This window comes from Stegostoma tigrinum, chromosome 25, assembly GCF_030684315.1.
Source record: "Stegostoma tigrinum isolate sSteTig4 chromosome 25, sSteTig4.hap1, whole genome shotgun sequence".
Taxonomy (NCBI): domain Eukaryota; kingdom Metazoa; phylum Chordata; class Chondrichthyes; order Orectolobiformes; family Stegostomatidae; genus Stegostoma; species Stegostoma tigrinum.
The window spans coordinates 11,090,575-11,338,074 of record NC_081378.1 but is presented as its reverse complement, the minus strand read 5'-3'; the positions used below and the strand labels follow the sequence as shown (position 1 = coordinate 11,338,074).

Below are 247,500 nucleotides of genomic sequence, written 5' to 3'. Positions count from 1 at the left end.
GGGCTGGATGGCTGCTCCTGCTCGTAGTTCTTATGTTTTTATTAGACCCTACCTCATCCATAAAGGACGGGAAATACCAGCACAAATGGGGTGTCCAGAGGGGCGCACATCAGAGGTCAAAATCTATTTTTATCCACAGGTTCTTTGTGAGATGTTCTCAAGGGCAACTTTTGGAATTTCAGGGGCTATTGTTTTCATTTGCACTGACTCCCTTATCGGATATTGCAACTACCTGTTCTTTCTGTGTTTTATTGGGAATTCCTCGATAGCCAGGAGAGCACAAATATCAAAGATTGTAGAAAGTCATATCAATTATATTTTTAACTTGAATCTATAAATGTAATGTTTTTGGAATATAGAACTTCTTAAAATAATTGTAATAAATGTTTCCAAAATGAGATCAAGCGTGCATTGCAGTCAGCTGCAAACCCCTACTACTCCTCATTCTGACACAGCCAGTTAATTTTGTGTAGAACTACCACCAATAATCAGAAATTCCCTCATTTTAGGGTCAGCAATGTAATTCCTGAGCATACTCAACTTGTTGATACACTTCTAATGAGAGATGGTTTGTTCAGGCAGTTGCCCTTGATGGCTCGTTCATGAGTGTATTTGGTAAGCTTTTAGTTTGAGTTCCTGTGCAGTGCCAGCATGCTATGACTTTACAATGTGACCATCAAAAGCCCTGACTCGTGCTGTAAAGCCAGTTCTTGGAGTTAATTTGAATTCTTCACCTAACTAGTTAAATTTGAGCTCAGCATTCTTGAAAATGCAAGGAACACGGAAGGCTTGGATCTTTACATGTGGATGGATTTAGGATAGAGTGTCAACAGTGCCATTTGGCCCATGGTGTGTGCACTGATCTTCCAAAGAGCATCCCACCCAGAACCACCCCCTACCCTATCACATCCCTGCACATCTTTGGACCGTGGAAGGCAACTAGAGCACCCAGAGGACACCCACACAGAGAGAACGTGCAAACTCTACACACCCGAGGCTGGGATCACGCCTGTGTCCCTGGAGTTGTCAGGCAGCAGTGCTAGACACTGAGCCACCATATCTGATGGAATCCACTAGGTTAATTTTGAAATAAAGGACTGAGACTTTGCTTCTTGCGCTGGGCACAATTAGTTGAAATTTTATGTACACGTTTAGGCTTAAACATTTTATGCCCACACTATTCCTGAAGAGGTCTGCTGAAATGAACATGAGGGCAAGAATCTGTCAATTGCCTCCCCAGGACTGACCTTTGTCCTAACCCCATCCATTGAACAATGTGCAAACACCACACAGTCACCCGAGGATGGAATCAAACCCAGGACGGCAGGGCTAACAACTGTACCACCCATGTATTGTTTGCAGATTCTTTATCTAAAACTGTGTGGGCATCCCCTGGTAGTCAGTTCCTCTTCTCCCACCCTTCCCAACCCCAATCTGACAGTTGGACTCTGTTTCTCTTGAGCACCAATGCCCCTTCCCCCACAACTCTGACCCTCGAGCTCTGCTCCCTTGCCCCCCTCCTCTCTCCCTCCAGCCTCCTGAAACGTTGCTGTATGGCAGTCCTGGGACCAGCCATAGCAACTGTCCATCCAATCACAGACTCACTCTCTACAGCCTTTGCCACTAATCCAATCGAATGACCTGTTTCCTGAGGGGAACAGCATAGCAAGAGCAGGAGAGAGGAAACCTATGATTGATGAGCCCGGAGCTGTGTGTGTGAGTGAGTGAGTGAGTGAGTGAGAGAGAGAGAGGCAATCTCTCTGATTGGATGAGCAGCTCCTCATCCATACTCTCTCCTAGCTCTTCTCTCTGATTGGCTGCCCCAGTGAAGGCAGTGCCAGGTAATTTTGGGACTTTTTTGGGGTGAATTTGCCCCTCTCCCCTACCAATGTATCTAATGCTCTGTCACATGTACAATTAACCACCTTCTCCATCTAAATCATCCCATTTTCCAAGATAATAAGAACTGCAGATGCTGGAGAATCCGAGATAACAAAGCGTGGAGCTGGATGAACACAGCAGGACAAGCAGCATCTTAGGAGCAGGAAGGCTGACGTTTCGGGCCTAGGCCCTTCATCAGACCTGTTAGGGTCAAGGCCCGAAACGTCAGCTTTCCTGCTCCTAAGATGCTGCATACCCAGCTGTGTTCATCCAGCTCCACACTTTGTTATCCCATTTTCCATTTTCCTACAATACACCACTCACACTCCACCCTCCGACTGCTTTGCAGTATGCCTTTCCCTCCCTATTTTTCACCAACGGGGTACAGGGAAAGATAGTCAATATGGCCTTGGCTTTCTGAAAATCTTCCTAAACCTCTCCAGCTGACCCATCACTCCTTTTTTTTCAGACAGATGTGAAACCAAGGCTCCATCTGTCTGCTCTGGTGGCTGTAAAAGATCCCACAGCAATATTTCAGAGGACAGCAGGATTAGTTCTCCTCTTTGTCCAGCCCAACATTTATCACTCAACCAACATCACAAATCAGGCTCACTGGGTGTTGTCACAATGCTGTTTGTGAAAGCTTGCTGTGTGTAAATTGGCTGCTACATTCCCTACATTGATCACACTTCAAAAGTGCCCTATTGGTTGTAAAATGCTTTGAGATTTCTGGTGGTCTTGAACAGCGGTGTGTATGCGCAAATCGTTCTTTCTTTGGAAGGGTCACCAGACCCGAAACATTAACTCTTTTTTTCTCCTCCACAGATGCTGCCAGACCTGCTGAGCTTTTCCAGCAACTTTGTTTTTGTTCCTGATTTACAGCATCCGCAGTTCTTGTGGTTCTTTCTTTTTTTCTGCCTTAAAAGCTTCTACCTTTACCAGTGTACCTTCGAACATCTCTCCTATTGTTACTCACAACTTGCTCTTCTATCTTGGAATTTGATTCTATTACGGTGCTTTCCATAGGACATGCAAAATGAATGTCCTTTTCGACCAACTTTGAAATCCCTCGAGGAAAGCAGGTGTAGAGTGTTCAAAGGACAAAGGCCTTTTCTGAATGATTTCACTTTCTTTGTGTTCTCCGTGAGAGGCAGGATTTGTGAGGCAGGTATACTCATCCAGTAACATGGAGGTTTAATGTCAAAGATTAACAACTAATAAAGGAATGTTAAATTAACTCATTACGGTCAAGACAAAGACAGATGGGGGGAGGGATGGGGAATATGACTTCTAAAAAGCTTTTAATCAATCAGTTGGAAAATATGGACAGCTGCCCATACAGATAAAGGAAAGTCACCATCGTCCTAACAGATCATAGGGCTGCCCTCTCTGAGAGAGACAACTGGTTGTGGTTTAACCTGAGGGTCACCACACATCAGGTGTGGCTGAGAGGTGGGAATTATACATTAATTTCAGCCAGTATGGGAATTGAATCCATGCTATTAGCACCACACTGCATTGCAAACCAACCAGCCAGCCAACTGAGCTAAGTGGCTTTGGGGCATTATGCTGTGCAATGATTCTATAAGTGTAAGTTATTGTCAGCGTTAATAGGAACACATAACACTCCTTACACTGTGTACAGGATAATTATTGCTGAGATAAGCCCATTGCCTACAAAGGACAGTGTGGCTAAATACAGCAATGTCTCATCAATAGGGTACACCAGGTTGACATTGGAACATAAAACTTGTGCAAGCTGGTTGGAACAGCCCGGGAGTATCCCAATTAATCCATCATTTGTATTCAAAACAAATCGTGCGTGTTCCAAAGCACATTTTCCACAAATCACTTTCATAAGCATCATTGTATGTTACCAAAACTACCTCAAGATTGGGCTGCTTTGTTTAGAATGTGGGAGACAATCTCTTTAACTTTCCATTAGTGAATCTGGCCCTTGTCCTAGGCTTAGGCTGTTGTGCGTCTGTGATCCTATCAGGTTGAGGGAACTGGATTGTTGACAAATGCCTGAAGCCAGTTCACAAATGTAATCTTAAAAAGAATCAAGATAGGGAGCCTATTTGCTCAGTTAGCAAAATATCTAGAGTGTAGTTCAAAATGATACCAATAGCGCAGGTTTAATTTATGAGGTAGACTTGGGACTTGCCTACTTGCACTGCTCCGGAAGGGCAAGGCAAGAAACCAGCAAGCAAAATGGTTCAAGGTGAAGCAGGAGCAGCCAAGAACCTGACTTCAGGCACACCGCTCATGGAATCATACAATCCTTGCGACATGGAAGCAGGCCATTCAGCCCATCAAGTCAACACAGACCTCCAAAGTGCATTCCACCCAGAGCCACACGCCATACCCTGTCCCTGTAACCCTAACCACGACAAACCAGAGTGCCCAGAGGAAACCCTTACAGACATGAGGAGAATGTGCAAACTCCACACAGGCTGTTGCCCAAGGCTGGAATCAAACCTGGGTCCCTGGTTCTGTGAGGAAGTGGTGCTAATCACTGAGCCACCATGCTGCCCTCTCAAGGAACAGAATCCTCAAGGTTAAAGCATTCCTCACATAAGGCATCAGCAAATTCAATACTTGATCATTGACCCACTGATTAGATTACCTCTCCCCTTCTTTGTTCTCAAATGCAGTTCCTTTTTAGACATTTTCTCAACTGTTTTGAGCAGAACCTGTGATCTTATTTTGCTAACATTACAGTGCAAAATGTTTCTGATAAAGTGATAGTAGTGATGTTAGTGAATGTGTATTTCCTAAAGCTTGGACAAATGATTCAGAAATGTAAGTTTACACCACAGCACATGGGAAATTACGCCAGATAGGAAACAAATTTGGAATAAAAACTTATAATGGTAATTACAAAGCTTCCAGAGGTGTTGCAGAAACTCAAATCATGCATTAGAGCTCTGTAGGAAAGGAAGTTGCCCTATGCCATTACCCAGTCTGACCTACATGTTATTCCAGGCTCACAGGAACATGGTTGACTCTTAAATGACCTCTAAATAGGTCTAGCATGCTGCTAATAAGAGTTAATAAGAAGCATCTAGACCTGAAACGTCAGCTTTCTTGCTCCTCTGATGCTGCTTGGCCTGCTGTGTTCATCCAGCTCTACACCTTGTTAACTGAGTTAGTAAGGTGTCTCTCACCATCAGCTTCTCAAAGAAAGATATGGATGAACAATGGTGGCATGGTGACTTAGTGGCATCCTCACAGCGCCTGGACTCTGGTTTGATTCTAGCCTTCAGTGACTAACCGTGCAGAGTTTGCACATTCTCCCTGCATCTGTGTGGGCTTCCTCAGGTCGATTGGCCATGCTAAATTGCCTATAGTGTCCAGGGACATGCAGGCTGGGTGGATCGGGTTACTAAGATAGGATTGGGATGTCTCTCCAGGTGGGTTGCTTTTTGATGGAATCATGTGGACTCAATGGGCCAAATGGTCCACATTTAGGGATCTATGATCATGGATGTTGGTTGATTTTGCCAAGACTTTGGGAAGAGAGCATATAGCAATTTCACACAAACCTGGAGCTTTGATTCAGCAATATGTTTGGTTCCTGTCCCAAGGAACTGATACCAGAAGCAGTGATATGCACACAGCTATACAGATAGCAAGATTTTTCATCTACAAGGACTCATTGGTCATGAAATTGAAAGGCAGGAAAGGAATAATGAAAGCCACAATCAGATTAACCATGATTTAATGAAATGACAGAACAGGATTAAGGGGCCAAGTGGTCTACTCTTGCTCCTAGCTTGTGAGCTCTTTGAAATTAATTCTGCCCCTTGTATGTCCAGTCTTGGAAATATTTGTATTGTGTAAGTTGCTGGTCTCGTAATGCATTAGTTAGTAACAGAAAGAATGAATGTTCAGACTGAATCTCCTTCAACAGGTAATGATGCTATTTTGCCCCCTAATCTCTGTTTCTCCACATTGTTTGGTTTGTGAAGTCCATTGTTTTTTGTTGTGCCACAGGCTAGTGAGTAGGTGAATGAGGACCCCACATTATGAATATTGGAAAGGATGTTGACCAATAATGAGAACTAAATCATAAACATAATGATAGCAGAGAAGGAAGCCATTTGGCCAATCATGTCTGCCAGCTTTCAGTTGAGGGTGCCACTGATAGGTCAGATTTATTGTCCAGAGGATCAACAGATTGTCAACCAAATTGCTATGGGCCTGGAGTCACATATAGATCAGACTGGGGTAAGAGCAGCAGATTTCCCTTCCTTAAAGGGCATTAGTGAACCAGGCAGGTTTTTTTTAATGGCAATCAACAGTGGTTACGCAGTTACCGTGAGATTAATTTTTAATTCCAGATTTTTAACAACTTCACCACCTCAACAATGAGATTTGATTCCATGTCCCCAGAAAATCAGGCTTTGGTTCTCCAAAATGTGGCCAATTGGCTGTTGATTGAGGAAGAGCATGAAGGTGCTGCAAAATTAGCAACAATTTGGTCCTTAAACATTTCCAAATACTTTGACAGCAATATCCAATGTGCATTTCACATATCGACAAGAGCTTCCCATATTACTCCCATGTTTTCTTCATCCTAGTTTGAATCTCTAGTTTCACTGCAACAATTTAAGTTAAAATCATTTTCAGGATTTACTTTGTGGTTAAGATTACCCCTCTGATGTTTCCTTTCAAAATTCTAATGCCATGGTGTCCTCAGGTTTTTGCCTCATAACTCAGGCACGTGATCCTTGTGGATCAGCTCGTCTCAACATTCTCTTCAGTGGTCAAATTTCTCCCTTGTGTTTTGGTGACACAGCGCTCAAGGTGTGTCCTGGCCTCAGCTCTTTGAACCTCATTTCCTCTGACACATCACTCGTGGTCTATGTGGTAACGTGTGAAAATAGATCCAGCGTAATCTTCCAGGATTCTGATGAAGAAGGATGAATCTGAATTGTCAGATTTATCTGTGTGCGTCATCAAGTAGAGAAGCTACACATCAGCTAATGAAAACAAGAGGTCACCTTGACCCAAACTAATGCTTGAGTAAGGCGAATGAACTTTTCAATGTGAGCCAGGTGCTCAGCACAGACATTGTTCCGTCACTAATATTTTTTGATGTATTTCTGAACATTGAAATATTACGTCATTGATTTTATGAAGTGATTTATGCTGTCGTAATTTAGCACTGGACTGGCAGTCCTCAGAGGAAAATCTGGTATTTAGTTTCTCCTTGATTAGCTTTGAACGCCCAAGGTACAGGCAGTGGTCAGGCTTCAGAAAAGGACTTCCCAGATTTTATATCCTACGGGCCTCAGATTTTTGCGGTTTTAAGCCTCTTACAGAGAATCACACACTATTCGGATGGGTTACAGAGTCTATATGTTGTGATATACAAAGTATTCTAGCTGTATAAGGCAGGGGATCTTTTCTTGTACATCACTCTTTGTATTTTAAGGTGACAATCTTAAACAGAAAGTTCAGAGTCGTGAAGAAAGATAAAAAGGAGGGAAGGAGAAAGCAAGGTGGAATTCTTGACTAAACCTAATGAACAGATATTTCCCGCAACATTTCAGCAAAAGCATTTACTGATTGGTAATGCAAAGAATTGCTAGCCAGGAACAATCCTTTTCCAGAATACTGCACAGCCCTATTGGGATCTGCTACATTTGAAGTCCCTCATATTACTTAGCATCAGCTGAGACACAATGGTCTCAATCTTCCTGAGAGGGTTTTCTGTTACAAGCCAAAGCTTCACTCCTGAAGCAGTGGAAGATAAAATTCACAATATAGCCTATAATCCTCATGGCATTGGAGGCTGTGCTCGTATAAGAGGAAGTCTACTTTATCTTTTGGTATACATTTCTCAATTAGCTCTATCTTCTGACTTTTCATTGTCTATCAGTCTAATTTCGATTCAGCTTCCAGGTCCTGCAAGACGAAACCAAGAGCTAACCTGCCTGGAATGAAATGGGAAGACTTAAGTAATTCATATACTCTGATAGAGCCTTTAAATTAATGGGGTTTAGATTAATTGCCACTAATAGATTATTTTTTTGAAAAGCAAAGGGTATTTTCAAATCTTCATAATGCAGACTTTTCCATTCGGCTAACGCAGGAATATTATCAATTATACTAAAGCTGCAGATTCCTGAAGCTGGCAGATTAATTTGCTGGGTAAAATAAGTGGTCAAACTTCAGCAGATATAAAATGTTAGGTATGTATCTATCAAACACAGTACAGTACAATACATGAGCATGTACAGCCTCATTGGGGCTGCAACAAATGTTTTACAAAACCAGATCAGACTGGAAATCAAAAGAGATCAATTACAGCTGTCACGAGATCAGGTAGATTCCAAATTTCAGATTTGTGACTTTATTCAGCCAGCAAACATTGCTCTGTCAAAGCAATAACTTGCATGATTTTTTATCTTTACGAGTGTTTTCACTTTTACTTTATTTCTTTTTATATGCAATCAAATGACAAATGCTCTCAGCAAAGTCAAATATTCATGTAATTCATATCATTCATGCACCTGAAATCAAAACTAAACCCAACTTCACAAATCTCCTTCAGCCTAAAACAGCCTGAAGGAAACATGTAAATGTTGGATTAGAAATAAAATTTAAATGAATATCATAAATTTTCAATCAAATGAAGTGTTTGTGTTATGATGTTGGTTTGATCACTGCAGACGCAATTAAATTATGAAGAAGTTGGCCTGAAGCAGTTGGTAATTCAACAGCAGATGATATCTCTGGCAGATCACTGACCAAAGCAAAAAAATAATTAAACTTGGATCTTCCAAAAGTGACAATCGCCATCAGACTGCTGGAGACAATAAGGATTGCAGACGCTGGAAGCCAGAGTCTATAGGTGTGAGGCTGGAAAAGCACAGCAGGTCAGACAGCATCCGAGGAGCAGGAACATTTCGGGCCGAACGGTTGACTTTCCTGCTGCTCTGATGCTGTTTGACCTGCTGTGCTTTTCCAGTCTCACTCCTATAGGTGCCATCAGATTGCTGTTCTGTTCCTGCATTTCTGAGTCCTGACTTCTTCAGAAAGGTGGAGCATACCCCCAACCCACAAAGAGCTCTGCATATGACTTTAGAGGAAGAGGAAGACAAGCCATGGCTCCCATCTGCTAGCTTTAAATGTCCAGTTTGAATGTTGGTGAATGACTGACTGCGCAAAGCGGTTGAGGAACAGTGGGTGAAGTCGTTAGATAGGGTGGATCAAGTCCATGAAGGGGGTGGCAGATTGGTGAGGTGGTGTATGGGTGAGGTAGTAGGTGGATTGGGGTAATTAAGTCAGGGCTGGGGGTCGGGGTGTTAGCTTTGGGGGTGGGGTTTGGTCAGACGAGAGATGTAGGTAAGATTGGGGGGTTAATTGCATTGGGTTGGACCGGGAGAATATTGAGATTCAAGATAACAAAGTGTGGAGCTGGATGAACACAGCAGGCCAAGCAGCATCTCAGGAGCACAAAAGCTTAAATTTTGGGATTCAGTTAGGTATAATTGGCGGCTTGGAGGGATCAAAGGGTTAATGTGAGTGATGGAGGAGAGGGTAGTCGGCTGCATAGTTACCCAGGAGGTAAACTGATTTTCTGCTTAATAGTTGCAGGGACCCTAACATTCCCTCAGGTTGTATGTCTAATCATCAAAGATCTGGAAACTGGAATGTCAGGGCCATGCTTTCTGGTACATAAAAGGATAATTTGAAATCGGTATCAGAAGTGGAGTTAGGTGTTTAATATTGACCAATATATTTGATGAGGGATGATGTACATCATGGGTTTATTTTATCATTATTTCAAGCAGAATCCCACATCATTGCTTGTGGAATTTAAGGCATCCATAATGTTATTGTGAAGGGAATTCCAGGATTTTAACTCAGTGACTCTCAAGGAGAGGTGATATATTTCCAAGTCAAGCTGGTATTCACCATCCTTCTCAATCACATGGGCCAGACTAATGCAAGAACAGTGTTCCAAGCTGAAGTTATCTCTAGATTGAGAAGTCCAGAATTAGTTGTTACAATCACAGAAAGAGTTATTGAAAATGTAGCCATCTCGCCAGTTCTAATTTAAGGTATGTTGACTAAAAACCATATGTCAACTATTAACCTGGTGTTCCCACTGCCCTTATCCATCTAGATGGTAGAGATCACCAGTTTGGAAGGCCCTGCCAAAGGGAGAAAGTAATGGGAAAATGGAAGTGGCTGGTAGGAACTGGGAGCTGGTCTAAGGGGTAGCTGGGGACAGTGCCTATTTGCAATGCTATTTAAAGCATTTGAGAAATGAGAAATGTGATTGGTTGGCTCAGTTGTCTGGATGGCTGGTTTGTGCTGTAGATTGAAACCAATAGCAAAGATTCAATTCCCACACCAGGTGAGGATATCGCAAAGGTTCTACCCTTTCAAACTCTTCCTCTCACCTGAGGCATGGTGACCCTCAGGTTAAACTATCACCAGCCTTCTCGCTAATGAGAGGGCACTACTATGGTATTTGAGAGTGCCTTTACCTTTACTCTACATATTCTGTTTTATGGTGCACTTGTGAGGCACTTTGGGATATTTTGTAAGATTAAAGGAGCTCCATAAATATAAATTTGCTCAGGGTGCCAAATCCCTCGCAGAAAATGGCTTGTCATTTTCTCCTGAAGTGAGGTTCTGACGAAGCAGTGACCAGAAGACATCAGACCCAATTCCTAAAATTGCTGATGTAACTGGAGGCGAAATCCCATACAAAACAGCCTGCTACTGGCAAGCAGCTTTGGAGCCCAGGACATCGGAAAGCAAAGACTGAGAGGCGCCAGTTTAAGTGTCCAGATATGTTCTTTCATAATATGTTAGACTGAGTAGCAATTTAGATAAACCCACTTAGCCAATAAACTCGAAGGTTTACAGTCGACATATGGTTTTTAGTCAACATACTTTAAATTAGAACTGGCGAGATGGCTGTATTTTCAATAACTCTTTGCTGTGATTGTAATAACTAATTCTGGATTTCTCACTTTAGGGATAACTTCAGCTTGGAACACTGTTCTCGCATCAATCTGGCCCTTGAGATTGACAAGGATGATGAATACCAGCTGAATTTAACCAAATGCACCTAAAGATGTTATCAACACATTCTTTCTTACTTCCTCTCAGAGTTCATTTGCAGGTGAAACTCCTTAAATTTAAATTATATTTTGCAAACATCAAGATCCCAGAAACGGGATTGGAATGAAATGCTGCTTAATCAGAAACAAAAACAAATTTGCTGGAAAAGCTCAGCAGATCTGGCAGCACCTGTGAAGGAAGAAACAGAGTTAACGTTTCGTGTCCGGTGCCCCATCCTCGGAACTATGCTGTTTAATCAGGTTGTAGTATTCTTCAGTAGCCAGTTGGTGGAGAACTCACTTCTCTAGCTACTGAAACAATAGACCTAACACACTTTGGCATTTTTTCTTGCGGGTGGCATCTCTGACAGTACAGCATTCCCTGGCTAAGCACTGAGCTGTCACTGCAGATGATTACTCAAAGCCTCCAGTGCAAGGTTCAAATGCAATCTACAACAATTTATATTTATGTCACACTTTTAATGCAATGAAACAAGACAAGGCATTTCACAGGAGCGATGACAAAATAAAGCATGGCAACACATGGTGTTATTAGGTCAGATAATTAGGCGTTTGGTCAAAAAGGTTGTATAATTAGTGTCTTCACAGGGAGAAGTGAGATAGAGAGGTGTGTGGATATTCCATGGGTATAAGGCCAAGGGAACTGAATGCGCAGTCACTATCGGCGGAGCAATTAAAATTAAAATGGTGTAAAGACAACAATCTCTCCCTCAATGTCAGCAAAATGATGGAGTTAGTTTTTGACTTCAGGAAGCAGTGTGAAAGATATGCTCCTGTCTTTATCAATAGTGGTGAGGTGAAGATGAACGAGAGATCTTCAAGTTCCAAGGAGTAAATATCACCAACAATCTCTCCGGGTCCACCCACATTGACATTACAGTCAGGAAAACACTCCAACACCTCTACTTCCTCAGAAAGCGAAGGACATTCAGCAAAAATCTAACCCTACCCTAACCCTAACCATAAATCTAACCTTAAACCTAACCCTAACCCTAACCCTAACCCTAAACATACCCTAAACCTAACCCTAAAATGAACCATAACCCTAACCTTAACACGAACCCTAACCCTAACCCTAGCCCTAAACCTAACCCTAACCCTAACCTTAACCCTAAACTTAACCCTAACCCTAACCCGAGACATAACCCTAACCCTAACCATAACCAGAACCCTAACGCTAACCCTAACCCTAAACATTACACTAACCCTATCCCATACCCTAACCATAATCCTAACCCGAACCCTAATCCTAGCCCTAACCCTAACCCTAACTCCAGCCCTAACACTAACCCTAACCCTAACACTAAACCTAACCCTAACCATAACCCTAACCCTAACCATAACCATAACCCCAACTCCAATCCTAACCCTAGCCCTAACCCTAACCCTAAACCTAACCCTAGCCATAACCCTAACCCTAACCCTAACCCTAAACATAACGCTAACCCTAATCCTAACCCTAGCCATAACCCTAACCTTAATCCTAACCCTAATGCTAACCCTAACCCTAAACATTCCCTTAACCCTAACCCTAACTCTAAACATAACCCTAACCCTAACCCTAACCCTAAACATAACCCTAAGCCTAACCATAACCCTAACCCTAACCCTAACCCTATCACACAGTGACGCTTTCTAATTTTTATAGATGCACCATAGAAAGCATCCTGTCCAGATGTATCACAGCTTAGGATGTCCACTGTTCTGCCCAAGACCACAATAAATTACAGAGAGTTGTGAACACAGCCCATTACACAAACCAGCCCTCCTTCCATTGACTCCGTCAACACTTCCTGCTGCCTCGGAAAGCAGCCAACATAATCAAAGACCACTTCGACCATGGTTGTACTCTCTTCCACCCTCTTCCATCGGGCAGAAGATACAAAGTTTTGAAAACATGCACCAACAGGTTTAAGAACAGCTTCTGCATCCGTTTCATCAGACCTCTCATATATTAGAGTTCATCTTTCTCTGCACCTTTTTTGTAGCTGTAACACTATATTCTGTTTTTTGTTCTATTACCCTGATATACTGACATGATTTGCCTGGATAGAAGGCAAAACAATATTTTTCACTGTGTCTCAGTACATGTGACAATAATAAACAAAGTCAAGCCAAATCAAAATTGGGGATGCTCGGGAGGGCAGAGGTAGAGGCATGTATTTTTAAGCTGAGGTAAAAATGCTGAAGGCCAAGTTTTCACACACCACAGTTGTAATGAAAGTGTTAATCAGGCAGTGTTTACATTCAGTATTACAGTATTATTGATTTCTCTTCATGTTGGAGGAATATTAACCTTTGGTCTGTAGCTGTTAAACAGAGATGTACGTGCCATGCTGCACTCTGAATCTTTTGATAACAGTTTAGAACGCTCTATAAAGGAAAATACCTAGGCACCCGTCATATGTTCTAATTTATTGAATGATTCAGCAACAAAGATATAATTCTAGATTTCTGAAAAACAATTCTGTTCAATGAGAATCACATTATTAGTAAGATTCTAAGTAATGCTGGGTATCTGTGTCAGCTCATTATAAACTAAGATTCAAATCAATTTAATCCTCCTTAAATGGAGTTTTCCTTGCACTTCTATATAATTATGTAGCATAGAAATGATGTGGAATATTCCAGAAGGATCTTGAGGCATAATGGTAGAATGCCAATTTCTTGGCCAGAGGGGTCCAATTCCAACCAGCATGAGGTGTGTCAGAGCAGCTCCAAACAATTTGATTAAAAGTACTTTTTTAAACGAATTATGCAGAGTGTTTTGTACAGGGAGACAGAGAAACGTTTTAAACTGACAATTTGTAATGAGTGTTTGGATTTGTAACTCTGAAAAATCTGAGCGCAGGACTGCAATATTCTTGCGTCCTCACATTGAATCAGATCAGTTGCACAAATACAGTGGTTACAAGAACAAGCGAGAGGCTGGGAGTACTGCAGTGAATAACTCACTTCCTGACTCCCCAGAGGCTATCCACTATCTACAAGATACAGGCGCAGAGTGTGATGGAATACTGCCCACTTGCCTGATTTGCTGCAGCTCCAACAACACCGAAGACATTCAACACCATCCAGCCTGCTTGATTAGCACTACATCCACAAACACCCACTCCTTCCAGCACTGACGCTCAGTAGCAGCAGTGTGTACTATCTTCAATGTGCCCTGCAGAAATTCACCAAAGGTCCTTAGACAGCACCTTCCAAACCCGTGACCACTTCCATCGAGAAGGACAGGGACTGTAGGTATGGGAACACTGTCACCTGTAAGTTCCTCTCCAAGACGCCTACTGTCCTGACTTAAAAATACATCGTCATTCCTTTCCTGTTGCAGGGTCAAAATCCCACAGCTCCCTTCCTAAGACCATTGTGGGGCTGCCTATACCAGACTGCAAAGTTCAAGAAGACACCACCATCTTCTCAAGATAACTTGGGATGGGCAGTGAATGTTGGCCCAGCTAGAAAAGTTCACCTTCCATAAATTAGAACAATTATTTTACTATTAATCATGCCTATTAACTCAAACTGGATCACTATGAGCAGTTTTTTCCAAAAAAAAAACACACGGAAGGCCCTTGCTAGCACTGTGCCACTCAGGTTAAACTGTGTAGACCGTATTCTGTAACTATAAAGATATTCAGGCCTCTTGTAAGGCAGTTGCCAGTTTTATTATGGAGTCAAATTTCACATCCAAAGCACCTGAGCTTTAATAATGAAAAGCTGAGATGGTAACAGACATTGGCATATTAACTGGATCAGCCACATAAAATCATCAAATTAGGACAGCATTGGGGAGGCTATTCAGCCCATCATGTCAGCACCACTTCTCCAAATGGAAATTCATCTGGTGTCAGCTCTCTGTCTTACTCCTGTAAGTCAGCACATTCTTCCTTTGCAGGTAATAGTCCAACTCCCTTGTGAATGCCTCAATTGAATCTGCCTCCACTCTCAGACACATTCCAGATCCTAAGTACTCAGTGTGTGTATTATATCTCTATTGTTCCTTTTGCATCACGTTTAATGTAACATCTGTGCTTTTATATTCCTTGTCCATATTAATAAAGTGTAGGATGATGTATGTTCTATTAACTATTCTCTCAATCCAGCCTCCCACCTTCAATTAGATACTGTGACTACAGGACAGGTCAAGGAATGGGTGTTCTGTGGTAAGTATCTCAATAACTTCCCAAAATCTGCCCACTATCTACAAGCCGTCAGGCAGGAGTGTGGAATTTTTCCACTCAACACTAGATTACCACATAATGCATAATATGTTGTTCTGTTGCTATGTTGCCGTATTTAAGCTGGCCGAACCCTGTATTGTCAAAATTTTTAATTGCAGAAGCAGTCAGAGGTGAATTGCTGTGAGTAAACAAAGTTGGGAAATTGGAATGTGCGTGTAATGTTCAGACAAATAAAATGCCTAAATGCTTTTAACATTTGAAGGTTTGATGGAAGATGGATAGATAGATACATTTCTACAAAGAAAAAAGGAAACAACATGGTCAGAAGCAGAGGGATGGAAGAGTGAGAAATGGTGCAGCAACTTCAAACCCATAGCATTGTAGTTGACTCTTAACTGCCCTTTGGGAGACTAGGGATGGACAATAAATGTTGGTCCAGGTAGCAACATCTGTGTCCTATGAGCAGTTTTTCAAAAATCAACACAAGGAAGTCCATTGCTAGCACTGTGCCACTCAGTTTAAGCTGTGTGGGCTGTATTCTGTGGCTATAAAGAATATTCAGGCCTTTTGTAAGGCTGATACCAGTTTTATTATGGAGTCAAATTTCAAATCCAAAGTGTGTGAGCTTTAACTGTGAAAACTGAGATGGTAACAGACATAGACTTGTGAATGAACAAAGTGTGGAGCTGGATGAACACAGCAGGCTAAGCAGCATCTTAGGAGCGCAAAAGCTGACATTTTGGGCCTACACCCTTCTCGTGAGTGCTTAAGTTGTTCTGTTGTGTACCTGTATTAGTGTGTATTATGTATACGTGTGTGTGTGTCTGTGTTTATTAGTCTGTCTCTAGGTGTGGGTTACATGGGTGTGATATTTAGGTTGGCGTAACCAAAAAAAGCCAAGATAAATTACGTGAGTTACGGAGGTGGAATGCCACATTAGGTCTGGTCGGATTTAGACATTTCTGGAGTCACTGCCCCTCCCCCAGGCATAGATAGAACATGACTAATAAAATCTAAGTTAATAAAATGTATTGCCTTTCTTTGCACAGACTTGCATTGAGGCCGTTTATCAGCACAACCTGAGTTTTAGTTTATGTTCATTTATTTGTAGACTGATAGCGACCTTTATACAGACTTTTGCTGAAATCCTCCACTCTGAGAATGTCTGAGAGAAGTGTTTCTGATTAATAATCCTGCATGGTATGTAACACTACCTCAATGCACAGGTATACCAGCTCTGAACAAAAAAAAATTACACTCTGTGTTAGCAACTTTTTTGTATAAAATGACTCCATGCAATTTATTAACAAATACATTAACTAATGTTAACTGGGACCTCAGAATGTTTCCTGGAAATGTTTAAAAAGTTTGCACCCTAATATAATAGTGTAGCCTTCAAACTCGAAATGCGGTATTTTCTAATCAACCTGTTCAGAGATTATACTGCAAACCCTTGCAGGAGGTGGAATTTGAACTCATGCCTTTTGCACTGACGGTATTTGCTGCACCTGATGTCATTCAACCTAGTTTGCTGTGATCATTTTATTAAGATCGCACTCATCCAATTTCATTTCTGTGTGATCTACCACACATGATCACCTCGTGACAAAGAACTGGTTCAAACCGTCGCATTTCAACAAATAGTTTAATTGCTCCATAGGATCACAGTACACAAATTACCCTGACTCTAGTGCAGTGCTAAGGAAGTGCTGCAAATTCTATTTTGAATGAGGTTAAAGATCTTGGAAGTCTTAGAAGTTAAAGATACTGAATAGTGAGAGTAATTGCAAAGAGGTTTTTGTACAACAGGTTACGCACCTCAGAGTCAAATGGGGACATAAGTTCATGTCCCAGTCCAGCGACATGAGGCAATAGTGTAGACCGAGATTTCAATGTGGTACTGAGGCCATGCTACACTGACAGAGGTGTTTTGTTTTGGAACAGGTGTTAAACTGAGATGGAGCCATAGAGTCATAGACTCAACAGCAGGGAAACAGGCCCTTCGGCCCAACTTGTCCATACTGACCAGGTTTCCTAAACTGAACTAGTCCCATTTGGCGGATTTCCCTCTAAACCTTTCCTATCTATGTACCTGCCCAAAGTAATCTTTTAAAGATTGTGTGCCTTCTCAAAGGGTTCTATTCAAAGCAGAGTCAGAGGCTTCTTCCCAGTATCATAGCAATTTATTCTTCCCTTCTCAGATTGTGTAAATTGATGTTGCGTGCCAGCAGAAACAACACCTTGACAGCATTTAATTGGCTGTAAAGCACTTGGAGGCACCCTGACATTGTGCAATGAGCCACACACATTCTTTCATACATTGCTATGAAGTATGCAAAGAAACATTAGGGTTCTCCCAGTGACTCTGTCCATTATTCAGCCCTCAAACAATACTGTCAAAAAGGGACGACCAGGCTATCGGTGTCCATGGGTGTTTCTGTCACAGCTTTTATTTGCCATTTTTTTGACTCACTCATGGGATGTGGATGTCACTGGATGGCCGGCATTTATTGCCCGTCCCTAGTTGCCCTTGAGAAGGTGGTGGTGAGCTGCCTTCTTGAACCGCTGCAGTCCTCCTGCTGTGGGTAGACCCACAGTGCCATTACAGAGGGACTTCAAGAATTTTGACCCAGTGAAACTGTGATATATTTCCACGTCACGATAGTGAGCGGCAGGGAGGGGAACTTGTAGGGGGTGATGTTCTCATGTATCAGCTGCCCTTATCCTTCAAGATGGAAGTGGTCGTGGGTATGGAAGGTACTGCCTAAAGAACCTTGGTGAATTTCTGCAGAGCATTTTGTAGATAGTGCATGCTGCTGCCACTAGTTATTGGTGGTGGAGGGTGTGGCTGTTTGAGGATGTGGTGCCGAACAAGCAGGCTACTTTGTCCTGGATGGTGTCAAGCTTCTTGAGTGTTAATGGAGCTGCACCCATCCAGGGCATCCAGAGTTTTTCACCACTCTCTGGACATGTGCCTTGCAGATGATAAACAGGCTTTGGGGAAACAGGAAGCAAGTTACTTGTTGCAGAATTCCTAGCCTCTGACCTGCTCTTGTAGCCATTGTATTTATATACAATACAATACAGCACAGGAATAGGCCTTTTGGCCCACCAAATCTGTGCCAATTCATAATGCTTATTTAGACCCACCACTTATTACCCATGAGCAGTATATATTCCTCTCTTAGCGTCATGTTCACGTGTCCATCAAGATATGTCTTAAATGTAGCTGTTTCCACCACCTCCACTGGCAGTGCATTCCACGCACCCACCATCCTCTGTGTGAAAAGTTTTCCCTATATTTCTCCCTTAAACCTTCTGCTCTCACCTCGAACCTGTGCTTTCTTGTAGTTGACCTTTCCACTCTAGGAAAAAGCCTCTGACTATCCACCCCACCTACGTCTGTCATAATTTTGCAGATATCTATCAGGTCGCTACTCAGTCTCCATTCTTCCAGTGAAGACGATATGAGTTTTTCCAACCTCTCTCTATATGTAAAAACCTCCAGACCAGGCAACATCTTGGGAAACTTTCTGGAGAGTGTGGTGATCAGAACTGCGTGCAATATTCCAAATGTAGCCCACTTCGGTTTCTGTTCATCGCTAAGTCGCCAGGATGTTGATGGTGGAGAATTCAGTGGTGGTAACACCATTGAATGTCAAGAGATGATAGATAGATTCTCTCATTTGGAGATAGTCATTGACTGACATTTGTGTGGTGTGAATGTTACTTGCCACTTTGAACCCAAACTTGATATTGTCCAAATATTGTTGCATTTGGACTTGGATTGCTTCAGTATCTGAGGAATTGTGAATGGTGCTGAACATTGTGCAATCATTGGGGAACATCCCCACCTCTGACCTTATGGTGAAGGAAACATCATTGATGAAACAGCTGAAGATGGTTGGGCCTAGGACGATACCCTGAGGAACTTCTGTAGAGATGTTCTGGAGCTGAGATGACTGACCTCCAACAACCACGACCATCTTCCTACGTGTCAGGTAGGATTCCCACCAGCACAGAGTTTTCCCCGATTCCCATTGATTTCAGTTTTGCTCGGGTTCTGTGATGCCACCCTTGGTCAAATGCAGGCTTGCTCTCCCACATAAGAAGACACTGAACTCCAATTCTAGTTCATTGTGTGAATCATTGATAGGTGATGTATATATGGGACTTCTGAGACTTTCAATGCTATAAATGGCACTGATCAAAGCAGCACAACATTATAAGTTTCCAAACTATGTTGTTTTGGTAGCCTGGCTCACCTGTTAGAGTTGTTACCTCTAAATGTGACTATTCTAAGGCACTAGTGGCTAGTCTTTTACATTGTACCCTCCAAATGCAAATGCAACTGTTCTACTGTACAAATCACATTCATCCATCAGCCCCGATGTCAGTTCCTTCGAGGAATGCCTTGTTTTTCAAATACTTACCCTTGTTTCCAAACCTTCCCAAGGCTTTTTCCCTCTCTGTTTCTGTAACCGGTGTTACAACCGTCCATGATCTTTATTGCCCTTCAACACTGGCCCTTTGCACATCCCCAACTTTCAATGTTCCACCAATGGCAGTCATGTCTTCGGCCTACCTCAGCCCTAAGTTCTTGAACTCCCTCTTCAACTTTTCCATTCACTATCTCTCCCTCCTCACCTTTGAAATGTATTAAACTTCTGGTCATCTGCCCCAATATCTCCTTATGTAGGTCAGTGCCCTAATTTTGACTGATGCATGAAGTGTTTTGTCATGTCTTACTTTGTTAAAGGCACTATATAAGATGTAAGTTGTAGTACAATGAGAAATAGAACATACACTCCTACCCCTAGCACCGACTGGAACACAGGCTCAAGGCCAATCTTGGACAGAACAGAGCTGTTAGCCTGAGGCTGTATGAGGTTGTAGAGATGTGCTATTGTACCTCAGTGCTGTCTGTGACATTGTTCAATGCGTACACATTTCAAACATTTATGTGGAATTTGTAGTATCTTTGAAACAGGAATAATTCAGGATGTTTTGGGATATTGGCCGAAGTTTCAACAGCTTTTAAGTGTCAACTTGAAAGGAGCTTACATGTTCCTCCAGTTAAAGAACTTACATTCTTTGATTACCAAAACACAGATGTTAATCCAACTATTGCTTGTCTCCTTTCTCTCCATGATATACGGTTCATTTTCGTGGCCATGTTGGTAATGCTCATTCTGTCGAGTTTCTAAGGATGCCCTGGGATACTGTTACAGAGCTGTTTCATTTGCTGAAGCATAACCTGTGACCTGACAGAGCGTGACACCGTCCTATCCTGACAGCTGTGCTACGTTTCCATGTAAAATGCAACTGGCCGCTTCCAAGGACCCACTGGGGACCTGTTTGGGATCTCTCAGTCTTCAACCATCAAATATATTAAGTGTTACTGATGCAATTCGTTCCAGATCACACCCCATGATGGTGTCAGTGCTGCAGCCTGGGCACTGGGATTCAGAAACACGGCTGGCTTTCCCCAGATGAAGGGACTGTGTACACATTGCATTCAGAGCAGCTTATTACAACATGACAGAGTTCATCAATGGAAGAGTTCTAGTCCATCAATGTGCAAGTCATCTGCATTCATCAAGATCTTCAAATGTTGTGACAGGTACCCTGGGAGCTGTTATGATAGCTATTTCCTTAAGAGCTCTCAGGTTCCTGCTTCCTGTCTTTGCCCGGATGCCTTACAAGGATGGTTACTGGGATAAAGGACTAGTGCAATAATGGCTGATGATTCCGCTATACAATTTCCTGGCTGAGGCTGTGCAGAGATATACAATGCAGCCAATTCTTCCACCAGGATATCGTGAAGCAGATGAGTGAAGCCTCCTGAAGATAAGGATCTGACACTCAGATCGGTCAGGCTGGAGGGAGGGACGCAGTGGAACACTTGCAGTACACTCTACACAAAATGTGATGCATTATCCTAGCATTTTGTACTCTGTATCTTTGAAGCAGACATAGCCAGGATATGATCGATGCTGAAGAGCTGGGAGAGTGGGAGTAGTCTTTCCAAAGAAAAAGAAGAGCAGGAGGAACATCACATTCTGCATGTGAGAACACTGAAACATCAGGCACAACAAGTCAAACGGAACTAATTGACCGTCAGTTCCAGTGGATGGGAGCTAGGTACAGCGATCACCCACTGACTGTAAATGTGTAGCTGCTCGAAAGGCAAGCAGTCCCTGTCCACTCCCAAAGGGAAAAAAAACAGCTTCTCTTTGTTTGTTTATTGCTTGATTCGGACGGTTGCTGAATAAAAGTGAATGTTTTGCACCATTTGAAGGCTTTCCTCTATTTGATGGTCCTACAGTGAACAATATTGAGATATGCTGGGCGCTGGGGGAAAAAGACAGACTCCCTTAGACAGGGCTGTAAGATAACACAAAGCTGAGGATGGGTATGTTGTGTTGCTTTGTTCAGAAATAGAAATGCTTGCAACTTGACAGTGCATTGAAGTGTCAGCTGTACCATTGATATTCCTTGAGATCTGCTTGTTTTTGATTCCCCTCGCACTATGCAGAAGGGCAGCCATGGATTGACCTGGTGCATGGCTGGTGTCTGAAGATGGCACCAGTACCAGGAATACCAAGAAGTGAAGGCTTTGGTGAGTACCTCTGCCTACGGTGAGTTGGACAAACAGGGTGCAACAAACATGTTGTACATTAGTAACGAGGCAAGTTTGAGAAGGTAGTGGGAAAAATTTCGCAGAGTGAAGCCCTCCAAATGTCTTGCCAAAATTGGCAGTTCACCAATTTCAGGTACGTCTCAGCTCAATTTCTCATGATGATTTTGCTTCTCAGGGAAGGGGGTCCCCCTCAGGATCAAGAATGACTTATTTCTACTCCAGTTCAGTAGGTCCTGAGCTGGTTGGCAAGTTCAATATGTGATCTGCAGACTCTGCCAACATGTGGAGCAAGTGGTGCCTGAAGGGTGGGGTAAATGGGTTGTTCTGCGTCTGATGCCTCAACATCGCCTCTGCACAATGTAGACATTGTGTCCCGAGGTGTTTTGTGCCTTCCCAAATGAGTCTTCTCTGAATTTCCACCATTTCTACAGGGAATGAATTCTCTCTGCTCACTGCTACCCCGCAATAATGTAGCTGAGATAATGGATACTTATAGCATATGTTATTTGGGAAGACCCAGCTCTATGAGCAATTCTGTGCCTGCATGGCCTTCCTTACTTTGCGTTCAAACACCTTTTAACCATATTGGAGCAATTAGCTGGGAAACAATCAGTTTGCTGGAATGTTTAGTTCCATGTAAATTTAAAGAAAGAAACATCTTATATCTCAATAGCACTTCTTCTCTACTTTAGACAGTTTCAAAGTACTTCATGCCATTGAAATGTACATCAGTAAATTTGCACACAGCAAGATCCCTGATGAGATAAATGATCAGGTGCAATATTGTTAGTTGAAGAGTGAATGTTGGCCGGGCTGTTAGAGAGAACTCCCTGCACTTCTCCAAATGAGACTAAGTGATCTTTTACATCCATCTGAGAGGTCAGACAGTTCCTGGATTTAATATATACCACACAAAAAATAGTGCCTCCAAAAATATTGCCGATCTCCCTCTGTGCTACGCTAAGAAGTGCCAGCCTAGAGCAGGGTCTTATTGTACACCTCCTGAGCTGACACCAGTGCCACTGATCCAAGATTTGGCAAGATCTTGTATTTCCTTACGAGACAAGAAGACCCAATTCTCAACTTAGCCACTGCACAACATGCAAGGGTGTTGTAGGATGGTGAATTTGATCTTTGCTCTGTGATTCCTCCCCCCTCAAACCAACCCAACCAAGTCTGGGAGCTTAGCACGCAATAAGCTACATACATGAGCTTAGTGATATCTTACTGCAATGTTGTACTCCATCAATTTAGCAAGAATCAATAAAATTAATGAAAAAATAGAAATGGACTCGACTATTTGTACTAAATGTGCAAATGTGCAGACAGTCAACAGAAAATTGAACATTTGGTGATGTGTCTATTTCAATTATTTTATATTTTTCCCTTCATAGCACATTTCAGCCAAGTATGAGATGTTTGGCTGATGCCTTTACTAAGTTCACTCACTAGCTGGCCCCTGGGAATTGACAGTTGTTCAATGTGCACCTCATTCCAAATAATGCACCCTTGGGAGAAACAGCTGACCTGGCCATAGCATCTACACTCAGCTGTGCTGACTTCAAGCGCAGCATGATTAGGAGAGTTGAGAGTGTGATCAGGCATCTTCCCACTTCATTTCACATTGCAATGTGTTTCACGTTTGCATTTCACAAACATTTCACATATCCATCTTGTAAGTCAAATGTTTGAAGCTTCAAGCAACATGATAGCATTGAGCACTTTGGCGGGAAGAACATCGAAAGGGAATACAAAGTAGGTGGTACAATTCTAAAGGGGGTACTGGAGCAGAGAGAATTGGGTGTACGTGAGTTCAGAGAATTGACTGTGGCAGGGTGAGTGGAGAGTGCAGTTAATGAAGCATACAGTATTCTTGGCTTTGTTGATAGGGTGTAGGAGTACAAGAGCACGGAGGTAAAAAACACGAAAGAACTGAGGATGATATAAATCAGAAGTTGCTGGAAAAGCTCAGCAGGTCAGACAGCATCTGTGAGTTAATGTTTCAGGTCTGGTGACCCTTCCTTGAACTTGTATAAGACACTTGTTAGACTTCAGTTGTAGTGTTTAGAAGTGATTTACAAGAATAGATCTAGGAATGAGAAACTTCATATGTGGGGATAGATTGAAGAAGTTGGGACTGTTCTTAGAAAGAAGAAGGATGAGAGGAAATTTGGTAGAAGTTTTCAACATCATGAGTGGGCTGGATTGAGTAGATGAGAAACTGTTTGTGCTCATAAAGAAACACGAAGATGACATGGATTTAAAGTAATGTACAAAGGAAGCAAAAGTGATGTAAGGAAATGTTTTTCTTTCACTCAGCGAATAGTTAGCATCTGGAATGCACTGTTTGGAAGTAGGTTCACTTGGCCATTCAAGAGGGCATTGGATGTTTAGTTGAATGGAAGTGGTGTGTAAGGGTATGGGGAAAAGGCAGGAGATTGGCACTAGGTAATGAAGCTTATTTGAAGAACTGGCGCAAGCACAATGGGCTGAATGGCCTCCTTTTGTGCCACAAAGATTGTATGAACATACCAACTGGAAAGTCAGAAATGAGGCATCAAGATCAGTCAATGGTGATGTTAGTGTGAGTCTATATGAGGTGTGGTACATAACCGTACAGAACGGGATACTTCCGCATTCAATGCTTTGGCCCATACTGAGCCTGTCAGCATTAGCTAGACAGTAATTACCTTCCCATGACTCAGTTCAGTGACCCGGGGAAGGTGAAAGGGAGGGCAGCAAGGAGTCAGGACCCCATCGCAAGCCCAATCTCTATTAGTTGAGCTCAGTGTCCACATAACACTAGGTAGGACAGGGTGGGCTGCGGTTATGATGTCTTTGCAATTCCCAACCCACCCCCTCGCATCTCCCCCAACCCTGCTGACCAGCCCCCTCCATAATGGAGTAGCTAAGATATGGAACAGCACCCAAGCATGAAGCAATCTTTACAAGAGGAAATGACAGGGATAAGTAAAGCTCGAACAAAATTTGCAGCATCAAACCAGGCAATTGTAGATGAACCCTGTTGCTGAGGCAGTTCGACAAATAGCTGGCGGATGAGATCAGGGAAAGATATTTGCAATTTTGCTTCAGTTTGACGTGTGGCAACAGGTGTTAGCTGTTTCAAGCAACAAAACCCTTCAAAGAGGTACACAGAGACATTGTAAAGGTCAAATTCCAAAAGAAAGTCATTAAGAAGCTAACCACAGACTTTAAAAAAATACAGTGCTGGAAACTATAAACGCTTGATCAGATCTGCAAAAACTATGAATAAGTTAAGCCAAAAGATGCGATCATTACTGTTAGAGTTATAGAATGGTTATAGCAGAGGTGATTGTTCAGCCTATCGAATCCATGTAGGATTCCTTCACAAACAATTTCTCTTGTCGCATTCATACAGTCATAGAGCCATACAGCACGGAAACAGATCCTTCGGTCCAACTTATTCATGCTGACCAGACATGCCAACCTGACCTAGCCCCATTTGCCAGAAGTTAGCCCATATCCCTCTAAACTCTTCCTATTCATATATCCATCCAGAAGCCTTTAAATGTTGTAATAGTACCTTCCTCCACCACTTCTTCTGGCAGCTTGTTCCCGACACATACAACCCTCTCCATGACACACAGTCATGTGTTGAACATTCCCAAAACTATCCTTTCACTCCAGTTTTCTCCGCTCTTTTTTTAAAGGTGATAATGACGATAATTATCCTCAAGAGTTTCCCTCAAATAGACATTCTTCATGTGTTAGCCCCTGGATATCACAGACTGTTTAATTTCAATAAGAACCAGAGATGGTTGAAAAGAATTGGCATGTACCATTCTTCCAGGAGGCCAAATGAGACATCTAAATTATCAATTAATGGTCATTTTCTACCCTGGAGGCACTCTGTCTTCATTATGGGGTCAGATATCATTAAGAGAGATCTTTGTTCCTGCTGCATCCCCTCCCCCCTACCACCCAACACACCCCCAACTCCTCCACTGAAACCTGATGGCCTCCCATCTGGCTGCAGAGACGGAGCAGTGTGCCTCTTTTTGGGAACAACACTGCCCATAGAGGACTCAGTCATAGTACAACATATGCAGTGAATCCCTCTTGCTTTCGCTTTGTCAACTGCCTGCCTGGGCCTGGCATCACCCAACCATACTTACCCCTTTGGAGAACATTTGATCATTGAGGTGTTCTCTACCCATGGTTGTAGCTTTAGCAATGGGCATTACCAAAGTGGCACTGCCAAGCCTGCAGAGCCAACTGTACTTGATTGGGTCAGCTCTGTGCGTGTGTTGGGAGGACGTTGGGGGAGGAAGTGGGGACAATAAGGTGAATGGAGAGTGGTGAGGGTCTGCTGTATTCTCAATTGGAAGGAAGCTCCCTGGGTTCTGCTGCCAGCCAAAGGGTAGTCGCCTCTCCACTAAAATTCAGTCTGTGCTAATGTAGCAAAGCCCTTTTTCATTCAGTGTTCACTGGATTCCTATAGGAACAAGAATGCTTGTGTTTTTTTCCCTTTCCTAAGCCTCAGGATGTTGATACTGATTGTGGCATCAAATTGATAAACTTCTGAGACATCCAAATTAGCATTAACCAAAAGCTGTATTGGGCCTTTCCTAGTCTTTCCTGATACATTCTGCACAAGAAATAGTCCAGATGAACTATTACAGACAGATCGATAGGACACAGGTTCCCACCCATAAGAACAGACACAGCTAGCTCATCACTTCAATTATCTCAGGTAGTCAACATTTCTCCATGGGTTCATTCTAAAAATTTTCTTCTATTCTTTGATGGTTTGTGAGTGCTATTAGAAAGGATGGCATTTATTTCCCATCCCTAAATGCTCTTGAGAAGATGGCCATGGTGAGTTATCTTCTTGAACCGCTGCAGTTTATATGGCATAGTTGCAACCACACTGCTCTTAGTGAGAGGGCACTAAGATTCTGACCCAGTGAAGGTACAATGTATGTACAAGTCAGGATGGTGTGTGGTGTGGGGGGGTAACTGCAGGTAGTCATGCTCCCATGCATCTGTCGCCCCTGTTACCCTGGGTAGTGGAGGTCAAGGGTTTGAATGGTACTGTCGAAGGAGCCTTGATGTTTTGCTGTAGTGCAACTTCTAGATGCTGCCAGTGAGCATTAGTGTTGAAGGGAGTAAACGTTGAATGCGATGGATAGGGTGCAAATCAAATGGCTGAGCTTGTTCTGAATGGTGTCGAACTTCTTGAGTCTTGTTGGACCAGAACTCGGTCAGGCAAGTGAGGAGTGTTCAGTCACACTGCTGACTTGTTGGTAGCCCATGGAGATTCTTCCATCATGGTCCTAAAATGTGTAATGTGGGTGGTGGCTAAATTTTACAAAATCAGAAGATGAGTTACTCACTACAGAATTCCCAGTCTATGATCTGTTCTTGTAGTCAGAATATTCATTGTTCCAGTTAAATGTCTGCTCAACGATGACCTCTAACCTGTTTTTTGAATCATAGAGTCATAAAGCATGGGAATAAACCCTTCAGTCAGACCAGTCCATGCCAATCATAATCCCAAATAAATTACTCCCTCCTGCATGCACTTGGCTCATATCCCTCCAAACATTTCTTATTCATGTACTTATCCAAATATCTTTTAAACGTCACTGTACCCACATCTACCACTTAGAGAACAAAGAACATGGAATAGTACAGCACAGTACAGGCCCTTCGGCCCACGATGTTGTGCTGACCTATTATCCTACTAAGACCAATCTACCCAGCATACCTTACATTTTACTCTCTGCCATGCGCCTATCCAAGAGTCGCTTAAAAGTCCCTAATGTATCTGACTCCACTACCACTGCCGGCAGCGCATTTCACACACCCACCACTCTCTGTGTGAAGAACCAATCTATGACATCTCCTCTATACCTTTCTCCAATCACCTTAAAATTATGCACTCTCATAATAATCGTTTCTGCCCTGGGATAAATTGTCAGACTAACCTCTTTATCTATGCCTCTTATCATCTTGTAAACCTCTATCAAGTCACCTGTCATCATTCTTTGCTCCAATGAAAAAAGCCCTAGCTCCGTCAACCTTTCCTCATAAGACCTGCCCTCCAGTCCAGGCAATGTCCTGGTAAATCTCCTCTGCATCCTCCACACTTTTCTTATAATGTGGTAACCAGAACTGAACACAATATTCCAAGTGTGGTCTAACCAGAGTTTTATTGAGCTGCAGCATAACCTCACCGCTCTTAAACTCAATTCCCCTGCCAATGAAAACAAACACATCATATGCCTTCTTTAAAACCCTATCAACTTGGGTAGTAACTTTGAGGGATCTATGGATGTGGGCCCCAAGATGCCTCTTGTTCCTCCACACTGCCAAATAATTCACTCGCTCTGGAAGTTCGTTCCACACAAGAAACATTCTCTGTTTAAAAAAATTGTCTCCATGTCTTTTTTAAGTCTTTCTCCTGTCACCTTGAAAATATATCGTCTAGTCTTGAAATCCCGGACTGTAGGAAAAGACACCTTATCTATTCCCCTCTTGGTCTTATAAATGTCTCTCAGGTCACCTCCCAACCACCTGTGTTCCAGTTACAGAGGTCCCAGGCAATCTAGACTTTCCTTAAAACTCAAACTCTCCATTCCTGGCAACATCCTGGCAAAGCTCTTCTGAACTTTCTCCAGTTTAATACTATCCTTCCTAAACAGGGTGACTAGAATGGGACATAGTATTCCAGAGGGTGTCTCACCAGTGTCCTGTACAACCTCAACGTAAGGTCCAACCTCTAGACTCAAATGTCTAAGCGATGAAGGCTAGCATGCTAAATGCTTTTTTTACCACCCTGTCTAACTGTGAGGCAAACTTCAAATAATTATGTTCTGCAAAATTATCCAAGGCTCTACTTTTAATTGTATGAGTCCTGCCCTTATTTGATTTGCCAACATGCAAATTCAATGCCTCGCATTAACCCAAATTGGGCGATTTAACTATAGTTATGCCTCTGAACATCAAGGCCAGATGGTTAGATTCTCTTGTTGGAGATGGTCATTGTCTGGTCCTTCTGTGGTGTATGTTACTTGCCACATTATTTTGTTCACCATATCAGCCCTAGCCTGGATATTATCCAGATGCTACTGCATGTGAGCATTCAGTCTCATTTCTATAAGCCATTGCTGTTAAATAGGACACAAGAATTTTTGGGTTGTTGGAATCATATTTCGTAAGACCAAGGAAAATAATGCATCAAGAAAGAAAAGTTAAACAACAACCCAGGGAATAGGAAAATGTCATTCAGCATGTATGCAGATTGCACAGGCTATATGCATTCAATTATTAACTCCCCTCCTCTTTACTTAATCTCATACAAAACAAATCTTGCACCATTCCTAACTTGGTGTCTAAATATAATAGCACACTTACTTGAAATTCAATCATGTTTTACATTTCTTTGGCCATAAAACAATAAGATGTAGGGGTAGACTTATTTGGTCCATCATTCTGGTCGATATGTTTCTGCAACCCATTATCCTGTCTTCTCCCTGTAATCCTTGATTTGCTCATCAACAAAGAACCTATCTATCCCTGACTTATATAGACTCAATGACGACCTCCACAACTCTCTGTGGCAATGAGTTCCACAGACTCACCACCCTCTTGCTGGAGAAATTCCTCCTCATCTCAGGACTAAAGGATCATCCCTTCACTCTGAGCCTGTGCCCTCAAGTCCTAGCCTCTATTACTAGTGGAAATATCTTCCCCACGTCCACTCTATCTTGGCCTCTCAGTATACTGTAAGTTTCAATCAGAATCCTCCCTCACCCTTCGAAACATGAAACTGCTGTCAATATTCCAAATGTGATTGAACCAGAGCCTTATCCAGGGTCTGCAGCATATCAATGCTCTTGCATTCTAGCCATCCAGAAAAAATACTAACCTTATATTCACCTTCCTGACTGCAAATTGAATTGCCGAAATTTGTCTAACAACAAATATGTTTCCCAGTTAAGTAAACACTCAGGGGCTTTCTGGTATTGGCAGTGAGGAGTGGGGAAACATTTGGATGGATTCTTCATGACAAAGTTAAATCATTCAGTTCGTGTCATTGATAGAGCAGAATAAACAGCGCCTCTGAGTAGAACGTGTTGACCGATTCAAAAGATAAATTTCAACGGGGCCATCCTTCCAGCTATTTGGTCCTGTCTTTCTGTATTACAACAGTTCTGAGGGTCACTGGATCTGAAACGTTAACTCTGACTTTTTCTTCACAGATGCTACCAGACCTGCTGAGCTTTTCCAGCAACTCCTGTTTTTGCTATCAGCTTCTCAACTCACCACTCAGCCCTCTTGTACCATAACTCTTGGTTTATTGAACAAATTCTCTGTTCGAGTTTCTTGGTATTGCACATCATATTTACGATCAATCCAAGGAATGAAATCTGAATGGGTGAGAATACCTTACCTGAGACTTACCTGACCCCTTCACCTCTCTCTGAACTGACCTAATGGACCGAAAGTTTACAAAAGGTGGCAATAGAAAAAGGTTGTGGCTGCAGTGACATGAGATGAATAGAGACGATTAACAAGTCTGCAGATAGGTGATCTTGCAGCTCATCGCAACGAATATTTAGACTAAATACCCAAAACCTGTGCCACGCATGCTGTAATTCTTCTCAGTTACTGCCCGTAAATACAAAACATCAAATATCATTGGCACTGGTAGACAGTCAACACAGGCATTTATTACATTTTTAAGATTACTCATTTATGAATAAAGAACATGGAACAGTACAGCACAGGAACAGGCCCTTCAGCCCATGGTGTTGTACCAAACATGACACCAAATTGAACCAATCCCCCCTGCCTCCCCTTGGTCCGTATCCCTCCATTCCTTGCATATTCACGTGCTTATCTAAAAGTATCTTGAACGCACCTATCATATCTGTCTCCAGCACTGCCACTGGAAATGCGTTCCAGACTCCTACCATTCTCTGTAAAACAAACTTGTCCCGGACATCTCCTTTGGACTTGCCCTTCTCACCTGAAATGCAAACCCCCCCCAGTTTAGACATTGCAACTCTGGGAAATAAAGATTCTGAACATCAACTTTCTCTATGTATCTCATAATTTTATAGACTTCTATCAAGTCTGCCCTCAGTCTCTGCCACTCCAGAAAAAACACCCCAAGTTTTTCTACCCCCTGTCCTCTTATAGCTGGTACCCTCTAATCCAAGCAGCATCTGGTAAACCTCTTCTGCATAGTCTCGAGAGCCGCCACATCCTTCCTGTAACATGGTGAGCAGAACTGAATGCAATACTCTTAAATGTGGCCTAACTGAAGTTTTATAATGCTGCAACCTGACTCCAGTACTCAATTCCCTGACCAATAAAAGCCAGTTTGCCATATGCCTTCTTTAGCATCCTACCTACTTGCATGGCCACTTATGGACATGAAGCCCAAGATCAGGAATTTAATAATGTATGGTAATTCAAATCATAGTGTACAATGTTTAAGTGGTCTTTCTTCTAGCAGGAAAGATTTTACAAGGCATAGCCAAAGCTTTTATATTGGCTAGAATTAGAAAGTTTGGAAGCCATTTCAGTTAAAGTTGTATTTTTCAGAAATGCAAATGTTACACGAGGGATTACTGTCTTTCAGAGGCTGGGGTCAAGACAACAAGAGGTGTGGCTGTCAACAGTACAGCAAAAAAAAATTGGGGATGCTCAAAAGGCCAGAGCTGGTTGATAGATACTTAACAGAACATAGGGTTCGATCTTAAATCAATGATTCTGTATGCAGTGTTTCCCACTGAGAGACTGACAGAGAAAAGATTCCCTCACCTGCAGTATCCTGCCAGTTGCACTTTGCTTTGTTTCAGGCATTGGATTGGCACATTTTCAGCAGACAGGCACTGTGGGAGCATTAATACTGATTGGCGCCAATCTCACATCATAAAGAGCAGACTTGGTTCAGCCATTCGAAAACATGATCAACAGCTTTCATTTACCAGGCTGCTGCTCCCAAGGCCAAAACACCGTTCCAGCAGTCGTGATTTTTAAACGTTTCTTGTAAATGCTCAGTAAATGAGATCGTGATGTCTAGGCAAGAACTGCATCAGCTCACAGTGCCATTCTTGTTTTTACAATTTAATTTACTGCTTCAAAACTTGTACATCTCAGCAAGGATTTAATATAGGGCAGAGAGGTAAAAGTGATTTTATGCCTTCGTTTAATAATCTGGTTCAGCACTTGTCCACGGGTTTGTTTTTTCATGCAGATCAAATTCAATAAAGGCAATAATTAAACTGAAAAGTGTGCAAAGAAGATTTACGATGATGTTGCTGGCAGTAGTAGGCCTGACTTATAAGGAGAGGTTGGCCAGGATAGGACCTTATTCCTTGAAACATAGGAGAATGAGGGGTGACCTTATTGAGGTGCATAACATCATGAGGGGCATAGATAGGATGAGTATATAGTGATAATGGGAACTGCAGATGCTGGAGAATCCAAGATAATAAAGTGTGAAGCTGGATGAACACAGCTGGCCAAGCAGCATCTCAGGAGCACAAAAGCTGACGTTTCAGGCCTAGACCCTGATGAAGGAAGACCCTTGTGAAGCACTGAAAGTTTGAGTTACGGTTCTGGTCCACTGAATGGACACAAGCACTTCATGTTAATGATACAGCATGGTAACTACTTCTGGATAGTGTAGTCATGACTAGTGACTTCAAGTATTCTTGTAAAAAAATGGGCACCATCACAAAATGTGTGCAGCAAAATAACAATAAATCTCCCCTCCCTCCACTGCATCACAAAACCAGCTCAGCTCGTCCCCTCCCCCCACTGCACCCCAAAACCAGCCCAAACTGTCTCCGCTTCGCTAACCTGTTCTTCCTCTCACCCGTCCCTTCCTCCCACCTCAAGCCGCACCTCCATTTCCTACCTACCACCTCATCCCGCCTCTTTGACCTGTCCGTCTTCCCTGGACTGACCTATCCCCTCCCTACCTCCTCACCTATACTCTCCTCTCCACCTATCTTCTTTTCTCTCCATCTTCGGTCCGCCTCCCCCTCTCTCCCTATTTATTCCAGCTCCCTCTCCCCATCCCCCTCTCTGATGAAGGGTGTAGGCCTGAAATGTCAGCTTTTGTGCTCCTGAGATGCTGCTGGGCCTGCTGTGTTCATCCAACTTCACACTTTATTTTCTAAAATAACAATAATTTGCATTTATGTATCATGATGAAATGTTCCATGGCACTTCACAAGAGCACAGTGAAACAATACTTGACACCAAAACATATTCAACAACATGAGGAAGACAAGACAAAATTGTGGCCATATAGGTAAACTTTAAGGAGCTTTCTAATGGAGGAGAGACACAATAAGAATTGCTATTTAATCTTAAATACAGCAAGAGCTTTAGACACATCCAGCCTCTTTTACTGTCTCCCTCCTTTCCCTGGAGGGCCATTTTCACAGCCTGTTGGACATTTTATGCTATTGTTATTTTCACATTATTATAACAGATCACTTTTTTTCTATTCATTGTGAGATCTCAAAACAGATCCAGGCCCACACTGGGGCACTCTGCCACATTTAAATAGGATAGAAGACAACGAGCCAAATTCCATTATAGCAATTAACTCAACCAAACCCAGGTTTTATAAAGACTTGAACATAAAGGAGGGAGGATGGGAGGTACTTAACCAGGATCTCAAGAGGATGGTATTCTATCAGGTTAGAGTTACTCAACATGGCATCAAGTTAGCACAGACGCACTTTCTATACGACATTGTATATTACAGCAATTAGTAACATACCTTTGTAAGAGAAGAGCTTTAGCAAAAGGAATAATGAAGTAAGTGACACTGAGTGAACCTATTGGGCATAATGACATCTCTATTGATTAAACCCCGTAATTCTAGCCATGATGTATTTGAGAAAAATTGTACTGAAGAAACACAAGTAGAAATTACATGGAATACAGAGCCAATGGAAATGCCTTGCTGTCTTTACACCATTGTATGAAAGTACCGGTGTTGGATGGGGATGGTGAAGGTCAGAAGTCAAACATCACCAGGTTATAGTCCGTGATAATGGGAACTGCAGATGCTGGAGAATCCAAGATAATGAAATGTGAGGCTGGATGAACACAGCAGGCCCAGCAGCATCTCAGGAGCACAAAAGCTGATGCTTCGGGCCTAGACCCTTCATCAGAAGCTCTGATGAAGGGTCTAGGCCCGAAGCGTCAGCTTTTGTGCTCCTGAGATGCTGCTGGGCCTGCTGTGTTCATCCAGCCTGACATTTCATGAACCAGGTTATAGTCCAACAGGTTTATTTGAAATCACAAGCTTTTGAAGTGCTACCCTGATGAAGAAGCTGTGCTCCGAAAGCTGGTGATTTCAAATAAACCTGTTGGACTATAACCTGGTGTTGTGTGACTTCTGTCTTTATACCATTCACCTGGAGTTTGCATGAGAGTATGTGGTGTGCATCTGTGTGTCAGTGTGACTGTGTGTGTGTGTGTATGTATCTTTGTTTGAATGGGTGTGAGTGTGAGTGACTGTGTGTGTGAAAGAAAGTGTGTGTGCGCGCCTGTGTGTAGGTGTGAGTGTGTGCGTGAGAGCATGAGCAAGTGTGTGAGAGTGTGCATGTCTGTGTGTGAGTGCATATATGGGAGTCTGTGTGAGTGTCTGTGTGTTTTCTGAAGAAGTGTCCCAACCCAGAACGCCAGCTTTCCTGCTCCTCTGGTGCTGCTTGGCCTGCTGTGTTCTTCCAGCTCCACACCTTGTTATCTCAGACTCCAGCATCTGCAGTTCCTACTATCTCTGTCTCCACGTGTGTTGTTTATGTATGTGTGAGTGCATGTGTGAGAGAGAGTGTGTGTGTTTATGTGTGAGCAATATGTGTGTGTGAGACTGTGTGTGTGTGTGCACATTTTTGTGTGTACTTGTGTGTGATTGTGTACGTGTTTGTGTGAGCGTGTAATTGTGTGTGTAGGTATGGTTACGTATGGTGTTTGTGGGTGATTGTGTGTGAGTGTCAGTATTAGTACATGGGCACAAGTAGATGTGTGTAGTAACAAGGTGTGGAGCTGGATGAACACAGCAGGCCAGGCAGCATCAGAGGAGCAGGAGAGCTGACATTTTCAGCCTAAACCCTTCTTCAGAACCCTTCTTTAGAAATGGGGGAAGGGAAGGGGGCTCTGAAATAAATAGAGAGGGGGGTGGTGGTGAGAGAAGGTGGATAGAGGAGCGGATAAGTGGAGAGAAGATGGACAGGTCAAGGAGGCGGGTAAGAAACGGGGCTGGAGGTTGCCCAGTGAGGTGGGAGGAGCGGGTAGGTGGGAGAGAAGGCAGACAGGTCAAGGAGGTGGGGATAGGGGGTTTCTGGTCTTTGGATGAGGCCAGAGGTGGGGAGATTATGAAGTTGTAAAGTCCACATTGTTAACCCCATTGGGTTATAGGTTTCCAAGGCAGAATATGAGGTGCTGTTCCACCAGTTTTCGGGTGGCATCGTTGTGACACTGGAGGAGGCCCAGGATGGACATGTTGTCCAAGGAGTGGGAGGGAGAGTTGAAGTGGTTCGCGACTCGGAGGTGTTGTCATTTGTCAATATGTGTTGGTGAGTGTATGGCCAATGTGAGTGCATGTGGATGTGTTTGGGTGTGGGTGTGGGAGTGTGTCTGGATGTAAATTCCTGTGACAGCATTTTTGCTTTAGGATCAGAAGCTTGGGCAACAACTGGCCCTCATATTAACATGATAAAGAAATCTTGTTATGCAGAAGTCATCAACAATATCCAGTATTGTGTTGCAGTCATTACTAATTATTGTGTGTCAAAGCAACTAATTGTATGGTTGCGAAAGATGTGAAAACGTACTAAATAAATGCAAATCTATCTGCTTGCAATGACAAAAAGTTCACAGCACAAAAATGTGACGAGAGATGAAATCAGCTCAATTTTTCCCAGGTAGCCAGAATCTGTCTTTGTGTTGATCAGCTCAGTTAATGGGTGTCTTACATTTAAATAAAGCCTGTTAACAAAGCAGTTTTGAGGGCGTGCATCTCAAATTTCCAAGAAAAGAATTAAGGACTGAGAGAATTAAATCGTCTATAAAAGGGAGCAAAACATACCTCTGGCTGCAAAATATATTTAACTTGTTCTTTTTCCAACAGCTCTTAATCTTGACAGTATCCTGCACTGAGATCTTGACAGAATTATCTTCATTAACAATCAACTAATAAATGTAAACATTTTTTGCTTGAAAGCTTGGTTCAGTTTGTTATGGTCTTGTCCTAGCATTAGAAAGAATAGGTTTGAGCGTCATAATAGATTTTGAGCTGATGTTACACAGATGCTTTGTAACTGGACTGAGGCAGTGCTGCTGCTCTTTCAGATATGATTCGACATGAAAATAATGGCCTTGACTGATTGTGCCACATTTGAACAGCAGCACATTCTTCTGCTGCGAAGAATGGGGGCTGATTAGCTCAGTTCGCTGGATAGCTGGCCTGTGATACAGAGCAATGCCCAAAACGATAGATTTAATTCTTCGATAACAAGGTGCAGAGCTGAATGAACACAGCAGGCCAAACAGCATCAGAGGAGCAGGAAGGCTGACATTTCGGGTCTGGACCCTCTTGGATAACCATCTTAGCTCATCCAAGACTGAACTGATCCAACCATGCAAACGTTGTATAGCCGGTCAGAGGCTAGGAATACTGAGGGACATCACTCACATACTGATTCCCCAGAACCCATCCACCATCTACAAGACAAAAGTCTGGTGGAATACTCCTCACTTGCCTGAATGGAGGCAACTCCAACACCATCTAGGACATAGGAGCCTGCTTGGTTGGCACCACATCTACCGTCTTACATCCCCTTTACCAGCAGGGGGAGCAACTGTCAGGAAAGAGACTTGTAGACAGCATAGGTGTGAGGCTGCTATGAGAGCTGAAAGAGTGGGGGTCGCGGGGTGTTCATGGATGATTGCAAGCCTGCACGACAGGCAATTCTACGGTGCGGGGGATCTATACTTGCACAATTCCAATGCAGCGAGATGGGATACAACCACAGGGATAACCGTGAATCATCCCCAGAAACACACCACAAACCTATCACACCTGATGCATGGACAGGAGTTCTTTATAGGAAATAATGATAGCTTTCATGTCTGGAAGTTGCAGCCACATGCTGATCTTGGAGGTAGGAGAGATTAAAGGGAATGTTGCTTGAGGCTGGTATGCTCCCAGCAGTCTCTGGGGTAACATTGGTCAGATTCAGGTAACCTGTAAATAGTTTCAGGAATGCAACAACCTTCATGTTGTTTACTCAACAAGATTCTTCTAGTTAGACCAGCAAGGTGGAGAACCTAATCCACACCACACATGGGGTTTAAATGAACCCACTCACAAGCCTCAAGACTTGGGATGTAAGACCAAATTACGTGACAGTAAAATGGGACAATTGATCGCACTGTCCTCCACCAGCACACAGTAGCAGCAGTGTGCACACCATCTACAAGATGCTCTGCTACAGCTGAACAAACTGCCTTCAGCAATGTTCTAAACCTGTGAGTTATACCACCTAGAATGACAGGAGCAGCAGATACATGGAAACACCATCATCTGCTAGTTCTCCTCCAAGCCACTCACCAGGCTGACTTGGAAATAAAGCACTGTTCCTTCAGTATTGCTGGATCTAAGTCCTGAAACTTCCTGTCTGACAGTACTGAGAGTGCATCTGCACTCCAATGACTGCAGTGGTTTAAGAAGGCAGGTCACTGACACCTTCTCCAGAGCAATTGGGGATGGGCAATAAATGCTGGCCTAGCTAGCAATGCTTATATCCCGAGAATAACATACAAAAAAGTTGACTTGCCTTACCTATATACAATGGGCCTGGCTTAAATAATTATTCAGTCTGGGATTTAACTACAGAATATAATTTACGTGCGGGTCCTGAATTGTTTTCCTTTCTCAGTCTACAATAGCTGGATTCACAAAATCGTAAAGTTTTGACTGTTCTGGGCTAATTCATTCCTTTCTTCTGGGTCAAGTACTAAAATGGGCTGTTAGGTCAAGCGTGACTTAAAGATTTAGGCACAAGAATAGCATCTGGCTATTTTTCTTATCATCGATGCAATTTTTTAAGAAAAATTAAATCAAGTCTTTGGAATTGAAATGATTTTCCATGAACTGTTAACCAAAAATAGTACAAATTGGGCTATGTTATTGGGAAATGATCTCTCTTGAATGTTTCTGTCATCACAAGAGTGATCAATCCCATATTTCCTGCTGTCAGATGTCTGCCCTTGAGCAGAATATTTGTTAAGTGAAGCTATTTTTTCCATATTCCCTCCTCTTTTTTTGGAAACTCCCCACATCACACAGCTGAGAAGTTTCAATCATTCCCACACTCTGACATGCAGTAGGAGTTTGAATGACCTCTGGTGATCTGCCTGCATTCATTGTGTTCTGTAAGGAGGTGTTTGGTTCTCCCATGCTTTCTGCCTAACAGCATCACTGGAGTTTCGCATCTGAGAAGGAATCATAAACACAAATATTCTCTGTTGGCACTGTACAATGCCATGTTACATATTTCAAGATAAACTGCTCCTCAAAGTAAATCATTAGACAATTAAATGTGCACACGTTCCATTGAAGGTGTGAACCCATGGGCTCTCACCTTGGACCATGATCTCAGCTGTCAACGTGGCAAACGAAATAACAAAGTGTGGAGCTGGATGAAACAGCGGGCCAAGCAGCATCTTAGGAGCACAAAAGCTGACATTTCGGGCCTAGGCCCTTCATCAGAAAAGCTTTTCAACCCAAAACGTTAACTCTGATTTGTCTCCACAGATGTGGCCAGATCTGCTGAGCTTTTCCAGCAATTTCTCCTTTTGTTTCTGGTTTATAGCATCCGCAGTTCTTTTTGTTTTTTAATCTATTTCCTCTATTGAGTGATTAATTCCAAATAGAGTTATAAATTCTCCTGTTTTCTTGCAGGTGAATAAAGGACACACATTCACCTGAGGCTCATTCTGGTTCAGCAGATTCAGAGTTTGTAAATTGTTGCAGGAGATTTTTCTGAGAGGTTTTTCCAGATCATTTTGTTTATCTGGAATGTCAACTGGTTGATACCAGAAGTGGTTAAGCGCATTTCTGAATAAATGTAATGAAACATTTCCTGTAATCTAATACAGCAATCAGCTGCTTCATACATGACACTGCATTCAACATGAGAGTCTCCTTTTGGACAGAACCTCACAGTTGAGGCTGGATGGGTTTCCATTTTGGTTTGATGGGTTCAGAGATGGCGGATAAGTCAAATGCATGATCTCAGACATTGTCACATGTAGGGCATGGGGTGGGGTAGTGCTTGAAGGGATGAAGAGATGAATTGGTTGTGAGCTCGCCATAGCACATTGACCGCACATGCTCGGAACCTTTTTGATTGAACCTTCATCATTAATGTCTGTCACAAGCCAGGGACTCTGATGAGACAGTCAAGATGTTTGACCTCCTCAGGGAGGTTTTAAGGGCATCCCGAGCACATTTCCTGGGAATCTCCTTCAGCAACTGAATTCCAAGCAAAAATCAGGTGTCAGGCCCATGGACAACATGCCCTGCCCAGCAGGGATGGTTAGTGACAGATGCCTAAGAGTAAGCTTCTGTTTAATATTAAATATTTTCAAATCCTTCCTTCAAATGGTAGACAGGAGGTTTATCAAAATTAATTCTTCAGGGTCTAGGCCCAAAACGTCAGCTTTCCTTCTCCTCTGATGCTGCTTGGCCTGCTGTGTTCATCCAGCTCCACACTTTGTTATCTCAGATTCTCCAGCATCTGCAGTTCCCATTATCTCTGATGCAGTTTAAATCCAATTATTTATCCAAGATGGTGATGGAGTAGGACACTTCAGCCAGGGCTCCTCTACTCCACCAATTTCTTTTCTTTCCCTTCTCTCTTTATTTCTCTTTTGTGTCTCTTTTCGTCTCTTCTTTCTTCTAGGCCTTGGACTTCATGCCTCAGTACAGGCTTATACTCTTTGCCTTGGATGCTCGGTCACAGTGTAGACCTGGCGAGACATTCTCTCAGCTTGGCATGGTGGTCTCTCAGCAGCTCAGCAGGGCAGTCACTTAGCCCATCTTTCAGTGGCCTTTGGCAACCTTTCAGCCAGGCGTGCCCCCAGTGTGAACTTCCAGTTTCATAGTGATTCCTTTGCAGTCTTCTGGCATCAAGAACCTTGAGGTGAAGCCTGGTGCAGTATGCAGTCACAGCCTGGCGCAGACTGGAGGCTCGGTGCAAGTATGGATGAGGTTGGAAGGTCTATTGTTCTGAACCTTTTACTATTTAATTCCAACAATCTGCAATGCTGGACTTTTTATTGCTTTATCTTCTAATTGTTGTTCCTAAGAACTTGTGCCTAAGAGTCTGTACCTTTATATCTAAGATGGCGCCATAGTGAGCAACTTGTAAACTTTTCATGGTGCTCATCTGAGTACATGTAACAATAAATCGAATTCAATTCAATTCATTCTCCTTTGACTTTTTATATTTTTGTAAAATACTTTTTGGTTCCATTTTACATTACCTGTAGGTATTTACTCACATTCTTTCTCTGGTCCCCTGACATATTTTTTAAAATCCTTTCTATAGATTGCCACCTTGCTGTGTTGGAGAGGCTGGAGTGTCCCATTGATCACGAGATCTAAGCCAACGGAAGTTCTCAACTCCTGGCAAGGCCACCCATGGGAATAAGGTCAGAGGGGAACGACTAGACAAAGTATGATCCAAAACAAGTCAGTGATTCAAGTGGAAGATATTCATGTAATATCATTGGCTGTGACTGTGACCATTAGGAAGATCACCAGTTGTTAAAGTTTGCTTGCCTGTAACTAGAACTAGATCTACCTCCCGTCAAGGACCATGTTTCTGCAACAATATGCCCAAGGTAAAAGGCAACCCATATATGAGGGGGCCAAAGACTGCTCCCAGCTCCCAGAAACATCTGCCAAATGTATGTTGGGAGATGTGGCTCTAGGACCAGGTTCTTCAGTCGCACATGGACCAACAGAACCGATGATCAGTGACTGGGATTTCTTAGGTGGACAATCATGCTTATTAACAAGTATTGTCGATGATGATACTTTTCATTTATCCTTTGCACTTTCTGCATTCTGCCAACTTCGCTAATATACTCTGTATCTATTCGACTGTTGTCATAAATCTCCTTTTCCTTCTTTGATTTAATCTTTGCTTCTTTGTGTTCCCGACAGCTGTAGCTCTGGATTTCCCTTCTTTCCTGTTTTTAGTTTGCAACTGAAGTCTCTCTCTTTACCTCGACAGGTAAACCTCGGAATATATTAACATGTACAGGAGAGGCAGAAGATAGTGCTCTAAGTGTTTTGTTTCAATTGACCATCTGTTCAGATACTTTCCTCAAGAATACATCCATCTACTTTAGTAAGGTTCATCAGTTTGGCAGTGTCATTTTCTTCCCAAAAGCTGGACTACAATCAGTCTCCCCCTCTATGCTGCCTTCCCACACTCCAACTGCATCCAGTCCATACAACCATTATCCATGTTCCCCTCTGCTTCCCATTCCTATACTTTCCCCCAAACCTCCCCTCCAATAATTGTCTCTGTCTCCTGTCTGCTCTTTGACCAAGGTACTGTGTTATTCTCTTTTGTGCTATGCACTCACATCCTCTTTTTCTTTCCAGCCACTTCCAGCACTTCCTCATTAATCATTTTCTGTGGCTTATGTGGAACGCATAGTCTCAAAAGGTATCCCTTTTTGAAACAGTAACAGTGAAATTATTGTTTTGTGCTTTACAGGTTAGTTTTAAAAGCATCGGGGTTCAAAGCATTTTCCATCTACTGTGTAACAACTTTGAAATCATTATACAGTGGAAAGAATGACTCAATGTCCAGTCTGTCTGCAAAGGTGATACTATTTTCTATGGACACCTGCTGTTATTAATGTATAAAGAGAGGTGTCTACTGCCTCATGTTGCTTGTTCTAGTTTCAACCTCAGACTTTGTGTCTATTTAGCATTTATATCGTTAAATTACTTAATAGATGCTAACAGTTTCTCTGCATTTGCGAGATTCTGAAATAATGTCAGAGAAATGTTCCCCAACTTTCATCACATCGAGGTGCATTAATAATGAGGTCCATTTCACAAAATAAGGAAATGCTCTGGTTTTTGAGAACTGTGCCCATTACAAATTGGAGCAGAAGTGAAACCATGCAGATTGGCCAAGAACAGAAGTCCAAAACCAGGGGAACATTATTATGGCCGCAGAGAATAGAATGTTTCCTAAGGATCTCAAATTCTGTGTAACCTGCAAAAGAATTGTCTGATTTAAAATATAGTTCCCAAAAAAATTTGTATTGAAGAAAGAAATTGTAAACATGTGATTTTTTCATGCCCTTCAAGTGCCTCAATATACTTTTCAGTCTCCGATATATTTAGACATACTGTGTGCAATTCTGGACTCCCTTATATAGGAAGGATGTGGTGAAACTAGAAAATGTTCAGAAAAGATTTACAAGGATGTTGCCAGGATTGGAGGGTTTGAGCTACAGGGAGAGGCTGAATAGGCTGGGGCTATTTTCCCTGGAGTGTCGGAGGTTGAGGTTTATAAAATCATGTGGGACATGGATACGGCGAATGGCCAAAGTCGTTTTCTCAGGGTGGGGGTGTTCAAAACTAGAGGGGCATTGGTTTAAGGTGAGAAGGGAAAGATTTAAAAGGGACCTTAGGGGCAACTTTTTCACGCAGTGGGTGGTGTGTGTATCGAATGAGCTGCCAGAGGAGGTGTTGGAAGTTGGAATGATGATAACATTTAAAAGGCCTCAAGATGGGTATGTGAATAAGAAAGGATTTGAGGGATATGGGTCAAATGCTGGCAAATGGGACTAGATTAATTTAGGTTATCTGGTCGGCATGAACACATTGGAACAAACAGACGCCAGAGTCTGATGTATTGACCTCTACCTTGCAGAGCTCCATCCTATTCTCTCAGTTCCTTTGTCTCCATTGCATATGTTCAGATGAGGCCACGTTTGACAAGGGAGCCTCCGAATTGTCTGCCTTCTTCCTCAACCGAGGCTTCCAGAGCTCCGTGGTTGATGGGGCCCTCAACTGGGTCCGACCCATCACCCACACCTCCACCCTCACCCGTTCTCTTCCCTCCCACAACAGTGATAGGGTTCCCATTATCCTTACCTACCATCCCACCAGCATCCACATCCAGAAGATCATCAGGCACCATGTCAGCCACCTCCAGCAAGTTGCCACCACCAGAAATATATTCCCCTCCCCTCCCTTGTACGCCAGGGACCGTTCCCTCCGGGGCACTCTGATCCACTCTTCCTTCACTCAAAACATCCTTCCACAGTCCTACAGCACCTTCCTTTTTAATCGACAAAGGTGTAACGCCTGTCCGTTTAGCTCCTCCCTCTCCAGTATCCAAGGCCCCAAACGTACCTTCCAGGTGAAGCAACACTTCACCTGCACTTCCTAGAATCTAGTCTACTGCATTCTCTGCTCACAGTGTGGTCTCCTGTACATTGGGGAAACAAAGCGAAGACTAGATGACTGCTTCGCAGAACATCTACATTCTGCTCACAAAAAAAGACCCTGAGCTTCCAGTTGCCTGTCACTTTAACACACCACCCTGTTCCCTGGCTAATATCTCTGTCTCTGGCTTGCTGCAGTGTTCCAGCGAAGACCAACACAAGCTGGAAGAACAGCAGAGATAATGGGAACTGCAGATGCTGGAGAATCCGAGATACCAAAGTGTGGGGCTGGATGGACTCAGCAGGCCAAGCAGCATCTCAGGAGAATAAAAGCTGAGGTTTCAGGCCTACACCCTTCATCAGAGAGGGAGATGGGGTGAGGGTTCTGGAATAGATAGGGAGAGAGGGGGAGGCGGACCGAAGGTGGAGAGAATAGAAGATAGGTGGGGAGGAGAGTATAGTTGGGGAGGTAGGGAGGGGATAGGTCAGTCCAGGGAAGACGGACAGGTCAAGGGGGCAGGTTGAGGTTAGTAGGTAGGAGATGGAGGTGCGGCTTCAGGTGGGAGGAAGGGATAGGTGAGAGAAAGAACAGGTTAGGCAGGCGGCGACGAACTGGGCTGGTTTTGGGATGCGGTGGGGGAAGGGGAGATTTTGAAGCTGGTGAAGTCCACATTGATACCATTGGGCTGCAGGGTTCCCAAGCAGAATATGAGTTGCTGTTCCTGCAACCTTCAGGTGGCATCATTGTGGCACTGCAGGAGGCCCTGGATGGACATGTCATCTAAAGAATGGGAGGGGGTTGAAATGGTTGGCGACTGGGAGGTGCAGTTGTTTATTGTGAACCGAGCGGAGGTGTTCTGCAAAGCAGTCCCTAAGCCTCCGCTTGGTTTCCCCAATGTAGAGGTAGCCACAACAGGTACAGCGGATGCAGTATACCACATTGGCAGATGTGCAGGTGGACATCTGTTTGATGTGGAAGGTCATCTTGGGGCCTGGGATGGGGGTGGGGGAGAATGTGTGGGACAAGAGTAGCACTTCCTGCAGATCCAGGGGAAAGTGCCGGGTGTGGTGGGGTTGGAGGGGAGTGTGGAGCGGGCAAGGGAGTCATGGAGAGAGTGACTCTCCAGAAGGCAGACAAGGGTGGGAATGGAAAAATGTCTTGGGTGGTGGGTTCGGATTGAAGATGGTGGAAGTGTCGGAGGTTGATGCGTTGTATCCGGAGGTTGGTGGGGTGGTATGTGAAGACAAGGGGGATTCTATTTAGGTGGTTATTGTGGGGGCGGGGTGTGAGGGATGTCTTGTGGGAAATGCGGGAGACACGGTCAAGGGTGTTCTTGACCACCGCAGGGGGAAGTTGCGGTCCTTGAAGAACGAGGACATCTGGGATGTACGGGAGTGGAATGCCTCATCCTGGGAGCAGATGTGGCAGAGGCAAAGGAATTGGGAATAGGGGATGGAATTTTTGCAGGAGGGTGGGTGGGAGGAGGTGTATTCTAGGAAGCTGTGGGAGTCGGTGGGCTAGAAATGGACATCGGTTTGTAGGTGGTTGTCTGAGATGGAGACAGAGAGGTCCAGAAAGGTGGGAGATGTGTTGGAGATGGTCCAGGTGAACTTGAGGTTGGGGTGGGAGGTGTTGGTGAAGTGGATGAACTGTTCGAGCTCCTCTTGGGAGCACGAGGTAGCGCCGATACAGTCTTCAATGTAATGGAGGAAGAGGTGGGGTTTGAGGCCTGTGTAGGTGTGGACGAGGGACTGTTCCACATAATCTACAAAGAGGCAGGCATAGCTTGGACCATGCAGCCCAACAACACCTTATTTTCCACTTGGGGACACTGCAACCCTCCGGACTCAATATTGAGTTGAATAATTTTAGGGCCTGAACTCTCCCATGTCCCTTTCCTCCACCCAAACCCACACACCAGGCCTGCTATTAGTCACTAACAGTTCCCATTAACAACTATTCCCCCTCCTAGCTAGATCGTTATCAACTCTTTGTCTGTCTAACTGCTCTTCTCTTTCTTTAGGATCTATCCTATCATTTACCCCCTATCCCATCCCCTCCACCTTTTTCTACAGTTAAACTGATGTTTTCCCAGCCACCTTCAGCTCTGAGGAAGGGTCACCGGGCCTGAAACGTTAATTCTGTTTTCCCTTTTACAGATGCTGCCAGAGCTGCTGAGCTTTTCTGGCAACTTTGTTTTTGGACCAAGAGACAGCTCTGTGCTGTACATCTCTATGACTCTGTGACCTTATGACACTAATGATATTGGAAGCATGGCAGCTATTGGGTGCAGAGAAAGATCCCACAATGGCATGGCACTGCACAGGGTGACTCAGTGGCGAGCACTGCTGCCACACAGTGCCAGGGGCTTGGATTTGATTCCATCCTCAGGTGACAGTGTGGAGTGTGCACAAATATTACTGTGTCTGTGTGGGTTTCCTCTGGGTGCTCCAGTTTCCTCCCACAGTAGAAGGACATGCAGATTAGGTGGATTGGCCATGCTAAATTGCCCATAGTGTCCAGGGGTGTGGAGTTTAGGTGGGTTAGGCATGGGAATGGCAGGATTACAGGGATATGGTGGGAGAATGGGTCCGAATTGGGATGCTCTTTGGAGAGTTGTTGTGGGCTTGATGGGCCGAGTGGCCTGCTTCCACACTGCAAGGATGCTATTAGATAAATGACAGATAAACAGCTTTTGGCAACATTCATTCAGAGAGTATTCATTGATGGAGCTCCAGTAGGAATCCAGTGCTCTGCTTCAAATTGTTACAACTTGAAACTAATATCGCACTTTAGTTTTGAAACAAGGGGAAATATTAAGGGAGATAATGGGAACTGCAGATGCTGGAGAATTCCAAGATAACAAAGTGTGAAGCCGGATGAACACAGCAGGCCAAGCAGCATCTCAGAAGCATAAAAGTTGACGTTTCGGGCCTAGACCCTTCATCAGAGAGGGGGATGGGGTGAGGGAACAGGAATAAATAGGGAGAGAGGGGGAGGCGGACCGAAGTTGTAGAGAAAAGAAGATAGGTGGAGAGGAAAGTATAGGTGGGGAGGTAGGGAGGGGATAGTCCAGGGAAGACGGACAGGTCAAGGGGGTGGGATGAGGTTAGTAGGTAGGAAATGGAGGTGCAGCTTGAGGTGGGAAGAAGGGATGGGTGAGAGGAAGAATAGGTTAGGGAGGCAGAGATAGCCTGGGCTGGTTTTGGGATGCAGTGGGGGGAGGGGACGAGCTGGGCTGGTTGTGTGATGCAGTGGGGGGAGGGGACAAGCTGGGCTGGTTGTGTGCAGTGGGGGGAGGGGACGAACTGGGCTGGTTTTGGGATGCGGTGGGGGAAGGGGAGATTTTGAAGCTGGTGAAGTCCACATTGATACCATTGGGCTGCAGGGTTCCCAGGCGGAATATGAGTTGCTGTTCCTGCAACCTTCGGGTGGCATCATTGTGGCACTGCAGGAGGCCCATGATGGACATGTCATCTAAAGAATAGGAAGGGGTGTTAAAATGGTTGGCGACTGGGAGGTGCAGTTGTTTGTTGCGAACCGTGCGGAGGTGTTCTGCAAAGCGGTCCCCAAGCCTCCATTTGGTTTCCCCAATGTAGAGGAAGCCACACCGGGTACAATGTATACCACATTGGCAGATGTGCAGGAAAACCTCTGTTTAATATGGAAAGTCATCTTGGGGCCTGGGATGGGGGTGAGAGAGCAGGTGTGGGGGCAAGTGTAGCACTTCCTGTGGTTGTGGGGGAAGGTGCCGGGTGTGGTGGGGTTGGAGGGGAGTGTGGAGCGAACAAGGGGAGTCACAGAGTGAGTGGTCTCTCCGGAAGGCAGACAAGGGTGGGGCTGGAAAAATGTCAAGGCCCTCCGCTTCTTCCTGTCCCGCAGACCCGACCAGTCCCCCTCCACCGACACCCTCATCCACCTAGCCGAACTTGTCCTCACCCTCAACAACTTCTCTTTCGATTCCTCCCACTTCCTACAGACAAAGGGGGTGGCCATGGGCACCCGCATGGGTCCCAGCTATGCCTGCCTCTTTGTAGGTTACGTGGAACAGTCCCTCTTCCGCACCTACACAGGCCCCTAAACCCACCTCTTCCTCCGGTACATTGATGACTGTATCGGCACCGCCTCTTGTTCCCCAGAGGAGCTCGAACAGTTCATCCACTTCACCAACAACTTCCATCCCAACCTCAAGTTCACCTGGGCCATCTCCAACACATCCCTCACCTTCCTGGACCTCTCAGTCTCCATCTCAGGTAACCAGCTAGAAACTGATGTCCATTTCAAGCCCACCAACTCCCACAGCTACCTAGAATACACCTCCTCCCACCCACCGTCCTGCAAAAATTTCATCTCCTATTCCCAATTCCTCCGCCTCCACCGTATCTGCTCTCAGGATGAGGCATTCCACTCCCGCACATCCCAGATGTCCAAGTTCTTCAAGGAGCGCAACTTTCCCCCCACAGTGGTCGAGAATGCCCTTGACCGTGTCTCCCGCATTTCCCGCAACACATCCCTCACACCCCGCCCCCACCACAACCGCCCCAAGAGGATCCCTCTCGTTCTCACATACCACCCCACCAACCTCTGGATACAACGCATCATCCTCCGACACTTCTGCCATCTACAATCCAACCCCACCACCCAAGACATTTTTCCATCCCCACCCTTGTCTGCCTTCTGGAGAAACCACTCTCTCCGTGACTCCCTTGTTCGCTCCACACTCCCCTCCAACCCCACCACACCTGGCATGTTCCCCTGCAACCGCAGGAAGTGAGACACTTGCCCCCACACCTCCTCCCTCACCCCTATCCCAGGCCCCAAGATGACTTTCCATATTAAGCAGAGGTTCTCCTGCACATCTGCCAATGTGGTATACTGTATCCATTGTACCCGGTGTGGCTTCCTCTACATTGGGGAAACCAAATGGAGGCTTGGGGACCGCTTTGCAGAACACCTCCGCTCGGTTCGCAATAAACAACTGCACCTCCCAGTCGCAAACCATTTCAACCCCCTCCCATTCTTTAGATGACATGTCCATCATGGGCCTCCTGCAGTGCCACAATGTTGCCACCCGAAGGTTGGAAGAACAGCAACTCATATTCCACTTGGGAACCCTGCGCCCAATGGTATCAATGTGGACTTCACCAGCTTCAAAATCTCCCCTTCCCCCACTGCATCCCAAAACCAGCCCAGTTCGTCCCCTCCCCCCACTGCATCACACAACTAGCCCAGCTCGTCCCCTCCCCCCACGGCATCCCAAAACCAACCCAGCGTGTCTCTGCCTCCCTAACCTATTCTTCCTCTCACCCATCCCTTCCTCCCACTCCAAGTCGCACCTCCATTTCCTACCTACTAACCTCATCCCACCTCCTTGACCTGTCCGTCTTCCCTGGACTGACCTATCCCCTCCCTACCTCCCCACCTATACTCTCCTCTCCACCTATCTTCTTTTCTCTCCATCTTCAGTCCACCTCCCCCTCTCTCCCTATTTATTCCAATTCCCTGTCCCGATCCCCCTCTCTGATGAAGGGTCTAGGCCCGAAACGTCAGCTTTTGTGCTCCTGAGATGCTGCTTTGCCTGCTGTGTTCATCCAGCCTCACACTCTGTTATCTTGAAATATTAAGGGAGTTACATTTAATCCTTTGTTTAAGTATCCAGTGGCCTGGAGCTTTCTTTCAGAAGATGGTGCACGAGCCAGTAGCATGACACAGGGTTCTGACCTGCCCGGGGCCAGTTGACATTTCAAACAGCTTTCCTGATCTTGCACTGCAACAAATAAAAATAAAAATGTTGCTGTGTTAGCGGTGGATTCAGTGTAAAGCTAACCCTTTCCAGCTAATAAAAAAATTGAAACAACAAAAGCAGAAATTGCTGGAACAGCTCAAGGGCTCTGGCAGCATCCGTGGAGAAAAATTAGAGTTAACGTTTTCAGGTTGAGTGACCCTTCCTGAAAGCTGATGCTAGCTAGGAAAAAGTTGGCTTTTATGCAAAAGATAGTGTGGGGAGAAGGAGTAAGCATTAAACAATGGGTGGGGATAGAGCCCAAGGAGAGAGGACAGAACAGTTGGACAGACAATGAAGTGAATAATGATCTGTCTAGGAGGGTGAGTGGCTATTAATGGGGACTGTTAGTGGCTAGACCATGTGACAAAATGACCTGGTACGTGAGAGCTAGGGTAAGGACATGGGAGAAGTTAAGATCTAAAGCTATCGAATTCGATATTGAGCCCTGAAGGCTGCAGGTCTCCCAAGTGGAAAATGAAGTGTTGTTCTACCTGCTTTCTCCAAGCTTTGTTGGAGCACTGCACCGAGCCTTAGACAGCGATGTTGCCCAGGGAACACAGTGGTGTGTGGAAGTGGCAGGCAACTGGAAGGTCAGGGGCTTTTTTGTGAGCAGGATGTAGATGTTCTGCAAAGCGGTAAGCTTCCCTTCCCCGACCTAGAGGAGACTACATAGTGAGCAGTGAATGCAGTATACTAGATTGTGGGAAGTGCAGGTAAGGCTCTGCTTCACCTGGAAGATATGCTTGGGCCCTTGGATGTTTTATTTAGGAATTTGAAACAGTTCAGATTGACTGGGTTCTGTTTGATTCCAGCTTTAATTTGGTCGACAAAGGGCTGGATGTTGTGGTGGGCTGTGAGAGCCCATGGAAGAGTCTAGAGCCTGCACAAGAGGATATAGAGATAATGGGAGCTGCAGATGCTGGAGAATCCGAGATAACAAAGTGTGGAGCTGGATGAACACAGCAGGCCAAGCAGCATCTCAGGAGCACAAAAGCTGGTGTTTCGGGCCTAGACCCTTAGCTTCCCAGAGGGTGGCTTCAACTTGGCTGCTTTTGTATTTGCAGTCCCATTAGAGACAGCTGGCAGGCTCTCAATGAAGCTGGCCTCATCAGAAGGCTGCAGGTTCTGCTTCACCAGGAGAAATGGACAGTGCCAGGGCAGGCCAGTGAGATCTCAGCTTGGCAAGCTGGTCTACACATTAACCAACCAGTTAGATGAATCAGGCTGGAAGGGAAACCTCATGAAGGTCAGGTCTTGGCTGCAATTGTGTTCCTCCATTATATTATTCACTTCAGGGAAGGCACAAAGCCTGTGCTGTTCTATGAATACCCCTCCCCTCACTGCCCATTCTACAGGTAGCTTGCCCCCAGCTAGCTAAGCAGACCTGGCTATGCTTTACATTAGGGACAGTCTGCCACTGTCCTGGTGGTGGAGAGGTACACAATCTACCTCTAAATGGTGCTTCAGTTATCGTTTTTGGCGATCTGCCTCAGTTGATCCACTTCTCTGCATTCCCCTGGGAGTATAGCCCACTGATGGGAATGTCTCAATGCACTGTGCCAAAATGACTCCAACTTGTTATTCGCCCTGTCCCCCCCACCCCTGTCCCAGCTTAGGTCTATCACTGCAGAGCCTGGAAATAGAGCAGAAAAATGTTAGTTATCAAGGTTTGTATTAATATAGTTAACCTTCACTTCCCCTACTTCACTATGCCAACTAATGCACTTCCAATATCCCCAGTAACTTTCTTTCTGCTACTCCAAGCACTGTCCACTTTTGGAACAAAAACAATTTCATTTTACTTCCAAATGGTGGAAAATAGCGGAAAAAATGCTCAACTCAAACATCCCACCCCTATCAGAACCTTCTGACAGTGCCTTCTTTCAATAACAAAGATAGTTTCCGCTTATATGGGCATGTAATTTTCCACTGGGTAGTGATGACCTGAAGGTCAGACTTTCAAAGCCAAATAAAACATTTAGTCAACTTATCTTCTTGAAATAGTTTCTTGTTTTTTGTTCCGAATTTCCTGGGACCCACCCTTCATCCTGTGAAAAATCAACGTTTGATTGGATAAATAACCACTGTATATCCCAATTTTATTTCAGCCAATTAAGTAACTGTGGCTCTGCTCATAGACATTGCTTGTTCAATCATTTTAACATGTCAAGTTGGTCCCTAGCTGACGGACGAGCCAATTTAATCATAAGCAACACTCCCTCTCAGTTCTAATAGCTCATAGAATGCCTACAGTGTGGAAACAGGCCTTTCAGCGCAACAAGTCCACACCGACCCTCAGAGCATCCCATCCTCCTATAACCCATATAATCTACACATCCCTGAACTCCACAGGCAATTTAGCCTGAACAATTGCTTAGCCTGCACAACTTTGGACTGTGGGAGGAAACCCACGCAGACACCAGGAGAATGTGCAAAGTCCACGCAGATAGTCGCCCAAGGGTGGAATCAAATCTGGGTTCCTGGGGCTGTGAGGCAACAGTGCTAACCACTGAGCGTATATCTCTCAGCTCTGTGCATGGTAACAGTTTTCCAAAAGTGGAAAGCAGTGGATCAGCATACAACTGGCGTGCATAGATTCTCCCAGAAGGCCCTGCAGCTTCAAGGAAATACTAACCATAATGTTAACATGGAGGCAGGTAGCTGTTTGAATTGAAATGCAGTCACGTGCAAATGCCTGTGCTGATCTGTTGTAATCATGTGTCCTCTACCATGAGGTATGGAGGTAACTTAAGCTACACTGCAACAAAGCAATTAATTCTGCTGTATCAGAAATAATGGGAACTGCAGATGCTGGAGAATCCAAGATAACAAAGTGTGAAGCTGGATGAACACAGCAGGCCAAGCAGCATCTCAGGAGCACAAAAGCTGACGTTTCGGGCCCTCTCTGATGAAGGGTCTAGGCCCGAAACATCAGCTTTTGTGCTCCTGAGATGCTGCTTGGCCTGCTGTGTTCATCCAGCTTCACACTTTGTTATATATAATTAATTCTGCTGTGTTGTACACTCAAAACATTGTGCATTAAACTTGCCTGCAGTGAAAATACCATTGAAATTGAGAAAAGTAATCTTGATCAGTACTAATCATTTTACAGCTATTTGGTAAATGGGTATGATCACCACCTGAATATCTAATCATTATGTCTGGATCTTTCAACAACCAGTTTTCTGCCATGCGTGTGAATCTCTATAGGCACAGCATTTCAAATACATGGGGTATATAGCACAGAACCAATCTGGCATGGTGGCTCAGTGGTCAGCATTGCTGCCTCATTACTGCCAGGTTCAGTTCCAGCCTTGGGCCACTGTCTGTGTGGGTTTGCTCTGGTTTCCTCCCACAGTCCAATGATATGCAGGTTAGGTGGATTGGCAGTGCTAAATTGCCCATAGTGTCTAGGGATGTGCATGTTGCTGGGATTAGGTATAAAGGAGTAAGTTTGAGTGGGATGCTCCTCAGAGAGTTGGTGTAGACCTGTTGGGCCAAGTGGCCTGTTTGCATACTGTAGGGCTCCTAAACATGCCAGTTTATCTTTCTAAACAGCCCACTTGGTGAAATCAGTTGGCTATTTTTCTCTTGAGCATCCCATCTTTCCTCGTCTAAATTGATCATCATAATCCTCTACTCATTTCTCTCTCATCTGCATGTCTAGCCTCCCCTTAAATGCATCTATATTCTGTACTTCTCAGCCATTACCCGTGGTTGCCAATTTCATAATCTCACCTGTTATTGGGCGACCTGCCTCCATGTTAGTGTTGCACTCAATGTTCCCTTTGGTGGCTTCCTTATTGTGATGGAAGCTGTGCTCTTTCCCACAATTGGATACGTTCTCCCTTTAACAATGAATGCGGCATAAACAGAAATTGCTGGAGAAACCCAATAGTTCTGGCATCTTCTGTGAAGAGAAAGCAGAGTTAATGTTTTGAGACCAGTGTGACCCTTCTTCAGAACTGGACTTAAACTGTTAATGTTGTTTTCTCTTTGCAGATGCTGCCAGACCTGTTGAATTTCTCTGGCAATTTTGTTACAGATTTCCAGCATCCACAGTTGTTGGTTTTATCTTAGTCACAAACTGGACAAGCTTCGGATCCAGCAGTGAAGTACAGCCTTGTCCCTGTTCTGAACTACCAGTGGATCAACAGGAACAGCTGTTGCTTCAGTAGCAGCATTGTAGACCTGGTGTGGTTTCGCCTGGAATGGACTGTGCGGGGGAAAGCATGGCGAAACGGAGGAGATTGAGCCCTTGTAGGAAGTGTCGTCCCAGCATGGCTGAGCATCTTCGAAAGACTGTAATGTTTGACTTTTAGATTTATTCTTCACTTTTTTTTACTTGATGCTCGGAATTAGCGTAATAGTTAACTTTCAGCCTTGTTCTTAAGATACTGTATCTAGGTACCTGTATCTAAGGTGGTGACATTATACTGTTTTCACTGCACTCCTGTACTTTTGAACGTGAGTGCACGTGACAACAAAATCTAAAGCTAAAAAAATCAGTACAGTGTTTGTATGATTAATTCTATTCTCATTACGCAGTGATAAAACAAATTTTAAAAATCAGTAATACTTGGAAATTAATGTACTGGTCATACTGGAGCACTACTTAGAGACATACCGGACAAATCGGACCAGCATATCTCATTTCGCAAGTTGTACTGTTTTGTTCTCCCTTCTGGGTAGTGATGGTTTCGTTTCTCTTAGGTGGCCTTGGCAGTTGAAACAGTTGTTCTAACAACTCTGCAGAGGCTGAAAGACCCCTCCTCTGCTTCCTGCTTCTTATAGTACAGCTGCTTCTGCCACCAAGATGACGAATGTCCTTCTGCGATCTGAACAAATATTGATTTTAATAACAGGTGGTGCTTGAATCTCGTTCAAGAGTTCCCAGTACCTCTGGAATGCGGGAACGCACATAGAAACTTGACAGAATTCAAGCTGCTCCACCCTATAATTAGAAATGTAATTAATAGCTCAACAACTGCAGTGGTAGCCAGTTATACCAACCATTCATCTAAACTACAAAATACAATTAAGCACATTCATCTGAAATTGATTTTATCACTACAAAATTTTTTTTACTTTTAGTCCCAGTTACATACACATTTAATAAACTCCAGGTTTACCTCTATAACAGTACCATTGTGCAGGTGATGCCTTCTATTTTTACAAGCATTAAAACACATTTAATCACAACACAGCATTTCAGAACATTCTGTATTGCAATTATATAAACCTGGCCTTTGTTTAAAGCTGCCAAGTTTCCATCCAATACCTCCAAGTGGAAATGTTGATCATGACTGGTAGTAAAATAAAACTGAGTAAAGAACATTAGACAGGCTACCTATTTCTTTCCAAAATACAAGTTGGGATTCTCTACGTGGGAAACCTGTGTCAGTTGTTAATAGTGTGTTAATTGTATTGTTAAGGTTCACATCAAGATTTACTTAGACATAAACTTGTTCCTCTGGTCCTGGGTGAGGCAATGGCAACAAAACTCTGCCACTGCCTCGTTCCATCACAATCTCTTGTATCCCAACCCAGACTGTGCCTGGTCTAGAATACACTCGTTGAATGGACTTTACCAGGTCTTCACTGGTCATCGGTTAGTCTTGTTTTCTTTTCCCATTTGGCAGTGATCACTCTACCTCTGCTCTGGGAAGTAAGACATGAGTCCTGTCAGTCTCAGTGTCACAAAGTCCCGTAGGGCATCTCCAAGCAATCCTATGAGCCTTCACTAGTAATCTCTTCTTTCCAAGTGACACCCAGTATTTTATGTAGACAATGTGGTGGAAGAGGTCCAATCCACCAAACACCATAAATATTGGGGTTACAATTACAGGTCAGAATGTGGGAATTCTGTGCAAAACAACTCACCTGTGATCTTCCAAAATCTTTTCACCATCTACAGGTGCTAAGAATGTATTTTGATGTAATATTTTCCATGTGTCATTTGAGAATAGCTCCAACAGCAATCAAGAAATTCAACAAGATCCAAGACAAAGCAGCGTTGATCATCAACCTGTCCAACACTGGAAACAAGCAGAGAGAATGTTGGAGAGACTTAGCAAATTTGGCAATATATATGAAGAGAGAAACAGAGTTAATGTTTTAAGTCTGGTATGACTCTTAAGGTCATAATGTCATACAGCACAGAAACACTCTTTGGTCCAACTTGTCCAAGTCAACCAGACATCCCAATTTGACCATATGACAGCATTTGACCCATATTGATCTAAACTCATCCCCTTCATTTACCCATCCAGGATGCCTTTTAAATGTTGTAATAGTGCCCACCCACACCTCTTCCTCTGGCAGCTTGTTCCGTACACGCATGCCCACTGCATGATAAAAGCCCCCATCGGGTTGTTTTTAAAGGCTTCCCCTCTCACCTTGAACCTATGTCCTTTACTTTTGGACTCCTCCCCCACCCTGGGAAAAGTACGTCAGCTATTTACCCTATCCATGCCAGTCATGATTTTATAAATCTCTATGAGATCAACCCTCAGCCTCTGAATGCTCCAGGGCAAACCCTCCAGCCTATTCAATCTCCCCTTACAACTTAAACGCTCCAATCCCAGCAACATCCATGTAAATCTTTTCCACATACCTCTCAAATTTAGCAACATCTTTCCTCTAGACAGGTAACTAGAATTGCATGCAGTATTCTAAAAGTGGCCTCACAATGTCCTGTACAGCTGCAACCTAGTGTCCAAACTATTAAACTCATTCTTCTGACAACTGAAGGCAAACATGCCAAATGACTTCTTCATCACCCTGTCTCCCTGCGACTCCACTTTCAAGGAACTATGAACCTGCACCCATGGGTCTCTTTGTTCGGCAACACTCCCCAGGGCCTGAACATTTAACTGTATAAGTGCTGCCCTGGTTTGCCTTATCAAATTGTAACATCTCACATGTATTTAAATTAAACTCCGTCTGCCACTCCTCGGCCTGTTGGCCCATCTGATCAAAATCCCATTGAACTCTGAGATAATATTCTCCACTGTCCACTACACCACCTATTTCGGTGCTATCCCAAACACACTAACCATATCTCCGAGATTCACATACAAATCATTTATTAAAATCCGTGTTAAGTAGTACCGTTACCACACTGAATATCTAATTATTATATCAGGATTTCTCAATGGCTGGCTTTCTGACATGCACATGAATCTTCAAGGGCTTTAGTTTCATAAAGGTCTTTGACTACAATCTACATAGTTCTGAAGAAGCATCATACCCAACTTGAAACATTGACTTTCAGGTTCTCTTCACTGATGCTGCCAAACATTTCTGTAGCATTCTGTGTTAGATTTCCAGTATCCTCAGTGTTTTGCCTCTGTCCACCACCTTTATCACCTACAGATAAACTGCAATAATGTTACAAGGATTATTCAAATGTCACCTCACAAACCCATGACTGCAACCACCAGGAACAACAGCAGCAGCGGGAGCATGGAGATATCGCCGCATGCAAGCTTTCCTCCTGCTCACACACCAACCTGCCCCGGAAATGTACCAACATTTTTTCATTGTCCGTGGGTCACAATTCTTCAACTCCCTACCCAACAAGCACCAGGAAATGCCCCTACACCACACGGACTGTGTCAGTTCAAGAATGCAACTCACCTAGACGCAGTGGCTCAGTGGTTAGCGCTGCTGCCTCACAGGGACAGGGTCCTGTGTTCAATTCCACCCTCGGGCGACTGTCTGTGTGGAGCTTGCACGTTCTCCCCGTGTCTGCGTGGGTTTCCCCCAGGTGCTCCGGTTTTCTCCCAGAGTCCAAAGGTGTGCAAGCTAGGTGGATTGGCCATGCTAAATTGCCCATAGTGCTCAGGGATGTTTAGCTTAGGCGGGTTTATGTGGGGATGGGTCTGGGTGGGATGCTCTGAGGTTTGGTGTGGACTTGTTGGGCCGAATGGCCTGTTTCCACACTGTAGGGATTCCATGAATTTTAAGGACCAGTAGAGAGAGGTAAAAAATGCTGGCCTGGGACATTCACTGATTGACTTTATTGATTGATAACACTTTCTTTGTTGGAAATACCATATGATACTCTATGATGCTGCTTGGTCTGCTGTGTTCATCCAGCTCCACACCTTGTTATCTCGGATTCTCCAGCATCTGCAGTTCCCATTATCTCTGATTGTTCAGTTTGGTGTTTGGTCAGGCATCTCAGCCGCTGTTTGCTTAACTTTCGTTTCCTTTCCTTTGGCTTTTTGAACCTTCTCTCCTGAAGGCACTGAATTGGGTTAGAATTTGCTTCTACAGCTTGTGACTAGCCATTATGAACTGCCCAAGTGGCCATTCCTCATGTGTGATCCTGGATAGTCGAGTATTAAGCAGCATCCTGATCAAATTTTCATCCAATATCCTGCCAAATGCATTATCCATTGTAGTTCCACAAAAACAATTAGAAATTGAAAAGATAACGAAATGTGAGGCTGGATGAACACAGCAGGCCCAGCAGCATCTCAGGAGCACAAAAGCTGATGTTTCGGGCCTAGACCTTTCATCAGAGAGGGGGATGGGATGAGGGTTCTGGAATAAATAGGGAGCGAGGGGGAGGCAGACCGAAGATGGAGAGAAAAGAAGATAGGTGGAGGAGAGTATAGGTGGGGAGGTAGGGAGGGGATAGGTCAGTCCAGGGAAGACGGACAGGTCAAGGAGGCGGGATGAGGTTAGTAGGTAAGAAATGGAGGTGTGGCTTGAGGTGGGAGGAAGGGATAGGTACCAGAACCCTCTCCCCATCCCCCTCTCTGTTGAAGGGTCTAGGCCCGAAACGTCAGCTTTTGTGCTCCTGAGATGCTGCTTGGCCTGCTGTGTTCATCCAGCTTCACACTTTGTTATCTTGGATTCTCCAGCATCTGCAGTTCCCATTATCACTAGAAATTGAAAATCTGGCTGAACTTCTAAACTGGAAAAACTTCCACTTAAGGATCAGCCTTTAAAGTGTTAATCTACCTGTTGACATCCAGATTTTGACAGATTTCCAATATTTCTTTTCTCTCTTAACTCACGGTCCATTTACACATTGACTTTAACAATTGTGCTGACACCTTGCAATTTATTAACACCATGCCCCTGCCCCAGGCCTCCATCTGACCTTCCCCTGATCTTTCCTGCCCTGAGCAGCAAGTAGACAAAACACTCCAAGAACATTATATAAGTGATCATGGGAACTGCCGATGCTGGAGAATCCAACATAACAAAGTGTGGAGCAGGATGAACACAGCAGGCTAAGCAGCACCCCAAGAGCACAAAAGCTGACGTTTCGGGCTTAGACCCTTCGTCAGAAAAGTATTGCATCTATATCATTTCTGTTCAAATATAACCCATCCAACTTGTACAAACCCTAGCTCCCCAGAAACTTAAAATGCATCAAGTTGCCTGCACCAGCTCCCCAGCCACATAGTCATCTGCTCCAACTATCTATTTCTATACTCACTAATACATGGCACAGTAATCCTGAGATTACAACCTTTGAAGTTCTGCTTTTCAATGTTTAACCTAATTCCCTAAAGCCTGCTTGTAGGCTTCATTTCTCCATTGAATTTGTTCACCACCATATTAGACAATAGCATCTCCCATTCCATATTAAACAGTACATCTCCACATTCCTGACCATATTTGAAAACAGATTTTATTCCTGTCACCTTTGTTTCTTCAGCCAGACTGTTGTACCCGTGATAGCCTCTTCAAGTGTTGTAATGATTCAGTGATTCCGTAATTAAACCAGCGTTCACAGGCAATTCAACCTCATTGGAAGTTTCAGGCAGTCCCCAGATTGTGAACAGGTTGTATGCTGGAACGTATTCGCAAGTCAATTTATACACAAGTCAGAACATAATGCAAGACGATATAAAGCAGCTGTTTACAAGTACAGGATATGTTTGTTATTTTTATTCATGTCGGATCTTTAATGAGATCATGTTTGCAAGAATGAATGTCTGTAAGTTGGACATTTGTAAATTGGGGACCCTCTTGTATAACAGAACCATAATGTCCGTGACAAGGGAACCTGCATTGTCTGCCATTAGACCATAGTCCTTCCATATGATGGGCATTGCTGGGGTTGGATCGCATCATCAAACCCTTCCACCCATCTCCGAAAGCCCACATGCCTGCCCCTGACCCCACTCTCCCATCCTCCTTGTAAAGTGGCCACCTATATTTTAATGGTTTTGACTACAGCTCTTACTGGCCCAGCAGGGAGGCCTTTCTTTTCTGGTGTGTCAGGTTAATTTTATACCTCTTCTTAAAACAGGTGCAACAGATAAAAATATTGCAAGGAAGCTTTTTATATGGCGGCACTAAAAAAAACACTTAGCCTATCGCAAGCCCCTGTATACTTCCTAAGATCCCCATTTATTTCCAAGCCTCCTGTGTCACCTCTTGGGTCCTGCTGTATCCCTGAGCAGACTGCTACTGAATGACCTCATGTTTTCTAATCCTTTCAAACACTAGGGAAATACAATTGGATCCATAGATATACCGCATTGAATGACATTTTAGGGGGCCAGTGAAAACTAGATCTGGATTTTCTTTTTTCCTTCAACCCAATGTAAAATGATGATGTTGCTGGATTCTAAGACATCAAACAGGAGTAACCAGATAAAAGTGTGGTAATCTCATCAAACTGTATATCTTAAATCTATCAGATGATTCAATAACTTAAGCAATATCATTACAGCCGTGTTCAAATGGACAGCCAAAACTGATTTTCAGAGTGAATTTATGTTGCAAGTATAACGTTCTGTGTGGACCATTTTCAAATTTGTTGTTAAGCTAAATTAGAAATTTTAATTAAAATGGAGAGCGTGAGCCCTCAGCAGGAATCTATGACACACTGTTTTCATTTTACACAAGTTGAAGGCTTTGTAACCTCAAGTGTGGACCCATGCAATGCACTCTTGCCCACCTTTTATTTAAGTGTTTAGAGCACATGGAGCCCATCCAGTTTCTGCTGCTGGGATCCTGAAGGAGTGGACAGGACTCTGACGGAGTGCTCTCTGAATTGAAGCTATTCCTAAAATTTTCTGAAGAAGGGTCCCCAGGCCCGAAACATCAGTGTTCCTGCTCCTCTGATGCTAATTGGCCTGCTGCATTCATCCAGCTCTACACCTTGTTATCTCAGATTCTCCAGCATCTGCAGTTCCCACTACCTCTAAAACTTACCATCAAGTTTCGCAATGAGGAACAACCGGAAGGCTGTAGCATTGGTGGAGCTAAAGCTTAAGAAGAGGCTAACAACATGTAAAACTGATAGGAGGAAATAAATTGGCAATAAAATGGTGCAATAAGTAAATAAACTAAGGTGTTGGAAAGTTATTGCAGTTTTTGGGACTCCAAGACACCTGCACATGTACAACGTCACAGAGTTTAGGCCGATGCTGAATGTGGAATGTGCTTTTTTATCTTTGTACAGATTATCTGTATGGACTTTATCCATTTTTGAAGATAAAAATTAGGTTAGGATAGAAAAATCTACACAGCTGCAGTTAAAGGCCCATGCAGTGCATCAAAAACCAGTTCACACAGACACAAGGTAATTGTCAAAGACCCAGACAGAAGATGACATGCCCCTTTTTTTCTCTCAGTGTGTTCTGATTGGAATGGAATTCCTGAAAGGATGCACAAAGCAGATTTAATAGCTGTTTTGAAAAGGGAATTGGAGTTGAAACAGAATAATTTCATCTGATTTGATCCATTTATTGTCACGAACATCTTGCCAGAAATATTGCGAAAAGTGTTGTACAGTGTTGCCGCTGTCCTTTACCATCTTAAAACACAGACCAAAATATTAAAATGTATCGGCTGAAAAATTGAGAAATAAATAAAAATGTGTTCAGCTTTACAGTCCTTGCTGTTAAATGTTCCACTCTGGGCCATGGGCCTGGTGGTCAGGCATGAGCTCCCCTCACTGCTGCTGGAATGAAAGTTGTCATTTTTTGGTGCCATCTTGCCTCTACCGACTCCCTTGCCACTATGAGTCCTCACTGGACGTTGGTCAATGTATCTGCCACTGACGCTGCTGGGAGTACTGCAGTGGCCAAAATCGACCCTGTTGCAGCCATGAGTCCGCTTCGGGCCCACCTCGCAGATACCACCAGGTATCGTACTGGCCCCCAAACACACCTCCGATGCCACCATCATGAGTCCGTGCCCGCTGGGCCCTAGTCACCACTACTGCTGATGCTGACGCCTCAACTGAGCTCTTCACCAAGAGTAATGTAAAATAAAACAGAAGGCAAAATAAAAATGAAAAGAGGAGAGGACGAGCCTCAGGATCGGAAGCCCTAACCTACCACCATCTTACTGGAAGTTCATACAGCATAGCAGGGGAGTGGGGCTAATTGAATGGCTCTTTCCAAGGGCCAGCACAGGAATTGGCTGAATGGTCTATTTCTCTGCTATAAGACTCAATCATTCAATGAGCTGCAGGGGTAAAGGTTCGTCCTGAGGGGGCCAGAGGACAGCCAGCAACTCAGTCAGGAGTCCATGCTCTCTACTCCAGAAGGTTCTGAGGCCAATTTTAAGGCCCAGCAGCTATAAAAAACAGGGGTTGAGCTATCATCAATTCCCAGTATGAACCAATGGCACTGAGGCCAATTTATCTTAGCGTAAACTGTGCCACCAGGTCTTAAATTAATCCCTGATGTAATAAATAGGCAAAAAGCCGGTAAGTGTGCTGATATATATCAGCACTTTCAGGCTGCATGCGTTGTCACCCTACGCCAGAAACTACGCCTTGTGACTAAAACACAGGGACTCTCCAGGATGAGTGATTTCCATTCTAATCAGGGCTTGTCCTGTCCAAACTTTAGTGAGCCAGAAGGGTTTTTCTCCTGACAATCAATAATGGATTCATGGTCAACACTACACTTCTTAATTCCACATATTTATTGAATTCAAATTCCACCATCTGCTATGGTGGGATTCGATCCCAGGTCCCCAGAACGTTATCTGGGTCTCTGGATTAACAATCTAGTGAGAACATACTAGACCATCACCTCCCCTGTTTAATGTTAAGGGACAGAAACGATGTGATTTTTTTCCAAATTAGAAACAATTTAAGATTTTCTTAATGTAGAAAGTGAAATAATTTTACTCAAATTTCCTAATCAGTTCATTAAAAATAACAGAGATAACCATGAATATTGGTGACAACATGAAGATAAAAGAGCCGTTTGCATTTATTTAGCATCTTTCACAACCTTAAGACACTTTAAAATCCTTCACAGCCACTGTTGTAATGTAGAAAACATGGCAGAAACTCAATAGGTCATGTCAATATCATGGGGAGTGTTTATGAGATTAGAGAGTTCTCACTGCCAAAAAGGACTCCAAAATTTTGCAAGGCAGTGAGAATTCAAAGGATAATCCTGAAGGTGCAGTACTTTACTGGGGTGTCACCAAAACCAAGACCTCATAAGGTTTGGTCCATGTGAAAAGAAACTCTTCCATAGCTAACAGTAAATTGTTGTGTGATTTTTACAATTGTAGAACGTTGACTCTTTAAGGGCTGTGTCAAAGATCCAGTAGCTCATGTACATTGTATTAAATCAATGATTTATTTTGCTGCAATGTTTTATTCAATGATTATGTGATAATCCTTTGGCTACCTCTCAGCAGCTCATTCCCAGGCCTTCCTGAAGTTCCTAACAGCCAATGAAGTATTTTTTAAAGGGCAGTGATTGTTACTTAGTGTGGTTTGATCACAGGTAGTTCCACAAACAGCCATATGAATTTGGTATCAGAGATAATGGGAACTGCAGATGCTGGAGATTCCAAGATAATAAAATGTGAGGCTGGATGAACACAGCAGGCCAAGCAGCATCTCAGGAGCACAAAAGCTGACGTTTCGGGCCTAGACCCTTCATCAGGGGTCTAGGCCCGAAACGTCAGCTTTTGTGCTCCTGAGATGCTGCTTGGCCTGCTGTGTTCATCCAGCCTCACATTTTATTATCTTATATATGAATTTGGTAATTTTGTAATTTGGCTTATGATTGCGAGACACAGGCTGATCATGACATCAAGAAAACCCCTGAAGCTTTCAATTTCTGAAGAAGGGTCTCGACCCAAAACTTTAGCTTTCCTGCTCCTCTGATGCTGCTTGGCCTGCTGTGTTCCTCCAGCTTCACACCGTGTTATCCCAGCTTTCAATTCTTGCTGGATTTCCTCTTCTGCATCAAGAATCACAGGCTACATTGAATTAGAATCCTACTTTTCACTTTCTCAATTGCTGGCATTAATGCTATTTGTGGATACCTCTTAACAAGGTAGATCACTGCCTGAGTGACTAATCAATGTGTTTGCACCCTTGTTTAAACTGAGTTGGAGGCCAAGGTCAGAGGGATTAACACACAGAACAGGAGGCCTCAATCTCCTTACTTTAACAATCGTACTGTTGTCAAAGTTAAATGAGGCACACCCCCAGGCACTGTGTCATAAGACCAAGCCCTTTTTGGGAGTTACAGAAGCATTTCACAGTCATGCATGAATCATTCTGAATTTTGAGGGCTCTTTTCTTGCAACCACTGGAATTGTAGCTGTTCAGCTGAGTCCTTCAGACTTTCATAGTTACAACCCGATTTTGAAAGAACATTGCAGGCACAAAGACTGGAGTGTGTTTTAAAGTGCCCATGTTGCGTTACTCCCTTTTACATCTGACATTTTCTAAATAACTTAGCCCAAGCTCAAATAATTAAAGCAAATTAGGAAAAAATGATCATGGAGGTGAATGGCTTGTTAAGGGGCCAAATTATTTGAAATGTTTGGTAAGTGTGTACAGCCCAAACACAGTACAATCATTCAACTCATCTAACACCATGCAGAAAATGTTTCTGTGTTACATAGCAACATAGAAGATAGGAGCAGGAGGAGGCCATTCACCCCTTCGAGCCTGCTCTGCCATTCATTATGATCATGTGGTTATGGTGAGTGGGCGGGTAAGTGGAGCTGAGTCTCAAAGATCAGCCGTGATCTTAGTAAATGGCAGGGCAAGCTCGAGGGGCCAGATGGCCTCCTCCTGCTCCTAGTTCTTATGTCTGATCATCCAACTCAATAGCCTCAAACTGCCGTCTTCCCATTACCTTTGATCCCGTTAGCCGCAAATACTACATTTACCCGCCTCTTGAATACATCCGATGTTTCGGCATCAATTACTTCCTGTGGTAATGAATTCCACAGGCTCCCCACTCTCTGGGTGATGAAATATCTCCTCATCTCCATCCTAAATCATCTACCCTGAGTCCTCATACGGTGAGCCCCGGTTGTTGTTGAGCGTAACATGGTTACAAATGAAGACCTTTCATTGTTGCTGGTGACTTCTGAAGCACAAATCTTGTACGTTGAATAGTATGGTTTAATGTAACCATTAACAACATCAAAATGAGCAAACTTGGTCTCTAACTCTGTCACCAGAGTGCTGTCTTTGTCCTGGAACTTCCACAGGGGTCAGTAAATTCCTTAGTGATTTTCATCGAATCTTGGAGACTTCAGGCTGTGTCAGGGCTCAACTTGATCACCTGCATTGTATTAAATCTGTGATTTCATTTGCTGGAATGTTTTGTTCAATGACAAAGCCTTTTTTCATTTGGGTATCTCTCAGCAGCTTAGTCTCAGTCTTAGTCCTAAACATCCTTACAACCAACAAAGAATCTTTAAAATGCAGCAACTGTTGTTTTGTATAATCACTGTCGATTGTCATAATAACCCATCTGGTTCACTAACATTTTTGGGGAAGGAAGTCTGCTGCCCTTACATAGTCTGGCCTACGTGTGATTTGAGACCCACAGCAATGTGGTTGAGTCTTACCTGCCCTCCAAGCAAATATTATTCACTTGTGGGATGGGGGCATTGCTGACTAGCCAGCATCTATTCCCCATCCCTAGCTGCCTCTGAACCGACTGGTTCACTGAACCATTTCAGAAGGCAGTTAAGAGTTAACCACATTGCTGAAGGTCTGGAATCACATGTAGGCTAGACCAGATGATGATGGCAGATTTCCTTCCCTAAAGGTCATTAGTGAGCCAAATGGATTTTTCCAACAATTGGCAATGGTTTCATCGTCATCAGTAGATTCTTAATGTTTTGTTAAATTGAATTCAAATTTCACCATCTACTATGGGAGGATTCAAGCCTAGGACTCCAAAACATGAGCTGAGTTTCTGGATCAATAAGTCTAGCAATAACACCACTATGCCATCATCTCCTCTAGAGAGGAGAGGTGGCCTAAAATGCTGGCCAAGCTAGTGACTGGCACATCCAGTGAAAGATTTTCTTAAAGAAAAATACAGCACTCTTTGCTCGTGGATCCAGTAGCATTCTTGTTTTCAGTGAGATGGGACTAAGATCTGCCGTAGAGATTTGAGCAGATATTCCAGCCTGCCACTTCAATGCAGCACTGAAGGGATGTAGCACTGTTAAATAGAACATAGAACAGCACAGCACAGTAAAGGCCCTTTGGCCCACGATGTTGTGCCGACTTATTATCCTACTAAGATCAGTTTACCCTGCATGCCTGACATTTTACTATCCTCCATGTGCCTTTCAAAGAGTCGCTTAAAAGTCTCTAAAGTATCTGACTCCACTACCACTGCTGGCAGCGCCTCCCACATGCCCATCATTCTCTGTGTGAAGAACCTACCTCTGACACTTCCCCTACACCTTCCTCCAATCACCTTAAAATTATGTTCCCTCGTAATAGTCATTTCCACCCTGGGGAAAACCCTCTGGCCATACATTCTATCTATGCCTCTCATCATCTTGTTCACAAATAGGGCAATGAAATAGGGCAAAGAAGTGAAACCCTTTGCAATGGATTAAATTTGAAGAAATGAGGAACTTTTCTCTGTCCTTGGCCAACAAAAAAAATTCCTAAAAGCTGTGTGGTCCTTAACAGATTGTAATTAATGGAACCTTGCTTGCTTTGTGCTTACTTCCTGATATAAAAATAATGATTACACTTCATAACTACTTCGTAAGATGCCCACATCACCTTACATCCAAACACCATACAAAGTGTACATAGATCAAGTTCGCACTTTTCTAGAAATGAGTTTAATAAAATCAGTCAGCCGCTCATTACAATATAAAGACCATAAGATTATAGAGCAAAATTAGGCCATTCGGCCCATCAAATCTGCTCCACCATTTGTCATGACAGATATGTTTCTCAACCCAATTCTCCTGCTTTCTCCCAGTAACCCTCGATCCCCTTGCTAATCAAGCACCCATCAATCTCTGAAAACAAAAAAATTGCTGGAGATCACAGCATTTTGGGTCAGGTAGCATCCTTGGAGAAGAAGCAAGTCAGCTGGAACGAACAGTCATCTGGACTCAAAACGTTATTTTGCTCTCTGCCCACAGAAGCTGCCTGATCTGCTGTGATCCTCAGCATTTTTGTTTTCAGTTCAGGTTCCAGCATGAGCAGTAACTTGCTCCTATCTATCCACTTCTGTCCTAAATAAACTCGGCTTCCTCAGACTTCTATGGCAATGAGTTTCACAGATTCACTACCTTCATAAAACGACCAACTAAATTACACGTGGTGTATACCTATGACTCAAGGTGTATTCCCTGACTCATGACATTTGAGTTGTAAATGGCAAAACATTGTCTCCAATATCCATGGCCTCCGGCCTTCTGGAGGAAGTGTAAAAGTGACTCAGGTGAAGGCTTTGTAAAGGAGAAAAATGCAATGGGAAACATAAATGCAGGAAAACAGGATTTGTGTTAGTCACTGGTCAGTTGTAATAGTGAAACATTTATCTGTTTAAAGCTCAATAAACTTCTTAGTCTTTAAAAAAAATACGTTTTTCATTTATTCATCTAATGAGCAGATAGTAAGTAATTACATTTTACAGCTCCCACTCCTACACTTTATAATGCCTTGCCAAAGCAGACCATGCCCCAAGTGATTCAATCACAAAAGCTTTCACGCCTCCAATGTACACTCAGTCTCAACATATAATGAACGCTGGCAGCAACATATGGTGAGCCCAGTATTAAATTCTTACCTAATCATAAGGCATGGAGCTCCTCAGGGCAGAAACTGGATTCAACTTGTTGTAAAGTACTGCCAAAAGTAGGCAAGTCTTTTTATTCAATGGCAGGACATGCACAACGTTGGCTGGGCCAGAGTTAATGGCTGATTTTCTGAAGAAGGGTCCAGAGCCGAAATGTCGGCTTTCCTGCTCCTCTGATGCTGCTTGGCCTGCTGTGTTCATCCAGCTCCACACCTTCGTATTTCAGATTCTTCATGCATCGGCAGTTCCTACTGTCTCTCAGCTTTAGTTGCTGATTTTTAGTTGGAAGGTGATGGTGGACCACTGCAGTCCATGTGCTGTAGGTAGACCTCCTAATGCAATTAGGGAAGGAATTCCAAGATTTTGACCCAAAGGTAGTGAAGGGAGATGCCCCTAAATTTGGTAAAGCATTTTGTGTGTAGTCCCTACGTTTCGGTATGTAGGACAATGTTTTACGCTCTTATGCCTGGTTTTACAATTCCTTGAGCCTCTCTCTCCCTTTATAGTAAGCCCAGTGTTCTCAGTGCTCCTCATTCCTGAGGCATAGACACACCAAAGCGATATTCATCAGGTGGGGGCCCAGATATTGACTGTCAGTTGCCAAACGCTGAACTGAAATGATGCAGAGATCCTAGTACAGAGCTGTCCTTCTGTTACACTGACGTTTCGGGCCTTTTCTGAAGAAGGGTCTAGGCCCAAAACGTCAGCCTTCCTGCTTGGCCTGCTGTGTTCATCCAGCTCCACACCTTGTTCTCTCTGGTTCTCTAAACTGATGCTTCTCAACCCCTTTGCTGGAAGGGACTTTTTGCAAACCAGTTAGAAATTGTGGACCAATCCATCTAAATTAGGGGAAACGTCGCCAGGGAGACTTGATTCTGGGCAGTCTCTCTTTGACTCTAACTAAATTTAATTTAGGTGTTCTAAAAAAATCTCCAGTTCTGAACAGAGCTGAACTGGTTTGCCACCATCAACCTTGGTAACAGCTGGTCTACCTGGCATTCCTCGTGCTGTTCAGTGTCTCTCCACGTCCATTCCGCTCCTGAGTCAGACAGCCAGCGCAAGCGACCGGCAGCTTTCGGCCTCACATCACGTTCACAGTATCTTGTCGACCTCTGGAAAAATCTTTGCGAACCTCCAGGCTTCTGTGAACTCCGATTTGTAAATTTGATGCCTATGCCTGGTCTCATCTATAGGTGAAACAAACAGAAAAACTAAAGAACTGCAGATGCTGGAAATCAGAAACAAAAATAGAAAATTGCTGGAAAAGCTCAACTCTGTTAACATCAGTAGAGGGAAGGCAGATTTGATGTTTCAGGTCCAGTGAGCCTTCTTGAGAATTTCAGCAATTTCTATTCTATCTGTGACTTCTTCCCACACAACTGAATGTTAACTTCCTTCTGAAATGGCCTAGAAATCTATTCAGTTTGATACAGCCTTTAAAGGAACAGTTGAAAACCATCCGAAACAGAGAAAAAGGCAGAACTGTGATAAAGAGGGGCCAGTGGAATTCAATTTGGACTTAATTGAGAATGAACCTACACAGATACAATAGTCCCTTTCTGTGCTGTAAACTTCCATAATTGTCTATCCCCAGGCATCTTCTTCCGTCTGAATCTGGAATAATGTCAAATTGTACTTTTTACATAATCTACAGTCTGCCCATCAAGTGTGCTCGTTATTATATCAAATGGATTATAATTAGTATAATTTACTTTGAAAAGTGATGAGACTCCACGTTTACAGATAAGCAAAAAAGGGTCACAGCATAGTTATCAACTTCAATCAAGAGAGATGTCAGTTTCAAACCAGGAACACAAACAGGGTCAGTCGAAAGCTCTCTAGTGCCAGCTCTTGCTGCTCAGGTTTCATGAACTGCTCTCCTTCACAATACTCATAAACTAATACTGTTTTAAAGTTAATGACTATGTCTTTTATGCCTGTAAAAACAAATGAGCTAAATTGTGAAATATATCCAACCATTAACCTTCGTTTCCTCCAGGAATATTCATCCCTGAAGTATTTGCTTCTGGATTAACTTGGAACACACTGTCAGCTTCACAAGTGTAATTAGGGATGGGCCATAAATGCTGGCAGGGTCGGCAACACCCACATCCCACAAACAGATTTAATAAAGTTATGCTCGCAGCACCTTGTAGGTTATACGGGCAGCTTTCCCTGGAACTTTCCAACAAGTTCTTGTGAATTGGAGAAAAATACTTCCAGAACACTGACTGATTGAATACGCCTATCTTCAGCATTGATGGGCTGGGAAGCAAGTAAATTAGTTGAGAGAGATAATGGGAACTGCAGACGCTGGAGAATCCCAAGATAATAAAGTGTGGAGCTGGATGAATACAGCAGGCCAAGCAGCATCTCAGGAGCACAAAAGCTGACGTTTCGGGCCTAGACCCTTCATCAGAGGGTCATCAGTAAATTAGTTGTTTCAATTTATATGATACATCTAAGCAATTTGCTCGCTATTCATGGACAGAACGGCTCCTGCAATGTTGAATAAAGTCTCAATATTTGAGAAACATCAGTGGAGGAAGACTTACGGAAAAAAAATTCAGATTCCACAATGTAAATCCACTTAAGCATTCTAAATATGTTCAAAGATTGAAGGGTTCACTATTAGGCAGTCACCAGATATCTGCCAAGGCTTTCCACATTTACTCACAAGGGAAAGGTAAAGTCATCATAGTCCCACCAGGCCATGGGGCTACTCCCTCTTTACAGACAGGCGTCCAGTGGTGGTTTAACCTGAGGGTCACCGTGACTCGGGCAAGGGGAGAGGTTATGGAAACTTTATCATGGCAACCTCAGCCAGTGCAGGAATTAAACCCATGCTGTTGGTATTACTTTGAATTGCACACCAGCAGTCCAGCCAACTGCGATAATCAAAGCCATCACATACAAGCTTATTCCACAGCTGTTAGTTGGTGAAATGGTTAAGTGCCTTTGCCAGCCCAGGTGAAGGAAGAGCTGTGTCCCAATCTCCAGTTATGAATGCTTGATTTCAGCAAGGCTGGTGTGACAGTGGTGGAGGGTTTCGGGAGGCACAGTAGAGGAACTCAAATTGATTCTTGTATCCTTAGGGAAGGAAAGGTAGTCAGCCAGGTTTCTAACCCCAAAAGCTAAGCAAACATTTTACTTGGAAGTGTACCTTTCAACAGGCAGGATTGAGCTTGCCTGCAATGTTCTCCAGTAAAATAGATGACAAACAAACTGCCCAGACCTGCAGATTAGGAATATTAATTAGACAGATTTCAAGAGGTTTCTTCCTGCAGAACTATCCTGCACAACAGTGCCTGAAGTAATTTGGAAGAGGTGGAACAAGTGTTTGAATGCTGTATCCTGTGATTCAACCTCTAAATTGGTGACACTGAACTTCTGAATTAGGTTTAAAGTTTGCACCCAAAAGCAGTCATCACTAAGGTGTCCAAACATGGACCCAGAGGCCTCATTCATTTTAGACAAGGGAAACGTGGACTATTTCCTATTCTGGGAGGGAACTGTTCTCTTCGTTTCAACTCTCTCCCATTTAATTTCCACACTACAGGTGAAAAAACATCATAAAATCCTTTATTTTGTGACCTGGAAACACACATCCTGATAAATATAATAATACTGGACAGCTCTGAACAAGTTTAAATTCAAAATTAAACATAAGCAACTTAACAGGCAGAAGAAAATTAACTATTCCTTTCCAATGAATACATTAGAACATGGAACATTACAGCACAGTACAGGCCCTTCGGCCCTCGATGTTGTGCCGACCTGTCATAATGAAGCTGTAAGAGATTTCCAAAGATGAATGTGTAACAAAGACAATGTAACGGCATATAATATAGCTGTCCCAAGCAGAATAGATGGCCCTACCAGCTAATAGAACTTACAGCTCAGAAACGGGCAATTCAGCCCTATTGGTCTATGTTGATGTTTATGAACTACGAACATCATTTCCCCACCCCCTACCACATACACGCAAAACTGGCTACATTATCTTATCAACTTATGCTTTCTCTCTTCTTCATGTCTTTGCTATTTGCCTTGACTATGTGTCGTCATATGAAGTTCCATAATGGCTCAGTGGATAGATCCCATACCAAATCATTTTGGGTCTTCAGAGCAGCTGAAGGTGGCTGAGAACTCTACCTCTTGTGAGCTATTATTAAACATCAGTTTAAAACCAAATTCTTGTGAACATTTGAGTGGGGCACTTGTGGCAAGCTCACATCTATCTTTGGAAGGAACATCTACCAATAAAATCTCATGCCGCTCCTCTAAAAAACACAAAAGCTTTCGCTCCTCCAGAGGATTGGTTTTCATCAGTTAAAACAACAAGTTTGTGCTGACATCTCAGACACAGTAATTTAGTCTATATTTATTCTGAGGGAGTGAATGTTTTTTTTTAAAAACTGCTCAGGAAAAAGGAGACACTCAGAGGTTTATGGACCTTTTAACATTTGAAAATAACACTGCCAAGTCACAGGCACCATTGGGAAGGACTGCATAATTCACTTCTGTCAGCTTATTTACTGTGGGCTGAACTAAGAGGCAGTTTTGTATCTTAACCTTTTTGCTTGGCTGTAGAATCTACATGCTCAGTTCTTTAAAATTGCACAGTGGCAGACTGATTTTACTAGATGGACTTCAATTGGATAGTTATTCAATTTGTGAGCAGAGCCATAGTTTACTGATTTGTGATTAAGAATTTTCCATTCATCCCTTCCTTCCTTTGAAACCTGGAAGATTTTAGCTCTCCTTACTCCAAGATCAATTGGTCAGTTGTTACCCTGGGAACCAGGAACCGATGGGAACCTCGATTCCTTTTTAGTCTGAGTATTGCTGCTCACTGAGCTTAGCTGCAAGGAATCAACGTGCCCGATTTTCAAAAGTAACTGAGTTACAATGACCTGAACTCACTAAAAAATTCTGAACAGAGTGTCAGTTTGAGGGGTGTGGAATGGAAACAATGAAAATTTAAAATTGGTTGTGGGATAAGTAGACATATTTTTCTTCATTCTCTCATATTACTTGATACCACACCCAGTAGAAGGATTTCAGTAAAACAGATGGTGCTTTAGCATTCTTGGTCTGTAATTCTTTGTGGACAAATCTAGTTCTTGGTAAATCACTTTGAACTGTTACTAGCCCCCAAAACACTAAACTCAAGAAGGTTACAAATTGCACACATTACGAGTGATAACAGCTTACTTCATACATTAGTGGTTAGAACAGAACTTGTTGGCAAAATAAACCCTGCAGTTTTAATGTAACACAAGTCAGTCTTTTTTATATATAACTGTAGACTAAATAATACATTATTCAAACATTTTATCATTACTTGTGGCAATCTTTCCAGATTATACCATGGTCACACAAACAATATCGGTGTTAAAAAGGAACTTTACCAATATACAGCAAATAGGATAAGGTAATAATCACTGAGGCCACTCAGGTGTTCAGAAGCAAAAACAGAAATTGCTGGGATGACTCAACAGGTCTAGCAGCATCTGTGTAGAGAGAAAGCAGAGTTAACATTTTGGGTCCAGTGACTCAAAATCCTTCAGAAGTGATTGTAACTAGGAAATGTTTGATATATATGCTGAGGATGGGGTTGGTGGGGTGGGGGGGGGGGGGGGGGGGGGGGGGGGGGGGAGAAGCAGAATTGAGGAGAGGAGGGGGAAGAGGATAAAAGATTGGTAGAAATGGAACCCTGAATGAGAACAACAGAAAATAGGACAGGGATATAAGATTTTCACTGCAACAACTAACTTTTATTTGTACATTTATACATTACCCCAGGAATGGGTAAAGCTCAGCCTGGGAGAATCAATAGCTGTTAATGGGACCATTACTAGTTGACAATGGGTTGGTTGTGTAGTAGCTCATGTGATGACAAGGTTTGGTATGTGGGGTTTGGGGTAAGCACATGGGAAAAGCTCCTCAGGTCCTAAGATTATCAAATTTGATATTGAGTCCTGAAGGCTGCATGGTGTCCAGATGGAAATTGAGATGTTGTTATTCCAGGTTCTGTAAAGCTTCACTGGAGCACTATAGCAAGCCCGAAACAAAGATGCTGAACAAGAAACGCTGATGTGTTGAAAGCAACAGGCAATGGAAGCTCAAGGTCATTTTGCAGATAGAAAGTAGGCATTCTGTACAGCACTTGTCCAGTTTGCATCTTGTCTCCCAAGTGTAGACCAGACCACACAGAGTAGCGAATATAATTGTCCAGATCGAGTGAAGTGTAGGTAAATTGCTGCTTCTCTTGGGAGCTGTGTCTGGGGTCTTGGACAGGTGAGGAGGGCAGAAGTAAATGGTGATTCACTCTGCGATTGCAGGGGAAGGTGCAATGAAGCGTTGGGAGTGAAGGAGTGGACCAAGTTGTCTCAGAAGGCCTGACAACGGAGGGCACTGTGGTCAGCAACGGTGTCCTGCTGAAGGTGGTGGAAATAACAGCTAATGATCCCTCCCCTGCCCATCTTCAGCATTCACGCCAACCTTTTCCTAGCTATAATCAGCTCTGAAGGGCTACCAGACCAGAAACATTAACTCTACTTTCTCTACACAGATCGAGCTTTCCCAGCAATTTGTATTTGTTTCCAATTTGCACTTCTTTGGTTTCTTTTCATTAAATTGTTTCTAGCGGTCTTGTTAAAAAAAGTATTCAAATTTCTGCAATAATTTGGCTCTTAAAACATGTTTACTAGCTGACAGTGCAAATGCAGTCTTTTTCCAGGTTCACATCCACACTGCAATTATGAAAAATTAAATCATTTCAACAATTCCTAACTGGGTAGTGTCATAAATGAAGACACCTGTATCTGGTAAATCTTTGCATTTACAGGGATGCAAGCAGGAGGAGGCAATTCAGCCACTTAATCCTGCTTCAAGCCAAGCCAAGTAGTATTTTAACATTGGAAAGTGCCCCGTCTCTTGCTCAAGTATCAGCGTCAAGTGCTCCCAACTCAGGACAGGGAATAATTGAGGCCAAGTAATGCAGACTTTAATCATCTCCCAACAATTGGATTGAAAGAGTAGCATTGAGGTTGTCTGACATTTCCACAACTGTTAAAATTAATGAAGACATCAAACTCAATAAATAAGGTAACACACATTTGTTAGTATAGTGGTGATATCTGGATTAGAACTCTGTTGCATCACGTAACCAACTCAAAAGAGACCTAACTAGCTATTTAAAACTTCTACAGTAGATAATATTGAAATAAATTCACCAAAACCAAAAAAAAAATTAGAAGAATTAGAAAATGGGATGAGTGTTAGGTGTTTGGTTTCACTGACACAGACTTGACGGGCTGAAGGGCCTTTTACGTACTGTAGACTGTTATGACTCAAACACATGATTAATTGTAGTGTGCTGAAATACTGTGAAGGAACACAGATTTGAGTTAGTTTGACTGAAAATAGGACAGGGAAATAAAATTTTCACTACAACAACTAACTTTTATTTGTACATTTAAAATGCTTTGCAAATACAGCAGGGTGATTCATACAGGGACCCACAAATAGAAAAAAAAAATTGAGCCTCCAGTTGCAGAACTGCATTTAATGCTGCCATATCTCAATTCAAAGGAGAATTAGGACTTGTGGCTCAGTGGCAGCATCCCTATCTCTAGGCCAGAAGACCCAGGTGCGTGCCATCACATTTGAACAGGTTGATTAAAACATTAAAAGGAGGAGGATTTTGAATCCTGGGGATGCAGAACAGAGTTGTTGGGAAGTTATGAGTATTTGGACTTGTTTTGTGGAGAACTGAGAGAAATTGGGATTGTTGTATTTCAGAGCAATTTAAAAAAAAAGGTGGATGCAGATATATTCCAAACAGACTTGTATTTAATCTAACGAGAAGTTTTTCAAGGAAAAATCAGTTTGAAAATGAATCATTGACTTGACATAATGGATTGGATTTTGCAACCACAAATCTCCTCTCCTCCTCCCCCACAGTGCTGACACAACGTGATCATGTCAGCAATGAAATCACCGCACTGGTATCTGATGAGTGGCCATGGAAATCAGAAGCCTGCCATTCTTAAATGATCAGTTTAACGAGCTCAATAGTTGGACTTTGCTGCCCGCAACACACTCTGAACATTAGATAGGAAAAGCTTTAGAGTGCATGATATCAGCTAACAGACTTATCTGAAGGTGGTAGAAAAAGTCTGCCACCTCAATTTCTTCCAATGGATGAAGGTTTTTTTGAAATCCTCTGATGTTGGTGTGATCTGCATATTTTTACTTCATATTTTTTGAACCTTCCCTATGAACAAGGACAGGTTCAGAGACTGGTAGGGCGTTTAGAATTTGTAGCCCTGGCCAAGTTCCTCTTCATAGCATAGCTCCTGCCGACTGCAGGATCGGCACAAAGACTCTCCTGTGGACTTTTCCACCAAGCAGTTACCAACTGGCAGAGAAAAAAATAATTCCTAGAACCAGACAAGGGGGAAAGGGAGCAGTCAGATTATTCACTTTGTGTCACCGCCTTCATCCTGTGTTCATCTCCACAGAATGTATTCAACCTAGTTTTTAATGGCATTGTCTGATTTATTTCAGATTTCCAGAGTCTGCAGTGCTTTTCTTTACTTCATTATTAAACCAAAACACCAGCTATTACCAGGTAGTGTAAACTGTAAAAATAAAAACACTGGCCAAACAACTACAGGTTAGAATTTTCCAGTTTTTATTGTACATTTGAGGCTAAATTTGTACAGAGAAATGCCCATCTTTAATACTTTCACATGTACCACCTTTCCATGTGTATTATACACAGTTATAACTACATACCAGACAACTCCTTCAGCACTCACCTTCACAACACGTACTTGTTCCACTTCATGCTGCAATATTTTTTCTCCCATTCACAATGATATGGCTATTTGCGCCTTAGTCACTGATGCACCATCTCAGATCATGGTTAAATTTCTGATAACTCTAGCTAAGCAGCTTTCCTTTCCTTAAAATTTCATTAAATGCTCATTCTTCTCTACCTTCCTGCAACTTACTGTTATCCATCAACATCTGTTTCTTTGGTAATTCTCAGTAGTCAGAAGCACAAAACACTTTACACACTTACATTAACAAAGATCTTGTGCAAGATCATACAATAGGTGAATGGTCAACACAATCACAGGAATGGCTCAGATTGAATTGCATAACACCTAGAAATTGACTTGACAAAATTTTTGCTGATCTTAAAAGTTGTATACAATATAAGTATTTTATGTCTGAATTGTTAAGTAATTTTTCCTTTAAGTATTACATTGGATCTCAAATTTCCCTGGTTAATTACAAAATAACAAAAAACCTTAAACTACACAGCAATAAACTTAAATGCCTGCGAGGAATATGGATAAGAAGGGAATGTATTATACAAAAATAAAAATTGTTAAGACAGTATGTGCCATTGACAAAACTGCAACAAACGAGGCTCTATTTCAATTATGCTGCAGTGAATAACCCAGTAATTTAAAAATTACTACTGAATTATTGTCACTTTGTAAAAAGATCAGAATAGTTCAGCAAAGCTGACTTCATTTAATAGCTGCCATAAAACATAGAAAAACAAGATTAATCCTGCTCCTACAGCACAGTACAAACACTGTACAGAAGTATAAATAAAGTCCTTTTCCTGAACCAGAAACATGCATTCACACTAATGTTTCTGTTCTCTTTGTCATTTGTTCTTTTTGCTCAACTGTTTCAATGCTTTGTTTCAATAAGGAATCACAATGCTCTACCATTTCTTCCTTCTCTATGCTGTTTGGTTCAGAATCAGTCGTGTCCATGTTAGAGCCTGTTTCTGATCCACTATCTGCCATTTCTGCAACTTCAGAAAAGGTGGGTGACTGCACTTCTTGTGTGAAGTCAGCTGGCTGGGGTGAGCTTTGCTCAGATTCTTCATGTAACTCAAAGAGGTCCTTGTGGTCTACTGAACAAGGTGATGTCTGGTAGACAGACATTGCATTTCGTAGGCAATTCATCCACTGTTGTTTGTTGTAAACGTCATTGGCCTGGAGTGTATGCGAAGACTGCCCTTGTACTGAATGTCGAAAACGAACTTTGAAGATATTTTTAGCTGGAAATAAAATAATGATGTGAACATTTGTGAAAATAAGGCCAGATTTCTTACTGAATATCAGATAGTATGTAAACATACTAAAGAATTTGTGCAGAAATCAAATATCCATGTCTACCTATTGAACAGTGTATGTTACAGACATTATAAAATTAACCCAAACGTGTTCACTTAATAAATTACAAATTAACAGCAAGACTAGGCAACAGCAAGAGCTAAACTTTTTAAAAAATCCCTACAGTGTGAAAACAGTCCCTTTGGCTCAACAAGTCCACACAGACCCTTGGAGCATCCCAGCCAGACACATTCCCCAAAAACCCACCTAAACTACACATCCCTGAAATGTCCTGGCAATTTAGCATGGCTGATCCACCCAGCTTGCACATCTTTGGACTGTGGGAGGAAACCCAGGCAGAATGTGCAAACTCCATGCACACAGTTGCTTGAGAGTGGAATCGAACCTGGGTCCCCAGTGTTAGGAGGCAGCAGTGCTAATCACTCAGCCACTGTGCCGTCAAATTGTTTTGAGACAAATTGTTAAAATATCAATACAAAGTCAATTTTACAAGGAGTATTTCAATATCAAAGCCAGTGAACAAAGAACTATCTTGAGATGCAGCTAATTGACATGTTGCTAAGTTACTTGCTCAAATTTTAGGCATTACACAAAGCACAAAGATTATCTTGCAGCTCTAAATCAGCAATTTGTGCATCTATGGCACTCACTGTTCCACTTAAGCTTAACTCACCTTTGTCAGAATTGCCAAAGGCTCCTCTGAAAGAACCTCCCATTTTGGTATCTCCATCCTGAAGATCTTCCAGCAGAAGATCTTGAACTGGAATTGGCTGACGGTATACTTGGTAACACTGGCGGTCATTACGGGACACTGGCCGAGTCAGGACTAGGATTTCTTGGAACAGGAAGACATATAGTTTCTGGGAAAATAAAATAGCAAAATTATTACACACCTTGAAAGGAGATCCTTCATAAGGCATTTAATAAATTTTAAAAAAATCACGCTAGAAAGGTGATACACCTGAACACATTGATATCAGTTTCAGTTCAGTTCCATAGCTATAAATATAATAGTAAGAATCAAATAAACTGACTAATCAAACAGCAGTAAGAGGTAACTATTAGACTTACTGTTCCTCGATTGTTTCGCAGCTCTCCGTGGCAGAGCAGTGCTTTGCTGCTTTCAATTCGAGCATCTTTCTGTCTTTCATCCAGATAGTCCAGTTTGTCAATGTAGTACTGACAGTCAGACTCTCCTTTTCTCACATTGATGTCTGACAGAACTCCTTGAATAATGGCAATCTGGAAAGCAATATCCAAAGATTAGCAAACTGTAAGAACAATTATTATAAACAAACAAAAGCTAGTGAGTGAAAGTCAGGTATGGCTGCATGACTCTTCAGAGCAGAAAGACGTTGGAAAATTTTACTTTTGACAGAGGCAGAAAAGCAACAAGGGGGCAAATGGTGTCAAGGTGCAAGGAAAAAGACAAGGATTATTAAACGGAGGCAACACAAAAAATGTAAATTGTAAAAAAATGCATGGGCCAGCAAGAATACATGGAATTCAATAGAGACTAAAACAGAAAATGGACTCAAATGGAGAATTAGTTGCTCTTCAAGCTTACGGCATGCTTCATTTGACCATTACAGCAAGTCCAGGCATTTCTGACCAGAGTGGAAGTGTTCAACAAAGTCTGTGTTTGATCTTGTCAATGTAAAGAAAACTGCATCGCAAACAGCGAATGCAGCAAACTAGTTTGAAAGAAGTATTGTAAAATGCTGCTTCACCTGCAGGATGTGTTTGGGGCCATGGACAGTGAGGAAGGAGGTGGCGAATAAGTGCTTTACTTTCTGCAATTGCATTTACTTAGTTTACTTTATTGGAGGAATTTAATAAACTAAAAACTAAGTGAAGAAAACATGTTCAACTTTATATTTAGTTTAAAGCCTTATTACTTGTCAACTACTCCTAGCACTTCCACATCATGAACTTGCAACCAATGGTCCATGTAGGGTGCATGATGCACAGCATCCAAAACACATGGAGGCTTTGTGCAAAATGACCTTTGAAAGTCTCATACAACGTGGCCCATTTAAGATGCTGTGTAATTGTGTATGCACAAACAAAAAACCCCTCCACACTTCAGTAAATCACAGCTGCACACAGTAGAACAACAGTAAATATACATACAGAAATACTTGCAGGAAAAAAAGCCACTGGAAAGTTAAAATCGGATTCTAGAATTTATATGCAGTGTACCAAATACAAAAGCAAGTGATGGAGTACCAGAAACTGCTGCAGAAACTCAGCAGGCCTGGTAGCATCTTTGGAGAAAGAAATAGTTAATGTTTAGGTCCAGTGTCCCTTCTTGAGAACTGAAGGATGTTCACTGGACTCAAAACATCAACTTGGCTTTGACTCCACAGATGCTGCCAGAGTTTTTCCAGAAGATCTCCAGCTTCTGTAATATTTCTTTTGTTTAGATGATGGAATACCATGTTGTAAAATGTAATTATACTGTAGCAAGGGAAGGCAGACAAAAGATTCACCAATTGAAAACTCAAAAATGGGATTAATTTCCAACAGATGGAGGGCTTAACTGATTTTCTGAAAAAAGGTTTCAGGCAGTAAGTAAAGAAAATAAGGTAGAAATAAGAAATAATTCATTATAGAGGGTCAATGGAACATTCACAGGGGATATTAAAAAACAAGAAGCTAATATGTTCTTCAAAAGCAAAACAGATACATTTTTCATCTTAAGTTTGTAATTTTAATATTTTTACAGGTCAACAGATACTATAGTGCCAAAATTTTAATAAGTTGATCTACAGAATATAAAGCATGGTTTCAGTTTAAAAGTAATTTAATCCTCAACAACAAAATAGTTTTTATCTAGCACAGACACTTACTGCATCTTCCAGGCTCTTCTGATCCAAGTGACCAGTAGGTGTATGTCGCAAGATCTCCTTTAACAGTAGGGGGTACTTCACCAATCGGCTGCGAGGAATATCCAGGAAACTCCAAAGGTCCAGCTTCCTGCTGAAGGGTGACTCTAGACAACGCTGAAGGAAATCCTGCACCCTCTTGTCCTGCTTCTTTTGATCCAAGAGTGCTTTTGCTGCCAGTTGATTACTGCAGTATTCCTTGTATTCATCAAGCCGTGGTAACTGGAAAAAAAAAACGCAAACATGAACATTAGGAATGATTTTGCAATGGACTGAAGAAATGAATTACTTTGTATTGCATTTGAAGAGTGAAAAACTATTTAAAATCATAAGCTGTAATGTTCTGGATAATTCAACTAGGAAAATCAACGAGGAAGTAGCCGCCATAGCTATTTGTAAGCTATTTAATGCATTGCAAAGTCTGCCGCCCCCATAGAATTATACCGAAAAAGTTATTCTGATATGAAATTGAAGTGAAGGTCTTTCCTTTTCACTAAACCTTGGTCATTTTCAAATATATCCAGAATTACATGCTTAGACATAGTATTTGCAGTAACTTGAATGCACTCTCATACTACGTGGTAACTGATTCTAACCAAGGTCAGCATTTGTGACACAAGAACTATATCGACTGGAGAACAGTACAAAAAAAAATCCTTGTTAACCATCTGGGGGCAAAAGCTCCAATTTATATTATTTAAAGTGCCTGCATCAAGTTAATTTGATAATGGTGGTTATTAAACTCAACTGTACAGCCTTTGTTTAATCCAGAAAAACAAAAGTCTTGCTTCTGATTAAAGCAACTTACCCAGCTAACTAGAATTTGACCAATTTGTTCCACTGTTCCATCTTGTTTTGTAGTTTTTGCAAGTTCAGTCAGCAGATCTGGAAGAAAACAAATGAATTCCATTGTCAGCAGCTTCAATCATAAATCAATTGAAGATTTATAGAAAGAGCTCAAGTAAAAGGAAATTCTCTGCATTACTGTTTGTTGCTTACATGTAATTAATTTCAAAGCACTTAAGATTCAAAGTCAATACATCACAGTTGTATTTAACATTATGAATAGCTGAGGCAGTACAAGATTTGGTAGCAAGACAGTTAATTGTGAAATATGGTTGTGACTGTGGCATAAACTTTATCAGCATACAAATTGACATTCATTAAAAGATTTGACTTAAGACATGATATTCCACTCTATTAAGATCAACTCTGACATTGATTAATACTTCTTTCATAAAGAAATATTCACCTTCATGCAAAGGGATGTAAGAATCAAGAGCTCCAAATATCTGTGTTAATTCTTCTTCAGTCATAATTGACAACTTCAGCATAGGATCATGATAAGCCTGAAAACAACAGATTTGAGTGTTTATAATTATTTCTTAAATAGGTTTTTAAACTACAACAACAGGTATGAATTATAATGCTCATTCTGCTGGGTTGGTCAATTTTAAAGAAAAAAAAGACTGGCATTCTTAATAACCCAAAATTAGCACTGGTGCAGTTGATTTCAAGATGTTGCTACAATATAACAAAGCCATTATGAAGTCTTCTTGGAGAAACAGTGGCAGTGCAGTGGTAATGTCACTGAACTAGTAATCCAGAAGGCCAAGCTAACAGTCTGGACACAAAGGTTCGCCATGGCTGTTGGTGAAATTTAAAATTCAACTAATAATTCTGGAATGGAAAACTTGCATCAGTAACTTGAACCAGGAAACTGTCTAGTGCTTTAACACCCCATTTGGCACACTAATATTCCTCAAGAGATGGAAATCTGTGTTCCTTACCCAGACTAACCAATATGAGATTCCACAACCACAGCAACATAGCTGATTCTTAACTGCCCTCAGACCACCAGTAAACCAATCTGCTCAAAGGCAGTTAGGAATGAGCAACAAATATGTTGGTCTTGCAACTAACACCAACATCCCAAGTAAGAATAAACAAGAAGTTTGCTGTTGAATTCATCTTAATGAACATTTTTACACAATCATTTCATTATATCTAAGCCAGTAAACCTTACGCCAAATGGTCAGGGTTTATACATGTATATAAAACAAGACTTCAGAAGTAACTCTGACAAAGATTACTTTAAAAAGTATTTAAATTACCAAAGACTATGGTATTTTTAGTTTTAAAGAAAAAAGTATTGCATGACTTCACTAGAATACTGACCTTTCTTGCTAATTTTAGGTCTTCAATTAAATCCTGTTCCCCTCGAACCAGTTCAAATATAGCCTGAAAAACAAAAAGCAACTCCTGATGACATGTACTTGGCATGAAACAAGTGCAAAGAATGGCATGTTATCATGGCCATCTTAACAAAATAAAATTTAGTGGCCCAAGATTATTTCTCACTTAAATTTAGCTATGCGCATTTTTGTTGCATTTGAAAAGTTAAAAAGTATCAAGTAAACAATGTTCATGCAGGTGCAGCTGGTCAAAACCTAACCTGCACTTGGAGTACAAGATTAAAGTGTGAGAGTTTGATATCTAGTTAGGCTTAACATCAAATCTAAGTTAACTGCCTTGAGAAGAACAAACAATTGCAGATTTCGGAACAAATAATAGCACTGGTAGATCAAATTAAATAAGTAATGGATATACATGGTTAAATCTAGCCCCTCTAATTCTTAAAATAATGCCAACATTACAGGAAAAGAATGAATACACTAACATTTCAGCTTTCTTCAAGGAGATGCACAATGTAAAATATTTTTCTTCTGCCAGAAAGCATTTGTCTTCCAAAAAGCCTTTAAAAGTTTTCTTGGTATGTTTTGCCCTTATGCTAAAGCACCCCCCAAAAAACAAACAACTTTCTACTGCATGTAATTTATACCTCTTGCCGCTTAATTTCCTTCGAAGAAAAATTCTTCTTTGTACTCATATCTAGAGTCTCAGACCACAATTTGCTATTGCGCCTTTTAGGTGGAGTTGGGGCTGAGGCTTTGCTGCATAGCTTTTGAGAGCAACTTGGCGACTTGTTGTCACTGCGGAATGTGATGGATCTCTAGATAGAAAATCAGGACTGTTAGCATTCCAAAAACAAGGCAATAAAGCATTTAATTCAGATTTGAAGATAGCTTTAAAACAATAAAACTTTTGTCTTGAAAGGAAGACATTTCTTTGTGGATGATTTATTCTAAGATTGTGTATCTATGGTTTCATGCATGAGGAATCGAACAATAGCACCAGAGATATAGAGAAGGCTCTGGAAAGCTGATGTGCATACTTGCGTGGTGTAGTTCATTGTTATAGTTTCGGTGTCCTTCTTATATGTATTGATTGCATTATAATATTTCCTAGGTAAGTCAATATTCAGAAGGCCCCTCCAAACCAACATGATTTACACAATAATCAAGATATTTTCCAAGTCAAACCCATCAACAGACTTCTGTCTATGGCTCAACCACACTGCGCTAGCCTGCTGATTCCTATGGCCTTATCAGGGTTAAATTACACCTGATCAGAGGTTAGCTTTTTGACTTTTGGCCAGTGAAACATGTTAAACTTCATTTGAGGTCTATACCTATATCCAAGAAAAAGTGTATGAAGTTTGTTTTTATACAAATACAAATGAACTGAAAAAGTTATTTAGAATTTCATGTACATACTATAAAGCTGAACAAAAATTCAAGAGACCAGGCTTTTAAACTGAACTGTAGTATAAAATTTTATTAGCTTTAAGTGGTCGAAGCCAGGTTTGTACTGATAGAACTTCCCTCATCAATAAACACTTTATCCCTCCAAGAGGGGAGTCAAAAAGAGGAGAACAAAGTTGACAAAGATGATCTTACTATTAATTAAAAACCATCAACATTTCTCAAATAGTGCTTTCAACAGAACTGTTTTGGCCTGATATCAGACAGCACTAATCTGCTGTTAACACTTGTGGAAGAAGAGGGTGTAGACTTTACTAAGTGCTTTGTAGACCCAAACGTTTCAAAGTGCTCACAAAATCCTAAAAGCTATTTCAAAGTAAGGACTGTTAAGTAAAACAAAAACAGACAAGAAATGTTACCTGTAATGTTTGACCAAAGCGTCTGACTGCACCATTTTTTGATGGGGATATTAAATTTGCCAGAGATGATACACGTGACAAGGGCCGAACCCGCTTGTTGCTTGGTTCCTGGAAGAGAACAAAAAGTAGTTTGTGAACATGATGATTTTTGGGGAGCCCGAAAGAATTTTGACTACACCAGATCAGCCATAAGGAAGGTGTATGTTTGCACGCCAAATATACAAGCACTTTCAATATTCTCAAGGCAGGCAAAAACAATGTTTTGTTATTGACCTAGTCAAACTTGGCCAAATTCTACTCCTCAAGGTAGGAACAGTAACTGCTCTTAAGTGAGAGGCAAGAGGAAGAAAAGTTGTCTTGTAGTGAATAAAAATTTTGCTGTGTCAAATTGATGAGAATGCCCTAACCTTGCATTAACATACAGCCCTAGATCTCTTACAGCATGAACTAGATGTAAAAGAAAAAAGGTCACCTGATGCTATTAGCCTGCCTTACAACCAGCCCTAAAGAAGCATCCTGCACGTAACCTGGAACAGCTCAATAGGAATAGTGATGTGAGAAAAGTGCACCCTTACAACCAAGGGAAAAAAAGAAGCTGCATTTATAAGTGAAAAGTTAGATCAAAATGAAATCCATCCGCATGTAAGAATTCTTACTTAATCTGAAGCTTTAATAACAAGCTTTAAAAGACCCACAAAGACATTCTAACATCAAGTAAATCAGTAGTAACTGAGAGTTTTAATAACTGAAAGTTGTGCTTCAGGGTCAGCAGTTTAGATGAACAAACTGTACAGCTGTATAGAAATGTATAAAATTGCTAACTATACAAAATCTGACAACACATCAGTATTCTTAGAGGTTAATTTATGTGATAATCAAGCATACGGCTCTTCAAGCTTTTCATCTGTCATTCCTATGGATAACCACCAACACTAGGAAATTGGTATTAAGGGAGTGGCATTTTAAATCCAAAAGTACAGAATAACAGCAGCTTGGGCATTAGATTGACACATGTCCAACCTGGTTTTTTTTATTGTAATGCCTAGAAACTCAATCAAGAACAGTATGAATCTTCTTGGACATATTTCCCTACCTTTCCTTCGCCCTCATTTGAGTTTTGAAAGGAAATTTATACTATAAGTATTTAATTTTCAGTAATGGATCATGTTTAATTGGAAATAAAGTATGTCCCTCAGTTTGTTTATTTATTCACTCCTTTTATACAGTTAAACATTAGCACTCATGATAACCACTATGTGAATGGCTTTTAAAATGCTTTATAGTATGTTGGTGCAACCAATGTCTTAGTGTGGGAATCAAGCACCCAAAGGTAATCTTAAGAATACCTGCCCAGCCACTAGCTAAAATAATCCCAATATGTTCAGTTTGAAGCTTGGCATTGATGCAGGAGATGCGTGTTGGGAGCTGGTAGCATTAGTACATAAATCAAAACTAACAGAAAAAGGCTAGGGGGAAATCAGGAAATTGAGACTGGTAGTATCAAAAGCAAGAGAAATACAGAAAGACGAAATGGAGCAATTTCAACTTATAAACAGGATCTCATCTTTTAAGAAGACTACTACGGTACTGTCTTAATTCAGCTTCTAGCATCTGCCATCCATTGGTTAGCTCTCATGGTACGTGGCAGTGAAGAAAACTGGTTCAATCCAATACACAGACCTGATTTTAACCTGAATCTGGAGGAGTTTCACACCTGTTCATTAAAAAAAAGGCCAGTTCCTGACTTCTGGAATTCAAATAAGATACAGAAGCTTAAAAACTGTGGGGAAAAAAGATGCGTGTTTGAGGCATGGGCAAGATTTTTCCAGGTAGCATTTCTTGTGTGTAATGATTGCATTAATTGCATACTAGTGAATTGGAGAGTTGGCAAGAATTCAGTATTTTGTGCAAGCTAAAAGATAAACACAAGGAGAAAGCATGCCTGGAGTGAAGTGATCAGTAGGTCCCTTCATGTAGCTCATGTTCCAACAGGAAAACTGAAACAGCAACAAAACAGCTCATTACTAGGCAAGTGAACAGGCAAGTTACTAAAGGCAAAAGTTCAGTAGTGTCCTCTACAACGCTGACCCACTCATCTTCATTCCTAAAATAAGATCAGTTAGGTCAGCAATCCATGGTTGGACAGGTTTAGCAGGTACCTACTCTAATAGTAAAGTTGCAAGTAGAAACTCAAACGATAACTCAAGAAAATCCATGTTTCCATTGGCAGTACAATGGTAATGTCTGCTCTGTGGATGGCAAACGATTATCACAGACAGCAACAGAATAGCTGATCAGCATCATATTAGATTGATGTCAATCCTGTACGCCTTCATTTCCTGTCAGTCATCACTGACACTAATGGGCACAAAGGCACTTCACATGACTGCTCATCTGAATGTTGCACCAATGTTCTGCTGTATCATTCTACTGAAGTGCAATACTGGATGCCAAAACAAAAACAAAAGTGGTTACAGTACCTGTATTCAGTAAAACCTCTAGTATGCAGATTAGCACTCTAAGGCACTGTCCACTGTAGCTATTCTGCTGCTGGAAGACAATGCCTCTTTAGTTAGCAGTATTGCATCCAGAATTAACCCAATGAAGATTCACGTCAATTCAGAATTACTGCACTGTAACACAGGAGAGGAAAACCTAAAGGAAACAGATGATATGGAAAGGCAAGGGGAAAAAAAAAAAAAATCGGGTGTGCAAAATTATGAGGTATTAATATAGTAGATCATAAGAATCTCTTCCCCAAAGCAGACATGTCTAAGACCATGGAGAATAAGTTTAAGATGAGGGACAAGTGGATTAGAGGAGATGCAAGAAATTTTTTTTCCACCCAGAGATGATAGACACACAGATTGTGTTGTCAGATTGTGTTGGAAGCAGATACTCTTGCAACATTTAAGAAGCATCTCAATGATTACTTAAAATGCCAGAACGTAAGAGGGAATAGATCAAGTGCAACTAAATGGGATTAGTGTAGTTTGATGTTTGTTAAATGGCATAGTGATGGTGAGCCAAAGGGTCTTTTTCTATGCTGTACAGCTATGACTCTAAAATGCTGTCAAAAACAGTTTGCTCAAGTTGAATCAAAATTTAAAAAGGGAAGTCAATCAAGCAACCGTCTATTGTCAAAAAAATTAGACCTTTTCTTTTAGGTACGGGTGTTGGAATATGGTTTGGAGCAGAGAAAAAAGGTCCTTCAACCTAACATGTCTGCACTAGTCAAAAAGCATCCACTCAACATGTCTGTGCTTACCACAAAGGGAGGGAGGGTGGGAGAGCACAAGAGCGAGAGGAACATGGTGGACAGCATGCCGATTGACAGACTGCTGCGTACTTGATGGTATCAGGCTTTCTTATTCATCACACAGATTTCCTTGCCTGTGGCTTGCTCTTGTAATGTTAGTATTTAGATGGCTAGCCCAGTTCAGAGTCTGGTCACATGGTAGTCCCCAGGATATAGCAGGTGGAGGATTCAGTGGCATGTGTGCATGTGTGTATGTGATGTTTACAATCTCTCACGGGAGATCTTCATTGCGTGGCACTTGTGGTGTGAATTCTATTTGCCTCTTATCAGCTAGACCTGGGTTTGTTCAGGTCTTGCTGCTCATGGGCACGGGTTGCTTCAGTATCAGAGTTATTATGAATGGCACTTCTAATCCCATTCTCCAGCACCTGGGCATTTGTACCATTTTCTTTATTGCCTTTAGTTTGATTAACTGCACCTGCACAATAAACTTCAGTATTTTTGCTGCTTACTTTTCATAACCTTTGCGTTCACTGAATACAAAGAAAATACATTGCTTGATATGTGCTCTGCCCATACTTGCCAGGCACGCCTGTACAAATTGAGTTGCATCTTAGATAAGCAGCTAGAATACATTCAGGCAGCTTTGATTTCAAGCAGTGTTCAATTAAAAAAATTTCCCTCAGGGCAGAGAAGTCAGGCAGTAATTTTAGCTCTTCTGCAACCCTACTTTGCATGTAGAAATGGAAAGCTTGCAACATTGTTTGAAAAAGGTCTCCCACACATATAATCACTGTCCTCTGATAACAAAGTGTGGAGCTGGATGAACACAGCAGGCCAAGCAGCATCTCAGGAGCACAAATGCAGACGTTTCGGGCCTAGGCTCTCTGATGAAGGGTCTAGGCCCGAAACGTCAGCTTTTGTGCTCTGGAGATGCTGCTTGGCCTGCTGTGTTCATCCAGCTCCACACTTTGTTATCTTGGATTCTCCAGCATCTGCAGTTCCCATTATCACTAATCACTGTCTTCTTCCTGGTTGATGTGAAGCTGAGACAGACTGAGCCTGTGGCTATGCTACTGTGCCCCTTTCCAAAATAACTGGCAGGCTTTCAAATAATGCTGTCGTAGCCTGCCTGTCAATAAGAATGATCAACAGTTGAAGCTTTCTGGTTGAAAACTATTTTCTGCTTACATCACAATTCCCTAAATCTGGATATAAGAATAATGGGCATCTAACAAGTTTAGAAATCAAGGAATTCCTCCTGCACTTGTAATAAATGTGTCTTCCTACTGCATCGACTAATTTCTATATTCTGGTTCTGAGTCGACACTCACTCAGTTGGTCTCATAAGGACACTTCCCAATTCCTTTCATGCAGTTAAACCTGAAAAAAAAACATTTTTGAAAGTGCCTCTTCCTCTTTGAGGTAGTTTTGAGTTATGCTGGCTGACATGGGGCATTCCTTAAAAATGACCATCTTTCACACACTTCCTTAAAACTCAGACATTTTTAAGATTCAACATTATACTAACGTTTTTAAGGAGATGCAGTTCTTTAAAGCAAGTTCTTAATATCCAGTGCCACATGCAGTGAGATCTTGTTTGGTATATTCAATTTTTAAACACTGATAAGAAGAGAGTGTTAGATTGTAAACTATAGGATCTTTCACAAGGGAGGCTTTAAAAGTTTTTGTTGTGTAAATTCAAGTGTTAAACAGCTGCAGCCTCTTATTGTAGGCACTAAGTTGACACCAGGCTATGGATAGATGCTATAGTTAACCCGAGGTTATTTGATCCTCGGCAGTGACACTTATTTGACAAATGAATATTTGACTACATACAAGGAGACACTTTGATCCATCCTTGTCGTTATTATATAGGCCCACACTACTCCACATTCAGGAGTTTTTTTAAAGAAGGTTTCTTGTTAAAGAGTAAAAAAATGTATAAGCTGTTAGATTGCACAACTTTAATGGAAATAGACTCTGGACTGTTAACAATCCCTGATCATTATATTTCAAAAATTCTTACATTTGATTTTTGGGGATTTTTGTTCATTTCTTACATCCTGCAGTTTTGATTTATTCCTCACAATCATGTAGCACTGCCTTCTCCCTGCAACCTTTTTAAACAACTAACATAGCTGCTGCTTTTAGTCTCAGCTCTCAATTACAAACGCTGCCTTACATTTCACCTGCATAAATGAATAATGTTAGAAATTGCCAGAGGAACTTGCATCTATGAAGAGATAAGTGTTAACGTTTGAATATAGTGACCTTTAGATCTGCCAACAGTTTGTTTTGCTTCAGATTGTAAAATAAAACAGATGCTAGCAAAGATAGGCTGATTCTATATTGTAGCTAATACTGTAAATGGTACCACCGCATTAAACATGCCAGACTTCTTTTTGAGAAAGGAGATAGCAAGAACTGCAGATGCTGCAGTCAGGGACAACACAGCAGGCCAGGAAGCAAAGGTGTGGGAAAAGGGTCCCAACCCAAAACATCAACTTTCCTGCTCTTCAGATGCAGCCTGGTCTGCTATGTTCCTCCAGTCCCACATGCTGTCTCTTCTTTTTGAGAAAGACCTGCTATTTCACTCTGGGTATTGGGAGCTGTGCTGGAGTTTAGGACTGCTAAGAGAACTGTTAGTGCAACACAAATTGTTGGCTATTGTGTAAAGCCAGCAGTTGGGGAAAGTTATTAACTAGATTTGGAACAGTATGAAATAATCACGATTAATATGGAATGCTAACTTCTCAAATTACTGCACAAACTCTGTACTTGTTAATTCCGACTGTCGAAACTACCCACTGAAATTCAAATATAGCAATTTTCAATTCAAGCTGTTAGCTAGACAAGAAACAGGAATTATGCTGACAATGGGTGGCAGATCAAGTCAAATGGCCTTACAGCAGGAAGAATTCAGGAATCAAGATAGATCTGTTCCTTTTGCCTTCATGAAGAAGTGTGAATCCTTCAAACTATATACAGAGCAGCTGTCAAAGTCACAAACCACTCATACATCCAAGGATCAGAGATTCTCGATTCTCAACTGACTGGTAGAAAAAGTTTCTCTTTTCAGCCATGCCCATCAAGATGCATGCTAAGATTATGTTGGAAAACTAGCTTTCAATCACAGCTGTATACTAATGTAATCTGCATACAAATATCTGCATGTGTGCAAGTTTGCTTGTGGCAGTAAACAAATTGCAAGACGTGATGTTTTTGACGGAGATTAAATTTTTTCTCAAAGTTTCCTAGTGCCTAACATATGGGTACATGTTTAAGCCTCTCTATGGTCAGAGGAAAACCATTATTCCAAAGCTCAAGCACTGAAGATGAAGTATGTTGCTTGGTGGCCATAACCAGGTTCAGCGCTCAGGAACAATACGTGTAATATACAGTCATTGCTAAAAGACTTCAAATTCTGATTTTAATCTACACACTGCGGACAACGGTTTTCTTTTATTCAACTTGTTCTGATGCATTGTGAACTCTCTGGAGCAGGTGGACCATGAACCTAGGACATCTTGCTCAAAGACAGAGACATTACCACTGCACTATAAGAGTTCTTAGCAAATAAGGAAGATTATGAAGGGTATAATGCAAATAAAACAATATGCTGCCAGGTTGCTATCAGTTATTGCTGTTGGAAGATTCACATTTGTGTTTGGATCAGAACAGATCTTTAGTTTTTTAGCACTCAAAATCTACATAATTTATAGAAAAATACAGAAAGTCTGTTGGTAGTGATCAGCTCAGGTCAAAAGTATACATTTTCAAAAAAGAAGAGTGAGAAAAGTGACTTTTGGAAAAAAAACTGTTTTAAAACTTAAAAAAGTTAGCATTAACTATAAACAAGTATTAGACCTTCTTGCACATCCATTCCATTCCATTTCCCAAACACTGGATGAAAGCAAAATCTCACATCTGAAACGAAACTGTTTGGTTGGACAGGAAATTATATAATCACAAACTATAAATCTTTCAAAACGGATGTCAGGGAAGAACAATCTTTAGGATAATCAAAAAATTCCAACATGTGCATCCTGTTGCAAGAAAAATCCCTTCAAACATCAATCTTCTGATTTTGGCAAAGGAATGAATGCCTCAAAATGATCTATCAAATTCAGCCAATTGTTAGTCATCACTTCAAGTGTTTACAGTGTTATGGGAAAATGCTTGCAGGCTGTATGGTGTTCTGAATTGAAAAAAGTTCCATCATCATTTTACAGACTAGGTAACAATATTGGATAATGCCTTTGAGACTTTTCCTAAAAATTCAGACCATCTAGAAAGACGATCCACTATCTTAACTCTGTTCTGCGTTGCAACAAAAATGGACAGACTCGAGACTAAAATCTCCTTTTCACAAGTTTGAACCTTGTACAAATTTTTCTGAGCAACTTATACCGAAGTTCTCGAAACACAGATTTTATTGAATCGAGAGTATGAAAAATAACTTCACAAAAAAGCGACAACCCAATCTTGTCATTTCCCACCTTTTCCTAACATCAATGCTAGCTCAGACTAGAACATCAATGCTAGCTCAGACTAGAACCTCTTTGCCACAACGCTTTCAGGGTTTGAACAACTCCCTTCCAGGTGTATGACCACTAAAACTGGAGCCCATACAGAACAAGAAAATTAAAGCATTCAAGTGAGATTGCTCAATATTTGTACCATTTAAATTGGTTTTTATAGTTCAGCATGCTAATTGCCTTGACTTTATTTATTTAAAATTCACAAATTTGAATGTGGGTATCTCAGATGAGACCAACATTAAATATGCATCCCTAGTTTCCTCCTTCAAAAAGCATCAATAGACGCCCAATAGCTGCAATTCTTTGAGACAGTGTGATATATATGAATGAAGGTGCTGAGCAAGTCAGTGTAGTTAGTCAAATGCTGGCGTGGGAATGGAGTCAAATGAAGGAAAAACAAGAGTACAGTGGATGACCAAGTGTGAAGCTGGATGAACACAGCAGGCCAAGCAGCGTCTCAGGAGCACAAAAGCTGACGTTTCTGGCCTAGACCCTTCATCAGTACAGTGGATAACCAGTTACAGGACAGTGAACTAATTAGGTCACGTTTATTTAATGCTCTTCCAGTAATTGTGTTTTTAACTCTAGGTTTTAAGATTTTCCAAAGTAATTTTAAACTCTCAGGATTATTAGTAACAATCCCTACATTATCATACCCACATTTTTCACAGTTTCAAGTTATTTTCTGTTGATTATTTTAGATTACTTTTGATCAGAGCTGCATTGGCTTTAAAATAAAAGGCATTTTCATATTGTAATGTACGGCAGTTTTGCATTTAAAAAGTTTTTTTCTTCTACTTCCAAATGTGACCTCCTTCCAACTCTAATTCTGCGTTTGCAATTGCTTCCAAATGTAACCAGTTCATTCTGAGCTGCCCAATTCAAATTAGAAACCTATTATCCAGATCTTTAACCCTTTACAATGAAGTGATTTGTGCATTATATAAAAGCTGAGAATGCCTGTTGGTGTTGTGTGAAAGAATAAGAAAGGTGAAGCAGCAATATGGTAGTTTAATAGCATTCAGACAAAAAAAATTAAGCCCCATTGTTTGAGGTTTCATTGATAACATCTCCATTGCCAAAGGGAAGCATCGTACTATCTCATGTTTAGCTAGTTCTCCACTGAACAAAGAAATACTGCTCTGACTGATTAGAAAATGATGAATTCGGTATTGAAATACTTTTAATTCAAAAGAGGGTGGATACAATTACTGCAATTTTACTTCAAAACAAAATTCACAATCTTATCTTAAAGTCATGTTTGAAGATTTGTCGTGGTTGGTGATCTCCCCAATTATTACCTTGTTACATGTTAAGTATGAATATATTTTGTTGAGGTTGAATCGCATGCTGAAGGCAATCCACTTAGGATATGTACGTGCAACTTGCTTACATTTTGCCCATCAGGGATTGTTGAATAGGTAGTATCGGTGGAAACAGATCAACTGGGGTATCACCACTGCTGTGTAATATCCGATATTACTTGACTACAATGTTTACTTTCAATAAATGCATCATGAATAGAAGGAATTTTAACTCCCATAGTTTGGCTTAAAACAATATACTTTACAAGGAGATAGCAAGGTGCTAGTAAAGCAGAGGATAAAACCTTTGCAGTGATTTATAGGAAAACAAAACCCATAAGAAGCGAGTCAAAATTTTAATCATAACCAAAACCAAACTGAAAACAAAAAACAGGAAAACAGAATAATGGGCACAAAACACTGCTTGAAAAAAGTAGCGAGTGCATGTTAGCCCTGAAGTGAAGCAACCACTCGAATTTAAACAGTATAAAATCAACCATTTGAACAGCTTAGACCAGAAGAATCAAGCCATTTCCAGCTGATTCTTAACAAAAAGCAGCAAATTAACATGTACAAAGTAGACAAGTGGCATAAATTTCAGCTAGTCTGCCAAAGTCTCTACAAAATGCCTGCAAATATACTTTAAATAGATTGCAATATGAACAGTGAAGATGCATAACAATTGTCAGTTTCATTTTACTGACAATGATTTTGTCATATCAAAGCTTGGACATTGAAATGACAAAAACCTAGACCCTCACATACATCAGCTCAGAGATCACAGTTGCTAGAAAAATTAAAATTGGAGTGGGATGGAGAAGAAAGGGTGAGACAAGCAAGACAGTTTTCTCTTCTTTTAAAAAGTCTTAATTTATAAAACTTCAGCTGTTTTAACAGTAATACTTCCGTACAACAGAAAATGAAGCATTTTTCTTCAGCATGAAAGAAAGTAGTCACTCTAATCTAAATTATATTAAGTACAAAATACAATCATTGACATTCCATTTGTAATCAGAAGGTTACAAAGCATTTTACAAACCTAGAAGTTATGCAATATATTAAATCAATCAAGATAACAAAAGTTCTAACTAGGCAGCAATTTAAACTGGCCAGAGATTTGGTCCATATGCCATTTATACTTTAACTTAGACATGCTATCAAACATCCAGAATCTTTTCAAGGGCGAGCAAAGCATATCGGATCATACTGCACAACCGTCCTCACACTGAGTCTCTTCTCAGCACACACCAGTACCAGTATCTGATTACACAGAGTGCAAGCTGTAGCCCGAGGTCGTAGCCGAACTACTCAGTACCTTGAGATAAAGGGAGTTGGATGAACACAGACAACTAACGTAATGTTAAAAGGGAATAAAAAGTTATTTTTCATAACAAAAAAAACTTTTAAACTTTGCGGATCATAATAATACATAATTAAGTCCGCTCTACAAAACCTTTTCATTCAAATTAACATTGTTTAAAGAAATCAAAAAGTCTTACCTCCAATTCTTTTGTGGGGGAGACTTGTGACTGAACATCCACCACGGTAATAGTCCTTTTAGTGGGCAAAAGGTTTTGTATCTCATCAAAAGCAACCATACCTACTAAAATTCCTTTTTAATTGCTGTTTTTTTTGAAAAAGGGGAGACCGGTGTTCGGAGAGAGCAACGGCACTCCGATCCCAGCGCTAAGTTCTCTACACAACTGCTGTGGACGAACTCACACGTAACTTCAGACAAGGAGGAGCTCAAACTGAAGTACAGCTGCCCACACTTGGATAATCAATCATCTACTGAGGCTACACCCTCTCTGCTCCATCTGCAAATCGTGGAAAAGTTCAATAAATCCTGAACAGAATGTGAAATGAAAAGTTACAAGCTGAACTCCAACTAATTCGGCACAAATAGGGAAGGAGTTAACAGGTCTCTCTATTGCCTGTATTTCAAATGTGAATAGATTTTGTTCAAAATAATCGTCTTTTATGTAAAAAAAGTGGCAATTGAAACAAAGTTACAGGTTATATTATTCTCGGACAAAAACCTACCACACCAGCCTTCTGCCATTAGGTTATGATACCATGGAAAAGGTGTCCAAGCATGGATCAGCTAAATTTGGTCAGAAGGATAACATCATCTTTTTTCAAGCGCAAGTATCTTCAGATCGAAGCAGTTATGCTCAACAATAACGTTCCGGTTAATATGGAGTTGAGCTTTCAGCTCAAAATTTAGTCAGTGTTAAGCCTTTTGAACAAAGCCTACATGCGCCACTGTTAAAACCCCACTTCCACCTTTAATACCTCAAAATTAAACTTCACTGACCTCCTTAACTCCTCGGATTTCAGCTGATGTCTGACATACTCCATGTCTCTTGTCCCCAAGCACCAATCATCCGATTGCTGTTAGTGTCACAGTTAATAAATATCAAAATCGTTGTCCTCGCTAATAAATTAATAAATTGGAGGAAGGCAATGAATGTACTGTAGCCACATTTGTAGACATCAAGGATTTTTAAGATTCGTACATTTTTCTTTGGGCTTTGTTTTCTTTTGTATTTTTAACTTCTGGTTTTGTGTTTTAAGATGGCACTGTAGAATAGCAACTTTGTACACTTTCCACTGTACTCCTGTAATCCTGCACTTGAGTAGATGTGACAACAAAATCTAATTATAGTACAAAAGTAGATGGAAAGCAAGATTGCAAGAGTGATACAAAGATTTCAAACAGAGATATTAGAAATTAGTGACAAATCTTTTTCTGCATACAATTGTAGGACATGCTTTTGTGTCTGATGTTAGATTTGCCCATTTTGGTTTTCAAAATTTTGTTAGGCAAGTTACCAAAATGTGAGCTATTGACGAGAGGAATTAGGGCGTCGGGCACCTGACTGAGCATATAAAGTAACTGTGTAACTTTTTAACTAATTGTATTCAAGGACTGGGAAATAACTTGCGCAAGACCTAAGATGGAAATTTAAATTAGGGTGAATTTAATGTTAAATCAGTTACAGAAAGAGTGGAGCAAAGATTGTATTGAGGGAAATGAAACAGGAAAAGTAATTTAAAAATTTTCAATAATTAAAACATGAGTTGAGACTCATGAGTAATCAGTTAATTTTCAGAGCCAGAAGAGGTTAACTATCAGTAATTAACACTTAAAATAGAAGAGTACTTAGACTGAAACTACAAGACATTTTGTGGTGAGTTTGTTTTGCAACAGGTAAACAAATATAAGAACCAGACATTCTTCAATGCAATTAACTGGCAAGGCAGATGACAAGATACCACTTTTGTGAAACCTTTGGTGGAGTAGCTAATCTCAGACAAGCAACCTATGAATTTCCACATTTAACTGCATGCTTCCATCTTGCTTGCAACTGTGGTCAAATTTGTGCACAAAACTAGCTATGTGTTACTTTTGATAACAAATTATATGCCAGTATATTTTCATAATATGGAGGAGAATACCAAGCAGTTAGATACAAGAATAGAAACAGAAGAAAAATCACAGAACAGGTCTGTGAAGTAAAAATTACAAAGCTAAAGGTGTAAAGTGGTGTCTGGAACTTAAAACCAGAACTGCAATGTATTTCAAATAAGAAGGATATGTCACACCAAAACACAGCACAAACCTAAGCTTTTAACTTGAATTTATCACTTGCTTGAGTCATTTTCTCTTCAATAATCTCCATACCCTGCACACCACATCAGTAAAACATAGATAAAGCTTCATATTGCAACTCAAAACAGAAAAGACCTTTATAAAAGGCTTTGAAAAGGTTTTTACTGACACATATTTAGGTATTCATTTTTGAAAGTTTGGTTTCCAATATATTTTAAGTTCTGAAAAAGTGAAAATTTGCTGCACAAATGCAAACTTATCATCAAATGCATTTAGCTTCTTAAATTTAGACATCTAGTGGAAACAAAGTCGGAAAAAAACAACCTTTGAAATCTAGGGAAAAAAAGTGTGCAAAACCTGGGCTATGTTCTATCCCTTTCCAACAAAATGATCTTTGGGAATTTGCAGGAAGATAGATCCAGTGGATCATTATAATTGGGAGTATTTGTAAGCAAGGAAGTGGACTTAGCATCTCTGTGGAGGTTATCAAAAATAACAACATCTTGTAATAAGACAAATGCAAAAATAATCTAATATAGGAATTAGCTCAGTGCTCAATGAGTAGCTACACTGTACAAGATGATGTTAACTGTGCAGTTCTGTCATAATGTGATCATCTTATTTGATGAAAGGTCATAACTCAAAATGTTAAGTCTTTTCCTCTCTGGATATGCTATTTCTGAAGAGTCTTTGCAGCATTTCCTCTTTATTATAGGTACGTTTGATGTTTGGCCTGGCTGCATGGATGCCACAATTGATCTCTACACATCCATATTATCAATTATTAAAGAAGTAACAGCAGAACATTTGGAAAATCATAATCTAATCAAGCAGAGTTAGCATGGTTTCACGAAAGGGAAATTGCGTCTGACTAATTTATTCAAGTTTTTTGAGCAAGTCTCAAGCAGAGTGGAAAGGCGGGAACCAGTAGATGTGTTGGTATTTGGACTTCCAGAAGGTATTAACTTACAAAAAGTTAATTCATAAGAGGCCATGATACTGAAGGTAGTATGTTGGCATTTTTACAGAATCGGCTAATGGTTAGGAAGTAGTATGTAGGGGATAAAGGGTTCTTTTTCAAATTGGCAACCTGGCAACCTAGATGAGTTCCATAGGGATTACTGCTGAGATTACAACTTTGCACTATATATTAAAGAGTTGGAGAAAGGAAGCAAATCTACTGTAGCTGAATTTGCAGATAACACAGATGTAGGTGGAAAGGCAAGTTGTAAGACACATGCAGTTTGCAGAGATATTGATAGGTTAAGTAAGTAGGCAAAAAGTTGACAAATCCAGTATAATGGGGGAAAATGTGAAATCGTTCAATGTGGAAGGAGAACAACAGAACAGTATTATTTAAATAGGGAAAACTGCAGAAAGCTACAACAAAAATGGATTTTGGATAACTTGTGCACAAAACACAGAAAGCTAGGTTAATGGAATGTCAATCCTTATTTTCAAGGCATTTAAGAGTATAAAATTAGGGAAGTCTTACCGCAAGCGTATCAGGTGCTGGTGATACGCAAGTTTAGTTCCCTTATTTAAGAAAAGATATTATTTCATTGGGGACATTTCAGAGAATGATCTCAATATGGAGGCGTTGTCTTATGAGCAAAGGTTAAATAGATTGGGATTCTACTAATTGGAATTTAGAAGCATGAGAGGTGACCTCATTGAGACATGTCGGATTTTAAGGGGCTTGACGTAAATGCTGACACAAAGTTTCCCCTTGTGGGACTGTCCAGGACCGGAAGGTGTAGTCAAGGGTGCCAATTTAAGATTGAGATGTGGTGGGATTTCTTATCCCATAATCTTGAGACTCTTTGGAACTCCTTGCCAAAGAGAGCTGTAGGGGCAGAGTCCTTCTGTATATTTAAGGTTGAGATGATTCTTGATCAGTAAGAGAATCAAGAGTTATGGTGAAAGGCTAGGACAGTGGCTATGAGGAGTGACAGATCAGCCATGATCCTGTTGAATGATGGAGCAGGCTCGTTTTCCTATTTCTTACAGTAGTTTATTAACAAGAGAAGAAGTAGTCATGGTATTTACTCCAGCTTACAGTCAAGCAACTACTCCTGAAACTGTATGTATTGAAAATGGGAGAGAGGAGAGATAGACTAAGTTGTAATATTCTTGATGCCCTAAATAGCCAGATAGCCAAAGTCCAGTTAATATAATGTCCATAATGCCATAAGTAGGAACAGAAGTAGGTCATTCAGGCCATTGCGTTTGCTCTGACATTCAATGAGATCGTGACTGATCCACCCTGTCAAGTCCCCTAAGAATCTCATATGTTTCAATTAAAGTGAGTTACTGGAGTGATGTGAGAAACTGTCTCCCAACAGCTCTGAAGTAGACAAACTTTGAAATGTTGGAAAATGGTGGTGTTGTGGTTCACAACTGTTCACAATGCAGTGAAAATGGAGATAAAGTTGACTGATACGCATTCACATAAAAGCATGTGGAGAAAATGGAGAAATAGCCTACCACTGTAATTAAAAAAAGGCTAGCATTTGTACACTTACTCGTACAACTAACACCAGAGGATAATACTAGTTAACATGCTTAAGAAACACAAACTATTCTTGTCTCTTGCTGCTGAAAGCTTAAGCAGCGGCATAAATTATTCTTATTTTGCTCATCTTATGATTGACAAATCAATTAGCAAATCATAGCTTCACTGTACTACTTTTTAAAATTTCATACTGTTACTATACTGGCATTGCAAGCTTGCCTTTGGAGAAAAAAAACTGCAAAATAGATAACATGGATCTAGTATTAGTAACGTCAAAGGCATTATGGATCAACTTGAAATCTGAATCCAATGGCAAGCAACCAACATTCAGTGCTACCATATCCTTAATATCTTTTCTTCTAATATGTAAGGAAGATAATCCAAACAGGGAAATATTTTAAACTGACTTTACATCAACTGTACATGAGCAAAAGGTTCTTTCCTCCAAACAATTGTTATAAATTATATTTACAACTTCAGAGCAGCTAAGTCTCATATACACATTAAATCTGTGATTATTAAATCTCTGTACAGCATAAATTAGGAAATTTGGCAGCAAGGAACTGGACTGTAAAACAGAACTGCTTCCAGTTGCAGAAATTCAGAAATACGCATCAGCTTTGCGTATGGCTGATTCTATCATACGTATATTGAACTGCAATTTTGGCAAAATAGGCAAAAACACACAGCTTTGAATACTAGGGATATCAAGAAAGATAATATAAGGTAGCCTTTGTTTCTCAGCACTGGTGTACTTGTGATTTTTCAGACATGAAGGTTCATGTAATGTTTTTCTTTCTCAGCTGGGTTCCTCCCAGTCCCAACTCAGCTGGACTCAGAGTGGGAACAGAGCAAGAATTAAATTAACTTTCATCCCCAGTCCAAGGCATGGACTTGGTGTTCCAACATTTAGCAACATTGTGTCATAATTCTGCATTAACAAGGAATGTTGCTAGTCTTGCCTTGCATTGTGTGTATTATCTACAGTATACAACTTCTGCACGCATCAGATGGGGAATAGAAAAAGGGAGATTTCCAGATTTCATGTGGGAGCCAGACCATAAAGACCACTCATATTTTGTTTTACAGTCTAGTGCATAAATTTCCACGGAGTTTTGAAGTCAAATTATTTCAACTGGAACAATCACTTATGTGTCAAGAAAATTAAATCACCTGTGGTGAAAAATCACAAAATTGATGTAAATATTTTTTTAAACAAGTCTGTAATTACAGGAAAAACTGATAAAACTTTAAGTACATACTGAGTCAGGACCAGAGAGGCAAAGCAAAATAATAAAATTCACAACAATTGTTCCACAAAGAAGGAGAAATAAAACAACTTTTGAAAGCTCTTTAATATACCTTAGATAATCAGATTATATTACTTCAGAACAATATTCCCTTACGATATCTTTTGTAAATCAAGTTCCAGTACCTTACTGCCAGATATCAATTCACGAATGGGGCTTGATTTGATTAGTCACAATGCATGGCTTTCACAGATTGAAGTCATATTGTATTTTCAATAAAGTGTATTCTATGATAGCGACTACCTTGCATCCGGTTTAATCAGTTACTTTTTGGGAACAGGTGGGTCCGCTCTTAGGTACGCTGAAATTTTATTTCTAGAAGTTGTAATGTACTGTTTCTATCTTCTGTTTGTTATTTTTGCTGGACTAAAATGGCGTTTGCTCGTGTATTTTATGTTTAGGTTAGACGTAGGCTACAAATGTTACTCAATTATAAGAATTAGATATTTATTCTGCTGACTGGTACAAAGGAATGTAATTGATTCAATATAATTTATTGCAGACCTTTGGATGGTTCTGAGAAAAGGTAAAGGTAAAGCCACCATTGTCCCAGAGGAGCACTCTCTCATTAGAGACAGACAACTAACTAGTGGCTGAGAAGATGGGACCTTCATTGTGAACTTAGCTGATTTACATAATGTGGAGGTGCCCGGGTTGGACTGCAGTGGACAAAGTCAGAAGTCACACGACACTAGGTTACAGTTCAACAAGTTTATTTGAAATCACAAGCTTTTGGAGCGCTGCTCCTTCATCAGGTTAAGTGTTCACTTTGACAGATAGTCACCTAAGGCTGGAATCAAACCTGGGTCTTTGGCGCTGTGAGACAGCAGTGCTACCTACTGTGCCAGCCTCATTAAGGTAAGCATTTTCTTCAAGGATTCAAGAATATTCACTGTTAGTTTCAGACAATATTTGCATTAAGGGCATCCCAGAACAAAAGTCTTGCACAGGCTGTGGCAACTCTAATGTAAAGCTGCTGGATTCATGGTCTGGAAAGGCTCCCCCACCTCTTCCAGGTGTTTCCAGCAATCCGCTTGGCCTGCTGTGTTCATCCAGCTTCACACTTTATTATCTAGAATTAAGCAAGTCTACATTGGTGATGCATAGTCACCAGCTGTGTTGGACCCACCAATGGCGATGAGGTGGTGAAAATCTCCCATGAGGCTAGGTGCTCGCATGGACTCGTTTGGAAAGACTTATATTCTGAACTTTTTACTTTATGTTTCTAATTTATTCCTATGACCTATAATGCTGGACTATTTATTTATTTGCTTTTCTATTTTGTTTCCTAAGAATTTCTGCCTAATAAGTATCTGTGCAGATGGCGCTGTAGTGCAGTGACTGTCAACTCTTCACTGTACTTACTTGAGGAACTAAGACAATAAAGCTAATTCAATTTGTTCAATTCAATTCATACTGACACCGCATAATAATTGCAATAACCTGCAGTGAGATAGGTACTCATTTTTGTTATTAGTGTTATTTGTTGGCAGTGAGTACCTTAGCTTACTTCACTAAACACATTTAAAGTGTTTTAAAGAAGAGAACCTTTGTATGTACTTATAAATGAAACTTTTATGAATGAAATATATTTTTGCAATGAAAGAATTTTGATAGGAGAGGGTTAAACTGAGTTTATAATCAATATGAAGTGCGAAAAATAACTTTAAGTAAAGGAGCTCTGCAATATACTCAAACTATACTTGATTTATTATATTGTTTACATTGTAATACGCTAGCTACTCAATGCCATTTACAGAAAAGAAAATGCTGCAGATGTTGGTAATTCTGACAAAGGTCATGGTTCTTAAACATTTGCTTTCTTTCTCAACAATTCCATCAGACTGTTGAACATTTCTTAATTTACTTATTTCATATCATAAAATAAATTACGTCTGGAACTGAGAAACAATTAGTTATATATGGGGAGAACACTAACACTAACTTCATGTTTGAGATATCTGTGTGCCAGGTAAATCACGTTGGGATTTCTGAATGTTGTACTTTTGAATATATTCACATTTCTCCAGCCCCTTTCTACTGCAATTTGAACACAATAAACTTAATGTTACACGTTGGATTTGACTGCAAATTTCTTATTTAATTGATTGTTGCCATTGAGATTAAAAATGTAACATTGAACTGATATTAAATTGCTAAACATGTCACTTTGCCATTATGGATTTAAAGTTTCTGATAATGCAATGAAAAGGGAACAAAGAAACCTACAGCACAGGAACAGGCCCTTCGGCCCTCCAAGCCTGCGCTGATCAAGATCCTCTGTCTAACCTGTCATCTATTTTCTAAGGGTCTGTGTCCATTTGCTCCCTGCCCATCCATGTACCTGTCCAAATATATCTTAAAAGACGCTAACGTTTCTGCGTCTACCACCTCCACTGGCAACGCATTCCGGGCACCCACCACCCTCTGTGTAAAGAACTTTCCACGCATATCTCCCTTAAACTTTCCTCCTCTCACTTTGAACTCATGACCCCTAGTAATTTAGTCCCCCACTCTGGGAAAAAGCTTCTTGCTATCCACCCTGTCTATACCCCTCATGATTTTGTAGACCTCAATCAGGTCCCCCCTCAATCTCAGTCTTTCTAATGAAAATAATCCTAATCTATTCAACCTCTCTTCATAGCTAGCACCCTCCATACCAGGCAACATCCTGGTGAACCTCCTCTGCACCCTCTCCAAAGCATCCACATCCTTTTGGTAATGTGGCAACTAGAACTGTACACAGTATTCCAAATGTGGCCGGACCAAAGTCCTATACAACTGCAACATGACCTGCCAACTCTTGTACTCAATACCCCGTCCAATGAAGGAAAGCATGCCATATGCCTTCTTGACCACCCTATTGACCTGCATTGCCACCTTCAGGGAACAATGGACCTGAATACCCAGATCTATCTGTTCATCAATTTTCCCCAGGACTTTTCCATTTACTGTATAGTTCGCCCTTGAATTTGATCTTCCAAAATGCATCACCTCGCATTTGCCCGGATTGAACTCCATCTGCCATTTATCTGCCCAACTCTCCAATCTATCTATATTCTGCTGTAATTTCTGACAGTCCCCTTCACTATCAGCTACTCCACCAATCTTAGTGTCATCAGCAAACTTGCTGATGAGACCACCTACACCTTCCTCCAGATCATTTACATATATCACAAACAACAGTGGTCCCAGCACAGATCCCTGTGGAACACCACTGGTTACAGGTCTCCAATTTGAGAAACTCCCTTCTACTACTACCCTCTGTCTCCTGTTGCCCAGCCGGTTTTTTATCCATCTAGCTAGCACACCCTGGACCAGTTCAATGGGGGTGAAGAAGTAAACCAGCAGTACTATAATAATCACAATATAAAAGAGTCATCATTTAAAAGTCCACAAGCATATTTGTCAACAGGGATCACTGGAACCTCTTGGTACTTTGTCCTTGACCAAGAGTTCAGTGGCCTTAAGAACCATAAGTGCTATCCTGAGAAAATCTAACTCAGCATACGACAGATTTTAAATTGCAATTTGTTTATTGAGATTTGGACAATGCAGGCAAGGTTGCATATGTGTCCCATCCTTATTTACTTAGTGGTGCTGGGCCTTCAGCTTGACCTATTGCAATTCCAGTGTAGATTTTCACATTGATATTAAGCAGGCACTTCCAAGCTGCTAATCCAATGACAATATATGTTAACATTAACATAATGAGCGACTTGGACAGGAAACTGGATAGGGGAGGGGTGAGGAATATCATTGGATTGTTGTTGTTGCTCCTCTGGGTGGTAAATGAAATAAAGTACCCTTTCAGAATGTAGTTAAGAGTCAACTACATTTCAGTGAATCTGAAGACATGTGTAGAACTGACAAAGTAAGGGCAATCAAATTATTCTCTAAAAGACATTTGTGAACCAGATGATTTTTCTGACATAATAAAATGTGAGGCTGGATGAACACAGCAGGCCAAGCAGCATCTCGGGAGCACAAAAGCTGACGTTTCGGGCCTAGACCCTTCATCAGAGAGGGGGATGGGGGGAGGGAACTGGAATAAATAGGGAGAGAGGGGGAGGCGGACCGAAGATGGAGAGTAAAGAAGATAGGTGGAGAGAGTATAGGTGGGGAGGTAGGGAGGGGATAGGTCAGTCCAGGGAAGACGGACAGGTCAAGGAGGTGGGATGAGGTTAGTAGGTAGCTGGGGGTGCGGCTGGGGGTGGGAGGAAGGGATGGGTGAGAGGAAGAACCGGTTAGGGAGGCAGAGACAGGTTGGACTGGTTTTGGGATGCAGTGGGTGAGGGGGAAGAGCTGGGCTGGTTGTGTGGTGCAGTGGGGGGAGGGGATGAACTGGGCTGGTTTAGGGATGCAGTGGGGGAAGGGGAGATTTTGAAACTGGTGAAGTCCACATTGATACCATATGGCTGCAGGGTTCCCAGGCGGAATATGAGTTGCTGTTCCTGCAACCTTCGGGTGGCATCATTGTGGCAGTGCAGGAGGCCCATGATGGACATGTCATCAAGAGAATGTGAGGGGGAGTGGAAATGGTTTGCGACTGGGAGGTGCAGTTGTTTGTTGCAAACTGAGCGGAGGTGTTCTGCAAAGCGGTCCCCAAGCCTCCGCTTGGTTTCCCCAATGTAGAGAAAGCCGCACCGGGTACAGTGGATGCAGTATACCTCTGCATCCCTAAACCAGCCCAGTTCATCCCCTCCCCCCACTGCACCACACAACCAGCCCAGCTCTTCCCCCCCCCACCCACTGCATCCCAAAACCAGTCCAACCTGTCTCTGCCTCCCTAACCGGTTCTTCCTCTCACCCATCCCTTCCTCCCACCCCCAGCCGCACCCCCAGCTACCTACTAACCTCATCCCACCTCCTTGACCTGTCCGTCTTCCCTGGACTGACCTATCCCCTCCCTACCTCCCCACCTACACCCTCTCCACCTATCTTCTTTGCTCTCCATCTTCGGTCCGCCTCCCCCTCTCTCCCTATTTATTCCAGTTCCCTCCCCCCATCCCCCTCTCTGATGAAGGGTCTAGGCCCGAAACGTCAGCTTTTGTGCTCCTGAGATGCTGCTTGGCCTGCTGTGTTCATCCAGCCTCACATTTTATTATCTTGGAATCTCCAGCATCTGCAGTTCCCATTATCTCTGATTTTTCTGACATATCTGGTTGTTTCACTATTGCCATCAAAAGACTGAAATTTTATTTAAGGTACATTTAATTAACTAAATTTAAGTTGCCAGATAAGGTGGTGGGATTTCAACTCAGATCTCTGAATCATTAGCTATGCCTTTAATAATTAGTCCAGTATCATGAATACAATGCTACCAGAGCCTTGTAATTGTAAAGCATTTTTACACATTAAACAAAGCACCTGAGAAAGTGGAATAGCCTCCTCTTTTCTCCTCTATCCAATGAGCAAGTACTGAAAATAACTGGCTGAGTAATTCACCTGGTCGGCGTCAGACACAAATCCATTGAAGATCAGTCAAAGACTAATCATTTGAGAAACAGACTTCCAGAAAGCGCAAGGAGATGTTTAAATTGGTCACAACATGACTAACGTATGAGCTCCCATAAATAATCGATTAAAATATACAATATTTTGTTGGGAGCCACAAATTCTAAATTTCTAAGCAGGAATTCCCTACACATTTGGCAACTACTGGAGTTCAACTCTTCCATATCAATAAAATTTCTTAGGATTCATCTTCCCCTAAGGCTGAGAGAATTGAGCATGTTTTTTTCTTTAAAGTTTTAGAGTAGATTTGTAGCTCGTGTTGTGGGTATTGAGGTTGGTTGGCTCGCTGAGCTGATTTGTTGTTCCGCAGACATTTCATTACGCTGCTGGGTAACATCTTCAGTGCAGGTTCTGATGAAGACTCATCAGAGGCTGCACTGAAGATGTTACCCAGCAGCGTAATGAAATGTTTGTGGAACAACAAACCCAGCTCGGTGAGCCAACCAACCACAACATTTTTTCTTTCCAACAACTTTCACCAGTCTTTTCAATCATATTTTGAAAAGGCAAGTTAGTTAAGAATAGACCTTGACTTTCGTATTAAACTCTGCTTCTGTGTCCTCCCATTGCTAATTGCTCAACAAGAAAGGGATAGAGAACAATCCATGTGACACAATCCTGAAGTAAAATATACTTCAAATGATTATTAAAAAAAACAGACTTTTGCAAGACAGGATGGCTCTGAACAAGAAAGAGACGGTGAACAATCCAAGTGATACAATCATGAAGTAAATATGCTTCAAATGATGATTGAAAAACTTAGAGATAATGGGAACTGCAGATGCTGGAGAATCCGAGATAACAAAGTGTGGAGCTGGATGAACACAGCAGGCCAAGCAGCATCTTAGGAGCACAAAAGCTGATGTTTCGGGCCTAGAAAATCTGATGACGGGTCTAGAACCGAAATGTCAGCTTTTGTGCTCCTAAGATGCTGCTTGGCCTGCTGTGTTCATCCAGCTCCGCACTTTGTTATCTCGGATTCTCCAGCATCCGCAGTTCCCATTATCTCTGATACAGTAATAATCAAACAGTTGGTAAAAATGTTTATGGGCACCAAGGTGTAGAAATTTGACTGATATTTGAGTTAAATTTTAAAAATAGGAAATTATATAAAAACCAAATCACGCTTATGCAGCATTTTGAAGATCCTAGAATATTGTAAAAAACACTATGCAGGCAGTGAGCACAACCAGCCAAATAGCCTTCAGTTGGATGTTTTGATTATTGAAACGATAATAAAAGACAATAAAATAATGTAAAAATATTAAAATTAATAAAAGGACAGAAGGTACATGGTATAAACATATGAATAACACATATTAACAGTAACAGGTTTAAAAATAGACACAAGGCCAAACAGCTTTATTTCTAATGTAACAAAATAGGTAACCTTTTGTCCAATTTTAAATAACTCCAAGCCTTTTGTGAAAAAAACATAAGATCTGTCTTTTTGTACTGCTATCTCAACACACAATATGGACAACTTATTCAGGAATACTGGATGTAAAATCAACCCTCTTTCAAATGTACTCCACAATCCTCTGTGAAATACAATGCACAGAGAGTGACGTCATGAAGTTTACTCTAGCTTGATGTAACCACGCCTGTTCTTTTCCCCAGGGCTTATGTATGACCATCACTGGAGACAGGATGTCTGATCCTGCTGTGTGTTGTGCAGATGTCAGTGGTGGAGATTAGTGGCATAGCAACAGGCAGCTGCACTACAGTTTGATATTAAGAAGATTCAGTCTCAAAGGCTACCAAATTAGTTTGTTTTAACGTATTCAACTTCCAGGAGTCCTACAGTTCTGCAAGACTATCAACCAACAACATTCAATCTAATGTTGAGCTCAACTAATATCAACCCCAGAATTGTTATCTCCTGTTGCTACATTTTTGATTTTGGTATTGCTATTTCACTATCTTTCCAATTTTGTTATAACTTTCCTTTGCTCAGGTTCTTTGCATATTTACTTTCAAAGCAATTTATCTCACAACCTACATCTTTTTTCTTTGACATCAGTCAAAACTAAGTCTTCGCAATTAAGTAACTTGAGTTCCCTAACTTGTTTCTGTTAATGAAGAGATGAGACTCCTTGTGGAATCCTTGTGCTTCTCCATGGGGAGGGTGAAAGGAGTAAATTGTTGTCTTGATTGTGTTTTACCCTTTGCGTTGGTTTTGGGACTGTCTTCACTGCAACTTCAGTCAAAGATGCCAAAAGAAGCACAAACCATGCTGTAGCCAACCACCAGATATGCATGTGTTTGGTCTAGCCTTTTCTTAATACTTTCTTATAATCACATTGTTAAATCAAGTGAATGGAGCAGAGACAGTTTGCTTCTTCATGCCTCAAAAGGCATAAAACACTGCAGGGGAACACAAAAAAACCTCTGATTTTAATGATTAATCTCAGTCAAAATGCAACCAGTTACCTTGTTAACTGATTGCAGAAGTTAAGAAACATTAAAATGCATATTTTAGGAGAAACAGCTGTGTCACGACAAGCAAATTGCTAGATTTGTGGCTTCATAGTATATAGGTAGATTAGCAATTTATTCCTAAACTTCATTTGGAATCTCTCAAAATCAATACAGCTTCTTCCATTCCAGAAACAAGTAGATTCTGGGAGATAGCACGAACTGCCAATGCTGGAGAATTGTTATGTCAATTCTGAGAGTTGGTCATTTGAGAGTTGGTTTCTGTCCACAGGTTTACATTACTAGCTACTGGCTCCTCAATCCCAAAAGACTCCTAGTAACCCCATCAACACATTCATCAGTCCTGATCTGGAGGCACTAAATGCTCAAAAATACTGGGAAAATATCAGTTTTTGTTTCCATAATGACCTAATCATATCCAATAACTATGTGCATTGTTTTGTGAAATGGACTCAGGCTGTGGAAAAGCTTAAAACTGTCACTGCACTCAATACAAGTCAAAGCAACTGTTTACTCTGTGCTGGTATTTAACAATTTCCATTTATATGGTGACTTGAAACCCGGGATAACATCTCAAACCACATTGGTAAAAGGTGCAAAAGGATGTCGTTGTGAGAGGTTTACAAGAGGTAGGTAAAATCTGAAAGATTTTTTTTAAAACTTAAAGACATGTGTTTGTGTGGATGAAGGGGGAAAAAAGAGAGAGAGAGAGACTTCTGTCCAGGTTATGTGTTCATGGGGGATCTTTCACAGCAATAACAAAATAGCCAAGGACTAGCAAAAACAGTGGACCAAAAGGGAGAAGGGAGGAGACAAAAGGCTGAAGTCAGAGATAGAGAGTTTTAAACACAGTACTTCAGCCATTAACTAGTTATGTAGTGAGACCAGTTAGTCTTTTCATGTCCATGAGTCCTGTCTATATGTATTTATAATCGAGGTCAAAACTTTAAAATTTGATCTGTTGAGACACAGGGGTATAGATCATTAAGGTGACTCACTCAGAAAAGGAGGCACATGGCAGGATTTTCCGCAACCTGCATTTTGGGAAAAGAAGTCCAGATAGTGAATTTATTCGCAACCAAAAAAAAGAAATTGAACTGAATTGAATTAACTTTATTTTCACATAATAAAGTAAGGACAGTTCAAGGTGATATCACTGAGGTTGAACTACATTAATGGGAATAGCCAATGTAAGAAACAAGATTTGAAGCCTACTTCAATGGAAACAGTCCATGCAGGCAACATACATGGAATGTATGAGGGGATCAAGAAAGCCATCGGTCCAACCCAGAGCAAGACAGCTCCACTAAAATCCAGGACAGGCGAGATCATCGAAGGTAAAAGCAAGCAGATGGAGAGATGGGTGGAGCATTACTCCGAACTCTACTAAAGGGAAAACAGCATCTCGGACAACGCGTTAGACACAGTGGAATGCCTACCGGTCATGGAGGAGCTGGACGCATTGCCAACTGCTAACGAGCTGAGCAGAGCCATCGACAGCTTACCCACTGGGAAGGCACCAGGGTTGGATGGCATCCCACCAGAGGTCATCAAGTGTGCAAAGGGAGTTCTGCTTAGCCACCTGTTGGAACTACTGTGCCAGTGCTGGGAAGAGGGAACGGTGCTGCAGGACATGAGAGACCGCAACATTGTTACCCTCTATAAGAACAAAGGGGACAGAAGCGACTGTAACAACTGCAGAGGAATCTCGTTGCTGAGCATCGTTGGGAAGGTCTTCGCCCGCGTGGTCCTGAACAGACTACAGAAAATTGCCGAAAAGGTATACCCCGAATCTCAGTGCAGGTTCAGGTCAGAATGCTCCACAATCAACATGATCTTCTCCCTCCGACAGCTACAAGAGAAATGCCGAGAGCAAAGACAACCACTCTGCGTCGCTTTCATTGACCTCACGAAGGCATTCGACCTTGTAAGCAGAGAAGGCTTGTTCAAAATCCTCGCCAGGGTTGGCTGCCCTTCGAGACTCCATAGAATATTCCAATCGTTTCACGCGGATACGAAAGGCGTCATTCAATTTGACGGCTCTTCTTCGGAGGCTTTCAACATCCGCAGTGGTGTGGAGCAGGGCTGTGTGCTTGCCCGGGCCCTGTTTGGCATCTTCTTCGCAGTCATGCTGAAACACTCGTTTGGAACATCAACTGATGGTGTCTACCTCCACACCAGATCGGACGGAAGGCTGTTTAGTCTGTCCCGGCTGAGGGCAAAATCCAAGGTTCATGAAGTACTCATTAGAGACATGTTGTTTGCAGATGGCGCAGCGTTGGCAGCACACTCTGAAGAGAAACTGCAGCGCCTTATGGACAACCTCTCAACAGCCTGCCAGGAATTCAGCATGGCCATTAGCCTGAAGAAGACCAACATGCTGGGTCAAGGCGTTGAGCACCCCCCCGTCATCACCATCAACAACTACGAGCTAGAGGTAGTCCACGAATTCACATACCTCGGCCCCACTGTCACAGACAGCCTCTCCCTGGATTCCGAGATCAACAGGCGGATCGGACGAGCAGCCTCCACATTCGCCAGGCTGACCGAGTGTGTCTGGGAGAACAAACAGCTGACTACTGACACCAAGATTGCAGTCTGCAGGGCGTGTGCCCTCAGCACACTGCTTTACGGCAGCGAGACCTGGAGCCTCTACTCCAGACAAGAGTGGCGTCTCAACGCTTTCCACCTTCGCAGCCTGAGATGCATTCTGGACTTCAAGTGGACCGACCGAGTCACCAACACCGAAGTCCTCACCCGTGCCCAGGTACCCAGCCTCTTCACCCTACTCCAACAACGCAGTCTCCGCTGGTTGGGCCATGTACATCGTATGCCGGACGGGAGGATCCCGAAAGATGTGCTGTGTGGGGAATTGGCCATCGGCAAGAGAGCACGAGGACGACCTCATCTTCGTTTCAAGGATGTCTGCAAAAGGGACATGAAGTGAATGGGCCTGGACGTTAAGAGATGGGAAGTTGTCGCAAAAGATCATTCATGCTGGAGATGGGAACTACGCAGAGGGCTGGAGTGACGAGAGAAGAAACTGAGGCTTGCCACTGAAGAAAAGCGCGCTCGACGGAAAGAAAGCAACACGACAACACTGGAGGACAGTGTCTTCAAATGCAGTCACTGCAACCGAGACTGTCACTCCCGTGTGGGCCTGTACAGCCACAACAGACACTGTGCTACCACCAGCAGCTGAATCAAAACTCTTCAGGCGCGGATCCATGGCCTCTCGAGACTGATGGATGCCACACACCATGCAGGCAGGAAGAAGGGGACAATAGATTGTTAAGAAGGTAAATGGCATAACTTTCCTTTTTTACCCAAGGCACGGTATGCAGCTAGGCTAGAAGCATACAAACATGAGTTAAACCACAGTAAGGCTACCGCATACAGTTCTGGTCTACACATTACTCTAGAGATTTACAAGGATGGTACCAGGAATCAAGGATTTCAATCATAAGTAAAATTAGTCAGACTGGGAACAGAGAGGTTAAGCACAGATGTAATTGAGGTATATAAAATTACAAATCATCTAGATGGAGTGAAAATTCAGGACCAATATGCCTTCACAGGGAGGTCAATAAATATGGGAATTAGCTTTCAACTATTTGGCAGAAGTAGAGGAGAATTCGTGGTCTGAGAAAGGATAGTAGAGCCAGAAATTATCATTGAATTTGAGAAGTGATCATATATGCACCAGATGGACTGCCTCCTCCAGAATATGGACCAAGAGCAGTAAAGTCAGATTTTAGGCTGGTTTGCTCTTTTACCTGATACAGAAACAGGATAGGCCAAATGGCCTTCTCCCAGGCTGTACATTTCCACAATTCTAAACTTTCATAAGTCTTTCAGCTTGATTTAATAACTGGGGAGGAAGAGAATTTTGTGGAAAGCAAGAGGAGATCATGACAAATGCCAAAAAAAGGCTTTAACTTTTTCGTTATTCAGCCAATATAATAAGACAGTTTATTTACAATAGCACAGACTATTGAACAAGGAAAGGAGGTGCAGAGCTGAGTGTTTTCTGTAATCCATGTTATTGAAAAAAATACAACTTCATTTTTGAGAAGATTTCAGGTTGTTCTCAAATTGGCAATTACAGAACAATGTTCCTTTAGTTTTGAAATAGTATCGAAAATATCAACATTGATTCAACTGCGACAAATACTGATTCTACACATTTTCCCAGGATCTAAAATAGTGGGAATAAATGTTCTTGATGTGCACTACCAATAAATCTGTAGGGTTTTCTTCAATAATGCATGAAACAAAATGTCTTTTTTTAATTAAACTATTTTTCTAATCAACCTGTTCAAAGATGTTATTGTACCCCTTAGCACAGCTGGGACTTGGACCTGGGTCTCTTGGTCTAGGGGTAGGGACCCAACACTGCACCACAATATGACAATAAAGATTTGGCACAATTTTTTTATAGAAAGCCTGTCTGAACTAATAAGTGGGGTGGTTGTTAAGTATCCTGGCAGATCTGTAAACACAAGAGATTTTGTCTGAGAACAGCAAACCCCTTGGGAGTATAAAGCTGTCCAGGAAATGTCATGAAGCAACAAACTTGTCAAGAACTGTTAATGTGCTTTTTATGAATGCAGTGGCCTTCCTCGTCAGGCTACTGCTCACAAGTCTCCAGAACTAAACTTTATTTTTTTCTCCTGTGTGCTTAGATACAAGTGGATACTTAGTGCGTTGGAATGGTTGGGTAAAACGGGTAAAGGGTAGATACTGAGTTGGCATGAGCTGGCATCAGAGGAAATTGGATTTTTGGAAACAGTTGCAGGGGTCTTCAGGCAGGCTTCTGGCCCAGCACACTTTGGCAGCTGACAGCCTGTCAGCACTTCCTAAACTGCCCAGCCTGTCCTCCATTCAGCTGCCAACCATTCACTGGGCCATAAATGGGGAATACCATCTGTTATCTTTAATGGTCAAGTTCATGGGTCTGTGAATTCTGTTACATTGGTACATTCAACCTGGGAATGAAAATCAGTATCACTGTTCATGTCCATCCTAAAGACAACACTTACAGCAGTGCAGCAGTCCCTCAGTATTGTGGGCAGAGATTGTGAGAGAAAAGAAAGGATTGTATTTACAAAGCACTGTTCATGATGACCAGACATTGCAAAGTGTTCTTCAGTCAAATCCAGAAATTTTTTAAAAAAGAAAGGTAGTATTGAGATAAATCAATGTTATAATATGGGAACTGTGGCAAAGGACTTGCATACAGTAAACTTACATCAATAACTATGTGGTAGTAACAAGATAATTTGTGTTAGTGATGTTGAGAGAGGTAACAGTTGGGGATAATTCTCCAGTTTGTCTTTGAAATTGTACCATGGAGTTTTTTACAGCTGGAAGAATGGGGGTCTTTGCTTAAGATCTCATAAAAATATAATCACCAACAGTGGGATGGGCTGGAATGTTAATTTTGATTTTTGTGCTCAAGTCCTAGAGTGGAACATAAACCAAGAGCCTTTTGACCCAGAAGAAAATAGCTATCAACTAAGTTACAGCTGAAATACTGCTTAAATCCTGAATGTGATATGATCCCTCATCTTCCCGAATCAACAAAAGGACTGCATGGATGTTTTTTCAGTTTCATGTTCATGTACATGTACATGCAGATTAGTGGCGTTATAAAGAGCCTTAAAAGAAAATTAGCTTAAAGTTATAACAGTATAAAGGGAAACACGTAAAACAGTGTACGTGGAGACAAAAATATGTGACAATCATGACCATTTCTTTCACTTCAGCACTGTAACAAGTATCATTGTACTTTGCAGGAGTGATACACAAATGAAAAGGCACTGCACAAATGTTTATTATTAATGTGCACTGTGAACACTTAACTCCTGTTTGACTAGGAATTAACTTCAAGTAAAAATAAACTTCGGAACTGGCTCTGTGACAAAGCACAAAATGTGTGCACGTCTGAACTCATTGTCAACTGGTAGATAAACTTTTAAGGTAAAATACTGCCTTTATTTTGGCACTTTAAGGGGATGCAATTTCTAGTGGTATAATTGCTGGATTGTTAATCCTGAGACTGAGACAATAGTCTGGGGATCTGGGTCTGAATCCTGCCTCAGCAGATGGATGAATTTGAATTCAATAAAAATCTGGAATTAAGAGTCTAATGTTGACTATGAATCCATCTGCTTCACTCATGTCTGTGAAGGAAGGAAACTCTTGTCCTTACCTAGTCTGGCCCACACGTGACTCCAGGCCCACAACAATGTGGTTGACTCTTACTTGTCCTCTCGGCAATTAGGGATGCCCCAGCATAGAATTTATTATATTATTTATACAATGTTTATAAATGTTAATCCAGTTACTTTTATATTGATTTTCTCAACAATTTTCCTTCATTAATCACGGAACATTTCATGGAACAGTTCTGAGGAAGGGTCACCGGACCCGAATCATTAACTCTTTTTTCCCCCTCCACAGATGCTGCCAGACCTGCTGAGCTTTTTCAGCAACTTTGTTTTTGTTCCTGATTTACAGCATCTGCAGTTCTTTTGGTTCTTGACATTTCATTATTATTCAATTTTTATAAATAGTTCAGTAGCTCTAAGCAGCTCAGATGTTATGCAAAGTATAATGTGGTTTTGGTGCTAACAATGAGCACGTGATATTTTGACAGAAACTAATTAAGCACCTGAAATTAAACTTCTAGAGCAGCCAGTTAGCTCAATTGGTTGGGATGGCTAGTTTGTGACACTAACAGCAACCTGTCCCCTCTCTCCCTACTACTCTCTCACCTTTGATGGAAATTCGCATAGACAGAGAAGAGGTTCTGAGTGGTCTGGCAGGCATAAAAGTAGATAAATCTCCATGGCTGGATGAAATATGTCCTGGGTAATTGGACGAAGCAAGGGACGAAACAGCAAGGGTGCTTGCAAAAATTTTCAATTCTTCTCTAAGCACAGGAGAGGTGTTGGAGGACTGGAGGACAGCTAATGTGGCACAGTTATGCAGGGGATAGACCAGGGAGACTACAGGTCAGTCAGTCAGTGGTGGGGAAACTACTGGAAGCAATTCGGAGGCATTTGGAGAGGTAGGGATTAATTAAGGACAGTTAACATGGTTTTGGCAAGGTGAGGTCATGTCGTATCAACTTGATTGAACTTTTTGAAGAGGCGGCCAGGTGTGTAGAGGAGGGGCAATGCTTTTGATGTAGTGTATCTGGACTTCAGCAAGGCCTTTGATAGGGTCCTGTAAGCGCGACTGACAGCAAAGGTAAGAGCCCATGGGATCTAAAGAAATTTGGCAAATTAGACCAACAATTGACTGAATGTCAGGAAGCAGAGAGTAGTAGTTGAGGAGTGCTTTTTCAACCAGAAGTCTGTGTCCAAAGGGGTCCCACAATGTTAGTTTTGAGGCCCTTGCTGTTTCTGGTTTATTGTAATGATTTAGACTTGAATGTAGGTGAGTTGATCAGTAAGTTTGCAGGTGATACAAAAATTGCTGGGTGGTAAATATTGAGGACGATAGCCTTAGATCACAGGAAATTATGGAAAGGCAGGTCAGATAGGCTGATCTGTGGCAAATGGAATTCAATCAGGATAAATGTGAAATGATTAATTTGGGTAGGACAAAAAGGCAAGGAGGTAGGATTCTGGGAAGCACCGATGATCAGAGGGACCTTGGCATATAAGTACACAGTCCCTTAAGGTATCAGGACAAGGGAATAGAGTGTTTAAGAAGGCAGATGGTATGCTTGCCTTTATCAGTCGAGGCATAGAGTTTAAGAACAGGGAGGTTATGCTGGAACTTTACAAGATGTTTGTAAGGCTGCAGTTAGAGTATTGTGTCCAGTTTTGGAATCCACATTATAGGAGTGATGTGATAGTTCTGGTGAAGGTGCAGAGGAAATTTACCAGGATGTTGCCTGGGCTTGGGAGTTTCAGTTATGAAGAGATTGGACAGACTGTGGTTGTTTATCTTAGAGCAGAGGGGATGGAGAGGGGACATGATTGAGATGCAGAACATTCTGAGGGGTATAGTTTGGTAGACAGGAAAAAAAACTTTCTCCCGTTGATAGAGGGCCAATGACCAGGTGGTACAGGTTTAAGAAAAGGGGCAGAAAGTTTATAGGGCATGTGAGGAAAATCCTCTCCACCCTTGGCATGTAGAATTAGGGGGAATCCCCTAAATTAGGAGCAACAGGGTAGCTAGGGAAAGGGTAGGTCCACTCAAGGAAAAAGGAGGGAACGTATATGTGGAGCCAGAGCCAGTGAGTACGTACCTTAATGAGTACTTCACATTGGTTTTCACCAAGGAGAAGGACATGGATGATGGTAAGATTAGGGAAGAGGATGTTGATCTTATAGGGCATCTTGATATTAAGAAGGAGGAGGGGGGTTAGGTGTCTTGAAATCATTAAGGTTGATAAATTCCCAGAGCCTGACGGGATCTATCTCAGGATACTAAGAGAGGCAAGGAAGGAGATTGCTAGGCCCTTGACAGAGATCATTGTGTTCTCTTTAGAGGCAAGGTCCCAGAATACTGCAGAAGAACCAAAGCTGTTTCTTTATTTAAGAAGGACAACAAAGATAATCCAGGAAATTATAAACTTTGTGTGCTATATCAATGGTAAGGAAATTATTGGAAAGATTCTTCAGTAGATGATTGACTTGTATTTGGAAAATAATGCACGTATTAGGGATAGTCAGCATGGTTTAATGTGGGGAAAATCTTGTCTCAGAAATTTGATTGAGTTTTTCCAGGCAGTACCAAAACTGATTCAGGAGGATAGGCAGTGGATGTTGTCTACATGGACTTTAGTAAAGGATTTGACAAGATCACTCATGGTAGGCTGATTGAGAAGATTAAGTCACACGGGATGCATGGAAAGTAGCTAAGTTGGAAACAAAATTGGCTTGGTTACAGAAGACAAAAGTAGTTGTGGGGCATGTTTTTCTGACTGGAGGCCTGTGACCAGTGGTGTTCTGCAAGGATTAATGCTGGGACCTCCATGGTTTGTAAAGTGGTCTGATTAGTAAGTTTGTAGATGACACGAAGATTGGTGGGTAGTGAGGAAGGTTTTGGATGACTACAGCAGGATATAGATCAATTGGAATGTTGGGTGGACAAATAGAAGATAGTTTTATCCAGACAAATGTGTGATGGTGCATTTTGGGAAGTCAATGAAAGAGGAAAGTATACAGTAAATGGTAGGATCTTTAGGAGCAATGATATACAAAGGGATCTGGTGATGCAAGTCCACAACACCCTGAAAGTGGCAAATCAAATTGGATGTAGTAGTAAAAAAGGCATGGCATGATTGCCTTCATCATTTGGGACACTGAGTATAAAAGTTGGCTAGTCATGTTGCAGCTATATAAATCTTTATTTACGCCACATTTGGACTATTGTGTACATTTCCGATTGCCACATTAGAGGAAGGATATGAAGATTTTGGAGAGGGTGCAAAAGAGGCTTACAAGGAGTTTGCCTGGATTGGTGTGAATTAGCTATAAGGAGAGGTTGAACAAACATGGAATGTTTCCACTTGGATCGGAGACTGATGGATGACCTGATAGGAGTATATAAAATTATGAGAGGTGTGGATAGTCAGAGTCTTCTTCCCAGAGTGGAAATGTCAAATACTAGGTTGACGTAGGTTTAAGGTGCTAGGGGGCAAGTTATTAGAAATGTATGAGGCAAATGTTTTTACACAGGCGGGGAGCTGGTAGATGTAGATTCAATGGCAATGTTTAAGAGGAATTTAAACAGGCACATGAACAGGTAGGGAATAGTGGGAAACAGACCATGTGCAGGCAGATGGGATTAATTCAGAATGGCATCATGCTTGACGCAGACATGGTGTGGCAAAGGGCCTGTTTCTGTGCTGTACTGTCAGAAGGAGGTGGGAATCTGGAACTCACCGCCTGTAAGTTGGTAGAGGCAAAAACCCTCATAACATTTAAGAAGTATTTAGATGAGTACTTGTAATGCCAAAGCAGTCAAGGCTGTGGGTCAAATGCTGGAAAATGGGATTAGAATAGTTAGGCAGTTGTATTTGACCAGCATGGATGTGATGGGCTGAAGGACCGTTTTCTGTGCTGTAGATTGCGTTGACACTATTAATGCCATTCTCTTTCCTTTTCTCCATAACACTGAATATTCTTTGCACTTAACAAATCATCTAATTCCTTACAAATGTCTTAGTTGAGTCTGCCTCCAACACACTGACAAGCTGTGTGGTCCAGAACTAAATAGTCAAGTTTATCTCCTTACATCACATTTGCTTCTTTTACAAATTACGTTATATATGTACTTCTCACGCTTGATCCTTTTATATCAGTTCATTAAGAACTGGACACATTGATCTTTTGTGGAATAGGGGAAAATATTGGTTTGGAGCAATGTGCATATTTATTTCAATAAATCTTGTGTGAATAATCAGCTGAAAATCACAACAAGGTACAGATGTGTGCACTGTGCACATAACGAATCATCCAATTGTCTCTGTTCTCTGAAGGGCCCAGTCAAATACATCAACACTAGCTGACAGGTGAAAAAAACGCTTTGTGATATTGTGAAGATGTGAAAAGTGTTATTTGAATACAATACATCTTTTTGAAGATATATTGTATTATCCACATTAATAGTATGTTTATTTACATTAGCTGGTTGAATAGTAGAGTGTGATGACCACCAGCTCATTCATGACACCAAAAAAGGGAAGAAAGTAAGGAGTACAGCTTAAGAGCTTACACAGCACTTCACTCACTTGCAGAAGACCATTGAACAAGAGAAAAAAAAACTTGCCAATTCTTGTGAATCTTTCGAATAGAGTTACTAATAGGGATGTGGACCTCCGATGTTTTAACACAGCATCTGGACAGCTTGAGCATGTTTATTTAAAAATAAGAGCTTTTTTTTGATGAGGATGTAATTGGAGGTGACAAACTGAATACTTGACTAGACAGATTTGTAACATAATCCTCCAACTCTAAGAGATATTTTGTAATTGACCTGTTCAGGGGTGTTACAGCATACTTCTGTAGCAGATGGGACTTGATGTTGGGCCTCTGGGCTCAGAGGTAGGGACACTAACACCGTGCCACAATAACCTTCTAACATTTCTTTGATATTTTTCATCAACCTCTTCACACACACAGGGAGGTTGGAATTTGAACCTGGACCTTCTGGCTCAGCAGAAGGAGAACCCCTGACTTTTCTCTAATTAACCTGTTCAGAGATGTTATTATACAACTCTGGAGCAGTTGGGATTTAAACCTAGGCATCTTAACCTCGGGGTAGGGACTCTACCTTTACATCTCAAGAAGCCACAAAACTGTTTTTATTACCCTTTAGCCTATTTTGCTATTCTACCTGTTCAGAGGTATTATTACACACCTCTGGAGCAGGTGGGACTTGAACCGAGGCTCTCCAGTCCAAGGGTAAAGACACTGCCACGACATCTGACATTTTGTGGTCAATGAGTTGCAGGCTCCATTTATACAACCTGTACTTAACAGTCTGTGTTACAACCAATGAACTGAAAATGGGTATATTTCTAACTTTTTAAATAAAAATCTAAACCTAATTAATCTGGTTATATCATGGAAGATCAGGTGAGATCTTATTCCGTTATGAATTAGTTCTGAACAAAAAGGACATACCTATGTGAAAAATGTCACAACTGTGTTGGGTGAGGCTCTCTCTCTTGTAAGGCTCTCAATCATTACATATGTAGATGGCAAAAAAGTAATCCCAAAGAGTAGACAATGGTGAGGTTATGCTTTGCTTTTCTATATCAAGCACAAGTACTCCAAAAACAAGAATGACAAGTTTAAAAAAAAACTGAAGGTGTGGTGGGTAATACTTTCATGATTACATGATGACAGGAAGTCCAAAAGAATTATTAAATAACATAATATGAATAGACAAATATACTCAATATAGCTGACTGCTTTGAATCAGGTGCAGAACCAGCTGTTTCCATTTCCTGCTCTCTTCTTTGGCTTCAGCTACACCAAACTGCTGCAATATTCACCTGATTCGTGGAAAGCCTGTAACCTGATATCAAAGATGGCTTTTTCGCCCCTATGGCAATGTGAAACATAGTAACGTGATATTTAGGTAAAAATATTAAATAGCTATCTTTAACCTGAACTCTATTTTACAGAGTCATAGAGCAATTCAGCATGGAAACAGAACCTTTGGTCCAACTCGTCTATGCTGACCAAATATCCATTTGCCAGCATTTGGCTCATATCCCTCTAAACCCTTCCTAAAATTAAATAGATAGGTTGTAATCATTTGTGCTGCAAACTAATACCAACACCTTTTCTAGGACTTTGGAAGTCTCAATGTCCACTCATGGTAAACTTGCAACATTTTTTCATCAAAACGATCCAAGCCTTTCTTTTACCTCTAACAACCAACCACCTAGGCTTACTAACAGACAGATGAACATGTTACGTGAACCCTTTAATTTACTCTAATCTTCACTATTATGCCAAAATATAACTGTTTCAATAACCTTAGAATAGTAACAAAGCAAATTCCAGTGCAAGGGCTCTGTGGAACGCTGCACTGGGGTGAGCAAATCTTGCAAAAGTAGTCTTGTAATGCTTAGTTGATATGGAACAGGCTGTAGAAATCCATAATGTGTCACATGTGATTTATCAGATGTTTGCCTGATCAGCTGGAGCATAATGATATTTTATTAGTCTATGTAAGCTTCAATTAGTTAGAAAGCAACATGTCCTTCCTGCCTGCTAAACATCTGAATTCATCTTAATTAAGGTATAATTTTGAGGATTCTTGTATTCTGACACACACAGAATAACTTGTGCTCTAACTAGACAAAGGCAACAGAGTTTAGCCTTATTGGAGTTAAAACTGTGAGAGAATCCAATAGCAAGTTACAGCATGAACAAGCTTTGAATTTGCAGTTTTTTGCAGTACACCTAAAGCTGTGCTGCAGGAATCAGGCTGTCTGGACACTCAAACTCTAAAGTGGTCATAGATTTTAGTTCAGCATGCTGCAGCAATTTAAGAAGGGTTATAAAATTCTCGGCATCCAGGCTATAAGATGAGTTAATTCTGGAGTGCAGTGGTTTTAAAGTTTGATGTTAAATGAATAGACAGCATGATATTATAGCAAGAGACGCTAGGGAAACTATGATCCCTGGTTTGATGGTAAACATCAACCAGGGTACAATGAGGTCAACTGTTTCCATTACTGAGATTGCTCCCATTTCAATAATTCCAATCAAACTCTGTTGTTAATTACAAGCAATTGAGTTCATCTGTGATGACTGCCATGTCCTCCAGTGGTGAATACATTCAAGGCAGTATTTAGGGTCATTGAGGAATATTGGCCATATCAGTTGGGTGATAACTGTAGAAGCATACCCTACTGTGACATCAGTGTTTCCATCATAAAACTGGAAGGTTCCAGTTAAAACAATTATTATTGTGCTCAAAACTACTACTCGACAAAGTGGAGCAAATCAAACATTACAATGTTTTGTTGATGATTACAAACGAATCACAAAAAAGAGCAGGTAAGACTTTAAGACATTTCATCACTTTTTTTCAAATTCACACTAATACAGGTGACTTCCCAATTTCTAGAAAACCCTTTCACAATTTTGCAAGGGCTCCAGATATGGCTGAGTGTTCTCATTTCTATTGTTGTTGGTCAGAATACAGGAACATGTGTATTTGACTATAAAACAAGCTGTTTACAATTGTGTCCTTTTCGTAACCAAATAGGAATCTAGGCCCGAAATGTCAGCTTTCCTGCTCCTAAGATGCTGCTGTGTTCACCCAGCTCTACACCTTATTATCTCAGATTCTCCAGCATCTGCAGTTCCTATTATCTCAGGAATAACACCCTCTATCTTCCTTTCTGATGGAATAGAATTTAAGATATAGTAGACAAGCATATTGTGGTTTCTACATAGGAAAAAATCAACACAATGCCGGGACTGAAGTACAGATAAATATTCTTCTTACATAGTTGGGTAGAGAGCATTTTGTGATCACAAAGACATACTTCATCATGAAAGCTATGAAGGTTACAAAATTGCCTTCTGGAGTTAGATTTGTAGTAAGTTATTATAAGTAAGTTTTTGCTGAGTTCAGTGGCGGAGCAGAAGGTAGTTGTGAATGTGACACAAGCTATTTAATATTTTTCTGCATCAGAGTTGTGAAATCATTCTATGATAAATAATTCAACTTTTTAAAATTATTTAAATCTGTTGAAAAAATTATTTGTGAATTTATTGGATTTTACCAGTTAAGTGAGTACAGTAATGGATGCTATTTGTGATGAAATCCTCCAATTATTAACTATTAGATTGGGTGGATAGGGAGAGCCTTTTTCCTAGGATGGTGACGGCGAGCACGAGGGGTCATAGCTTTAAATTGAGGGGTGAAAGATATAGGACAGATGTCAGAGGTAGTTTCTTTACTCAGAGTAGTAAGGGAATGAAACGCTTTACCTGCAACGGTAGTAGATTCGCCAACTTTAGGTACATTTAAGTCGTCATTGGACAAGCATATGGACGTACATGGAATAGTGTAGGTTAGATGGGCTTGAGATCGGTATGACAGGTCGGCACAACATCGAGGGCCGAAGGGCCTGTACTGTGTTGTAATGTTCTATGTTCTATATGTTCTATTTTCTTCTGTACTTTTGTACTTAGCAAGTCAGCCATTGATGACTGCTAATTTTCATGGAATGGGCAGTTACAAAAGTAGGAGACAACATTCACAGCAATAGGGGAAGGCTTGTTGCAAGGTTTGAACTGATTATTCAAGGAAGTTTTTAGGGTCACGAAAGAGCTGTTCAGTAGATTACAGACATGGACCGAAGGTCACTGAGTACAGGTAATGTGAAAGAAACAGAATAACTTTTAGGAGTGCTGATTTTGTTAAGATGCCTACAGGGAAGGCAACTGAAGTACATGGGTTCTTTTGTAGGCGATAATAAGTCCTAAAACAGTTGGATATTGCTGTACTGCTCGAACTTCAGGCCAACTTTTAAGTTATTAGGCAGTTATGTGGTGTAGTCAGGGCTTGGGAAAGATCCTGGATGACAGATGCTAACAAATTTCAGCATCAGCTATGGCGCTCCTCATGGCCAACGTAACTGGAGATGACAGCAGGTGTGAAGCGAGGTGATGGCAATGGTCAATTATCTTTTTGTGGAAAATAAGTTTCATTTTGAGAAATGGTCAATTAATTTACATAACTGCACACTTAAAAATATTTTTCATTTAATGTTACTCTAGCTTCCAATTGATAATTCAGTGCATCTTAGCTCAGTGGTAACACTCCATCCTCTAAAATTACAGGTAATGTTCAAGCTCCAGTCCAAGCCCATATACAAAAGTAAAATATTGCTGATGCTAGAAATTTAAAACAAACACAGGATTAGCAAAAATACTTTTTGACTGATGCTTCAGTGCGGCTGTTTGTCAGATCAGGTATTGAATGAAATCTTTAGTTTTCCGGTCAGTGCAATAGATCCCAGAGCAGCATTGAAAGAAAAGCAGAACGTTCTTCCGTATTCAATACTAGCAAGACGCTAGAATTGGAATCTTTAAGCACAAAAATGACTGTGGGGGGGGGGGGGGGGGGGAGAAAAAAAAAGCAAATGTCAATTCTACTTCAGGCATGATTCATTGACTGGCTGGAAGCACTTGTGGATGCCTTGTAGATAATTCCATTTCTTAAAATTAATAATAAAAATAAGAAATTTGAAAATGGAGAAACCTTTAAAAGCCCACCTGACAGCTAGTTGGTAGCTTTTGAAGCTTTAGTAATTATTACAAATGGGGAAGAAATTAAAATATTGTCACAAATATTCGTTTTTACACCTTCAACATAAATCCATCTTGTAGTTCATGGCTAATTTGACGTTTCCCTTTTTAAGAAATTGAAATATTCAGTCCATTAGTCCTTTGACAGAAGGCACTGTACTTCTGGATTGGAAAAAAAGTCTGTTGATCAAATTTGTTAACTAAATACTGGCCTTAAAAATAAATGCTGATTTTTAAGACGGAGGAAATAAGAATAGGAGAAATTACAACAGAACAATATTTCAAAAAATACTATAGACAAAACAGAACCATGAATGGTAGTTCCTCTACTCTGCTTAAAAACACGAATCAAAGAATGGAATCTCCCAACACAAATCAAAACCTTGGTAACAATTTCATTGTCTTAATTCCAAACTGGGCCACTTCAGTCGGAACAGTACTTCTCTTCTGCTTCCACATGAAGCATTAAATATCCCATGTGTTATATTTCACAGTCATAGCTGCAATTTGTGCAAAAAACTAAACTGAAACAATTGATCCATCAAGTTACCATATCATAAGATGTTCATTTAAGTACTGGGAATAGTATTGAAATATCAAGATGTCAAAAGGTGTGCCCTAAATCAACAAGCTTCCGCTACATGTATAGACAGAAAAGATTGAAAATGTTGCAAAACTATTATGCCTACAACAAATCATCAAATTGATTTTTCATGATTTAAAGAAAGGACATGCTCTGATACAAAATTTTTCATCTCTCCAGGATATCTTAGTGCACTTCAGGGATAAAAAATTGTAACAATATTTCAAAACATTGATGATGTAGCTAATTTGCACTCAAAGTTCAAAGTTACTAACATTTAAACTGCACAGCCACATTGATATTTGTAAGAGATTTGTCTACAATGCTGTAAAATTCACCTCTTCTACACTATTGATCAGATACCAAAACTCTAGAAAAAATGTATTTTTAAAATTTAAGATGCAATGTTTTACTTATTTCCCAGAGCAAAGGTTCTTATAACTCCAAGTTATAGCCCAAATACTATTTTAGGTACTTTCTACATAATAAAATATAAGTAACGATACTTACAACTCTATCCAGGGAAGAAATAGTCCATAAGACCATAAGACATAGGAGTGGAAGTAAGGCCACTCGGCCAATCAAGTCCACTCCACCATTTAAATCATGGCGGATGGGCATTTCAACTCCACATCCCTGCACTCTCCCCGTAGCCCTTGATTCCTTTTGAGATCAAGAATTTATCGATCTCTGCCATGAAGGCATCTAATGTCCTGGCCTCCACTGTACTCTGTGGCAATGAATTCCACAAGCCCACCACTCTCTGGCTGAAGAAATATCTCCTCATTTCCATTTTAAATTTAGCCCCTCTAATTCTAAGGTTGTGCCCACAGGTCCTAGTCTCCCCACCTAACGGAAACAACTTCCCAGCGTCCACCCTTTCTAAGCCATACATTATCTGGTAAGTCCCCATTAGTGTCCAGGGACAGGTTGATCAGATCTCTTCACAAACTCATGATATCACACCCGGGTTCAATTCCAGCCTCAAGTGACTGTCTGTGTGGAGTTTTGCACATTTTCCCCGTGTCTGCGTGGGTTTTCTCCGGGTGCTCCGGTTTCCTCCCACAGTCCAAGGATGTGCAGGCTAGGTGGATTGGCCATGCTAAATCGCCTGTAGTGTTCAGGGGTGAGTGGGTTATAGGGGGATGGGTCTGGGTGGGATTCTTCAAGGGGCGGTGTGGACTTGTAGAAACAGGCCCTTACGGCCCAACACTGTAGAGAATCTAATATTCATACTGTCACTTTCTGAAAATTTCTCTCGCCATTTAATAATACAACACATTCCTGTATTTCATGAATATACAAAAACTTATCAATCCATTTGAACTTGTTCTTCGTTAGCAAGTTTAGTAATTAAACCCTAATTTGACAATTCATATAAATAATTTTGTCCACTAAATGAAACCACCATTTCTCAATCCGCTGAAAACTCAAGTAAAAATGTGCATACCCAAATGTTTTCCTAAGTTCAGGGAAAGCAGCTTGTCATCAGTAATTGACTCCTAGAAATGTATGTACCAGTGTGCAATGGGATATTCAGTACCCACATGATTACTAACAAATGTAAATTGACCATTGTTTTTAAGGTGAACTTTAGTTCAGAGGTTCCATGGTCATTACTTTAAAATAGACTTGCACTTCCTCACTAAATAAGAACAGAATAATTCAACTGTACTACAATACAAGGAAAAAAAAACAATATAATGTTTGAAACTTTACAAAAGCCTGATGACACTTTTTTTTACAGCTACCAGCATTGTTGCACAACCTTTATCATTTCTAACAACTTGAAAATTATCATTATTTCATTTCTGAGCCATAAAAGCTCTCAATGATATTTGTTTAGATCCATGCAAATATAGCAATGGGAAAATCAGAGTATGACATACAAAGAAATACAAGACACTGCTATAAAAATTCAGTGTTTGCATTACTTGTCTAGTTTCACTGCTTCTTGAAGGTGCAGGCGAGAAACTTCAGTTTGTGCTAAAATTATAAAAGCCAATGCAATTTATCATTTCTCAGGACTTATTATGTCTAACATTGTATAGAAGGAGGAGTCGATTGTCTATCCATTCATTGGTAGAGCTTGACAACATATCATCTACTCAATGTCATTTCAGAATTGGTGCAGCATTATGAAACCTAAAGATTAGCAGAGTAAACCAAAACCAGCCAATTTGTCAATCAACTAACAACAGCATTAAAGTAGATAACTACACTCAAATGTTCAGGCAGATTGATATCTTCCACAGAACTTGTGTCTAATATGGATGAGCAGCGACTACAGCACATACAAAATGGTTCAGTATCAAATAGATTTTTAACGACTGAACTTTAGTCAAATGTTAAGGAAGAGCTATAGAGTGCATATACAAATGTAAATGTATTTAATTCACCATGCTATTAAATGCTATTTGTAATGGTATGGACTCTTCCCACGAAGTCCTGAGTAATTTTTCTTTAGTGCAGACATTAGTATGGATAATGCATAACACTAGTGGTAATATTTTTGCAGTGTTCATTCCTTGTTGAGAAATTGCTGAAACAATGAAAACATTAAGAATGGAAAATCAAATGTTCTTAGCCTGAGGAAGAAGGGTGGGAGGGAAGAGGGGCAGCAACAAGTGAAATTGTTAACAAAAGAATACCATATTGAATTAACAAGAAAATCAAGAATCAGGGTTTGGGGGAGGAGGGCTGGTTTTTTAAAAATAAAAATGACCTATATCTTATAGTTTTCCAGTTGTAGTCTAATCAGAGCTTTGTATAGCTGTCACATAATTTAATACCCATCTTGTTTTCTTCCAGAAGTAAATTATAATTTCTGTACCTGCTCATGGCATTATACATTACCTGGGGATTGTACAAGGTACAGTCCCCTTTCCCAGCAACTTTCTTTGTCTCCACTATTTTCAATTGCTCGTCATTTATAAAATACTTTTTGTTCAAAATTAATCTTATTTGCCACAAAGTTGGCCATTTGCTTAAACTAGCAATGTCTCCAGGTAATTCTATGCTTCCATTAATGCTGCTCATCTTTTATTAACAGCAAATTTGGATACAAAGCTTTCAATTGCATCCATATTGTCCATATATACAGTGACCAACTGATGCAGACGTCAGCCCTTACATAAAACCACCATGTGCAATCGAATGTTTCGAGTAATTTTGCACTATCCTTACTCTGTGTCCTGTAACTCAGCTATTTCCTAATTAGGCTAGTAAGATGTCTTTAATTCCATGAGATTCAACATTTAATTGACAGCATCAAATGCCTCTGGGAGGTCTCAAGTATTATCCACAACATTTCTGTCCATTACGTAAAATCAGGTTCACCGAGTATGACAGAAAAACTAAGCACAAGAGACAGTCTGGTCCGAAAGCATGTATGGAGAGAGAACAAGTTAAAGTTTGAAGTCTGACGTGACCCTCCTTCAGAACTAGTTCTGAGCTGCCCTCTTAAAAATCAATACTGACACTCACACTAGTTAAACATTTTCCAGGTATTCAGTCATTCCTCATTTGAATGAATGGTCACAACCTGAAATGTCAATTGGAAATAGCAAGAACTGCAGATGCTGGAGCCAGAGATAACACAGTGTGGAGCTGGAGGAACATAGCAGGCCAGGCAGCATCAGCGGTGCAAGAAAGTTGGCGTTTTGGGTCCTGAAACTTCAACTTTCCTGATTCTCTGCTGCTGCCTGGCCTGCTGTGTTCCTCCAGCTCCACATTGTGTTGTCTCTGAAATGTTAATTGTTACTCTCTCTGCTTTGGCAGCCCAGCCACTTGAAAATTTCCAACACTTTCTGTTTTCAATACACATTTTCAGCATCTGCATGATTTTGCTGCTTGAATTATTCTTTCCAGTTAGTCTGATTGATAAACAAAAAGAACCAGAGGTCTTTATCCTAATTATCCAGTGAATTTCCTGGGAATTATGCAGGCTGGTACAAATTTACAATATTTAAAAGGCACTTGGATGGGTGTATGACAATAAGGGTTTTGAGGGATATGGCCCAAATGCTAACAAATGGGATTGGATTCATTTAGGATAGCTGATCAGCATGGACGAGTTGGACCGAGGGGTCTGTTTCCATGCTGTATGAAACTGTGATTGCACTACTAGAAATGCAGGAATATTCAAATCAGGAACAGCATTAGGCCATTTGGTTTCCTTGAGCCCATTCAACCATTTAATAACAACAGCATGGCTGATCAGAAAGAGAAATTGTTATGAGTGCAAATGTGTAAAACTATATCTAGATCTCTTCTCATTTGAAGAACAGCCACATTTATCTAATGTGCATGAAGTGTGGTGAGAACCAAGAAACAGTCCTCCAATACATATCTCCCTTATTAAGGAATTCAGATACGGAGAAAAAGGATCAAAAAAGAAAGGAGGAAGCCCTATGGTCTCCAAGGAATAAAAACATTTTTAAATAACCTAGTGTCACACTGACCGTTTCTTATTTAAGAACCTGTATACAATTTCTCAGTGTGGTGAAACACATGTATCACAGACAGCTGAGTTATTGCACAATTTGAGTCTGGCTGTCAGGCACTAGGCAACTCGCTGTTATCTCACAGATTCATCTCTCAAAGCCAAGTACATGGAGGTGTTGACAGAAACCTGAAACTTGTTAGACGTGTATAAGTTTCTAACATTACAAATATCCTTTGTTCACCTAGGTCTATTTAAGTGAAACCTTTTATGCTTCCACATAATTATTAGGAGTGCACTCCCAGATGGCTGGCTGTCTGAAATTCTTTATCATCAGAGTACTGTACATTACTGTTTGCTGCACATAGATTTCTGATTATGTCATTGTATGTCTTTATTTGCTAAATATAATGTTAGACGGCACTTTTCAAGCCTAACACTTCAGAAATACAAATAGGGCCTTTTACAGCGAGGCAAGCATAGAAATACAGGGTTACATCCTAGTACAAGAACTTAATTCCAACCTAATAATGAACCAGCACAGCTGAAGAGATGGACATGCACTGTTGGAGCGACAAGGATGAATCCTCCAAAAGATACTGTCTCTTACACCTATGACCTGGTCCACTGGATGACTGACAAAAGATGCAGGCTTAGAAGGAGCTTTCAAAGTAGGCCTGGCAAGTTGTGACAGTGCATCTTGTAGATGGTATACACTGCTACCGTACAGTGCCGATTCTGGAGGAAGTGAAAACTTTAAAGTTGGAATCCAGTAGCTTTCAACCTGATAGCGTGAGCTTCCAGAATGTTTGTTGTAGCTGCATCTATCTTGGAGGTGGATAGTATTTCATCGTATTCCTGACTTAGCCTTGTTGATAGTGGACAGGTTATGGGGAATGTTGAGATGAACTACACAGCACCAAATTTCCAATCACTGACCAGTTTCAATGGCCTCAATATGTTCAAGGCTGGTCCTGTTCAATTTTTGGTCAATGGTAAACCCCTGGATGTTGAAGTCCATATTAAGATTCAAAATTTTAAAGTTAGCCAGATGTTTAAAACACATTTACAAGATTGGACAATCACATTACTATGAAAGATCCCAAGCCATCCGTGTGCTCAAAGACTGGATTTGCATGTTTCTCTCTTGCTCCAAGCAATTAATATACAGCCTGTTGTGCTCATAAGTGGCTGTAAGGTTCTGTTTAAGCCTAATTGAGAGAGAAATTTCTGTCTGTAAAATCATTTTATAATCACATACTTTATCCAATTTTACCTTTCTACCATTTTAACATGGTATACAATTTAATTTTGCATTTTTTTTTGTTTTGCACCTAGTTGCTCAGCTTTCCACATAAAAGTAAAATACTGCAGATGCTGGAAGTCTGAAATAAAAGTCACATGTTCTTGAGAAACTCAGCAGGTCTGGTAGCATCTGTGAGAGAAATAGAGTTAATGTTTCAAGCTCAAGGACAGATTTGGACTCAAAGCATTAACTCTTCCTTTCACACAGATGCTACTAGACCTGCTGAGTTTCTCCAGCCCTTTATTTTTTCCTCGCTCAGCTTTCCAATTATCTTCCTTCAAATTAGCTGTTACCAAAGCACTGACATTTCAGGTAATGAAAGACAATGAAACAATTCATGTGGATGATTTTCTAAAGAATAACCTAGTTTTACTCGTATTAAGTCAGGGGACATGGGCATCACTGGCTGGACGAACATTAGTTGCCTATACCCCGTCATGCTTTTGACGGTGCACTGCCTTCCTGAACCACTGTAGTCTATTTTGTGTAGGTATCCCCTTAATGTGATGAGGGAGGGAATTCCAGGAATTTAGTCCAGGAATGATGATACATTTCCAAGCCAGGATGGTAAGCAGCTTGGAAGGGTACTTGAAGGTAGTTGTGTTCCCATGTATTTGCTGCTCTTGTCCTAGATGGACGCAGTCGTGGTTTTGGAAAATGTTATCTAATGAGTCTTGGTGAATATCTGCAATGCATCTTGTGACTGGCGCACACAGCTGCTACTTTGCAGTAGTTGGGGGGACTCAATGTCGATCAATGTGGAGCCAATCAAGTAGTCTGCTTTGCCCTGGATGACATCAAGCTCAAGTATCATTGGAGCTGCACTCATACACAAGTGGGGAGTATTCTATAATTTATGAGGAAGGGTCTTGACCTGAAACATCAGCTTTCCTGTTCCTCTGATGCTGCTTGGCCTGCTGAGTTCCTCTGGCTCCACACTTTGTTATCTCAGTATTCCACCATGCTTGTCTTCTACTTTTGTAGGTGGTGGACAGGCTTTGGGGAGTAATGACTAAATTACTCACCATGGGATTCCTAGCCTCTGACCTCTTCCTGTAGCCACAATATTTATACAGCTAGTCCAGTTCTGTTTGTCATCCATTGTAACTTCCAGGGTGTAGACAGCGGGGAATTCAGTGATGGCATTGTATTTGAAAGTCAAGGGTTGATGATTACATTCTTTCTTGCTGGAGATGATAAATGCCTGGTACTTTTGTGGTTCAAATGTTACACGTCATTTGCCAGCCCAGGCCTGGATATTATCCAGATCATGCTGTATTTGGCTCTGACTGCTTAAGTATCTGAGGTGTTGTAAATGGTGCTGAACATTGTATAATTGTCAGTAAAAATCCCTACTTCTGATCTTGATGACCTTCCCTCTATACCATAAATTAAGTTGTTGAAGATGGTTGGGCCAGGACATTAAACTGAAGAACTACTGAGGAGATGGCTCTGTGCTCAGGTGACTGACCTCCAAGAACCATGTGTGCTCAATATGACTCCAACCAGCAAAAGTTTTTTTCTCCTTGATTCCCCACTGACTACAATTTTGCAAGTGCACCTTGATGCCACACTCCGTTAAATGCAGACTTAATGTCCAGCGTATTCAATTTCACTTTACTTCTGAATTTCAGCTCTTTTATGCCTTGTTTGAATCAAGGTTGGAATGATATCATGAACTGAGTGGCTCCAGAAGAACCTAAAACTGAGCATCAGTGAGCAGGTTGCTAAGGAAATGCTGTTTGCTAGCACAAATTGATTCCCTTTGATCGTTTTACTGAGGAACAGAAGTAATTGCCTAGGTTGGATTTGTCTCGCTTTTTATAAACGAAACACATCTGGGCAATTTTCCACATTGAGTAGATGCCATTGTTATGCCCATAATGAAATAGATTGGCTAAGGGTGAGAGTTCTGGAACAAAAACAGAAGTCGCTGGAGAAGCCCAGCAGGTCTGGCAGCAGCTGTGAGGAAAAGAATCAGAGTTAACGTTTTGGGTCTGGCGACCCTTCCTCAGAACAGCCCTAAGGAAGGGTCATCAGACCCAAGACATTAACTCTGATTCTTTTCCTCATAGATGCTGCCAGACCTGCTGAGCTTCTCCAGCGACTTCTGTTTTTGTTCCTGATTCATAGCATTCTTAGATCTTTTTGAGTTCTGGAGTTCAATTCAATACCATTACTGGAATGTTGTCTGGGCACAGCCTTTACAACATTCAGTGCCTCCAAATTTTATTTGTATCAAGAGGAGTGAATTGTGTAGGCTGAAAACTAGCGTATCTATCTAATGCTGAAGATCTTTGAAGGAAACTTGAGATGGATGATTCACTTAGCATTTCGGCTGAAGATCATTGCAAATACTTCAACCTTATCTTTTGTGCAGTTGATTGGATTTGCTTTATAATTGTGATGCACCTAAGTGCAGTAAAAAGTTTTTTTTGTTTTTGCATGCAGTACAGGTAGTTCTGCTATAATGCAAATTGGCTGTAATGTGACAGATGGATAGTCGATGCTGGTTGGATGACATGAAATTTCTGCTGTACAAATATCACAATTTTCTGCAGCAATTTCCTATAGTGCAAGGTCACACAAGAACGCATCTATCACATCACAGGAGAACTACCTGTACAGGCAGATGATAACATAACAAAGAGCATACATAGTGTGATTGAACAGAGTGAGGAATACAAAGTTACAGCTGCAGAAACGGTGTACGAGAAGCAAGATTAACATTAGGTTTGAAATTTGTGACTTCCATGCAGAAGCCTAATAACAGCATGGAAGAAGCTGTTCTTTAACCTGTTGGAACGTGTGTTTTAAGATTTTGTATCTTCTGCCCGACAGAGTTTGGAAGACATTACAATCGGGTAGGAGGGGTCTTTGGCTGCCTTTCTGTGACAACGAGTAGTGTAGATGGAGTCAACCGATGGAAGGTTAGTTTGTGTGATGGACTGGGGTAGGTTTACAACTTTCTGTAGTTTCTTACGATCCCAGGCAGAGCAGTTGCTGTAACGAGCCATGATGTATCGACAGAATGCTTTCAATGGTGCATCTGTAAAAGTTGTTGAAGGTCCTTACGGACATGCTGAATTTCCTTAGCCTCCAGGGGGAGAAGAGGCATTGTTTTGCCTTCTTCACAGTCTCATCAATGTAGGTGGTCCAGGACAGATTATTGATCATCACTTCTAGGAACTTGACGATCCATATCTCAGCTCTTTTGATGTAGATAGGGGAGTGCCCTCCCTCTTTGCTTCCTGAAGTCAATGATCAACTCTTTTTGTTTTGCTGACATTGAGAGGAAGATTGTTATGTTTTCACCCCTTCACCAAGCACACACTCCTGTACTCTGTCTCATCGTTGTTTGATATCTGGCCTACAGCAGTTGTGTCGTCAGCGAGCTTGTAGATGGACTTTGGATGAAGTTTGGCTACATAAGCATGCGGGGGTACAGTAAGGGCTGAATAAACAGCCTTGCAGGTGCTGGTGTTGAGGATTATCTGTTGTTGCCTATCTTCACTGATTTGTAATCTGTGGGTCCAGAAGTGAGGATCAGGTGCAGAGGGCGGAACAGAGACCTAAGTCTTGGAGCTTGGAAACACAAACAGAAATTTGGTGTTCTGAGGAAGGTCACTCGACCTGAAGTGTAAACTCTGATTTCCCTTGTCAGATGCTGCGAGACCTGCTGAGTGTTTTTCCAGCAATTTCTGTTTTTGTTTCTGATTTACAGTATCTATACAGTTTTTTTCAATTTTTCTGAATTTGGTGATTAGTTTGGTTGGGACTGTAGTGTTGAAGGCAGAGCTGTAGTCAATAAGTAGAAGTCTGACACAGGTATCCTTGCAATCTAGATGTTGGGCCCTCACCCCCATCACTGAGAATGGGGGTATTTGCGGAGACTCCTCTGGTAAGTTCTTTAATTGTCCATGACGCTTTACTGCTGCATGCAATCATATGGTTTCTATCTGATCTGTTTTAGGTATGGAATCACTGAGCTGTTTGGCATGCGAGTGTCCTGTGCTGTGGCTTCACCTGACTGACTGACTGACACCAGTTTCTGGTATGCCTAACGCTATACTGGCATGCCGTCCTGCACTCTTCACTGAATCAGAGTTGAGCCTCTGACATTGAAAGTAACGCACAGGTGGGGAATATACCAGGCCATGAGGATGCAGATTGTGTTAAGAGTACAATTTTGCTGTGGCTGATGGTCCACTTCACTTCATGGATGTCCAGTCAAGTTGATGTATTGATTTCAAACAGATTTAATACATAATGGTTATAGTCCAACTTAACACAATGAAAGAAACCAAGAAGGAGGAAAACGCATAGAATCATAGAATCCCTACTACAGGTAAAGGCTAGTTAACCCATCCCTGTAACCCTGCATTTACCATGGCTAACCCACCTAGCCTGCACATCCCACGTGACTTCATCTCCACGAGGGTTGCACAATGGTCACTCTAACAGATAGTCATGGACAAACGTATCTGTGGAAGACAAGGTTTAGTGACACGGTGGTTAGCACTAGGGCTTTAGCAGCACCAGGGACCCGGTTCAATTCTAGCCTGAGGTGACTATCTTTGTGGAGTTTGCACATTCTCCCTATGTCTGTGTGGGCTTCTGCTGTGTGTTCCAGCTTCCTGTGAATTGGCCATGTAAATTGCCCCATATTGTCCAGGGATGTGTAGGCTAGGTGGATTAGCCATGGTAAATGCAGGGCTACAGGAATGGCTAGCACGAGGGGTCATAGTTTTAAGCTGGTTGGTGGAAAGTATAGAGGGGATGTCAGAGGCATGTTCTTTACGCAGAGAGTTGTGAGAGCATGGAATGCGTTGCCAGCAGCAGTTGTGGAAGCAAGGTCATTGGGGTCATTTAAGAGACTGCTGGACATGTATATGGTCACAGAAATTTGAGGGTGCATACATGAGGATCAATGGTCGGCACAACATTGTGGGCTGAAGGGCCTGTTCTGTGCTGTACTGTTCTATGTTCTATGTTCTATAGTGCAGATACAGGCTATGATTCTAAGTGTGTTTTTCCCTCCTCTTGGTTCCTTCACCTGCTGCAAGCCCAATATTGTGGCTATGTCTATTAGGCTTCAACCAACTGTGTCAGGGGCAGTTTTTCAATTCACTTATGGCACATGGGTGTCGCTGGCTGGCTGGCAGGCATTTATTGCCCAGCCCGAGATACCCTCATGGTTGCGGTGAGTTGTCTTCCTGAACTGCTGCAGTCTATATGCTGTAGGTTGAGTCAATGCCATTAGGGAGGAAATTCTAGGGTTGTGACCCAGTGATTACTGAAGGAATAGCGATTATATTTTCAGGTCAGAATGGTGAGTATCTTGGAGAACTTGGAGGTGGTGGTGTCCCATATATCTACTGCCTATGTCCTTCTAGATGCAAGTGACTGTGGGCTTTGAGGATGCTGTCTAAGGATCTTTGGTGAATTTCTGCAGTGCAACTTGTAGATACTACACAGCGCTGCTACTGAGCGTCAGTGGTGGAGGATGTGGATGTGGTGCCAATCAAATGGGCTGCTTCGTCCTGGATAGTGTCGAGCTTCTTGAGTGTTGTTGAATCTGGCCCCATCCAAATAAGTGGGGTGTATTCCATCACATTCCTCACTTGTGCCTTTAGATGGTGGACTGGTTTTGGGGAGCCAGGAATATGTGTTATTTGCTGCAGTATTCCTATCCTCTGACCTGCTCTTGTAACCACTGTATTTATGTAGTGAGTCCAGTTGAGTTTCTTGTCAATGATGATAACACCATTTGAGTGTCAAGGAGTCATGATTAGATTGACCATCTCAAATAAAAGACATTGTGCGGCATTTGTATAGTGCAAACTTTGCTTGTCATTTGAGAGCCCAATCCTGCACGCTGTCCGGATCTTGTATTTGAACATGGATTGCTTCAGTATCTGAGGATCTGAGTGCAATCATTGGTGAACATCCCCACTTCGGACATTTTTTTATGAGCTGCGTATTATTCCCCTTTGAGCATTGGTGTGTTGTGAAGGTCATAGTTGAAGAATCCTCCACTAGTCACCCCTGCACTTCAGGTAAAATGATTCTTTCTTTCAGAGTACTACAAGTGAGCTAGCTAACAAGCCAAACAAAGAACAGAAGAAAACAAGCACGGTCTTCCTCGGAGTACTGCCAACCGACCAAAGTCAAGAAAGTAGGTCCAAAGGATTTCACATGACTGCTAAAACCAATAATAATCCTAAAATTAACAATGTAAAAATCAATATCTACTCTTCAAGAACCACATTGATGTTTTATTATTTAAAAGCGCACTTGTTGCTACTAACCAATATACATGATTGTTTAATTATTACTCTTTATGTTTCGTATCTAAGAAACATTTTTGTTAACTCAAGAAAGGCTAGATAAGGTGACTATTTTAAAAACAAACTTATACTTGGTCTGGCAGAAAGTCATTCACAAGTCTGGGATTCTTTTAACATTTCACCTTCTTTCGACCAGTTGAGGAGCCTGGTGAATAAAGTGGAGTTAATTCATTCTTCCTCCTACACAAGCCTAATGACTTGGAATGTTCATCTGGCGCCAAGAACAACTTCAGGAAAAATCACCCGAGGTCTGGCTGTAACACAGTAGAAGCCTGAATGTTGTCCAGATCTTGCTAAGTACTTAAGGTTTTAGAGTAGATTTGTAGCTCGGGTTGTAATTGGTTGGCTCACTGAGCTGATTTGTGGTTCCACTTGCTGGATAACCTCATTAGTGCAGTCTCTGATTTTTAAAGCACTGCTGTGTTATCCCACTTGTTATTTAAACTCTAAACTCTGGTGTCTGCTGAGCTGGATTACTTTCCTTCTGGTTTTCCTATGCAATGCAGTGTACATGGGATCTAGCTCTGTGTTTGTTGATGGCTTTCTTAGTGGAGAATCAGGCCTCTAGGAATCCCTGTGCTTGTCTCTGTTCTGTCTGTCCCAGGATCCTGGTGTTGTCCCTAATCAAATTTGCGGTTTTCCTTATCCATGTGGATGGAGATGTGCAAATATCGGCTGTGGTTTTTTTTGGTTGCCAGTTGATGTTACTGTACTCTTGTAATTGATTTCCTTCCTGTCTGTCTAATGTAATGTTTGTCACAATCTTTGCAGGGAATCTTTTATGACATTGGTCCTGTCCATAGTGGGTACTGGGTCTTTGATTTGGGTGAGCAGTTGACGTAGGTTGCGAAGGAAAACCAGAAATGAGGTAATCCAGTTCGATGGACACTGGAGTTTAAATGACAGGAGGGAAGACACAACAGCACTTCATTGGAGTCTGCACTGATGATGTTACCAAGCTGGGTAATGAAATGTCTGCAGAACAACAAACCAGCTTGGCGATCTAATCAACCACAACTTGCTACGTATGGATGCAGATGACTTCAACACCGTAGGTGTTGCAAATGAATCAGTTTCAAACATTCCCACTTCTAACATTTTATAAGAGGAAAATTCACTTGAGCTTAGGGCACAATGCTAAGGAGCTCCTGCAGGGATGTCCTACACTTCAGTAAACAGCACAACTGTCTTCTCTTTTGTGCTAGATATGACAAAAGGGAAACGATGGCATAATGCTAATGTCACAAGACTAGTAATCTGGAACATATGGCCAATGTTCTGTGGACAAGGGTTTGAATCTCACTGTGGCCAATGGTGAAAATTTCATTTCAGTAAAATCCAGAACTTAGAAATTTAAATTTTAACTGATCAGCTACAGTTCAATATTGTAAAGACCCTTTCTCTGGTTTACCAATGTCTTTTTAGTGAAGAAAATCTACCATCTTTAATTAGTCTGGCTGATATGTAATTCTGGTCCATAATACTGTGGTAATGTGTTGGTCCCTTGAATGGCTGTATTTGTAATGACTAACTTTTTAGAGCGGCTTATAAGGTCACTTCAGAAGATAACTATAGTCCGAGACAAAGGCTGTCAAGACGATGTAGCACCTACCATTCCTAAAGGAACAGCCTTGATTCAGTTTGTTTCTTATTAAATCCAGCATTTTTCTTTGGTGGACAGGGTGTGATTTTATATAATGCCTTTAAAATTTCATTTTTAATCTATTTCTTCATAGTCATTTAAGAAAATAGCTTAAATTACTCCATGTATGACTCATTATTCCCATGTCCAGTTGTCCAAATACAGTACCTTAAAAAGGAAGGAATGCCCCTCTGTAAAAAGTAAAATAAATAAACCTTGCTGTTTAGTCACAGACTGGGTTAGTATACATACAGGATACTAAACATAGCCGTAAGTGATCTGGTTTCCAATTCATTGTGACAAGCCTACACTATGACAATGCTGAACACTTCAAACATAAAACAGAATAACTTTTACTACAACAGTGTATCCAAGTAACCTATTGTATATTCCACTGTCAATGTCAATTTAATTAGCCTCTGCCTGTCTATACTGTTTTATTTCACAACTAATTAGCATTACAGACTCAATCTGTAAAGGAATATCTTTCTAGTACTTTCCATCATTTATGCCAGTCAGGCATCTATTTCTTGCATCAGAAATAAACCAAGCAGAGGCTTGGGGACCGCTTTGCAGAACACCTCTGCTCGGTTCGCAATAAACAACTGCACCTCCCAGTCGTGACCCATTTTAACACCCCCTCCCATTCCTCAGACGACATGTCCATCATGGGCCTCCTGCAGTGTCACAATGATGCCACCCAAAGGTTGCAGGAACAGCAACTCATATTCCGCTTGGGAACCCTGCAGCCCAATGGTATCAATGTGGACTTCACAAGCTTCAAAATCTCCCCTTCCCCCACTGCATCCCAAAACCGGCCCAGCCTGTCCCCGCCTCCCTAACCTGTTCTTCCTCTCACCTATCCCTTCCTCCCACCTCAAGCCACACCTCCATTTCCTACCTACTAACCTCATCCCACCTCCTTGACCTGTCCGTCTTCCCTGGACTGACCTATCCCCTCCCTACCTCCCCACCTATACTCTCTCCACCTATCTTCTTTAATCTCCATCTTCGGTCCGCCTCCCCCTCTCTCCCTATTTATTCCAGTTCCCTCTCCCCATCCCCCTCTCTGATGAAGGGTCCAGACCCGAAACGTCAGCTTTTGTGCTCCTGAGATGCTGCTTGGCCTGCTGTGTTCATCCAGCCTCACATTTTATTATATTGGAATTCTCCAGCATCTGCAGTTCCCATTATCACAGAAAAAAGGTAGCTGTGTGACTGTCAGGAAGCGGAAAGGGAATAGGCAGACAGTGTAGGGATCCCCTGTGGCCATTCCCCTCAATAAAAATAACACTTTGGATACTGGGGGGGGGGGGGGGGGGGGGGAGAGAACAACCTTCAGGGAAAGGCGTTGCTGGACAAGTCTGTGGCACTGACCCTGGCCCTGTGGCACAGAAGGGAACGGGGGAGAATAGAAGAGCAATTGTAGTGGGGGATTCAATAGTAAGAAGCACAGGTGGTTCTGTGGGCACGAACAAGATGAACGGATGGTATGTTGCTTCCCTTGTGCCATGGTCCGTTACGTCTTGGATCGTGTCGTTAGGATCCTTAAGGGGGAGAGTGAGCAACCAGCAGTCATGGTATACATCCGTACGAATGACATAGGTAGAAAAAGAACTGAGAATGTGGCCAACGAGTTCAAGGAGTTAGGTTGGAAGCTGAAGTCCAGGACAAACAGGGTAGTTATCGCTGGATTACTACCAGTGCCACGTGATAATGAGGTAAGACATAGGGACAGAGTGCAGCTAAACATGTGGCTACAGGGCTGGTGTAGCAGGGAGGGCCTCCATTATGTGGATAATTGGAGCACATTCTGGGGAAGGCGGGACCTGTACAGTAAGGACGGGTTACACCTGAACTGGAAGGGCACAAATATCTGGGGAGGGAGATTTGCTCAAGCTATACGGGATGGTTTAAACTAGATTGGCAGGGGGCGGGAACCGGATTTGTAATTCAGAGGATGCGGTAGTCAGCCTTCCAACAGACACAACAGGGAGTAAGGTTGTTAATAAAGAAATGCAGTTGATGGGGCGTAATTGTGGACATGGAGATGGTTTGAGGTTGTATATTTCAATATCAGAAATAAGGCGGATGAACTTAGAGCATGGGTCAGTACTTGGAACCACAATGTTGTGGCCACTACAGAAACTTGTGTAACGCGGGGACAGGAATGGTAGTTGGAAGTTCTTTTACAGCATCTAAATCCTGGAAATAGGGAGGGTGAAAAAAGATGCGGGCGAGTGGCATTGCTAGTATAGCAACTACTGAAAGGCAGTTAGAGAATGATATGACTACAGAGTCAGTTTGGGTTGAGGTCAGGAAGAAGAAAGGAGCAGTCACCTTGGTGTTTTTTTTAAAATAGGCCGCCTAACAGTTGCAGAGAAGTGGAGGAGCGGATTGGGAGGCAGATACGGGAAAGGTGCAGAAGTCACAGGGTTGTAGTCATGGGTGACTTCAACTTTCCAAATATTGATTGGAAGCTTTTTAGTTGTAATTGTTTAGATGGAGTGGATTTTGTCCAGTGTGTTCAGGAAGGATTCTTGACACAGTATGTAGATAGACCAACATGAGGGGAGATCACTTTGGATTTGGTGCTTCACAATGAACCAGGCCAAGTGTTAGACCTGTTGGTAGGAGACCATTTCGGCGGTTGTGATCATAACTCTGTCACTTTTACAATAGTCATGGAAAAAACTAGGTACATACACCAGGGTAAGGTTTATAATTGGGGGAAGGGTAATTACAATTCTGTTAGGCAAGAACTGGGGAACATAAAATGGGAACAGATGCTGTCAGGGAAGAGCACTATTGAAATGTAGAGATTGTTTAAAGAATGTATACTGCATGTGCTTGATACGTTTGTCCCTAACAGGCAGAGAAGTTGCGGTCAAGTGAGAGAGCCTTAGTTCTCGAGAGGTTGAACGACTGTTTAAGACAAAGAAGGATGCTAATATAGGGTTTAGGAAACAATGATGGGAATAGGCTCTAGAGAGACACATGTTATCCAGGAAGGAGCTGAAGAAAGGGTTTAGGACAGCTATAAGGAGGCATGAGAAAACCTTGGCAGATAGGATCAAGGAAAACTCCAAGGCTTTTCACACGTATGTGTGGAAGAAGAGAATGACCAGAGAAAGGGAAGGGCCGAACAAGGATCGTAAAGGGAATTTGTGCACAGAGCCTAAACAGATAGGAGAGGTCCTTAATGAATACTTTTCTTTGGTATTCACAACTGAGAGGGACCTAGTTGTAGAGGAGGACAGTGTGAAACAAGCTGGTAGGCTAGGCAAAGTCGCTGTTAGTAGGGAAGGTGTGTTAGGATTTTTGAGGAGCTTTAAGATAGATAAGTCCCCGGGCCTGATGGGATTTATCCAAGGATTCTTTGGGAAGGGAGGGAAGTGATTGCAGGGCCTTTGGCAATGGTCTTTTCGTCCTCGCTGTCCATGGGTATAGTGCCAGAAGACTGGAGAGAGGCAAACATCATTCTGTCGTCCAAAAAGTGAATAGGGTTCACCCTGGAAATTACAGGCCAGTTAGTTTTGCATGAGTGGTGAGCAAATTATTGGAAAGGGCTCAGAGATAGGCTTTATGGTCACTTGGAAAGGCACAGTTTGATTTGTGATAGTCAGCATGGATTTGTAAAGGGGTAGATCATGCCTCACAAACCTTACTGAATTCTTTGAAGAGGTGACCAAACACGTGGATGAAGGTAGAGCAGTGGATGTGGTATACATGGATTTAAGGAAGGCATTTGATAAGGTTCCCCATGGTAGGCTCATGCAGAAGATAAGGAGGCTTGGGATGGGGAAATACGGCTGATTGGATTCAGAATTGGCTGACCCTCGGAAGACAAAGGGTGGTAGTGGACAGAAAATATTCAAATGGTGCTCAGTTACGAGTGGTGTACCCCAAGGATCTGTTCTGGGTCCTCTTCTATTTGTGATTTTCGTAAGTGATTTGGATGAAGGAGTGGAAGGGTGGATTAGCAAGTTCGCGGACAGTACAAAGGTGGGTTGAGTTGTGGGTACAGCCGGGGGCTGTTCTAGGTTACAAAGTTACATTGATAGGATGCAGCGCTAGGCTAAGAAGTGGCAGATGGAATTTAACCCTGAAAATCGTGAGGTGATTCATTTTGGTAGGACAGACTTGAAAGCTGAATACAGGGTTAACGGAGAGATTCTTGGCAGTGTGGAGGAGCAGAGGGACCTTGGGGTTCATGTCCACAGTTCCCTGAAAGCTGCTACCCAGATGGATAGATTTGTTAAGAAGGTGTATGGTGTGTTGGCTTTCATTATGGGTGGGATTGTGTTCAAGAGCCATGAAGTTATGCTCCAGCTATACAAAAGTCTGGATCAGCCACATCTAGAGTATTGTGTCCAGTTCTGGTCGCCTCATTACAGGAAAGATGTGGAAACATTAGAAAAGGTGCAGAGGAGATTTACCAGGATGTCGCCTGGAATGGAGAGAAGGTCTTAAGAGGAAAGGTTGAGAGAGCTAGGGTTGTTCTCCTCAGAACGATGAAGGATGAGCGGTGACTTGATAGAGGTGTACAAAAATGATCAGATGTATAGATAGAGTAGACTGCGAGAGACTTTTTCCTAGGGTGGAGGTAACTATTACGAGGGGCCATAGTTTTAAAGTGAGTGGAAGTAGATATAGGGGAGATGTCAGAGGTAGGTTCTTTACTTTGAGAGTGGTAGGGGCGTGGAATGCATTGCCGGAGAAGGTGATGGAGCCGCCCTCATCAGGGGCATTTAAATGGCTATTAGATAGGCGTATGGATGACAATACAAGGTAGGGGTGGAGGTTACATAGACTTTAGGATTAGGTTAAAAGTTCAGCACAACATCATAGGCAGAAGGGCCTGTTCTGTGCTGTACTGTTCTATGTTCTAATTCTGATGTTAGAAAATAAATTGTATCTACAATAGAATATTAAACAAAGTTAGAACAGTAAAACGGTTTATTTATTCAGCTCAAAGATGGGGGAATATTCAAAAAGTGAATGATTTCAGAAATGAAGGTCATATACAACAAACATCAGCTTTTTTTTCTTTTCAGGTCGCAACAGAAATGGTGTGTGGAGGAAATGTAGTGAATGTTGAAAAGTGGGGTGGGGTGAGAGATGGAAGGATGGCAGGGTACATTGGTTTGCAGAAAGTATACAACGGGGTACCATGCACTACCTGAAAAGACGAGGACCCATGTCCATTTGAGGTAGTGCAGATCACTCACTTAAGAAATCCAGCCAAAGATGCCTCCATGGAATTCACAGAATAGAATGCCTACAGTGTGGAAACAGGCCATTTTGGCCCAACAAGTTCACACAACCCTTTATACAGCATTCCACCCAAATCCATCCCCTTTATCTTTTCCCTGTAACCTACATTGCCCATGACTTAGCCTACACGTTGCTGAACGCCTTAGGGCAATTTAGCATGGTCAATCCACTGTGAGAGGAAACAGTAGCACCCGGCAGAAACCCATAGACCCAGGGAGAACAGGCAAACTCCACACAGACAGTTGCCCAAGGGTGGAACTGAACCCAGGTCCTTACTGCTGTAAGGCAGCAATGCTAATCACTGAGCCACCATACTGCCTCAGTGAACTATGACAGTGCGTCCTGTGCACAAAATACACACTGCCATCATAGTATACTGGAAGTGGAGGGGATTGGTGTTTATGCTAAACGAAATAACCCGAGGAGGCCAGTTATTTCATGGCACCAAACCACCCTTTATTTGCAAGTAACAAGTCCTTGACACTGACCCAGCTTCCTCAGAGCCAGTCCTAAGTGAATGGAATCTTGATACTCCTGTTTTATATCGGTCAGGTAGAGTTCCCTGGTTGACGCTGTTAATCTGGTCCAATCAGATCTCATTCTACGAGGTCTATCTGGCTAACCTTGTTACAATCACTACACTAAACAGTACGAATGGCTTACTGTAGCATTAGGGTAATGTATCCAAACTTGCAAACAATATTAAAATAAAAATCAGTAAATACTTCAAGGCTCAAAAGGAAGATGATATTGCTTTGATAAAAATGGTGGATGGAATTCCAATGCCATTAAACCAGAGGTGCTAATCTGGATGAAAAGAAAGCAATTAGTGTACACAAAAACAAGAAATGTTGAGTGGGACCTGGATTAGCATAAGAAATTCGGGGAAAAAAACAGAAAAGGTGTTGCTTTTATTTTAAGAAAAAGACAGTTGTGAGAATATGAAATTACGCAAGTTTGTGACAGAAACATTTTAATCTGTTGAGGTACAACTGTTGCATGTCTTGTATTGTTGATATATGGAAAAAAGAATTTACATTTAGCAGGAAAGGTTCTGAAGTGTCATTTTTAGTACTGTTCTTGCAATGCCAAACATTTCCATAAGAATGACAAGCTGATCTATCCCTTTCATATGTTTTTTTTGGTAAATATTTCTGACGTTCAAAAGAAAGATGTAAGGAGATACTGAATTCCCTCCGATTTCTTATGTACTCATTATCAGTAAAACAGGCATGGTACATTTTAGATGCAAAGATTAGTTGTTCTACTCGGGCAGGAACATTGAGTAAAATGAAAGAAAGGATGTGAGGATTTAAATTCATAAGACATTTAAATAAACATTTCACATGCATAAGGCTTGAGGTGAAAGCAGTGTTAATAGCTAACACAGAAAATTGTATGTGCAGTTAAATATGAAAGTAAAAACTGTTGTCAACTGGCACAAAATCAGTGCCTTGGAGATTACTGTAATAAATTTGAAAAATCATGCTTTGTTCTTTTGACCTATTTTATTCTGGATTTGTTCTATTTTCTCAAAGTAAGTTTCAGCCCCTGAAAACTAGTTTGATATCTGGCATAATAATAAAATGTGAGGCTGGATGAACACAGCGGGCCAAGCAGCATCTCAGGAGCACAAAAGCTGCTCGACCATGTCCTGAAGCAAACCAGGTACCACAGCCACATCACCTTTCTCAGCACCTGCCTACGGAACCAGATCATCCCCAAGGGACTACAGTCCACATTTCAGCCTTCCCAATTTGGCCCCAACCGTGACCACCTCTACACCCAGAACATTCAGACCCTTCAGAAGCGGTTCTCCCTGCGAGTCCTGAAACAGACACTCGCAGCCATGCGCCGGCACCTCCAGGCACTGCAATCCAGCCTGCCCCAGCTCAGAGCCTCCCTCTCCCAGACCTGCAAAGGACCCCTGCTGTTTTTTATCCTCCGCAGGATCCACAGACTGAACACCCAGTTCCACTCAGCTTTACTGGACACCAAAAATCGTAAGTACAACCAACTCACTGGCCCCTGCCACCCACAAGAGGATTCCTGCGCCTCCCAAACCCCGACTCTGTCCCTGCCCCTCCCCCACCATGCACCCGCCGCCATTGACCATGAGGACACGGCCGGAGACCCCACCGATGACGTCACATCGGCCTCCGCCGGCCACAGAACTTCCGGAACCGCTGCTGCAGTCACCACCTCCACGTCCAGGTACTACAGCCCACACACCACCCTCACCTCAGCTGCTGCCGCCCACCCCGATCCTCCCACCGCCGACGGAACCCCGCCCACGGTCGACGCCGTCGGAACCCCGACCACGGTCGACGCCGTCGGAACCCCGCCCACGGTCGACGCCGTCGGAACCCCGCCCACGGTCGACGCCGTCGGAACCCCGCCCACGGTCGACGCCGTCGGAACCCCGCCCACGGTCGACGCCGACGGAACCCCGCCCACGGCCGACGGAACCCCGCCCACGGCCGACGGAACCCCGCCCACGGCCGACGACATCATCGCTCCGCCCACAACCTCCACAGCCTGTAACCCCAGAGGAGACAGCCACCCTGAGCCCTGCCGAATCTTCACCATCCCCCCAGACCTCCCACTGACTGAGGACGAACGGTCAGTCCTGAGCAAGGGGCTCACCTTTGTCCCCCTACAACCACACATCAACGAATACCAGTCACGGTCGGACACAGAGCAGTTTTTCCGCCGTCTTCGCCTGCATGCCTACTTCTTCAACCGGGAACCCAACCCTCCTTCCACTGACCCCTTCACCCGCTTCCAACACAAGTCCTCCTCCTGGACACCACCCCCAGGCCTCCTACCCTCCCTCGACCTCTTCATCTCCAACTGCCGTCGAGACATTAACCGCCTCAACCTCTCCACCCCTCTCACCCACTCCAACCTCTCCCCCGCAGAACGGGCAGCCCTCCGCTCCCTCCGCTCCAACCCCAACCTCACCATCAAACCCGCAGACAAGGGTGGCGCAGTGGTAGTATGGCGTACTGACCTCTACATCGCCGAGGCCAGACGCCAACTCTCCGACACCACCTCCTACCGCCTCCTCGATCATGACCCCACACCCGAGCACCAAACCATCATCTCCAACACCATTCATGACCTCATCACCTCAGGGGACCTCCCACCCACAGCCTCCAACCTCATTGTTCCCCAACCCCGCACGGCCCGTTTCTATCTCCTTCCCAAAATCCACAAACCTGCCTGCCCTGGTCGACCCATCGTCTCAGCCTGCTCCTGCCCCTCCGAACTCATCTCCACCTATCTGGACTCCATTTTCTCCCCTTTGGTCCAGGAACTCCCCACCTATGTCCGTGACACCACCCACGCCCTCCACCTCCTCCAGGACTTCCAATTCCCTGGCCCCCAACACCTCATATTCACCATGGACGTCCAGTCCCTGTACACCTGCATTCCGCATGGAGATGGCCTCAAGGCCCTCCGCTTCTTCCTGTCCCGCAGGCCCGACCAGGCCCCCTCCACCAACACTCTCATCCGCCTAGCGGAACTCGTCCTCACACTCAACAACTTCTCTTTTGACTCCTCCCACTTCCTACAGACTAAGGGGGTGGCCATGGGCACCCGCATGGGCCCCAGCTATGCCTGCCTCTTTGTAGGTTACGTGGAACAGTCCATCTTCCGCACCTACACAGGCCCCAAACCCCACCTCTTCCTCCGGTACATTGATGACTGTATCGGCGCCGCCGCTTGCTCCCCAGAGGAGCTCGAACAGTTCATCCACTTCACCAACACCTTCCACCCCAACCTTCAGTTCACCTGGGCCATCTCCAGCACATCCCTCACCTTCCTGGACCTCTCAGTCTCCATCTCAGGCAACCAGCTTGTAACTGATGTCCATTACAAGCCCACCGACTCCCACAGCTACCTAGAATACACCTCCTCCCACCCACCCTCCTGCAAAAATTCCATCCCCTATTCCCAATTCCTCCGCCTCCGCCGCATCTGCTCCCACGATAAGACATTTCACTCCCGCACATCCCAGATGTCCAAGTTCTTTAAGGACCGCAACTTCCCCCCCACGGTGATTGAGAACGCCCTTGACCGTGTCTCCCGCATTTCCCGCGACACATCCCTCACACCCCGCCCCCGCCACAACCGCCCCAAGAGGATCCCCCTCGTTCTCACACACCACCCTACCAACCTCCGGATACAACGCATTATCCTCCGGCACTTCCGCCATTTACAATCCGACCCCACCACCCAAGACATTTTTCCATCCCCACCCCTGTCTGCTTTCCGGAGAGACCACTCTCTCCGTGACTCCCTTGTTCGCTCCACACTGCCCTCCAACCCCACCACACCCGGCACCTTCCCCTGCAACCGCAGGAAATGCTACACTTGTCCCCACACCTCCTCCCTCACCCCCATCCCAGGCCCCAAGATGACATTCCACATTAAGCAGAGGTTCACCTGCACATCTGCCAATGTGGTATACTGCATCCACTGTACCCGGTGCGGCTTTCTCTACATTGGGGAAACCAAGCGGAGGCTTGGGGACCGCTTTGCAGAACACCTCCGCTCAGTTCGCAACAAACAACTGCACCTCCCAGTCGCAAACCATTTCCACTCCCCCTCCCATTCTCTTGATGACATGTCCATCATGGGCCTCCTGCACTGCCACAATGATGCCACCCGAAGGTTGCAGGAACAGCAACTCATATTCCGCCTGGGAACCCTGCAGCCATATGGTATCAATGTGGACTTCACCAGTTTCAAAATCTCCCCTTCCCCCACTGCATCCCTCAACCAGCCCAGTTCATCCCCTCCCCCCACTGCACCACACAACCAGCCCAGCTCTTCCCCCCCACCCACTGCATCCCAAAACCAGTCCAACCTGTCTCTGCCTCCCTAACCGGTTCTTCCTCTCACCCATCCCTTCCTCCCACCCCAAGCCGCACCCCCAGCTACCTACTAACCTCATCCCACCTCCTTGACCTGTCCGTCTTCCCTGGACTGACCTATCCCCTCCCTACCTCCCCACCTACACCCTCTCCACCTATCTTCTTTACTCTCCATCTTCGGTCCGCCTCCCCCTCTCTCCCTATTTATTCCAGTTCCCTCCCCCCATCCCCCTCTCTGATGAAGGGTCTAGGCCCGAAACGTCAGCTTTTGTGCTCCTGAGATGCTGCTTGGCCCGCTGTGTTCATCCAGCCTCACATTTTATTATCTTGGAATCTCCAGCATCTGCAGTTCCCATTATCTTTGATATCTGGCAAGTTGAAGCAGTGACTGGTGAAACATGGTTGGCTGCCTCATCACTGGGTTAACAAATGGAAAACTGCAGTATTCCTATATAGGGGCAGGATCAGTTCACCTGTAATGCTTTTCACAATGCGAAAGCCATGTGTTTCCCACTGCCAGGGTTTCCACAGATGTTACAGCCATCTCGACAAGGCACCGAAGAACATCTGTGGAACTCATATGGGATTATTGTGCTGTGAAATGAAAACTGGAAAAAACAAGCACACATACAGAATAGTAATTTTGTCGATGTGTTTTTGTTTCCAGAATCTGAATTACAAATAATCTAGAGAGGCTCATTAAAAACAGCAAAATGCACAAAGAAGTTACTAGACTCTCTTGTAATGGATCCAAGCCAAAATACACCTACACTAAAGGTATACTTAGTCAATCACTTACGCAGGTATAATGGTTGCTAGAAAACAGGCAACATAATAAACATGAGGAAATTTCCAGGATGAAGCAATTTAGCTGACTGTAGAAGATCCTGTACCACCAATTTTGGCATTCAAACATTTGTAAGACTGATACATAGAAACACAGAAACATGGAAACATAGATAACAGTCTTGGAACTCATGAGGCTAGAATTGGGGGAGGTGACAAACAAGGGATTCCCTCAGTTTGACTGCCAGATTAGTTCCACCAGTAAGGATAGTTCAATAATTGGGGGACTAAGTTATCCTGAAGCCCGTGTTTCAATTTTTTTACACCTTTACATAAAAATAAGAAATAAAAGCGCACACACAGACCATCTCAGCACATTGCAGCTTAAATTAGAGGGGATTTCTAGGCTTCTCCCCACTGAAGGAAGCAGCAATGAGGCCTAAAAAGACATGGATGAGTGTTTTGAAATATACCACTAAAATTTAATTTTAAAATGAGCATAATACTAATGCACAGCTGTAACAACTCGAAACCACAGGAGTTCACAGGCCCTTGGGTGCTGCGTGATTCTAGTTTGTGTCTGTGGCCTGAGCCAGGTCTTCAAAGCAGCTAACTTGCTCCACTTTCCCCAATTGACTGTAAATTTCTTCCACAAAATAAACGTCGTCCTGAAACAAACTCTCGGGTAAGAATAAGCTTTTGTCCAAATTAACTTAACTCTGAAAAGTTTTGGCAACTGTCTATTGTTCTCGCACATTAGTTCACACATTGGGGAAATATGACAGCAGTTCAGAGGCAAGGACCTGTTCATACACCTGGATATCTCCAATGTTCTACAGCCACCTTAGTGCTTTTAAAGTAGAAGTCTTGTATACGAAATACTTCAAAAAATTTGTGAAAAGATCTCCTAAGCTTTTCTGAGCAAGTGTTACCGGACTTGAAAAGTTAACTGATTTTCTCTTCTCAGATGCTGCCAGATGTACTGGGCTTTTCCAGCAACTTCTGTTTTTGATCCCACAAACTGCGTCTTGGTTTTTGCTCCCTTGGTGTGAGTTGAGGAATACAGTTTGGTCAGAAAGCAGAACTCTTCCCTCTTCTTCAAAAGTGATTTTTTTTTTTACATTCCCCTAAGAGTGCAGGCAGGAACTTGGACTAAAGTTTCATTTAAAAGATAGTACCAGTAAAAATGCAGTAACGGTCCCAACATTCATTAGGATGCCAGTTGAAATTGCATATTTAGATGCTCATAGCTGAATTATGGCTTAACCTGATTCAGAGCTGAGAAAACATCAAATAAAACCAAACTGTAAAGCCATTAACAACTTCTACTAATGGTAGAACATCAAAACACCTACGAGCAGAAAATGCAGAATTCAACTATGAAACTCTACCTTACTAACACCACAAGCCTGTCAGAAAATATCTGGTCAAAAATGGGGAGACATCCTAATAACATATGAAGTGCCTGCAACAATACTTTAAGGACAAGAGAGCTTACAGAGGCCAGGATGAAAATGCAATGCAAAAATGCTAAATACAGAAAAGTGCAATTCTTTCCATGTTTTGCAGCTTCTGTTCTGAATCACTTTTTGCTGCTTCACTTACCTGCTTCCCAAAAGCAGCAGAATTTGCAGGGACAAGATCTGCTGACTCCCATAACGTGTTGAGCTAGCTTGGTAGAATAGCTGACTCCTGTGTATCAACTTTTTATGTGCATGCATATTCTTGACCACTTCACTCATGCCATAATCTTTCCCAATGTATAAAGATCTAATCTTGACTGTATGCCTCAATTGACAGAAATTATAATTCCACAGGCATGCAAGGTTTCTTCAAACTGATTGAATTGAGTCTTTGAAATTTAAAAGTTTTTGAAATCAAAGTGGAAGTTGACTGAAATGTTTCACTCCCTGCTCTGGGGATGAGGGTACAGGGATTCTCAGATTGAATCTCAAATAGAAAGAATATACAAGATGATCTATAGGATTGAAAATGGAAAGTGACATATTGGTTGGTCTGTATCATAGCATTTCTAACTATTATGTACAAATGATCAAATCTGGGAATGGAGCAGCAACAAAGTGGAACATTTTACCTTTCCCTGTGGCTCCCACCAAACAGTTTTTTCCTTGACTGCAAGATTCCTTCCAAATGTTACTGAACAATGAATGTCCTTTTTATCTCTTCTGCTGAAAATACAAGTGTAATACTCCCAAAAAGCCATCTATGGTTTGCCCTCCTCTATGTGCAGCCCAAATCTTAAAAAAAAATCTTCTATTTTAGCATGTGTATTTTAGGTGAGATTTATGGGCCTGATTTTTAACTTTGAGCCAAGTGGATGAGTTTTGATTGAACTAAAAACTCTGCAGTACCTTTTAAGTCAATAATATAATTTCAGAAATGTGGTAGTTTTAAAATAAATTCTATGGCACAATGACAACAGTACATGGAACACAGTATAGAGATGTACATTTGAGAATGTGTTATCTTTTAGCCAATTTGAAATACTACAAAAAGTGACTTAAAAAGCCTGCTAGAGTTGTCCATCATTTCTACACTGAGGTGACAATGCTAAACAGAAGAACTCCTCCTAGATCACAGGTATATCACTGAAGAAAAGATTACTGACCGCATATACAGGTCGCGGAATAAGTGATCTATCTTAGCTTTCCAACTTGTTTACATTCAAATTTACAAACTTTTATATATGCATCAATTAGGAGTAATATTTCATTTCCTTTAGGAAAGAAGAAACCCACACTCTCAATGTACCTTCTATTACCTCAATGTCCTAAAATACTTTTTCATAGTTGAAGCATTTGAGATGTGTTATCACTATTGTACTGTAAATACTGATGATGTACGTACTGATATGGTGACAGTCAATTTGCACACAGCAGGCGTCTAAATATAGCAACATCAGAAAACAACCTAATAACCCATTTTTCTATAATATGTAGGTGATTTGATTAGAGGATAATTACTACCAGGACCTTAGCCTTTCTTTGAATCATATTCTTTAAAAGCTACTTGTAGACTTGTTGGAACATATCATCTGAAAGATGGCATTATGAACAGTATCATTTTATTTACTATTACAGTAATGTTAGCCTAGATTACATGGTCAAGATGCTGCTATGGGATTTGGACTTGGAACGCACAATGACAGTAGATGTGTTAGGGATACCACACTGTTCTAGAACAACCAAACACCACATACCAAAGATGTAGATAGAAATTTATTTTAGAAAACATTTTCTTTCTGACTCCCATCTCATACTGCTTTTTTTTATTTTGTAATTAGTTTTTTCTCTATTATTGTTACAGCTGACTGCCTTACAAGCGGAGAGGGTGATCACCTCTAGAGATAACATTCACACTCTAGGTTTGGGTATGAACAACCAATTATCAAACAAAGGAAACTGGCACTTGTGCAACTCTGCTTGACATGATTCACTGTCGCCTTGACATAAGGTATGGGAATATTGCTAAAGAAAAACCAAAGTTTATTAGAAATAAAATGAAAACCTATGGCAATATAATAAAATTTTTAAAATTCTGTTCTGTAACTACTCATTTTAGACTCAGAACAAATTGTTTCTCTCTCCACGGGTGCTGCCAAACCTGCAGTTTCTCCAGTAGTTCTTGTTTACATTTCTGATCTCCAGAATTTGCAGTATTTTGTTTTTATGTTAAAGGTCTGTATTCGACATGGACTAATTAAACTAAATGCTCTGTTTTTGTTCGGTATGCTCATAATTTTGTATTGTACTAAACTGTTGATGCAAGAGATGTTGCTACACTTCTTTTGTTATTGATGATTTTTGATAATCATTGCATGATATTTGAGTCTCAATAAGTATTGTCATTGTGAATTGAGTACACCACTCAACTACCAATTTTACTTGGTATTAGACTTTCTTCACTTATATATCCTTAAAGCAAAATCAAATGTAGCCCTTTGTTTTGACAAGCCATAAAATATTTACCTTAATATCGAGACTGCAAAGGCTGACAACGTCATCATCTTTTGCTCTTCTTTTCCTTTTCTTCTAGGAAAAACAGAGATAAAGTTTGAGTTTTTTTTCCTGTAAACAAGTAGAAATATTTCAGAAACACGAAGTACAAGAGAGAGTGTTAAGTTCGTCCACAAAACGTTCTAATGAGTTACATATGATATAGCACAGTTAATTGCAAAATAGTGACAACCCTTCTGGTCATAATTAATTAATATTTTCTCTCCAATATGAATGATCCTACAACTCTTACAGCAATGAAAAATTGAAACCTCTACCAGAATGAAAATGGTTTGTTTATAAGAGAAGTCTCATGTTTCCCTTGTGCAGAAAAGGCAACAAGGTTAAGAAATTCACATACAGAGCTAGGCAATAATGTGGCTTATACTGAAACATCATTGCACAACAAATTAGGTCCTTTAAAATGAGAGGTTATGCCACATGATTATTTTCTACTGAACTGAAACCAAAAACAGACCGTCTAATTCTGACCAAAGAAGTCATGAGTGTGTTTGATTGAATTTTTTTGAGGAGGTGATTGAGGTTAGAGCAGTGGATGTTGTCTACATGGATTTCAGTAAGGCTTTTGAAAAGGTCCCTCATGGTAGGTTCATTCGGATGATTAAGATTTATGGGATCCATGGTGACTTGGCTGCTTAGATTCAGAGCTGGTTTGTTCATAGAAGGCAATAGGTAATGGTGGAAGGGTGTTTTTTTTTCCCCTGGCTGGAGGTCTGTGACTAGTAGTGTTCTGCAGGGATTCATACAAACAGCAGAGGTCCCAGTGATCGATGAAAATGTAGATTGGTGCATTAGTAGGTTGGCAGACGACACAAAGAGTGGGGGAGTTGTGGATAGTGTAGAATGTTATGAATGGATATAGCAGCATATAGATCAGTTGCAGGTGTGGGCAGAAAAATAACAGATGGAGTTTACTTCTGATGTGTGAGATGCTGCACTTTGGGAGATCAAACGTTAAGGAAAACTATACAATTAATGGCAGGATCCTGAAGAGCGCTGAGCTAGAGAAGGAACTTGGGGTTTCAGCCCATAGTTCCCTGAAAGTAGACATGCAAGTAGACCAGGTGGTAAAGGCGGCATATGGCTTGCTTGCCATCATTGGTCAGGGAATTGAGTACAAGAGTCAGGATGTCATGTTGCAGTTCATAAGACTTTGGTTAGGCCACACTTGGAGAATTGTGTTCGTTCCTGGTTGCCACATAGTAGGAAGGCTATAGAGACTTTGGAGAGGATACAGAAGACATTTACCAGAATGCTATCTGGATTAGAGGTTATGAGTTATAGGGAGAGGCTAGAAAAATTCTGGTATGGCAGAGGCTGAGGGGATACTTGACAGAAGTCTACAAAATTGAGATGCATAGATAGGGTTTATGGCCAGATTTTTTTCCATGAGCTGAAAAGTCTAATACCAGGGGACATGCATTTAAGGCTAGAGGGGAAGTTTTTTTAAAAAAAGAGTGGTAGGAGACTGGAACATGCTGCAAGGGGTGGTGGTGGAGGCAGATAGAATTGTGGCGTGTAACGGGACTGTGAATAAGTGTGTGAATATGTACGAAATGGAGGGATCCAGACCCAGGACAGACAGAATGGATTTGTTTAATTTGGCATCATGCTTGGCACAATATCATGAGCTGAAGGGCCTGTTTCTGTGATGTACTGTTCTATGTTATAATATTCATGATTGAAACAAGAGAGGTAACTCTAGCATTGCTAAAGTGGTGAGCCAACATATGGCATTGCTTTCCTGTGCAATGAAAGGGTTTAATTTTAGATGTGCAGACCTAGGTATATATGTGCAATAGTCATTAAGGTGGCAAGTCAAGTTGTGGGGAAGTTGAGAAGGTGAGTCCTTCATGGTAACCTCACCCCCAAATAGGCTTATCAAGTACAAGAACAAGGAGATTATGCTGAATTAGTATAAGGCGCTAGTTAGACCTCAGTTCAAGTGTTGTATACAGTTCTGGGTGCCACTCTTTAGGAAGAATGTGAATCAATTGGAAAGCATGCAGAAAAGGTTTATGAGAATGATTCCAGGAATGAGAAACCTCCGTTATGAAGATAAATCAGTACTAACTTTTGTAATTTATTTGAAGAGGAGATGGATAAAAGGGGCTTTGATAGGATTTTGAAAAATTCTGTAGGGACTGAACAAATTAATTGAAAGACACTCTTGTGAATGGGAACAACTTCTAAAGAACACAGGGGCAATAAATGGAAAAATTTTACAAAAGCAGCAAGTGTAAAGGTGAAAAGGGTTTCTTTATTACAGAGAGTAGTTAAGGTCTAGAATCCATAGCCTAGAAGTATGGTGGAGCCATATTCATGTGAGGCATTCAGGGTAGACTCAATAGGAGTGTGTGCAGGGTCATATAAAAAGGCAGAATAGTGCCAAGTCACCATTCTCATTTAGAGAGCGAGTGTGGACAGAATGAACCAAATGACTTCCTCCTCCAATATATCAATTTTGTGATTCTATGCTGAGGAGTGCCATGAGCACCACCCTTCATTACGGTATCGTGTGGGGTTAAATGGGAAAACAGCTTTTAAGATCTTGAAGTAAGACCTACCAGGTGAATCATCTTTAAAGTCTCAGTAACAATGTTTTTCATGTTAATGTGACTTGTACATAATTGTTATCATGTCTTCATAATATGGGGTTTAATGCAAGAGTCTCTTCTTGTAAGACTATCACATGTTTCTCCTTTGTGACTGAAAAATGCTAACTCTTTTATCCTGAACAGTGTTGCTAATTTACCGGCCAGCACGCTCCAGTGTGGATCTATAGGTGTGATGTTGGAAAAGTACAGCAGATCAGACCACATGGGAGGAGCAAGAATACTTCGGCCAAAACATTGAGTTTGCTGCTCCTCTCATGTTGTTTGACCTGCTGTGCTTTTGAAGCCTCACACCAAGGACTCTGACTTCCATTATCTGCAGTCTTTACTGTCTCCAAGATACTCCAGATTGGTCTTTTCCCAGAGTTTCTGAAGGGCAGGAAACAGGAAACTAAGCTCCTATTCCAATCACAGGAGTTAAATCCACATTTAGAAATGCAATTGTGAAAATGGATATAAAAAGGGCACGTTCTATCAGGAGCAATATGCCACAACCAATAAAGGTGCTACCCTTTAAGTCTGTGACATATTTGGGCTGTAGGCAACAAGGCGGCATACAGGACCCAAACAGAAAATGTACAATTATTCAATGAACTTCAAACAACAGCAATTGTATGTTGATTGTACAGTTGAAGGAGCTGTACAAGAGAACTGCAAGAAGTTCATCCTATTTTAAATCAGTTGGCTGCTTAAATGGGATGAACCCAATAAGCAAAGTCGTGACAAAAATGACTCAAAGGGCCTCTCACTGTCAGAATCAATGTTGACATAGTTTTCAAACACACTCATCTACAATCTTTCAACTTTCGAGGGCTGAAGGGCCTGTTCTGCGCTGTATTGCTCAAGTCAGAAGAGAATGCCTTCTGGGAGAACTGTGAAACCTCTAGATAGGATGAATGTGTGAAGTCAGAGACTTGGGAGAGATGAAGTAACGGTAAAAGTAATTACATATACAAATGTATAAATGTTCATAATGAGAAAAGCTTTGGGAAGATAATGTGAGGGTGCAAAGGTGGACAGCTTAGGATCTCAAATGGAAGAACACCAGCCACCTTTACTGCTTCTATAATAAGGTCCATCACATCAGTGCTATTTGTATCTTGTCATTACCACACAATAAACTAGATCTTGTTTATGAGCGTCTTGTTGGACTACAAGTGGCTTTCCTCTACCATATTCGACCAAGCATGTGGATCCTGATCCTGAAAGGAGATGGTATGAGGAAATCTACCTTTTATAGTGAGCAAAATCACAGAGCTTACACAACATGAATAATGATCTGAGAGATAGTAAGAACTGCCAATGCTGGAATCCGAGATAACACGGTGTGGACCTGGATGAAAACAGCATGCCAGGCAGCATCAAAGCAGCAGGAAAGTTGACGTTTTGGGTTGGGACTCTTCTTCAGAATTTTTTTTTCTGGCCTGTTGCATTCCTCCAACTCCACACTGAATAGTGATCTGGATTTCTTGTACAACAGAACATCTGTCTCACTATCTTTTGCCAGAAACCAAAGTTCTCCAAGAATGGCTTCGGATTTCCTCAGGCATACTCGTTATCACGTAGATTCTTCTCAATAGGATATTTTTCTCAACTGACTTCTAGGTTTGCCTTCAGTTACTGAAGCCAATTGAGAATTCATAAATTAAAGATGCCTCCAAGATCTGACTCATACTGTAATGGATTTTTGCTTAACTGTCTAAAGTAAACTTAACCCTATGAGATGGAATAACTTCAACTTTCCCCTTGTGCTTCTACACCTCATAAAACACACATTTCTTGAATAGGATTGGCCCAGCCGTGTAAGATGGTGGCCTGAAGAGTGGCGACCTCAATATTGGTTGGGTCTGGTGCAGATGGGGGCAACGCAATGGAGGAAGGATGCCAGTACAAGGTTGTTGATGACGTGCTTGCTCAGGACTGATGGACTATCTTTAAGCTACATCTTTCTACTTTTTGTTCTAATTCTTAAAACTATTCAAAATGATGCTGAATTGTAGCAACAGCAGAAAAGCTTTTTGTTACATTTTACTAGTTTTCTCACTGTAAAATACACATGACAATAAAATCATTCATTCATCCAAAGACAATCTTGCCACGTGCAACTGGTTCTTTATGCAACCTCTTGTGCTAATCCACAAATCCCAAATGGTATTCATCTTCCCTCACAATGATCTTATCCAGCTTGTAGCCCATTCACTTGCTCTCTTTTTTTTTTTCCTGACCTTAGCCCAAATTTTTTCATCTTGTTCAGTTCCCTTCCTTAAAAAGCATTTCATTATCTCTCACACAAGCATGTTATTCTTAAGAGATAATGGGAACTGCAGATGCTGGAGAATTCCAAGATAATAAAATGTGAGGCTGGATGAACACAGCAGGCCAAGCAGCATCTCAGGAGCACAAAAGCTGACGTTTCGGGCCTAGACCCTTCATCAGAGAGGGGGATGGGGAGAGGGAACTGGAATAAATAGGGATAGAGGGGGAGGCGGACCGAAGATGGAGAGTAAAGAAGATAGGTGGAGAGAGTGTAGGTGGGGGAGGTAGGGAGGGGATAGGTCAGTCCAGGGAAGACAGACAGGTCAAGGAGGTGGGATGAGGTTAGTAGGTAGCTGGGGGTGAGGCTTGGGGTGGGAGGAAGGGATGGGTGAGAGGAAGAACCGGTTAGAGAGGCATAGACAGGTTGGACTGGTTTTGGGATGCAGTGGGTGGGGGGGGAAGAGCTGGGCTGGTTGTGTGGTGCAGTGGGGGGAGGGGACGAACTGGGCTGGTTTAGGGATGCAGTAGGGGAAGGGGAGATTTTGAAACTGGTGAAGTCCACATTGATACCATATGGCTGCAGGGTTCCCAGGCAGAATATGAGTTGCTGTTCCTGCAACCTTCGGGTGGCATCATTGTGGCAGTGCAGGAGGCCCATGATGGACATGTCATCAAGAGAATGGGAGGGGGAGTGGAAATGGTTTGCGACTGGGAGGTGCAGTTGTTTGTTGCGAACTGAGCAGAGGTGTTCAGCAAAGCGGTCCCCAAGCCTCCGCTTGGTTTCCCCAATGTAGAGGAAGCCGCACCGGGTACAGTGGATACAGTATACCACATTGGCAGATGTGCAGGTGAACCTCTGCTTAATGTGGAATGTCATCTTGGGGCCTGGGATGGGGGTGAGGGAGGAGGTGTGGGGACAAGTGTAGCATTTCCTGCGGTTGCAGGGGAAGGTGCCGGGTGTGGTGGGGTTGGAGGGCAGTGTGGAGCGAACAAGGGAGTCACGGAGAGAGTGGTCTCTCCGGAAAGCAGACAGGGGAGGGGATGGAAAAATGTCTTGGGTGGTGGGGTCGGATTGTAAATGGCGGAAGTGTCGGAGGATAATGCGTTGTATCCGGAGGTTGGTAGGGTGGTGTCTCAGAACGAGGGGGATCCTCTTGGGGCGGTTGTGGCGGGGGCGGGGTGTGAGGGATGTGTTGCGGGAAATACGGGAGATGCGGTCAAGGGCGTTCTCGATCACTGTGGGGGGAAAATTGCGGTCCTTAAAGAACTTGGACATCTGGGATGTGCGGGAGTGGAATGTCTTATCGTGGGAGCAGATGTGGCGGAGGCGGAGGAATTGGGAATAGGGGATGGAATTTTTGCAGGAGGGTGGGTGGGAGGAGGTGTATTCTAGGTAGCTGTGGGAGTCAGTGGGCTTGAAATGGACATCAGTTACAAGCTTGGGGACTGCTTTGCAGAACACCTCCGCTCAGTTTGCAACAAACAACTGCACCTCCCAGTCGCAAACCATTTCCACTCCCCCTCCCATTCTCTAGATGACATGTCCATCATGGGCCTCCTGCACTGCCACAATGATGCCACCCGAAGGTTGCAGGAACAGCAACTCATATTCCGCCTGGGAACCCTACAGCCATATGGTATCAATGTGGACTTCACCAGTTTCAAAATCTCCCCTTCCCCTACTGCATCCCTAAACCAGCCCAGTTCGTCCCCTCCCCCCACTGCACCACACAACCAGCCCAGCTCTTCCCCCCCACCCACTGCATCCCAAAACCAGTCCAACCTGTCTCTGCCTCCCTAACCTGTTTTTCCTCTCACCCATCCCTTCTTCCCACCCCAAGCCGCACCCCCATCTACCTACTAACCTCATTCCACCTCCTTGACCTGTCCGTCTTTCCTGGACTGACCTATCCCCTCCCTACCTCCCCACCTATACTCTCTCCACCTATCTTCTTTACTCTCCATCTTCGGTCCGCCTCCCCCTCTCTCCCTTTTATTCCAGTTCCCTCTCCCCATCCCCCTCTCTGATGAAGGGTCTAGGCCCGAAACGTCAGCTTTTGTGCTCCTGAGATGCTGCTTGGCCTGTGTTCATCCAGCCTCACATGTTATTCTTAATCTTGCTTTTACCCTGTTACTTTTTGTTTTTCTTTATCAGCTGCAGCCACATTTAAAAAATGAAATATAACTTTGCTGAAAAATGATTTTTTTTCCCCCATAGGGTCCTATAACATTATACGGGGAACTACATATTTCTCCAATGTAAGAATGCTACCTCATAAAAGAATTTTATTCTCTGCCTCCATAGGAAAAGCACTGCTGGTAGCAAATGTACACGCAAATTACTTGTGCCATCAATGCTCACGGCAGTAAGTTTTACAATCTCGACATGCCCATTGATAAATAAGTCACACCAGAATTTCAAAGTAGTGTTCGGTTCTCTGACGTTATATAATTCTGTATGCATGAGAAACTGAATCAAATTACAAGAAGCTAATTATTTTAGATGCAGGTTTACACATCCACCAGTCACAAACATCAGAACAATCACAAGAGTTTGATGGGGGTGGATTTGTAAGATTTCAAACCTGTCTTTGTATTTTAGTCGGATAATAGGGGGAAATAGAAGCCTTTTTCCAAGGGTAGGGGAGTCCAAAACTACAGGGCATAGATTTAAGGTGAGTGGGGAAAGATTGAAGAGGGACCTGAGGAGCAATGTTTTCATGGAGATGGTGGTTTGTGTATGGAATGAGCTGCCAGAAGAGGTAGTGGAGAGGGTTCAGTTATAACATCTCAGAGGTATCTGAATGGGTGTATGAATAGGCAGGATTTAGAGGGTTCATGTGCTAAATGCAGGTAAATGGAACTAGATCAGTTTAGGATATCTGGTCAGCGCTGACAAGAGGACCGAAGGGTCTGCTTTTGATGCAAATGAAGCTATTCTTGCTATTGGTTGGATTGAAAAGAAAGTGCAGACATAAGCATGAAGAGACATAGACAGTAATGTTTTAGCGAAGAAAACTCCTTTAAAAGTATTTTCAATTGTCCCATGTCCACAGGGAAATATGATTTGAAGTCTTCCAAACATTTTGGGTCAAATTAGTGCTACCTTAGCACAATGAAAGGTCCAGAGTCTCTTCTGCCCAGAGCAGCATCATGACCATCACAGACCATTCCCTTTACACAATTACCAGCCCTTCATAACTCGTTAATCATGATGCAAGTTCCCTTCCTTGGAATTAAAAAGTGCATTCACCAACCATACAATTTGAGTGTATACACAAAATAGATTTTGCATCATGCGAAATGACAGGAAGAGTTTTAAATATTAAACAGCAAGGTGCTACAATCCTCATTTGTTCGGCTACATTGGGAAAAGGTAAAAGCTCTGTTTGGAATGTTTTCACTTGTATCTTACACAGACAGAAGGCGTAAATCCACTGACTTGTTTCAAATTTTAAATCGGGAGAAGCATCTCCAACCATCAGAAGTGTAGTCCTACTAATGAGCCAAACAACAGGAAAGCCCCGTTTAATATTCACCTGGTGAACACAAAGTATGCTGAAAGGTGAACCAACCAAATCAAACACGTCACAACACCATGAAGTGTAAATGAAGTTTTCAGTTGCTGCCCTAAATGAAAAAGTGGATTGAGTAGTGACCTCTGTAAAATCAAGAAACAATGATAAACAGACCCCATTATGTGAAATGGCATTGGTTGGGTAAGCTGAACTACTTTTATATTACTGTACTGTTGCGAATAATAACCATGTTTCCAGCAACAGAAAAATAGCTTTCCTCAAAAAATGTTGCCATGGAATTATATAGGGCAGAAGGAGGCCATTTGACCCATTTAGGTTGTTTTGGCTCTATGAGTTCAATGAGTTACTCTCATTCCCCTATTCTTTTCCATAACTCTACAAATATTTTTACTTTTCAAGTTTCTTTCAAATAGTCTCATGAAAACAGAGAATAACTCTGCATATATCATCATTTCAGTCAGTTCACTGTGCAATTAAAAAAGTCATAACCAATTATTTTTAATCTCCATCATTCAATGGTCTGGCGGAAAGAGCAGTGCAACCTTTAAGGGCAGGCTTAAAGGAACATCCTGCAACTTCAACGGATACCAGACTGTCTTGCTTACTATTTGATTATAGGACCACTCCTCATGCAGCTACAGGGATAGCTCCAGCAGAGTCGCTAATGGGGAAAATATTCGCACCAGTTTAAATCTGATCTTCCTGGACATTGGTAGGTGGGGGTGAAGGTTTGTGAACCACCATCCGGAATGCCAATGTGGTACACAAGATTGTACTAAGCTCGAAAGTTTACTGCAGGGAATAATGTTTGGTGTAGGAACCATGGGAGTGGCCCTGTATGGGTAAGGGGCATGGTCAATGCAAGGTCAGGTCCAGTGACGTATAAAGTTCAGGACTATTGCACCGACACAGACAAGCACATGGACCACATGAAAGCAGCAAACTCGCATTTGGTGCAAAAGCAAAGCTTGCCCAGCTCAATGACGGCCTTTCCGACTGTTCCAAAACCCATGGGTTCTCCCTCACTTTCAAGTGTTGAAGATGCCTCTGAATCTGAGATGGACATGGCGGATGTTGCCGCATCAACAATTTTGCCACCTGAAGAAGAGAATGCATTTCTCCTGACGCGCTCCAGGCACAAGAGGTGAGCTACTGTGCATTACACACCAACTGTATCAGAGGCAGAGTTAGGGGAGCCTTACCAGGTGCTAAAAGGCCTCAGGAGGAGGCACAAAAGAAAGAACTGGCCTACATCCTCACACTCAGAGGGAGAGGGGTGTAGTGACTGTAACAAGGTCAGCCAGGTGGACTTCATAGAATATGAGTTCCCTGATTGGATCAGATTATCAGTCTCAGTCAGGGACCCTGGCTTAAAGATAAAAACAGGAGTGTCAGACAATCTGTTCACTCTTGACAGTTGGCTCTAAGTGAGCTGGATTAGTGTCAAGGACTCGCCACGTGTAAACGAAGGGTGGCTTGGTGGCGGGATAGCAGCCTCTGTGGAATTATTTCTGTAGCATTGAGGGTGGGAGCTAATAAACAGTCTTTTTCAGCTTGGAAAATGTTGCGATGGGTTTTATACATTATGTCAATGTTTATAAAAAAAGAAATATAATGTTGCATTTGTACAATACTTTGCTTTGCCCGACACGTGCACACACCATTAAAACCATCAAAAGAGCACAGTGAAGATCCAGAAGGATGAGGTTCAGATTGCAAAGATTGGCCCAAACAACAGCTGTATTTTCCCCAACTTTATTCCTTGAAGTCACATGACCAGCGATAACATCTTTCTTTGCTGTAGACCCTGCTGAGTCTGTTATTGATTAGCAACCAGCTTGAAGGGACAATAAGTCTATATGACACAGGAGCTGAAATGGGTCATTCAGCCCATGAGGTCCGTGCCAACATTTAATGAAATCATGGCTGATGTGATAACCCTCAACTCCATCTTCCAGCCTTTTTCCCAACACGCTTGATTCCTTTACTAATTAAAAATATGTCTACCTCAGCTTCGGAAATAATTAAATGATTCAGCCACTACAGTCCTATACAGTAAAGAAATCCATAGTTTCAATACCCAACAGAAGAAATTCCTCTTAAATGTGCGACCCCTTATTGTTACAGTACACTTTCTGATCCTAAACTCTCTCACAAGGCAAAAGCAACCTCTCTGCTTAACCCTGTCAAGACCCCTAAGAGTATCAACAATGTCAATAATGTCACTTCTCATGCTTCTATGTTCCAGTACACTGAACCTGTCCTCAGAAGATAGTCCCTCCAAACTTGGTACGAGCCTCATGAATCTTGTTTGGGCTGCCTCCAATACCAGTATATCCCTTGTATATTCCTTTGATAAGGGATCCAAAACTGTTCACAGCATTCCAGCTGTGGCGTAACTAGTACCTTGTATCAATTTTGGCAAAACTTCCTTTCTTTTGTACTCTAATCCCTTTGAAATAAAGACCAACATTTCACTTGCCTGTTCATTATCCATTGAACTTGGACACTAGCTTTTTGTGATTAACTAACAAGGACTTTCCCATCTCTCTATTCCATATCTTTCTGCAGTCTTTCTTCATCTTAAAGAATATTCAGCTCCTCTAGCAAGATACTGGCAGTGTAAGACACTCCAGTTGAAACTTGCCAGTTCCTTTTCCCTCTTTTTGTTTCTGTCTTCTTTGCCCTTTAAAGTATTTCTTTCTGCACCCCCTCCCGCCATGGGAGTCGAGTTGCTACCAGAGACCCAGCAGGTGCTGAACACACAGGCCAAATCCCACAGCGGCTGCAGAACGGGCCGCGTTGCAGACCAAATCCTGGAATGATGTCAGCAGAGTGAGCATGGCCAGGGCTGAGTCCCTGAGTGACGGGGCTGGCTGGCGTCAACAGGGGAATTGGACTGGAGACTGGAGTGATGTGGGACAGTTGCTGTACTTGGGCCTGGTGCCATGTGCTGAGCTGCTACCATTTGGAATTCTTTACTGGACCGTAATGTAAATCCTTTTCTCAATACTATAACTACCTCATTTCCACCTTATTCTTAGGCACTAAGTAATGCTACCGCTTTCGTTTTAATCCTCTTTTGTATAGTAATACTTTGTTTTTTACTCTATATGATTTGTACCTGGGTACTTGTACCTAAGATAGTGCTTTTAAAAGGCAGTCCTTGTAAAAACTTTTCACTATACTCCTGTACTGGAGTACAAGTGACAATAAAGGATATTCATATTGTTATGCCAAATCGCATAATCTCACAGTTCCCCACATTCTATTCCATCTGCCAAATTTTTGCCCACTCGCTTAACCTTTCTATACCCACTGCAGACTCTGTCATCCTCATCACTTACCTTCTCATCTATTTTTGCGTCATTCCGCAAACTTGGCTATAGTACATTCACTTTTCTTATCCAAGTCATTAATATCTGTCATAAATAATTGCATCTATGGCACTTATCTGGTTCAGTTTGACGGAAGCTTGCTATGACCACCCTACTTAGCTGATGTCTTCCATTTTTAAAAAAAAACAAACATTCTCCATGTCAGTACAGGGTGAAACTATTTGAAACTATTTGCTCTTTTGCAGTAGCGATTAAAAGAACATCAAATTTCCTGAACAAGGTGTGCAAGATTTCAGAGATAACTTTTACGTAATTAGTGGCTGGATTATGTGCCAAAACGTCACAACAACAGGCTCCGTAACATACTCTGCTTTATTCACCTGCATTCAAGATAAATCCATTGGTCAAAGTACGTTTTTTCAGAAAGCCAATCGCTGCAGTGAAATCAATTCCTTCTCTCTCTTTTCCTGAAGAGTGCAACAAGCATTTATATTTCTACTGACAGTGTATGCAATGAATTATTGAATTGTTCTGTAAGCTTTGTTCCATTAATAAAAGTATGGATTTACAAAGAAACTTGGTTCACAGATCATTTCTTTAAAACTTGATATAAGTGTGACATCCAATTGGTCCACTTGGCAATTTCAAACAAACAATGTTACGTTGTGACCCATGACGAATGGTATAACAGTGACAGTACATACCTCCGGCCACATTAATAACATAACTTTAAAAGACGTATGATAAGCTTTGAGCTGAAGTAGACAATTATTTCTGTTACTCAATAAATCAGTAACATAGGGTGCAGATATCCCAGATTAATAGGTAGAAAAGCATGGAGAAAATTAGTGATCCCCCCGTTACGGTATATTAGAATAAGGAACTAGAAAATGGGTCAAGTATGAGAAGTTTAGCCAGGATATAAGCAAAAGGACAAACAACATAGAAGAACAGCCTCTGTGGCGAGAAAGCAGAGTTAACATTTTTGAATCCAGTTACCCTTCTTCAGTACTGTTAGTAGTGAGAAAGGTAGTATGGGAAAGAGAGACGAGAGAAAGGGAATGACAGACTGACTAAAGAATGGATGAATGGCCAGGGAAGAAAAAAAAACACTATCAATGGGGACCGTAATTAGTTGAAAATGGGTTATCTGTGCTGAAAGCAGCCCATGTCATGATATGCCCTCGGATGTGGCGTTGGGAAAATGAGAATCATAGAATCCCCACAATGTGGAAACTGGCCCTTTGGCCTAAGTCCATGCCAATCCTCAGAGTATCCCACCCGGACCCGTCTGCCTATAACCTACCTAATCTACACATCCCTGAACACTACGGGCAATTTAGCATGGCCATTTGACATAGCCTGCACATCTTTGGACTGTGGGAGGAAATTGGAGCACCTGGAGTAAACCCGTGCAGACATGGGGAGAATGTGTAAACTCCACACAGACAGCAACCTGAGGGTGGAATCAAACCCCGGATCCCTGGCGCTGTGAGGCAGCAGTGCTAACCATCGTGCCTGCACAAAGATGCTGTTCTTCCAACTTACACTGAACCTCGCTGAAGCACTGCAGCATGTTGGAGATACACAGAGTTATACAGTGTAGAAACAGCCTCTTCGGCCCACCATATCTTTGACAACAAACACCAGACGATACTGATCCCATTTACCTGCACTCGCTCCATAGCCGACTGTGCCCTGGTGTTTTAAGTGCTCATCCAGATGCCCTTAAGTTTTGCAATAGTACCGCTCTCTACTATTCTCTCAGCCAGTGCGTTCTGTATTTCTACCACCTTCTGAGTGGAAAAAAACAAGTTTCCTCAGATCCTTTCTAAACCACTTGCTCTTCGCCTTAAACATATATCATCTGGTCTTCGGTATGTTTGCCATGGAGAAAGGATTCTCACAATCTACCCTTATCTTTGCCTCTCCATTTTGTATACTTCGATCAGATTCCCCCTCAGCCTTCGCTGCTCCGAGGAAAACAAACCCAGCCTAGCCAGTCTTGCCTCATTACTGAGACCCCATACCCCAGACAACTCCTTGGTGAAAGTAATTTGCTTCTATCCTGGTGAATCTCGTCTGCATCATCTCCAATGCAATCACATCTTCCTGATTATTTGATGACCAGAAGTGCACACAGTATTCTATCTGTGGCCTAATAAGCGTTTTATAAAGTTTTCACAGGACTTCCTTCCTGTTATTTTATATGCTCTAGTAATGGAGACAAGCATCCATTGTGGCTTCGTCACAACCTTATCTTTCTATGCTCTCACTTTCAGGGATCAATGGACTTTTATATCAAAGTTCCTTTGTTCCTCGGTACTCCCTAGGGACTTACCATTCATTGTGGTATGTCCTTCCACTATTAGGCTTCCCAAAATCACATTGCACTTCTCAGAATTCTACATTCCCAAGTTGGTGTTCATATCAAACAGCAAGGGTCCCAACACTAATCCCTGCGGTACATCACAGGTTATAGGGTTCAAAAAAATACAGAAAACAACACTCCACCATGACCCTTCGCCTCCTGTTTGCAAGCCAATTTGAATCCAGTTTTCCAACTTCCCTTGGATCTCATGGGTTGTTGCTTTTTGGGCCAGCCTTCCACATGAGACTTTGTCAACGGCCTAACTGATTTTCACGTAAACCACATCAACTACACTACTCTCAATATATTTATTCAAAGAAATCAAATAACAGTGGCAAGGGAACACAGTGTTGTGTTGAAATGGAAGGCTGCTGGAAGCTTGGGATCATTTTGTAGACAGAGGTCTTCTACAAACTGATATCCCAGTTCTCACGAAAAGGAGACACACTGTGAGCAGGAAATACAGTACACTGATTGAATGAAGTGCAGGTAAATTACTGCTTCATGTGGAAGGTATGTCTGGAGACTTGGAAAATGAGGAGACAGGAAGTAAACAGCCAAGTGTTGCACCTTCAACTATTGTGGGAAGGTACTGCGGGGTTGTGGGAAGGCGCTGAGAGTGGATTCAGGGTGTCCTGGAGAGAATGCTCCTTGTGAAATGGTGACCAGAGAGGGAAGAGGAATATGCATCTAGCAGTGGCATCCCGTTGGAGTCGGCAGAAATGGCATCTTATGATCCTTTGTATGTGAATGCTAGTGGTGTGGAAGGTAAGAAACAGGAGGGCTCCACTGGTGTTGTGGGAGGGAAGAAAGGGCAGAAGTGTGGGAAATGGGCATAGCTAAGGGGCCTGTCAACCACGATGGTAGGGAATTCTCATTTGAGGAGAGAGGTATACTTCTCTAGCATCCAGTAATTTTTGCGAAACGCACCCATTATCTCTCTAACTACTTCATTTAGGATCTTGGGATGTACCCAAGGTAAAAAGCATTTCGACTTGCCCAACCACCACCTCAGTGTTGTCATACGTGCTATTCTCAGAAAGAAAATTAAAAACAGTCAAACCTTAGATTTCCGTATTATGAACAAAGAGGCATCTGAAAACGCTTTGCAGGGCAACGAGTATTCGGAAGAAAGGCAAGAAAGAGGCATACTGTATGTCAATTGTCCCTTCTTGCCCTTTGTGAATTGGATACTCGACATGAAACCATACATTGTGTAATATGGGCAGAAATTTAAACACAGATTACTTCTTCACTTGACTTGGAATATTTCTGCTGTGATATCTCAGTTGTTGACAAATGATAGCATCAGAAATTGAATGGTAGCAGTGTTCCAAAACTAGAGATAAATCAATCACACCCAAAACTGCCTCAAGTTATTTTTATTTAATCGACAAACTGGAAAGCCCTGTTTAGAAACTCAAAAGTGTAGAGTGACTCATACTCAAGCGTCTGCATGAAACACTGCAGCCAGCAGAAATGAAATTACAGCAATAAAAGCAGACCAACAACCCTGTCTTTAGTTTAACATTTGACAGGTTTGTGAAATATCCCAAGAATTTTCAGTTTATTTGGGGATAGGAATATAACAAAATCAATGTACAGAAATTTTGCTTAGGATTTCTAAAAATTGCTCATTTACTTGATTAAAATCTGAATTTTCTCTTCACTTTTCTCACAATTTTTAAATTTGATCCTTTTTCTCGATGCAAAGAGGAACTTTCCATTAAAAAAAAAATTGGTGCATGAAGAGGAATAGTTTTCACCGTGAAGCTTCCCACATCTTTGCATCCAGACCCCCAACAAGTAGATTGTTAAACTCAGAGTTGCTTAATTCAAATTGCTGTATTAATCAAATGTTGTGCACAAAAATAAACTTGTGGCATTTTAATAGAGTTACTCAATTCCAATTACTGGCCACACACTTGGTGTGGAGAAGTAACTTTGCATTAGCAACCGTAGGCTCCTGAACAATAAAAGAAAAAAGTTTAAAAAGTGAACGTCAATAAGTTTCACAGATTGAAAACAAAGCCTGCATCATGTACAGTGGAGGCAATCAGAATTTCAAACCATAACATGCAAAGCTGATGAAAAAAAAACTTCCATCAAAGCAAAAACAAACAAAAGAAATATTATTTGCTAGGAAAGCCATCACCTTCATGACTGCAGGACAACTACAAGAATTGGTGTTATGAAGGTTTGGATTAAGGAAGAAATAAATGTTATTGGATCAAAACTGTTTCTCCTTGGGTGCAAGTAACATTCGCACCAGCTAATCTCAGGCAATGACTACATAAAGCAAGAGAAAATCTATTCAACTTTCTTCAACATTAAACTGGATTACCATTAGTACATCCACTAACCATCAAAATTCTGGGTATTACCTTGACCAGAAGTGTACCTGAACCAGGCGTATAAACACTGTGGCAATAAAAAGAAGTCAGAGGAATTCTGTAGTCAAAAAACTTTATTTTCTGATTCCACAAAGCCTGTCCACCATGTAAGGGCGCGAGTCAGAACCATGATGAAATATTTGCCCTTTTCCTGGATAAGTGCAACTCCAACAACACTTAAAAGCTCAACACCTTCCAGGACACAGAAGCCCATTTAACTGGCACCACATCCACTACCTCATCACTTCTCACACTGTCAAGGTGTTGCAAATGCTATCAGCAAGAAAGACTTACCTGGAAATACCACATCTTCATTGCATCATTCAACTCATAAACAAATGTTTATTTTTAAAGCTTCTATTCAATATCACCTATTTCTTCAGATAGTTTTGAAAATTTGTATCCATGGAAATTTTCATCTTGCAAAAAATTCTGTTTTTAATATCAACAGACTTGCATTTCTAGGAATACGACACACTACAGAAACAGGACTTGAATCCAGACCTTCTAATTCAAAAGCCAGGGATAATATCAATAACCCAGCTCTTAAGAACTTCTGGATTGCAAGGTCGAGGTTCAAGGCCTAACTGCGCTGGAGTTGTGTCATGATGTATCCATTATGTCCCTACCTCTGATCCAGGAGGCCCCAATTCAAACCCAACCTGCTCCAAAACTGTGTAATACCATGTCTGAGCAGGTTAATGAGAAAATAAGTGCTGGGTTACATAGGATTCTTGTGGCTCAGTAGTAGTGATCCTACTCTGAGCCAGGATGCCTGGGTACAATGTTCAGAGGTGTGTCATAACATCTCTGAACAGATGTATTAAAAAAAGGAAATGTATTCTCACCTCTAATGGGCAGAGTGTGTTAATTAGTTAATTGGGTGATTTGGTGATGAGTTATTCAAAATATAACAAGAAGCTAGGTTCTTTCCTAGTGATGAATTGGCTTTTGGACAGTGAAAATCAAAAATGATGTTTGCGTTCAGCTGCAGATTTAGAATAAAACCCACGCATATTTGGCCTGTTGGTCTGCTAAACACACCTCAGACACTAAAGCAGTCCATGTCCATGTAGAGCAGGACCTGGACAACATTCAGACTGCAGCTGATAAATGACAAGCAGCATTCTTGCTACAGAAGTGCCAAGCAATGACATTCTCTAACTAGACAGAATTTAACCACTGTCCCCTAATATTCAATCGATGCTAGCCATCACTGAATCACCCATTATCAATTTCCTGGGCATTACTATCAATCAAGAAACTGAACTGGACAAATCATATAAATACTGTGGCTACAAGAAAAAATTCTGTGATAACTAACTCACCTCCTGTCTCCCTAATGCCTGTCCTCTGCCTACAAGATGCACATCAGGAATGTGACAGTTTGCATGTTTTGGCATCATTCCATATGCAAAGTGCTCGAAAATTGGATTTGAATAGTTACATAGTTGTTTTTGATTGGTGCAGACTCAATAGGCCAAAAGGGCTTTTTCTGTGCTGTAGACCTCAATGACTCCACTTGCTTGAATAAGTGGAGCTCCAATAACATTCAAGAAACTTGACACTATCCAGGTCATAGCAGCCCATTTGATTGGCTCTCTAAACATTTTAAAGTTGTACAAAATTATCGAGAGTTGAGAAGAAAGATGTTTCCCTTAGTAGACACATCAATTAAGAAGAAAGACATTTCTTTCAGCAGAAATATCAGTTATCAGGATGCACAGTGGCAGAAGGGTTAGTGGGGTATGAGAGAAAAAAAATTACTCAGAAATACAGGTGAGGTGCCTGATCATCGGATAGTGGCTAATATTGTACAATTATTTGAGAAAGGTAGTAAGGAGAAACCGGGGAACTATAAACCTGTGAGTCTGGCTTCAGTTGTGGGAAAATTGTTGGAGGTAATTATAAAAGATAGCATTTATAGACATTAAAGAGAGGTAAAAATTGATTAGGGATAGTCAGGTGTAGAGCTGGATGAACACAGCAGGCCAAGCAGCGTCAGAGGAGCAGGAAGGGTCGAGGCCCGAAACGTCAGCCTGCCGGGTCCTCTGATGCTGCTTGGCCTCCGGTGTTCATCCAGCTCTACACCTTGTTATCTCAGATTCTCCAGCATCTGCAGTTCCTAGTATCTCTTAGGGATAGTCAGCATAGTTTTGTGCAAGGAAAATTGGGTCTCACAAACTTGATTGAGTGTTTTGAGGAAGTTACTAACAAGATTGACAATGGCAAAACAGTAGAAGTTGTTCATTTGGGACAAAAACAAAGTTGCTGGAAAAGAACTGCAGTTTTGAGGAAGGGTCATCGGACCCGAAACGTTAACTGTTTTTTTCCTTCAGAGATGCTGGCAGACCTGCTGAGTTTTTCCAGCAACTTTGTTTTTGTTCCCGATTTACAGCATCTGCAGTTCTTTCGGTTGTTCATTTGGATTTCAGTGAAGCCTTTGACAAGGTTCCGCATGATAGACTAATTACTAAAGTTAGGTCAAATAAGATTCAGGGTGAGCTTGGCAATTGGATACATTATTGACTTGATGGCAAGAAGCAGAGAATAATGGTGGAGGGTTACTTTTTGGACTGTAGGCTTGTGACCACTAGTGTTCCACAGGGATTAGTCCTGGGTCCTCTTTTGTTTGTCCTTTATATAAATGATTTGGACAAGGATATAGAAGGCATAGTTAGTCAGTTTACAGATGTCACCAAAATTGATGGCATAGCAGACAATGAAGAAGGTTTTCTAAGATTGCAAAGGGGCCTTGGATCAAGTGGATCAATGGGCTGAAAAATGGCAAATAGAGTTCAATCTGGATAAATACAAGTTATTGCATGTTGGTACAACAAACAAGGGTAAGACTTATACAATTAATAGTGGGGCCTTGTGCAGTCTTGTAGAACAGAAAGACCTAGGGGTGCAGGTACATAATTCATTGAAGTTTGCGTCACATAAAGACAGGGTGGTTAAAAAGGCATTTAGGACACTTACTTTTATTGCTCAGTCCTTTGAGTTTAGGAGTTGAGAAGTCATGTTGAGGTTGTACAGGATATTAGTGAGGCCACTTCTGGAATACCGTGTCCAGTTCAGGTCACCCAGTAATAGGAAGGATATTATGAGCTAGAGAGGGTTCAGAACAGATTTACCAGAATGCTGCCAGATTATGGAAGGTTTGAGTCATGAAAGAAAGGTTGAGGCATTTATTACTGGAGGTTGAGAGGTGGCCTTATAAAAGTTTATAAAATAATGAAAGGCATAGATAGAGTTGATGATGGTTGACTTTTCCCCACAATGGGGGATTTCAAGACAAGGGGACACATTTTTAAGGAGAGAGGAAAGAGACTTAAAGAAGACATGAGGTAAATTTTGCACACAGAGAGTGATTCACGTGTGCAATAAACTTCCTCAGGAAGTGATGGATGGGGGTAGAATTACACCTCTTCTGAGGTATATGCCTGTCTGGGAGAAATAAGAATAAGAGTGTTAGACATCCTGTTCACTCAGAGATAGCTCGGAGGGAGCTGGATAGTGTTAAGGACTGTCCACGTGTAAATAAAGGATTAGAGGTGACAGGATCCTGGCATCTATGGAGGTATTTCAAGAATGGGCAGCGATTCACTTTTTCTCTCATCTCACACAGATATCACAAGATCATAGAAGTGTTATGGTGCAGAAGGATGACATTGTGCCAAATGTGTCTGCACCAGCTTGCTAAATGAGTATCATTACCAAGTGTCAATCTCCTGCCTTTTTCCCATGCCCCTGGACATGGATGATTATTTGGATAAAAATCAAATACCCTTGTGAATCTTCAGATGAATCTATCTCCACCACACTTCCAGGCAGTACATTTCATTCCCAAACTACTCAATGAATGAAAAAGACTTTCTTTATTTCAACCTTGTTTCTTTTGCAGATCACTTTAAATCTATGCCTACTTATTCTCTATCAAATCTCCTCTTAGCTGCATTCTTTCCAAGGAGAACAGTCCCAATTGCTTCAATTTATTCTCATAACTGAAGTTTCTTATTCCTGGAGCCATTATCGATCGTTGCCTGTTATTCTCCAGCATCATTCTAAACCTTATGATAAAATGATCACTGTCTTCTAAATATTCCCCAACTAATATTTGATTCACTTGAGTCCATTTCCAAGAACCAGGTCCAAAAGAACATAGTTTCCTACTGTACTAGAAACATATTGCAGTAGGAAACTCTGTTGTACACAATCCAGGAACTCTGGTTCTTTGCTGCACTCGCACCCAGGAATATGTAACACCTAGGTTTGCCCTTCCTTGAGCCAGGTCTCAGTTATCATCTCAACATGGCAATCTGTGCCTGTAACTTTCCAGTCTTATTTACTACACCCTGTGCATTCACATACCCGCATAATAACCCTGTGATGTAATTTCTTTCTTCCTTACTCAATTACTTACTTGCTATTGTCTACGCTAGTGCAAGCTGCATCTCTAAGAATTTTGTAAGCCCTAGTCTTCTCCTCTAATATTCTTCTGTGGTTTCCATACCTCAGCCAAAGTACTATAAAGGCTCCCCAAAAGCACCAGCAAAATACACAGCAAGGAACATGTCCCAGCTCTGTTCAGGTGCACTAATCTGACTTGCACAGGTGCCATCTTCCCCTGAGCCAGTTCCCAGTGTCTCAGGAATTTAAAGTCCTCCCTCCTACACCGTTTTTCCAGCAAAGCATTCAGCTGCCTTATTCTACTACTCACTTGCACGTGGCATTAGGAGTAATCCAGATATTATTACATTTGACATTCTGCTTGCTAACTTTCTATCCAGCTCTCTAAATTCTGACTGCAATATCACGTCCCTCTTTCTATCCAAGTCATTACTATCAACATGAACTTCTGGCTGTTCACCCTCCCTCAGGCATATGTCCTGCAGCCTCTGTTCTGTAATTCAGGGTACTAGGGAGGAAACATACCAACCTGCAGTCAAATTGGCATCCACAGAAACGCCTGCCTTTTCCCCTGTGTTCCCTATCACTTTCACTCTTCTTTTTTCTTCCTCTTTTCCCATTCAGTCAAACTGTTTGCAGTGTCACGGACGTGGCCCTGACTGCACTCTGAGGGACCAGTGCCTTCGTCAGCTTTCAAATGGAAAACCAATTGGCAAGCAGGACATCAGGATACTCCAGTATTACCTGCCTATTTCTCTTGGACTGCCTGGCACTCACCCACTTCCTTCCTTCCTTCAAGCTCTTAAACTGCTTTGTGAACATTCTGAACATTCTACCCACATAACCTTTGGCTTCACAAATGTGTCACAGAGTCCGCAGTCATTGTTCAAGCTCTGAAACTTTGCAGCACATCCTGTATATATAATTTAGGAACTTAGTAGGGTCTCTGATTTCCCACATACTACATGTCACATATACCACTTGACTGACCTAGGCTGTCAACGTCAACTTTCATAGAAACCTTAAAAACTCTAACAAAACTGGACAGGGAAAACTTAAAAAGGATTTCCTGATGACCAGCGAGTCCAGAACCAGGGGGTCATAGTTTAATTTTGCGAGTTGTAGGACTGAGATGAAAAGATATTTCTTCACCCAGCAAGTGGTGAGCCTGGAATTCTCCATCACAGAAAGTTGAGGCCAAAATATTGAACGTGTTCAAGAACGAGTTAGATATAGTTCTTGGGGCAGAGTCAAAGGGTATGGAGAGAAAGCAGGAACAGGGTACTGAGACGGATGATCAACTAGATTCAGATTGAATGCCACAGCAGACCTGAAGAAGGCTTAATGGCCTATTCCTGTTTTCTATATTTAAACATACTTTGTCTTACTTATTTGGTCTTAAACTTAATTCCCTTTATGCTAAAATACTTCCCATACAATACTTTGTTAATTATATCACTTTTGTGCAGTGACCCTGTTTTTTTATTTACCCTTATTGTTTCTCAGATTATCAGAAAAAACACTTTTCTGTTTCCACCATTTTCAACTGAGTCTGTGGGTAGAATAGTTAATCCATGGGTCAACAGGCATCTATGATCCACAACCATCTATTTGGTAATTAATTAGAACTACATAGATCATATCATCATCCAATTTTAGACAGACAGCATCTTAATCTCAGCTCAGACAGCAGCTAGGCTATTACAACTGAGTCAATAACATCAACCTGCAGAAGAAATGGGAATATGGATAACATTATCTTGAGATTTCCACTCTTGCTTGCTATTCAATGATTTTTGCTGGAAAATGTGCATGTTGAAATGCACTGTCAGGTACAGACATTGAGGAGCCATCCTCATGCACAAAATTAGCTACATGGGAAAATACAAAATTTTACCAATTTCTATGTTAAAAAGACAAACAAGTATTTACTGCTTTTGGAAAAATGCAAAAATTATAGAAAGAATGTAGTAAATAAAATTTCTAAAACAGGAAGAGCATTTTATTTTCAAAAACAAAACAAACTTTTCTTTCTTTCATGTTTCTTCACAATAAAATAAAATTTGAAAATGGTCCGACTGCAGTTTAGATGTATCTCACTGAGGCAACACATTGAACTGAATGGAGATGATGTATTCTTTAATAAAAATTCTGTTTAGTAAATTTGGTACGAATATTTATACAGACGTCAAATGCTAGTACCATCTTTGCAACTTACATTAACTCTTACATTAAATAACTGCCATCACACAAAGAAATCAAAACCTTTTATAAAAGGAGTGATGGTACACCACAAGGGAAACACTTACCAAAGTAAAATCCCAAGGGCTGGGTGTCAGAAACGTGAAGGAACTTCCTCGTCGGAGAGGAGGCCTGAAAAACAGAAAGCCCATCTGAGTTGGCATGGCCCAGTTTGAAGATCCCATTGTTGTCTCTGCTATGATTATAACTGATCTGAGCCCTATCAAGCAAACATGGATATTGTCCAAATTATTCAAAACGCTGGCAAAAAGGCATATCAGCAGATGCAATTGATGGCATCTTCTCTGTTGCTTTTTGGAGGCTAGCACCAGATTAACCAACAAGATTCCAGATGTTGTAGTGTAGAGGGCTTTCAAACTCATTACCCACCATCTTCAAAGATAAAGGCAAGACTTTGTTTACAATGGTTGAAATTTTGAACAAAATTATAAAAATGGCATCATCACCAAACCGTTTTTGCAATACTTACAGGTTTGAGCAGCAACACGCCCGTTTGTCTGACATTACCTTTTTGTTTTCTTTTCAATCTAGTAAGGAATTAAATATCTTTTTGAAAGTTGGATCAAAAAGATGTCATTCAGATTTCATGCTATCTTCTATATTATTGCACTTTCTTAAAGCAGAAAAATTGTCTGAAGACCTAAAAATGACCTAGATATCCATTGCAGTGTTGGACAGGAACTGAAGAAGCAGGAGTAGGCCATTCAGCCAGCCAAGCCTGCTTCACTAAGAGGTACAATTGTGGCTAACAGAACTCCTCAATGCCTTTTATCCAAACTAACTCCATTTGATATGATTGATTACCGTTACATCTACCAAGAAACAGTGAAAATTATCGTTTTGTGTGCTAACCCAACTAGTCACACCTTACCTAAGTACATCAGAGTAATAGAACAGAATACAGAATATTGTTGTACAGCTACAGAGAAGGTGCAGAGAAAGATCAATTCTAGTAAATGAGAGGTCCATTCATAAGTTGGATAACATCAGGGAAGAATCTGTTCTCGAATCTTGAAAATTTTGTATCCTCTGCCCAATGGACGAGGGTGGAAGAGTGTACAACAGGGGTGGGAGGGGTTTCTTTCCCGAGGCAGCAAGAAGTATAGACAAAGTCAATACATGGAAGGCTGGTTTTCATGACGGACTGGGCTGAGTTCACAACTTGCTGTATATTTTTGCAGTCTTGACAGAGACGTTGCCATACCAAACTGTGATGGATTCAAATAGGTTGCTTTCTATGGTGTATCTATAAAAATTGGTAAGAGTCATTGTGGACATGCCAAATTTCTTTAGCTTTCTGAGAAAGTAGAAGTGTGTGGAGTTTGCTTCACTGTAGGATTGGCAGAATAGATTGTTGGTAATATTTACTCCTAGGGCGTGAGCCTCTTGACTACCTACACATCAGCATCATTGAGACAGACAGGTGCATGTCCTCCACTCTTCTTCCTGAAGTCAACCACCAGCTCCTTAATTTTGCTGACATTGAGGGAGAGATTGTTTTCTTTACACTGTGCTACAAAGCTGTCTGTATCTTTCCTATACCGTGTCTTGACGTTGTTTAAGATCCAACCCACTACGGTGGTGTCATCGGCAAACTTGTAAACGGAGTTACAGCTGAATTCGGCCACACAGTCTATGAAGAGTACAGTAAGGGTTGAGTATGCAACCATTGTTGAGGGTTATTGTAGAGGAAATGTTGTCACCCATCCTTACTGCTTGCGGTCTGTGGGTCAGCAAGTTGAGGATGCAGTTGCAGAGGGGGGAGCAGAACCCTAGGTCTCATAGTTTGGAGATGAGTTTGTTTAGAGTTATGGTGTTGAAGGCAGAGCTAAAGTCAGTAAATAGGTGTCTGATGAAGGTGTCTTTGTTATCCAATATTCCAGGGATGAGTGTAGGGCGAGAGAGGTGATCTTTACTGGGGACCTATTGCGACAGTCGCCCTTTACACAATCACAAATCAAAAACGAATCACCTCTACTTCAAAAATACTCAAATATTGCACTTCCACAACCTTCTGTGACAGGGAATCGAAAGATTCATCACCCACTGAGTAAAAAGAAATTCTCCTGATCTCGATCTTAAATTACATCCCCATTTTGTTTTAAGTTGTGATCTCTGGTTCTAGATCTGCTAACCAGGGGAAACATTTTAATTGTACCTTTATACCTTCTATCCTTGAAGCATTTTGTAGGTTTCAACAAGATTGCTTCTTATTCTTCAAAAAAATTTTTGAAAGAGATTATAGGCTCAAGTTACCCAATCACTAGTCACAGGGCAGATCGGCCATCCTGGGAACAATCTGGCGAACTTTTGTTGCACTCCCTCAATGGCAATAATACCTTTCCTTGGATAAGGAGGCCGAATAAAGGAAACCACAAAATATTACAGGAGCAGAAAATCAAGCTCCTATAATAATGTAAGCAAAATGTCACTACTCCTTTATTCAAATCTTTTTCTGATCAAGGCTAACATTTTAATAGAGAAAATAGGAACTGCAGATGCTGGAGAATCCAAGATAACAAGGTGTGGAGCTGGATGAACACAACAGGCCAAGCAGCACCTTAGGAGCAGGAAAGCTGATGTTTTGGGCCTAGACCCTCCATCAGAAATGGGAGAGGGGGAGAGGGTTCTGAAATAAATAGGGAGAGAGGGGGGAGGCGGTTAACGGCCTGTTCTACCTGCTTGTCCAAATTCTCCTGAAAACATCTTCCTTTACTTTTACATTTTCCTCACAACAGAAATCTTTGCTAAGGTATGTATAATCTGCGAATTTGGAAATATTACATTTTGTGCCCACATTCAAATCATTGATATATATTGTGAACAACTGAGGCCCAGGTGCTGAACGGCACGGTTCACTAAAAGTAATTTGCCAATGACAGAATGATCCATTTATTACTATCCTCTGTTTTCTGACTGTTAACTTATCCTTAATTCACGTCAATATATTATCTCCTCTCTGATGTTCTTTAATTTTGCTAACCAAGTTTTTGTGGAGGACCTTATCAAAGACCTTTTGAAAACTCAAATATAGTATATCAATGGAATCCCCTTTATCAATTTTGTTCATAATATCCATAAAAAATTCCAGTAAGTTTGTCAAACACTGTTTTATTTTCTCAAATCTGGACTGATTATGCCCAATCAAACCATGTTTATCTGTGCCCATTTATAATAAGCTTTATAATAGACAATAAGGTTTTCTCTATCAGCCTAAGACAGGTCTGTTGTTTTCTGACTTTTCCCTTGCTTTTTTTTTAAAAGAAAAGGTAAGATGATATTGCTGGAATCAATTTAGAATCTGTGGAATTTTATCTTTTTTTAAATTGATCTGTTTAATTTAATATGTATACCTTTGAATTAACCTGTTCAGAGATGTTATAACACACTTTTGTAGCAGGTCGGATTTGAACATGGGCCTCTTGGCTCAGAGGAAAGGACACTAATATTATGCCACAATTGCCTTTCTTGGTCTGCTTCTTTGTTTTGTATAATTACAAGCAACTTTTCCACAATGTTTGTTGGATACTTTTCTAATCAACTTGTTCAGAAATGATATTACACACCTGTGGAGCAGGCAGGGCTTGAACCCTGGTCTCTTGGCTCAGGTTGAGGGACTGTCACCTAGTGCCACAAGACCCCTTAAGAAAGGGCGGTGGCAATGGTAGCATTTGAACCCATGCCTCCACAGAAACTGTAACTTGAGTCCAGCACAGTGGGCCTTCGACCACCTGGTCTGCTGTATTGTTTTTCTCTCTTGATCAACCTGTTCAGAAATGCTATATCTGGAGCAGGTAGAACATAATCCGGACCAGCTAGCACAGAGGTAGGGAATATGCTTTGTGCAATGTGAACTTTTTTAAATTCTAAAGAGGGACCTGAACCCAGAACCTTGCAACTCCAAGTAGAAGTGCTACCAACTGAGTCACAGTTGATCAAGGTCTGCCTCTGCCTTATTTTGTTTATGGTGAGATCATGGAGTCTTGAGTTCAAAAATTAATGGAATTTGCCTTTTAAGATTTAGTCAGGAGTTTGCCTTCAAGTGTCAATTTCAGTAAACAAAAACAAAGTGTTCTGTAATATTGCACCAATTTCTGAATTCTTTGAATTCAAACTGGAGAAGGACATTACTTAAGTGGCCTCTCTTCCAAGGAGACAATGCATTTTACCAATAATGTAAAATGGGAACAATAATTATAAATAACACTTCAATCATTGCTTGGTCCCAAATATTTTTGAACCAACAATTTCACAAGTAAACTAGTATTTATTTTGTCTACTGTTCACATAAAAAGAAAACTGCCACAGGTTGGAGGGTGTAGAAGCTTAGGAAAGAAACCTGGAGCTTTTATTCGGCACTGAATTTCTAGAGCTAGTTAATATTGTCATTGTTCAAAAGAAATTGCAACTACATTCAAGCTAGGTGATTGAACAGTCAGTTGGAAAGCAATCAATCACTTAACTGTGTGTCAACAACACTGAAAGGTTCAACAAGAATGAATTTCATTCTTTGTTGAAGCAGGAACACAATCAATATAAAGCCACATCTTCTTTGGCCATTGGAATTTAATCACCACAAATTGGAGCAAAACAAAATGCTGGCAACGAGCACTGTAGAATACAAACACCAGAAATCCTGTATCAAATAAACTATAACCCAAATACAGGTTGGCCAAATCACATAAGTTCATGTCTGGTCAGTACTAAGTGTCACGTATTAAGAAGCAAAGAAGAAAAAAGGAGTTACTTACTCAAACAACAATAAACTTACGGTTTAATAGCACCTTGAAAATGCAAGGGAGAGACAAAACTGCGCAGGAACTTGCAAACGTATATTTTGAACTTATTTTCCATTTATGAACTGTGACATATTTATCTCATTTGCTTACTTCTAGTTAGCCTGAGGTTAGCTGGGAGTTTTGGAGTCGGGGGAAGAATGGAAGCAATCCTTGAATTGCTGCCATCTTTATGATGCTATGTAGGGATTTTCAGCATCAACATGCCCATGTCAGAATGACATGAAACTTGAAGGGGAATTTGTAAATGATGCTCTTTTCATGATCTTTCTCCTCTTTCCTTTCGGCAATAAAGGTTATGGACAGGGAAATGCTATCCATGTGAGTTTGGTGAGCTGCTGCAATGCATCCTGCAGATTCAATACTAATGACCACTAAATGAGGAACACCAAGAGAGTCTATTAGTTTTACGTCAGTAAACTAATTCAGCAGGAGGATGGGAATCAGGAGAGAATATTACAACATTATATCACCTTGTTTGACATGCTGGGAGAGGCAGAGAAAACTACAACAGAGAATACAAGATAACAAAGTGTGAAGCTGGATGAACACAGCAGGCCAAGCAGCATCTTAGGAGCACAAAAGCTGACGTTTCGGGCCTAGACGCTTCACCAGAAAAGGGGGATGGGGAGAGGGAACTGAAATAAATAGGGAGAGAGGGGGAGGCGGACCAAAGATGGAGAGAAAACAAGATAGGTAGAGAGGAGAATATAGGTGGGGAGGTAGGGAGGGGATAGGTCAGTCCGGGGAAGATGGACAGGTTAAGGAGGCGGGATGAGGTGGTAGGTAGGAAATGGAGGTGCAGCTTGAGGTGGGAGGAGGGGATGGGTGAGAGGAAGAACAGGTTAGGGAAGCAGAGACAGGCTGGGCTGGTTTTGGGATGCAGTAGGGGGAGGGGACGAGCTGGGCTGGTTTTGTGATGTAGTGGGGGGAGGGGAAGAACTGGGCTGGTTTTGGGATGCAGTAGGGGAAGGGGAGATTTTGAAGCTTGTGAAGTCCACGTTGATACCATTGGGCTGCAGGGTTCCCAAGCGGAATATCACTGATACAACAGAGAATAGTAAGTTGACAGGTGATGCTGGGGTAACGAAGAAAGTAATAAAATCTAAATCAGGGTTACGTTACATGGATCAGAATATTCCGAGTACAGAAAATAAGGCTGTGAGTTACTAGCACAAATTGTCTTGTTAGATCATGATGTGGCAATAATAAAGACCTGGTTTCAGGAAGGGAAGATTTGGATATAAAATATGCTTGGTTACAAGGTGTTTGGAAAAAAAGAAAGAGAAGAAAGGAAGGAAAGGAGGAGGGGTGGTAATTTTAGTTAAAGAAAACATGGCAGCATTGGAAAAAGGGAACAGGACGGAACTGATTTGGCTAGAGCTAAGGAATAAGAATGGTGCAATTATATTGTTCATTGTAATATGCAGACCACCATCTAATGGAAAGCTACAGAAGAACAAGCATGCAAAAACATTCAGCGAGGTGCAAACATCACAGAGTCTTTATAATGGGGGGCTTCAATTACCAACAAGGATAGTGATGGTGTAAATGGCAGCTCATGGAATGAAAGGGACAATAGCAATGTGGATACAATATTGGCTGACAGATAAGTTTGTAGTGGAATTCCGCAGGGGTCAGTATTGGGACTCTTTTCCTATCTGCAAAATGATCTTGATCTTGTTGTGCAGGGAACAATTTCCAAATTGCAGATGACACTAAATTTGGGAGAATTATAAACCGTGAGGAGGATAACGTACAGCTCCAAAGTGATATTGCTCAGTTGGATGCAGTGGGTAAACAGCTGGCAGAGAAGTTGGAGGTGAAGCATTTTGATAGAAAGAACATGTAGAAACAATATAAACTAAAGGGTACTATTACTTTAAAGAGTATGCAGGAGCAAAGACATTTGGGTGTATACAGAGGTCATTTAAGGTGGCAGAATAAGTGAAGAGAGCTGATAATAAAGCAAACTGTATTCTAGGTTTCATAAATAGGGGCATAGATTACAAAATCAGGGAGATTACAATGAACTTATATAGGAGATTAAAAAAAAGTGTGGAGCTGGAGGAACACAGCAGGCCCAGCAGCATCAGAGGAACAGGAACGCTGACATTTTGGGTTGGGACCCTTCTTCTGATGCTGCCGGGCCTGCTGTGTTCCCCCAGCTCCACACTTTGTTATCTCTGACTCTAGCATTTGCAGTTCTTGGTATCTCAGGAACTTATATTGGACACTGGTTCAACCTCAACTGGAGTACTCTGTACAGTTCTGGGTGGCACAATATAAGATCAATAGAAATGCATTGAAGAGAACGCATGAGAGATTGATCAGGATGGATCCATGGAGGAGACATTTTAGATATGAGGAAAGAATTGAGTTGTTTTAAATACTTCCTTGGAGAGGAGACGACTAAGAGAAGATCTGATGGAAATTTGCAAAATCATAAGGGGTCTGGAAAGAGTGGAGACGGAGAAACTGTTTTCACTTGCAAACAAATGAGAACCAGAAGGCAGAGTTTTAAAGTATTTGCAAAAGGAGCAAATGTGAGGTGAGGAAAAGCTTTTTCACATGGTGCATGGTTGGTGCATAGAACGCACCAAATCGAAGTGTGTTGGAGGCAGGTTCAATTCAGGCATTCAAGAGACCGCTGAATGATTATTTAAATGGAAACAATATGATGATTTACAGGGAAAATGAGGATGTTGAAATTAAGTAAAAATGGCCGACATCCTTCGGAGACTCCAAAAGCAAGCTTTTCACTGTAAAATTTCCAGCCTCTGAACTGTTTTTGTGGCCATAGAATTTTAGGAACGGTTCAGTTATATTTTGTATTAATATTTTGTGTTGACTCTGAGTCATGCTGCGCTAGTATTGACATTGTAAAATAAAAAATGAAAACAGTATAGTTATATTACGGATGGTTTCTCATTTCCCCCAACCAAGTCAATTATAATGATACAGAATCATATGGAATTAATGAGTCCCAGAAGAACAAATGTATCTAACAAATAAAATTATGAGGTGTGGCACAAAAGACATCACTCTCTGAAAGGAGGGAAAACTGATCATCCAGCATTGATGCTCAGAAAATTTGGCTTTGTCTGCCCTGTCAAGCATGACATCATTACAGCCTGTAATAAAACACAGCACCCTCTTTCCACTCAGCTAAGGGGAACTGGCCAGGTCCTTTTATTTGCTTTGGCAACTGAGCAATTGGAATGAGGAAAAAGGCAAGGCGCAGAGATAAAAAAGGTGGAAGTGGGTGGGAAGCGACACAAAAACACATTTGGCAATAAGAGGCCTTTGTTACTGCAGGGCCCAGAGGGAGCAAGTAAACCTTCTTCCCAAGTTTCAGTATATACAAAACAATTAGCTAGTCAAAATCCACAATGTCCCTCCCGGATAACTACGCCTTAAAATTACATTGTAACCAACTACCATTGGGCTAAATAACCAGAGAAGTAGTACTGAGTTATTAAGCTTTATCAATGCAGTTATTTTTAATTGCTCTCTTTCAGTACTATCACAGATATTCATCTCTCTCCCTTTTCCAAAGGCCACAAAATTATGGTGCAGTCACTATTCCACAGACATCATTTAAATTCCAATACTTCACTCAAGAATCTACCTTTTAAAGGTGACCTGAGATCAGAGACATCCACACAGTAGATTATGGTTCAAATAAACCCATCACCTCAGAATATGTCATTACACTTTGTAAAGCATTGACAATTTAGATATATTTTGTTTGTATTTCTACTTGCAGATTTGAATTTTTGGGGGCACTGGGAGTTACAGCTGTAACTGTGCAAACATTGATGGTTGACAAAGACAAAAAGCTTAGCTTAGGTAACCTCAGCTCAAACAATGACCATTAAGAGGCTAAGATAATAAAATGTGAGGCTGGATGAACACAGCAGGCCAAGCAGCATCTCAGGAGCACAGTGGTGAGTCATGCTGCGCTAGTATTGACATTGTAAAATAAAAAATGAAAACAGTATAGTTATATTACGGATGGTTTCTCATTTCCCCCAACCAAGTCAATTATAATGATACAGAATCATATGGAATTAATGAGTTGCGCACAGCATGAGTTCAGTTCTTGCACTGGCTGAGATTACCATGAAGGACTCTCCTCCTTCTCAACCTCTACCCTTGCCTGAAGCATGGTGAACTATCACCTGACAGCGTTTTCTAATGAAAACAGTTGGCGTTTTCTAATGAAAAGAGCAGCCCGGCGGTCCTCTGGGGCTATGGCAACTTTACCCTTTACATCTACTCCAATTTTAATGTCAATAGATTGTGGTTGCAAGTATTGAAAAACAAAGCCTGAAATCATAAATTATTGTGGAGCATTTCCTTGGACTCCACTACCACAGTTGGAGAAAAGAAATGGCCTATTAATCCAGAGACCCAGGTAATGTTCTGGAGATCCAAGTTCAAATCCCACCACAGCACATGGTGAAATCTGAATTCAATATAAAACAAATCTGGAATTATGAGTCCTACTGATGACCATCAATTTATTGTTGATAGACTTTTTTTGACAATCTTGTTTACTAGTGCTCTTGAGGGGAAAAAAAACCTGCCATTCTTACCTGGTCTGGCCTACATGTGACTTCAGACTTGCAGTAATGAGGTTGACTCTTAACTGCCCTCTGGGGTATTAGGGATGGGCCTAGCCAGAAATGCTCTCATCCCATGGATGAATAAAAAAAGCAATCTTTATAGTTACATAAGTCATCAATTTACCACACATCATGAAATGTGTTCCTCACCATTCCTGGACTTTGAACTTGAGAGACAGACAATTCATACTTCTTGCAGTGTAGGAGTATCAAAACGAATCACAAACTGTTGTAAGATTTATGGGATAAAAGGATCTCACACAGTTCTTTATTTAAATAACTAAGTAAAAGACATTACATTATTTTTCCAAAAAGGGTGGAGTAATTTCCCATGTAAAAATGTGTGTCATCCATGTCTCATCACAACTGAAAATGAGCAAGAAGATGACTAGGATCCAGTTTATCTGTTTGTAAATATGTTAGCCCAGGTAAATTAACTCTGGGGAAATTAACTCAACTAAATGCAGCAAAATAAATGATAAGATACACAGCTAAAAGTAGAGTCTATTGGTTTAGTGCAGCACATGGTGATTGATCAGCAGATCACATTCAGCACTCACAAGAATAACTTGGAGGCGTCTACTTCTACTGAGAATAAGTGATATGATACTTTTGTGCTTAAATGATATATGTTGTTCCTGAATTTCTTGACTCGGAATAAAATCCATCTTGTTTGCCACAGTAGAATTGAAGCACACATTCAGAATGGAGTTGTTACTGAATATGAGGTAAGCAATAATTATCAATCAATTTTATTTTCAAAACACGAATTGGCTGTCACATTTCCCACCATACAACAACTAGACTTCAAAAAGCATTTTGTTAGTTGTGAAGCACTTTAGTGCATTTATTGGCAGTGAGGTATGCTATCGAAGTGAAAGCATTTTATCTAATTGCAGTTAACGTGCTAACAGTCAATAATTTACAGGTAACACTGGTTGCTCACTCAGCTGGCATTTCTTTATTCAACTATAACTTTCTCTCTTCCCATTTACTATAACTTCATCTTTATATATTGATGAAGAATCGTTGACAACTGAGTCATGTTTACAGAAAATACATTCCATCCCTTCTGAATCAAAGTACTGTACAGTCACATGATATTCCATCAGTTTTAAACTGGTAATAAAAATAAGCTAAATTTTACCTTTGCACCAGCAAGTTAAAATATTTAGCATGAACATCAAGATTTCAAAAACAGTATTTTACATGATTTAGAGGCGGAGTTTTTCTATGTGCTCCAAGACCAAGCTAACTGACCTTTAGCAGAACATGCATCAATGATACAGCAAAGCAGTGAAAAGTATACAAAGAATAAAGGACTCAATAGTGTAGATACTTTGGAAATTTTCTCCTTGCTAGGAGTCTACAATTAGAAATAACAGTCTCATATTAAGGGTCGAGAGGAGGAAAAATTCCTTCACTCATATGGGTAATAGGAACTACTGATGCTGGAGAATCTGAAATAACAAGGTGTAGAGCTGGATGAACACAGCAGGCCAAGCAGCATCAGAGAGGCAGGAAAGCTGACATTTCAGGTCTGGACCCTTCTTCATAAAATTACTGATAGGGATGCTGATCTTTGGAATTTTCTATCAAAAACAACTGTTGAGACTCAATAATTAAAGATGTTGAAATTAGTATTCTAAAATCTAAATCACAATGGAATTCAGGGGTAGTATAGGTACACTGATTTGAGGTGGAAGATCAGCCAAGACATTCAGCACAGCTGGTTTGAAGGGCTGAATAAACTACTTCTGCTCTTTGAACTAGATGCAAGGTTATGCATCTTGCAGGAAATGGTTACAAATTAGGGAACCTGTCCCAGGGTCTGTGCTGATTACCAGTCATGTGATTTTTAGGAAGCCTGTTTAAAAAAAACTCCATTGTTCACAGTGAGCTTTCAATCACCTCTTTTGAAGAAACTACTCCAAGTAATAGCTAGTAAACCTGAACGAAATTCCTTTTTCTGCATCTTTCAATATATTTAATATAAAACATATTTGTAATAAGTGCTTTTAACAGAGTAAAGGCAATTGATAGAGCAACATTAATCAAAAGGTGTCAGTATTTTAGCAAAGATTTAGTCAAAATATTTGGTCTTCAGGACCAGCTTATGAAAGGAGAGAAGAGAAGACGAGAGGTGAATGGGTTTAGGGAGGAAATTTGAGAGCTTAATGCCTGGAAATTATGATGCCAATGGTGGAGTAATTAAAATGAGGGATGCTCATAGATATCCTTGCAGATTGCAGACAATTACTGCAAAGAAATGAGATCATGAAAGTATTTGAAAAGAAAAGTGAAAATTTAAGAAAAAAAAGTCAAGGTAATACACAATGGGAGTCAGCTTACATCAGTGAACACGACATGTTGGGTGAACAGGACTTACTGAGTGTTAGGACACAGCTTTACAGTTTTGGATGACGTCAAGCATATGGAAAGTAGAATGTGGAAGGCCAGCCAAGAGTGTATTGGAATATTCAAATCAAGATATAAAGGCATATAGAGTTTTAGTGGCAGACTGAACTAAGAGCCAAGATAGAGACAGCCAGGAATTATTATGGAGGTGAAAATAGGCCGTCTTCATAATGACGCAGATGTGTAGTCAGAACTTATCGTCGGGTCAAACACAAAACCAAGGTTATTAACTTTCTGGTTTAGCCTCAGATGGTTGCCAAGGAGGAATGGAGTTAGTGAAAGAGATTAAAGTGCCTTTCTGGAACAAATAAAAACATATTGATGACATCTTCTATCTGGTCACATAAATATGTTAGAACTGAATAAATAAACTTATTTTTTCTACTGGCTGGAATGAAGAGGTTCATATTGATGATACAGAAATTATCTTTACCCTCAAGGCAAAAAATACATGTGAAAAATAAAAGTGCACAGGGATCTTATGTTTGCTGTTTGAGCCATTTGGAAAAAACACAGTATACACAATTATGGCTCAAGCGATTTTCCTCTTTCCTCCAAGTCAGAAGACTCAATCTCTTCAATTAATTATTTAAACAAGGAAAGTGAATGTACTATAGCCAAGTTTGCAGATGACAGGAAGGCAAGTGCTGAGGATGACACAAAATCTGTGAAGGGATACAGACAGGTTATGTCTGGAGGCAAAATGCAGGCAAATGGAATATAAAGTGGGGAAATAAAAGCTTATGTCCTTTGGCAGGAAGAATATTTAAATAGATAAAGACTGCAGAAGGCTGCAGCACAGCAGGATTTGGGAATCCTTGCGCATTTATCACAAAAAGCTAACACACAGGTACAGCATGTAATAAGGAAGACAATAGAGCATATTTCTCTATTTCAAAAGGGAATGGAGGACAAAACAAGGAAGTGTTGTTGAATTACACAAGGCACTAGTTGGGCAACACCTACAAAACTGAACAGTTTTGGCGCCCATATCGGAGTAAAGATAAATTGTCATTGGAGGTAGTCCAGAGAAAGTTCACTAGGCTGATATGGTGAGAGGAAACGTTGAGTATGCTGGGTCTGCACTCAATGGAATTTAAAAGTATGAGAATCAGTTTTATTCAAACATATTAGGTACTTAGGGAGCTTAACTGGGTCGAAGTGGAAAGGTTGTTTCCTTTTGTGGGAGAACCTAGGACCAAATGGTGTGATCTTACAAAAAGGGTTGCCCATTTAAAACAGCGATGAAGAGGAATTCCTTCTCTCAGGGGGTAGTGAATCTATGGAGTAGTTTACTGCAGGGAGCTGTTGATGTGGGTCATTAAGTATATTTAATGACTAAGATAGACAGATTTTTCATCAGAAGGAAATCAAGGGGTTCTGGCAATAAGGCAGGAAAGTGGAGTTGAGGGCTATCAGATCAATTGAATGGCTAATTCAATGGGCTGAATGGCTGTTTCTTGTCCTACATCTTATCATCCCTCAACGCAGTATAGAGGAGGGGTTGTATTGACAGAGATATTAAAAGTTATAGAATCCCTACAGTGTGGGAAACAGGCCCTTTGGCCCAAAAACGTCCACATTAACCATTGCAGCTTCCCACCCAGACCCATTCCCCCTACAATCCACCTACTCTACACATCCCTGAACACTATGGGCGATTTAGCATGGCCAATCCACTAGCCTGCACATCTTTGGATTGTGGGAGAAAATCCACACAGACACGGGGAAAATATGCAAACTCCACACAGTCACCTGAGGCTGGAATCGAACCCGGAACTCTGGCATTGTGAGGCTGCAGTACTAACCACCGAGCCACCTTGCCACCCTAAAACCAAAACATATCATTGTCTTTTGACTGAGAATTTAAATCATGATTCTGCTTTCTCAGGGAGATGTTACAGATCCAACAGCATGTTATCGAGCAAGAATGGGGAGTCACCCCCAGTAACCTGGTGAACATTTATTCCTTAGACTGTTGTTTGTGAGTGTTCGCTATGTGCAAATCGGTTGTTGTGTTTTCTAAATTCCAAACTGACAACACTTCCAAAGTGCTCCACTGATAATTTCGAAACTTTTGGGACATTGAGAGCACACGCAATGTGCTAAATAAATGTAAATCTTTCTTTCTTTAAAACTATTGACTTTTCATTAAGTTTCAGGCTCAGAACACATGTAAACCTGTTCACTGTTTATGCTATTATAACCCTCAAAGTAAAGGAACTTAGCAGCTGCAAATTCATCACAACGATAGAATACCAGAATCTAAACAATTAATGACTTAAAATATTTTCTAATCAACCTGTACAGTGGCGTTACTATACACCATTTCGAACCCAAGTCTCCTCTCTCAGAGAACGCTTAATACTCAACCTGTTCGGGCTGAATTAGGCCCAAATCGTCTCTCAGCTCACTGGCAGCCTCTAGTGGTGTAAATCACAGAAATACAATGTAATTCCCTACATATTCTTATCAAAAGGAGCAAAATAATTCCAAGACAGAGTTAGAAGATTCAGTTAGGTTTTTAGTTTGCTATCACACGGTTAATTATAACTAATTTTATATGTCAACAATATCCTCAGCAATAGAATCGCTTCTCTGGTTACTTTACATTGGCAACATTTCTCAATCTTAATAATTTATACAGACTACCTGTTTGCAATTATGTTTATTCATCTTATTTTGTTGTATGAGCTTATGAATTATTGAATTATTTATGACTAATATTTCTATTGAATAAGTCATTGTTTTAGCATTAATGCATACATGAAACTTTAGAAGTCAATAATTTCTGAAAGCAGGCTGAAGGCATGACCACAAATACATTATTTGAAAGCTCTCATATCTGTTTGTCAGTTCACATAAAACTTCTCAAACAAAACAGAGAAAAGAGATGCTACATTTATCCAAGTAGTGAAATGGCTGGTGGAGTAAGTACCTGAGGGTATAAAACTTCAACTCAAACTCCAATTACAAATATCCAGTGATTTAATTCGTGAAAAAGCATGTAATTATCAGCTGTAGATACAATAGAAATGGGCATCTCACATGATTAATGTATACTTGAGTAGTTGCCACAGAGAAAAAGAGAAACTTCCCCAATGCTACTGTCAAAGTTATTTTAAATCAAAGCACAGACCATATGAATCTTAATTTCAGATTCAAATGTGCATTTTATTTTCAAATGCTGAATCACTTGCTTTGACAGAAGTTACTGCAATGCTGATGACATGATATTTTGTTACTTCAACATTAGCAGTCCTGGAATATTATCAGGTAGTGATCTTGGTGATATTTTACAAGTGTAGTGAAAGTTCTATATTTTATCTTCTAAGTACCATTCACTACAGACTCTGAACTGGTTAATGAAGAGACAAACTACCTTTAATGTAAACATGTCTCTTACAGCATGAAGAAAGAGGTCACTTGCAGGTTTAAAGACATGTTTCACTCGCAATAGAGCATATTAATGTATCATTATTAAAAAAAACTGATAAGAGATGGATCCTCCACAAACATCCCAATCCTAAATTATGGAAAACACCAGCACATCAGTGCATTAATGTACCAAGGCTCAAACCAACTGTACCTTCTAAACCAGAGACTTTTAAAACCTCAAAGAACAAAGGTAGCAGATTTATGTGAACACCACCACCAGTAAGTTCCTATCAAAGCCATACATTATCCTGACTTGGAGCTATATCCCACTGTCATCAAAATTCTGGAACTCCCTTCCTAACAGTACTCTGGGTGCCCCTGCATCCCAAAGACTGTAATGGTTCAAGATGGCAGCTTCGCACCAGCTTCTCCAGGACAGTTGGCATTTTAACTGACCAAGGAGCAGCACTATGAAAGCTTGTGATTTCAAATAAACCTGTTGGACTATAACCTGGTGTCATGTGACTTCTGACTTTGTCCACCCCAGTCCAACACAGTCACCTCAACATCAGGACAGTTGATAATGGACAACTTTACCCATATGATTTCTTTTTATTTATTCATAGTATATCTTGTCTTGTTCAATATATCCAGACAAAATTTATATTTATTATTCCACAAAATTCACAGAAGACAATCCAAATCCACGTCAGTGAAATAAACTGAAATGGTTATGCTGATACCTTATTCACCACATTTCAGGTGAGAATAAATGTAACCACATTGCAAATATGTCTAAGTTTGCCAACTAAGAGATTTAAATTGGTCTGACTCAAATGTCCTCAAATTACAAATGTCTACATTGCCTCTATTATTTAATACTTCCCACTGCAAAAAAGGTGAAATATTTGTTTTGTCAGCAAACAGCCAGGTTAACATTGCCCAGGTGAATTGTTGCGTCTCTGCTACGACATATTTCAGAGCTGCTGCTGCACTCTAGTGGACATTACACTTCACTCAAGCAGAATTTAACTCAATCCCAGATGTCCTCGTTTTTCAAGGGCCGCAATTTCCCCTCTACAGTGGTTAAAAACGTCCTCGACCGCATCTCGTGTTTCCTGCACCTCAGCACCGCCCCCCCCGGCAATAACAACAAAGACAGAATTCCCCTTGTCCTCACATATCACACCATCAACCTCCAGATTCAACGCATCATTCTCTGCCACTTCTGCCACCTGCAATCTGACCCCACCACCAAGGATATATTTCCCTCCCCACCCCTATCTCCCTCCTGGAGGGACTGCTCTCTCCATGACTCCATCGTCTGCCCCACCACCCCCAGCATTTTTCCCTGCCACTCGCCTCCATCTCAGGCACCAATGAAACCTTCCACACATTGTATTGTTGTTTCCAATGTGGCCTCCTCTACATGGGGGAAACCAAGTGGAGGCTTGGCGACCGCTTTGTGGAGCACCTACGCTCGGTTTGTGACAAATGACAACATTTCTGAGTCACGAACCACTTCAACTGCCCCTCCAATGCCTTGGACGACATGTCCATCCTGGGCCTCCTCCAGTGTCACAACGATACCACCCGAAAACTGGAGGAACAGCGCCTCATATTCCGCCTTGGAACCCTACAACCCAATAGTCTCAATGTGGACTTTACAAACTTCAAAATCTCCCCACCCCCAACCTCATCCCATGATCAGCACCCCATCTCGTTCCCGCCTCCTTGACCCATCTGTCTTCACTCCCACCTATCCGGTCCTCCCACCCCACTGACCGACCCTCACTCCCACCCCCACTTCTTACCTACTAGACTCATCCCTGTCTCCTTGAAATGTCCATCTTACCTCCCCCCTACCCACCCCTCCCTCCTCACTGACCAACCCCCATCCCAACTCCCTACCTACACTCATCTTTACTCGCTTCATCCCTGCCTCCTTGACCTGTCAGTCTTTTCTAAACTGATCTGCTCCACTATCCACCTTCAATCACTGCTTCTCTCTCTCCCTATTTATTTGAGTCCCGTTCCCTTCCCCCATTTCCGAAGAAGAGTCCAGACCCAAAACATCAGCTTTCCTGCTCCTCTGATGCTGCCTGGCCTGCTGTGTTCATCCAGCTCAACACTTTGTTATCTCAGACTCCAACATCAGCAGTTCCTACTATCTCTTAACTTAATTCTGTTGTGTGAATAATGGTTCTGAGAGGTTCCATTTTAAAGACTGCATTTACCTTCGCCCAAATAGGAAATATAAGAATGGGAGCGGGTAAGGGAGGAGGGTGCGGCAAGGGCAAGCAGGGGAGGGTGAGTGAGGACAGCCATGGAGGGAGGCCACATAAGGACAATTGGAGAGGACAGATGTGTGAGGAATGGTGAGCACGCAGGAGGATGAGTGGGGATGGAGAGTTCAGGGAAGAAAGCAGGGTAAAGTAGGCGAGTGAGCGAGGACCATTGGGAAGAGTGAATGTGCGAGGCTGAGTGGGGGAGATGAGTGTGGAGGAGCGGAATCTGTGTAAATTTGTGAGGTTGAGTATGCGGGCTGTGTGGGTATAGGATACAACAAATGAGCAAGAGAATATGTGTGAATGGGGTTGTTAAGAATGGACAAGGTGGTGTGTGGGGCTGGGGTTGAGTGATCAAGGGGCTGTATGAGTTGGGAGTTAGTGAGTGAAGGAGAGTGTGAGTGAGGGTAGGGTTGGTGCAGTGCCAATGCATGGAGGACTAAGAGAACCACTACATCATTCTACCTCTTGTTGATAAACTAATGGGCACAATTCATTTGGTGTGTGGAGGCCCCTAGTGGCTTCATATATAATAAATGTACACTTTGTGGCAATCAGGTCAACTTATCCAAACAGTTCAAACTAAACAGCCCACGAAACATCAAATAATAAACATTATAATTAAGGTACTCTTGAACTATACCATGGCAATTTCTGAAAATGAATTCAAAAACCTAGTAACTAATGAGCTTGCACCAGGAATACAATGATAAAATCTTCCAGATTGCTATATAAATCCAACTGCCTCATCTAGTCACGAATTGATGGGGACCAAATCAATATTCAATTTGTTACAGAGTTGTCCACAGTCCATTCAGAAATCAGCTGTGATCATTGTATCACCTGACTACCAGGGTAGTAAAAGACATGGAACAAGCAATTCCTTTCCTCCCGATGGTCAACATCCTAGATAACACAGTGTGGACCTGGAGGAGCACAACAGGTCAGGCAGCATCAGAGAAGCAGGAAAGTTGACGTTTCAGGTCAGGAAGAGTTCCGATCCGAAACGTCGACTTTCATGCTCCAGTGATGCTGCCAGACCTGCTCAGCTCTTCTGTTTATGTCTAAATCCTTCTCTGCCTCCCCGCTTCCTCAACACTATCTATCCCTCCACCTATCTTTGTGTCATCTGCAAACTCAGCAACATTGTCCTCAATGCCTTCGTCCAGATAATTAACGCATAATGTGAAGAATTGTTGTCCCAATACTGACGCCTGCAGAACTCCACTAGTCACTGCCTGCCGTCCAGAGAAATATCTCTTTATCCCTACTCTCTGCCTTTTGCCATTCAGCCAATCTTCGATCCATACAGAATATGTCTGATGTATATTGCGAGCAGCTGGGGCCCAAAAACATATCCTTTTAGTAAGCTACTCGTCACAGTCTGTGAACAAGGAAATAACCCACTTATTCCAACTCTGTTTTCAGTCTCTTAGTCAATTGTTGATGCATGCCAGCACATTACATCCTATCCCATGTGCTTTATTTTTTTTCTAATCAGCCTCCCGTATCAAAAGCCTCTCAAAAATCTTAGCGTCTTATGTCCATTGGTTTTCCTGTATCATCTTTGCTGGTAACATCTTTAAATAACTCCAACAAGTTCACCACAGTTTCCCTTTCACAAATTCATAATGTCTTTGCCCAATAAGATCTGGTATTTATTTATCCCTTCCTTCACAATACATTCTAGCATTTCCCTAATATTGAGGTAGGCCAAAAGGTATCTGTTTTCTTTCTCATTCTCTTTTTCAACTGTGGTAACATTTACTACCTTCCAAGCTGCAGGACGTATTCCAGAATCTAGAATTTTGAAAGATAATTACTAATACATTGACTACCTTACAGTCAGCTCCTTCAACAGTCAAGGATGTAGACCATCCGGTCCTAGTGAATTATCAACTTTCAGTTCCATTAATTTCTCTACTACAATTTTCTGACTGATGCTAATTTCCTTCGACTCAATCTCCCTAACTAATTGGATTTCTAGCTCTGGAAGATTTCTGGTATCTTCTTCAGTAAAATCAGAGGCAAAATAATTACTTAGCTTCTCTGTCTTGTTTTAAATTTCCCATTATAAATTCTCCGAACTATCTGTAATGGAGTGATGTTGGCTTTGACCAATCATTGCCTTTTTTATGTACAGAGAGAGGCTTTCACAGTCCCTTTTGATGTTTGTTGCTAGATTGCATTCATATTCTACTTTTCTCCTTCTTGTCAGTTTCTTGGTCCTTTGTTGTATGCTAATTCAGAGAATTGGGAGATTTATGTTATTTCCAGCAACTTTTCTTTTAATCCAATTCAGTGTTTCCTTTGTTAGCTACAGTTGACTGACCATTTTTAAGGTTTTGCACCTTAAAGGAAAGTATAGTTGCTTTAAATAATGTAATAGTCCCTTAAGGATTATCCATTGCCTACGTAAATCCATCTCAATCAAATTTGCCTCATTGAGTCATTGAGATGTACAGCACAGAAACAGACCCTTTGGTCCAACTCATCCATGCCAACCAGATATCCTAAATTAGTCTAGTCCCATTTGCCAGCACTTGGCCCATATCTCATGCCTTCATAATTTCTCTTGCTTCAGAATGAGCTGCCTCACTTTCAACATACTGTAAAATTCTAACATCTTATAGCCATATTGTTTACATGACTGATGCAATTAAGTTGATTGAGTTGCAGTTTGTTGCAAAGCTGTAAGTGCAGTGCAGTCTTCGACATCCAGAGCTTGCAAAATCATTTGCATCTGTCGCCCCCATGTAGCCCAATTTCCCATCAGCCTTAGAGTCACAGAGTCCTTCGGCATAGAAACAGACTCTTCGGTCCAACTCATCCATGCTGACCATGTTCCCAAACTAAACTAGTCCCATTTGCCTGTATTTGCCCCATATTCCTCCAATCCTTTCTTTACCATGTACTTACCCAAATGTTTTTTAAACATTGTAACTTCTTCTGGCAGTTCATTCCACACACTAACCACATTCTCTGTAAAAATGTTGCCCTACATATCCTTTTTAAATCTTTCTCCTCACATTAAGAATATGCCCCCTAGTTTTGAACTCCCCCGCCTTATAGAAAAAGACCTTCGCTATTCGCCTTATCTATGCCACTCATATTTTTATACACCTCTACTAGATCACCCTTCAACCTCCTACGCTCCAGTGAAAAATGTCCTAGCTTTTCCAGCCTCTCCTTATAACTCAAAGCCTCCATTCCTGGCAACATCCTGGTAAATCTTTCCTGAGCACTTTCTAGTTCGGCCATAGCACAATTTCATGAAGTGATTAAACTTGATATTTCACAAAGAATATGAATACTATTTATTTCTCGCTCAGAGCTCGTGAAATGTCATGTCAAATCTATTTCAAATACAGCCTAGACAGAACCAGGTTAAACGCTGACAACAGCTAATATGGTCCAAAGCCAGCATTGCTGGTAACACCAATACAACTTGAAAGTAAAATAAAGAACTGAGAATGCTGGTTCTGATAGAAACAAAAAAAAATAGAAATTACTGAAGAGACTCAGCAATTTCTGTCAGCATCTGTGAAGATAGATAAGTTAATGTCTCTGGATTTGAAACGTTAACTCTTTTCTCTTCACAACTGCTGTCAAACCTGCTGAATTTTTGCAGTAGTTTCTACGGAGGGTTGTAGGTGCCTGCAATGCACTGCTGGGGAGGTTCAAAGAATCATACAGGCAGAAAAGGCCCTTCAACCCATTGAGTCTGCACCAACATAACTACCACTAAAAGTGCGATAATCCCAATTTCCTGCACTCGTCCCAGATCCTTGAATGTTATGATATTGAAAGCACTCATCCAAATATTTTTTAAAGATTGTAAGGTTTCCAGTTTCCACTACCTTCCCAGGCAGTACATTCCAGATTCCTACCACCTGCTGAGTGAAAAAGTTTGATTTCACCGAATCCCCTCTGAATCTCCTGCCCTTTATCCTAAAATGATGCCCTCGTGTGATTGACCCTTCAACCAAGAGGAACAACTACTCTCTGTTCACTCTGTCCATAAATCGTATAATCTTATACGTCTCAATCATGTCCACCCTCAGTCCTCTCTGCTCTAAAGAAAACAATTTAAGCCTATCTAGTCTCTCATTATAGCTCAATTTCTTCATTCCAGATGACATCTTTGCAAACTTCCTCTGTACCTCCTCCAATGCTATCACATCCTTCCTGTTGTAAGGTGAACAGAACTGCACATAGTACTCTAGTTGTGGCCTGACCAATGTTCTGTACAACCTTGTCTCATATCCTCACCCTCAACAACTTCTCTTTCAACTCATCATTTTCTCCAGGTAAGAGGGGAGGCCAATTTCAACAAGGGAGCCTCTGAAGTGTCCACATTCTTCCTCAACCAAGGATTCCCCAGCTCTGTTGTTGACAGGGCCTTCAATCCGGTCCAACCCATCTCCCACACTTCTGCCCTCACCCCTTCTCTTCCTCCCGCAACAGCTATAGGGTTCCCCTTATCCTCATCTACCATCCCACCAGCATCCACATCCAAAAAGATCATCAGACGCCATTTCTGCCACCTCCAGCAAGATGCCACCACCAGACACATATTCCCCTCCTCCCCCGTTTCCGCCTTCTGCAGGGACTGTTCCCTCTGGTCCATATTTCATTCACCCACAACACCTCCTCACAGCCCTACGACACCTTCCCCTGTAACCGGCGAAGGTGCAACACCTGCGCATTTACCTCCTCCCTCCCAGTATCCAAAGGCCCAAACATACCAAGCAAACACTTCACCTGCACTTCCAAGAATCTAGTTTACTGCATTTGCTGCTCACATTGTGGTCTCCTCTACAATGGGGAAACAAAGCGTAGAACTTGGTGATCGCTTCGCAGGAACCTCTACGTTCTGCTCACAAAAAAGGCCCTGAACTACTTGTTGCCTGCCACTTCAATGCACCACCTTGCTCCCTGGCCAACATCTCTGTCTTCGACTTGCTAGTGTTCCACTGAAGCCCAGTGCAAGCTGGAGTAACAAAACCTCATTTTGCATCCGACAGCCCTCCGGACTCAACATTGAATTCAATCATTTTAGGGCCGAAACTCTCCCATGTCTCAGCCCCCCACCTCACATACCAGGCCTTGTCATCACAGCCTGCCATTGCACACCCCCTGTTGTTAGTCACTAACAGGCTCCATTAACTCACCCTCCCAGCCTGATCGTTAGCAACTCTTTTGTCTGTCCATCTGTCTTTCTCTCTCTTTGGGCTCTATCCTATAGTTTACTCCCAACCCCACCCACCTTCCTATTTGCTGCATATCAACTGACATTTTCCCAGCCACCATCAGATCTGAGGAAGGGTCACTGGACCCAAAACATTAACTCTGTTTTCTCCTCCACGGATGCTGCCAGACCTGCTGAGCTTTTCCAGCAACTTTGTTTTTGTTGTTGTTGTTATTGTGTCAACAGAACTCTTATTCAGATCAGTGAATCTTTTCCCCGATCATCTGCAATTGCCTATAACGGTTACCCATGAAATCAATTTGGAATTCATTCATTTGGATTTCGCTGCATGGCTGAAACTGGGGAACTTGAGCATTAGAACACTACCATATTCCACACTTTACTACAGGTATTTCAAAATGTTATTCTACCGAATCAATATATTTTATTGATCCAAATGCAACCAGCTATTGTGCAATATGAAAAGTGAACTTAGTGATGCTGTTTTTAATGATTAGTGTCCTAGTATAATAAACAAGAAGGTTTGGAATGGGATTGATTCTGGGCCTACTAACTTTGGTACACTTAACGACGATTCTGAGCAGAGTCATAGTATCCAGTAGTGGCTCACTTCATAGAAGAGATCGAATTTCTGTCCAATCACAACTAATGCTTTTTCTCAGAGAATTGCATACATTTATAATATGTTATCTCTGATCTTCATACAGATCAACCAGTTCAACAATATTTTAAGAATGCCAAGTTAATAGTTTGGAAAGAAAGCTTCCCAGATTTGGAGAATAGAAAAATATACCACCGCCTAGAAAATACATAACAGGAGCATGATGAAAAACTATCAACCTACATGGAAGAATCCAGGTCCAATAACTCAAAAAACAACTTGATACCATTCAAAGGACAAAGCAGCCTGTTTGATCAGCAGCCCAGTCACCATGTTAAATATTGACTCCCTTGTTAAATAATCACCATGTACAAGATGCACTGCACAACTCACTAAGGCTCTTTGAACAGCACATTTCAAATCTACGATCTCCGACACTGAGTAGGACAAAGGCAGAAATTGCATGTGAACAGCAGAACCTGGTAATGTTTCTGAAAAATAGTTATTGGTTTCAACTCACTTTCAACAATTTGTTGATATCACAGACTTTGGGTGCAGGCAGGATATTCTACAATGGTCTTCAAAGGAAACAGATGTGTTCTGTAGAGTTTATGCAAATCCTGAGTAATTTTGCCTTACTAATAATGTAAAATCTACTTATTGCTATCATGCAATGTAAAAGCTTGTTAATTAAAACAGGTTCCGCTTCTGATTGTCCTCTACCAGTGATATTTAGACTGGCCTGGATAGATTATGGATAAAACAAGATGGTAGCAAGCCATCTTAAACAACCCCTACCTACTTTGTACCACATACTCACACATGTGGCAGATACAAGATATGAGCAGTAGCGGTGAGAATATAGGTCACAAGTATCACCTACAGTTCTTTTCCATGTCACTCACCATCCTGACCTGGAACCATATTGCCATTTCTTCATTCTCATTGGGTAAAATCCTGGATCCCCACCTCTCCACTGCAACCTATTGCCCTTTGCATGTAATTACACCACATAGACAGCAGCAGATCAAAAAAGCCAACTGAAGAACAATTAGAAATGGGAGAAAAATGTTAATCCTGCCACAAACAGCTTTATCATTCATTCAATTTTTTTAAAAAGTGGTGTCACACGGAGCCAAAAGGCCAAGAGTAATCTAGATTTGTCCTGAGTAGAGCAAGCATAGCCAAGGCAGCAGATTACCCGAGAATTGGTTGGGGAAGTGGAGGAGGAAGAGGGGCTTTGGGAAAATGGAGAAAACAAAAATGTAAGCATTGTTAACCCCTCCAAATTGCTGTCTGTAATCTTTCTGTAGAAAATGAGCTTGTTTGGCATTGTGTCACCTAGATCAAAGTTTAATATGGAAGTTCCAACTTTCCAAACAGTTATTTTCATATTTCATAGGAAGAGGCTGCTCGATGTACTCTCAGACACGTCTCTGAATCTAAGTAATTCAGATGTTAAGATTCAAACTCAAGGCGGTTACCTACCTATCCACAAGTCAAAGCAAAGCCTTTAAATCTTCAGGAACTAATGCAACATTAGTTATAAAACAAGACATCTTGGACGAAAGACATGAGAAAAATGAGCACTTTTTCAGTGTTCCATACCGTGAACATAAGTGATTTTCACTCTTTAATATTTTGAAAAATAACATTGACCACCTGTATAGTTCAGGCTATGAATTGACATATAAATAGAATTGAATCAAAGTGAGCAAAAGGCATTGATTTGATGTCTTGTTGCCATTTGAAAATAACACCAAAAAGACTAATTACAGATCACAGGTTTAACCATTTAGTCTGTACTAACTGCAATGTGAAATTTTAAACAGGACTGACAATATGGCTAAACCATATCAACTAGGAGCTGGAATAGGCAATTCAGCCTCTTGAGCCTGCTCCATCATTCGACACCATCAATGGTGGTCTCACCGTGGGCGCAACTTCACTTTCCTGCCCACTCTCTTCAACCATTATTATTTAAAAATCTATGTACTCCTTACATTTACTCAATGGCCTAGCATCCACCACACCCTAGGGTAATAAAGTCCACAGATTTGCAACCCTTCGAAAGAAGTAATTTCTCCTCATCTCTATTTTAAATCTGCTACTCCTTAAATAAACTTGTGACCTCGCAATTTAGATTGCTTCATCTTTCCAATTATAAGTCATTAAGAATGATAACCAAAAAGAGTTCTCAATTTAATCTGTTAAAGACAACCAAACTTCAAAGGAAGACAGTTTGCCAGGCAATTAAGCAAAAGATATATAGCTGAACTGTGTCAGCCTTACTTACAAGACAAACACAAGTAATTAAAGCCTAATAATCAATCTTAATTATATATTGATAAGTTATTACGGATAAACGTATAACGATCAACTATGTTATTGTTGTGTAGTCTCAACTGAAATTCCATCCCAAACGGCATTGTGGGTCAACCCACAGCAGGTGGACTGCAATGGTTCAAGAAGACAGCTCACCCCCATCTTCTCAAGGGCAACCCGGGACAGGCGATAAATGCTGGCCAGGCAGCAACAACCATGTCCCAAAAATGAATTTTAAAAACTTGTCCATAGAGACAGGCAACAACAACAGATAATGGCCGGTTATGAACAGCTCTTGATTTTAAAAAAGAAAAAAGGTTAAATCAAGAAACTTACAAAACTGCCCTTCAGGTGACACAACAATAAAGAACTCAAAATTTGGAAAGAAGGCAGCCTCCCCAAATTGTCAGAAGTCGATGAATGGCATAAAAAAACCTTTTAAAATAATTTACTTGCAACACCTAACGTTTATCTGAAGTGATGCCTCGTGAACCAATGGACGCTTGGGCATCAGTATGGCACATATGAATCTCCAGTCTTGTTGTGAATACAAGAGGTTCTGTTGCTCAATATATCAGTTGTCCAGATACAAAGCTCAATGCTTGTATATAAACAAGAGACCAGTCAACAACTTTGATTTCCAAAAACAGTTTTGCCTGCAACAGTGACAATAATGAAATGCTGTGTAAATTTTGTGGTCCAGCTATAGTTGACTTAATCCAGACCTTCCTGCTTTTCTAACTTTGATACATTTCAACGAGCATAGCAATGCATGGCTAATGTATGACGAGACAACATTGTGTAATTGTTTCTGAAGTTACAAAACCTCAGCTGTTTATTGAATAGTGTCATTGAAACAGTTCATCCTTAAATGTTGTTACCAGCATACCTGAAAGTGGGGATAAGCCTCCATGTTCTAGAATTCCTTCCATCAGCTTCTCTACCTCTCAACCTCACCTTTCTCTTTTAAGACACTCCGTAAAATGTCCTTGAACATCTTTAGGGTCATCATTACATGGCTTAGTGTCATATTTTGTTTCACAACACATCTGAAGGACGTTAGGACATTCTACAGTATTATGATGAAGGCACCAATTAAAAATAAGTTATTGTTGTTCGCATAACTTTATTTGATAATTTCACTGAACTTTAATTTCTGGGATTTGGTAGCTGTTAGTCTTTAATTCTGGTAAACCTTAGTTTAAAAGGTAACAACGCAAAAAATTGTTGAAAAATTAATTAGTTGTTTGTATTATAAGTATATGGATATGGGCTATCCGAGTTCTTTTTCATTGGTTCAATTTGTTTTTTGTTTATGCCAAGAGCATTAAAAAATAAATGAAGAAAAGCCAGACAGGAGAAGGAGAGATTATTCAAATAGAGTATAGTGAATAAATAAAGAAGCCCTTCCAAAGTATTTTGGTCTTTGTATGCCCTTCACTAATTGTTTTTATTCATTCACAGGATGTGAATGTCACTGGCCAAGCCAGTATTTATTGCCCATCCCTAATTGCCCAGAGGACAGATGGGAGTCAACACCATTGTTGCAGATCTAGAGTCACATATAGGCCAGATCAGTAAATGACGGCAAATTTCCTTTTTTAAAAAGGAGTTTACTGAACCAGATGGTTATTTTCATGACAATCAGCAACAGTTTAATATCATCATAAGACTCTGGTGATGATTAAGACTCCTAGGGGAGGCAATGGTCTTGTGGTATTAAAGCTAGACTGCTAATCCAGAGACCCAGATAACAATCCTGCCCTGGAAGATGGTAGAATTTGAATCCAATAAATATCTGAAATTAAGAATCCAATAATGACTGTGAATCCATTGTCGATTGTTGGAAAAACACAACTGGTTGACTAATGAGTGATAATGGGAACTGCAGATGCTGGAGAATCCAAGATAATAAAATGTGAGGCTGGATGAACACAGCAGGCCAAGCAGCATCTCAGGAGCACAAAAGCTGACATTTCAGGCCTAGACCCTTCATCAGAGAGGGGGATGGGGTGAGGGTTCTGGAACAAATAGGGAGAGAGGGGGAGGCGGACCGAAGATGGAGAGAAAAGAAGATAGGTGGAGAGGTAGGGAGGGGATAGGTCAGTCCAGGGAAGACGGACAGGTCAAGGAGGTGGGATGAGGTTAGTAGGTCGGAGATGGCGGTGCGGCTTGGGGTGGGAGGAAGGGATGGGTGAGAGGAAGAACAGGTTAGGGAGGCAGAGACAGGTTGGACTGGTTTTGGGATGCAGTGGGTGGAGGGGAAGAGCTGGGCTGGTTGTGTGGTGCAGTGGGGGGAGGGGACGAACTGGGCTGGTTTTGGGATGCGGTTGGTTGACTAATGTCCTTTAGGGAAAGAAACAGCTATCCTTACCTGGTCTGGCCTACATGTGACTCCAGACCCACAGCAATGTGGTTGAATCTTAACTGCAGTCTGGGCAATAAATGCTGCCTAGCCAGCGACGCCCTCATCCCGTCAATGAATAAAGGGAAAAAAAAGACTCTTAAGTGAATTCAAATTCCACCATCTGCCATGTCGAGCTCCAAGATTCTTTAAAAATAACTGTATAATTATTTTTAATATATAACTTAAACCGAACTGAAGACTCCATTTGGCCCCACTGAACTGAAATGATAATAACTCAAAAAAGGGCGACTAATTTTCAAATTTTACCTAACTTTAATACCTGGAGATTCCACAAACCACAATGGTTTTCACAAAAAGAAAAAAAAATACTCATTTAAAATGACCATAGCATTCAGCATAACCACACAAACTAGGCAAGCTTCATGAAAGTGAAATGAAGCAAACAAAATTGTCTGGCCTGAAATTAGCATTATCATCAAAAGATACTGAAAATAGGAAAGTGAGGGGTGACGAAAATCTTATCTCTGATTTTGATTTATGCTTGTTTGATAAGCTTCATTTACTGGAGATGAAAGACATTGCCTGTAATTGTCAAGATTGGAAGCAACAGATTCAGACATTGGAATATGCAAGCCAAATTTATTTCAGGGAGCTGCTTTGGGCAAAGTAGACAAGATGGATGTGTGACTAAAACAAGCTGCATAAAGAGCTCTCTTCCTGTCTCTCAAGAAGAAAAAATGCCTGGTTACAGAACAGTTTAAAAAAATCACAACTATCTCTGACAACATTGAACCACAGGACATCTGAAATATTTGCTGTTGTTCAGAAAACAAGACATGTTTTAAACAATTGAAATTTCAGGTTAAAAAGGTGTAAACCTTAAGGATACCTCAAGGACTGTCAATAACGAAAAGTTAGGACCTTGCAGCAAGGTTCTAAATTGAGGGAAGGCAAACAACGTCAGTATTAGTCAGGAGCTAGTGAGTGTTAATTGGGAGGAGCTGTTATCAGGCAAGTCCACATTTGATACATGGGAATTGTTTAAAGACCAGTGATGAGAATTCAAGACTAGCATGTTTCAGTAAGGAGGAAGGACAAGGATGGCAAGTTAAGGGCCCCTTGGATAACATGGGAGCTTGTGAATTTAGTTAAAAGTGAAAAAGAAGTATATGTAAGGTTGAGGAGGCTAAAATTGGATGGGGCCCAAGAGGAATATAAAGAAGGCAATAAAGTACTCAAGTAGGGGACTAGGACATCAAGAAGAAGCCATAAAATGGCCTTGGCAAGTCGGATTAAAGAGAGATACATTAAAAACAACAGGATAACTAAGGAGAAGGTAGGACCACTCAAAGATAAAAAAGGGAACTTGTATTTGGGGGCAAGATGTGGGTGAGATCCCAAATAAAGTACTTTGCATCTGTATTCACCCAGGAGTAGGATATGGAGGACAGTGAGAATAGTGTGGAGCATGCTAATATGCTAGGACATTTTGAGATCGTTAAAGAAGCGGTGTAGGATCTCCTGAAGAGCATTAAGCTGGATAAGTCCCCACGGCCTGATAGCATTTACCCGAGATTACCGAGCGATGCAAGAAAGGAGATTGTTGGGACCTTGACCAAAGTATTTGTATCCTTGTTAGCTACTAGAGAGGTACCAGAGTAGTTAATGTTGTTCCTCTGTTCGAGAAGGGAAATAGGGATAATCCAGGAAACTTAAGACCGGTGAGTGTCACATCGGTGATTGGGAAGTTCTTGGTCAGAACTCTTAGGGACCGGATTTACGCACACTTGGAAAAGCATGGCCTAATTAGGGACAGAAAATATGGCTTTGTGCAGGGCAGGTCATGTCTTACTAACTTGATTGAATTTTTTGAGGAGGTGAAGAAGGTGATGAATGAGGGTGGAGCAGTGGATGTTGTTTACGTGGATTTTAATAAAGCTTTCAACAAGGTCCTTCATGGTAAGCTCATCCAGAAGATTAAGTGCAAACAATCCACAGTGACTTGGCCATGTGGATTCAGAATTGGCTTGCCCATAGACGACAGAGGGCATTGGTGTTTTTCAGGCTGGAGGTCTATGATTCGTGATGTTCTGCAGAGATCCATACTGAGACCTCTGCAGTTTGTGATATGTATAAATGACTTAAAATGAAAATGTAGATTGGTGGGTTAGCAAGTTTGCAGATAATAAAAAGATCGACAGAGTTGTAGGGTGTAGAAGTTTGTTAAAGGATACGGCGGGATATAGATCAGTTGTACATACAGGCAGAGAAATGGCAAATGGAGTTTAATCCGGGTAAGTATGAGATGCTGCTGCACTTTGGAAGATCCAGTGTTAAGGAAATCTTTACAGGTAATGGCAGGACTCTGAACAGCATTGATGCTGGTGGTAGTGGAGGCAGATACAATAAGGGTATTTAAGACTTTTAGATAAGCCTATGAATACGCAAGGAATAGAGGCATATGGACCAATGGCAGGCAGAAGGGATTAGTTTCATTTGGCGTCATGTTCGGTGCAACATCATGGGCCAAAGGGCCCGTTCCAGTGCTGTACTGTTCTATATTCTGTGTTCTAACTGTATATTTCTTTCATCTTTGTCTTGTACTGGACATCAGCTTTTAGCTTCGAGCTTGTCTGCAAGAATGTATGAAGTGTTTCTGTTAAATTTTCAGAGTTAGTAGTGAATTTTTTTATCCACCCTAGGAAATTTTGTAATTGGCTCCCATTTCACAACAGATACATGCTTCAAATATGATACAGTCCACTAGTTCAGTTGACTGGATGGTTAGTTTATGATGCATAGTGATGTCAGTCTGGGTTCAAATCCTGCACTTGCTGAGGTTATCATGAAGGACTTTCTTTCTCTGCCTCTCCACTTGCCTGAGGTGTAGTGACATTCAGGTGTAATGAGAGAGCAGCCCTAAGATCAGGTAAGACTTCTGTGATTTTACCTTTTGTCTAATCAAATTCCTTTTCCAGTTTTTCTCTCCAACAAACACCCAAAAGACATGATCTCTTGATGTTGGTGAGAGCTTACTGTGCGTAAATGGGCTAACTCACTTCCTGCAACATTAAAGAACATTTCAGAAGTACTTCATTGGCTGAAAAACTCTTTAGCACTGCCTGTAGTTGGGTACGGTGCGACATAAATGTTTTGTTTCATAGGGGAAAGTCCTGGAAATATATCTTAACTGTGTAAGCTCTAATAATGAAAACGAACAAATGTTTCTCTTCCCTCTGAGCTGCGTGGCCTCACAGGCACTGGGCCTTTTGAAGGGTTACTTCCTCTTGTAGAAGCTGCTGCTACGCACATACCTCACAAGAACAACAAGAAAACTGCAGGAAACATTGTTCTCCACGTTCAAAAGCCATTTGAGAAATTTTAAATCTTTAAACAATTTGTGGGGATCATCCCTTCAGCTATCCTGGTCCTAAGCTCTGGGGTTGCCTCACTGAACTGCTGTTTCTCTGTACACTTTCGTCTTTTAAGACACTCCTTGAAAGCCAGCAGTTGAACATGCTCTTGGTCATAAATCCCCAGAACTGGATCAGGTGTCCTCTAGATTCTTATGGGAAACAAAGGAAATGATTGTTGGGCCCCTTGCTGAGATATTTGTAACATTGATGGCCACAAGTGAGGTGCCAGAGACTGGAGGTTGGCTAATGTGATGCTATTATTTAATAAAGTTGGTAAGCAGAAGCAAAGGAACCATAGATCAGTGAGCCTGTCATCAGTGGTGGGTAGGTTGTAGGAGGGGATTCTGAAGGACAGGTTTTATGTGTATTTGGGAAGGCAAGGACTGATTAGGGGTTGTCAACATGATTGTATGTGGGAAATCATGTGTCACTAGCTGGATTGAATTTTAGAATAAATGGCGAAGAAGATTGATGAAGGCAACTCAGTGGACATTGTCCATACAGACTTCAGTAAGGCATTCAACAAAATTCCACATGGTAGACTGGTTTGCAAGATTAGATCACACGGAATATAGGGACAATCAACTATATGGATACAAAACTGGCTCGCAGGTAGGAGACAGAGGGTATTGGTGGAGGATTGCTTTTCATATTGGAAGTGTGTGACCTGCAGTGTGCCACAAGGATTGGTGCTGGGCCTGCTTTTTACCATTTATATATATGAGTTGTGAGAGCATGGAATGCGTTGCCGGCAGCAGTTGTGGAAGCAAGGTCATTGGGGTCATTTAAGAGACTGCTGGACATGCATATGGTCACAGAAATTTGAGGGTGCATCCATGAGGATCAATGGTCGGCACAACATTGTGGGCTGAAGGGCCTGTTCTGTGCTGTACTGTTCTATGTTCTATGTTCTATGTTCTATTTGGATGTGAATATAACAGGTATGATTAGTAAATTTGCAGATGACACCAATATTGGTGGTGTACCAGATAGATTACCACAGAGTACAACAGGGCCTTGATCAGATGGGCAAATGGGCTGAGGAATTGCATATGGACTTTAGATAAAGGTGAGGTGCAGCATCTTGATAGGGTAAACAGGGCAGGACTTACACACTTAATAGTGAGGTCCTAGGGGGTGTGGCCAAACAATGAGAGCTCGGGGTGTAGACTCAGTTCCTTGAAGCTAGAGTCACAGATAGACAGGATAGTTTAGTACTCTTGCCTTTATGGTCAGTTCATTAAGTGTAGGAGTTGGGAGGTCATGTTGCAGCTGGTCAGGATATTGGTTCGGCTACCTTTGTAATACGGCATTCAATTCGTTATTGCATTGAGTTCAGGAGTTGGAAGGTCATGTTGCAGCTGGTCAGGATAATGGATCATCTACAATCGGAATACCGCATTCAATTCTGGTCTCCCTGCTGTAGGAAAGATGTTGTAAAATTTGAAAAGGTTCAGAAAAGCTTTACAAGGATGTCACCAGGGTTGGAGGGCTTGAGCTATATGGAGAGGCTGAATAGGCTACAGGTATTTTCCCCGGAACATTGGAGGCCGAGGGGTGACCTTATTGAGGTTTATAAAAACATGAGAGGTATGAATAGGGTGAAGAGCCAAGGGTACCCTTTGCTCCAGAGTAGGGGAGTCCAAAATTAGAGAACATAGGTTTAAGGTGAGAGGGGGCCTAAGGGACAATGGTTTCATGCAGAGAATGGCACGTGTTGAAATGAGCTGCCAGAGGATGTGGCGTTGGAGCATGGTACAATTATAACATTTAAAAGACATCTGGATGGGTGTATAAATAGGAAGTGTTTTAAGGAATAATGGGCAAAATACTGGCAAATGGGGCTAGATTAATTTAGAATATCTGGTTGGCAGAGACAAGTTGGACCAAAGGGTCAGTTTCTGTGCTGTACAGCTCTATGATTCTATCTGGCCTAATATCTCCTTCTGTGGCTTGATGTCAAATTTTTATTCATGATGCTGCTTCAAAGTATTTTTGGTTGTTTCCTGACATTAAAGTCACCATATAAATACAAATTATTTCTGATGAAATCAGATGGCTGTCCCATCATTATAGACATGATTTTCCAGCTTACGTGGTAACAGCAGGGAACTCACAATCACTATTGATAATTTTATGGGAGTATATGGATAGCATGGAAAGTGGGTAACTAACAATTCAGTTTTGGCATAGACAATAGCAATGTGGTACAAACAATCCAGAAAATGTTGACATGGAATCAGGAATAACTTGGAAGACGTATGCCAATGTTTCCAAGAACATCAATTCTAGAATATCAAAGTACATCCTATATGCATTACAATTAAATCGAATCCCCACACAAAAATCAATGTCAGTAAAATCAATAGTGTCATGCAGACAAGCAACTTCAGCTTCGATGCAAAGCTGACTGAGAAACATTTACTTAAATAGCTAAGCTCCCATGTCGTGACATACTCAAGTAAGAAGAAAACACTTTCCAAAAATAAATGTTGTCCAATTAACTTGAAAAACATCAAAAGAAACTAAATAAAAAATTCAAAAGGTAGAAGACTTTGAAATAATAAAAGTGTAAAATCAAAAATAATTGAGCTATGTTAATGTAAAGCTTATATCAAGAATTTGCTTTAGATTTTCCACTGCTTTTCATTTGAATGTGAGCTTAGGAAGTATAGTTAGTAAATTTGCAGATGACATCAAAATTGAAGGTGTAGTTGACAATGGAGAAGATCGCCTCAGAGTACAACGGGATCTTGACCAGATGGGCCAATGGGTCAATGAGTGGCAGATGTAGGTAAATGTGAGGTGTTGCAATGCGGAAAGGCAAAGCAAGGCAGGACTTAAACCTTTAATGGTAAGATCTTGGGGATTTTGGCTGAACAAAGAAACCTCGGAGTACAGGTTCATAGTTCCTTGAAAGTGAAGTCATAGGTCGATAGGATAATGAAGAAGGCATTTAGTACGCTTACCTTTATTAGTCAGTGCATTGAATTTTGGAGTTGGGAGGTCATGTAGTGCCTGTACAGGACATTGATTAGGCCACTATTATAATACTGCATGCAATTCTGGTCTCCCTACAATAGGAAGGGTATTGTGAAACTAGGAAGGGTTAAGAAAAGTTTTACATGGATGTTACAAGGGCTGAAGGGTTTGAGCTATAGCGAGAGGCTAAATAGACGGGGGCTATTTTCCCTGTAGCATCAGAGGCTGAGGGAGTGACCTTATAGGGGTTTATAAAATCATGAGGGGCAGGGATTTGGGAGGTATAGTAAAGATCTTTTCTCAGGGTGAGGGGGTTGAAAGCTAGAGGACATAGGTTTAAGGAGAGAGGGGAAAAGATTTAAAAAGGATCGAAGAGGCAACATCTTCATTCAGAGGGTGGTGCATGTATGAAATGAGCTGCCAGAGGAAGTGGTGGATGCTGGTACAATTACAACATTGAAAAGGCCCTGGCTGGGTACATGAATAGGAAGGGTTTAGAGGGAAATAGAACTGGATATGTTTGGGATATCTGGTCAGCATAGGTTAGACCAAAGCATCTGTTTTCATACTGTTCAAATCTGTGATTCTATGTGTTTCTGTTTCAGTCAGAGATCACCTTGTTAAAATCAAAACTAAACTAAATATGATCTCTTAAGCTACCTTTCGGTTTGCGATTTTACTTAGTCCTGACAAGGGTAATACCCGAAACGTTGCCTGCTTCCAGCTTCCTATTTGCCTACCGTGTACAGCTCTATGACTTTTGTTGCATGCTATTAAGTACCAAAGCACACGAGTTCAGAGAAATTTTCAAACATGTATTAAGCAAAAGCATGACCAAACTGACGAGTTTACTTAATTGTTTCTGCTTGTTATTCAATTAAGGTATAACTATATGTGAAGATTAGTGTTAACGGAACAACATTGAAAGGGAGAGGGAATTGGTGAAGGACGGGTGCAAGCTCAACTCCAGACTCCCCACCACCGGCTTCCATTCACTCACCGTCTGCTGCTGTCCGCTGGCTCTGGGGAGCTGCGGCTGCTGGATGCCACTGAGGATTTCCTCCTGAAGGGGGGCCGCCTGTTCTCTTTCGTTAGCGGCTGTGCCTGACTCATGGTGCCGGTGTGGGACTGCTGTCACCGGCCCTGGGCCTCACTGATCCCTCGGGTCTCTTCTAAATACCCCTGTCACTCCCCTCCCCCACGATCGCTCCCCGATCCCCGGTCTCTCCGGACTTGGGCCTCTAACCGCCCCCTTGCGTTTGAAACTGCCGCCGCTGGAATGCGCCAATCAGCGCCCGCCTCGTCGCCGGGGCCTTCCGCCTCCGTAACCAATGTGAAGCCTCAATCGCGGTGAGAATACGCTCATCAGTGAAGGCAAGGATACATCAATCTATTAAATTCTCTGTGCAAACGAAATGTTTCCCCGAAGCTAAACTTCATAAGTAGCAAAACGTCTTAAATTCGCATTATTTTATATGTAACCATGTTCTACACGATATTGTTAGGTTCACTTATTTTGTATATTTCTGTAGATCAGTTCGAGTTCACTTTTTTTATACGTATTACAATTATGTTTTATACATTTAAGGTGTGGGAAGGAAATTTAAAGGAGATGTGAGGGGCAAGTTATTTTTGAGTGGTAGGAGTCTGGAACACGCGGTCTGGGGTGTTGGTGGACGCAGATATGATGGGGTCAAAAATGCAGAGCTGGAAAAGCACAGTAGGTCAGACAGCATCCGAGGAGCAGGAAAAGTCAACGTTTCGCGTTGGAACCCTTCTTCAAAAACGTTTTAAGGTGAGAGGGGAAAGATATAAAAAGGACTTAAGGGGCAACACGCTCTCTCAGACGGTGGTGCCTGTGTGGAATGAGCTGCCAGAGGAGGTGGTGGAGGCTGGTAGGTTTACAACACTTAAAAGGTATCTGGATGGGTATATGAATAGGAAACGCTTAAGGGGGTACGAACCAGATGCTGGCAAATAGGTCTAGATTTATATTGGCCATCTGGCCAGCATGGACGAGTTGGACTTGATGTGTTTCTGGACTGTATATCTGTATGATGGGAGTAAACCTGACTATGTTTAATCAAGGAAGTCAAGGTTAGTACCAAGCTGAGGACCTACAATGTGACAGTTAATGGTAGCCCAGAGAATTGGACAAGTTTTAAAAGCCACCAAAGGACAGTGGGGGGGGGGGGGGAAGAAGAAGTGAACACAAACTAGCAAGTAATACAAAAATTAGGAGTAAGACCTTATTTAAATATTTCAAAAGGAAGCATGAGGTCAAAGTGAACATGCCATAGGCCATTTAGATAATGAGGTGAGGGGAAACTAGGAAATGGCAAAAATCTTGAAAAATTCCAAGAGGTAATCAGGTTGCAATGGGTTCCATTCTTGAATCCACTTCCAAATTAATCTTTATGCATGTTGGAACATAATGCAGGATAATATAAAGTAGGTATTTGTAAATACAGAAAATGTTCATATGTTGGATCATTAAAATTACAACCATGTATAGGATTGCATTCATATGTACAGGTGATCATGATGTCAGATGTTTGTAAATTGGGGACCAACTGTACTTTAAATCAGTCTTCATGTTGAAGATTCTAAGAGGGTAAAAAAGGGAAGAAATGTAACTTGAACTAATTGGGCTTTTGGATCTGAGTTGAATCCTAGAGTATTAAAGGAAGTAGCTGGAATGGTAGTAGTCTTCCAAGAATTCTGGAAAGTTTTCAGAGGACTGAAGAACTGCCAATCCAACACCCTTACCCAAAAAAAGGAGATGAATACAAATAATAAGCCTTAGCTTAATGTAATTGGGAAGCAATCTGAATCTATCATTAAGGATCTAAAGCAAGACCACTTAGAAATGCATAATACAATTAAGCAGAGTTAGCTTCATAAACAGGAAATCATGCCTGACAAATTTGTTAGAATTCTTTGCTCTAATAAGTTAGAGGAAGTGTTATATATTTTGATTTCTAAATGGCTTTCAATAAGATGGTGCCTAAGAGCTAGTGGTGCAAGGGATAATTCTATTAGCATGGATAAAGGATTGGCTAGCTAATTGAATAGAGTTAGGATAAAGCCATCATTTTTCAAGATTGCAACCTGTAACTAATGGGATGCCACAAGAATGAGTGCTGGGGCCACAATTTACAACAACACTGGCTTGGGGAAAGGAAGTGAATGGAATATCAGTTTTCAGAAAATACAAGGATGATGTACTGTGTGTGGAGAGATTTAGACAGTGGGGGGGAAAAATTCTTATTTTTTCACATTATATTCCATCTGTAAGGTTATGCACTTTAGTGGGGAGATTAGAATAGCTGAATATTATCTAAAATGGCAAGATTGCAGGAAACTGCTGCTCAAGGATTTGGGATCCTCACTACTAAAAAGCTAGCATTCAAATTCAGTGGGTAGCAGGAATTTCAAATGCATAATTAGCCTTTACTTCAAAGGGAATAGGTTTATTTAAGAGGTTTTGATTCATCTATGAAAGATACAAGTCAGACCACAAGTAGAATACTGTGAACATCTTTGGGCCCATGATTTAAGCAAAGATATAATGACATTTGAGGCAGACCAGAAAAGATTCATTAGGTTAGTTTATGGAGGGATTTTCTTATGCAGAGAGGTTGAGTAGTTTGGGCTTGAATTTATTGGTATTTAGTAGAATGAGAATATTGAAACAGATGAGATTTTTTTTGGAGGCTTATTGGGGTAGATGCAGGAAGATGCTTCCCTTGTGGAAAAGACTAGTATCAGAGGGCTTAATCTCCAAGTGAAGGATTGCCTGTTAAAGACAGATGAGGAATTTCATTTGAGGAATTCTTAACCAGTCACTGCAGCATTCTGGGTAAAGTCTATTCAAGGCTGAGAGAGATTTTTCATCAATAAGGGAATCCAGCATTGAGAAAATGGCAGGAAAGAGTTGAGATCAGTTCGTAAATCCATAAGAAATAGGAACAGGAGTAGACCATTTAGCCCCTCAAGACTGCTGCACCATTCAACAAGATCATGGCTGATCTGACATTCCTCACATCCACTTTCCTGCTCTGCCCTCTCTCCATAGTCCTTGATTCTTCTACTGATCAAGTACCTATCTACCTCAGCCTTAAAATGTACACAAGGACACTGGTCCCAGAGCTCTCTTTTGGCAAAGAATTCCAAAGACACTCAAACATCTGAGAGGAAATTCTTCCTCATCTCAGTTGTAAATTGGTGCCCCTCTTATTCTGAGTCTGTGCCTCTGGCCCTAGACTCTCATGAGGCTCCACATCCCCCTCAGCACTTACCCTGTCAGGCTTCTGAAGAATCCTGTATGTCTCGACGAGATCACCACTGCTTGTTCTTCTAAACTCCAGTGAGTCCTAACCTCTTTAGCCTTTGCTCATCAGACAATTGAGTACATTTAAGACAGATAACCCTTAGCATCAAGAATGTGTAATTTTTTTGGGGGGGGGGGGGGGAAGCAGGAGAATGGGGTTGTGAAACCTGATTGAATAGCAGAGCAGACATGATAGGCTAAATGGCCCAATTTCTGCTGTCTTATGATCTTAGTCCCTCCAAAGCAGGGATCTTTCTAGTGAACCTTGTCTGAATTGCCTTCCATGAAGTAATATCTTCCCTCAATTGAGGGGACCAAAACTGCACACAGCACTTGAGTTGTGGTCTCACTATACCTTGTACAATTGCAGTAAGATTTCTGACTCATCTATTCCAACACCTTGAAATAGGGATCAATATTCAATTAGCATTCCTGATTAATTGCTGCATCTGTGTTAGCTTTCTCTGTTCCATGCACAAGTATCCCCGATTCCTTTGTGTTGCACCTTTCTGCAATTTTTTGTCCAATTTTGTTTTAGTTTTCCTTCCAAAAAGAACAACTTTAGATTTTTCCACACTACAGTCTATTTGCTAACTTTTTGCCCACTTAACCTATCAGCCTGTCTCTGTGAACTATTTGTATGCTTCTCACAACCTGCCTTTATATCTATTTTTAGTGTTGTCTATCTGTAAATTTGGTTCAGTATCTTCACTTCCCTCCCTCCGAGTCATTAATACATTATTAACTAACTCAATCAGGGAGAGAGCATGTACCCATTCTTTTGCTGTGAACTCTGTTTGGAGAACAGAATGTTAGTTTCCATAAATTAAAATAAGTGAGTCGGCCACTTCAGCCTGCTACACCATTTAGTGACCTCACAGCTGATCTTCTATTCAATGCCACTTCCCTGCACTATTTTTATAACACTTAAATTAACATCTGTCTTGAATATATTCAATGATTTGAGTCTCCATAGTCCTCAAGGACAGAATTATGAAGAGTCAGTACATTCTGCATGAGGAAATTCTTCTTCTCAATCTTCTCTGCTCTAGCTCTTATTCTGGAGCTGTCCCTCCAAGTTATAGATTTGTCCATCAGTGGAAACATTCTACTCAAACTATACTGTCAACTCCTGTAAGAATTTTGTTTAATTGAGATCACCACCTCCATTCTTAAGTCCAGAAAATAAATGTTTAGTCCATTCAATCTTGCTTCACAGGACAATCCTTCTATCCCAGGAAATAGTTTGCTGAATCTTTGTTACATTGTCTCCATGGCAAGTATATGTTTCTGGCTGTAAAGATACCAAAACTGAACATACTTCCAGATGTGGTGTCAGCAAATGCTTTGTTTAATTATAGTAAGAGTTCTTACATGGGGAGTTAGCACTAATGTCCCTTAGCACCAGGGACCCAGGTTTGATTCCAGCCTCGAGTTTGCATATTCTCCCTGTCTGTATGCATTCCTCTGGGTGCTCCAGTTTCATCCAACAGGCCAAAGATGTGTGGGTTAGGTGGATTAGTCATGCTAAGTTGCCTATAATGTTCAGGGATGTGCAGGCTGGGTGAATTTTCCATGGGGAAATACAGGGATAGGGTAGGGGTGGTTTATGTGGGATGAGCTTTGGAGGGCTGGCGTGCATTCCGTGGGCCAAATGGCTGACTTCAACACTGTAAGGATTCTGAGTCTTTAACTCAACTCTCATTCTGTTGTAATAAAGGCCAGTATGCCATTGGTTTTCGTTACTTATATTCTGCATATTCAGTGATCACGAACACAGCAGTTCACATTCCAGTGGGCATCACGAAGATGTTTTGATAATCAGCGGCAAGCAAATTGTATTCAATCACAATCTGTAACCTCAGCCGATCATACCTCCCAATCTACTATAACCATTCAACTAGGGGATCAGCCCTGGCTCTGCAAAGACTGCAGGAGTGCATGTCAGGAACATCACCAGCTAAATGAGATGTCACCCAGGTGAAACTACAATATGGTTCTATTTGTGTGCCAAGCAGTACATGCCCAGCAAAGCTCAGTAATACCACAAGCAACAGACCAAATGTAACCTCTTCAGCCTGGCTGCATTCAATTGTGAATGGCAATGGACAATTAAAACAACAGTGGAGGAAAAGGCTCCACAATAGATCCCATTAATGATGGTAGAAGAGCCCGTTACATCAGTGAAAAAGGTAAGATGGAGACATTTATAACCATGTGCAGCCAGAAGTGCTGTACAGATGATCAATCTAGTCCTCTTCCTCCCATAGCATCTCGGATCCCAATTGTAGGCAATTTGATTCACTCTGTAGGATACCGCAAAACCTATGGATTCTGACAACATTCCAAGAATAGTGTCACTTATAGTTTCATGGTCATAGTCATGGAATTGTACAGAAGGGAAACGGGCTCTTCGATCTAACCTGTCCATGTCAACCAGATATCCTAAGTTTAGTCTAGTCCTATAAACCCTTCTTATTTATGTACCAGTCCAGACATCTATTTAATGTTGTAATAGCAGCCTCTGGCAGTTCATTCTGTCCACACATCACTTTCTGCATGAAAATGTTGCCCCATAAGTCCCTTTCTGTTTTCTTTTCTCCTCTCACCTTAAACCTGTGCTCTCCAGTTTTGGACTCCACTAACCTGGGGGAAAAGACCTTGGTTATCCACTCCATCCATGCCCCTCATGACTTTATAAGGTCACCCCTCAGACTCCGAAGCTCTAGGGAAAATAACCTCAGCCTATTCAACTTCTCCCTGAAGCTCAAACCCTCCAACCATGGTAACATCCTTGTAACTCCCTTCTCCACCCTTTTAACTTTTTAACAAGTTCATTCCTGTAGCAGGGAGACCAGAATGGAATGTAGTATTCCAAAAGTGGCCTAACTGATGTTCTGTACAACTCCAACATGGCATCCAAATTCCTACACTCAATGCATTAATCAATAAAGGCAAGTGTACTAAATGGCTTCTTCACTACCCTGTCTACCTTCAAGGAACTATGAACCTGTACCCCAAGGTCTCTTTGTTTAACAACACTCCCCTGAACTTTATCATTGTGTATAAGTTCTGCCCTGATTTGCCTTACATTTATCTAGATTAAACTCCATCTGCCATTCATTGGCCCATCTGATCAAGATTCTGTTGTACTCTGAGATAACCTTCTTAACTATCCACTACACCACTGTTTTTTTTTTTTTGGGGTGTCATCTGCAAACTTACTAACCATTCCTCCTACATCCAAATCCTTTATGTAAATGCCAAAAAGCAGTAGACCCAGCATAGATTGTTGCAGCACACTGCTGGTCACAGGTTTCCAGTATGAACAACCACCCTTTACCTCCCCCTTCAAGCCAATTTTGTCTCCAAATGGCTGGATCACTCTGGGTTCCATGTGATCTGATCTGATCTAATCTTAGTAACCAGTCTACCAGGCAGAAGCTTGTCTAAATGGACTTCAAGGTGTTCGACATCCACCTCTCTGCCATTATCAATCTTTTATGTTACTACTTCAAAATCTCAATCAAATTAGTGAGACATGATTTTCGATGCACAAAGCCATGTTAACTCTCTCTAATCGGATGTTGCTTTTCCAAATACATGTATTTGGATTTCAGAATCTCTCCTCCAACAACTTATCCACCCCTGATGTCAGGCTCACTGTTCTATAGTTCCCTGACTTTTCCTTACCACCTTTCTTAAATAATGGCACCATGTTATTTCTGCACTATATCTGTGCCTGGTGATGATACAAATATCTCAGCAAAGGGCTCAGCAATCGCTTTCCACAAAGTTCTGGGATGTATCTGATAAGGTTCTGGGGATTTATTCACCTTTCTGCCTTTTAAGACATCTATCACCTCTTCCTCTGTAATATGTACACTTATCAAGATATCATTGTTTATTCCTCCAAGTTCTGTAGCTTCCATATCCTTCCCCACAGTAAATATGCAAAATACTCTTTTAATATCCTGCCCATCTCCTGTGGTTCCACACATAGACAACCTTGTTGATCTTTAAGGTGTCCTATTCTCTCCCTAGTTACACTTTTCCCTTAATGTATTTGTAGAATCTCTATGGATTCTCCAGTTCAACAAGCTGTCTAATGTCTCCTTTCTGCCCTCCTGACTTCCCTTGAATGTACTTGTACTGCTGTTATAGTCTTCGAGGGATTCATTCATTCAATCCCAGCTATCTATATCCACCATATGCATCTTTTTTCTCAGCCAGCATCTCAATTTCTCCAGTAATCCAGCATTCCCTACACCTACCTTGCCCTTCACACTCGTAGGAACATACTCATTCTGGATTCTAGTTGTACTATTTTAAAGGCCTCCCACTTTCCAACCACGCCTTTCCTGCAACTAGCCATGCCCCTAGCCAAAATGTCCCATTACGACTCCAACACTGGCATTTAACCAACAAAATGGAAAATAGTCCGGATGTCCTGTGCGCGCACATCAGGCTAAATTCAAACTGATCAATTTGGATACAAAATTGGCTCCAAGGTAGGAGAGTCAGAGTCATACAGCATTCAAACAGACCCTTCTGTCCAACCAGTACATGCTGATCATAATCCCAAACTAAAATAGCCCTACCTGCCTGCACATATCCCTTTGTACTTTTCTTATTCTCGTATCTTTCCAAATGTTTTTTTAAACGTTGTACCCACATCTACTTTTTCCTCAGGAAGTTCATTCCACACACAAACCACCCTCCTGAAAAAAATTTGCCTCATGTCTTTTTATATCTTTCTCCTCTCACCATTTGCCCCCTAGTCGTGAAATTCCCCCACCCTGGGGAAAAGTCAACTACCATTAACTCTATCTTATACCTCATTATTTTGTAGACTTCTGTCATGTCACCTGGCAATCTCCTACGCTCCAATGAAAAAGGTCCCAGCCTATCCAGCCTTTCTTTATAACTCAAGCCTTCCATATCTGGCATCATCCTGATAAATCTCTTACAAACCCTGTCCAGACTGATAATATCCTTCCTATAACTGGGTAACCAGAACTGGACACTATTCCAGGAGAGGCCTCACCAATGTACCGTAAAACCTCACCATGACTTCCCAGCTCCTACACTCAAAGCAATGAGCACTGAGCAATGAAGGCAAGAGATGGTGCATATATAGAGTGAACTGCCAGACGATGTGGTAGGCTGGTCCAATTACAACATTTAAAAGGCACCTGGATGAGCATATGATTAGGAAGGATTTAGAGGGATATGGGTCAAATACGGGCAATTGGGACTGGGTTAATATAAGATGGACGAGTCAGCATAGACAAATTGGACCGAAGAGTCTGTTGCCGTGCTATACAGCTTAGATTCTATGACTTTTTCATGTTGACAGTACCATCAAGTGGCACTTGCTTCACAATGAAATGCTCCCTGATGCTTAGTTTGAATTCTGCCAAGCTCACCCAGCTTCTCACCTCATTACAACTATAATGGACAAGTATCCCGAGCATGAGTCATGAGGAGCATTTGAAATCAAAGTCATGTTTGGTTGAGTGTGACATCAAGGAACCCTAGCAAAATTAGTGTCAATGGTGATCACAGGAAAACCTCTCTCCTGGCTGGAATCACACCTGGCACAATGGAAAATAGTTGTGATTATTGAAGGTTAATCATCTCAGCCACAGGACATCACTGCAGGGACCTCAAGGTAGACTTTGAGAACCAAACACCTTCAGCTGGTTCAATGAAGAGTGCAGGAGTGCATGCCAAGAGCATCACTGGGTAAAATGAGATGTCAATTTGTGTGCCAAGCAGGATGTGATCAATAAAGCTGAGATACCAGAACCAACAGACTAAGTCTAATCTCTTCATGCTGCCACATTCAGTTGTGAATGGCTGTGGACTTCCCTTTATCATAAGGCCAGAAGTGCAGAAATTTGCTGATATTTGCACAATGTTCGTCACATTTGCATCTCCTCAGATGCAGTCAATGTCCAGATGCAGCAACTATCAGGCTTTGGCTGGTAAGTGGCAAAGAGCATCCACGCCAAACAAGTGCAAGGCATTAACCATCTCCAACATGAAGCCACACACTGTGGATTACTACTGACTCAAAACTGAACTGCACTAGCCATATACATGCTGCGGCTACAAGAGCGGGTCAGAGGCTGGGAATTCTGTAGTGAGTAAGTAACTTCTTGACTCCTCCAAAGCCTGTCCACCAACTACAAAGCTCAGGAGTGGGATGGAATAATCTCCACTTGTCTGGATAATTGCAGCTTCATCAGTACTCACGAATTTCAACACTATCTAGGTAAAAGCAACCTAATCAAGTATTACACCCTTAACATTGTTCCTTTTAACGCTGCTCAGTAGCAGCAGTGTGTACCGTCTACAAGATTTACTACACCAACTCACCAAGGGTCCTTTGATAGCCCTTTCCAAACCTGTTACTTCTACCACCTGGAAAGATAAGTGCATCAGATAATGGAAACCCTATTTCCTGCAAGTTCCCCACCATGTCATACACCATCCTGATATGGAAGTATATCATTGTTCCTTCCCTGTCACTGGGTCACAACCCTGGAACTTCCTCGATAAAAGCACTGTTGGTATACCAAGATCACTTGGACTGCAGTGGTTTAGGAAGGCAGCTTGTCACTTCCATCTCAAGGGAAGTTAGGTATTGGTAATAATTGCTGACCTGACCGACACGGCCACAGCCCATGACTGAAAAGATAGGAAGCCGTGGAATATTTGGTTTAATTTGCTTTTGTTACCCTTAGTAAACTGGTGATAGCCATAAGTAAAATAACTAATGTATCCACTAACCTGCAACACAATGGCCTGTATCACCCTTTTTAAAAAATTAATTGAATAATTCTTACTTTATACACAAGCTATTGTGTTCAGAATAATACATCATTTGCAGCAGTACATTATTGAATTCTTTTCCAAACCCCAACTTCAGTGTGTAATTAAACAAACACAGATGTGTTCTCTTTTATCTTAATTCACCAAATGGTAAAATGATTCTTAATCTATATTTAAAAAGGGATAGTTAAACATGTAATAGTCATACAGTCATAGGGAAATACAGCATGGAAACAGACCCTTCAGTCCAACTCATCCATGCTGACCAGATATCCTAAATAAATCTAGTCCTATTTGCCAGCATTTGGCCCATATCCCCCTAAACTCTTCCTATTCATGTACTCATCCAGATGCCTTTTTAAATGTTGTAATTGTACCTGCCTGCATCACTTCCCCTGGCAGCTCATTTCATACCTGCACCACCCTCTGCAAGAAAAAGTTACCCATTAGTTCCCTTTTAAATCTTTCCCCTCTCTCTTTAAACCCAAGCCCTCCAGTTTTTGACTCCCCCAACCTGGGGAAAAGACATTGAATATTTATCCTATCCATGCCCTCATGATTTTATAAACCTCCAGATAAGGTTAGCCCCTCATTCTCTGAAGTTCTATGGAAAATAACCCCTGTCTATTCAGCATCTCCCCACAGCTAAAACACCTCCAACCCTGGTAACATCCTTTGTAAATCTTTTCTGAACCCTTTCAGATTTCACAACATACTTCCTAAAGCAGGGAGACCAGACTTGCACGCAGTATTCCAATAATAGCCCAATCAAGTCCTGTACACCACGACATGACCTCCCAAAGAAGAAATAACTCTTTAAAGTTCCACACAAAGAGATACCTTATACCCTCTATTTTGAGTTTTGCTCCCTACATTATATTTATACAGGTATTGTTGTGAGAAATTAAACATTGTGTTTTATTGTTAAAATCAGAAAACCGGATACAACTCTTGCTAAATTTTTGAACTTTCAGGCTCTTAATTTTTAAATGTTTGTGAAGCGTTGCCAAAAGTGAAAGAAATTTTTTTTTTGAAAGGGGAAAAAAATGTGAAACAAGTGTAGAGGTGAGGTTTACTGAATATATAGGTAGTGATATGCAAATAAAGCAAGGATAGTGTGAAGAAAAGAAAATTCATACAGTGAGTGGTTAGTATATGGAATGTGGTGCCGTTGGTGTGGTGAGGCAAGTTCAATCGAGGCATTCAAGGGGGCATTTGATGATTATTTGCCTCAAAATGGTGTGCAGGGACATGGGGAAAAGGCAGGAGATTGGCACTAGATTATAGAACTGGCGCAGACATGATGGGTTGAATGGTCTCCTTGTACACCATACCGTCATGTAATTCTGTAGGTGAGCCTCTGATATAGGTGTTAACTCGGTAGTTATGTGATAGTACTCCAACAGGAAGTTGAAACATTGGAACTTAAATAGCTCAGGGGCATGCTGCTCTGAAGACTTACCTTCATGCACAGATTGTTACTAAATGTTAATCAAAAGTAACAAAAGTTTGCCTTGACCTACAATGTAGAACTGAAATATATGACCCACACTAAAGCATGGCAGCTGGGAGATATCAGTTTTGGGCAGATGATGTTTTTCTCAAAGAAATCTGAACAGGCACAAGGCAAAGATGTGAAGATTTACTTGAAGTGAGGTAAAGTGAGAAACTCTGAAGTGACAGCATGAGCAGACCAGCTAAGCAGTTGCTGTCACTTCCACAGTCCTTCGTCATTAATGAATGATCAATGCAGGCACAATGATGGGACTTCACAATAACACATATCCACAGGTACTGAATCGCCTCAATGTATTTGAAGCAGCAAAAGCTCTGGGTCAGTGCCTCCTAACCTTGGTGAAACCCATTGCTGATGACATTGTTAGCTGGCCTCAAACCTCAGCAGATTTTCAACGGTGGAAGTTCCAGTACTTTGAGCTTTACAAGGTGGTCACAATGATCTTTCAAGCAACAATGTCTGATAACTTTGAACAAGATTTCAGGGAACAGTAAACGCTACCTCTGCAGGAAGTTCTTCTTCTGTCATACTGAAGCGTGAGGATAATGTTCCACTTTTGTACCAGAGCTCAGAAAACTCTTTGTCTAGTGACCAGACCTAATAGTCATAAACGACAGCAATATTGAAGTTTCCTCATTTTGTCTTTTTGTCCAGAATATTTTAAGTCTTGCAGATGTATTCTCTTGCTAGTTAAAGTATGAACCACTGAAAAGATTTCTATTAATCACTGGCAGTCCTTTCACAGATCTTTTGAAGAAGTGAATTTTTACTTTGCAGTCTTCGTCATGATTCACTCTATTCTTCATCTTTATCTTGATAATATGGTACATGAACATATAATTGCAAAAGGTAAACTTACCATAATCATACTGGTCATAGGGTCATCACGCCTCATGTGAGGGGAGAGATTGAGAAGGAGAGTCCTTCATGGTGATTTCAGCTGGTGCAAGAATTGAACTCACACTGTTGGCATCATTCTGCATCACAAACCAATATTAAGCCAAGTGACCTAAGTAACCCACTATGACAGAGAAACATAGAAGCAAGAGAAGAGCATTCAGCTATTTGAACCTACTCCCACCCTTCTTCTCAATCATGGCTGACCATCCAACTCAGCAGCCTAATCCTGCTTTCTCCCCATTTACCCCAAGTGCTATATCTAGCCACCTCTTTCAATACATTCAATGTTTTGGCATTAACTACTTCCTGTGGTAATGAATTCCACAGGCTCACCACTTTTTGGGGTGAAGAAATATCACCTCCTCTCCATTCTAAATTGCCTACCCCAAATCTTCATACTGACCCCTGGTTCTGGACACTATCGGGTACATCCTTCCTGCATCTACCCTGCCCAGTCCTGTAGAATCTTAAGTCTCCATGAGATCCCCATTCCCCCCCCCCCCCCCAATTTGTCTGAACTCCAGCAAAAACAATCCTAACTTAATCAATCTCTCCTCATATGTCAGACCCACCATCCCTGGAATCAGCCTGGTAAACTTTTGCTGCACTGCCTTGAGAGCAATAGCATCCTTCCTCCGAAAAGGAGACGAAAACTGCATACAATATTCTAGGTGAAGGAACCAACTAGAGGCAGACCATCATAGACTGGGTGCTGTGTAATGAGAAGGGAATCACTGCCAATCTAGCTGTGCGAGACCCTTTGGGGAAGACCAACCGTAACATGATAGAAACTTTTTTATCAAGATGGAAAGTGAGATTGTTGATTGAAAGATTAGGGTGCTAAACCTTAATAAAGGAACTGAGGTATGAATTGGCCTTGATAGATTGGAGAGAGTTACATAAATGAATGATAGTGACTAGGCAATGGCAAACATTCAAAGAATGCACGGGGAACTGCAACAACTGTTAATTTCAAACTGTGGCAAAAGCAAAATGGGTAAGAGGGCCAGTACATGGCTTATATAGGAAATAAGAGATTATAATGCTACTGCAGTTAAATGGCAATACTATTGAGCTTTTGTTCCACTGTGCATCTTCACCATTCAACAGTCTTTCATATCAGATCTTCTCAACAAGAGAGAGATAAAACTATTCAGCATTCAATCAATGCGCACCCATGTGTGTTTAAATCAGCTATGGCAGCCCACTGGCAATCAGTTCTTTCAGTACTATGAGTTTTGGGATACTGTTACTGAATCTACTTTTGTTCCAGCTGCTGAAAGTATGGTTCAGCAAGCCTTCAGGCCATCACCGTCATACATCATTTTGAATGATCGGATCAGAAGAATTGAGATCACAGCATTTCATGCTGTGAACAATGGATTTTGTGTGTGTTTTGTTTTGTTAGCAAAGATGATTGAGTTGCAAATACATTCAACTCCTTGGGAATCTCTCAATAAAGGCTCACCTTTTATGACAGAGATGGGGAGGAATTTCTTCATAGAGATTAGTGAATTTTTTGTGATTTTTAAATGCACATAACTGTAGAGGCTGGGTGGCGAGGTATATTCAGTGTTGAGATAGATTTTTAAACAGGAAGGAAGTTAAGGATTATGGGGAAAGGCAAGAATGTTGTGTTCAGGATTATCAAAACAATCATGATCTAATTGTATAGGACAGCAGACTCACTGGGCTGAATGGACTGATTCTACTCGTACATCTTATGGTCTTATAAATTTTCAGTCAATAATCTTAAATGACATTTGGCATTAATATTTGAAATTGAAAAAGTGTTTGCAAGAGGTGTTTGTAGGGAAAGCGTTTACTGACTCTGCGAGGATACTACCTCAGTAGTTAAGTGGTAGTATTCTGCTGGCAATTTGCTATCAGCTCAGAGCATGCTGCCCTATGGCCTTATCATGTATAGATTGTTAACAAACTTTGTTTTTTGAAAAAAAGGTAACCTATAAGTCTGGGATGTGCTAATGTGAAGAGCCAAAATAAAACTAAAACAATGAAAGAATCCAAATTACAGTTTTAAAAAAACATGCTAACCTTCAACAGATTAAAAACCCAACTGAGTGCAGACATTTCCAACTCTGACAATTGGACTTTGAAAACTTCGCTTGGACTGCGTTCATATTCATTATCCAGATGTCAATCATGCAGTTACAGTTGTTCAAACTAATGAGTAGCAAATTGCAAACACAACTCCCTGTAGTTTTTTGTCATTTTTTAAATTTTAATTGTGCCACATCCTCCCAGTGATATAAGATGACAATAACCAGCTTGGTTACATTTTTGCCAGTCACTGTCACTACTAAATTTATCTGTAAATATTTCTCTCCATGATTTCTCAATATTTTGATGAGCAATTCACATGTGTTCAATCAAATCAAAAGGCAAAAATCTTGTCCATAAGCCATTTGGTGGGAAATTGCCAAAATCTTTGACAGAAGAGTGATTGCTCTCAATATTATTTGTTTCTTTCAGCTGAATGGATTTGACATGCACTGCCCTTTGTTAAGGAATATGACCAATGCTGAGCTCACGCTTTGTGTTTGCTCAATGAAACTGTTATGCCTTTTTGGAGAACTGACATGACATGATGGGGTGAATTGTTCCTGAACATTAAATACTGCAGATGCTGGAACTAAGTCTTTCAAGACTCAACCAGTGGTTATACTATTCATCCATTTATGGCAATAATCATTGAACTCTCCGTGAAGTCAGTTTTTCTTTGTGATGCCTGACATGGAGGAATCAGGATAGATTCAGTTATGAAGGTCAGAGGTGATGATTGTCAGGAAGTTTCCTCAGCTTTCTGACTAGAAGTCATAAATCTTACTAGGCCTCAGGCCGAAAGTTAAGGATGTTCAGGCATGCTGCCATTCAACTGTATTTAAGGCCTCATTCTAGTAGATCTATCTATCAAGATTGATCAGGAGATTTGTTGAAGGAACCTGGGATATCTATTGATAGATATTATTTGACTATAACAGTACTACTTGACTGGTTTTTAGAACAGTTGGCCATCAGCTTCTATGCGATAGTAAGGAAGAGGTCTTGGGAGGATCAACCAAGTCAAAAGCAAATACTGTGTTTGCTGGAACTCTGAAATAAAACAAAAAGTAATTAACATTTTGACTCCAGTATATCTCTTCTTCAAGTGGAACTGGCAGGTTCGCTAAAGGACACCAGTGAAAAAAGATTTTGTTTTAGGCCATTTCTCAAACATTTGTGATTACTTGTTTTTTCTGTGTTAGTCTACAGATAGGCAATCAATGTTAGTAAATTCAACTTCATAATTTTAAAAAGCAGTGTGTCCTTTATACATAACAAACATGTGTTTATCCATTCATTGATAATGATGACACACCAAAACAACCAATGTAGTCCCAGTTGTCTGCATTTGGCCTATATCCCTGTAAACTCTTCCTCTCTATGGACCTGTACAAATGTCTTTTAAACGTTGTAATTGTACTTACCTCTACCTCTTCCTCTGGTAGCTTGTTCAAATATGCACCATCGTTTTGTGTGAAAAAGTTCACCCTCAGGACCCTTTTAAATCTTTTTCTGTCACCTTACACATCATTTTATAAAACTCCATAAGGTCACCCCTCAGCCTCCGATGCTCCGGAGGGAAAAAACAGCCTACCCAGCCCCTCATAATGCAAACCCTCCAGTCTTGTGACATCCTTGTAGATACTTGTTGCATCCTTTCCAGGTTAATAACATCCTTTTTTATATAGCAGAGCAACCAGAATTTTTTAAGCATTTATTCAGTTGCAGGATGTGGGCGCCATTCACTGGCCCATCCCTAGTTACCTTTGAGAAGGTCGTGGTGGTGGTGGTGAGCTGCCTTCTTGTACCACTACTATTCACCTACTGTGGGTTAGCTCACAATACCATTAGGGACAGAATTCCAGGATTTTGACCCATGGACAGTGAAGGAGCGGTGATATATTTCCAAATAAGGATGGGGAGTTGCTTGGAGGGGACCTTGAAGGTGGTAGTGTTGTCCTTCTGGATGGAAGAGATCTTCGATTTCTATCTGAGGATCTTTGGATAATTTCTACAGTGCATCTTGTAGATAGTACACACTGCTACTACTGAGCATTGGTGTTGGAGGGAGTGGATGCTTTTGGTTGTAGTGTCAATCAAGCAGGCCTGGATGGTGTCAAGCTTTTTGTGTATTGTTGGGGTTGCACTCATCCAGGCAAGCGGGGAGTATTTCATCACATTCCTGACTTGTGCCTTGTAAATGGTGGACAGGCTTTGGGGCATGAGGAGGTGAGTTACTCGCTGTAATATTCCTAACCCAAGACCTGCTGTTCCTATATTCATTAATGGGATGACGGCATCACTGCTACGCAGCATTTATTGCCTACCCCTAATTGTCTGGGGGCAGTTAAGAGTCAACCACATTGCTGTGGGCCCCACACCTCAGGAAGGACACACTAGCCCTGGAGCATGTCCAGCGGAGATTCACACGGATGATCCCTGGAATGGTAGGTTTAACGTATGATGAACGGCTAAGGATCCTGGGATTGTACTCAAAAGAGTTGAGGGTTGAGGGGAGATCTAATAGAAACTTACAAGATAATGTACGGTTTAGAAGGGGTGGACGCTAGGAAGTTGTTTCCGTTAGGCGGGGAGACTAGGACCCATGGGCACAGCCTTAAAATTAGAGGGGGTAAATTTTAAAACTGAAATGAGATGACATTTCTTCAGCCAGAGAGTGGTGGGCTTGTGGAATTCATTGCCGCAGAGTGCAGTGGAGGCCGGGACGTTGGATGCCTTCAAGGCAGAGAGCGACAAATTCTTGATCTCAAAAGGAATCAAGGGCTACGGGGGGGGGGGAGTGGTGTTGAAATGCCCATCAGCCATGATTTAAATGACGGAGTGGACTTGATGGGCCAAATGGCCTTACTTCCACTCCTATGTCTTATGGGTCTAGAATCACAATTAGACCAGACCAGATAAGGATGGCAGTTTCCTTCACAAAAGGACTCAACCAGATGGTTTCTTCCAACAATCGACAATGGATTTATGGTCATCATTAGATTCTTAATTCCAGATATTTTATCGAATTCAAATTCCACCATTTGCTGTGCCGAGATTTGAACCTGGGTCGTCAAAACATTATCTGGATCTCTGGATTAACAGTCCAGGGATAATATCACTAGGCCAACACCTCTTCCACACCACCCCAAGTAGTCAGTGTTATGTGGTGAGTCCAGTTGAGTTTCTTGTCAATGATAATGCCCAGATTGTGTATAGTGGAAATTCAGCGATGGTAATATCATTAAATGTCAAGGTTAGATTATCTCTTATTGGTGATGGTCAAGACTGGTATTTGTGTGGCACAAATGTTACTTGCCACCTGTCAGCCCAAGCCTGGATATTGTCCAGATCTTGTTGCATTTGAACATGCTTCAGTATCTGAGGAAGCAGAAATAGTGCTGAAAACTGTGCAATCGTCAGAGAACATCCTCACTTCTGACCTTATAATGATGGGAAGATCATTGATGAAAAAGGTGAAGATGTTTTCCTAGGACACTGCTCTGAGGAATTCCTGCAGATATGTCTTGGAGTTGAAATGGCTGACCAACAACCACGATCACTTTTCTTTGTGTCAGGTATGACTCCAGCCATCAGAGTTTTACCCACATACCCATTGATTCCACTTTAGCTCAGGCTTTTTGATGCCACACTTGGTCGATGGAGCCTTGATGTCAAGAGCTGTCAGTTTCATCTCACTTCTGGAATTCAGCTCTTTGGTCCATGTTTGACCCAAGACTAATAATAAGGTCAGGAGCTGTATGGCCCTTGCAGAACCCAAACTGAGTGTCACTGAGCAGGTTATTGCTGAGCAGATGTGCTTAACTGTACTGTTAATGACCACTTCCAACGCTATACTAATGATCAAGGGTAGACTGATAGGGCAGTAATAGGCCAGGTTGGATTTGTCCTAATTTTTATTTCTGGGATATTCCGTGGGCAATTTTCCACATTGTTGGGTAGATGTCAGTGTTATAATTGTACTGGAATAGTTTGGTTAGGGGAGTGGCAAGTTCTGGAGCACAAGTCTTCAGCACTATTGTGGTATGTTGTCAGGCCCCATTCAAAATGGCTGAAGATGGGTATCTGTAACGCTGGTGAGCACTGGAGGAGGCCGAGTTGGATCATCCACTAGGCACTTCTGGCTGAAGATTGCTGTAAATGCTTCAGTCTTTTATATTTTGCACTGATGTCCTGGGCTTTTCCATCATTGAAAATGGGGATATTTGTGGCATCTTCTCCTCTGGTGAGTTGTTGAATCATTCACCACCAAATGTTACAGAGCAAAGACCTGGTTTGTTAGTTGTGGAATTGCTTAGCTCTGTCTGTCACTTGCTGCTTATGCTGTTTGGCATGCAAGTTGTCCTGTTTAGTGACTTCACTGGATTGAGACCTCATCTTCAGGTATGCCTGGTGCTGCTCCTGGCCTGTCCTCATGTATTGAACCAGAGTTGATTCATTGGCCTGATAGTAATGGTTGGATAGGGGAATATGCTGGGCCAGGATACAGATTCGTGCTGGAGTTAAATTCTACTGCTGTTGATGGCCCACAGTGCCTCGTGGATATCCAGTCTTGAGTTGCTCGACATTTTGTGCCATTTAACATGGTGGTAGTGCCACACAACAAAATGGAGGTTATTCTCAATGTGAAGGCAGGTCTTCATCTCCACAAGGGCTGTGTGGTGGTTGCTCTTACTGATACTGTCATGGACAGATGCATCTGTTGCTGGCAGATTGGTAAGGATGAGGTCAAATTTCCGTACACAGTATACCAAATGTGGCCTTACCAATGTCTTGTACAGTGGTAAAATGATGTCCCAACTCCTGTACTTAGTGCTCTGACCCATGAAGGCAAATATGCCAAATGCCTTCACTACCCTGTCTGCCTGTGATGCCACTTTCTGTTAATTCATAAAACATCTCATAACTGCTGAATTACTTTTGAAGTGTAACCATTCTTACTGACTAAGTGAAATGCAAAGGAAAGTTCCACAAGCAATGAGAAAAATTATGTTTTAGTAAAGTTGAGGACATCATGAATAGACTTGAGATATTTTACACATCACAATTTACTGAACCGACAGATGGAGCTTTGGTTTACAATCTCATCCAAAGAATTGTATCCCCACAACACGTTTGTCCTTCAGTGGTGGTACACTCCAACGTCAGTCTATGTTATCTTCCGGAGTCCTTCAGCTGTGACTCGATCTCACAACCTGCCGCCTCTAAAGTGTGAGCTTTAAATTGAATGACACTAAGGCAGTTTTTGACCAATGAAGTTTGCAGCTCCATGTACCAAATATACTTGTGAGGAACAACTTTGACAAACGGTCACAATGTTTTATTTTGGTAGACGACTGGTTCTTTAACAGGAAATGCTACAATAGGGGGTGGAATGGTTGGCCAGTGGTTAGCACTGCTGCTTCACAGCACCAACAACCCGGGCTCGATTCCACCCTTGGGCAAATGTCTGTGTGAAGTTTGCATGTTCTCCCTGTGTCTGTGTGGGTTTCCTCCGGTTTCCTCTGATAGCCAATCCACCTAACCTGCTTCTTTGGACTATGTTAAATTACTGTGTTCAGGGATGTTTAGGTGGGTTAGATGTGGAAAATTGGGGAAATGGGTCTGGGTGGGATGCTGTTTAGAGAGGTTGTGTGGACTTGTTTGGCTAAATGGCCTGTTTCCACACTGTAGGGATTCTATGGTATTATTGTATTGATTTTAAGTCAATTTTTCTTCTGAAAATATAATGCACAATATCAAAGTTTGTCTAACAGATTAAAAGTACTGCATAAGTTACTGAATAACTTTTTGAAAAGTTAATGACTGATGTAGCACAAACAAATATAAACACAACACTGGTTGTGATCGTAAACCAAAGGCCTTTGGTTTAATTTGAGGTCCATCAACTCTATAGCATTATTTCTCAACGTATGCAAGCTGTTCCCAGGACTCTGCTGAATGTAAACGTTCTTCTTGAACGGATCACTGGGAAGTGGTAATGTTATTTTTTAAACTCTCCTTTTCTTTGTTTTTTCAGTAGTCCCTCGAACATCCTCACCCACACTGGCTTGGCTGATACCAAAAACCCAATGAGGATCTTAAGTGTAAATCTACATCTTAGTACTTGATTTCAGACTGGTTTAATGGATTAGGCTCAGTGCCTAAAAATCAGTCTTACATGTAGATTTTCCATTTACAAATCATTACCAGAAATGTGACAGGCTGCCAGCTTTTTGATCATATGCAGCTCATGATCAGCATAGACCAAGAAATTATGTTCAAAACCACTAAACTGTCAGAAAGGAAATTCTGAAGTTGGCATCGTTTTGAATGAGACTGTAAAATTAACATGCTCAGCTGTTTGAATAAAATTCATCTTCAAAATGCAAACACTGATTTTTTGGTCCACATAGAAGTTTAAAAGATTGTGAATGGCATGGACAGAGTGGAATGTATGAAGCCTTTCCCCGGGGTGGGGTAAGTCTAGAACAGATGGACGAGGCAAGTTTTTCCACACATAGGGCGGTGAGTGCCTGGAACACTCATCCAGAAGAGGTGGTAGAAGCAGACACAGTAGCAGCATTCAAGAAGCACCAGGCTGAATACACGAATAGGAGGGGAACAGAGAGATACAGATCCTGTAAGTGAAGATAGTTTTAGTATGGAAGGGCAAAATGTGTTGTTACAGGCTTGGTGGGTGAAATGGCCTGTTCCTGTTCAGTGTTGTGTTTATATTTTTAAACATTGATGGTTTATATTTCTATAAATTGCCATCTTCTGTTTTTGATGATTGAATCAGTGCTATCCAAATAGGAATCAGGATATTTTAGACCTGATAATATGTAATAAGGCAGGTTTAATAAATGAACTCAGTAAAAATTGCCCGAAGGAACAGTGACCATATGATATTTAATAAAGTAGCAATGAAGATGGATGTGGATGCATTGATAGTAATCTTCCATGCATCTTTATTATTATGAAGAAGTCCCAGAAGATTGGTAGTTTTCCAATGTCACACCCTTAATCAAAAACAGGCAGCTAAAACTACAGTCTACTAAGCCTAACATTTGTTATTCAGAAAGCGTTAGAGTCCACAATAAAGAATGACAGGACATTTAGAAAAGCATCATATAATCAAACAAAGTCATCATCATGGTTTCATGAAGAGGAAATCATGCCTGACACTTTGAAGAGATAACAAGCATGATAGATAAAGCAGAAACAGTAGCTGTAACATATTTAGATCCTTAAAAAAAATTCAATAAGGTATCACATGTAAGGCTACTTGGAATCCATGTTGGGGGTACTGTATTAACATGAATTGGATAACCGGTATAAGACAGAGTTGGGGTCAGGAAGACATTTTCAGGATGGCAACATACCTAGAGAACCACAGGGATCAGCACTGGGGCTACAATCACTTAATTATATATTATTGATTTAGATGCTACAAGTTACAGAAATCTTACAGCACCCAGAGGGAAACTGTGCAGACGCAGGGGGAACACAAACTCCACACAATCACTGGAGTGAAACTGAACCCAGATCCCTGGTGTAAGGCAGCAGTGCTAACCACTGAAACCCATAAGGGAATCAAGGGTTATGGAGTTAAGACAGGAAAATGGAGTGGAGGATTTTTAGGTCAGCCGTGATCACATTGATTAGTAGAGTAGATTTTAAAGTAGTCCACTTCTGCTCTTATATTTCATGATCTAATTTGCGACTCTGTTCCTTCTGTTTCTGTCTGGAGAAATTGTATGCTTTCAATGCATAAAGAACTGAAACCATATCCCATTATTTTAAAAATGTATTTCTCCTCACATTCACTGAACCCACAGTTACAGTAATACGTACCTCATGGGTTTTTGTAGCATCTCGTGCAGTCTTAGCTGATATCAACAAAAAGAATAGACAGGATTCATGATTTATTCTACGTAGCTCACATTAAACAAAAAGATTCTGAGAAGTATGATAACTATCTTAAAGCCAATCTTCAATGGACTATTCAGAGGTCCTTTCCTTTCATGAAGTTCTGATTTTTCAGTTGAGTTTGCTAAAGGGAATATCAAGGAAACATTACACCCTATGGTTCAGGAATGTGTAGATTAGGTGCATTAGCCATTGTAAACATGGGGTTACAGGGAGAGGGTAGGGGAGTAGTCTTGGGATTTTTTTGGAGGGTCAGTGTGGACTTTGATGGCATGCTTCCACACAATAATGAAAAACTAAACACATGTATAGTTAATTGAAGGGCCCTGGGGAACTTTGCCTAACAAAGACCTAGGGGTACAGGTGCATAGTTCCTTGAAAGTGGAGTTGCAGGTAGACAAGTGGTGAAGGCGGCATTTGGCATGTTTTCCTTCATTGGTCAGAACACTTGAGTATAGGAATTGGGATGTCATGTTGCGGCTGAACAGGACATTGGTTAGGCCACTTTTAGAATCCTTCTTACAATTCTATTGAAAAATAAAACTGGAGAGAACACAGATTTAAGGTTATTGCCAGGTCTGGAGAGTTTAAAGTTATAGGAAAAAGGCTGGGCGTTTACCCTTGAGCATTGAAGACTGAGGGGTGACCTTATACAGGTTTATAAAACCATGAGGGGCATAGATAGGTTGAATAGCCAAGGTCTTTTTCCTAGGGTGGGGTAGTCCAAACTAGAGGGTATAGGTTCAAGGTGAGAGGGAAAAAGATTTAGAAAGTGCCTGAGGTGACATTTTCACACAGTGTGGTGCGGGAGTCAAATGAGCTGCTAAAGTAAGTAGTGGAGGCACATACAATTACAACATTTAAAAGGCATCCAGATAGGTAAACAAATAGGAAGGGTTTAGACAGATATGGGCAAAATGCTGGCAAATGGGACAAGGTCATATTGGGATGCCTAGCTGGCATGGACGAGTTGGACCGAAGAGTCAAACCACACAGAATAGACCCTATAAATGCAAGCCGGCAATGCTATGAAAAGAAATAAAAGTGGCAATAAATGTTCAAAATGCCAGGATAAAAATGTTCACTTATTTTAAGATTTCACCTCAACTACAGCTGGCAAAAGCTAATTCCTGAGAGATTAACATGTAAGTTCACTGTTTATGGAAGCTATAGGTAAAGTATTGGTCCATGCGTTCATTTAAGTATTACTACCTTGAACCGTTCAATTTCAATTATTTACCTTAAATGAAAACAAACATAATTTGAAACATTGAGAAACTATACTTTTTCCTGGCAATGAAAATAAATGTGTTGTGGTATCAGAGGTAAAAGAGCACCATGTCCAACTTTATTTTACTATCTTACTCCCCATTAATCTTGAAGTATCTTCAGTCATAAAGTTAACTGAAGCTGGTTTGCAGTTGACCATAATTGAGAAGACTCATCTAGGAATGCATTGAACACAAGACGACACTTCATTAGGAACTTGCAGGGAAACCTAAGGCTTCACAGGGTACACTACAATCACCAAACAGCCCATTTATCCAACCCTTCAAACCAGCACCTGCCCCACATTATGGAACCTGCAAACTGTGCATTGGACTATCAGCCATCCAAGAACCTATTAAACCAGGTCAGCCTCCACCGCAAGGGACTGCTGAGGAAGAATAAGAACTGAAACATACACCAAAAGTCACTACATCTGTTTTATACATCATAGAAAAATAGAAGAGAGGGCTTATTAACCTCCTCCTGTACCGCCATTCATCACGATCATGGCTGATTGTCCAACTCAATAGCCTAATCCTGCTTTCGCCCCATAACTTTTTATCCCATTCACTACAAGTGCTATATCTAGCCACCTCTTGAATACATTCAATGTTTTGGCATCAACAACTTTCTGTGGTAACGAATTCCACAGGCTCACTGCTGTTTCGGTGAAGAAATGTCGTCTCATCTCTGTCCTAAGTGGACTACCCAGAATCCTCAGACTGCGACCATTGGTTCTGGACACATCCAGCGTCAGGAATATCCTCCCTGCAGCATCTACCTTGTCTAGTCTTGTAGAATCTTAAAGAGATCCTCCTTCATTCATCTGAGTTTCAGCGAAAACAATCCTAACCTAGTCAGTCTCTCCTCATACATCAGTCATGAATCATTTACAATCCAGCAAATGTTAATATGCTGAACACAATCATTAACAGTAAAAGTTGCCACATTTGATTTAGCACTCATTCACATCAAAAATGACCCAGAAGATTTTTTTTTGTCAAGATAATTTGTATCTTACAAGTTATTACCAATCATTTGAAATTATTTTGCGAGCTACTGAACAATGTGCCATTGACTGAGAATTGAGATGACCCAGCTGCACAATCAAGCAGTAATGTGACATTTTGGCTCCAGTAGTAGCATGCTTTCCTCTGAATCAGAAGGTGTAAACTCACCACAAGATCTGAACCTGATTAGGTTGTAATGCCTCAGACAATACCGTCCGCTTTCAGGTAGATATCAAAGTCCTCAGGGAGTGTAAGCATTTCTGCAATAACCAACACTATCAACATCAAGTCCATCGATTATTCATCACATTTTCTGTTTGTGAAACAATGCAGTGTTCAAACATGTGAATTTAATGAGAACAGGTCTTCAAAAGTAACTTACTGTATTTGAAATATGTTGGTCTACCCTGAGGAGATAACATCATGTAAATACAACATGTTTAAGAAATTTAAAAGCAAATAAAATGAATAAATAGTAGCCAGGGAAAGGGAAGCAGTTCCCATCCAAATTGTTGCATCTGTTTGTCCTGCAACAAGTTACTTCATGACAATTATATAAAAGAAAATTATTTCAAATCCTGTCATGGCAACTGATTGAGGGCGAACGCTACAACGGTGCTACTGCCTATAAGCTAACAGCGCCGGGTTCAAGACTCACCTGTACCAGAGATGTGTCACAAGACATCAGAACAAATTGATTGAAAAAATTACAAAACAAAGACGTTTGCAACTTCATTGGAAGTCTTAAAAAGCTTTCCAGCACAATAAAATCGCGGTTGTAATGTAGCCACTGGGAAAGCCAATTTACACGCAGCAAGTTCCCACAAACAAGGCAGTAAAGTGCGGACAATCCGTTCGTTACGAATCTGAAAGTTACAAGTGGGATTAGATACTATTTCTACATCCATCCTGTTATTTTCTTTGGAAAGGATTGCATGCAGCAGTAAGAATAGAGAGGAGGTGACAAAACAGTTGAGCAACAGTGCTCCAGGTGCTTATTCATCCATTCCATGTCCCAGGTGGGTATGCCTAATGTCCCGGAAGTGATTCCCAGCCAGTGTGCAGAGCCATTGCCGCAGCGGGATCCGTTGGCAGCCGCGAGCTGTTTCCATAGTTTCCCCTGTTTGAAAAGTGGGCTCGGTCAGCGAAACGTTCCATTCCCGGCGAAGAAGAGATTTAAACTCACACCTCGGAGCCAGAGAGCGAGCGAGAAAAAGAAACATGGAAGTTACTACTTAACACAATGCAACGTCGAACTGTCCCTTCAAACGGGGGAAAAATAAGGTAAACCGTTTTTATTTTTTTTTAAAAAAGTTTTGTTTTCTTTGAGAGAGAAGGGATAAAAATTCAATTAATCATATTAACTTTACCGTATGTTTTTATAAAAAAAATTAAAGTACAATGTTTACGCGATTGAATAAAGGACGGGAGAGAGAATCGCATTTAGAATGCGGTGCGCAGCGCCTCATTACCGCGGCCTAGCGTAGCGTCGGTCCGTAAGGGTGGCCCCCTGCAACCGACCTTGCTGTTTGTCCACGCCCCGCCCTCTCTCCATTTCTCTTCCCTCCCATTGGCCGGGCGACAGAACCCCCCCCCCCTGCCCGATTGGTTAGTGGTTCATGTTTTAATCAAAGACGGCGGCCGTTTCCGCTCCGCGATAGCAATGTTTGGTTGGCCGGCGTTATTAATCCCAATGAGGGAGAAACAATTGGTTAGTTCGAGCTGTGCCTGATTTTTTTTAAAAGGATCTAAACTGATGATATGACTTACTTCTAATCTCGATTGACAGTTCCGCGTGCTTTATCAAGATACTATTTCGATTTTAAGTTCCCCAAAAGTTGATTTATTTTTTTGTGTTCTTCACCTCCTCCCAATTTAGTTTCATAAAAGCATGTAAACTTATGGAAGTGGATTTGTAAAACCGTAGGTTCGACTTTTTTAAAAAATCGTTCTTTGAGTGGTCCCGCGATAAAATCTTCCCTTTCTTCTGTAAGTCCCTTGAAAGTTAAGCAGGTTTTTTTTTTGTTGGGAATTTTCGCGTCTCCTGAAGGGAACCTGAGGCTCATCCGTCTCTGCCACTCCTGCCAGGAGGGAACCTGCTTTGTGCGATTTCTCAAGAAGTAGGAAGAAACAAAACATGACTGTCTAAACGTTTTATTGAGTTTCTTTTTTGAAAATTCTTCCCCTTATTGCGAATTTACCACGGGACCAAAAATGATAATAGTTTCGTCGACAATTGAATTAACAAAGCCTGCACATTTCTTATCAGAAGCTATGTACAGTAAAACTGAAAATTGTTTCGATATTAACTTGAAGGATGGTTGCTTCCCACATGCATTAGTAAAGAGTGTAACTTGCATATGTCCACACTTTAGTGAACTTGAAATCTTCCGGGAAGTTTTGGCTAACGTAGAGGCATCAAGAATCATAATTATATTTGAATTATGCTTTGAAAATGTTCTCGTGCTTTTGTTTCTTAAAATCAGTTTGTGTTTAACAGCTTAAAATGATGTAGGATATTCAATTTGAAACTGATAAGTAATTTTCTAATGAGTGTGCATTGATTTTTTTCAATGAGTCTTTCTTGCTTCATTTAATCTTTTAAAGTGGTGTACTGAATTTCCATAAGAAATCAGTTCCCTTTTTGTTTTGCAGTATTTTAGTTTATAAAAATGATTTCTGTAATGCCTTTATTGTAGTAAATGTCTCAATGTATGTGACAGAATTGTTAGTTTTAAAAAAAGGAGAAATTTTGGAAGATTCTGATAGAATCACCAGATGTCAAATGTTAAGTTTGCCTTCTCCTCAAAGATGCTGTCAGACCTGCTGAGTTTTGCCAGTAATTTCTGGTTTTGTTTCAGATCTTAACTGCCCACAGTTCTTTGTTTTATTTAAATCTCAAAATGTGTTTTCATAATGTAAGATGCATCAAGAAACCTCCTTTTGTGGAAGAGAGTGTGGAACCAGGAAAAAAGAAGTTCCGTCAGTTAAGACAGCTGAAGATCCAACCGCCAATTAGAAGCAATGATACTGGGAATGTGCAAGAGGTCAGGATTGGAGTTCTGCTGAAATATTTTTTGGGGGAGTGAAGTCTAGCAGTGGATTGAGTTATAGAGATAGTAAGATCCAAGGCCATGGAAAGATTTGAAAACCCAGAAATAAATATAAATCATTTGGCAAAGGACTCATCAAAGCGTTGCTCAGTCTGGAATCTGTGTAAATTAACATGCTCATTCTTTGTGGATGATCAGGTCTTGAAATCGCTGAGGATAGGCGCAACAGTATTTTGGGTACCCCATACGGGGAGGTTAGCTATGACCGCATTGGAATGCTTCAATCTAAAGACAGCAAAGACATGTATGGAGATCTCTGCAATGAATGAGCTCTGGCAGTGGTGGAAACTGGCGATGTAACAGAGAATGTATGGGATCAGAATCATAGTACATTGAAATGTGCCAATATTGCTGACAGTCTTGTTCATTAATTGAACTTAAGGTTTCCTTTTTCAAAAACAATGTGATGTGGAGGTGCCAGCGTTGGACTTGGGTGGACCAAGTCAAAAATCACACGACACCAGGGTATCAGCCAACAGGGTTTTTGAAATCTCAAGCTTTCTGAGCACAGCCCCTTTTCAGGTGCAGTGAGACGAGAGCACAGAGACACAGAATCTGTAGGCCGAGAGATAAAAGGATCACAACTGTTGTGAGAGGAGTGAACAGACTTAAAAAGGCTGACTGATCACCACTTTGCAGAATTGTTTTGTTATGCTGTTATGAACAATTTAGTTTTCAGAAATCAGATTGATACATAGCCTTGTTATTGTTAGCTTTAAGCAATTGAATAAACCTAAGACCTACTAACCTCCACTTGAGTTGTTTCAGGACAGTTTAACGAAGGAGCATGGTTTCTCATGCATGTATGATTTATTGCTAAGTTTATGAAAGTTGTATCTGTCTGTCAAACATTCAATCTAGATGTTTAAAATCTTGGAGGATATGAATAGTAATACACAGGACCATGTTATTTGCTGATGGAAAACACATGTACACACTGTGCCTGTTTTGGACTGACAAAATAGAGATGACAACCATTCTTTGGTTTATTGGCCAAAGCAATGCACTGAGAAATCAAGGTCAATTTGCCTTGTTTAAAACTGAACCGAAGCTGGGCAGTTAACCCTTGGTCATTATTAACAGGTGCCTTTTTTATGGCAATACGTCTACCTGTCAGAACCCATTTACCAATCAATCAGTATTCTCCTCTCTCAATGTAAACGTTGTTTTCCCTTTATTTTGGAATTTCTTGAGAATATCTTGAATGCAAGGTGAAAAACTTCTGATAATATCTGTCAGAAGTTTCACATTTATTTGGTGGAGATGATTTCTGTCGTTATGTGTAAGGAGGAATGATAGACTGGCCAGAATGTTTGGGCATTCAGTATCCCTTTCACTTGAATAAGGGATTGCTGATAACCATGATGGCTTTTGACCTAATTGGCAGTCTCAGCAAAGCTGTAAGCTCTTCTGTGGGGGTTTTGGAAAGATGGTTATCAACAATCAATCTGGCTTAATGCACAGTGGACTCGTCTACAGTAAACATTTTGGGAAGACCAAATTGTCAATAATTGTTTGAATATGGACATGACAATCTAATGCAATTGTGTTCTTGCCATATGTTCTGACTCAGAAACTGGCTTGCAACCTCTGTAAGTATCTTGGTTTGTTTTATTCACACTTGCACCACTCACTAAGGATACACAAGTTTTGAGTCATGGATGTTTAAAACTGCTTTGGGACTACAATAATTGATGTAAGACTCTTTTACAATATAGGGCATGAGCTCCTCTCTCTGGATAGATAATTGCAAATCAGCGCTATATCTCTATCCGATGCAGAAGACCACACCATTATGAGTGAGTAAATATTTTTTATGCTTCACGGTGAGTTGGTGTTGCTGAATATGAAGTTGGTCATTTAAGAACTCTGGAAACTACAAATTAAGATAGATGTGAATAATCAAAATAAAATAACTTTTTAAAAAGCCAGTTACTTTGTTAAAAATTAAAACATCAGTGAAGGATGAAACTAGTTGATCTTTCCATTTAGTTTAAGTGACTGACATTATCAATATCTAAATCGCCCAGTTATTTTTTGAGATTGATATTTGGTTGATGCAGATTAATTCATTCATTCAGTAACTGACTAGTAAATGATTGAAAAGGCGATAGAGCAGATTTGAAGTGTGGTATATTTGATCTCTTTATCCATTGGTACTTAAGTTGGCATAATGTGAAATACGGGCAGTGCCATTACTTCTGCAGCACCATGTTCAAGTTACTCATTTCAAATCTGAAACTGCTGATTGAAGAGTATGGCAAAGCTGGCTGTAAACTGAATACTATGAAGGAGCCCCACGGTTTCCAACAGTCACTTTGTTCAGTATATACGTTGTCTGTTCCTTGCCACTAACTACTTTCCTCTCCCTGGCAACTATCCCAGACTGAATCAGACTATTAAAGCCTTTGTGTTGTATTTGAACCGAGATGAACTTGCAACTGTATAACTGCTATATGACAAAGACAGACTACTTAAACTTCTGAAAAATTGCATGACTCCATCCTTTCTCAGCTCACCACCTTCTGAAGTCTTCATATGTTTTCGTTAACCTGTAGACTTGATTATTCTTGTAGGACTGCACTTTTCCATTGCACATAAACTTGAGCATATCCAAAATGTTTGTGCCTGTACCTTAACTTGCACCAAGACTCCTTGCAAATGTAATATTTGACCTACGGCTTCCCAGTCTTGTTTTAAAATCCTTTGTCCCAATTTTTCTAGCAATGCAGTTGCTTTGAGCTCTGCAAGCCTTTAGTTTTGGAACATCCCTGACATAGTTGCTTGTCAATAATAGTTGTGCTTTGAGTTGTCTAAACTCTTAAAAATCTGGAATTCGCTCATTAGCTTCTCCACCTTTCTACTTCCTTTGCTTTCCTTTTCTTGTAGCTCCTTTTGTGAAGGAAAGTGTGTTTTTAAACTTTACATAATCTGGGATTTGCGCTTAAAATAAAGGCAGATGAATGTGGTTCAGTTCTGAGAAGGTAACTTTTTCTATAACATGCCAAAATCGTTTGGAACACTGACCGAAGTGCATCAACTCCAAGAAAAGCATGTTATTGCATTCATGTGCCACAGAACCCATGTTGGTGGAAGGAGTGTTTACAACAGATCAAAAAGCTATTCCTGTAGTTTTAACTTTAGAACCAAAATTTAAGATCTCAGCTCAGAACCAGCAGTTCAGTTTGCAAAGGAGAAAAGTTTCTATTAGCAGGAGAATCAGATTTCTGTGCAGAGGTATCAGTCACAGAGTTATAGAGTTGTACAGCACGGAAACAGCCCCTATGGTCCAAATCATCCATGCTGACCAGATATTCTAAGCTAATCCAGTCTCATTTGCCAGCATTTGGCCCAAGTCCCTCTAAATCCTTCCCATTCACATACCCATCCAGATTTCTTTTAAATGTCATAATTGTATCAGCTGTCATCATAGCAAAATGTTTTAAGTGATTTGAAGTTTTCAAACCAGCTGAGTTTGGATAGAGATCTTCAAATTGTTAGAACTGGGAACATTTTAGGCAATCAGAATTGTGAAAGATTTATGTCAGAGTTTTGGGAAAGGAATTCTAAGATTTTCTCTGCTGTTCAAGGAAAAGAAACTCTGAGGAGTCAGTTTAAAAAGAATCAAGGTAGGAATGAAATTTATTTGGTATTGAGTATCTCAAAGCATACTACTGGCATACAAGTTGAAACTTTGCTTCACAGTTTATGTTCAGATTTCTCTAACTGTCTTAGATATATTGCTTTGTGCATCAATTTTGTGTTTTGTTATTGAAGAACATCAGCCTTTGTGCATATGTGTCAGTGATGAACGCCACAGTACTCAAATGCAAAGAGCAAGCATGATCTGTCAAACCAGGTTTCCTTTTTGTAACTGATGTAGCATTAATTGGAATTATGTAAAAATGACATTGTTGTTCGAGCATTTGGCTGTATCCTGACATCCCTTCGTGTGGTTTGGTATCAAATATCAGTATTGTGATCACTCCTCCAAAATGTTTTTTTGTAAGCTTTCGTATGTTAATGTTATTTATATGCAACTTCTACTAAAATTAGTGACAATGTTTGGGACTTGCACTTAACTTATTACATGTATTAAAATCATAAAAGCTAACTTTCTTTTCACCTGAACAGTCTCACTGTACTGGTTGACAACTAAACTCTGTTACTGTTCTATTGACATACCATGCTTCTCCTCCCTCCCCTCTACCCCTAAATTATTTTCATTCTATAGTTGGCCAATCAACAAAATTTTTTTGAGCACTTTGTTCATTGTGAACTCCACTTTGTGCTATATCTTATTTGATAAATGTAGAGACTAGAAGTTTATTTGCGTTTGTGCATGGCAAACGAGTGATAAATCAATGTTGAATTTACAGTCATATGTGGTTTGTTCCTGTTCAAAATAATTTTTGCATTATTATAAAATAATATAGTTTCTTCTATTAATCAATTTCAAATGGTAGAGGAAGGTGTGCATGTAAAGAAGTGCATTCAGTGGCTTTGAATTGCTGAAATATGGTGTGACTGTGCCATCGTGATTACCCTTTAAAGTGTTGATTTCAACCTGAAAACAGAAAGTTAAATAAATTGGACACAACTTGATAAACGTGAAAATGTACCAGATGTGGTGAATTTAAAGTAGAGACGATCAGTTTGAAATTATTGCTGGCATATTTCAGAACCTCAGGATATCCAAAGCACTTGTTAGTGAATTATGCCTGTCTGTAGTGTTTTCACTGTTGTAATGTCTGCAAGTGAGATTAAAAAAATGCATGATCACTGCAATAATGTTTCACCTTAATACTAAACATTTCAGATTTTAGGAGCCTGCAACATTTTAATGCTTTGTGCTATTTTAGTGATCTTTTTAGTGGGCTGAGATTCTGTGTAATCTCTAATTTATAAGTGCCCAGTGCTAAGTTTTAGTTTGTTCTTTAGTGAGAGGAAAATAATTTTTTAAAAATGTTGGAATGAGGAGTTACTAACAGTGTAAGTTGTCTAGGAGCTGTGGTGATATTTTTGATACCACCATATGAATTGTAATTGCAACAGTTAATTGTTTTGTTGTAAACATTCCCTTGAAAGCAAATAGGGAAAATCAGTTCAGAACTTCAGGTTTTAAAAAAAATTGAAGATTAAATTTTAGTGTAAAAGCAAAATGTGAATATTTAAGAAGACACAAATTTCAATGTGTAATCGCTATTAGTATTCCCGAAATGTTGACTTCCCTGCTTCTCGGATGCTATCTGACTTGCTGTGCTCTTCCAGCTCCACATTTATTGACTCTAACTTCCAGCATCTGCAGTAGTTTCCATCTCCATAGTCAGTAAAATACACTTCCAGTAGCACTGAATTATGATAAATCATACAAACTAGCTTTGGATGCCACTGACATTGATGTGTATATCATGTTACTACAGATGATGAAATGGGACGGCACTGTAAGCTTTAATTTTGGAGAAACTAAATGCGTCTGGATAGTAATTTTGACAACGGTGAAAAAAATCTTGAGTACTGTGTTTGCTGTTCACAGGAAAGAACTGGGGAGAATCTTTTCTCAGATACTGCCAGACCTGCTGAGTTTCTCCTGCAATTTCAGTTTTTATTTCAAATTTTGAGCATTATCAATTTTAATTCTTCAGAATAGTGGAAGACATTGTTTGGGACTGGTACTTTTTGCAAAAACTGAAGATGCCACAGGAACTTAATAAACTTTCAAGCCATAATAAAAATTACAAGATACTTTTCGATTTATCACCATAGTAGTAGCTATCTGGAATTCTATAAATGTCCATAATTTGGAGTTAATGTTGTGAACTTGCTTGAAGAGCTGGATGGTTTTCATTTGTTTGCAAGAAGAATTGAATTTTTGTGTAGACTTGACTAGATTATTTACTTCACATACACTGGCTGTTGAAACTATAAAATCATCCATGGAGTGCATTGTTTAACAGTGTAGATGGTAATATTGCAGTGTGTTCATACTGCAACGCTGCATCAGTTCGCAGTTTCACTTTTCTGAAATACTTTGTGCTTTGGAAGCTGCTGTGCTTGTGTTTATGCTGCCCCATAGAAATGAAACAGTACAAAATATTAAACTGGTGAAAATTGTGCATAGAATGTTTGAAAAACTATTTGACTTTTTTTATGGCTGTATTAACTGACACCCTGTAGCTTGGCAGTGAAATATCTAAAATAAATTGAAATAAAGAATTATGATCTAAAAATCTTCAAAGGACTAAAATGGAATTCAGTCTGGGTAATTGTGAGGTAATTAATTTGGGCAGGGCAAACAAGGCAAGGGAATTCATAATGACAGTGGGACCTTGCAATGCACTGAGGATCAGAGGGACCTTTGGTGTGCACGTATTGTGCTCCTTTAACATATCAGAACAGGATGATAAAGTAGTTAAGGAGGCTTTTGCTTTGTTGAAGCACTGAGTTTAAGAGCAGTGCTTTATGCTGGAGCTTTAAAAGAGGATTGTTGGGCCATTCTAAGAGTATTGTATGCAGATCTGGAATCTACATCCTAGGAGGGATGTGATAGCACTGGAGAAGGTGAAGAGGAAGTTTACCAAGATGTTGCAGGGGTGGAGAGTTTCAGTTCTGAAGAGAAATACTGACCGGGGTGTTTTCCTTAGAGCAGAGGAGATTGAGATACACATAGGAAGAAACCTTTCCCCTTACTGGATGAATTAGTGACCGGGGGCATAGATTTAAGGTAAGGGGCAGCAAGTTTAGACGAGATGTGAGGAAAACCTTTTTCTTCATGAGAGGGTTGTGGGAGTCTGCAACTCATTGCCTCTAGGAGTGCTAGACGCAGAAACTCTTGTAACATTGAGGAAGTATTTAGGTGCGCACTTGTGATGCCAAGACACACCAGGCCAAGTGGTGGGAAATGGGATTAGAATAGTTAGGTGGTCGTTTTGATAGGCTGTGGTGGGCCGTAGGGCGTTTTTTTTTCTCTGTACTCTAGATCTCTCTGACTCTACAGTGAAAATGTATTTAGGTGAATATGCATTTTTTAGAAGAAACTTGCGACCAAG

The 247,500-nt window shown here is 41.4% G+C and overlaps 2 protein-coding genes and 2 long non-coding RNA genes across 10 annotated transcripts in view; 2 read left to right on the top strand and 2 right to left on the bottom strand.

The window, feature by feature from the left end:
- The first annotated feature begins 15,838 nt into the window (after positions 1–15,838).
- LOC125463374 (uncharacterized) lies at positions 15,839–54,250 on the top strand. Its single transcript, XR_007249820.2, has 3 exons — positions 15,839–15,936; positions 40,463–40,565; positions 53,123–54,250. It is a non-coding gene; the product is annotated as an uncharacterized LOC125463374 (long non-coding RNA).
- A 21,601-nt stretch (positions 54,251–75,851) lies between these two features.
- Positions 75,852–212,635, bottom strand: net1 (neuroepithelial cell transforming 1). 3 transcript variants are annotated; one of them, XM_048553731.2, is made up of 12 exons: positions 212,475–212,635; positions 177,107–177,170; positions 153,825–153,887; positions 84,252–84,359; positions 83,070–83,240; positions 82,406–82,468; positions 81,480–81,576; positions 81,036–81,112; positions 80,192–80,449; positions 78,411–78,581; positions 78,013–78,199; positions 75,852–77,263 (listed from the first exon to the last, which is right to left on the bottom strand). In XM_048553731.2, the coding sequence occupies exons 1-12, from the start codon at positions 212,585–212,587 to the stop codon at positions 76,836–76,838; spliced, it is 1,800 nt and encodes a 599-aa protein (XP_048409688.1). In that variant the 5' UTR covers positions 212,588–212,635; the 3' UTR covers positions 75,852–76,835. The 3 variants fall into 3 exon arrangements, with proteins under 3 accessions (XP_048409688.1, XP_048409689.1, XP_048409690.1); XM_048553732.2 differs by having other exon boundaries at positions 153,825–153,884; XM_048553733.2 differs by lacking the exons at positions 153,825–153,887; positions 177,107–177,170; positions 212,475–212,635 and adding an exon at positions 94,858–95,095.
- A 21,446-nt stretch (positions 212,636–234,081) lies between these two features.
- Positions 234,082–238,873, bottom strand: LOC132210948 (uncharacterized). The gene is made up of 2 exons (XR_009447201.1): positions 238,811–238,873; positions 234,082–238,526 (listed from the first exon to the last, which is right to left on the bottom strand). It is a non-coding gene; the product is annotated as an uncharacterized LOC132210948 (long non-coding RNA).
- Positions 238,382–247,500, top strand: part of usp6nl (USP6 N-terminal like) — a 230,743-nt gene continuing 221,624 nt past the window's right edge. The window contains exons 1-3 of one of the 5 annotated variants that reach the window (XM_048553725.1): positions 238,382–238,622; positions 242,170–242,250; positions 244,042–244,080. In XM_048553725.1, the coding sequence (XP_048409682.1) occupies positions 242,247–242,250; positions 244,042–244,080 (43 nt within the window). In that variant the 5' untranslated portion in view covers positions 238,382–238,622; positions 242,170–242,246. Of the gene's footprint in view, positions 238,623–238,967; positions 239,050–239,195; positions 239,328–240,270; positions 240,386–242,169; positions 242,251–244,041; positions 244,081–247,500 lie in introns of those variants that run through there. The other 4 variants (XM_048553726.1, XM_048553727.1, XM_048553729.2 and 1 more) reach the window with 4 other exon arrangements.

What these genes read in the sequence shown, in the direction of transcription:
- net1 (XM_048553731.2), bottom strand. Translation starts at nt 212,587, where the DNA reads ATGAGTCAGGCACAGCCGCTAACGAAAGAGAACAGGCGGCCCCCCTTC. An exon ending in CCAGCGGACAGCAGCAGACG is followed by an intron (nt 177,171 to 212,474) that starts GTGAGTGAATGG and finishes TCTGTTTTTCAG; the next exon opens with GCCTCCTCTCCGACGAGGAA. An exon ending in GCCCTTGGGATTTTACTTTG is followed by an intron (nt 153,888 to 177,106) that starts GTAAGTGTTTCC and finishes TGTTTTTCCTAG; the next exon opens with AAGAAAAGGAAAAGAAGAGC.